This window comes from Neospora caninum, chromosome IX, assembly GCF_000208865.1.
Source record: "Neospora caninum Liverpool complete genome, chromosome IX".
Taxonomy (NCBI): Eukaryota; Apicomplexa; class Conoidasida; order Eucoccidiorida; family Sarcocystidae; genus Neospora; species Neospora caninum.
In genome coordinates this window covers 2257127-2487196 of record NC_018390.1, presented here as the reverse complement: position 1 = coordinate 2487196, position 230070 = coordinate 2257127, and the positions used below count along the sequence as shown (strand labels likewise).

The 230070-nt window shown below is 54.9% G+C and overlaps 24 protein-coding genes and 1 non-coding gene across 25 annotated transcripts in view; 12 read left to right on the top strand and 13 right to left on the bottom strand.

The window, feature by feature from the left end:
• Nucleotides 1–2110, bottom strand: part of NCLIV_041480 (conserved hypothetical protein) — a gene marked incomplete at both ends in the record, with an annotated part of 9521 nt that extends 7411 nt beyond the window's left edge. The window contains 3 exons of the mRNA XM_003881056.1: nucleotides 608–745; nucleotides 1410–1526; nucleotides 1913–2110. Coding sequence (XP_003881105.1) covers nucleotides 608–745; nucleotides 1410–1526; nucleotides 1913–2110 — 453 coding nt within the window. The remainder of the gene's footprint in view (nucleotides 1–607; nucleotides 746–1409; nucleotides 1527–1912) is intronic.
• A 7692-nt stretch (nucleotides 2111–9802) lies between these two features.
• On the bottom strand, nucleotides 9803–13438 carry NCLIV_041460 (putative adaptin N terminal region domain-containing protein; the record flags this gene model as incomplete). The annotated part of the gene is made up of 1 exon (XM_003881055.1): nucleotides 9803–13438. The coding sequence occupies one exon, from the start codon at nucleotides 13436–13438 to the stop codon at nucleotides 9803–9805; it is 3636 nt and encodes a 1211-aa protein (XP_003881104.1).
• A 2581-nt stretch (nucleotides 13439–16019) lies between these two features.
• On the bottom strand, nucleotides 16020–28764 carry NCLIV_041450 (cDNA FLJ39191 fis, clone OCBBF2004669, highly similar to Homo sapiens ATPase type 13A4 (ATP13A4), mRNA,related; the record flags this gene model as incomplete). Its single annotated transcript, XM_003881054.1, has 20 exons — nucleotides 16020–16157; nucleotides 16446–16647; nucleotides 17064–17189; nucleotides 17540–17731; nucleotides 18054–18242; nucleotides 18547–18617; nucleotides 19125–19244; nucleotides 19412–19897; nucleotides 20318–21333; nucleotides 21780–22018; nucleotides 22276–22636; nucleotides 22948–23220; nucleotides 23585–23756; nucleotides 24135–24529; nucleotides 24700–24963; nucleotides 25201–25469; nucleotides 25776–25915; nucleotides 26298–26637; nucleotides 27096–27387; nucleotides 28122–28764. 20 exons carry the CDS (start codon nucleotides 28762–28764, stop codon nucleotides 16020–16022), a joined length of 5928 nt encoding a protein of 1975 aa, XP_003881103.1.
• Nucleotides 28765–31191: 2427 nt separating this feature from the next.
• Nucleotides 31192–33717, top strand: NCLIV_041440 (conserved hypothetical protein; the record flags this gene model as incomplete). The annotated part of the gene is made up of 3 exons (XM_003881053.1): nucleotides 31192–31300; nucleotides 31840–32067; nucleotides 32657–33717. The coding sequence occupies 3 exons, from the start codon at nucleotides 31192–31194 to the stop codon at nucleotides 33715–33717; spliced, it is 1398 nt and encodes a 465-aa protein (XP_003881102.1).
• Nucleotides 33718–35883: 2166 nt separating this feature from the next.
• On the top strand, nucleotides 35884–37908 carry NCLIV_041430 (hypothetical protein; the record flags this gene model as incomplete). The annotated part of the gene is made up of 1 exon (XM_003881052.1): nucleotides 35884–37908. A coding segment is annotated over one exon (2025 nt), but the record flags the coding sequence as incomplete, so codon positions are not given.
• Nucleotides 37909–39196: 1288 nt separating this feature from the next.
• NCLIV_041420 (putative FIK kinase (incomplete catalytic triad)) lies at nucleotides 39197–49111 on the top strand (the record flags this gene model as incomplete). The annotated part of the gene is made up of 7 exons (XM_003881051.1): nucleotides 39197–43382; nucleotides 43888–44738; nucleotides 46269–46434; nucleotides 46832–47025; nucleotides 47396–48129; nucleotides 48545–48632; nucleotides 48998–49111. Coding segments are annotated over 7 exons (6333 nt in total), but the record flags the coding sequence as incomplete, so codon positions are not given.
• Nucleotides 49112–52302: 3191 nt separating this feature from the next.
• NCLIV_041410 (conserved hypothetical protein) lies at nucleotides 52303–62149 on the bottom strand (the record flags this gene model as incomplete). Its single annotated transcript, XM_003881050.1, has 10 exons — nucleotides 52303–52430; nucleotides 52687–54011; nucleotides 54857–55444; nucleotides 56524–56594; nucleotides 56960–58396; nucleotides 58811–59091; nucleotides 59452–59694; nucleotides 60742–61071; nucleotides 61333–61466; nucleotides 61866–62149. 10 exons carry the CDS (start codon nucleotides 62147–62149, stop codon nucleotides 52303–52305), a joined length of 4821 nt encoding a protein of 1606 aa, XP_003881099.1.
• Nucleotides 62150–67400: 5251 nt separating this feature from the next.
• NCLIV_041400 (conserved hypothetical protein) lies at nucleotides 67401–70534 on the top strand (the record flags this gene model as incomplete). Its single annotated transcript, XM_003881049.1, has 5 exons — nucleotides 67401–67513; nucleotides 67666–67747; nucleotides 68021–68200; nucleotides 69096–69311; nucleotides 69758–70534. The coding sequence occupies 5 exons, from the start codon at nucleotides 67401–67403 to the stop codon at nucleotides 70532–70534; spliced, it is 1368 nt and encodes a 455-aa protein (XP_003881098.1).
• Nucleotides 70535–71292: 758 nt separating this feature from the next.
• NCLIV_041390 (hypothetical protein) lies at nucleotides 71293–77374 on the bottom strand (the record flags this gene model as incomplete). Its single annotated transcript, XM_003881048.1, has 7 exons — nucleotides 71293–71368; nucleotides 72235–72401; nucleotides 72980–73105; nucleotides 73721–74129; nucleotides 74650–75268; nucleotides 75573–75679; nucleotides 76179–77374. 7 exons carry the CDS (start codon nucleotides 77372–77374, stop codon nucleotides 71293–71295), a joined length of 2700 nt encoding a protein of 899 aa, XP_003881097.1.
• A 2035-nt stretch (nucleotides 77375–79409) lies between these two features.
• Nucleotides 79410–85548, top strand: NCLIV_041380 (conserved hypothetical protein; the record flags this gene model as incomplete). The annotated part of the gene is made up of 6 exons (XM_003881047.1): nucleotides 79410–81667; nucleotides 82163–82401; nucleotides 82730–82940; nucleotides 83766–84266; nucleotides 84786–84917; nucleotides 85512–85548. 6 exons carry the CDS (start codon nucleotides 79410–79412, stop codon nucleotides 85546–85548), a joined length of 3378 nt encoding a protein of 1125 aa, XP_003881096.1.
• Nucleotides 85549–88646: 3098 nt separating this feature from the next.
• NCLIV_041370 (conserved hypothetical protein) lies at nucleotides 88647–91362 on the top strand (the record flags this gene model as incomplete). Its single annotated transcript, XM_003881046.1, has 6 exons — nucleotides 88647–88950; nucleotides 89613–89722; nucleotides 90442–90503; nucleotides 90633–90693; nucleotides 91035–91128; nucleotides 91271–91362. 6 exons carry the CDS (start codon nucleotides 88647–88649, stop codon nucleotides 91360–91362), a joined length of 723 nt encoding a protein of 240 aa, XP_003881095.1.
• A 1706-nt stretch (nucleotides 91363–93068) lies between these two features.
• NCLIV_t110003 lies at nucleotides 93069–93150 on the bottom strand. Its single transcript has one exon. It is a non-coding gene; the product is annotated as a tRNA-Ser (tRNA).
• A 5075-nt stretch (nucleotides 93151–98225) lies between these two features.
• Nucleotides 98226–98606, top strand: NCLIV_041360 (conserved hypothetical protein; the record flags this gene model as incomplete). The annotated part of the gene is made up of 1 exon (XM_003881045.1): nucleotides 98226–98606. One exon carries the CDS (start codon nucleotides 98226–98228, stop codon nucleotides 98604–98606), a length of 381 nt encoding a protein of 126 aa, XP_003881094.1.
• Nucleotides 98607–99640: 1034 nt separating this feature from the next.
• NCLIV_041350 (putative ATP-binding surface antigen) lies at nucleotides 99641–110665 on the top strand (the record flags this gene model as incomplete). Its single annotated transcript, XM_003881044.1, has 2 exons — nucleotides 99641–102780; nucleotides 103219–110665. The coding sequence occupies 2 exons, from the start codon at nucleotides 99641–99643 to the stop codon at nucleotides 110663–110665; spliced, it is 10587 nt and encodes a 3528-aa protein (XP_003881093.1).
• Nucleotides 110666–113250: 2585 nt separating this feature from the next.
• NCLIV_041340 (uncharacterized protein) lies at nucleotides 113251–116208 on the bottom strand (the record flags this gene model as incomplete). The annotated part of the gene is made up of 1 exon (XM_003881043.1): nucleotides 113251–116208. One exon carries the CDS (start codon nucleotides 116206–116208, stop codon nucleotides 113251–113253), a length of 2958 nt encoding a protein of 985 aa, XP_003881092.1.
• A 12767-nt stretch (nucleotides 116209–128975) lies between these two features.
• NCLIV_041330 (conserved hypothetical protein) lies at nucleotides 128976–151271 on the bottom strand (the record flags this gene model as incomplete). The annotated part of the gene is made up of 9 exons (XM_003881042.1): nucleotides 128976–129050; nucleotides 129671–129756; nucleotides 130355–130459; nucleotides 130747–131135; nucleotides 131496–139416; nucleotides 140084–144382; nucleotides 144800–146294; nucleotides 146706–148051; nucleotides 148769–151271. 9 exons carry the CDS (start codon nucleotides 151269–151271, stop codon nucleotides 128976–128978), a joined length of 18219 nt encoding a protein of 6072 aa, XP_003881091.1.
• Nucleotides 151272–156470: 5199 nt separating this feature from the next.
• On the bottom strand, nucleotides 156471–166643 carry NCLIV_041320 (ccaat-box DNA binding protein subunit B, related; the record flags this gene model as incomplete). The annotated part of the gene is made up of 18 exons (XM_003881041.1): nucleotides 156471–156862; nucleotides 157224–157311; nucleotides 157779–157838; nucleotides 158162–158410; nucleotides 158659–158732; nucleotides 159011–159181; nucleotides 159698–159935; nucleotides 160164–160198; nucleotides 160541–160993; nucleotides 161559–161916; nucleotides 162219–162303; nucleotides 162598–162688; nucleotides 163209–163450; nucleotides 163830–164035; nucleotides 164695–164895; nucleotides 165211–165543; nucleotides 166161–166223; nucleotides 166500–166643. The coding sequence occupies 18 exons, from the start codon at nucleotides 166641–166643 to the stop codon at nucleotides 156471–156473; spliced, it is 3483 nt and encodes a 1160-aa protein (XP_003881090.1).
• A 4674-nt stretch (nucleotides 166644–171317) lies between these two features.
• Nucleotides 171318–177739, top strand: NCLIV_041310 (putative ABC transporter; the record flags this gene model as incomplete). Its single annotated transcript, XM_003881040.1, has 7 exons — nucleotides 171318–171881; nucleotides 172370–172441; nucleotides 173509–174004; nucleotides 174543–174682; nucleotides 175035–175290; nucleotides 175653–176095; nucleotides 176621–177739. 7 exons carry the CDS (start codon nucleotides 171318–171320, stop codon nucleotides 177737–177739), a joined length of 3090 nt encoding a protein of 1029 aa, XP_003881089.1.
• Nucleotides 177740–180577: 2838 nt separating this feature from the next.
• Nucleotides 180578–184624, bottom strand: NCLIV_041300 (c1orf123, related; the record flags this gene model as incomplete). Its single annotated transcript, XM_003881039.1, has 6 exons — nucleotides 180578–180637; nucleotides 181010–181115; nucleotides 181877–181999; nucleotides 182839–182920; nucleotides 183679–183999; nucleotides 184486–184624. 6 exons carry the CDS (start codon nucleotides 184622–184624, stop codon nucleotides 180578–180580), a joined length of 831 nt encoding a protein of 276 aa, XP_003881088.1.
• Nucleotides 184625–186333: 1709 nt separating this feature from the next.
• NCLIV_041290 (conserved hypothetical protein) lies at nucleotides 186334–193711 on the top strand (the record flags this gene model as incomplete). The annotated part of the gene is made up of 6 exons (XM_003881038.1): nucleotides 186334–186600; nucleotides 186803–187141; nucleotides 187498–190491; nucleotides 190781–191455; nucleotides 191948–192914; nucleotides 193317–193711. The coding sequence occupies 6 exons, from the start codon at nucleotides 186334–186336 to the stop codon at nucleotides 193709–193711; spliced, it is 5637 nt and encodes a 1878-aa protein (XP_003881087.1).
• Nucleotides 193712–194821: 1110 nt separating this feature from the next.
• On the bottom strand, nucleotides 194822–198233 carry NCLIV_041280 (conserved hypothetical protein; the record flags this gene model as incomplete). Its single annotated transcript, XM_003881037.1, has 3 exons — nucleotides 194822–194914; nucleotides 195368–195449; nucleotides 195925–198233. The coding sequence occupies 3 exons, from the start codon at nucleotides 198231–198233 to the stop codon at nucleotides 194822–194824; spliced, it is 2484 nt and encodes an 827-aa protein (XP_003881086.1).
• Nucleotides 198234–200734: 2501 nt separating this feature from the next.
• NCLIV_041270 (hypothetical protein) lies at nucleotides 200735–207080 on the top strand (the record flags this gene model as incomplete). The annotated part of the gene is made up of 11 exons (XM_003881036.1): nucleotides 200735–200915; nucleotides 201509–201627; nucleotides 202007–202139; nucleotides 202796–202924; nucleotides 203455–203594; nucleotides 203946–204025; nucleotides 204508–204628; nucleotides 205161–205222; nucleotides 205717–205882; nucleotides 206167–206391; nucleotides 206904–207080. The coding sequence occupies 11 exons, from the start codon at nucleotides 200735–200737 to the stop codon at nucleotides 207078–207080; spliced, it is 1533 nt and encodes a 510-aa protein (XP_003881085.1).
• A 4042-nt stretch (nucleotides 207081–211122) lies between these two features.
• Nucleotides 211123–212322, top strand: NCLIV_041260 (conserved hypothetical protein; the record flags this gene model as incomplete). The annotated part of the gene is made up of 3 exons (XM_003881035.1): nucleotides 211123–211379; nucleotides 211688–211879; nucleotides 212280–212322. 3 exons carry the CDS (start codon nucleotides 211123–211125, stop codon nucleotides 212320–212322), a joined length of 492 nt encoding a protein of 163 aa, XP_003881084.1.
• Nucleotides 212323–215998: 3676 nt separating this feature from the next.
• On the bottom strand, nucleotides 215999–217939 carry NCLIV_041250 (conserved hypothetical protein; the record flags this gene model as incomplete). The annotated part of the gene is made up of 1 exon (XM_003881034.1): nucleotides 215999–217939. One exon carries the CDS (start codon nucleotides 217937–217939, stop codon nucleotides 215999–216001), a length of 1941 nt encoding a protein of 646 aa, XP_003881083.1.
• Nucleotides 217940–220484: 2545 nt separating this feature from the next.
• Nucleotides 220485–227710, bottom strand: NCLIV_041240 (nadh dehydrogenase, related; the record flags this gene model as incomplete). Its single annotated transcript, XM_003881033.1, has 11 exons — nucleotides 220485–220604; nucleotides 221033–221106; nucleotides 221476–221637; nucleotides 221949–222094; nucleotides 222876–223117; nucleotides 223839–224036; nucleotides 224527–224654; nucleotides 225256–225444; nucleotides 225891–225984; nucleotides 226468–226567; nucleotides 227223–227710. 11 exons carry the CDS (start codon nucleotides 227708–227710, stop codon nucleotides 220485–220487), a joined length of 1941 nt encoding a protein of 646 aa, XP_003881082.1.
• Between the last annotated feature and the right edge of the window lie 2360 nt (nucleotides 227711–230070).

Here is a 230070-nt window from a genome sequence, read left to right as displayed (position 1 = left end):
GGGGAAAAGGCCCAGGGAAAAAAAACCCCCCCACCCCTCCCCCCCAAAAGGGGGGGGAAAACCAGAGGGATTTAGGGGAATTCAGGGCAAAAATGCCCTTGGGTTTCCCACCCGGGGCTCAAAAGGGGAATTAGGGTAGTTCTTCCAAACCCCCGGGGCCGGGGGAAATTCCTTTGCCCTTTTCCAACCGGGTCCGTTTTTTTCGGAGAAAAACCCCGGCCCCCCCAGAGGGGGACGCCCCCTTAGGCCCCCCCCCCCCCCCCCCCCCCCCCCCCAGAAAAACTATGAAAAGTCGGGGTTCTTCGTTATCAATCAGTACACGAAATTCAAAGAAGATCCGAAGAGAGGCCCACGCTTTTTTGGCAACCAAACGCTGCCTGCTGTCTCTGCAGCCCGACGTGACGGGTCTTCATTCCGACCCGGCGGGCCGACAAGAGACACAAACGCGTTCAGGAGACGCCGTGCACGCATCGCGATGATCTCGAAGACACAGGCACACATCTGTAGGCAGCCGTCGTCTTCCGACACTTGCCGGTCTCGCGCCGCAAACAAGGGTGTCTCATGCATGGCAGAGCTGTGAAAATACGCCGGCGAGGAGCTCACTTACTTCTGCACCCGCATACTGTTGGATGATTGCTTGAATGACTGCTTGGGTCGGTTGGGACATGGTCATGATTTTTGCGATGATTTGCTGGCAGTCTCCGTTCACCGTCGCGAGCAGGATGAATTCGTACGTTTTCAGAATCTGGCGCAAACACAGCAGAGAGTTTTAGCTCAACAAAAACACGAAGGCTGGGATGTTTGCGGTTCGTCTCAGTGTCTGCCGCCACACAAAACCCTTACGGCTTCAGGTCCAGTTTATGCGGACGGTCTCGATTCAGCTGTGCTCCCGAATATGAGTCAACGCCTCGACAAGGAAGCAGTTATTATGGGTGGAGGGCGCATGCCCCTTTTCACAGCACGTGTCCCACTCAGTAACCGTCTCGTAAATGTCGTTTTCCCGTCCATTCGTGCACCCCACGGGAAATTCCAAGGTGAGTCACTCACCTGCCGCTTGGGTCACGCGAGCAGCGCGCGCCTTCCTTCGAAGTGCACACATCCCCTAGTTTATAAAGTCCCCAGGTCTCTCGGAAGATGTAGTAGAAGCGGGATCCGGCATATAGGGGAAATGACACAAGAGACAGCTGCTGCCTTAATGCACTGCGAGGAGACGTGAAACCGCGAAGGTACATACGCCACCTCCGGGAGAGGAGTTAAACGCGTAGAAGAAGGGCGTGACAGCGTCGAGACTCCGACACGAAAAGCGATGTGCGCGATTGAAAACGGACGTGACTGCAACGTTTTTCCGCGTGACCTGCTATCCCCCCCTTTCGCTCTTTCATTTTAACTGGAGGGGCCTTGGAACCTACTAGAGAGGGATCGCCTTTGAGGAAGGCATCCAGATGCTCCGTGATGACATTGAAATCTCCGGAATATTTATTCTCGTGGAATTCATCGAGGTAATACAGGATTTGCGACAAAGCCTCCTATATACCATCAGCCGGCAAACACAGCGAACAGTCGGGAAACGCACGAACGTGAAAAACCCACGTTGTTATGGCGGGGCCGTTCAAAGCCTTTCTGGTCTTAAACTTCACTGGTCAGCTTAACTGGTGCGTGGATCAGTGGACTATGTCAAGGTGGCGGAATCCATGGAAGTTCCCTGTACTCCTATTTCCAACGCTCCGAAACCCCAGAGTCCATGTGCCTACAAGTGTTCAAAATTATGCGTCGAAAGAGAATCGAAAGACACAAATCAGCAAGGCCCGTGTGCTCCCGCCAGCCAAGACACTCCCAGGTTCGTTTTGTTTGAAGCGTACGCGCGACACAGGCAACAGCGCGACACGCGTCCAGCAGGTCTGTTGTCCCTCACCTGGGCATTGGCAAACTTCGACGGGTGCAGAGACTCGTCAAACCAGGCAGGGTATATCTCGTGTAGCGAACCCCAGACATGCTCTGCGGTGGCGCAGTCGTGCAGCTCGTGGACAGGATGCTCTTTTCCGTAGTCGAGCGAGTTCAGGAACTCGAGACACGCATCCGTGTCGAGCAACGGCGCGTGAGTGAACGACATTTTGGAGAAAAAGAACTTTTCGGCGACACGAACAACAGAGGGAAGGAGGAAACTCCCCGGTACAGATGTGCGAACTGCTGCGCCAGTTTCGGAAGACTAAACAACGTAATGAAAGACCATGGGAAAGAAGAGAGGGCTGGGGTAGGGTTGAGATGGCGGGGAAGACGGATTGGAGAGCCAAGAAACGAGGCAGCGAACAAAACAAAGGAACCCTATGTGTTGCTATTTCTTCTTCCCGAGACGGCTACAGACTCACTGTAAGCCTCCAAGGTATTTGCAGACTCAGGAAGGGTTGGAACGGAATGATTTCTGGGCGATAGTAGAAGGGCGACACCGCTTTCAGCGGCAAAGGCACGGACCAATTTGCTGCAGCGCCTGCCGGCGCGGCAAGGCCATCCAAAGTGGCTTCGAAGAAGCCGGAACATAAGGTCGAAAACACCGAGGTACGATGCCCGTGTGTCGTGGTCTACGACGGAAGAACGTTCGCTGGGAACGCCAGCCGAAGCCACAGCTCGGCCTTGAGTTCAGCAGCGCCGCCCGCCCAATCCTACAAATCGTACGCGCGGGGGTCGAGGGCCCAGGAAGAATTCGATGATGCTGTACGTTTTCTTTTAAATCCCCGTAACGTTGATTTTCTGGATAAATGCGCACGACAGAGTTTTATCGACGTAAAATAGCCGTGCCTTTTTCCGTGAGGATGAGGCCGAGGGCAAAGGGCTGAAAGAAAGTCAGTTCTCCGCAACGGACGAAAGGGAACTGATTAGTCGTCACGCCAGGAGATATCGAGGTGTACTATCCAGCAAGACCGATGAAACCGCTGAAAAATAACGGAAATACTCAACCTGAGAAGATGGCTGTCTAGCTCGTTGTCGAGCCGAACAGATAGCGGAGCGGGTTGAGACTCACAGAAGACCTGGGTGACGCTGCGTTGCGCGAAAAGTTGGAACTAAACACCGGGTTTGCCCGACGTTCAGCGTCCACGCCACAAACGCAAACGATATTGACATGGCATAGAGTAGAAGAAATAACGTAGGCAAAGAAGATGACTCCTCATGTTGGGCGCATGCAACCACGAAAAGATTCATTCCTGTGTGATGGGCATCGATCGCAACAATCGAGAGAGCAGCTTGCGGCACTGGCCCGTCACCAGATAGGAGGACAGCCGAGTTCCAAAACTTCCAGCAGGTCATGTCGTTGAGAAAAAGCCAGCGATGTTGCATAACGTTGGTGCTGGTGTTAACCTCTTCAGTAAGTCAAGTTTTAAACCAAAAGCTACGCTGCGTCCTCTCCCTAGTGAAGAATTGCTTTATACAGCGGCTACGGGCGAGCACATCTCGATGACGACTTCAGCCATCCAGGGACATGACACAGCTGAACCATGATCGAGGAAGTTGGCTTTATATGATGAAAGGAATACTTTATTGCGTTGCTTCTTTCTGCGGTGGCGTTTTTTGTAGCCGGAGTGATCGCCTTTTGTCCTTGAATTTCCTTCGGTCCAGGTGGGAGGCGACCGTCATTTACCCCGGCTAGGGGAAACCAGGGGTTCTGCAGAATTTCAAACCCTTCACAAACTTTCTGAACACGTCTCCGAAAACCTTATGTCTGCATTATATTTAGTTCCCCTCAGTAAGCGTTTCAGTTCCTTTTACCGCTTGCCACTCACGTTGGGTGCGCTCGACCATATACGGTGTCTCGGTACGCGCAGCTTCTTGCCAGTCTACGTATTTGTCAGGCAGAAAGCGATTTGAGCGCGCGAAAGCGAGGGGCAGCCTCCCGTAACCATCTCAGCTACCGATGAAACCTTCACTAATGCGCGGTGTGGTCGCATGGGGACGGTCAACTGTCTGTGAGTCCCTTTGCAAATTACGGCAGGAGAGGGCCGCCGGTCGCCGGCTGCTATTGCACTTTGTCGAAGGTTGCCAGCTCCGCAAGGCAAAGAGGAGGTCACCAGGCAGAGCGGAGTTCTGTCAGCCCTTACTTCACTCATCCAAAGGTCTACAGTTTTGTGCAGCAGCAGTCGATTTGGCTCACATTTCTGTCCCAGGACGACTGTTTTATACGCTCGTGCCATTTCAAGGTGCGGATGTCACTAAAAGCCGCTCAAGAGGAAGTCATATCCTCTGAGGACCCGGAGGCGTTACTGGTTCTCTGCTGCGGATACCGCGTCGAGGGACCAGCCGTTTTTCCAATGCAGAAGGGCCGTTGCCGGTGTTCAAAAATCGCCTGGGGTGAGCAGTCGAAACAGGGCGATCCACGGACGCGCCACCTTTGGGAAGAAGCATTTTTCGCTGAAGTAGACGTATCAAAATATCTCCCTTGTCGGCTGCATGACGCACAAAACGCTTGCATGTTATAAGCCTCCCCCAGGACTTGTGGGCCTCCCGATACCGTGGAAACACTGTGTAGAGTAAACGCACACCGTCATCATATCTCGATCAGAAGATTTGGCTTGGAAAATTTCTCCTGTTGCCGATGCAGCTCCTCCAGCTTGCGTTCAAGGAATTCGATCCGAGTTCTCTGTGACTGCGTCTTGATCGCAATTGGCATTGTTGTCAGCTCGTACTGAATGAGGAGTTCACACACAATCATATCAGCACTCTCTTGTAATGGTTCGAGTCACATAAACAGTATAAGTTTTGTAATCCACTGTCCGGCAACTGCACCCGGATAAAATATATATGCATAGCAACTGATGTTTTTACTCTATATCTAGCGTACCTCTGCCGCCCGCTCCTCTGACCGCAATCTCTCTATGAGGCTCAGCCTTTCCTCACTGCTCAACCTACGCATCCCCGGCGGCAGTTTCCTGGCTTCTGCCTCTTCATGTTCTCTCCGTCGTTGCTCCTCTAGCTTCGTCTTTATTTGCTGCGTACCGTTGTAGGTACCACCATCACACACACATGCACACTGCCCGTCTCATGTCGAACAGCCCTCTCTTTCCGTGAATCCCGGCCTGCACCAACGATAGTGTTGCGTCTGTGCTCAGAATCAGTGGTTAACACGACTTGAAGCCTAAGTATGGTGTTTCAGGTAACCAACGCAGAAATGAACGGAAGCAGACCACAAGCGGATGCAATCAATGATAGCATCGCCACGAAGAGAAACTCGAGATGAGGTTGCTCGCCATGCTTTTGGGCAGCACGCAAACCACACTTATACTCCCTATCCCGTCTCTTCAGATGCACTAGGGAATCCTGCGTCGGCGTGCAGCAGAACGGCGACATACTAAACGTATCTAGCTTAAAAATCTGTTCGGTGAGTCGATACATGTGGGTGTTTTCAGGTGCTTAACGCTATTCTGACATGATGGAGTTGCACAAGCCAATAAGTGTATGCTAACTGTTTAGCAGCCATCTTCTTGTCTATAAATTCATATCTAACGTGAGGTGTATGTGAAATGGTTCCGTGTGCATGTTTATCTGTGCGAACGGTTTGTATCAACGCTCCTTCTGTTCTTAAAAATTTAAATGTGCATCGTCAAGCAGCTTGGTTGCATTCAGATTGCAAGCATTGTGAGCACAAAATTTCCAAGCACCTTCCAGAAACAGTAGCCAACATCCGCATTTTATCAAAGAGCTTCAGAAATCAATCCTACCGCCAAGTACTCCGGTATCTGCCCATAGCTTCCATGTCTTCGGGGAATGGCATCATGGGCAATAGTCCGACGACGCTGAATCGCGTACTCCGCAGCACTTCTTGCATTTTCCTTGATAAAATTTCGTGTCCTGGCTAGGTATTGCATACCCGCCCCCGAACTGCTGGAATCACTGGAATCCGCACTCTCCACAGTTGAGCTTCTTGATGGTCCAACCTTTCCGGTGCCGGCAGCACGAGGGATGCTCGCTGGCACGCCATTTCTCCTGCTGGTTTTGATGGCAGTGGTGGATGAAGCGCGACGTGAGCCCGGGGAACATGTTGCGCTCAGACAAGAGGCCCCCGGAGTAAGTGTATTCTGTATGAATCGCTTGGTAGTCGTTGGTCGTGTTTTACTGTTTAGTGTCTTTCGACTGTCGCTGCCCATGGAGATGTTCCCGGCAGGCTTTCCGCCGATAGACTCTTCATCGACTGTAGGCAAGCGATGCTGTTGCTCTGGTATAGGACCACTAATGTGTGGGTCTTCTGAACAACGCCCTCCAGAGTCGATCGGCCTCTCAGCTGCATCTTCCCGTGTGGGCGAGTCATATGCTGGGGACTCAGAGCTGACTCTCGGTAAGGCCCGTGGAGAGTGCGACTCGGACTCCATAGGGAAGCTCCTTCAGTACGGTTCTACACTGCTGAAGATCGAAACTGCAAAGACGGAAAACCTTAGGATATGTGTTGTATTTGCGCCAACACTCGACACCAGTGACACTTGTTCAGCCTAGAAACATCGTTGGCAGAAATGCTAGCCAGACAGCAATATCTCTCGCCGTAACATAAAACCGAAACATCCCGGTGTCTGCAGAAAATTGTTTTGGCGTAATACTTGCCCAGAGACTCGAGATTAAAACCGGCCAGCTCCAAGGAAGATCTGGTGATGGTATGAGACAGGCAGAGGCAAACAGTCAGGCACCAGGACGTCTTTGTGACCGACAAGGAAAACCATTGTTTCCTTCTCAGTACCGTTAAATATATGTGCGGCCTTCCGTATTCGACAACGAGAGCGTTTCAAAGGAGGAGAAGGAGCCCTGAACTGAAGCCCGGAACCACACAGGCTAGATCAGAAGATAAGACTGATATGATATTCTACAACTCCCTGAGGGGGTGTGGACATGAGACGTACCGTTCAAAGCTGCTTTTTAGATTCCGAGAGACTTTCAAAACGTTCCGTACGCGTGACCACCGTGTGCTATCTTCGTCCCCAGTGTGTCTATGAAGAGACGATCATCCCTGCTTCTACGGATGACTCCCAGTACCTACGATAACGGCCAGATTGTTTCCGTGAAGCAAAGAGAAAGAACAGTCTGTTTGACTCTCCGACACCCTGTGGGAACCGAAGAAACTCGAAGCCCCGTGTTGTTGTTGCGGGGCTGCGTACCGCGTGCACGTCATGCCTTCCCCGTAGCAATGTTATTCAACATGTTGGCTCACGCAAATCCTGTGAAAAACATCATTTACTCCGTTAAAAATGCGGCTGATAACGGTGAAAGCTTTCAATTTTAAACTTTGTCTTGTTTCTGAACACACGGTCTATATTTCTGAGGGATGGTTGTGCGAGAGAGGACACCCCGTACGCGGACTTGCCTCCCGGCTTACGAGGTTCTTAGCCCCTCCAAAAGGAGTATTAGAACATGCTCATTTGCCTTGGGAAACCCAAAAGATAAAGCTTTCAGCGAGAGGGGCAGCAGGCAAGAACACGCCATGACTTTGTGCACCGCTCGTTCCTTCATGTGATCCAAATGAACAGAGTAACGTGTAGCAGAGCCAATATCGGGAGTAGCCATGCCCGAAACTATAGAACAGGCTTGAAATAATGCTGGTTCTGCGATGCAAACTTTGGCACGGAGAGAAGGCATAAGACGACGATCGACGGAAAAGGGCGCAGCAGCTGACACTGACACCGTAAAACAAAAGAACAGTGGAAAGACAAGCAACAGGCGCACTTTCGGAGCAATGGTTGTAGTCTAGCGTGGACCATGTTCAGGTCCCCCCACCCCCCTAGTTTGAAACCATTTTCGGACGTCGGAGCAGATTTTGATTTCGTATCAAGAAATGACCGCATCTTCTTTGTGCGGAAAGTGTAACGCACAAGAGGCTCTGGTGCACGGAATGAGCGTAGAGAGCCACTAAATGTTCTAAACAGTGTTGAAACATGGCAGTTACACAGGCATGACCTGTATACGGGCGTAGAGTGAGAACCACTACATCATGTCGATCCGCCGGAATCTCGGATGCTGTCAGTGATGTGTAATTCGCAGCACTCTGTATCCAAAGGCCACCCCATGTAATTTACCTATCGTTCGAAAGTGATCGTGAAAATTCGGAGGTACAAAGACCGCGCTCGTTGTTAAAGTCGCGGTCGTTCATACAATACAAGATATATAGACTTTTTATATTGGGAAGCTGCAGTTCCTATGTCTCAGCCGTGAGCTTGATCGTCACTGAAGCGAACATGCGGGCGGATATTCCTCGCAGGGACCCAGTGCTCACCGCATTGAGAGCGGAGAGACCAGTTCCGTGACACACGGAGGGAAAAACGTTGTATTCTATCAGCTACATTCCATACCAAAGCTCTGCCCCAGTCAAATCATACCCATCACGCGCTTTTTCTCTAGTTGTTCAGTGACTGTTCTGCAGAGGACATGGTACTAGAGCCTGGAGTTGATTCTTTGTGAAGCACGTTGTAGAGAGTATCATTCTGAGGTGGTTCTGATCGTAGTAGGAGTCGTCGGGTTCTTCCGTCAATATGCTAGTTAACTGTAATGCATATATTACACCGGTCAAAATTCGAAAGCCGTTTTTCGGTATCTGCACTGTATAGCAGTTACCTAGCCTGGCTAGCTAACACCACGTTACTTGCATTTGTTTATCGGTACAAATGTCGGATCTGTGTAACTTCCCTGGTAATAACAAAAGGTAAAATTAAAATTTGTCAAAGAACAGTGATAAGTGACAAGAACTATATTCCAGACAGGAATTTCTAATAAAAGCCCTCGATGATCTGCGTGTAAGCGCAGCAAACAATGTCACGTCCATTGCCTCACATCGATGCATTGGCAGTTTAACTGTGACTCTGCATGCCTCGTAAGCTGTTCTGGGGACCACGATCACTACACACTGCATCACCTTGTAGTCGGCTGTTTCCTTTAGTCAGTTCAAATGCCACCTGAAAGCTAGCAAAGATTCAGGTGTGGGAGGGTTTTTGGTGTTATACGCCGTTGAGTGATGATGCCCGGGGGACGGTAACTCACAATGGTAACAACATGCCCCCTTTCTGAATCAAATATCTTCCGCGCTATCCAAGTGGATACCAGAAGATACGAAACTGATCCTCACAAAACGCCAGAATATGTGAAACTGTTCCGCACACAGTGTAGTCGAAGCACAGTCATCTGAGTCTCAACACTCGAGGTCTCTCGCCTGAAAGACGGCGTCTTTCGAAACCTTGTCACCTTTTGTATGTGAAGTGAATCACAGTAAGGTCCATGAGAGTTTTGTGATTCTCTGCTTGCCAACGAGAAGGCTCGACTACACAAAACGAGATCATTTTTTACACTTCTCACCCGCCACCCAACTCTCTTCTACGCCCAAGTACTCTCTGTATGCGTACAGGGAGTGTCAAAGGCAAGCAGGCGCCTCACCCTTGCACAGGAAGGGAACTCGCCTGTGCGAGGCGATTTAACCCCCCCCCCCCCCCCCCCCAAAAAAAAAAGCCACTTCGACGCTTGGTTTGCCTGTGAAAACATGTGCGGTTTAACCATTCCGTCCTCCCTGTGAGAGTTCCTCATCCCAGTGAAATCAAGTGTAGCCCAGACGATGTACAGACGAGTGCTGTGTCTCGGGCATGTTCGAATGACCGTTGCTGGGAGCGGTCAAATAGCTTCCACAGCAGAGCTTGGAGTCGTTGCAACCAAAGCACTACCATTCTGTGCTGTGACGACCGGCCACACAACACTGGCTAGCAATGCATTTCAATAAGAGAGCAAAATCAATCCATCGACACAGCAACTGCTGCTATTGTTTACAGTTTAGTCGTCGCCACCGGAAGCATCCTCATCGAGCGGCTGGCATGAATTTCCAGTCTCCTGCATCCTCTCTGTCGTCTCCCCGGCTACCGTCGTTACCACAGGATCCGTCGCAGAGATCTTTCTCGCCGACTGTAGCTGCACGCCACTCACGGTCTTCGTCTTCACTTTCATCGTCTTCACCAGCTACAGCCACACCTCCGCCGCATCCTGTGCTTTTAACACCACCCATTCTACTTGTTTGGTGAGTCCCTTGTCGACACATCTGTTCACTCGCTCCTACTTCCGCGTGGCTACCAGGATCTGCAGTGTTTCCAAACATCTGCCACAAATTGGTTCTTCCGCTTGTGTCCTCCCGTTCGGCTCGAGTCTGCCGACCGCCAGTTGCCTCCCCCCAGCCTTGTTGCTGCGATGAGGCCACCCCTGTCTCCGTCAACACGGAAGTACCAGGGACACCGCAAAGGTCGCTGTAGAAGGAATCGAGGTCGAGAGGTGTGAGGGCGGTCTTCGCGACCGCTTCGCGTCCCATCAGTGCTGCTGCATTCCTCCGAACAACAACATCCTCAGAGGAGATCGATTTTAGCTCCTTCTGAGGAGAGACACCTCCTGAAGACCGCCCCGCCGCACCTGCGGGCCCAATGACGAGAGCGCGCCGTTCTTCTGTCTCCACATGGCGCAGTTGGTCCGACGAATTTTCGTCAGCGAAAGGAGGCAGTGAGGCGTAGCCAATCATTCGCTCAGCCACGTGGTCAGAAAGAGACCCCAAAACGAACACTGGACTGTGGCTGTCCTCAAGCACGTCCGGGCTGACTGGCCGTTCTTCGTCGCGCTCGTCCCCATTCTGCAGAACGAGGTGGGCGGCTACTGTAGCGGCACGGGATACAAAACCGCTTTTGAGATCGACGCTTCGTCCTCCGGTCCCTTTCTGAATTCTTGCGCCTGGGGCAGCTGCCAGGAACCGCATGTAGGCGCTTGCAAACTGTTGCATGCCCCCCAGAGGCGTCCCCGGCTTCAGAGTGTCGCCCCCTAAGCCGGACAGGCCCTCATATGCGGATAGACCTGTTTCCTCAGGTGAGGTGGAGCCACGAGCTCCCTCAACTTGCATTTGCTTTGGGGCCAGATCTTCCCTTTTGGTGTTCCATTCTGATTCACTCGCTCCCTTTTGCCCCGCCACCGGCCGCTCCGTCGACAGAGAAAGCCGCGACAATGTGAAATAGAGGCGAGCCATGTCTCGAACGTCGTAGCTCCTATCAAAGCTTGCAACTTCACAAATGTACTTGAGCATACCGTCCAACCTAGGGAAAGCTTCCTCACTATCTTCCTTCGTAGGCATCGGCAGCAGTCGCGGTGACTCCGTTGGTTGTCGACCTGGACCGATTTCGTCAGTCACGACATCGCGTGTCTGCATTCCTCTGTAAGAACCGGCTGTTATGCGGACATCACAAGAACCTGGTTGTATCTGTTCCAGTCTTTGATCGCCCACTGATCCTCTCGACTGGCCCGTCTCGTCACTCCGTACATCTCCACTTTGTTCCCCTCCTTTGGCTGCTTGAGAACTACCGCTCTCGTCTTCCCCAGCATGCCCACTGAAGGTGTCGTCTGGCGTTTCATGGGCGAGTCCCCTCTTGTTCAGCCAGTGGAAGGCCCAGACTTTGAGGGCGAGAAGCAGGATTTGGAGTTTGACTTCTTCAGCTTCTGCTTTAAACTTCGCCACGAGCTGACGCAAGAAGTCAGCCGCCACCCAACCTACTTCCCGCTGATACTGTCCCACGATCCAGACGACCGACGCGCGAGCTGGCGGTGCATGCACCCGCGGAAACTGTGAAACGAGTTGCAAGAGCAGGTGACCCAGCTGCCCTCCTCGCGCGCTCCTTTCACGCTGCTGCTCCAGCTGGCGCTGAAGCAACGTCTGCAGAGCCAGCACGGCTTCCGCAGCGAGAGCCGGAGACGGTGCGTCGAGGAGGCGAACGAAAGTTTGCATACAGGCTGCCTGAACACCTGGGAATCGGAGAGCTAAGAAGGTCAGCAGGCGGAAGGAAGACGGAAGCAAGGCTTGATCACCTGGCCAGTGAATGTACGTGGTGACCTCTGGTAATAGGAGAAGCGCCAGCGAACTCGCTCCATCACCGGCAGAATCCTGTGACGCCGCTGAGGCCAGAAGGCCACGAAGGACTTTGAGCTTGGCCTGCCTAACTGCCGGGGAGTCGGAGAAACGAAGGAAGAAGGATCGCACATGAGGAATAAACAGAGACGGAGCTGATGACCCCAACACTGCTATCGTGTGGAGCAGGGGTTCTTGCAAATCTGGCGCGGACGTGTGCAGGCACCTCAGCAGAGGGTGAACGGCGGCTTGCCACGCTGCTGGCGCCGAAGGCAGAAGCGAGAAAAGGGCAGCCGTTGCGGCCACGACAACTGCCGGACTCTCAGAGTGCAGCAGAAGTGGGAGATTCGACAGAAACAGCCGAAAATCCGGAGGCACAGGATTGCCCGGCGAATCCGCAGTAAGCTTCTCTATGGTCACCTGTGCGGCAGCGGCACCACTGCCTTCACTCTTGTCCTCGGTGCGGGCGCGTGCCTTTTCAGAGGACAGTCCGAAGCGCTGGTCCGCGCCGGACCAACTTTCCGTTTCATTCTTTCGCCCCAGATCCTTGGCTGAAGGCCCAGTCACGTTGGGGGTCTCCCGCCGAAAGTGTTCGACCGGATCAGCGAAGAAAAGACGGCAATACCGCAAGAAAATGTCGACGGCGACGACTTGAGCAAAAGGCTCCAACTGAAGAAGACACTTTTGCAGACGACGATAATGCCGGTGAAGAAGCGCCAAGGCAGCCGCTTGACCCCAGATTTCTCTTGCTTCTTTGCCTGGACCTTCACCCTCAAGACCTGGTATGGCGTCAGGGGTGCGAGGAGAAGTCGCCCGCAAGCCTCCGCCTTCTCCAGTGGGGGTGTATGTACACTCCAAGTATTGATCACGGTCGTCTGGATGGTTTTCGTCGTCGTGCAGAAGCAGATGGGAATGGCGAAGGCACAGTTCCCGAAATGCAACCAAGGCCGCACCAACAACAGACACTTCCACATCAGCCAGAAGAGTAAGGACAATATTTTTCAAGTCTTCAAATTGATCCTGGTCAAGAGCAAACACCTTCACCACACACTGCGCCGCCGTACGTCTAACGAACGGTGAACAGTCTGCAGCCGCACGTTTCAGCGAGACAACAAGAAGTTGCACAACTTCGAGAAGTCGTATGGAAGCGAGTGCTTTCAGAGCAGCAGCACGAACAATCTGATTCCTATCAGTCAAGTCTTTCTGGAAGGAGTTGATGGAGAGGAGCGCAAGGTCTCGATTGCCTTCAGCATGTTGGATAAGGAAAAGATAAACGAGGCGCTTGAGTTCAAGATCAGGCACAGCAATGGCCTTCACAACCTCAGGAAGCAATGCAGAGACGTCGGCGCCGGCTGCATGAGCAGCAAGAAGCCGCTTCATGGCCGTCACTTTCGATTCCACGCTTGCATCTTGCAGCTCTTTCTTCACTTGGGCCGCGTTGAAATGACCCTCCTCAAAATACTGGCATTCACTTTTCGACACAATGCTGATCAGTGCCCGCATACCTGCGGATGCACGATCTAGCAATGGGCCGGTCGATGCCATCAGCGGAGCCAGCGACATTTCGTGGACCAGGAGGAAACCAAGAAGAGGAAGTGGGCATGGATGGCCATGAAATAAACGAGATGACGGAAAAGGAGAGGAAGTCGTTCATGGAGAGCCTCGTCAAAACGCCATTTCCTTTAGCAACATCAGATGAAGGCCGCCCCTCTTTCGTTGGTAACGAATCATATAGCGTTTTCCGACGAGGTTAGGTGGCTGATTGATGCTCAAGACAAGAGAACGAAGGATTAGGGCATCCAGGGTTCACGGAAGACGGAAGGATAGAGAAACTACAGCGAGGAAAGTGGTCTTCGCAGAACCAAGTTTAGGAATGGAGGTCACTGGGCAGCGATGGTTCCATTGGCCGAGTGTCATCAGTCTCGCTCTGTAAACGCTACCGTTTCTCCTCAGAACGAGGGAGTCGGGACTCAGGTAACCTCCACACGGATACAAAGTCGCGGCTGCACTAATGCCGGGGAAAGTACAGACCTTTCGCGCGAGAATTCCTGCCGGCAAGAACTCGAAAAGGAAGACGTCGGCCGACCCTCGCTGTAACTGCTGCCGCGAGGACACCGCGCGCGATATGATAACCCCGGGGATCGGCCATGAGAAGTAACCCTCAATCACGTAAACACAAATCAAAAATTAGAGTAGGTACGAACTGAAGAACTGTGCAGTTGGGTGAACGAAGCGTGTCTGACGACGAACCCAGCATGTCAGTGCCATTGCCTGTTACATGCAATCCACGTGCCTCGAAGCCCCCGAACTTGCGAAGCCAGGGAACGTGCAAGACATACCGCCGTTTTCCTCTGTGTTAGTCCAACTCAGAGGTTCGCCCAAAACCACTGGATGAGCGAGCCTAATCGCACGATCCTCCACAAACAACTGTTGAGTCTGGTGAGCTTTGCTGGGAAAGTGCGACGACGAGACCTACGGGCTGGTGGTGGGTGCTGCAACAAGCATGCGGATTTTGTCTGCGGGCCACTTTGGTTAGGAAGGTCACATGCATTCTTGATATTCGCAGAATGCGTCCTTTTCCGGAGATAAAATTGTCCAACTCTGTAAACGGCCATGAACAGTGGAAGCGTACAAAACAATAAACATCTGAAGGAGCTTTTCTGGCACACTCCGAATTCGCGGCAACACCACCTTTCGATCGGGAAATGAAGAAACGCCGGACCGAGTGGCCAATGCTCGCCGCTAGAGATACTACAACCTGGACCGAGAGTCTCATTTGACGATTTTATAAAGCGTCCATCTGGGCCGATCTCACTTCACGGATGAGGCATCTCTTGCCGCCCTGGAGCGTTTCCCGATGTGTGAGCCGCAAGTACTGTCCATCGAGCGTCTAACAAATTGGTGGAAGAGACCTCAAATTGCATCGTTACTTTGTTTCACAGTGCTATATCTGCGTTTGCAAACTGCCGATATAGCATCGTGGGAACTAGCAACAAGCTCACAACAGTTCCTAACGCAGCTGCGTTGACCATCGCCACCTGCCAGAAGGCAGCTGTGCAGCTGCGGACCCATGAGTTACACGCGAATTCTTGCCTTTTTCACGGAACGCAAACTTGCAGTTACACGCGAATTCTTGCCTTTTTCACGGAACACAAACTTGCAGTTACACGCGAATTCTTGCCTTTTTCACGGAACACAAACTTGCAGTTACACGCGAATTCTTGCCTTTTTCACGGAACACAAACTTGCAGTTACACGCGAATTCTTGCCTTTTTCACGGAACACAAACTTGCACCCGGTTGACCTCTCGGTCAAAAAGCAAGGGGCTCCCCGCAGGCTCTATGACGGATGAGAGGGTGTGCTGGAGAGATGCCGGCTACAGAGAGGTCCAAATATCTGCGGAGGTCTCTAAGCCCGCAGAAACAAAACAGTTACTACGAACTGTCGCTGGCGATTGACGTATGTTTGAAGGTTTTGCGTAGCGTATCCACAGAGTGCCCTCACTGTAGCCTATTTTACACTGTTGCTACTCTGGGACAGCACACGACCTCTCTGACTAGGGGATTACGGCGCATGAGTGGATATAACAGCCCCATCGGGCACCGACAACACATGCCGGTACCTGATATTCGCTCTCAAGTGTGGTCGTGTATCGCTACAATACTGTAGCATGTGAAACGCTCCAGAAAGCCGGCAAATGCCATGCTGACGTCGCGAATCTGCAACGCCAATCCCGACAGACTGCGCCCCGATCGAACAGCTCGGAGTGATATCTCACCTCAGGGCACACGTTTCCCTTCCCGACCTACAGAAACCGGTAGCAGCTAGGTGACAGAACGGCCAAGCTTTATGAGCTTTCGGCAATCGCTGCCACATGCTTATGTGCAGGTCTGTGTCTCTCGAGTACGACGCACGTTTGGTTTCGGGGATTTAGAAGTGAGCCTCTCATTTTGGGATATCGACGAACTACGCAACAAATCGGTTTGCAATTGGAGTTGCTTTCAGGATGGGTTAGTCGCGCCAATCGCCGCTGTGCATATGAACACGTGAACAAACGGAAGACAATACGCAGCACCTTAGTCAGCCCCTCGATTGCCAGGTTGGCCTGCCGCTGCCTCGAGTGGAGGAATCGTCGCAGGCCCCGTTAAACCTTGAGGGTATCGGACTCTCCAGGACAGTTTGTGTAAGTCCGAAGGAACTTGAGAAATGCGGCAGAGAAAAGAAACCTCGCCATGAGAATGTTGACAGTGGCATTTGCCAGAGATAAAATCGTGAGTTGCACCTGCCAAACACCACATCCCAGCAACAACGCAGGAGCTATATAATGGTCCATCTTAGGATGTTGCCACCGCCAAGCCATTCCTTTGTGTCGCCCCACATTCACCAGAACCAGATTGCATTAGCAGCATACCCAGTTAAACTTTCTTCCCCCGTCAGCGGAAGCGCACGACGGAATATGTGACCCCCTTGTTCCCTTGAGGCAAGCTTTCCTCTGTGCGACGTGAAAATGAAAGCGACAGCAGAGTAGTCGCTGCATCCGCAAGGGGATCCATAGCCTAGTCGCACTTACTTTCCAGGTCAAGGGGAAGATATTATGACCCCGCGGATTGTACAGAGGCATCCCAGCGGCGGGACGGGCCATCCATGCTGGAACTGGTAGCCGTACAGCACGGGAAGCAGCGTCGGTACAGTTAATCCGCATCACACAGGAAATGCTCGACGTCGGGAGGAAAGTGACGGCGATGAAAAACAGCTGCAAAACTGCAGTGGATCTGAGTAATGAAAAAGGATTAAAAGACAACAGAACGATCTAGGCAGTTGAAAACAAAGTGCACTTACTCTGGGTGAGCCGAAAGGGACAAGCTCACTCGACAGAACACGATGCTCATCACCAAGACGACGGCAGATGTCGAGTGCGATTTACGCGTCGAGCGCATGCATCAAACGCCGCGAGGGAAACGACGGCAGTCGGACGTGGAGCCAGAGGTGGTACGCGACGGGTTATGCCATTCAAAGTTTTGTGCGTACGTGTTCGAACTTCTTGATCTGGAGTACGGTGTTGAACAGCTGAGCTTCGTAGGTGTTTTTTGCACCTTCAGAACAGTCTTTGGCCGCTACTTTGACTACGTTTCCTACATTTCAAATGCCCGTAAAAACGTTTCCACCCCTTGCGTTTGACCTTGCCTACATGATGAGGGCTCGGTTCCGGTAAACTCGATCCCGAAACATGCCGCCCAAAGAGAAAACAAAGGCCGTATTAGTGAGCTGCACACAGAGCCAGATGGCGCAGCTCGCCGCCTCATACGTGTCGCTCCTGAAGGCAGGCAAACATTGACGAAGGTCGGCACCATGGTCAGTTGGTTAGTTGTTCTTGAGCACGCCGCCGACGCTGCCTCTCTTGACGGATACCTCCCCTGTCCTCGCAGGTCTCAAGCGCAGCCAACCAGGCTCTTCCTCATTTCTGTGCTTCTGCAAAAGCGGAGCGAGGTCTTGCATACCCAGGGAAGCAACAGAGGGACCTAACTGCATGGGCGCCTTTTCGCGGTACATTTATGGGTATTTGCAGATAACCGGTAAGACACACGGCGACAAGATTCAGCGTCGGAAGGTTGCTGCGAGCCTAACGAGATCCGGCGGTGCACTTGGAACCAGGCATGAACGTACCGCATCCACCAAGCCTGTGGGGGAAGGGCTGCCTGGTAGTCCACGTCCACGCCCAGACCGGCAGTACGGAGTTGTGAGTAGAGAGAAACGATGAAGAGGAAATCTATCAATAACATGACGCAGACGGAAACGATAGTCGTGGGGCCTAGGAGACTGGACGTCGGCGACCGGATCCGTAGGCTTTCTTTGGGTCTGACGTGGCAGGAGACAAGGCACACACTCGTGACGATCTTTCAGAGGGCGCCAAGCTGCTAAGCCAGCAGCAGTTTTACGCACTCGCGATCCGCCGCCCAGAGCTAGGTTAACGATAGCAGCCTGTCTCTGTGTTGAAAGCCTCCGTAGGCTTGGCAGCCCCTTGTGCAAATCGGGCTTAGTCGTCGCGAGCGACTACTGCATCGGTGAAACGGCTGTGCTACCGGCGAGGGTCCCTGCGAGGAAAACCGAAGCAAGCCTCGTTAGCTGGGTTCAGCTGAGGAGCGCCTCGCTGTCCCTTCGCTTGCGGCGCATGCAGTACCTGGCGCGAACCATGACCTTGCTCAAGCCGAGAAGAATCGCGACATCCATTAAAAAGTAGATGGCCTGGCTCATGCAGGATCCGCCTCCACAGATGAGGAGCACCGTCTTGACGAAGGACAGCAGGACGCCGTACACGACCAAGAACTTGTACGCGGAAAGAGCAGTGGCCAAACTGCACCGGCCTTCTCTGACGATGTTCACAAGGAAACACACTATCAGCAAACATTTCATCCACGAGAAAGGATATGCAGAGATCGTAGAAAATGCGCGCCTCGGCACAGAAGCACGTTTTACATGGCCACTACAGTCATGCACTGCTTGATTATTGTACTCACAGAGACATATATATACACAGGTAGAGAAACAGATGGATATAAAGCAGCATTCGCGTATATGGAGCTTCCCAGGCTCAAGAGTAGTGCTGCGGAAGCCGTTGGAGTAGCATAGGACAGCGAAACTTTGAATTCCATTAACTGCTCAGACAAACGTACTTGAGAAGGTCGGCCGCAGCTGTCGGTTGCAGCGACGAGGCAGTGAACGGAGCAAGCACGGATGCAGACCGCTACAGAAACACCCCGACAAAGAACGCCTCATACGATGCTTGCAGACTGAGGGCGATCTGGCCAAAAGGCCACGCAAGAGAACCTGTCGAGGCTTAGGTAACGAACTGTCTCACAAAAAATCTGGCAGAACTGGCAAATGTGTCAACTTGCGCAAAAGCCGTGGACGGTCAAAAAAACGACACGGAATACTAAATACTCTTGTGGGGTAGACCGCGTCGCACCAGATTGGGAAATCTCCACCGAGGGCGTCCCCTACCCCTCTGGCGTGTACATACAGAGATGCGGTCGGCTATCACAGACCTGGCGTGCGCACCACAAATCTAGCCTTTGCAGGCCCATGAACAAGAGGCAACGCGAGCTTCCTGCAAATGGACAATGGCACACTGTGTAATTCCGTGGCGCTGACAACTATATTTTTGAGGTCTGCCTTGTGTTTGACGCGTCTGCGGCCTGCCGTGCTTGACGCCACTGCAGACGCGCATGCAAAATGCACAAGCGAAGCGTACCGTTGAGAAGGCAAGACCTGCGTGAGCGGCACGAAGGGCCGCGCAGTCGTTCCCTCCATCGCCACACATGCAGGTGACGAAGCCGCGCCGCATGAACGCGAGCACGATTCGTCTCTTACCCTGCGTACGAAGCAAAACACGCAGCAAACACAGGGGTGGACGAGCCTCGGGCAGACCTGCAAAGAAACTGCCCGGGGTGTACATACCAGGCAGAGACCCGCTCGACCTTGCGTTGTCACACTTTCGGGGGAACGGAGCTTTCCTTAGGAGAAGGCCACGGCACTTACCTGCGGTGACATGCGCGCGAAAATCCTGATTCGCATGAGAAGGGCATCGAGCAGAGATACCTGGTCCCCGCCCTCACCCCTGCTTAATGCAGAAACTCCATTCTCCTTCAGGTCGCCGGAGCGTCGTCGTCGGGCACCAAACCCCAGGGCAGCTAAGAGCCGGTACGCCCAGGGTCGGCGATGTTCCGGTGGAACGATTCCACCACCAGATGAGTAGCTCCTGGGATGCTTCAGTGAGCCGTCGGCGTGTCCTGATTCCAAGAGAGAGGCTCGCTCTTCCGCGTCAATGTCGGCCCCATCACTCGTGCAATATGAGGGGGCAAACAGGCAACTACGACGGGAAGAGCCGTACGGGAACCCAGTGTCCTCGCGGTGGATGTGTGAAGCGTACGGAGCCCGCTCGTATACACTGGGTGCACTGACTGGTGTAGATGCAAGATACTCGATGACCTTTTCCGTCACGGCTAGATCGCACATGCCGCCGGCCTGACAACGGCAGAAACATGACGCGGCCACAAAGCGTGTGAGCTTGGACAGAAACGTTTCCACGGAAGAAACGGAAACCGGACACTCGATCCTTATATCGCGCTGTACGATGCCGCAGGCTGCGCAGGCGAACAATACCCATGCACGAGTAAAAAGCACCTCGATCGCCCCCGCTTGACTCAGGGGAAGCCTACGCACGACCCTACCGGAGAAGCCAAGCGTCTACCGTCGTGCACAGAGAGACCGGCAAGGAAAAGAGGTTACCACCATTTGCCCGTTTACGACCTTTTTCTGGGGAGTATATACTACGACTTGGACTGCTGGTATCCAAGTTCTATTGTGTTAGCAGAGCATACGACGCTTGTCCGTTTCGCCTGTGGCGACACTGCCTTGCCCACGCAGCTTCCAGTCCCATCGTACCGTTGGTAGGCCCTGAAAAACATCGGCTTCGCCAAAGACGCGATCGGGAGTCTCCGCATCGCGCCAGATTAGTCCAGACTGGGGATCCTCCGGGTTCTTAAATTCCGCCACTAGCAGCGTTGGTGAGCTGTGAGACGATGTGTCTCGGACGGACGACTCTGGGACTGCTGCTGAACACGGCGCAGGTTCCGCGCGCGCTGCAGTGCCAGTGAGTGGCTCCGCTGGTGGCTGTTCTCCCGAGTCAGCGTCTAGCGCGTAGGTCCCCTGCGACCGCATTCTACAGCTGCTCCCGGCGAAAACGGATGCACAGTCTAAGGGAAACTGTCCAGCAGTCATGCCACAGAGCCTCGCCACACAGGAGGCTGTTAGGACACTGTCGCCTGTGATCATGACGGGTCTCACGCGACCTTGCTTCAGCTGCCGAACTGCCTCTGCAGCGTCGGCTTTCAGCTCATTGCGGAACAGAATCAAACCTAGAAAGTGGAGCCCGCTTTCGACCGACTCCCGGGAAACGTTAGGCACATTAGGCGACCTTGAGCCGTCATTCTGACGCCCAAGAGCGACACCGGAAGCGATGCAAGATCCCGGAGGATAGGCCGGAGCGTCTGACCCGTCAGGAGCTGTCCCCGTCGCATTTGGTTCTGAGGCGCAGCTGTGCTCTGGCTGCATCGTAGCCGGGGGCTGTCGGAGCCCACGTCTGGATTTGTGTCGCGACCGATACCTTGCCGGCTTCGCGTGTTGGTGGCGCTCGACTGCCTCATGCCGGGGGCTGTCCTGAACCAAGCATTCAGGGTTGGCCGCCGATACCTGCTTGTACGCGAGAGCCAGGACATAGAAGCCTTGTAGCGCGAGGGCGTTGCAGCGTGCGGTGAAGTCAGCAGGCAGTCCAGAGGTACAGAGCGGACCAACCGATTCGTAGCTTCCTTTACAGAAGACCACCGCTTCCTCGTCTCCTGGTGAACTGTCGGGCAAACTCCCATTCAAGTCAAGACCACGTGCACGCCTCCCGCGTCTAACTATGACGCTCATGCGTTGCAATGAGTAATCGAAAGGAAAGATGCGTAGAACTTCCACAGCACCTGAAAATATATGTACAGACACAGTAGGCGTCAGGGGCACGTGTGACACTGACATCTTCGAAGCGAGGGCGGGCAAAAAGAAGGGGGAACGGAAACACCCGCCGTTTTCAGGAACTCGACTCCGCAGGAACCTCGTATCCTGTCCCTGAGGTTTCGTATGCCCCAACGCAGCCGTCCCACCCTTCGTTTTGGCCGAGCCGAAAGCGAGAAACCGAACACCGAATGTTGACAAATGAGGAAGAACCGCGTTTTGTGTCTCCTGTCTCCTCTTTTCCTGGCCGACTCGATCGCCCCCGGGTCGTCCCCATAAATGTCACGGAGCCTCCCGTCGCATGCGGACCCCCTTCCTGTGTCGAAGCGCAGCACAGCGTCCTTGTTCCTACCTGATTCAAGAAAGAGTTTGTCGGCCACCTTGTCTCCCGACTGTTCGCCGTGGCACGAACTGTCCTGCCGGCCAGCAGCGGAGAGACGCTTCCACGAGTCTCGTCGAGCCATGACGCGCTCTTCGAACTGAGGGGGAACCATCCATCGGCAAGGCCTGTCCTGCTCCCCATATTCGGATGTTTCCTGCGCCTCTCCATGCGCCATCTGAAGAAGGCGCCACCCAGTGGCATGCACCATCCTGAGGCCAGCAGCATGTCACCCAGTCGGCAGGAAGTGAATGAGGAGTCCAGGAATCGCGTCAGACACCTGGTGGAACCTTCACTGCGTTTATGAGAGGAGAGCCAGCGGCTGGCGCGCTTCAGCATTCGTGTTGAGTCGGACGGGCCGTCGCTGACAGCAGACAGCGTTAGGGTAACCAGAACGAGTCGGAGACGTACCCTGCTAGCACTGCTTCCCACCTTCCCATAAAGTGTCAATAGGACTCAGTTGCCTCACCTTTTTTCGAGGTCGGAGCCCAAAAACACGTCCGCCTCGTCAGTCTCGTCGCGTTCGTCATCATTCGCTTGGGCGTCTTTCAGATGGACGGAAAGGCCGCCGCTCTCCGAGGTTTCGTCCTTTCGTTCGGCTAACCTGGACGACCCACGAGGCTTTCCGCTACCAAAATGGCCCGGTAGTTTGCTCTCCGCATCGAACTGCTTGAGCAGCTCGGCCGGATGCAGCAAGAAGCCAGGCGCGCTCAACGTCAACCCGTGGCACGTGGAGATGCCGATCAAGAAGAGGTTCTGGTCTAGCTCCGAGGAGACAGCCATCTCTTCCTCCAGTGTTTGCGTGTCGTTTGGCCGATCGTTTTCCACGTCTGAGGATCACCACGTAGACACCAACGCGTGTGCACGCAACTGAAGTTTTGACGGGCTGCGGCATGAGTATGCCGCGTTCTGATCTGCTCATTGTTCGTGCCAGCCATTCCGTGCTCGCGCGGGGGCAATTGGAACCTTTGAGCTTTCAGCAGATTGCTCACTGCCGGCACATTTTGAGAACGCGACTCAGATTGAAAGTTACAATGGGGTGACATGAGCACAAGAGAAAACACCCCTCTCGAACAAGCGCGATTGCCGCTCCGTCTTTATGGAACAGCTCGCAGAGATGTCGTTCACAAATGGCCCCTACCTCGATCGTCGCCCAGGCACTGCGGGGCGCGCAGGGAGAGGGAAGGCGCTCGGGTTGTTTTACCCGCGTCTTCGGAAACGGCCATGGAATCGACGCTCCAGTTCCATGCTGCAGTGACTGGTCGCACACTCTTCTCGAAGGAAACTACAGACGCCTGTGCACCGTGCACGGCGCCCGCCGACTCCGCTGGTCCGGAACCTCTCCCGGGGTCTGTTTGGAGGCCCAGCAGCTGGGGACACGACTGTGGCGAAGACCGGATGGTGGCAAGGACACCTGTAAATCGGATCAGGGGATTGACAAGGCAGGTGAGCAGACATCGATTTTTCCCTACATTGGTAAAAACGGGAACAAGCAACGACCCCGCCGGTAAGCTGCTGAACGTCTGGCGACAGCCAATAAAAGTGAAAACGCGTTCGCTTCCTCCTCTACCTCCTCCTTCAATCGAGACTGCAGATGATGGTTATGACTATGGCAAATCGCCAGCCGTGTTTTGGAGGGACATTTGCACCTGACATGGCCTTGAATCCTACCGACAAACGCTGCGACTGGTGCCGATGAGGAGTTCCTGCCGGCTCGTGACACGCCTCGGAGCTCGTGCTGCCGGAAAACCCAAGGGGTATCCTCGAAACCGCCTTACCAGCAAACTGCATGCCGTGCTGCGTTAAGGTGCCTGTTTTGTCGAAGCAGACAACGCGGACTTTGCCGCACACCGCCACGCGTTGAGGCGCGAGTGTCAGGATCTTCTTTGTCTGCTGAAGGCGCTGCGCGGAGGCAGCCTGCGCCCGCGCAATCAAGACGGGAGTCCACACCTGCGCATTCCAACGCGACAACCTTACAGAGCGTGCATGCAGGCGCGCCATCGCTGGCGACAGACGTCTGCCTGGCCACACACGAGTTGCTCGGCGTCGATGGGACACGTCGGTCAAACTTTGGGGGTGAAACGAGGAGGCTTTACGCGAAGACGCGCGGGTGCCTGTTTGCCAGTGCCACCAGACGAGATTTCGTCAACGCCGGATTAGGTGAATCCGAGAGGGATCAGCGAAGCGTGCCGTAGCGTCCGGAATGTGCTGCCTCTTGCGCGCGTATGATGCTTAAAGCCCATGGACCCCGCTCTAAGCGCAGAACGGCCCGCATGGCTTCCCGCCTTCAAGACGATCGAAACTCGCAACGTTTGGTCTGCCTCTCACCGGGAGCAGTTGCGATAACGTGCCCATGGCGTAGAACCATCCGGCGACGCCGGTCGCATTCGGCGAAAACTTGCAAAGGATGCCGATTACAACCGCGGCGTAGCAGAGCATGATGAGGAAGACCGCCGGCAGCTGGGCGTCGTACTTGAAAAGGAAGAGGGAAGACGACAGCGTCCGCCGCAAAAGTGACCCCCGGGCCGTGCTGCTGCCCGTCCTCGCCACCACTGCCAAGCAGGCTGGCGACGTGTCGGGAGAAAGGAGAGACGGTAGAGTGCCGTCCTGCGCAGGCGCGGAGACGCCGACGGGCACTGAGTCCAGGGGCGAGTCGGGAACGATGCGACCAGAGCGCAGGCATGTCGACGGCTTCGAGCCCGCAGAGGAAATCACGTGCGTGCCTGACGTTTGCATCGAATCACATGGACACGCAGCCGGCCTTCGTCGGAAATGTTCCATGCCGTGTTCGAACCCGGTCGCCTATCTCCCGAGTGGGGGACACCGGCTGGTGACCCCAATCAGCCCCACGCATGCGGTACGATGGCGGCAGTACTCGCGATCGAGCCCTCACCAGCGAAAAGAATCGACTTCCTCATATTCGGCCTATCGACGGAGAAGGGGACGTCCTTGTTGTCCGCAGACGAGCAATCCCTCTCCTTGCACTCCTCTTGGCGCCCTGCTCGCTGCGTCTTTGTCGGCCGACGCGACAGCCATGGAAGTTTCTGAATGGGTTTTGTTTCGCCAGTCAGCTCACTCTCGTCCACCACGGCGCTACCGTCGAGGAGAACCAGATCCGCCGGAACGCACGTGCCCGGAGTCAGGAGGACCAAATCACCTGAGCAGCACCGGCCGCGGAGAACACCCCAAAATACGCACGACACGACTCAGATACGACACCACACACGCAAGCAGCGGTGCCCGAAGACGTCCTGTTCTACTGTGCTGACGAGAGACTCAGAGCTTCACTGCCCTAGGTTCGCCTCCGTTCTAAAAACCAGTTGCGAACCCGTCGACGAACCTTCTGGCTGCAACGCGTCAGCAGGCCTCACTGGCCCCTCGCCAGGCCGCGTACCTGGAACGAGTTCTTTAGCAGGAATCCGTAGGGGATCCTCGAATGTGCCTCTCTCGCAGCAGCCTTGCCGGAGGACAGGAACGAGCGTCGCGTCGCCTTGCTCAGCCAGACGCCGGACCTTGATTTGGCTCTTGCGAGCAAACCACACCCTCGCGAGAATGCCGTAAACCGCCAGCAGCGCCCAGATCGAGGACGCCAGGTACGAGCGCCAGTAGAACGAATTGCACACCAGAAGAAACTGGAAAAGAAACATGACGTCCGAAAGCTCCCTGAAGAACACGCCGCACAGAGAACCCACGACGGCGGCAACCTCAGCACCGGTGCTTCCAGGAGCTGTACATTCGCATGGGATGTGGAGCACAGACTCCTGCGCAGGCGTCCAGCGAGTTAGCCACGCCAGCGAGACTCCACAAAAAACCACTCGATCATGAAAGCAAAGTGGGACATGGGGCAACACGCCAGGCCGCACACGTGCATCCTCCCACAGTTCCCCAGACATGCAGAGAGGAGAGCGAGCAGGGATAGCAGACCAAACGCCAAGTCCAGAACACCGTCTCGCAGCGCAGACGACTCACCCTTTCAAAGCCTCCGCCAGGGTCGGCAGCGTTACCGGAACCGCATTCACGCCAAACTGGCGTAGTCGTCTGATGGCTTCCGTAGGCGAAATGCCTCCTCGGTTGATCACCTCGATTACCGCTTGCCGAGTCCGTTCTGCCTGCAGTAAGCCAAGGAGCGGGCGGCGAACGCCCCGTATCACCACGAAGCCTGCATGCAAGTCAGCTGTCGTTGCCCCTGGACGACACCACTTGGAAGGCTGTACCCCACATAGTGACGCATGCTATAGAGGGGAGCTTCCTCCTGCTGGAGCCTGCGCAGCGAAGACTACGCGTGAACGAGTAGATCTTGGCAGCTTCTCAGCACTTCCGGCGAGCTGGGCCTACTGTAGCTTGTGACCGCGGTGTTTCTCACGATCTTCAGTAAACACGTCTCCGAAATGTCACGCGCCTCTCCGTCCCCGTTCACACCGGAGGCGTCTACAGCCAACTGCGTTTGCGGGCAAACTCGGAACGGTATTCCTGTCCGGTGGTGCTCCTCACCTTTGGAAGCTCACTCTTGGAGAGGACGAACCGCCCTGCGTCTGGGCAATAGACATGCCGTCGGCCTTGCCAGCATACCACACGGCAGCATTCCTGGTCAATGCCGACTGGACACGGATCTGACTCTTTCCAGTCTTTCGACAAGTTGGCTTCCGACGGCATCGAGCCAGAGGGAACAGACCCCGTCATCACTTTAACTCGTTCAACTGGTACCAATGACAGCCAAGACGAATTGACCGCCTCCTGAAATGGCTGCGCGTCTTTCCCCTCTTTTGACGTATTCACCCGAGTGATGCCAAAGAACAGGGAAAGCGCAGACGCGAAGATCTCCTGGCGAGCTCTGCAGGGGTCAGAGGCGCACGGAGCAAACACTGGGAACGCTGGAGCTGAGGCCGGTCCTAAGACGATCACGGCGTGCAAACACGCGGGAGGACTGAAGGTGTGGACTTTTGAATTGAGCCGTATATTCGATTCTGTCGTACATTCCCATGCGCTCACAAAATGTCAGTTCAAGGCCATCGTGCCCACAAACTGGTCAGCATCTAAAACTTTGTTGGACCGGGTTACATCCCCACGGCAGAGTTACCGTGACTCGCTCACACGATATCCCGCACTCGACGACAAAGAAATCCATACATCGGCGCTCTCTGTGGGTCCAGCAGAGTCGGTGCAGAGGACGTCAACTTTCTCCGACTTCCGTCTTGCTGCGTGCAAAACGAGTGCATTTCCCCAGTGGATTCATTCTAGCTTCTGTTTGACATACGCTGCAGCTAGCTCAGTGGTGGTCCCACGACTTACCGGGCGACGAGCCGAGAGATGGAATCTGGGGCTTCCGCATTCAAAACCTCCTTTTCGTCTTCATCCTCTTCCGTCTCTACCTCGTCAAGACCAGCTGTCGTGTCCTCGTCTCTACAGTTTCCGGCACTCTTCTTTGGCAGCCACAGCGAAGACGCAGCATCGCTTGGCGCTGTGGTGGAATCTCTGTGAGTCAGGGGACTCGGCTCGCGCGCAAAGCACACGGAAGTCGCCTCCGACAGAGGGCAGCGCAGCCGGAAGAACCACGGCAGGTAGGTGTGAAAGACCTGCAGACCTGGAAGAAAGAACGCATGCGGAAGCGGTCCGTCACGACGGTGATCAGCTCGACGCTGTCAGAGGCGACCACACGGCTGAGACCCAGAGAAGAACCGAGGAGGTCGCTGACGCCACAGGCTCTCTCGCGCTCGCGTACAGACAGATCTTCCGTAAGAAGTGTATCCCACCCAGCGTTCTTTGGGAGAGCTACGTTAGGACGAGGACGTTTTCGTCGTCTCGAGACAGGTGGTCACTCGCTGGATTATTCCGGAAGGAAGGGAAGAAATTAAAATCATGCTTGGGACGTACGCGTGACTCAGTCATAGCGACCTGAGGTTCCTCGGCAGCGACAAATCCTCACCACAACTTGTGAAGGTGCCCACACGCCCAGAGGAGTACAGGCCCCCAAGCACATGTAAGTATGTTTTCAATATATATATATATATATATATATATATGCGGCATTTTACGGAGAAGGCGTTTTCGTAGCGAATGAGCCTAGTACAACCACACAGTCGTCCCATCGTCGCTGCTGAGAGGACTGCGCAGCAGGGACCGCCAGCGGAATTCGCCATATCCACTGCTCTGTGGGGGCCTTCATCGAAGAAGACATTGTGGTTGAGCACAATGACGGACACCTATGATTGTACATGCATGTGGAGATGCAGATGTTGTGATCACCTTCGCATCTGTCCGGTGCAATTGGTTTCACCGGTCCATCGCAGTTTCGCGGCTGTTACAATTCATTCTCACCGTAGAGCCCGGAGAAGACAAATATCCATACAACAATGAAGCTCACTGCTCTGTCTCGCCAGAGCATATCACTCTTTTCCACTGAAATGCAGGTTTCTATAGCAACCAGGCTTAGCAGCAGAAGGAGAGCACAAAAGATGGAAGCGTAGAGGAAGATGTGGAGGGCCAAGCCGATCCGGCTTCGACGGTAGCCCCTCTGAGAAATGGAGGGATCGAAGCTGTCGGATGATGGTGTTGTGTCCCCCCTCGCTCTCTCGCCCCCTGCTTTCTCTTCCGTGGACCGCTGGCATTCGCCCGCGTTGTCTCCGCTGGGGGAATCCCGGGCGCAGCTGCGACCCTGCGCCGCGGCGGCGGTCGCGTCGGCTGCAGATGCCAGGCGAGAGTGACTGTCCCTTTCGGCAGTCACAGAGGGGGAGAGGTCCGCCTCGACAGGCAGGCGTTCGAGCCGCAATTTGCGGAAGCGCCACAGAAGCAGAGAAAGAAACAAAGCAGACGTGACAATGCCCAGCAGAGAAAGCGCTGACTCAAGGGGTAACGGAACCTGTTGGCCTGAACAGAGTTCCGAGACGGGCGACAACCAAGCTTGGGGAAACAGCGAGGAAGGACGTGGAGCGGACGGAAGATTCGTCGGGGGCTGCTCCATCGTGTGGAACAGAACTGACAGCGAAACTAGAGTGCGTTACGAACCGCAGCGCCAACAAACAGGCCAAGTGGGGGAGTGTCTCGACCGCGCAGAGACAGATTCAGGTGTACAGAGGGGAGCGGCGTGCCAGGCACACGGCATGGCAGAATCCCAGAGCACTTGTGGCAAGGAGCACCATCGGGTCTCCGATACAAGGAAGCGTGTAACCGATCCAGTCAGGACATACCGCTTTACGCGTCGCAGTGCCGATGGGCACGTAGAGAAACCCGCAGAGCCACAAGGGAGTATTCACCACAGGCGCATAACTCGCATAGGACGGCGAATATTTTGAACTAGTGAAATCGCCACACTCGAAGCACAGAAAGCACGTACAGCGGTAAAGGCAAAGGAAACTGGAAGCACCTTTCTGTGTCAGCGACAAATAGAATTGATTCACAGCAGAGCAGGGCAAGAGCAGTTGCCTCGAGACCGACGGAGAAGCGGAATAGTAAACTGTGAAACCTTGTGCATCTATATGTGGAATGCAACCTCTGATTCATAACTGTAAAAACTGTAGGGACACAAAGAGAAGCTGTGTCTCTCCGCAAAAACCCGCGAGAGACAGGCTTGTGTCCACCGTTCAGTGTAGCCGTGGCATCACGCGGGAAAAGACGTTTTGAGATGAAAACGGCTCAGGAAAAACGAACGCCGCGTCACTATTGAGTGCCAGAAAAGACACCCAATCAACCAGAAGATCTTGAAAAAAGAGTGCCGAAACAAAAAGATGACTTCCCAGCGCGACAACTCCGGTGGGTGCGTGTCCTGTCTCCAGGAGACTGCCACGCTGCGCAGGCTGTCTGCCTCGCAAATCGGGGGTGATGACAAGACAACCAAGAGGTAAGGCCGAGCTTCCCGGCCTTTTTTCCAGGCCACAAAAACGGCTCCTGAGAATCTGCACAGTAGAGTTTCAAAAAATACAGCAACGAGGCGTTACTTGGAAACCGCGTTTTATGCCCTACCCACACAATGCAAAACCGAGACAGTCAAGAACGCCCCGTGTCTCGCCGTCCAACTACCCCACATACACTGTCCAGATGCTTCTCTAGTGTCGATGCAGGCCTCTCCAGCCGAGACTTGATCGAGCCCTCTTTCCTTGTCTGGCATCTCGTTCCATGGCCGTGCACAGGTTTGATCCCGCCTCGAGATGGCCTTAGCTGGGAAATGGTATCGAGAAGCGAGTCTTTTCGAATGCTCTGTGCGTGGCGGCGCGCCCTCGAGGTGGTTGGCTTCGTAGCAGGGGTAACGGGTTGCGACAGGAGTTTGGCCCACCTGAAATCGGATGGGTCGTGGAACTCGAGCGCTCGCCCGTGAGCCTCGCCGCGACCTTGAACTTCCTCGGCCGAGGTGGTTTAAAGTCCACGAGCCAGCAAATTTAATCCGTACCGTCTCTCCTGCTGCACTGGTCAATGCGATTTTTTTACAGGCGCGTGCCCCCCACAAAGGTCGATTGTACAGCATGTGTCCGGCTTTGTAGCGAAGGTTTGCGACACCATTGCGGATTGGTGGCTCAGGACATCTGATGGAAAACATGCACCAGCTTGGAACAGAACACCTACACAGGAACTATCCGTTCAGTGCTAGGGACACGAGCAAGCGTCTTCTTTCCGCCTGAGCGAGGTAGCGCATCTCTTGCCTCACAGGAACACCTCAACCGGTGACAAAGCAGCTTCAGGAGGGTGAGCAGATTGACGGCTGCGACAGTGCAGCACTACCAGTACACTCTACATGGTAGCCTAGCCGCTGCCTCGTTGATGTGGTATTATGTCGTTAGGCCAGTGAAGCTTGTGCTTCGTTCTGGTGCGATCGATTTGCTGGCAGTCGTGAAGGAATCAGGAAGACAGTTTCGGGAGACTTACGGTTGCGAACCAGGCGTCGTGCCATCAGGCTTGCCACGCGAAACAACTGTGCCCGCCCTCCTTGCAGGCATCCCCGCATCTGTGCACGTTCGCCTTCCAGGCCAGGCATCTGTGCCCGGCAGCCTTGATGCTACTAGCGACTGTGGAAAGTGTGCCCCTAGGAAAAGAAGAATATGTAGGGCTTTATTTCCCTGTTGTCTTCTTTTCCGTGTTCGTACGCGTCCAATTGTCGTAACCGCAATCTATTTAAAAAGATGAGTTTCTGCTCTGCTCGCTCCAGTCTTCGTGCTCCGGAATCAATCGGTCCCACATACGTAACGAGAATAACAACACTTTCAGGCTGCTTGATCACCCTGCATTGCCGTGTGCAACATCTACTTGTCCTGTGCGAATTGGTATCGAGAACATGACTTTTTTAAAAAAGCCTTTCTCCTTTGTGTCATTTCTGGCCATCCATTTGCTGCATTATCTGACGGTGGTCAGACCGCAACGGCTCAGAACGCGGAATCGCGTGTTCTCGCTCATTCAAGTGATGGTGCGCAAAGTGCTCTACCCTTCCACTGAATATGCCCGGCACCTCCTCCGATTAGGCTTGGCAGTCGCGTGTATCTGGATCCTCACCGGAAGGTGTTCTAATGGAGGTAAGCGACGAGGCCAGCCAGCATTATCATCTTCTGAGGCTAACACGAGGGACGGACAAGGAATCAGTTACCCAACAAGAATAAGTCGCGACATTTGCCCTACATCCGCAAAAGCTGAAAGACGATGCACTTCGCCCACAGTGGCCTGCCGCTGTTCACATGTTTTGGACGGGAGCTCTCGAAGGCCACGTGGCTTGGGAAGACACACGGCAGGCGCGGTGCTTGTAGCGGCCACACAATTTCGTTATTTGTAGTAATGCTTGTTTCTGGTAAAACCAGATAGTGAGTGAGCATGAGTTGTTGTTCCTGGTAACTAACTCCTTGTCCACAGGACCTATGTCAACAAACGAAAGTGACACAGCAGAGCACTACGAGCACGGTCTTTCTGATGTATCTCGAGGGTCCCTCAAGAAAGTGATGTTGCAAACGAAGGTCTATAGTAGCCGTAGCAAAGATTCGGGGGAAACAGTGACATGATGGCGCCGTTGCTACACTCAAACGAACGTCTTCACTTCTTCTCACGTGCCTTCTGTTGTCAGGGCACGCTCGTACGGTCCCAGTGACCTTCTATAGCCCTTCTCCCTACCTGTATGCGGTTCCGACATATTCAACGGGGCCTCTACAAGTCCCCTCGTCTCTCCAGTCGGACACTCGCTCCATAATTAACCCAGCTAGTTCGGGCGGACACGGTCAAGCAAGGGTCCCTATATCTCATCTCACCAGCACACACATTGCCTGGATGCCGCGAGTTCCTCCAAGCGTCTCTGGTAAGCGTTCATTCGGAACCAGGATCAAACTCGTAATAATTTCATGAACCGTTTTAAATGTTTAAGGGAAAGTGTAAGTTTAGTGCACTGTCTTGAGTTTCCGATTCGGCTTGAGTAACAGACCCTCTAGCTGCCTTGCTGTATTTCTTACCGGAGTAACCTCTCCCGCCCACCTGCTTGCTGATGTCGACGCACCTGGCGCATCGTGTTGTTCGAGGGTGATATTTAGAGGTAATGGCAGCACTCACAACCGAGTTCTATCTGACTGTCAACACACAACGAGCCAGCTTTATGGAATGCTCCAGATATAGTCAGCCGGGGGTGCACAAACCGGACACACAGTAACGCGCCCCCTAGATCGGACACAGTCAACCGGCCATAGATGCGTTAGTGCTTACAGCTGGTTCCCAGCTTTGCGGTACCACATTTTTGGCTTCAGAGACATTTTCTGAACGACGCATTTCACAAGCAGTCACGACGCGTCATGTACCACACAGCATGTAGAGCTGAGCTCAAGTGGGGCCGCGAAATACATTTAACCACAAGGAAACAATGTGTTTTTATCTCGCTTTAAACGATGATGTTGCAGGGCCTATGCCAGCTAACGATGTAGCCGCGGTTCCCTATTCGTCTGCTGCTGTTCCATCAACCAAAGAGCAACTACATACACCAGCCCCCCCCATGGGAATGGGCTCGTTAACCGTGCGAGATGAAGCGGATTCTTTAGAGAGACAGATTGTCACAGGAACTTCCAGGGTACAACAGATGCCGGGACCTCCGTCAACATCCCTCCGTCCCGAGAATTACCAAAGGTATGAGGCGGATGGGGTCCACAATGGAGAGTTAACTAGGAGCGAAGCAAGATTGCGTCTATCTTTGCTCTCAGATTCCGTGGCCGAGGCATCCCCAACGATTCCTTCTGTCCCTCACTTTCCCGGAGTGAATGTAGTACCGCCAATAGGGGGACCTGTGCAACCATCGCCGTGGACGGAATACTCGAGACTCAACCAGCAACCCTACAGGCTTGCCCATACGGATACACCATTTCAGCAACAGATGCTTCCTTTACCGCGGCATCAGCCTTCTTCAAGCTCAACAGCTGATGCTTATATCTCGCCGACAAATGTGGCAGCTTCCGCTCTACCGGGCACAATGCTGCTTCCTGCAGAACACTACAGGGGTGGAAGCCTGCCTGTAAATCCGTTGACTGTAGCCCAGATCATAGTCAGTAGGCTGATTCTGCAAGACGAACGCTTTGTGCACGATTTGTTGGTTAGGCACGGCCCGGATCTGACGGATATCTCCACCGGAGAGGTGGTTCAGGCCCTTGCATCATCTGATCCTGCTTTGGGACGCCTCTCTCAGTTTTTCCGCAGACACCTCGGACCAACTTTAGAGTTACTGAAGGATGCCCATAAAACGCTTGTTGAGCCACATTTGTCAGGAGGGGAAAAACGATTAGAAGGAGCCCAAGAAGAGGAGCAAGCAGGCGAAGTCGCAGCGCACATTGTGAGCTTTGTGGAAAATGACCCAGTCTTACACACACTGTCTGACATTGTAGTTAATCGCGTGCTCCCCGGAATTGAGGCATTTGTCGATGAGGACGCAGGCATCAAAAGAGATTCTTCCCCTGCAGCGGTTGTGATTTAATGAACCAATCGGAATTGTGTCGTGCACCACCTCCTGTGTAGGGAACCATTCGTGTACCACCTGTTTTTAGTGTCACGAACATTTGTTTTTCGTGTACGTTCGCTTTGTTTTTTATCGCGAATAGTTTGCTGGTTGGCGGTAGAGAGAGGCGCAGGCAATCCAACCTCTCCACTCCATTTACAATGTGACATCAATAAACAAATATAACGACCTATCAAGGGTGCATATATTCCCCTACATGAAAAGACACAATTGTACGAGGTGTCCATAAAAAGCACTTCCTCCTATAGGGTCTCAATTGCCTCGTTGACCCGCGGAAGAACCATTTCGGTGACGCACCGAGAGTCAGGTTGCAGCGTAATTCTTTATCGTCTGAAACCATATATAATACTGAATCGAATGCTCACTTCAACATGTGAGTGCAGAAAAAGGTCAAGAACCTTCTGACGCGTTTTGATAATCTACCAGCGTACAATTTTGCTCTTGAGAAACAAGATTTTTTCACGACGCTTGGATACAGGCGGCGTTTTCCCTATCTAGAGTATCTACTTTTCGGATTTGTGGCCCATCAAAAGAGCGTCAACCCTTTTATTTATTCACCTTAAACGACCTTTATGAATACGATGGCCGCGTGAAACATCTGTGTTCTTCGCCGGCAAATAAAAAAAAAGTCCATGCTCCCATCTTTATTTCAAAAAGGGCGGGGGCAACGGCTGTCTCCCCGCGATTGTGCTCGGTGGTTCGTGCAACGCGACTTGTTGATGTCTTGCTCAGGAGGTTCTTGCATGTGCTGCAGTCTGAGAGCTTACAGGTCTGGTTGACTCAACAACGATTGAATTACGGTAAGAAGGAATGTATTCATGCTGTGCTACTGCGAATGTAGAAAACACGACGGTGGGAAGGAATCATAAGTGTTGCTTCCCTGTCTCCACGCCAGTACACTTACAGCACACAGCATGGACGCGGTCAACTTTGCCCGTACTTTTTGACTACGGCGCGTCCACAGCAACAGACTGTTCCCTCCTTTTTAACGTTGTGATACACCTACTTTTCAATATCGTATGTGTCAAGTCCTTACCTAGAACCGCTTCGATGTGGTCTGGGCTCCGTGTGCTACCTTTTTGTGATTATTTCTTGCGTACCGAATACCATGGTGACGGGCAGCGGACGGCTACTCCGGTGACCCGCAAACAATCGTCTGCGTCATCTCCCAAGTCCGAGCACGCCAAAAATGTACCTTGTGTATGGTTCTGCCCTCGTGTTTTCGATTCTGGTCTGAATTGTGTGTGTAGTTCTCCTTCCCATGTTGATATCACGCACCCTTCCCGCATTTTGTCTTGGAAAGACAGACCTAGGCCCGAATCTCACGAGGTTGCACTGGCAAGGGAGACCAAGACCTTCAAGTTTCGCTCGTCTCGCTTCCTATTTCTCTCGTTCCATGTGATCCTTGGAGCCACCCGGGCACCACAGCGGAAAAGAGTCAGAGTTGTGTTTTCGCGTTATAGCGAGGCACCTCTCGCCGTCGAATTCCGTCTGACTAGCGAAGGCCCCTGAGAGACAAGATATGCAACGGTGCTGACGCAAGTCTCCTTTAACTCCCCTCGTCTCCAAATGAGTCACGGCCAAATGCACCCAAAGCGGCAAGCCTGATATAGGCAGCGATACCGGTGAAGGGAACAGCTCTGGGTTTCCATGGACTCTCGAATTCTTATGGCGACGCTTCCAGATTCTTTTTGGAGTGGATGGTCCTCCGCGTTCGGTGCAGGCTTCTCACAACCTTCCCAGCGAGCATATCAGCGTAAAGGCCAGAACTCGGTGACTGACATGATCGCCCGCAGTCGAGCCCAAAGTGAAGCAACTGTTCCCTATCGAGTGTGCTCGCGGCTTTTCTGTGCGACCTGGAACAAAAGCGCTGGCCGAAGAGTGTGCGGGGTGGGCTAGCGATGTGGTAGGGGAGAGGCGAGACAAAGGACATGAACGCAAGGCAGAACTAAAGAGACGTTTTTCTGGTGGAATTGCCCGCGGACCCTATATAGCCCTACTTGCTTGCGTAGGACTAGGGTGAAAATCCCAGATTGTGCAGAATCTGACCATGACCTTCTTGGATGTGAGCCGTGGTATCGGAAACGCCCGGGATGGGCTGGCGGCGGGTTCGCGCGTGCTACTATGCGGCCGACCCCTTCTTGCAGTTGGGTCGGGGCGCCTACCACGACCGCTGGCGCTGGCCCTCGCCCCGGATATTCTGACGAGGTTGCCTTGTCTCACAGGTTCCCAGTGCCCACGGAATCAGCTTCACCGTATCTCACGGTGCCTCCCGATGTTGATGCTCCAAATGCATGCGGTTCTGCGACTGAGTCGTGGTCTCGTGAGTCAAGACGGTTATCGTGCAATCATGTGGTCCCCTCAGTCACGCCGTTCCCGTCAACAGCGCAGGCACCCGCCAGCGTTCCTCTTCTCTCTCTGCCCCACATCACTGTGAACGTCTGCTCTCACGGGCTCCCCACTGCGATCACTCGAACCGGCCCATCGACTATTTCGCTGGGCGTGGGTGGAGGAGCTGAGGCAACGGGAGTTTTTGCGTCTGCAAGAAACACACTTTCGTCGCCACTCGTGTCGGTGTCCATTGTTGGAATGCCCGCGACGAACACAGGCTCGGACATGACCTCGCACATTCTCCCTAGCGAGCCGCTTCCAACCGTCGGGCACCAGGAAAGAAGCCAGAGAGGAAGAAGCGTAACTCCTCGTTCGCATAGAACACTGCGCCACCGCGAAACGCCACAAACGACTCACGGCCACAACCATGCATATACCTCTGCTCCCCCTCTTTTGCAATCCTTTTCACTGGCCCACCAACGTTGGCCGGCCTCGTCTGGTGTCAGTACACACTCGTGGCCTTTCGTTCCGCTAAATGGCTCAGAGGGCGGCGCTGCTCTGGAGAATTCAAATCTAGTTCGTGAAGCCTGCGACCTCGCTCCACCGACGCGCTGCGACGGACAGCGCCTGGTGCATCCTGGATTCCACACAGCCTCCACAAGTACTGCGTCGCCCTCTGACTTGTCCAGCGTCTGGGCATGCGGCCAGTGTCAGGTGTCTCGTCTGCCGTCGAGACACAAGTCGAGGCGTGGGTTGTCGGCTTCCGGTTCGCCCCGTGTGCTGTGGAGGGCAGTGTCCGCCCCAGCAGGCGGCCGTCGGCAACCAAGAAACGGGTTGCCCGCGGCTCAACAGCAAGAGCAGTGCTCTGAAGGTTTCTTGGACTGGGCAAATCGAGACGATTTCACCATGAAGTTTGTAGAGCCCTCTTGCGAGCATCACGCCCGTCGTGGAACGACGCACAGAAGGGACAGCAGCGGGCCTTCTGGGAGTGATCAACGTGCGGCTGTCTCAGTGCAGGGGACGGTGCATCCCGATCTTCGGCTGGGTAGTCGGCCTTCCTTCTGTTCGCATGCGCCAGAGTGCGTCGCTCGTGGTTTCGGTCTTCGTGGGAGATGTTCAAGGCCTGAAGCTCCCATCTGCAACCACACATCACCGAGTGTGTTTCTTCCGTCCTCGACGTCCAGTGGTTATCCTGTGCGCGGGTCTTACCCCGGAGATGGAGCTCCTCATGGAGACAGCTCGGCATTTCCTTCTTCCCATCGCCGTGGCACGCGTGCTGCAATTCCCCGTCGCCACTCCCAGGGCCAGATACGAACTTCCTTCACGCCCTGTAGATGTACACGGAGAGCAGCTTCAGCCTGCTTGCCACAAAGTGAGAACGCAGTCCAGCTGCTTGGAAGTGCCCGCGCTAACGACAACAGTGGGTTCCCCTCTGGTGGCGTTCATCCAAGTCTGCATGGATACACTGTGGAAAAGGCGCCGACGCGACAAGTTCAGACAGCAGCAAGAAGTTCACATTCGTATCCACTGCACGTCGCGCCGGAGACCCAGCTCCCTTTACACCCATCGTTGTCAGACGGTTCCGGGTTCTGCACCACTCCATTCCTTGGAAGTCCTGGTGCCGTAGGTGAGGGACACTCTACCTTGGAGGAGGAAATCACACTAACTCCCGCTGGATGCAGCACTGCATGCAACTCTGCCCTCCATACCGATGTTCCGGAAACTGGGGACACTCACGGAAATGCCCACGTCAGCCTTTGCTACTCAGATAACTTGCCGTCAGACGACACACACGCAAACCGCGTCCAGGTTACAGCAGCGCGGAGGGAAAGCAACGCTGGGTTAGTTCCCCGCTTGTTCTTAACTCAATCGGTAGGGGTAGGGTAACAGGAGCAAATGCAACCGCTTCAGTTGTACATTTCTGTTTCTCAGATAACTCGCACGCGCCTCCACTCTACGTTGTCAGAACCACTTTGCGGATCCTGTGTGAAACATGGTCGGAGGTTACATCTTGAGCCGTGAGTGCCTTCGAAGCGGAGCACTTTACCGCCGTTCGCTGCGACATCACTTTAATCTGAAAAGTCCAATTTCACCGACTCTCGTCCACGTTTTGTCTTGTTCAGGTTCCTCGTCGCTGACAAGGCGTTCGCATGCACAAACAAACCGACGCCGGCGCCCAGCTCTCCGCAGGGGCGTGTCGGAGGAACTCCCCAGTATGCCTTCCACTCGGCCTGCGGACTGGCCGCGCAACTCTCTCGACTTCTCATCCGCGCACTCTCCCCCGACTGCCTGCGGCTATCCTACCGACTTGCGTCGCGCCAAGAGCTGTACCTGCTTGCCTCACGTAGTGCAGGGACCACTGACAGTGGATCCTGACGCAAATGAACATAGAAGACCTCATCCTTTCTCAAGTGTTCAATGTGTTAACCAAACTCCTCCTGGCCTAGCCGTAGGTGCCTCTGAGGCCGCTCGCAGGCCTCAGCAGCCGGTCAGCGGAGTGGCAGTCTATACGCAGAGCCCTGTACCGTCCCGCGCTTCAACTGGCCGCATCGTGGAACAGAAGGCTTGCGCATTGCCCCAACAGATGTGTTCTCTGCCTTCCACAGAACCCCAGTGGCTAGCCTCAGGGACGGATTCGCTTCGGAGGCCCGCAGAGATCGGCGTCTGCGCCCTACAGACTGGGGAAACACCTGAGGGCGAATCTGCTGGTGATGGACCAATTGTCGGCAGTCCGGAACCGGTCGTTTCTGCACGACGTTCACCCTCGTTTTGCGCGGGCTGTACTAGCGCCAGCAGAATCTCAATGGCGGAAGCTGACTGGTCAGCAAATAATGCTATCCCTTACACTCGCGCCTCCTTCAAGGGAGTTAGATCTGCTGATCCTCGACTGGTCTCCCGCCTGTCATGTGGCTCTTCAGACTACAGTCACGGCCCCATTCCTCCACGGGCGTTGTCACATGATTTGCATCCCCAGCATGTTCTGCGGGAAGCGGCGAGCCCGCATTCAAGGGCCTTGTGCACACCTTCGCACCCTGAGATGTACGACTCCATACGATCTGCTGAGGGCATCCGCCGTGGCTCTTGTCCCAGCACAGGCACCTACAACTTCGTTCCAGGAGCAACACAACCCTGGTTTCCTGTCCCAGGTTCGGCATCGTTTCGGTCTTGTTCGGAGCCAGCGCGCAGCTCCGGATTTGTGGCCAATTCGAGTCAGCCGAGCACTCTGTGGCGCCTTAGACGTGACTGCGGAAGCATTGTGGACCGGTGCAAGCTTGCCCGCGGGACACCAGTTGCTGCCGCGTGTCCTGAGACGACCTGCCTTTCCCATCCGGCAGCATCGTCGGAAGGGCTATCCCACGCTTCCTCTTCGTTTCAGCTCTCACAACGAACTTACTCTCCGGAGGCAGTGAGTAGGGAGTCGCAGTTTTGTGCAGCTTCTCCCCGTGCGCAAGAGCTGCTTCAGTCTGCTGTCTCAGCTTCACCCCATTTCGCGGAGGACCGAGCGTTTCCATCGTCACCGGATAGAAGAGCCGAGCTCTCTCCGCATTGCGTTCCGTGCGCCGTAGAAGCACGACTGGGAGGCGTCGTCTTGCCTGCCACCAAAGCTCGCACAGAGGAACCGCCACTAAATGTCTCCGTCGACACGAATGCGTCCAACGACGTTTTTGGTGAAGGGCATGTCCCAGGCTGTTCGCTTCCACAGTCGCAGCGAGGAAGCGATGGCTCCAAAAACAGTCATGGGTCTGGCCCGCAAGGGACAGGGACTCCTATGCTGTCGCCTCTCTCCGAGCATAGTCCAGAGGACACTGTCCCAGTCTGTACTGGAGGACACAATGGAGGGGTTGTTCCCCTGTCTCTCACTTCGTTTGCAGAACCGGGGGCGGCCTGGGTCACCGCCGTTCGACGGCAGCATGCAGCAGCTTCGGGGGCAGCAGCTGCGTCCGGGAAGAGTCGCAACTCAAAGACTCAGCCTGGCGGAGGGTCGGTTCCTTCCCTTTATTTAGAGCCGCCGTATTCGTCTTCAACTCCGCCGCCCCCCATCCCGAACAGGACAAGCCGACACATCGCCTCCTTTGGAACGGGGTATCTATCATCTAGCCCCACAGTGGAAAGGCCCTCGAGCCCGATAAGCTTTGGCGTGGATCGCTCACCTCCATGTGCAAACATGGGAAACAGAACTTCATCATGTTCACCATACCTGCGACATCCTGGTGAAGAGCTGTCGACCGACGTCACTCGATCGCACACAGGGAATGATTTCCAAGCACTCATCGCGCCAGGCTCCCGGGACGCCTTTTCGAGTCAAGCCGCATTTACCAGATTCCCTGATGAAACAGCAAGAGAGTCACTGCCGGGAACCCTAGTCAGCAGCAACACGGCCGGAACTACGCAGATCATCTCCGAGCTGCACGCAACGTCAGGGCACGCAAGCCCTAGAACACCGGCGCTTTCCAAGTCAGGTTGCTCATCCTCTCGGACGTCTCCCTCTCGGTCATCTTCAGTGGACCCTACACGGGGTTCCGCCAGCTTCCTAACAGGGGAACCCTCCACATCCAGGGGTGCACGGATGCGTCCTGTTTCGCCTCACAGACCCGCGACCTCGCTTCGCCTTCCGTCGCCCCTCTTCACGTGCAAGGGCCGTTCACAGTCCCCTCGATGCCTGACACAGACACCCTCTGGCGAACACGACAAGGAAGACTGTACGCCCCAGAAAAGTGTGGACTCACTCTGGGAGTCTCAGGATGGCACACGCCGTTCAGCGACGCAGATACGAAGCCGCGCTCTCAGTCCGGCTTATCAGCTTGCTGCCTCTCCACTACTTGGCTCCACGACCCCGATCCCTTCAGGTGTGACGACTGATGTGGCGCCTGCAATGCTGACGGAAAGGGCGCCGGTCCAGATCAATGCAAACGAACAGTCCGGGCTTTTGACAACTTGGGAAGAAGCGCAAGGACATCCCGCTCCTCGTCTCGCCACTCCGCAATCACGACACTCGGAGACGTGCGACCGACATGCGCTGCCTTCGCCTCGCGGGGCGCAGGGGCGACCAGCCAGTCTGCACGTGAGCCAGACAGAAGGTGAGCTAGGCAGAGCCACCGAGGCAAAGAATATGACCTCGTACTGCTCCAACTCTTCGGCGGCACAGACGCTTTCAGCAGGTTCGTTCGCCTCTCTCGCAGCTGCGGCGGCGGCAACGAGTGCAGACGCTGCAGTCGAGTGGGGGGGAGTAAGCTCAGCGCCTCAGGGAAGCACCTGCGTCCTGAGCAGTATCTCGTCTCGTGATCCAGGGCACGCGGGGGATATCGACGGGAGGAGTCACGGGCTGACAAGCGGAGGCAGCAGCTGCGGCTTCATCTCCTTCGATGGTTTGACAGTCGACCTACCAACTTCACGGGCTCCAGGTTCTGCGCCTCCGGACTTCCCAGCTTGTGAACCAGACGCTGGCGCGACTCCACATGCCACTTGCGAAGCTAGCGAGACTCAGGGCACCGCATACCAGACGTGTTTGTCATCGTGTCTTGACCAAGGACTGCCGCTCGGGGCAGCTACTGCTCTCTCGTCCCGAGGTAGTGGAAGGAGTGCGCTGTCCCACGCCCTTAGTCGACGTGACGGCATAGGCGATTCCGCGTTTCCGCCTGAATCTGATGGCTTACCGAGCCAGGCGTTTTCTGTGTGTGGCGCAAGCACGCTAGGGAGCAATGGACACCGATCTCCAGCAGTGACTTCAAGGGGAAGCGTATCTCCGGCAAAATCAGTAGCTGGGACGGGGCGTGCAGCATCCACCCCTCGCATGTCTCCGCGGTGCCGTGCACCTCGTTGTCTCTCAACGCCGTGCTCACGTTCTGCCTCGCGGGGGACCGGGCGGGTGCGTTCGCCTCTTTCTCCCCGGCCAGAGCCCATACCAGATCCTTCACCTTCGTCGCATCCTGCCCTTTCTGATCCGGGATATTCTGGTCAACAAGAGACGGCTCAGGGCGTCACTAGTACCCGTCCGTCGGCTGCGGCACACAACGCCGAAGGTCGGAGTCCAACGACTTTTTCGCCCGGTGGCCGGAGCCCGATGAGACGCGCGTCAGTTCACACGCCCGCGAGGGAGCAGTCGCTGACACCATTGGAGGCGCCGGTAGAGTTGGGGCACGATCTGCAAACGCAAAGTCCGAAGAAGGTGGGCGCCTCGTCTCCTTTTGTTTTTCGTCTCGATACGCCGGCGTTGTCGAGCGTCTCCTCCTCCGCAACTGGCCGAGTCTCCGTCGCCTCGCCGGCACGTCGGTTGCCTCGCGGCGGTGACCGTTCGAGCCGCAATCTCGGAGGCGCCTCGCCGTCTCCCTTGGTGACCACGGGCGGCTCCGCGGGGAGCAGTCCTCGTCGGCCCCGCGCCTCTTCGCCCACGTTCTTTTCCAACAGATCCGGCGGCTCGGCGTCGCCGGCGTCGTCCTTTGCGGCGACAGCCAGGTCCGCAGCGTCCGGGTCCCCGTTCGCGAGGTTGGGTGCGTCTCGACTCGGCACCCCAAAGATGGGCACGGGCTACGCATCCTTGGGAGCGTCGCCGGCTGCACCCGTGGGAGCGTGGACTCCGTTTCGCGCGAATTTGTTTTCACCCGGAAGCGCAGTCCAACCTACGCCAGTTCCGTATTCTCCTATCGACGCCATTTCCCCTTTCAACGGCTCCTGCGCCGCCCAGCTTAAATCCCCACGGAGTGCGAATGCCGTCTTAGGAGGAAGGCGGTCGCAGTCCCCTTCTGCTTCTGCTATTGGCCCTTCCCCATCCAGGCCGTCTCCGTCAAAGGGAGATTCGGTAGGTTTCCCAATGCGGACAGGAGCACCTGGTCACCTCCCTTTGCTTGCGCCACTATTTGGCGCTCACTCCCCTTCTCCGCCGTCGGCAGGAGGGGCGGCGTCGCGCGGGAGCCGGGATCCAGGACGGCACTTAGGATCGAGTCCCCAGAGGCCGTCGTCGCCATTCGTCCAGCGAGGCTCACCCTTCTTTCCGTCGCCTTCTGCCTCACCTCACAATGGCGACTCGCCGTTGATCCAGCGGCACGGGGACATGGCGCCGTCATGCCGGACCGACCGCATCGGGGCAGAGGAAGCAAATCTCTCACCTTCTTCTGGGCGAGACGCTAAACATCCCTCTCGTGGTAACATCTCGCCGACGACTGCTGCAGAGGCTGTGGCGGCGGCTGCAGCTGCGGCTGCGACCCTTCATTCAGCCGAGGCGGTCAACGCGGCTGACGAAGCGCACAAGACAGGAGATCTTGCAGCGTCATCCGCTGCGCTTCAGGTTCCTGGTAGTAAGTAGGAAACCGATGCACCTGTGTTCTGGGGAGCTGCTCTCAGAGACGGCACGAGACTCGGATTCGACTTTACCGGTTCAATAGCTCGCAGAAGGAGTCGACCGACGATGGTAGCTTTCAGATGCGGCGGCGGCAGGCGGTGTGCCTGAACAACTTAGGGGCCGTAGAATAGAGTTGGGCGTTTGTTCTAGGTCTGGCGCCGCGCTGTGTAAACCCGGCCTTCTGTGCGAAGCAAAGATCACGCTCCTGCAATTCAAAAGTGGAGCCGCAACCTGAGTTGATCCGAGAGCCTGAGCACTGCCATAAGTATCTAATGTTTCGTTGCAGCGTCAAGCGCCGTTCTGCCTTCTGCTCTTTTTTGTGATTTCCACAGATGGGTCTCCTGTTGGTTTGCCTTTCTCTTCATCTCCCACTACGTCCCCCACGCGACAGAAACCCTCTGGAGTCTGCCGGTTGCCACGCCTCGTCTCGCATCCTCCTGCCGGATGCGTTACGCCATCAGCGGCGTCAGGAGTCGTTGGGAACCAGCACAATGTATTCCATGACATCTCAGCAGTCCCTTTCCGGCCTCACCACGCCTCTCACACTGGCAAGGCCTTTTCTCCTCCATCCCCTTCGACACCAGAAAAAGGCGCCGTAGATCTCCGTGCCTCTACGGCCTCCGTTCACACGCCCCTAGCCACGAGCCAGAGCGGCGAGGCTCCCCCTCCCGACGTCTTGCCGTCTCTCTCTCCGGTCGCCGCTGCCGCTGCCTCTGCATTACCTCCAGAGACTTCCGCGCTTGTCCTCGGTCACGTTTTCCCCAACCAGATCACCCCCAATGTCAGAAGCGACATGGCCCTCTCACGGTCCTCTCCTTTTCTCACGCCACGTGCGGCAGCAGCGGCTGCGCGCATTCGAGCGGAAGCAGCTGCAGCCGCCGCCATGGCTGCAGCTGAAAGGGCGGCGGCTGCAGCACGATCTTCTGTGTCTCCGCGAGCCGTCGATGCTTCGCGCCGAGCCGCCGACGCGGCGGCACACGCGGTCGCAGCTGCGCGAAGATGCGCCTCGACCTCTCCGCGAATAGCCGCTGCCTCCGAACGGGCAGCCGCCGCGATTGCCGCTGCAGCGGCGGCGTCTGCGGCTGCTGCAGGGAGCGCCAAAGACCTCGCCGAGGCCCGAAGGCGCGCTGTGCCCGTGGCTGCGGCTGCTGCAGCCGTGGCCGCTGCCAGGCAGAGAGCAGCCTCTACAGCGGCGGCAGCGTTCCCGGCTCTGAATGAAAGCGTGACGAGAAGGGAGTCGTTGTCGCCAGCCGCTGGAGCCAAGCACATACACATGCGTGCAGGCGCCGCAGCTACAAAAGCCCACGAAGCGGTAGGACGATCTGGGCATGCACTAGCTGCATCTGCGTCGGCAGTGGGCGCCTCAGCTGCGCGAGCAGCTCGGGGCTTGCCGTTTATTTCACCTGGTCGCCGGAGACCTCGGCCGGGCGAAAACGCGGAACATGTGGATCCGAGAACTGTCCCTGCATCCGCCGCAAGGGCTGATGCTGTGGCGGCAGGTTCACCAGGTAAGCATTAGAGGACCATCGCCACAGTCGTCTTCGCCACAGTCGTCTTCGCCAGATCCCGGCGATCAGGGTAGCGCGTAGCCACACAGTGCACCACGGCCGCTCGAACATCCGTAACTGCTGAGCTCATCTTTCCTGTTGTGTGACTACTTGCACGTACGGTTAGGCGCTGCGGAAATTCCTTGGCCTCGACCGATTCGAATATCGTCCTGTGCTGGCGTCTCTGGGCGTCATCGGCAGCAACATGGATTCCCGTTCAGAATCGTTCTCACTCGTTTTGTCTTCATGTATCGGCATCGCTCGACAAAAGCGTACCCTATCTGCGAATGCAGGTAGCGCCCGGTGACACTCTATTCGACAGCTGCATTGCGTGACGCCTTGCGAGTTTCAAGTCTATTGAAATGCACACACAGTACTGAGTAGGATGCGCTGAAACTGCCTAAGTTCACTTCCAAAACCTTCGACTGCGCTGTGGATGCACGTAGACTCCCGCATTGCAGCGGTACTGAGAGGCTTGTCGCCTGTGTCGCCAGCTCCTGCTCAGGCGCCTCAGAGCAGGGATGCTTCGCCTCGTGACGATAATGCTCGGCACCGACCCACGGTAGCCCCGTTTTGTAGTGACAGCCGCGGTCCTGGAACGATAGACAACGGTCCAGATCCCCGGGGAGGCAGTTTTCGTGCTGGAGTTGGAGCAGCCCGTGGAGACACAGGGAAGGAGTTGCGGGAGCGAAGCAGCTCTGCAGTTGATGGGCTGTCGAAGCATCATGGTGGCGAAGAACGCGCTCCACAGCAAAAGAATTCCCGGAGATCAGGCACGCACGGGGTTAAGGTCTCGAAAGCGTGGAGGCACGGGGAAGCTCCAGAAACAGACGGCAGTGCCACGGCGCGTTCCTCGGTTCTTGTAAATTCAATCGGGCAAGAGGTATCTCTCCAAAGATCGGCGCAGTTCCCCGTGTGGGATCTTTGTCGGGAGCTCGTTTCGCGACGCACAAGCAGTGCGAAGGAATTCGGCCTTGACGGGGTACCGTTTGACCGCTGGAGACTGCAAGTCGTTCCCACAATGGGTGCCTCGACGACAACGACGCGATGTCAGGTGAGACGTTTTCAGACATGTTTAATCGTCGCCTTTGTTCTCTTGGACTGCCGCTGGCTTCACTTCGTGGAGGTGCGTGTTCTTAAGTTGTATTGAAGATAATGTTGCCGGACAAGCATCACGTCGCGCGCGCCGTTTGCGAATGCCGAGCAACCAAGGGACGGGGTGCAAGCTCTTCAGCGCACCGCAGAAGCTGTACGACACTTTGTCGACTTTTCGTTTGCTCGTTTTGTTTTCTCAGCGAATGTGGAAAGGCAGGCTGCCTTCAGGCCGTGCAGTTTTCATCAAGAAGATCCCTGCTGCGGTCTGGGAGCAGCAGTGGCGTTTGACCCAGAGATACAAAGGATTCTTTCTGACCGACGGAGAGAATTTTGTTGGAGAGGCTGCCTTCTCCGCTTTTCTCACAGGTTGGATGCACAAAAACACGATCATTCATTCTATGCATAATATGACTGTAAAAGTGAGCATACATCGCTGGGCGCTCCAACCGAACCTGCACTTGCCAGTGGTTCCTCGTAAGCGACGTCGACATGAAGTCACAGATATCTGCTGGTGCTCATCGTAGCGTCCTTTTGTGGATGAGCTAGTGACATGCCCCATGCACATGTCCCCTATATGCCTGTTCGCATCGGCCTCCAGAAATAGTTACTCGCTTCAGACATCGGGCGAACCTGATCGCACAGGTTCGTCTGGTGACCCGGGCAATCTGCCTTTCAATCCACTTCCCCCCCTCGATCACAAGCGTCGCTGGGCCTTCCTCCGCAAACGAGAGGACCATGTCGTGCGCTTGTGCCACTGCCACAGACTTCGGCCCGCCATGCGCTGCGCCTCTCCTCGCGGTTCTCCATGAGGACGGAAATGGATTAGAGGGTATCCACGGCAGCCATGGTGAATCCGAAGTCCCAGAACCGGCTTCGAGCACGAGTCGTGTTGTTCTAGTGAACCAGGGTTTCGGGCAAGGGGACCTTCTAGATTTCTTTGATAACGCAGACCCAGAGGTGAGTGTACCTTCCAAACAGCCAGAAAGTGCCTTTTGGGAAGCTGCTGAAGTGTGGATAAAACATTAAGGCACACGGTGACGCCTCTTCTCCGTAGAGTGCTTCCAGTGACCCAGACGCAGTTTTGCGGAGATGCAAACATAGGCGGCATGTATGTGTGCTCGTGTGTGTGTGTGTGCGTTCACCTACATCGATCTCGGGGGGGGGGGGGGGGGGGGGCGGTGTGACCTTGGTTACCAGACGCATTATGGTTCAACGCACACCTGTTGGACGCAGCGCTGTGCCGCGAATGGGAATCTGTTCAACACCCAGATATGAAGTAAACTGGCTGCCAGGCCGTGCTCTGCGGTCTGTGTGTGCTGTTTTTCAGGTCTTCACCCCGGCGTCTAAACGAAGTCTGCAATATTCCGTAACACAGATTCTTGTCGCTCTCCATTCAGCAGGGATTGCGCATCTGGACTTGACGCCCGAAAACATTCTAGTGCACGCGTACACAGAAGCGCTCCCTTCCTCGATCACTCCACAGGCAGGATTCGGTTTGAGTGCACGTGGCAGCTGTGGATCATCCACAACTCCATCAGCAAAATTGTCCGGCGGGTCGGCCAGGCGCGTGCAGCTGAAGGTGTGTGACCTTGCGAAAGCTGCGCCTCTCTTCAATCATTCTCCTTTTCGCTTGCCCCCGTGCATCCTCAAGGCACATTTCGGGGATTGCGGGCCAGAAAACTCGGTAGCCTCCTCCGCGGCGCAGCCGTTCCTCAGCTGCGAACCTACAGTCGCGAAGGGCCCCTATATGCCGCCCGAATGCTGGAGAATCGTCTATATTCTCAGGGCTCTGGGAATCACGGCGCCGTTCGCTCAAATTGGAGAACCTCTTCTTACTACCGGGCGACCGCCTCCGCCTCTGTACCTCAAAGATCCCCCCCAACCCGGCGCGCCGTTACTAGGACCGTTGCGTGAACCGATCGATCTTTCTGTAGGGGTTGATGCCGCTGAATTGTTTTTCGACGTACGAAAGGCTGATATCTATATGCTAGGAGTCCTTATGTTCTGGATCTGGGCAGAAGGAGCCATCTGGACTTGCTCCGATCCACGGCAAGATACCCAGTAAGTATTCTAGCCCTTCTTCCGACTCGGCTCGGTTTGAAGGCTCCTTAAGGTTGAATGAAGAATGTTTAACCAGTTGCTTCCTATTTATTACCATGGGAACTCCCCCTTGCCGCATCTATTGAAACTCATAGGTACATGCCTGTGGTTTTAGCGCGTCTGTGTGTGTCACTGCGCTCACGGGGCATATCCACATTCAGTACGGTACGGCTAAGGGTAATCGCTGGCGAGCACTGCATGCCCAACGTCGCCGTTTGTGTCCAATGACCAATCCCCCCCGGTTCCGTTGCGTCCATTGTCTCATGGGTTTCAGCAAGCCCGAAAAAACTTTAAAGGTCGAATTCTCTTCAAGCTAGGTGGTGTGTCACAACGCTGAGTAGGGTAGCAGGTGTCTGCCGATCGTGCCATTGCTCAGGTACAATGACTTGCTACAGTGCGGACTCGAGTTCAGCATCTTCACCGACTGCGATGGCTGGCCACCTGAGCTTCGCCATCTGCTCAAGGTACTCCTCTGTCTGTCAGAGATCCTTTTGTCTATATGTTCCACGCCAACATCAGTGTCTACAAATACAACACGTATATGATGGGACTCCATGAAGGCTCCTGTAGCATGGTAGGAGCATTTAAAAGATCCCCTGGAAGAAGCGGGGGCAGACAAGGTACCAATGATTTTGTGCGGGCCTTTGCTTGGCATGATTTTTGCTCCGGGACTCTGTGGTTACCCAACCGCATTGTCATTTGTCTTACTCCTTGGCAGCACGCCTGAGTTTGCACCTTGAATCTGCGTACAAAAAAACGATTCCTGAATCATGCACGGGCTTCCAAACGTCCACAGTGAGGCCTCTGGTCCACCTCATGTTGCGCTCAGGGTGCCCTGGATCCTGACCCCACCCGTCGCGTGACGTTAGCGGAGATTCTTCAGCATCCCTGGTGGACGTGTAGCCTCTCTGCTACAGGGCTAGAGTCAGCGCCTATTTCCTGACAGAGGCACGGCAGGCCGAAAATTGGCCGTATTCTATTTGGATCAGCGCTGTTGAAGAAGAGAAGACCTGCTCCCTTGTGCATTCGCTCAGACGGGGCACGATTCTTTCAGGACGCTTCTGGGTGCGAAACCGGTGGCAAAACCATCATGACATAGCAACGACATGTGGATGCTCTGAATCAGGAAGGGTCCAGCATGAACGAAGTAAGAAGACCCTCCGTTCCTGTTGCCCTCTGTACCCGTCGTCTCGCGCCACAAACCCACAATCTCGCCGTCAACCAGGTGATGCAACAGGCACGGTATTCGCCGGCCACCACTGCGGTTCACCTGTTGCCCAGAGGTGAACGGAGGGTTCCGGCGGTAGTCTGGCCCCGCGAAACCCCATTGGGAAGACCGGCATCTGCAGCTGCTACCATTACATTTGTTGATGGCCGAGGTGTGATAAAATCTGGAACGCACATGATCAGTTATACAGTGCGGGTGATCCCCTAGTTCAAAGATGTTGCGTTCTGCTGCTCAACGCCGGTAACTCAACCCTTTACTTTCCAGTGGAACGCTCCTGAGATAGTGCAAATATTTCTGAATCCATGAATGTCTTCTGGCTATACCATTGTGGAACTGGAGAGGGTGTTTGAGAGAAACGCGACATGATGCGCCTGGACTCCTTTTTCTCGTCGTTTTGGACAGTTTTCGTATCCATTCAAAGGAAGTCGAGTTTCCCTTGCAAATTGGTCAAGTACAAAACACCTCGGAACTATTGTCGACAACGTCTCCTGTTTCCTAACCACTGTAAACAATGTCCGTCTGACGAGACGCCTTTCCTCATACCCACGGTAAACCCGTTTCTGCCTATCAACCGTAGGTATGACGGCAGGATGTGAAGCCTGTGTAAACGAATTTACGCTGCTTGAGGATCCCCTTGAAGCCTAACGTAAAAACGTCTTGGTAGCAAAGCTCATCCTTCTTGCATCATCAGGAAATGGGCAAAAGGCTTTACATGCTAGCCGGTCCTTCTTCGGTATGCTTTCGTTTTGGCGGGGGAAACGTTTCACCAGTGAGCCCATGAACGCACATATGTCTCTCCGTAGGTGAGCAGTGATAGGCTGGTAATACGTACGATGTATACACATTTGAGAGGGTATATCGGCAAGCGTCACATGGAACAGCCCCGGAAAAGCACGCGGTATGCTACGAGGAGAGCACTATGCCATAGACGCTACGGACCTGATTATGTTGCCAAGAAAGGCGAAAAATTAAAAATAATGTTCTCTCTGCAGCGACGACGAGTTTCCGCTCGCTCCGATATTACGCAGGAGTCGCGCCTGTATCAGACATTTTTGTGGAACGTGGGCATAGTCTTGACTTCGATGATCCCCCTGAACGATAGTGTAGAATCTGTGTTGGCCACGCTTTTTAAAAAGTGCCAGCAATACCTTGCAAACACAGTAAAGAATTTGTGAATGTTGGGTTAGTCGAGATTCAGAAGCGTTCTCCAACAAGGGCCGCTACATTTAAAACCATTTTGAGTACGGTCCTGTGGCCGCCTTTCCCACTCCCGTTACCCGAGACTTGTCCGGTGAATAGATCCTTTCCGACCAAAACCGTGTTACCAATCAACAGGGTACCAGAGATATGGAACGTATTTCAGGAAAAAGGTAATAGGGGGTGCCAACATATGCGATATGTCTTCTTGAAGCCTACATGCAATAGACGTCCTCTCCTTAGTTGGGAATGACGCGCGCCTTCATCAAAGGGACTCGTCTGGTAACCTGGTTGGAGGGCAGCAGCCAGAATTTACCGACGTTGACAAATGTGTTAATTCATGCAGGGACACGCGAAAGCTCTGTACTTATCCGAATATCGAAGCACGGAGGACGTATCCGGACTGTCGCTGGGGAGGCTGCTGACTTTCTCAGGCCGTTCCGCTTAGTGTACGGCGACCAAATGTCTTGTCGCCGACAATCGTATCTTTACTACCCGGACTCACCTAAGGGAACGTCTTCGCTTATCGTGCGCCAAATTAGGTTCGAGAGTTGACGCTGCTTTTATCTACCCAAAAATGACATGCTGGTTCATAGTAGGGTTGCCCGCTATACACCTCTTTCATTTTGCCAGAGTAATAGAGGTTTTGCGACATTGCGAGGCGCAACAGTGCCTGGCGCCGTATCGTTTCAACATCCTCCTTGACAAAGTACATTGCAACCTGAAAATGCGGACGCTACGAAAACTGCTCACTACAGTATGCCCTCCTTAAAGAGCCCAACAATGCTTACCGGATGCGAACGAATCGCTTGCGAGCATCTTTTCCAGGGGGGCTTCCCGACTCATGCTGTTCTCTGTGTTGCTGTACAACACGCGGCTTTGCATCGAGTATACTTCCAATTATGTCAGATGAAGAACATGAGGGCAGCTGGGAATGTGATGAGAGAGAGTCATCATGAGGGAGGGACGAAATCCTCCGTGGTTCCTCATGGTTTTCTGGGGATACGCGGGTCCCGGCCTGTAAATCTGGCGCTCCTGTCATTCCCTGCTTTTGCACGGAGATGTTATCCCGTGTGGAAGTGGCGGTGCGAGAAGTTTTCATTGTGGACAGGTCGGCCTTAATTTGTAATGTGAAAGCAGACGGCGAGTCGGTTACTTCCGGTGATAGGAATCTGCAGTCAGTCAGCATGTTGAACACACACATCAGTCATATATGGATGATGCGTACGCAACTCTTAACTTTGTTCCTTGTAAGTCATCCATCGTAAAGTCTTGTATGAGGTAAACCCTGAGGATCCTTACAGAATACCCCAAGCAAATCCGACGTGTACAGTGTGGCGCTCGACTCCACGGCCTCCCTGCTTCAAAATCTACTGCATTTCGTCTGTAACTGGTGACAGAATATTGCCTAGGAACTATTTTCGACATTAAAACCGACATGGGCGTGACGACACCTACAGTGTTTGGTTCATCTACGTGTAGTAGCCGTGCGATATCCTAACTAAATGTGCATTACAATTGCGTATCTGAGGGCTACTCGATTTACCAGTGTTTCCAATCCCACTAGAAAGGTAAACCAAGTGCTGCAGCGGCATGGTTTCCTGACGTCTCAGTATGCCTCTTCCTTTAGGAAACGCTGGACTGCGCGAGGTCCTATGACTGCATCTTTGTGGTGGCTCCAAGCGAGCATGATCACCAGCTGGGAGGCGCTAGACTGCGGCTGCGGTGTATCCAGAGTCCTTCATATCACCTGCCTCACCCGTGAGGGTCTTCAGCTGGAATCCACTTCCTTGAGATCTGATCTCCGATATGGCTGGGTCGATGCATTTTTTTCTCGCTAGATGTTGTGTCAGGCAGTCCAGCCGTTTCGGCAGACGATGCGTTCGAGACATCTGCTCCGTGGAACCGCTTGCCGGCAGAAAGGTTCATGCTACCGGTGGGAATATTTAGAACACCGTGCCTCGTTGTTTGCTCAGTCAGAGGAGCAATTACTGTTGCAACGCCACGTTCGTTTTGGAGGCCCCATTTTCGTCGGAGCGACTCTCGGTGGCGGCAGTGATGCTCAGGGAGTCCTAATGCCTCACTGCTCCTACTTGCTAGCAGGGTGTTATACTTGAGCGTCTCGCCATGCAGGGTACCTAGTGCCCAGTGGGCGCGGTTCCGCACTCCTTCGTGCATCGAGTTGCTGTAGTAAAGGATCGCGTCAATTGCTCCAGCTTCGGCCAGCTGAGTTTCCACTTCCATACTGCCCTCTCCCTTCGCTACATTGCCAAGGCACCATGCGAGCTGTTCCATGACTAAAGGATCTTCGGTGGATAGAATAAGGCGTAGCAGTACTTCGACACCTTTGTGAGCAAGAAACAGTTTTCTTGTTCTTGCCCCTCCTGCCCACAGCCTTAGCAATGTCGCTGCAGATCTCTTCTCTTCGATGGTTCGAATATGGGTGCCAGCCATACAGTCGATAACCATGGTCACTGTTGCATCGTCCAGTAGGGCCAGTTGGCCTTGAACAGCATGACGCGACAGTTGACAGAGCAACTCTAGGGCTGCACAACGTACGGCTTCTAGCTCGCGAGGCATGCCGAGAGAAGAAGTTGCTTCCGTTGGAAAACTGGCTTCTTCAGATGCCCATGAGGAGTCCGCAACCGAGCAAACTTGCTGTCGTTCTTGGAGCTGTTGGTTTTTCAGAGGCGCTTCTGCTTCGGAGGGTATCATGGATTTATGCTGATGTTGGAGACACTTGTGGAGGACTTCCTGAAGCTTGACTTCTACCCCGAGGTCTAGGAGGGTTGCCGACAGCATTGGGGTATCACTGAGGGTCTGCATGGCGTGGAGGCTGGCTTCACAACATGATAAATCTCGCGTGGTAGTCCGGGAGACAAGAAGCGGGAGGAAACCAAGCTCAATGAAGCGGCTGCGCAGCTGATGATTAGCACTCAGTTGGACAACCGTAGCGCGGGCCTGCGTCTGCACTCCGACATGCTCTTCATTCATTATCTGCTTCATACGTTCGATCACGTGGTTCTCAAGAAGAGGCTGTACAAACTCGTCGCAGAGCGGCAAATACGATATCGCCCAGAGGACCTGCGAGTAGACTTCAGGCATCGTCGAATCCAGCACGACCCCAAGGACGGCTTGAAGGGAAGAACCCGTTAAAACGACGTCGCGGCAAGTAGGCCGTACAACAACTGTACTCAAAATCCCGGCAGCCACTCGCTGCACGTCTTTGCTCCCGCCTGACAAGGCGATGTCACACAGCGTTGGAACGAAGTCTTCTGCAGCCATGGTCCTCAGGATCGTTTCATTCGTTAATATGCTGTGCAGAGCGAAGAGTGCCCGTGTCTGTGCTGGGGGGTACAAGGGCGTTCGAATGATCTTGAAGATGCTGTCGACGATAACCAGATTCGCCACCACTTTGCTGCATTGTTTTGGAATACAACACAACACGGAGAGGCCACTTGACGTGCTATTGTCTCCAGCGGAGTGCGATTCATGTGCGACGATATGAAACTCTGTGGCGAGTACCAGCACATACACGTAAACGTATACCAGCATACACTTAGTTGTAGATATAAAATATTATGTCAGTGCAGATGGAAGTGAATATTTACGTTGATGTGCTGACTGAATACTAGGCATTTGTGAAGGCATTTCACCGTATCAAATCTCGTGTCATTTGATATATATCTGTCACATCCCTCCTCTGTGCGGCAACAACGGGCGCTCCGCGACGCCGACATAGTTACGTACGGGCCAAATTCAAATATGAGTCTGGCGGCGTAGCTTCTCCAGGGTCCTCCGTACTAGGGTCAGGCAGATAAGGTACTATACTACACTTTTCATTGGCGGAACCTAACTCCGAGGAAACACCCTGGGGGGACTCGTCCCCTCCAGAAGATTTCAGTAATTGCCAAGCATATGTCGTTTGCGTGCCACATTTCGTCAGTACATGAAGAGCACCGTAATCCCGAGAACGTTAGTGAACCTAAAATGCCCGGTGCAACATCCACGAGCGTTCCCCTTCGACAACAAAAAAGCGCTGGTGCTCTCTCTTCTTACAGCTGTCCACCATGATCGCCCCCTCAGGCTATACGTGCGGCCTCCATTCAGTTTAGAATATATTTTGGGTCGCTCGTCGAGAGAGTCCAAGGCTGTATCCGGAGGCCGCTTCAGCATGCTCTCCGTAGCTCATGTGCAGTGCACTTGTTCCTGGCCGAACGGAATTCCTAACCCACGAAATGCGTTGACGTGCGGCATGCTTACTCTCGTGCCTCCTCGTGGAGCAAGGCGACTCGAAGAAGCTCAGCGGTTTGCGTGTAAAGATGCTCATCCTCGATACCGCCTTCTGTAATGCTCGTTGCAATATCGATCAGGATTGGCCTCGCCAAAAAGCAGTCGAGAAGCTCGGGTTCGATACACAGGCAGTTTGCCAATGACAAAAGGGACACAATTGAGCCTGCTGAGTTCGACGAGGATGCGAATAGAGGCAAAAACTGCTTTTCCATAGCTTCCTTATCGAACACGTCCTTGAGTACACCCAATCGGTAAAGCGAAATTAGTGCCTCGACGACGCAGTTCAGCAACTCTTGATCGTCTAGCACTCTCCCCCACGGGTCCTTCAGGTTGTCCTCGAGATCCAAAGAGGAACTTCTGCGGTTTAACTGGGACGTGTTTCCCGGACCTTCAGGGACGGGAAGTTCGGATTCACAAGCGACGTCTGAGGGTGGTTTCCTCAGAATTTCTCGAGAGTCTGTTTTAGCGACAACGCTCGGTGTCGAATACTGTCCCAGAAGGTTGAGCAGGTCTAGAAGCAGTGGTCGTGGAATCAAGCTCTGTTCCACGAAGCGCTGACTGCAGGCACACAAACATTTCCGAGCAGAGGAAGCACCGGACATGAACTTACGTTATATACGTATACACAGCTGCTTGTTTGGAATTAAGCATCGCGAATCGCTGTCAGCGATTTGTAAAGCGAGCATCCACGGGGGCATCTCCTGTTGACGTTGAAGTCTCAGTTGAAGCTATCTCTTTGTCACCTTCCAGTAACCGAGTTGTTTTCCTGGGTCCGCAAGAGCAGAGACCAGGCTTCCGTCACTGAAGTCCGTAGGACGAACGGAGTGGCTGATACAAGCTGGAGCCACTTTGTTTTGCTTTCACGGAAGATTCAGTGACGCACTTTCTGCATAATTAGTTGTTTCCTGGTAGGCGTTCTATGACGACACCTGGCGTTCAGCGTCTGTGTAGGGAAAGTGTCATGGCTGCGCATGGATGCGAGTTAAAAGTTGAAGGCTGGCGTAAGAGTGGACGTTGCGGAGCAAACAGACGTATTACAAAATAAGGCGAAAGGTGCGTCGGCACTTTGTGTAGCGGAGGGCTGGTGTTGCGACTGTCGCTTGGAATGATGCATTCCCAGCGGATTACCGACAATTTGCTTCCAGGAACGTTTGAGAGCCTTGTCAGGGACTTGAGAACATGAAACGTGAGTGTCTTCGTGCAGCGCTCAGTCTTCACGTTATCGAAGAGCAGTTCGCAAACTTGCCGCAAATTGGAGTAAATCACCCTGGAACATTGCACAGTCGCACTGCTTCGGATACAGGGATCTACCGTTAAAGACGTCGTGCCGCTGTTCAAGGCCAGCGGCAAGTTCTCTGCACCCAAGCGAACGGCAGAAAGAATTGTTGGTTCAATCTGACGGGCAGCTCAGGTCAGGCCTCACGTTGCATATACACGAGCAATAATCACATCATCTTCGTTAAGGACGGAGCTCTTGAGCGTTCCGTCGAAAGGCTGCCGAAGGAGTCCCAGTGCGTGTGACGACATGCTCGTCTACCACTAAATCACGACTGCGTCATAAGAAACACTCACCAAAAGCGTTGATGTAAAGACCGTATCCCTTGGACAGAAAAATGCATATTGCAGACTTCACTCACCCTTGAACGTGAGGAAGAAAACAAGCGGCGTCCAACAGTTGAGCGAGAGGAAGGGCGAGGGATGGGTAACTCTGAAACGAGAACAGAATAAGTCGTCCATGCAGATGTATTGTGCAATGAGACAGCAAATTGTGTTTCGGTAAACAAAACAATTCGGTCAAGCTATTATTAGTTGCAGAGGAAAAGGAGAGCAACAAGTCGACCGTGGTGGTAATCTCCCAGATTTCTGCATATCCATTCCTGCCCAGGGCCGGTGCTTTCCTCGACAGTGGGTGTCGATAAAAGAAGCGCGACTTTGAACCAAGCGGCCAAGTAAGAAAGGCACAACTGATAAAGCGTGAATAAAGAAGACCGCGAAATGCACTATCCGTCCTCGCTCGGGATCATGAACCTGGCTGAAAACAGGAATCCGGAATTTTCTATGAACATCACTCACCTTGACATCCTTTAAGAGTTTTTCGAGGATTCCCATGTAGTTGGAAACATGGCCGACTGTTGCTGGGTGACTGAGAATGTGGCAGAACATGAAGTAAAAGTCTGTTGGATCTTCTGCTGAAGCCACGACTTCGGCCGAGAAGAAGCGAGACATGAAGTCCGTTTTCCCCAGGTACTGGCACACCAGTGGATCGTTTAGACTTTGGCGAATCGTCGCTAAGCACTGCTGCTTCAGAATGGGACTCGCGGATGTGTCGAGGAGAATTTCGCAGAGGCACTGAGTATAGTTCTCGGCCATGAAGTGGTCAAGAGGCAATCGAGCGTGGGGGAAACCGCGGCTTATCTCGGCTCGGCGGTTTCTGTCGCTGGGGATGTGGCTCCGGGCAAACAGCTGTTCATTGGAGGGTCCATACTCGGGAAGGGAACCCTTCCGTTCTGATGCCCTCATCTTTGTACCGTGCGCCACGAGGCTCGTAAAAGCCACGACCACACTGGACTTGACAGAGTCGACAACAGATCGCCCCAGGGCCATCAGACTACACGCTAGTGCTCGAAGACAGAGATCGTCCATTTGATCTATATTGCTCGCGTCTTCAGTAAATGATTCAATTTTATACGCCAAACGCCCTTGGACAGCTGCCGACGCGTCATAGAGAAGGGCACACAGACAGTGGAGCCCGAAGAGCTGATTTGTAGCCGCACCCCTTGAACGATGCTTAGCAAACATCCCATCTGCCAGTCTCACAGAGTCCCGATAGGAGCTGTGAAGCTTATCGCCTGGCTCATCTTCTCTACAGCAACGCAACACGGGAACTGCGAGTCCCTCTGGATTACGACGCGCCATCTCCATAGCGATCCAGAGACCGTTGAAGGCGCACTCTTGGACCGCATCGTTATTCGAGTCACACAAGTACAACAAGGCAGCAACCGGCTCCAGCTCCTCATACTTGAGAAAACTATCTTGGTCCGAAATAAGCTTCACGAGCATTCGAGCACAGAGGAGTTGAACTGCCTCGTCGGGACGATCAGCTAGGCATACGAAAGGGAGGTAAGCCTCATGGGCGACTGCCAAGTCCGATGTGTCCGGGTCACTCAAAAGAGTAGCAAGCGTCGCCAGGGCGTCTCGAGCAGCAGCACTGTCATGTGGAACTGAACAGAGCAGTAGCAACGAATCTATCATCTCCTTTGGATGAGTGCTTGCGAGATTCGTTAAAAATGCCTGGGCCTGCTCGCGAACGATGTCGTCCGTCAGATGAAGACTGTCGAGGTATCTTCGGACAGCCGGTGCCTCGTAGCCCTGTAGCGCCTGTTTTCCAGTGACGTTAGCAAAGAATAGCTCCGTAAGGTTGCTTGTCATTCCGTCCTCGGAACAGATGCCAATGATCAACACATCACGGACCCACGCTGCCCACCGCCCTGTCGCCTGCTTGTGGAAGGCCTGCACCAACACAAATCAGCAAATACAAAGCAAGCACCAGAACTAAAGCAAAACGAAGTGGTGAATCTATGAAAGCACCATTGTACTCACTTCGAGGGGAAAACTGTATACACGCCCAACGAGTGACGCGGGCGTATGAAACGAGGGTGCGATACGATGGAGAGGTCCTGACCAGCTTTTAAAATATAGCAATATCGTGTCTCGCTTGAAATACGTAAACAAAGAGAAGGCACGGTGTTTACATGTAAAGGAATGCTCCAGAAGAAGCATTTGTGTGTATAGATGTGTTTCTGTGTCCGAATTCGCTCAGGCATTTCTGAATTCTCACGGGTGGTCCAACACGAATTCCTGTCCATTAAGTTCATTCTAAGAAACTATCACTGGTTTTTGAGTTTCAACAGCTGGATCCGTCACCTTCTGAAGAGAAAGGAAAACAAACGCCCAGGCCGCGTTAAGCCGAACTTCATTCCAAACAGAGTTTGAGATTTCGTGCAAGGTCGCCAAAGTCTCCTCTTTTAGGAATTCAGGAAAGTTTGTTGGATTTTTCGCCAGATTGGCTATGGTAGCACTCTCCCACAGAAGCGCTTGCGGTGCGGTATGAGGTTTGAAAATCCGGAGGATCGGGATTATGCCTGTCTTCTGAAAGAGTTTTGAGTGTTCCGAAGCGTCCGCGCTCATCTCACATAGCGATGCACCTGCCAGGCACAACAAACTTTCCCGAAGCATCCCGAACATGGTCTCCTAGAAAAAGTCGATTATACTACAGAACTGAGCTTCTTCATTCTTCTCAGCATCCAGTGACTCTCTATACACGGTACACATCAACTCTCACCCCCCCATGACACACGGAAATACCACAGAATTACAACTCGACAGAAATCACGCTGACCGGTGTGTGCATATATATATATATATATATATATATTTATTTATTTATATGATGAACGAGTGAAAATAGGTAGCTGTGTTGCCGTTAATTGGAAACCGCTCTACCCGGTCACTACGCCGGTTTATCGGCTTTCCTCTCCCTCAAACGAAGGCTGTGGTTTTCTCACTGCTGAACTCTTGGGCGACAGGAAATCCGCCAGAAACCGCATCTACGAGGCTTTCAATCCAACCGTCGATGTGCTGCTTTTCTTCGTCCTGGTATAGCGGCACCAAACAAGCCTGAGCTACGGCCGCCCGAGAGACAACACCCTCATCTGTTTTCTTGCCGAGCTTGATCATCAGACCCACAGCGCCCTCATCTGCCAGGTATCTCAGTGAGGCTTCGCGGTGCCGGACGGCAACAAGGATCCCTGATTCAAATGTTAGAACACCACACTCAATGCGCGTCACAATGCATTATTTTTTGTTTACACCCCTCATGCGAAATAAGCCAAATGTCGTATCTAAAGGTAAACAACTCGATGGTGGTGAATCTGCATCGAGACGTTGTGTCTCCCCTTAACACATTTACCGGATCGACTTGTTTCTTGCACCGCTAGCGAATGATTGTGTCCTGATAAAGGCACACTGCGAGCTATTTATGCTCGTGTAACATCATTATTCCAGATTTCTGATGTGGCGTTCAGATACCCGACGGACTGATGGTACGGCACACACTGTGTTTATGGTGGTGTGTAGCTGTTGATGCCATGAGTGCATCTCGTGTGCCGGAAACATTCCAGATGCAACAGAGACTAGTAAAGAACAACAGGAACCAACGCATGCTTCGTCACAGGATAGAAAAACACAGCGCCAAGTCTAGGCTCGCGCGCGGGTGTGCCACACAAACCGATCAAATTTGTAGCCGGCTTGGCTCCTCGGAATATTTGGACGAACAAGGAATTGAATTCTCATTTCCACATAGCGTTCGTGCAACACACTTGCATTTCCAACGTATCCCACCTTCCGGCGCATTACAGGAGGAAAGAAAAACACCGGCTTAAAGGTATTCCAGCGGTGTCCTTTGTGATAGTGTTGTTGGGCTAGTAGCATTCTCGTCCCTCAGGTGCTACACCGGTGAGGAAAGTCATCTTCAGTTACGAAAAAACAAGCACATATGTGTATCCACGGACTAACTGCCTCCACTCACATTCCACTGTAGTATTCTCGGTTCCGATATCTACTCATGGGACAAAACGTTGTATGGAAGTCGAGATATCTGTTTGAATTTCGAATGACGGATTCCCCTTGAAAACCAAATGTGGGAGGACACAACTAGACAGGTGTAACTTTGTGACATGTGGTGAGAGGGAATGAAAGCGATGACCTTGTAGCACTCACTATTGTTTACGTGACGTTGTGTCTCAAACATAACAAAGCAAATACGCCCATATTGACTTTGGTGGTTATTCCTTTACCTGGTAACTGTTCAAGCATCTCGTCATTTTGCAGGCAGACGTTTAAAACGGCGGCGAATCCGTCGGCTGCCATGAAAGCGTCAATGGAGCAATCGCTGTTGAGAACTAAGTGTCTGATGTACTTCAAGACCATTAACTTTTCTTTGATACGGAGGGACGTTATCTGTCCTGCAACGAATTTGATGAATTTGTCTTCTTGTTTGAGTTTGGTCTGGAGGATTTTGAGCAGGTCGGAAAAATCCTGGCGGAATTCACTGTTTTCTTGAGATGGGTCCTCGCCGATTGAGTTTGTTTCAATGATCAACCGTAGGAAATTTGGATCGAAAAGAGCTGCTCAGACCAGACATTACGGAGAACACACAAGAGTCCAAGCTACCTGGCGGTGTTTACTCACCTCGCAACAGTGCAAGTTGCGTGATCCTTAACCGGTCGCTTTGTGCAGCGACCGCGTTGTTGACGTTCGTAGATTGCGTGATAATGCGAACATGTTGTGAGGGTTACGAAGCAATACAGTGCGCACAACACAGAACTATATCACAGTGGAACCACTCCTGGAGAGCAGTGTATCTCGACGCCACTTCTGTCGCTAACCTTCGTTATCATCTTCTACACAGGCTGCAGCCGCTGCACCATTTCCAAGAGCGTCATCTTCATCATCCTCTTCTTGGCGTGCCAGCTCTTCTTCCGTTTCCTCAACGATGCTTGGCATAAACAATCGCAGCCTCCTGAAGGACACCATTGAGTTGTACACACTACCGGAGACAGGATACTTCGAGATTACCTGAACAAGGACTCCAACAGATATTCCACCAGGACAGCTACCACGACAAATTTACTGAGTGCAACGCATGAAGTGGATTTTGTTTCCAATTCAGTTAAGGCCCTGAACAACCAAATTCTATAATCAGTGTTAACGAACAGGATTCAATTCCCCCAGTGAAAAACGTATTGGCCGTCAATCGATTGCTCGAGGACCATGGAATTGAGACAAACAGCGCCTGTATAAGGCCGAAACAGACTGAAACTCTGCCTCTTTTGCGGCCCTGAAAACCGTCAGGACTCGCCTGTTTCGCTGCGAAATGGTTGCCGGTGGAGCATTTGGAGGCCATGTGTACGTCCCCTACGTGAGAGGTTGCTGTTGTTTAAAAAGAGTCGCCTCGCCTTTGTCTTCCCATCTTCCCTTTTCCGAGCTTGAGACTTCGCCCGGAAGCTGAGGCAGAAGGCCTTCTTTGTCTCCTGACGTGGCGGCTGCAAGCTGTTCCAGTAGACTGTCCGCTTGACTGGCCCCTGAAGCTTCGTTTTCAGGCTCCTCGGCGTTACTAGGTGAAGCCTCTCTCTTTTTGTCAGCATCAGGAATAGCCACATGCGCTGGCTGATCGCCTGCCCCATGGCTCTTTCTTTCCGACATGGTGACGATTCCGAACAGCGAAAGGTAAACGTACACTCAAAAGACCTCAATGGGGAGCCGGAGGCTCATCCCAAGACGAACAGCAATCTCCGTCGCATGACTTTGTGCGGTTCAGCCATTAGTGGCGATTCAACACCACTGAGCGGCCGTCCCCTGCTTCGACGCTTCGGAAGCTCACAACTGTTCATTTATCGACGGTACTAGCTAGCAGGAGAGAATGAACAAAACCCAAATCGAAGGCGCTCTCACAGGGGGGCGTCACGCCACCGAACCAGCGGCACCCTCCATTCGACACATCACACTGTAATTGATAGAATTCTGGAAAACGTAGCCATACGATATGCGGCAACATTGCCTGCATTTGCATATCGTCTATAGCCAGGGTGGACGGGTGGGGAAAGTCCAATTGACGCACACCTTGGGCAAGCGTCTTCGTACGTATTTATGTGTAAACATACATGGTAACAGCTGAAGGTGGGGAGACCATGCTGGAACGCGTTAGCCTGGTGATAAGGTTCATCTCCAGCTGTTTTATTAGAGATAATTCTAGTACCATTGGAGCCCGCTCTGTGGTGTTGGTCAGTCAGACGAGTGATTTGTCCTCTCTAATGACGTGTTTGAGAGGCCTAGATCCTTCAAAGTCGTGTCGGTCACTAGGCGACACGTGGGCACGCGGTCGCCGTCGAAGGTGTGCATATCCGAGGAACGCAGTAGCTATAGTAAGTGAATATGCCAGATATAGGCGCGGTAGAACTTGATGAACACTTGTGTGATGGATTCTCTATGCCGCAGATCGGCAGTCAGAAGTCACTGGAATTTAGTTTTATTTTCCGGAGGAGGGGTTTGATTTTTAAAGTATCCCTTGACACATAAACTAGCCACAAGTACAGGGTGCACTGAAAGCTCTTTAATGGCCTAGCAGTCGCAGGCAGCACTCGACCCAATCAGTCGCATGCAGAAGTACATGTCACAACCCCGCACAGCCCATTAAGCCAGAAATCGATTTCTCGCCTCTGCGGATCATGAATGTGTTCAGTGGGTTTTAACGTGCACACATCTTGGAATTGTGGGTAAATGTAGTTCCCTGGAGCATATCCAGACTGGTCCTGAGCCTGTAGGTGGGCAACGAAGAGCCAAATAGTCCATTCTGATGTGGCGTGAATTGCAGCGAGTGGCCCCACCCTCAAACCGTTGCAAACACATGAGACTGTTTTTTGGCTTGTAATACGTTGCGCTTCTAACGCTGGTCTCACACGATCAACTGGACACTCTTAGATATACACACACAGTATACGCAGACATACTGAACCTCCATGCAAAGCCTTCTCTCTTAAGGAAATCATAGCGCCCTGTTTCAAGACGAAACCCCGGCACGTTTAGACTCCACAGGCCCGGTATGATGGAGTTGCAGCCCTAAGCACCGAGGAGCTGTGAGACACAAGCTTTTCCGAGCCGAGTATTCTGGAGTTGCAGCGGAACAAAGGACGATGCATCCGGAAATAACCGATCACCACTGTGCAGCCGGCCGCTCTACTGTTCGATGTTGGCTTAATGCCGATGTAATTGAAGAAACTGGTGGCGGTTTTTGCTGCATGGTGCCATCTCTAAATACCTTTCTGGCTCCAGAAGCAGCATTAAGCGAAAGCCTACGTTACCTATCCTTTCTCAAATGCGAGAGCTTTTCACTGTTGCTTTTGCTTTTATTCGCAAGCAGTAGGGTTAGTGTCAAAGCGGAGCAGCATCGAGCTGCGTTGCACACCGCCATTACAGTCGATGACACTTCGCGGATAAAAAAGTATTGAAGAAGAACGCGACTCCGCTGTATCTGTAACAACCGGCGTTTCCACACTCTCCGCAGTATGCATTCCTCGTAACCATAGAACATTTTCAAATGTGTAGTGCCAGTGGCAGGCCAGGCACCTCAGAGTCCACTGGATTGCTGTCCCTTTCCCTATCAGAATGGCCTTTCCATGGAAGAGGTGATGGAGCAAGAACCACCACATCCTCGTAAACAGAACACGCTGCGACCCTCGGTGAGTCCAATGTCGTCGGGGGGGATCCGGATGGCATATGCTGCAGGCAGGGTGCCGCGCTAGCTACGGGGACTAGAAAACGATTCCACTTGGCACAGTAAATTGGTCTTTGGCATCGCAGAATTAACTTTGGGATGGAGCTTGGGCAGTGTAATCTGAATACGTGGGCTGAGGAAGACATGCAACTCGCTGTATCGACTTCTTAGTGACATCCCGCTAAACCTTTATGTTATTCCTTACAGATGCAGGTATCAAGGGAATTCAGCCAGAAAGCGATGGTTTACGAATCGGTGAGACCCAATCGACGTCATGTTCAAGTAATGTTTACGGCACCGACAAAAATAGTGTCACGTTGCTTCACTTTTGAATGTAGACGTGTCTTATGCTGTTCTATGACAACCGCACGATCCCGGCCGAACGCACCCAAGCTGCGGGGGTGGCGTGGTAATGGACAAGTAGTTGAGTCGCCATAAAACTGTCAACGAATGCCGAGGGAAAGGGATTCATATCAGGGGCTGTCGGAAACAGCCCTCGGTTGCCCACGCAAAGTAGCGCAACTGTTCAAATTGGGCTAAGAACACTAGTATGGGTACACGAAAATGAAGAAGTAGACATGTCTGGGTGGTTGCCCTGAGAAACCTGTGTGTAGGAACTGGTGAGACTCAAAGCGGCAGAAGATGTTGAGGCGAAGACCAAAGCAAAGGTACAGCAGCTGTGCGCTCAGATTGACGAACAGAGAAGTCAATATGCTATGCTGGAAAGAGACCACCAAGAACTGAAGACACTCTACCAAACGTGCAAAGATGATCTCGAACGACGTCTGCTACACCAGAAGTGTCAGTATGAAGTAAGCACTTCGAGATTAATTCTAGAGCGGAAACGCCACTGACATTACTTTTCCGTTGAGGGCAGCTCATGGCACCTCTGTGAGTGCGGGTCACCTTAACCGATACCTGAATTGACAACCTGTCCGGACGACACGCATCGACGAAACGGACCGATGCCAGCTCGTGCATATCAACAAGTTTTGCCGTGAAACGTGGCCACAATCTGTTTTTGAACAACACTCCCAAAAGGAAGGGACCGAGACTCTAATAACAACGCGAAGCAGAGTAGACAGTGCAGTACTACTTGTACCACGCTTTTACAGGTTGCATGCATTAACTGAAGAAACACGGCCTGAGGCATGTGTACAAAGCTGGCATCTTGCTTTGGGGCGATCGGGTTTCTGGGCGTTTTATACGGCAGGACAGAATAGCTGGGTTGATGAAGCAGTTAACCCAGTTGGAAGAAGGAGCACGGGACACGGCTGAGTTAGAAAAGCGAGTACAAGAACAGAACTCAAATTCGCAGACATGGAAGTAAGAACACTATTCCGCATTTTGTGTGATCTGCATGTTTCGTTTTGGAAAAAAAAACTACCTCTACTAGGGCAATATCGCATCAAGAACAGACGGCCGTTTTGTGACGCAAGGATCTCCATATCATGAAGTTCAAACGATATTTAAGTGGAAAAAACGCGCATGACGCATAGGCCTAAGTGAGATAAGTAATCTGGAGTAATCACTTGTATTTCTGGAGTTACCCCTCACACACAAGGCAGTTAAAATTTGAGATAGGCGTCATTTTTTAGGCCGACGGGTTATTCAGCAACCGACTACAACAGCCGAGAACTAGTCAAGTATTCCTAGGGAGAATCGGTGACCAACAACGTCTGTGAGGTCTATCAACTGACATTCCCTCCATTAAAAAGGAGGGAACGTGCTCGAGCACGCAACATGCGTACAAAGGCCTACATGAACCGTGTGACTGGAAAGCAGTTAGCGGCCGCTGAGGAGTGCGTATATACTCGACACTTCGATAATGTTCCCCTCTCTTGCATATTTAGGGCACAAAATGCGGTTCTCCGGGAGGAGCTAGAGAGGCTGGTGGATGAACAGAATGCACTGCAGGCCAAGAACAGCAAAGAAAGAGAGACACTCCGTGGTACGGAAAGGCTTCGGACCTGGGCTCCAGAATCTTAGCAGGTTGTCTTAACGTAGGCCTCTCTCATCAAAGACAGTACTTCTTTCCACGTCGCCATTAAGTGCCATGCGCTCACCCTCGAACGTTATGACACCTTAGCCGTGGGAGGAAACCTCGGCAACCTATAAGCTCTCCGCAGGGTACAGCTCTGTCCCACCCCACGATCCGCGGGAATCTGGGATCGGCTCGTCGACCTGTTCAGAAAATACTTTCACTGCTTTGTTATACTGATTCTTTTTGTGGTGCGTACCCTGCCAACCGGGAGACTGCATAAACGTCTGGTGTAGTTGTGGAAATCCGTGCAAAACGGAGACCAAAAATTGTGGGCCTGAAGAAATATCATGAGTTCCACCCATGTCTAAGTAATATCGCCCCATGGGGATACTCGCCATTGCTGTTGACCGTATTGTCTTACCCGAATGGAGCGATACATGTCTCTATTTTGAGTTTGTCACGAACAGTTGCCTGCACTACAGTGGTGGCACGGAAGCGGCGCGCCTTTTCGGTTTTGATGCAGAAGAGGCTGCACGCCACCAGGCGTCTATGATGGAATTTCAAGCTGAAAACGAGCGACTTACGCGCCAAGTTGAGAAACTGCGGAAAGAGTGAGAACTCGCTACCATACTAATTCCGCGTTGTCAATTCCCAATAGGATCGGGCCTTGCGTATATGGCACTCATAGTGCAATGTTTCTGAAGTGGAACCATTCCACATTGTGACGAATGCAGAGTGCAACTGGCATCCAAACGTTACCACAGGCGGTCCTTGCGTATTCCGTTTGACCATGTATTTGTGCTGACGAACTGCCAGTCGGTGAGCAACTTGCTACCAGTGGATTCTGTTGCACGCTCACTTGATGCACTTCTCAGTCACGATTCAATTCCTCAGCCAGTGCCAGCTTCCTTACGAACGAAGTATAAACGCGTACCACCTGCTTTCACTCAGTGCCATATTTTGTCGTAGGAAGAAGTCCATCATCCGCGGCCAGACACTGGCATGTTATGTTGAAGTGGCTCAATTGATCCACGCCATGCAGGGCACCTGTTCTCAGCATTCCTGGCATGCTTTTGCGCAGAGCAACTGCCCACGCAACAAAACAAGAAACCATTCAGAGCCATCGAGAAGCCGAGATAAGAGATATAAGCCAGCAAGCTCAAGCAGCGGAAGCTGAAGCGCGCGAGGCTCACCGGAGGATGCAGGAACAAGCAGAAGCCTTCTCCCAGCAGCTTCAACAACAGGAGCGGACGTCAAAACGTAAACTTCAGGAGGCCCTAGAGGCCTTGGATCGTCAGGCACAACTCTCCCAGTAAGCGATTGGTCTAGGTCACTCTGATTTGAGTGTGGCGTTCATATCATGGACGTTAGTGGAGTTCGATGAGGCATACTTGAAAGAGATCGCGAGAGATGCAAGACGTTTCATGATTCTGTTTTCGGAAAAGTATCTCCATACTTCGACAGAAAAGCGGAGTCGGAGCTGCTGCGTCAAAAGCGAGATCACGAGGAAAAGATGGATCGCGTTATGGGAGAGGCTGAGGCCAAGGTAGGAAGTAAATCCCATCGTGGTTGGTCGTTCATGTCCGGCGGCACTGTCTATGTAATTGGTCATTGTTACACTTGAATGCGTAGTGAACCGGTCGCTGAGGGGATCCACTCTGCGTTGACAAAACAGCATACACATGAGTAGACTACGAAGGCAGTGCTCGCTATGGCTATGCAGATGAGATGATGAAAGATTCGCAGAAAAATCGTGTGGGTACGGCCCGTCAGGGAGACGAATGCAGTTTAAGCATCGATCCTGCTCCTTGTTTGGCAGATAAGGCAACTTGAGACAGAGAAACGTCGAGCGGCCGAGGACGCAGCTCAGGAAGTCTTAGCCCTCAAGCAGGAAGAGCACCGGAACGCAACAGAGATAGAAACTTTGCAAGAGCAGTGCCAGCACCTCGCTATCCAGCACGCTAAGAGCCTGGCAAAGGCTGAGCAGCTAGCGAAACAGGTTAGTGGTGAGAATAGACGAAGATCAGGTTTCCATGTGAGGCGCGTCACAGTTTTGGGAACGTCTTGCATATTTCATTGTCTCGCCCTCAGTGCATGGTTTTTGAAGCAGCGGTTTGTTGTTCTGTTCACATGAGGAGGCAGCACCCCACATTTCGCACAGTGCCAGCGAACGCCATTAATCGGGCTCCAGATCGACTTTGTATGCGCGGATGTTGAACATCGACGATAGGTTGAAGAGACCGTGTTATGGTGTGAGGCATTCAAAGTGGCGTCCTCGCTGACGGGACCGCTGCTATGCCTCAACCACAGTATTTCCATCCAGCATAAGCAGTTTCGTCCAGTAAAGCGTGGACGTGCGATCTTGCTACCCGCTGGAGCGCCTGGGGAAGAGCCACAAAGAGACAGTATGTGACAGCCGTCTGCTACAAGACCTGTGACACTGTTTCGCAGCAGGAGATACCTGAAAAGCATGTAGATATGATGCTTGATGTTTACAAAGCAACCAAAGTAATGGGGAAAATCTGCCCCCTAAGGAAACTGCCGAATCCAAGAGGCAATCAAAGAAGACTCTTGGCGGTCCACAGGGCATTCTTGAACAATGTTGGAGGAACTATTTGAGTACCGGGCGTTCATGAGCAGCAGCGGGAATAGCGACGGTGTGTTTTAGTTGATTGTTCATGTGTCCAACCAAAACAGTGGAGGCAAATCCCCATTCTATCGGACGCAAGTTGAAGACGGCTCGATACAGAATATGAATCAATGGTTCCACTTTGGGTAGACCGACGTTCTTTAATACTGCATGACACCGAAATGACACCCGGGAATGTCACACACAACTATCGGCACCCCAGATATGAGCTCGGATTGCCGTTGCTTTGGTTGTACACCACCAGGCAGAAGGAGTCCAAGCGGACTGTGAACGCCGGCTCAACGAACACAATCGTCTCCTGGCTGACTTCCGGGCACTTGAGGAGACGCATCGTGGGCTCTTGATGGACACAGAAAGCCTGAGCAGGTCGAAGGAAGAAGCGGAGACCATCGTGGTGGAATTACGGGGGCAACTAGCTGAAAGGGAAAAGAGGATAGAGCAGCACAGGATGGAAAATGCGGTGAGGCTCGTGTCTGCTGTCCCTTGTCACCGCACCTCTGCTGTTTGCCCGGAGGCCGGTTGCTTGAACAGTCCCGTAATGTGTAGGTAACGGTCGCATTCCTACGAAATAGTCCCGCAACACTCCGCCTATTCCATGATTATCGACACCGCCTGGGAAAGAAGACAATGCTTATTCCGTCAGGACGACATTTTTGAGCCCTGGCGCAGGGGCAGCAAATGACAACTGTACTCCACTGTCAGACGTTTCGCCACAATTTTTTGTGAGGGTAGTAAAGTCGCAGATGGGCCACATCGACCAAAAACAGAACAGCACAGTACCCTCATTTCCACAAAGTTAACAGAGTCTCGAGCGCATTGCCATTTTGTGCGCATTTGGCAACGTTCTCATGGAATCAGGGCGTACTCAGTTGCCCAAGCAGGGATTGCTCTAAGTGCTGTCTCCAGGCCCTTCAACAAGAAATCAAGGAAAAAGAGGCCGCACGCGAGGATACCAAACTTCAGCTGCAGAAAGCGGCAGCTGAGGTTGCGCAGCTGAAGAGGGTAGCTTGCTCCAAATTGTCTTCAGCGCGAAGAAAAGAGGAAAGGCTACGAAGGAACATCCACATGCTGGTAGACCGAGTCAATCAAGTGATGGCTGAACGCAATGGGCTTTGGCAAGCGTTGCTGAAAGTAAAAGACGACTATGACGTCCATGCTAAACAAATAGAATCACAAGCTGCCGCACGCCTGAGTCTTCCTCTTTCCACTTTGGCACCGTCGATGACCGAGCCGCACAGCTTCAGCAGCAGTGGCCACGCGACCACTGCTCAAATACCTTCTCGCTCCACGTCCCTCCTGCAATCCGAGTTGCAGAGCCACTCCCAGCCGTCGAGTGGCCCAGTAACTGTCTTAAGTCCGTTTTTTTCCATCCCCGGGGATTACACCGGGGGAGGCACCTGCCGTGAAGGTGGCTCACAGGAGGGGCCCCAACCGACGACAAGCGTCGATAGTGCTAGCGTATTTGCACCTGCGGCTGGTGGTGCTGCATGTATGCCTGTTTGGGGCCCTTCCTCAACTCCTCTGTCGTTGAATGGAGAGAAGACTGGAAACATCATTTCGAGCTCCTCGGCCGTCGACGGAATGCTCGCATCTCCAACAGGCGGACTGGGTTTCTTTGACAGCGTCCTGGGAGGTTTGAACCAGAACGATAGTAAGGGCATTCCGTTACAGGGGTGCGTGTAAGGGACATTTTCCCTTTCCTCAGAATGGTTGGTGGCTAGATTCGGACGGGAAAAGTCAACGGAGCAGCGGAGTCATCATTGCTTCCCTCTCTAATCAAGGTTTGTTTTCTAAGCAGTAAACGACCTCCTACCGTGTTATCAGCACCGTAGGACCCCAAAACGCCATCGGTGTCGTCAGAAATCTCAGCAGTTCTTTTTTCGACAGAACCCCGATATCTGCTTCAGCGCACCAATCTAGGACACTCAGAGAGCTGTCACAGTACAGGCAAGAGAGCTGATGACACAACGTCGACGTCCCATGTGCGCCAATAGCAACGAACCCAACTAATCTTCCACCTAGGAAGATGTATCGCGAGAACACTCTCGACAGCGTTACGTCCAGAGCAGGGAGAATGCGGTCAGAGAATCAACACCTGAGACAGCATCCTGTGGACAGGTACACCGGGAGAGAGCGCCCAGCTGAACACGCGTTTTAACCGGACATGTAGACTCCGCAGCGTTTCACCCTACATTCTGACTGGGAAATCACCGCAGTCTGCGCAGTATAGATACGCGTCTCTCACGCGATACATGATCAACTTCTAGTGCTATGGGCGACACGAGATTTGCAGGGAGCTGGAATCCAATGGGTAGAGGACAGAGTACGTTAAGGGATAGATTGTCAAAAAGTCGTGGATTCCCACTTCTGTTGCGTATGGTAATGGAAACCGCTCGTCGTAGCACGAGAAAGGCGGATGCACGGGGCTCGCCTCTGTGACTCTAAATGAAGTCCCGGCGACTATACCGCGCCTCTTCCATGGCCAGTTCCTTGTCGACACGGCAGCTAGCAGCGGTACTGGGATCCAAACATAAGAGCAGCCGTTGTAATGCTGTACTGTGCGTGGAAATAGATTATCGGAAGTCATCCGTTTGGGATTTTCGTCGTCACGACTCGTGGTTATGTTCGGGAGACTGACTGGAACAGATGCATAGGCTGAAGGAATAATTGCTGTGTAAGCTCATGAGAGGTGCGCTGAGTGTGAATGACATCGGGACACTACCCGCTTGCTAAGGATTACACTCGTGTCACGCACACGTTTTCGGGCGGCGAATGCTGCGGGGTGGAAACGTCCAAGCCGCTCTTGTCAGATCGATTAGATTTGGTCTCTTGCACACCCACAGATTTCACGACTGTACGATCGACAACGTCTCTCTATGTTTGGCCCTTCCTCGATCCGAAAGTGTACCACGTCACAGGCAATTCTGGTTGACGATACTCCAGCATGTCATAAACGCTCTTCGACGAGTTACAGCCCTCAGATTCAGATAATTGGCCACATGGAGTATACTACTCCCGCCCATCGTGTTCCAGTTGACTTTCAGAACACAGGAAAACACGACATGCTCAGCAAGCCGAAGGCTGTCGCCTTCTTGCTTCTCGTCTGTATCTCCTGTCCCCGCAACAGAAGACGAATCTGAGTGTTTGTTTTGCCTCACTACAGCGCGCCGTTAATCAGCCTACTCAACTCAGCGGCTCTCGCCCGCTCCTCCTCCGGTTCGACAATACAATTTTGCCAGTCTGCCAATTCCGGGCGTTCAATGAGTTCTGCTATAAATTCCCGGCCAAAGTTCATTGGCAGCCTAAAGCCCCTGCCACCGCCGCCTGTCTTCGACCCTGAGCCAGCAGCAGCCCCTCCGTTTCTAGAGGATTGCTGTACATACAGGAAACGCTCGACGAGCTGTCCGCTTGCAGTTGAGAGACCAGGCAACTCGATATAGAAGTACGCGATCTCTGTGCCTGGCGCCCGCGAGGCAAGATCCGAGAAGGCCAATGCATTCCGCTCAGATGGGAGAGATTCAAAAGAAAGTCCAGCTTTGTGGGCTCTTTTCTGAAGACGCCAGGGGACAAGAGGAAAACAAAACGACAACCCCCGTCAGACACCTTTCCGTGGTGCATACTCGAAGCAAAGCCAGCACGCGAGCACAAATTACAAAACGCCGCCACAAATTCCGTAACCGAATGGATGCTAGCAAAAAGGGATGCAGTAGTGACTTGCTGGGACGTCGAACGACAGCAGTACGCCGGAGACAACCTCATCGGAGAAAAAAACAATCTGCTGATCGCAGGTGCACCGACATGTTGCAGCCTGGTTTCAGCACCACGTAAAACAAGCAGTGCTCACAAGGCAGAAACCGTACGATGCTTTACGAGAGCCCAGTTTCCAAAGAAGCGCTTGCCATGTGAAGAGAGCACAACACTCCAGTTGCTTATTTATGTCTATGGCAAGCACCTACTACTAAAGATCCGACAACTACGGGCTTCCGGACAGCATCATCAGCAATCCTATCTTCCGCTGCGTGTATCGCCCTGCTCACCGCTCTATTTACATATTTGACTTCACAGAACAGTTATCTTGCTTTTCCTCCATCAACGCCATTCTGGCTTGCAGCAAGACGTCTCTCTTACCTTAAAAAATTCAACAGCTCGAAGGCCTTCCGCACGCGAGCACGGGATGCACTGAATTTGGGTGTGCATCGCCTTCGTTGTCCTCATAGGCACATATCTCTCATATACGATGCAGTCGAGGTTTTCCTACACACAGTCCACAAAGGCGCACAAGGCGATTCAGAATACACACACCTGTTCGTTTCTGTAGTGGTTGGATTGCAGCCCCCGCACCTCTACATATTAACACTGCCCCACGTGTATCGGCATTACAGGAAAGAACAGAATTGATCGGTCACATCGCTAATACGAGACACTGTTCGTTTCTGTGAAAGAAAGACATTCTAACATACGCTTAAAACCTTTAAAAGGTGACAACCACTACGCAATTCTTGTGGAAAACAAATGACGCTGAAACCGGTTGCTTTAATTGGAACGGAAAGCTTCGATTTCCGCTTGAATCATCGTATCTCCCACTCTAGTGGTGCCTTATGTAAACCTATCGGCCAACGGCGTGTTTTCCTAGAGTCATATTCAGTATCCTAGATACGGTAGTGTCTCTGTTTATTCGATTTGAGGTATACAGTCCTGGATCGCCACGCCACGTAAAACCCCATGCGGAATAGGACGGGCGGCGAAATCTTATAGTGGGATGAACATGCCGCTCGAAGGTAAGCATACCCATTCTCAGCGCGCTGCCCGACCTTCACGACGCATATCAGAACTGCCCAACGGGGTCTGGACCAATGAGAGGGATCTTACTTTTTGGCGTAAAGCTCTCCTATAGGCCTGAACATAGCGCCCAATTTCCGCGCGAACTTCTTCCGTTGCAAATGCAACCGACGGAAAATGAGTGATCGGGATAATCAGCGCATGCAAAGCATGGACACCACCCTTAGGCGCTGCAACATAACAAGTGTCTCCTACACTAGCCACAAGGTGTTTCTCGACTTTGGGATTTGCCAAACAAAACCAACAATCCGCATGAGGCTTCGTCACGATTGACGACCCCGGCTTTGGTGGCGGAGGAACGCCGTCCTCTCGGATCTTGTGAGCGAAAGGAATCTTTTCTCGCCACATGGCAACACGCAGGACTCGGCGGCCCGCTTCCAGCTGACCGGACGCCTCGACTGCTTTTTCGGCGCCCTCTGGAGCAAAATAAACGACAAACCTGTGGACGGGAAACGCAAGAACCGACACTGGAGAAAACGTGAACTGGAAGGCGAAGACCGCAGTTTAAAGCTTTGCACGCACGAAGCCTTATGACGGACCCGCAGCACGATGACAGCAAAGGGACGTTACATTCCTCCTGCAGAGCGCGAGGGCATGCCTCACCGAAAAACACCCCTGTTTGTTTGACAACGTAGTGGAACTGTGGTGTGCTTGTTCGAGGACTTTCTCAGACTGGAGGCTCAACCCGCAGTAATGATACAAGTACGGTTTGACCATTTTCATAATATGCGTGCATGGCTCTAAGCCGCTGAGTCCATGTGTATGTCTGTATGAGCAGATACTGAACTGTTTCTAATTGCCTGTAGATATCAAACGCGATCTGTCCACCCTGTGTACGAGAGGGCGACGGCGGGACTACGAAGGCACACCCCATGCATCCGTGTGATCTATCAAAGTGTGTGGCCACATCCAAGAGCGAGGGAGACGGGTATTCATCTTTCTCATGGAATGTGGCTTACGCTTTTCCAGTCCCCTGGGATTTATTCTCGGGGTTTCGGGGGGCATAGATGAACTTGACCTCTCCAAAGGCTCCCATAACTCTTTCTAGAGATTGGTCGTCTACATCGTATGTCAGGTTGCTCACGCACACCACGCAGCACCGACGAGGAGGCCCCTGAACCTTCTGTTCGGGGTTCCTGCGTGGCCCAAAGGGTCGGCCGTGGTTCGGCTGCGGAAATGACGTTGCGGGTGGATTTGCTGAATCATCGTCCAAACACTGAGCGCTTCGCAAGAGTTCCCGGCGCAAAGTGGCGGAACTCATTCTTTCTAGCACATCAACAGCGTCGCCCGAACCCCCACAAAGTTTACGATCGGGAGGAAGAAGTGAAGAGATAGGATTGCAGGTAGCATCCGGCGGAAGAGCAAAGAGGGTTGTCTCAGCCTCATCGGCAGTAAGAGACGGAGAGTCGCCGGTCTTCTCTGTGTTGGCGGAATCCGCTGAGGCATCGGCTCGAGCTAACGCAGGGAAGAGGGCGGCTCGGATCTCATCCAAGGGCGTCAGCTGAAGTGCATGGATTGGCTTCCTCTCCGGTTCCTTGCTCCCTAGGGTCCCTAGCGCTATGAATTTCATGGTGTAACCTAAGAGAAGGAAAGCCATGGAAGAAGAGTCGAAGCGCGCAATGCAGAGCAGCAGATAAGGGAAGGCCGGCAGCAGCGGCGTCTGACCGGCGACTCTGGAACGACTCAGGGATGGGCTGCAAAGGTGAAAACGGCCTCGTAGCCTCTCAAACGAAGTCGCTCCTCCCGCATGCGACTGGCCGAATTGGTCGGACAGTCGCCAGTCGTCCCAGCCACAGGTACCCGTGTCAGCTCGGCATTCTACAGTACGGGTGTGCAGACAGGCTTGTGAAAGCTCACCCAAACGATGGCGGTCCTGGCTTACCAAAGCGTACGCCGCGAAATGCCGGTCGGGGGTAAAAGAGACCTGCCGAAGCGGCGATGACATATCGGGGTTCTAGGAAGGCTGCAAGCTGGGCAGGCGTAGAGCCGCTGAGGCATGCGGATCCGACAAAGGGAAGAGAAACGCGGACAACCTTACCGAAGGGATCCGTCATGTCAGATCTGTCTAGGAGAACGGCGAGCCCACCAGACGCTAACACAGCGCGCTAGAGAGGCCGAAGCACGGATGCCCGAGAACGGCTGTCGCTTCAGGCGGCCTTCGGCAGAGACTGTGGGCGAAAGCGTTCCCTTCATGTCTCCGGGGACAAAGCACCGGCGTTTAAACGGGAGACGGGAACGCGAAGGACACACAATTACACGGAACGGACGCTGGGACACCGCATACGCCGAAACGCCCGCGCGACTTTCCTACGCTCACGCAAGATAGAGTAACGAGTCCCGCGTATGCCAATAAAAGCCAGAGGCGCACAAATAAATGGAACGCGTTGAGCAAGTGCTCAGGCATGGCAGACCGAAAACGCGTTTTTTACCGGTCACAACAGAGTCAGGCGGGATCCATTTTCGAGGACGCAGCATCTTTTCCACCTACCTGTTTCTTGCCTCCAAATCGCCTAAGGCCACTTGTGCCTTTGCCAAGAGCTGGTTGAATTCCTCCTCTTTCTCATTTTGTTCGCCCGGCAAACACAAACCACGCCAAATGCCCTCCGGCCATCGAGAGCTGAGCAGGAGATCAATTCGGCCCCGCCATGCGGGACTTTCTCCCACATCGATCATCTGCCTCAGAGCGTTTGCGGAAGAAGTACAAGGAGGCGAGGAAGAGGACGACGGGCGCAAGAATGGAACACAGCCAGAGGCAGATAACGAAGAGGGGTGAGATTGACACATATCATCGGATGTCGGGACGGATGGCCCCCCTCCTACAGCTTCTGCTTTCTCCTCATCTAGGCGGCGACGCTTGACGCTCGTAGGGTCTGCGAGGGAGGGACTATCCGCACCATTTCGCCATCTCGTCTTGGCCTCGTTGTCATCGCCTCCCGTTTTCCCCTCTTTTTCGTCCATTTCTCCTTTGTGGCCTTTATTCGCGTCGCTCTCGGGCATCCCAAAGAAGGCGACGTTCAGCCCCGCAACACGGGCAAAGCCTGCTGCTCCCAGCCAGTAGACGTTCCGAAAAAGCTGTACAGGCGTGAGTGCACCTGAGGCATCCACAGAGAGATCTGCCACCAGAGTCCCTGTGGAGCTGGAGGGTTTCTCGCACCTCCGTGGCGAGCCGGATTCAGCCTCGATCGATCCAGTTGCCTCGTCAACGTCGCGACTAGAAGGCGCGTCTTGGTGGTCCTTCAAAATCCCACTCTCGCCGAGGCCGTTCTCGGTATGAGAGTCTCCTTCCTGGCACACCGGTGCTGGGCCCGTGCTCGTAGCCACCTGCGCAGCTAAGCATGCAACCTCTTCGTCGATGAAGAAGAGCGGAAAAGGCAAGGATCCAGATAAACTCGCAAGTGCCTTCATCTGTTGACCGTAACGCTGTCTGAGAAGAGAGAGGAGACGGCCGGCTTCCTCTGTGACGTCGCCTTCCTCACGCTCTTTCTTGATAGAGGACGAGCCGCATTCGTCGCCGGCATCATGCGCATCGTTTCGGTTATCATCCGGCTGACCGAAAAAGGCTCCACAGCATACGATGGCCGCGAATGGACCCTGACGATCTTGGATTCGTTTCAGGAACTTTCCCAGCAGCGCGAAAGAGCCGCCGACATCTCCGCAAAGCAGAATCCGCGAAGCATTGGCCATGGCGAGAAGCGGTCTTTACCAAGGGAGGAATCCTTAGGATTTCCTGCGCGTCAATCAAGACCAGACAGTGCGGGTCTCAGGCAAACGCGGCAAAATCCAAAAGTTAGAGGAAGAGGCGGCGAGCAGATAAAGCAGTGAAACCGGAGTCGGCCACGTATTTAGAGACTCTGACGCCAGTTTCGGCGCATCCGGCGCGAGACTTCGACGTTCGAAAGAAGATGTTCAGCTTTCTGACCAGAAGCAATTGCTCCGTGGGCGAGGAAAACGATGTCGAATGCTCAGGCAAGAAGGAGCGTGAAGCAGAGACAGGACCGAGTGTCGTGGAGAAGGAAGGCTCCGGCCGACGACTCACCTTCGGCAACCCCCTGTAACCAACCTACACATGCTGGGAAATGCAGAAGTAAACCCACCTCTTCGAAAGAAGGCGAACGGAAGTGAACACCGGCGAAGAGTACGGCCCGACCAAATAAAGTTCACAGTGGAAGGACCCTCGGATCTGCTGATGGCATGCGCTGACCCCTGCTGGGAAAGGAAGGATACCTTGTCAGAAGTTTTGTCCAGCAGGTGCCAGCACAACAGCGAACTCGAACCCTTTCGAGTCAGACGGGAAAGAGAAGAAGATATACAGTTACTTCGATCGAACGGTGTGGACTCCAGAGAGCGCGCTGGAAAGGCGAAGTTGTTGTTCCTGGTTCGCGAAGGGTATCGACAGCGAGACTTTGCGCATGCAGTCGGCGCCAGGACGGCGTGCGCGTTGCCGCCTGTGCTGTTTCGGCCACACACCTTTCGGCGAGTGGTTGAGAAAATCTGCGAAAAAAAAACCGTTGATCAGGAAGCATCGCTCGACACGTCGTTCAGAATGATCTCAGGAGAGAAAGGGAGACGCTAGTCCTGGATTTTTCCGTTCAAATCCTCGATGGAACATGGCATCGGCGTGCCGAGAGACGGCGAAGGGAAGACAAACGTAGAAAAGCAACGACTCCCGTCCGCGCACCGGCTGTGTCTCCGTTGCTGTCTTGCCTTTCTGCTGTCAACTTGAGTTGTCTCTACCGTTGTTTTTTCATGCTAGGGCTTCTTCGCCACTCGTCTCTTCATCGCGGACAAATATCCTCTCTTTTGACTCGACAGTTGCCACTCCAGCTGTAGACCACTGACTGTCTCCAGAGACTGCTGAATCTTCGTTTTCGTCGAAACCCTCATTTCCATGTATACAGTCGGAAAACCTGTCACTGCGTTGTTTGAATCCTCCACCACGCCAAGGGTCTCCACAAAAGGTTTTCTTCCATGTCTTGTCCATTCTTTTCCTTCCGTTGCTGCACATGCTCTTCGCGTATCGTCGTCTCCCTTCGTCCTGCTCGCAGTCACTGCGCGGCCCAGGCTTTTTGGGGTTTGCTCCATGCGGCCCCCCTTGTCTCCCCGTCGTTCCCGAGGATTACAGTGGAGTCTACGACTCCAACGGCTTCATCCGGAGGCTCGAGCTTATCACCTTTCAGAGCAAGATACGCGAGCACACGCTGTGTTTCCTGGTTCAAAATCTGTGGACGCCTCGCGGAAAAGCCGCAAAAAACGCGACGCCTGAACTTGCCACGCCTGTCTCGTCGCTGCTTCTCCATCGGTGACATCCCTTTCCTTGTGGTCTTTGTTTGTCGGTGCCGGGGGCTCCATTTTGCCGCTCTGCATGCGTGAATTTCCCTGCCTTTTCTCGACTTGTATGCCTCTGTCGCGTGCCTCACAGTCACCAGAGTTCCTCACAGGGCCTCAGCTTCTTGGTCGTCGATATCCGCTGCTCAACGGGCTGCAATTCACAGCCTAGGCGTGGTCCCGACTCCTGCGCCGCTTTTCACATTTTCAGGAGGCGGCGAAAGATACAAAATGCCCATCTCGGGAGAACAACGCGATTGAACGCACAGTCTGTCGGGCCGTGTATATCGCGCGCATAGCACCAGGCTGACGGCGGCCCATTCTTCTCGTCTCTCCCCGTTCCCATACGGATCGACATCTGGTCGCGTTCCTATGTCACCGGCCGTCCGCAACCATGGACTTTTCGTCAAAAAAGATCTGCTCTCGTCTGTGGCCCAATCGCCGCGCGCCAGGGGACCTGTGCGACTTGAAACGCGCCGCCCTCAGGCAGCACGCGGGCGGCTTTCTGACGCTTCACGCCGCGCTTCTCTCTCTGCCAGCCCTTGTCTGTCTTTTCTTCTGCCAAGATGCCGACGCAGTGCGGCTCGCGGGAAATGCCCCTTCCGCTCAAGGGACGCCAGACCCAAGCCTGCTGGTTCTTCATCCCCTTCAAGAGCTCGTGCCTTCTCTAGCGCTGCACGCTTTTCCTCCGTCCCTCCATCACCTTCGTCTTTTTCGCGCACTCCCGCTTAATGGAGATGTCGACCGGGTAGCGAGAAGCCGAGGTACGGACGAGGCAAACGCGCCGCCGAGAGCCGCTGAAACGTTGACGGAGCAGGTCAGCGCGTCGCCGAGGCGAAACTCGATGGTGCTTGCCGTTTTGCCTTCGCGACACCATGAAGGACTCCCTAGGGATCCGCCCGAGATCTTACCGTCGGATGTGTGTGGCGCTTCTGTCATTTCTTCTCTCTTTGGCTCGTCGTCACGTGGTTTGTCCGCACCTGTCTCTGCCCTGTCCGGCACTCTCATCGTAAGCGTGTCTTCTCCAGAGGCCAGGGCCGACACCGTGTCTCCCTCTTCAGTTCACACTCTGCCGTCCTCCTCTTTGGGCGTCTCTGCTCCCTCTCCTTCTCAATCGTCTCCGTCGTACGTGCCTTCGTCATCCCTCCTCGCCGCCGCCGCCTCCGCAGCGTCTTGCTGCGACGCAGTCGTCTTGCCGATGCCCTATTCTCACCTCAGTGCACCTATTTCTCTTCTCGGCCAGAAAGAACCGCAACTGCTTCTTCTCTCGGCTGCGATTGAGCAGCAACTCCACCTGTCTCGGGGCATCGCCGTCGGGCGCACAAGTTCGTGCGCCACGCTGGCAAACGGCGCGACTGCGTCGCCTGTGGAGGTTGCGCCCGCCCACTTCTCGCGTGCAGCCGCCGCCCTCGCCTCTGGCGAACCGGCAAGGAGGCCGCGGAGCGAGGGCGGCGATCGTCAAAGTGACGGAGGAAACGCTACACAAGGAAATGGGGAGTCGTCTAACGAAGGTCGGTGTGTCTCAAGGACTTCGAATTGCGACCAGTCAGAGGTAGAACGCGTCGTGACCAAGAGAAAGCCTCTCATTATTCTTGTGACCGACTACACCGATGTTTCCGCAGGACAAAGTCAGGCGGAAACGCCGACGCTTCCAGTCATCGCGCTCGGCCCGGGGAATATCATCGAGGATGTATCTCTCGGGAGAGGGCCTGAAGATGACAGCCTCAGCTGCTTTCAGGGCAAAACCTCGCGGCAGCGGTCGAAGCTGTCTGCAGAAGAGCGTCAGAGGGACGATCGATCTCGCGGTCAACGCAGAGCGACAGCCACCGCAGTCAGACTGCTCCTCGAAAGGCTCTGTCGCAACTTAGACCCTCCGGGCGCGTTAGCAGGGACATCGCAGGACGACGAGAAAGGTGGAGAGACGGGCGAAAGAGGCGCAGGGGACTACGAAGATAGGGGTCACCCGCCGTCTGAAAATCGCAAAGGAGAACGAAATCTGGAAGGAGATTCAGGCTCCACCGCAAGCTTCGTCGAGATTCCGCCGCGTGGTACGATGGAGCGTAGCAGCATCGAACGAAATCAGAAAGAAGATGCGGTAGACAGGAGATCGGCGGTGAAAGAGAATTCCGGCACGGGTCTTGATTCCCTTTATTCCGCCTACGTCGTCTTTGTGCCTCCGACTCCTGCTCAGAATCTTGGTGGAGGTGCCGGTCCAGATCAGGCGCGCGAGCGACGGGACGAAAGCTTGCAAATTTCTCAACGTCTCCAGCGTACAGTTGAGGGGATTGTTTTGTTGTTTAAGCAAGAAAATGCGAGTTCTCGTTCCTCGGATGTGGACGAATCTTCATCATTCTCCGCTCTTCAGTCGCTTCCTCAGGTTGCCGGCGTGTATGAAAGATTGCTGGGAGAGAGCAGCAGACGCTCCCAAGATTCGGCTTCTCGTAGCGAGGACTCCAGCGTCGAAGCGGAGGACAGCCTCCCATCGACCGAGGCCAGGCAGCAAACCAGGCTGATGGCAATCGAGGCGCGGAGATCCACGTGGGCTGCTGTGAGAGACATTAGACAGGCCATGGCCAGTGGCGACGCCGAGCCGGCCTCGAAGGTGGTTTGCGAATACGCACTGAGAAGGATCAAAGACCAAACGAAAGATAGGTGAGGCACGACGGAGGTGTGCTTGGAGGGACGCCAAGGGAATTCTCAGAGTTTAACGGTTAGAATTGTTCAGAGAAATTGGTTTCAGTTTCACGGTTGTAGGCGTTCAGTCGATAACCTCAGTCTCGCTGTGGCGTGTGCCAAACGCCCACTGCGTCTCTCACAGTACCAGCACGTCGCAGTGCAGAGAGTAGGACGTCACTTATGGATCTGTTACATCGATTTATCACATGCAACAGAAGTCGCCTCGGATCCGTGAAAGAGCGTACTTGGAGCTCTGGTTCTTGCTGCCTTTTCATGTGTCCGTGTGTACTGAGCTACCACATCGGCCACAGGTACCGCTCCTCTCAGTTGCTGCACTTGTGTAACGTCTCGGATGATCACGCAAGGATTCTGTGTCTATTTTGTTTGCTGAAGGCACATTCGATGGGCATGTGTCGTTTATGTTCCATGGCGTTAGGTCTGATTTGATATAACCTTGTCTCACCTTTCCAGGTTCGATGCTCTTCTAAACCTCCAGCCTCCGCCCTTCCATGTAGGGTACTCGCGATCCTTCCCTGTAGTCGCCTCCGAGCTTCGGCGTGCGGCGCTACAGCTGTTTGAGTCCTCGGCTCATCTAGTCAGAGAGCAGATGATGAAGGCAACTGAGAAAGCAGACTTCAATCAGAGAAGAAAATGCTTCCGCGCAGTCGAAGAACGGTTTAGGGAGGAGCTTGACAGGGAGATCACGAGACGTAAGCGCGAGGGAAAAGAAGTGACAAAAGAAACACAGGTAGAAAATATTCTTCCCTGCTGCGCACCTCTCATGCGTTTTTGTTTGCGCAGGTCGAGACGCGTTCATAAGTAGTGACATGGATATACGCCTGTGAATCCCTCGCTGTCTTTGGATTGAGGCTCCGTTCGTCTACATGCCCCTACGTACCCTGCAGAAGGCCCCGCAGCCACTGTGTCGGTGCGTGTCGATACTCATCTTCACACGTGCACGTGTATATGCACCCGAATGTTGCTTCATCGTCTCTGAAATTTCCATTTGCTTTTGTGCGTTGCGTGGTTTCCTGTCAGAGCTTTCGCCGCGCTACTTCCTGCAGCTGAATGCCTTGCGGGCAGAGATAACCCGCCAGTTCCGGACCCAGCTTGACCATGTTCAGAAAGAGCAGCTCAGTGCGCTAGAGGCCTTTCTCATGCGTCGACAGCAACCAGGTCTACCGCAGAGTGACGAGGGTGAAGAAGAGGAAACGGTTCCTGAACTGCTGAGTTTTCGACGCTTCTCGAGGTGACGACACAATGGCGATCTGTTTGGGATGGTAGACTGGCAGTCGCGGCGCCCGAATGTTTGTCGTTGCGGATCGATTGACTCCGTCACTGTTCCGCCCTCGCCAGACAGTTCTTGTGTTCCAGGAAGCGGTTCTGATTTTCATACCAAATAGGCCAGATCCCGGATGCAGATATGTGTTCGACGCGTCAGCAGATTCTGCTACCAAGACTCCTGGGGGGTGCTCTGTGTGTGGCACACTGCACGCACTCCTTCCCCCATGTGCTTGTGCTCGTCTGCGAGATCACGCCTCGAACCGACTCCACGGCCCTCACTTCCCGTTTGCTTTGTCCGTGCATGCTTCTCATTATCGATAGCGGGGATGCCGGCGTTCCCTCTCCATCACCCCTGGTTTGCAGCTTTCCAGTTGCGGGAGAACGGAGTATAAGCCGTGTATCTGTAACGATTAAACTGGAGATTTCCACGGATACCTGGGACGCCGAACGGGTGCCAGAGTCTTCCTACTGTGTCCTACCCTATGCAGACTCAACCCCGTAACCTAGGCAGGGTCTTCCATCTGCGAGCCTTCGTACTCAACGGGCGTGGCGTTATTAGCCGAGACTCATGCGTGCATGTATCTCCATAAAACTAGTGATTCACTAGCGTGCTCGTGAGTACATATCCTTCCATTTTGCAGCGGGTGCTCTACGTGTCTGTACGCACCCGTGATTGTAGGGCTCCACATGTCTTTTTAAGGTTGTTCGAGAAGACCGCGCCAAAGCTGGACGTCTCCGACGCAGTGTGGAGTTTACAGTGGTTCCCCTCTCTCCTGTCTTTGTCTTCTAGGCTTACTCAAGCTCTCCTAAAGGCTGCCGGGACCGCGTTTCTCACAGAAATGCGTCGTTTTCATCGTAGCTGTTCCCCGTATCTTTTGCTCCAGCTCACAAGGTCCTTCGAGTCGCCTTCTCCCTCGTCGTCAAGCGCTTCGAGGCGTATTCTGGCGCTGCTTGAGCAGCGCCAGCACCTTCGTTTGCTGGAGAACCTGCGAGAAATGGCGAGTTCCGTGCTTCAGCAGCAGCAGCTGTTACTCGCGGAATATGCGGGCGGGTTGAAAGGCGGTATCTGGTCCACGAATCCGGTTGCCAGTTGGGTTTTGGATGGCCTCGCCGAGACGTCCGAACGCATGCGAGCGAGTCGTGCAGTACAGGCGGTCAGACACGCCTTAGCAAAGGCAGAAAGCCAATCCACTGCCGTTCGCACACTGCTGGGGTGGTGGCGAAGAAGAGCGCCCGTGGAAGTGTCTCTTCAATATGTCAGTCCCACTGCCTTTGGGCTCAGCAATTTCCGGTAAGCCCTGGAAGGACAAGCTCGTGACGAATAGAGACATGTCAGCGACCAAGCAGCCCTACTACCACGGAACAAGGGAACAGATAGCAAGCGGTCAGCGGCATTCAGTTGGCTACTCACGTGTTCAGGAGCTCAGTAGACGATAGCCAGCCTCTTTACGGTCAACACCCGCCATGAATGCGAATTCAATTTAGGAACACCGGATTGACGCACTTCGCTCTTTCTTCTTTTCATCAATCCAGTCACGGGGCTCCACGAGCGCACCTCGTCGCGTTGCGGGCCCGAGCCTCTCCGTGCCTGTATTTTCACACTGCGAGGCTGCGTTTTCTCCATGTGGCGAGCTCCGCAGGGGTGTCGATTGCTCCGTGAGCTACGCCTGCTTGCTTCAACTCTGTGAGTTCGGTAGCGCATGCAGCAGGGCGTCTGGTTTTCCGTTTAGGGGAACCGTCACAACGCTACGTGGCAGTGCCTGCTTTGTTCGAAAACGCGTTTTCTTTTGTTCTACCAACTTTTGTTTAGACGCCGCGTGGGGCTATCACCCGAGGAGACGGCACTTGCAGGGCGGCGCACGTCGCTCAAAGGAAAAATTCAGAAGCTCTGGAGCGGAGCCGAGGCCTCGTCGAGAGCCTCTCCAAGTCCCAAACTGGCGCCGTAAGCGAGCCATAAAATTCGTTGATCTCTCAGAGCGTATCGTCACTCTGTTCCCTGTTAAAAGCCCACGTGTTTGGTTAATGGGGAGAGACAGCCTGCCACGTTCTGGACATAGTCGCGTCAGTCATTGTTCCACGCCTAATCTCTTGTCATGTTTTCAGTGACCTTCATGTGCTGGTTTATTTACTGAAAAAGGCGCCATGGTGTCGTTGCGTCGTCTCAGTAGCAGCAGTTATGTTAGGATCCACTTGCGCCTGGTGTCTGGAATTCGTCGGGTTTTTTTTTGAGACGGCAGAAGACGAAAGAACACTTTTCTTCTGGGAAGTTTCGAGGAACCTCCAGTTGGCAGCCAGACAGAGTGCAGGCCTCCTCATCGGTTTGACAAAAAATGGAGTCCGCTTGTTTCTCGCAATGCTCGTTCGACCTAGGTGGGGCTAATGGTCGTTCAAGTTGGCAGGGAAACAAATGGCGGCGGCTATATTCAGACTCCTTTTGTACAGTCGCTCCATAGAATACTACCGTTCTTCTGTGGCTTTGCTATGCTGTCTCTCAGGGTCCTGGATGAAGCATTGGATGGATCTGCTTTACTGCCAGAACTGTCTCGCCTTTCATCACTCATGGTATACGGTGAATCAGCAAAACACGGGTAGTTCCGGTGTTCCGCGATTCATCCTTTTTTGTTCAGATCATCTCTTGGCTTCTCTGCAGAACTCGTTTTCTCTCTGTCTCGGTTTCTGCCTGCCTGTGACTGAGAACGAAGAATCAACTGCATCCATAGGTTTGCGATATCTCTCTTTGTACTAGCACTAACATACAAGGCATATGGTTACAATGGCAACGAGGTTTCTGCTGATTTCCTTCCTCTGGGGCTCACAAGTATCTTTCCAATCTTGGTCTTATTTTGAACACGACCGAGGCAGGGAAACCTCTACCATGTACGTCAAGGACTTCCATAAGGTGAAAAACGTGTCAGAAGCTTTGGTCGTGCAGAGACACCGTTCGAAGCATATTACAACTCAGTCAACACTTACAGAGAAAGAAGAGAATCGAGGAGAACCACGTCTCCTCCCTACTCGATTTTTCAATTTTTCAACGTTTGACGGTTTGCTCATGCCCTCTGAATGTAAGGGGACACACGACGGCTGAACGCGAAACCACTACAGCGGTAGAGTCATTTTTTATTTCACTTCCGTGGTACGCTTTGGAAACGGCATGCAGTTTCCGCTTCCATTCGGCGAAAGGTCATGTCTAGCTCTAGTCTGGTCCATTATGATCCCTGCTCGAGTACCGACTGTTAGCGGCTTACAGTCGTACTCTACGTACACGACAAAGTGGCGATGCGTTCATATGGTTTTCTGAAGGCTCACCGTTGTATTGCAAGGAGGAAACCTCGTTGATGAGAAAGCAAAAATCGCCCTCGCCTTACGCCACGTCTTTTCTCCTTAGGGATCCTCTAAGGCCCTCTCTCCTAGAATACACCTGCGACACAAGGAGCGAACACCTTGCCGCTCTCCTCTTCCCAGTGGTAAACAAAGGCACCAAGCCACCCTCATCGAGGATGACTCGACGCAGGGAAAGCGCCTGCGCACGGTTCCTTTTTTCCGCTGGCCGAATCCGCTGAAGGATGTACTCGAAGCAGCCTGTAAATGGAAAAAGTAGAGATGCAATACACGGAATATGCCGTGTTGTATATGCAGGTGAAGACCCAGTGTTCGGGCTTTATTTGCTAGAGTAGAAAAAGCTGGGAGCGAGGAACCACCGTGCTAGGGGTCTTTCGGTTGCTGTCGAAGAAGGGCTGTGACTGTCCCCGACAGAATCGTTGTTGGAAAGTGATGTTTCGAGAATGGCACTTTACAAGAGGAGATTCCTGTAGGAACGGCGAAGTTTCAAGTGTGCTAGAATTCCACGTTGCTCTCTGAAGCCGGGCGACGATGAGGGTAGTGTTCGTTTCTGTGGAACGAGCTGCAAGCAACAAGTCGGTGAACGCGCGGGAGTCACTGTAATCCCTGCGTGTGTTTTTAACACCATAGTACGAAAAAGTTTCCATCGGCCGTTAACAAGTCTGTTTTTTTCTTGCTTTCACATGTTTGGCTGTTTTCCTCTCTACGAGGTCGTCGATCGCACGTCGTGTGCTGTAGGTGATCGACAGCCGCGGGATGCGCATGCAGTCAGAGTCAGGAATTTCACAGTACACGGCGGCTAGGGTCCGATTGCATATCGTCCTCTCTCCTTCATTTGCTTCAGCCGTTTTTCTTCCGTGTGTCAATCGCACCTGAGTGTGCCACACTAGGTATTTCCGCTGCAAACGCCCTGTTTGGTGCGTCTGTGGCGCCTCGTTCCCCTCTGGCAGCCATGCGATATCAGAAGGCATGCCTGCATGCGTTCCGGAGAGCGACGTCGACGCGAAATCCTTAGGATGCGCATGCGAAGAAATCCTTCCGTTGTCTTCTGTCTTCTTCTCAATTGTTCTTCGATCTTTTGAGGATGGGTAACTTGCCAATGGTTTTTGTGTAGCTTGTCTCTCCTCCGCGGATGCGCGCAGTAGTCTGGGTACCACGCACCGCACCCGCCTCTGCACACTGCATCATCGAAACGCGTTGTGGACCATCGCGTTCTTCTCTCAAACGTTGTCCCCCGTGGTCATCTGGAGGATGCTTCCCCTGTTTGCTGAAGGTATAAAACCACAGACAAAAGATGGAAGTAGCGAGGCGCTGGTTGCACCCGCGAAGTCTCCAACACATGCAACGGCCCAAGCCAGCGGCCGTGTCGATGGAGACACCTGCTAGAGCGATATCGTTTTCTAGGTCCTGCGTTTCGCCGTCCCCCGTTTTCGCTGAAGCCTCTTCCAGCCGACTTTCCGTCCTGCACACTTTCCCTTCAGAAGACTCTCTTAGGCTTAGTCGTCCCCTTTTGTTTGCGCGCCGTGGCAGTGAGCGAGCAATTCGGCGGTGCCGGTGGACGCGACCGGCTGCTCAAAACCTTTCTTGCACGGAGTTCCGTACCCGAACCTCTAAGGGTATCGACATGCTTCGCTCGCCTTCCTGTGGAGGCTGTTGCTCTCCCCTTCTTTCCTACGCCGTTCAGCCAACCGTTTCGCGCCCGCCTCTTTCCGCAGCGCTTCGCCCTCAACACCACACCTCGTTCAGCCGCGCCTACTCGACGGCTTACCGGCCTGTCCATTGCTTCATTTCCTCCGTTTCCTGCCGCGCTCCAGCTTCGTGTGCTTTCCCTCGGTTACCTTCTGAGCCGTGTCGGTCACCAGGCCGCAGCAGCCACTGGGGCGGTATCCGAAGTTCTTCACTCAACTTCTCTGGTCTTTCCAGAAAAGTTGGGGCGGCGCCCGTCACATTTGCCTTTGTATCACCACTTGCACCGCAGCCACTGCGACAAACTCGTGTGTGCTTTCTCGAGGGAGTTCCACCCGTCTCATCGGGTTTCTTCCGCTCTCTTTGCCCTTCCCTGTCGTCATCGGTCTTCGTTTCTGTTTCACTCTTTCACTCGAACGCTGAGTCAGTACCATTTTCCGTTACTTTTTCTCGTGCCGCGGTGCCCCCGCTTCCCTCCATATTGTCAGTGTCTTCTTGTGCTTCCTCCAGTTTGTCCACGCGTTCTCATTTGAACTCGTTGGATTCGCCGTCTCTTCCACTAGGCCGAAAGCGCCAAGGCGGAAAGAACGAGGAACTCGGGCGGTTTCCGCGGAAAAGTTCGTCTTTCCACGACCCTGTCCAAATGAAGCTGTCCAGTCGGTTGTTCGGGTCTGCTGATGGGTGCCGGGCAAAAGCACCTTTCTTCCTCCACTCCTGCCGTCGCGCCTTTGCAGCTCCCGCAGGCGGAAGCGCAGGCCGGAGTCGAAGCAGCGTGGGTCTTGTTCTGGGGAGCAACGCGAAGTCCCTAGTCGATATTCCAGTCCGGCCAAAACCGAGACGGTTTTTCGATCTAAAGACGTTTAAGCGCTTTATCTTACGATTCAAACAGAAAGAAGAAGAGGCTGAAGAACTTCTTCTCAAACGAACATACACCAAACCTCTGCCCGGTGAGACGATATAACTCTCCGACGCTCGTGGCAAGTTGCAGATCGATGGATGCGCAGCATGTGTTTCAAATTCCATGCCTGCGTCAGCGTCTGTCACCGCACAAACGGGTTTCGCTGCAGTCTGTAGCCGTTACCTTAGCGTGTCGCATTGAAGCCTAAGTATCTGCATGGTAGCTGGTTTATCGTAGCAATGCCAATGTCGCCTTTGTGTAGCTCCTCCCTCGCATTTGTCCGCGCAAGCCTGTATCTTCATGCGAGAAAATGAGAGAGAAATTTCCCCTCCTGAACGTTTCTTTCGTGGCTTTCATGTACCACGACAATACACATGTATACCTACCTTTTATGTGTCTCCATCTATGCAAGGCATGCGTGCTTTTATGGTGTTATTCTAGCATTGCTTGTTGCAGTATAGGTACCTCGGAGCGTATCAATGCGCGCTTGCCAAAATCGAGCAGTTCACTGTCTAGCCTCGTGTTCATTCACTGCTTTTGGGCACTCCTTGTCCGGGGAAAACGGTTGGAATTCCCCAGAGCCCCGCATGCGAAACATCGAACAGAATCTGCGCAACTAGCTGCACATGCGCATGTACAACTATATATATCACTTCGTCCCCCTTCCACTTTGCTGGCGTTTCTCTGCGATGTGCGTCTTCTTCATTTCAGAGGGCTGGACGGTTCTCACGTTTCTGGAGAAGATCAAAATCGGGGAGAACGCAGAAGAAATTGCCGCGGCCTTCAGCTCCTGGACAGACCTCGCCAACGCCACTATAGACGTGAGTTACGGGCTCGAGAGCATTTCGGCTCTCGCCTCTTCGGTTTTGCGTGGTATGAATATGTCAGTTCTATGCGGAGCCTGAGCAACCTATGGAGGAGGCAGAGTCGATTCCTTACTTCTGTGCGGTTCCGTATTAGCAGCACACTGAGTTTAAAAATGAGGGAACAGCGGCAGCTTCGCCTATTCAATTGGAGGTGAAGCGAACGGCGATAGGTTCATGTTACGTTGTCTGTGGAACACGCGGATATATTGCTCTGCCGGCTGACCGGGGGTGAACGAAGGAAAGGAACACGGTTTTTGGCGACGCGTTGCACCGTTGCCAAGCTACTACCAGCTCTCAGTGTTCAACGATCTCTTCATTACGCCGTTGACTGAATGATGGATGTACATGGACACAGGTATATCCCTCTACCTGTGTATACGATTTAAATGTCCAATATAGCTGTTCGTTCCGTCGCACATCCAATTGTGTGTGAGTCTGTCTACTTTTGTGGCTAGTCATATGTATCTCACTCTGTCTGCATGGCAGTATCTTTACATTTTTTGTATCACCCCTCCGTCGTCTGCGAATAGCTGTCTGCCGGCGTTTCAGGAGACACCCTTCAAGGCAGTGAAGCTGTTTCCGTAGGATCCTGTATGCCCCGATGAATTGCTAGCAGACTGTGCTGCAATGGCAGCGGTTGCATGAGTTTTCTTGTTCCGTGTTCTTCCACTCAGGAGCTGCAAAACATTGAAGGACTGACGAATCAGCAGAGGAGGTCGATCGTTAAGCACATCCGGTGAGAGGCGGTTGCGTTGTTTCCACAGAGTTTTAGTCCTATTTTCACAAATGCACCTCACCCTGTAGAAGAACCTGGGACGTCCGGGAGTCGGTTTGGTACAGGTTTCTGGGTCTGCGTTTTTCGTAGGCTCTACAACCATGGCTTGTGGCCGGAGAACTCGTATGAGGATTACATCGACAAATTTCAAGTGAGTGTGAAGAGCGGAAAAGCCCCTCTATGGCTTCAGTGCTGTGGGCACGACGCCCCTGTGAAGGTGAATACATTCGTGTCAGTTTCTACATGTAGACAGCGCGAACGAAGAAGCAAATTCCCACATTCGAGACAGGAACCTGGGGATTGTACCCATTCTTCTGGGGTCGTGTTCCGCGTTCGATCACTGCTATAGTATATGCCCTTTCGCAGACCGGGATCGCTAGTTCCCGTGTAAGATCATTGGCCACGCTTCTCGCAGCGTTCGTTAGCCTCATTGATTCGTAATGTCAATACAGTTTATCTGGATGCTCTCGGTGTTGGTTCTGAATAAAACAGGCGCCCCCGCTGGAGAACGAGAACAAGGAGTGGACAGAGGCAGACGACGCGCGACTCCTTGAGCTGGCGGCGCAGTACGACGTTTCCTTCGGAGGTGGGCACTGATTAGTACTCGACTGGTCCCTGAGACCCGACTTTAAGGCATTGTGCTCAAGTTTTCACCCGCTGGATTCGGCTGAGAATGCTGTGCTGTCATGGGTTGACCTCTTTCCTGTCCACCGCTGGTGTGTATGCAGACCCCTGGTTGTACATCTCGTGGGAGATGCAGCGCGACTTTGTCGACGTCCAGACGCGCTACGAGCAGCTTGTTACCATTCCAAAGGTATGATAGAAGCCGACGTGCTGTGACCTGGTGTGTATTTTCTACTCGTTGCCACGGGGCTGTGCCTGCTCTTGACTATGCCAGATATTATTGAAGCTTTATTCCGGCGCTGCAGAAGATGCAAGCGGGCTTTCTAGCAGACCTTTCACCAGAGTTAGCCATCGTACTCGAGGCACAACTAGAAGCTCCGGATGCTCGGATTTTGACCCTAAACCCCGCTAACTGGGTTTCATATCTCATACGTGTCTATCCGGAGGATACGGGGGGACGAGGCAGCTCTTAGTTGTCGTTCTTTCTCTGTCGATTCTCCATTCGAATTTTTTCCAAGTTACGCGTCGTTATAGCTGCCTACTTCTCCACTGCATACTTATTTGAGTCCCTTGATCGTCGTTTGTCATCCTGCGACACCGATGTTGCCGGCGAGATCCCCTTTGAACAAATTGGCCAGTCAACCAAGATTACATACCCTGTTGTTCATTGCTTCTTGCCTGTCCTTTCTTTAGAATAGGGAGCGGCGATGTGAAGCCGTGCTTACAAAGTGCACGAAGCCGTTATTCTTCTCGAGATATTTCAAACTTCTGCCGTCAATGCTCTACGTTATCCCCTCCAAGACCCATTTCAACACAGAGCCGGCGCGGCCTTTCTCTCTTCCCAGCCCGTTTGCGGCTTATCGACGAAACGATTGCTTCCGCCAGTCGCCCCCGTCGCTCTCAGCGGATGCCACCGATAACAATAAAGGGCTATGAACGCCGGAACAGACCGTGCTGTACCGGCTTCCGAAGAAAGCGCCGTTTTTCTACACGGTTGTTGAGCAACTCTGTTCTCCCTCCTTCCATCACGTGAATGCATACAACTACATAGGGAGGCGTTGGAAGCGATTATATAGAAGCCATCATTAATTGTAGGCGGAAACCGCTGTCCCATGAGGACGAGCGAAGAGAGGCGAAAACTCCGTAGTTGCACTGGAGGCCCCTCTCCTGCTGTTGTTTGGGTGTATGGACGCCTGTGAACGATGTTTGACATTGCAGTTGCAAATAGGCGTTTCTGCTGAAGACCGAGCACCAGTTAACAGCACACGATTCTCCGATACCAATCCCGCTAATGTCGGAAGCGTGTGCAGGAATTGGGCGGATTTATTTGGACGGATTCAAAGTTGTTGGAAGGTCTTACCGGTCGCAGAGCTTTCCCCCATCAAGACACACAGGACTGTCTCGTGAATGTGCTGAGTACGTGTCCTTAGTGTTCGCTTGGTGACAATGAAACATTCCAAACCCGATGGGATGAGATAGCGACTGTCCAGCAAGTTCAGAGCGTGGCGAACGTCAGGATTTCCCCTGCACTGACAGCCTCCACTGCTTTATCCCGCCACCGCCTCGAGCACCCGATCACGCTGCCTGGGGGCTTCTTGTGATCACTGATAGTATGAACGAGCGCATACATTGATATATTACGAAAGAATCGTTCGCGGCGCGTACGCCTGAAAACTCTGGTCAGTTAATTGGTTCATAGGCGTCGTCATTTTCAACTTGGGAACTCATACTTCAACAAATGAGTTCACTTCACGCATGCGATGAAGAGGGAGGAGAAGGGGGCAGATTAGTAAGTACCCCTCTCTACAGGGCACACGATAGGCAAGGGACGCAAACCAGGTCCACGGTGACACTGAACTCTTCGAAAGTAGTAATTCCAGCATTTGTTGATACGCACTGAACCGACAACGGCAGGATTCGAACCTGCGCGGGCAGAACCCAATGGCTTAGCAGGCCACCGCCTTAACCGCTCGGCCACGTTGTCGAAAATAAAAGAAACGCACTGACGCAAAAAAAGAACTGGTAACAGTTTGCTTCAGTTCAGAATGATTTGTGTAGAGGCGGGTTGCTTGAATGCATGTCCCTTTTCGAATCACGTAACACTGCAATCCATGCGGGAGAATTTTTAGGGTGCAGCTACCCACACTCTGGCGCGGGCGTGCAACGAGAAACTCTACAACTAATGCTCCTCAATAGAAGTCTATAGACGGTCATCTTCTTTGATGGTCCTGCAGAGTGTAAACGTTCGAATACGCGGTGTCGCCTGTTTCGCAATGACCCTGCACAACGGGCGCGAGAGTTTACGCTCTACCTCGGCAATGCGCCGGGCAATTTATCCGGGCACGCCGTGTGAGGCGCTGGCATTTCCTGGTGTTTGACAAGACTACAAATCCACAGAGTTTTTGTCCAAGCAAGAGACTAGAGAAGAGTGACTCGATGCCTCAGCGTCGACTGTCTCCATAGGCAAGCGGCTAAACCACCTGACAGCATCCTCATCGGCTGTCGCTTCATCGGCGCAGCGCGTGCCCGGCAGTTGACGTACGAAGATCTTTCTTTCGGCAATACCATGCCGCCGCAAGTTGCGCATCCCCTCTGTCGTGCAGGGAAGATATTAATATTGCTGAAGGAGGTCGCTTATGTAAGGAGAGGTTGGGCCAGCTTCACACGGTATGGCAGCTACTGAGGTGACGCAGCAATAACGACCTCATTTGCTCATCGCGGAGTCTAGTCACGTGACGAAAGTTGTAGGCTCAAGGGCCGGGAAAATCCTTGTTTCACGTTCATCCATCTTTCTCGTCGTGGCCTCGAGACCCCCCTAGGCTTTTCCCCATTGTTCCCAAAAAGCGAACCTGTAGAGCCTTGGAACTTTGGCCCCTAAGTATGTCACTGTAATATGTTGTACCGCAAGGGACATGGCCAATTTGCAGCAGCTCTCGGTAGATCAGTAGGGGCGTCGGCCAGGATCTCCAACAAGCGCCAGCCAAGTCCTATTGAAGCAACCGAAGTGTTTTTGTTCGAAATACAAAAAAGCTGGAGGACACCTTGTCTCCACATTGTACAGTCAAAAAGATCAGTCGCTACGCAACTATGCAGCTTCCTTGTGGATGCTTTTGGGAAATACGGTTGTATCATAGCTGGCATCATGGACGTCGACCCAGCATTGTTCTCAACACATGATACTGAGGGCCATAGAAAAGGCACTCTCTTGAATATCTACATCGCAGCCACAGAAAACTGCAGCATGCATGATACTAGAGGGTCACAAGTCGTGCCTCACATGCGTTTTTTTCCGAGGGTGGCAACGAGTGCGTGTTCCCAAGAAGAGACATCATCAGTTCCGTCTCTATTAGCAGTGACGAATCGCTACAGGGCACTAGCTTGGAGTGTTCGGGGGACACATCTGGGTGTGGCAAACTCTATAAAATGTTTTGCTGTCAATTTTCCTGACGCAATAATGCCCTTCTGCGGGTGGCACCGACGTGTGCCGCATGCTCCTTTCCGGGTCATGGACACAAGGGGGAGGCAGAACAGGCATAGTTTTATGGATTTTTTCGAACACGTGCTGGCCAGGAGTCTCCATGGTTACCAGGACGTGTTTCCCTCGTTCTGTGCCTCACTATGTCGTGTCCTACGATGGCTCTCATATAGATGCCGGAAAGTATCCTGTTTTTCCAGCCCAGGTTGTTTCGGGGGCTTGACACAACGGAGACACGGGCTCCCGAGTGTCGTCGTGTTACTTGTCTTGCTCAACCTTTGTCGGACCGAAGGGAACAAAAGTTCTCATTCAACCTCTGGTCACGTCACCGAAGAGGTACAAAAATTGTATATCGTATCACCGAGTAGCAACAACGCGCTCGCTATTTCACCTGATGAACCTGTAAACAACGTAACAGCTCCTTTCCTGAGCATTTGTGAAGATGACACTGACTACAACGGTTCCGAAGAGACGCGAACGGGCGAAAATGACAGCGGATTCACCGGGACAGTTTTGGGGCGATGTGTTGCGTCCAAAGCTCAATACCTACAGTCGAGAAGACCACAGCCTCCTCCGAGTGAACCAACCTTGAATTGTCTTGAGGGGACACCTGAGGCGTCAAATTCATCAGGGGGTAGCACACAGTGCAGTGGCGGAGTTCCCGCACATCCACAACCTGGTGCTCGCCTTCCGGAGGCACGACAAAGTGTTGTTCCAATAGTAGTCCATCCTTCTGCTGGTTTGATCGAAAATTCGGAGCCGTTGGTAGTTACGTTTCCTCGTTTAAATGCAAGTTCCGCAGAGTGTAGGCCGCCACGAGCCCCTCAAGTGTCTGCTGGTCGAGAAAGCGGTCGCATCAATGCCACTGTGGATACAGGAATTAGACAACGGAGTGCTGCCGAAGAATCACGCTCTGGTAACTTTCCAGTGCGGATTGTGTCATCCTGTGGAGTAAAGCCCGAAAAGCCAAACGACAATGATGACATCCCAGGTTCTTGGCAGGAACTTGACTCCTCAACTTACCGATTCGATCCGCTCCTGCCATGGCCAACAGACTGTATTATTTATGTGAAATATGATGCACTTCGTGGAAGTCTCACCCGTTTCGTTGACACGGGTTTTCGCGGCCATAGTGTGTGTGAAGGAAGCCTTAGTATTCATGTGGATGACCAGCATAAGGTAGGTGGAAACGTGAGTTCTCCTTCGCAACAAGAAAAAATACACCAAAGAATCTCCCATCCTCCTTACAGTCCACAGCACAGCTTCGTGCTCCAGGCATTCTTCACTGCATCTCTGAGATTTAAGATCGACAGTGTCACATCAGCGACAGCATCGGCCGCATCTGGTGGTTTCTGGACTCCTGTAGATCTTGAGGGAAAATGTGCGGATTGGCTTGCTTCTGCTTACGAAGTGCCGCCTGATGGAAAGCTAAGACTTCTTTTCTCGTTCCCTATCGACATCGACCTCCTTCGTGACCCACAGCAGACTTTCCTAGCGGTAATCCATTGCCAAGAGAAAAGCAGAGCAAAGCAAAATGAAGAGCCCTCTTCAGTGCCATATCTCGCGTCTGATTGTCCACGAATACTTTCCTTTGAGGGAGAAGCGCATGATGGTGATCAGCGGAACTCGTCACCAGCACCGCCTAAAAGGAGACAGTTGTCAGCGGTCGGGACTACGGATGAAGTGGTGAACCTCTTGACCACAGTAGAGCGAACTAGCAGGCAGGCAGACAAAAGCAATGACCCTGGAATACGGCACGGACGTGATTCCTTTACCGAAAAGCGTGGCAGATCTTTCTTTTACGAAAATGCGGAGAGGTTGACCCGATGTGTTGATATGACGTTTCCAAATCCGCTGAGAACCGATGCTTTGTATCGAATTGTCCTTTTGGAGAACAAAAGGTCAGTGCACCATGCAAACAGGAACACAACTGTGATTCGAAGTTTTTGAAATGGTTGCAATATCAACTTTCCGCCAGGGTGGCGGGAAACCGGAGTTCTTTGCCACCGCTCTGTTTTCCGTTGCTGTTCCATGAAAGGGAAATATTTGATAGATCGCTGGCTACTTGTGCAGTCCGTGAGACATATTTATACATCCGAGTTTCAAATGTATGAATTATACTGTACATTCAAAACAAGGCAGGCAGTATGCATCTGTCGGGTGTATTAACGTTTTTCTGTCATCTATGGCCACCGCCAGCGTGAGCAATCGACTGCCTGCCAGATGGCTTGTTCGTAGAGTGTTCAGTCCGGCCATCGCTTCTTCGGAATCGAGTGTTCTTTCGAGTAGCTAGGAGAAACCTTATAACGTTTGCCGGCAGGGAGAGATTGGAAGCAATTCTGCCCATTGACCCCCTTTCCGGCGACGTTCCCACAGACATCACATTTAGAGGTTTGCATTTAGATGTTTGTCTGTTCTGTTTATTTTTTTTTTCTTAATGTACCTTTAGATATCGCGTCAACCAGAGCGGCCCATACGGTTTCGCTTGGGCAAGTCAGTCTGGCTTTCAAGCGGACGGCGTTATACGTGAAGAAAAATCCAGCGAGTTCGGTAACTCCTTCTTCCCCTCTCATCCAATATCTGCTACGAGAGCAACCTTTACAAACACGCATCCATCCGCGTGGTGGCCGGCAGAGAAGATATCCGTTTTTATAACAGGAACCAGGGCGTTTCGTTTCACATCGTGTTCGCCGCGGAAGGCCAGCAAAGGATTAGGGCTTTGTGCGCAGGGCGTCAAATTTCTTCCTCAAACAGAGACTTCGGTGCGTAAAAGGGAATCACAACGAAGTTCTTTATGGGAGGAGTTGAAGTTAGACAGAGATGTGTCAAGGAGGTCGCACGAGGAGAGATCAGATGAGCATGTCTTCGGCAATTTGAGCAGGGCTGCATATTCTCGATCCGTGGAGACAGACACAGTGCCGCCGACTCATTTTGTCAAGATAAGATACCAAAGGCTACGTCTTGAGGCACTTCATGGCCTCCCCGCGGGCTTCGACTCAGGACACTTTGCCCGCTGTCTCCTTTTGAAGGAATTCCGTGGCCAAGCGACTCACCTGCCGCTTCAAGTCAGGCGTGTGGGGAGTCATACGCTTGAGCTCTTTTCACCGGAGCTGCTTCCTAGCCGAAAATATCATCTGCGTGTAAGAACAAAGCAATGCAGTGAAAATGAGCCTCCGCCTTCAGATGGATTGGGTATGCCCTTGTCGGACAGCGATCTTTATTTTGAAATGGAAGAAGGCCCGAAAGATTCTTTGGTAACCTTCACTGGAGCGGTCTGGTTTCCTATCACCCCGGATGTCTCAAGTAAGGAGGAAAAATCCACTCATCGTTCTAAGCAAGCCAATATGGATCCCTACACCTAATGCATGTTCAAGCTGTTGGAGAGAATGAAAAATACCGTTTTTGAACCAAATAGTAACCAGAGCATGCAGCGGCCCGTATAACGGTAAGTTCGAGTTGTGTGAACATGCTGTCCAGGGATGGAAACCGACTCTTCGAAGGCAGTTTTGTCATTGTACTGAGACAATAGTTTCATCTTGTAGATTAAAATCGGTTATGAGTTTCTACTGGGATCTGTTTTTGTGATGCTTTTCATAGTGAGCATGAAGACCAAGGGCGGGATGGAAGTGTATTCGGCTTTCAAAAGCATGACTCCCCATCGAACAATCGACTTCAAAGGAGATACTCTATGGCCAACATCATCGCAGGAAGGGTCCCGTAGACCTCCGTCTGCTACCATCGATTCGTGGGACGTCTTCGTCACACCCCTGGATGATCTTTTCAGAAAACACAACAAGCACGAAGTGGGACGAAGCCACGGTAACTTAGGACAGCCGGAGGGACGTGAAAGTTTCGAGGACACTCAAGAAGCAACGTCTCGGAGTGAACTGCTTCTTCAGGCTCTCCAAGCGGTGGAAGTGAATTTCTACAGGCAATCCTCGCTTCTGTTAAGGTATGTTGAGTAACATGTTTCGGTATTGGATGGGGAAGCGTAATCGATTGAACAGAGTGTGGTAAAAAGCTACCGACACCGTAAGAATACGAACCCCCTCATCTAGCAGCTAGTGTTAGTCGCAACAGTGTATGTAGCGTCTACATGATGACTCTCCAGGCAGCTGATTTTGCAAGGTGGTAGTGTAAATAACATTAGACCCTGCTTGAAGGAGCCAGATGGACACTCGTGGGCGAGGCATCTGTACCGGCAGAAATAAAGCTTAAGTGTAGGATAAGTGTCATGCAGTGGCTAAACGTAGAGCGGCTGAAGTGCCCCTACGCAATATGGCGGTATCGAAAAAACATTCCAATACAGCCACAAGCAGGTCGACCGCCACCAGAATTAATCCGGATGGCATTCAATAGTAGATACCCTTCCTCTCAAACGGTGCATCTTAACAACTTCAAGAACGCAAGACAAAGGGCCTCCTTCCCTCATTAAAGCATGTTACATTTACATGGCACCCTGACATCTTTTCACGAAGACAATGCAATAGAGCGGTTACGTCTGAGTGTTCCTGTGCACATCCGCAGATGTGTATCGTTGGCGCCCAAAGTTCTTCATTCTCTACCGATTTACTCGACTGCATTATGATGGTATTGTTCGCGATTAATTCGCAATTACGCATTATTTATGTTACAAATGGGGCAACAGCGACGCCACGCTCTGCATCTCTGGGGCAGAGCTTCGCTGCATCGAGTTTATTACGTATTTTACCCATGAATTGCATTTTGAATTCAATTCAATTTTGCCTTCATCCGACAACAGCTCAACTTTTTCCTGATTTCTCGAGCCGATAAGGGTGATGGGAGTTTATAACTCTTGAGGCGTTATATGTCCTTCGTTGTTGCCGTACAATGCCATCTTATTACCCCCCCCCCCCACCCCCCCCAGAATACTGTCCTTATTCTTACTTCCTTGACACTCACTCGAAACTCCATGATACTGCGCCTTTCATCTTTCTGACCCAGGCCTGCCTCGCAATTGGTCAGGATTTCTGCGGACATGTCGCCTTCTCCGTCTCCGTCGTCTCGTGTGAATTCACCATTGAGTCGACTCATTCCCATTCCTCTCGTCGCTGCAGCTCCACAGAGCTCTGCTCCAGTGACTCTGCTGCAGTGGAGGCGAAGCGCGAGTTCCTCAAATGACATGCATGGTCGATTTAGCAAAATGCAAGGACCTGTCCCGCCCGCGTCCCTTGTTGGTTTTACTTCGTTAGGCGTTGGGGTGACAATAATCGCTACCTATGAAATCCTTCCTCATCAACAGTGGTCTTTTGAAGAAAAAGGAGTATCCTCCTCCAAAGACCCATGGCACTCGGACCGGCACGACGCGATGAACTGTCGGACGGCAGAAATCATTGTTGATGTTGTTGATCTGCATACAGTGAAGCCAATACAGAACGCGCGAATAGAAGTCCTGAGGGGATCTCTGTCATTTACGACGACAGAAAACAAAGATCTGACCGGCGGCGCCCACGATGGTGTTTCTCTTTTGTCTTCCTCTGGTTCTCACGCAGGTGCAGAGGCAGGTAGCGCCAATAATAGCACTTGCTGGTTCACAAATGATAGAGGATTCGTTCGCATTCCTCTCCCCCAAACTGTGCATCCTTTTGATCCTTTGTATGTCGTGGTAACAGCAGACATGCAAACGTGGCAACCACCAAGTGTAAGCACGCGCGAAAGGAGAATCGGATCGACGGCGAAAAAAGATTGTTTTCCTACCCCCGAAACCGAAACAACACCTGAAAGGCGAAGACGATTGGGCAGTGTAAGGAGTGGAGAGGAAATTTGCGGGAATGGATCGCACGAGTTACCGTCCAGTGGGCGATCGCCTTCCCCGTCTGAGTTATCCTCCCAAAACTCCTCGAACAGGTATCGGAATTTCCGGGGAAATGGTTCTGCTGAAAGAGTTAGCAAAATAGAGACAAGAACAAACACGACGAAGGCTTTAAACAGCCGCCATGGAAACACGAAGGGCCTTGCGTTCATGGGGGGCCCATATTTTATTCCCGGAAACCCTGGTCGGCAGAGGCTTGACGTTGAAGATGCAGCGAGACGGCGAGCAGAATTATTTTTTCACGAATCTAAAATGCGACAAAATGACGATATAACGCTCTCACTTAGGATGTCTGACGATGTTTCTGCCAAATTAGCTCATTTCTCCTATCACAGACAACAGATGGAAGCTGCGTTGATCAGTGACAGGCTCGTCTACGCTCCAGGAGAGACACTAATTTTGCTTGGTTTCATTTCCGTAACCGGTGCAGACGCCTGCAGATTGCAACGAGACTTGAAGACCCGAGGAGAGAAAGCAAACGAAAATGAGGAGAAAGATATCACCAAGGCGCCTCCGTTATGCTTGCCGCATTGGACTCTAGGATTGGATTTCACCGCTTCGCGGAACATGGAAGAACAGAGTGGTCGAGAAGGGAAGGAAATGGGAAGCAGTAGCAACAGCTCTGGCAGAGAGCGAGCGACGATTCTCGCAGATACCTCCACCAATAAACATTTTTTTTCGAATGATCTGTATGTTCTTCTTACATTTCGGTGGACTGATGAAGATAGTCGTCATCCGCCAAGACAGCCTACATCCGTCATTCCACGGAACCAGCCCTCAGCTCACCCCTCCGCTTCCCTGGGTATAACAACGATTGGGCGTGCAACCGGAGGGGGACAAGAAGCAGCTCTATTAGTTCCAAGAAAAGTCCGTTCAGGCGAGAATGCACCTTCCGCACGAGCTGTCAGGCTTCAGTCCGCGAACGGCCTAGCGAGGGGACACAGCAAAGGGAATATCCCAGGTGCTGTTCCGCCTCTGAGAGCAGATGCGGACAGGGATTCAAACGTGTTCTATTCGTCTTCAAGTGCTCGCCAATCTACCCCAGGGAGAGTGAAGGCGGAGGAAGCCACGGTCAACTCAGGAAAAGTGGACGAAGACGGCATCCCCCACAAGGGCAGCACAAAGGCAGTTTCAAACGTTGATCCTCCGTGTTCCGAATTCCTCGTTCCCCTAAACGAGCTGGGCTCGTTCTCTCTTAAACTCAAAATTCCCAGAAACGCGACACAACGCCTTCTGCAGACGCCCGCTATTCGCATTGTGTCGCCGTCGGTTGCAATGGAACTGATAAAAGACGAGGACACTCAAGACTGGAAACACATTCGAGGACATGCCGTCCCCTCTTCTTTTGTCACAAGTAATTCCAGGGAGCGAGAAAATGTCTCTTATTTGCTCAGGCCTTTTTCTGCTGCTGCTGAGGCCGGTGACGGGCAAGGTGACGATCCACTAGCAATAAACGAAGAGGAGCATACTCCTCCGCTGTTCTGTACCTCTGATAATTTCGCTTCCTCGTTTCATGTGGAGACGAGGACGAGAGCTGATATCATCCCAGTAAAGGTTCGTTCGTTTTCGCGTCCCGTTATTGCCTCTCCAAGAATTCCATCGGTCCAGTTTTTGCCTCGCGTCCTCTCAGTGTCTCCTGTTGTCGCTCCGCAGGGAGAAGCGGAGGCTCGAGGGACCCTACAGAGGATCGGAGTCGAAACAACGGCGGGTAAGGAGTCAACAAAGAAAACATCTCCGCCCTCGTCTTTGCTTTCCACTTCGGCCACTGTCACACTCTCGCTTCGAATACAGAGGAGAAACGTGCGACAGGGCGAAGGTTTTCCTTCTTCCTCGCAGGGACCGTATCCCCCTCTCCGTCCTGCATCTGGCTTCAACCGTCCTCCTTCCCCTAAAGCAACACCGTCTTTTTCTCCCCATGCTACTCCCGGCTCCCAGGCCCCATTCGACCCGCCCGATAATTTTGCTTTTGATCGGTTTAGCCCCAGGGAAGCTACTCGGTTTCAACCCATGGAACAAGACTTCTATTGGGGGGCGTCTGTGCACGTTGAGGCGAGGAAACAAGATCCTTCGAAACCGCAAGTTTCGTCTACTGTTGACCCTACTTCCTCACCTCAACGTCGCGGCACAGGGCGCAGAGACGGAAATGGTGGTCAGACTCCTGAGCCAGGGATGAAAGACGACAGCACGGACTTCGTAGAAACGCACTCACAAGTTTGTACATCCGGGTGTCGTTGCTTGGACAATGCCGAGGGTGACATCGAATGGAGCCTCGTAACGTTGCAGCATGGAGCTACTGTATCATATACGCCGAGGAAACGACTGTTTCAACTTCAGCTTCTTGATTTGCCCGTAGATAAGGAGACCGGCGAATTCTCTGGGCGCTTTGACCTCAGTCTTCTTCGGTTCGCTTGCACGGAACAGCTTAACCGTTTAGGGAACAACGACTCCTCTCATCGATGCATTTGCGCAGGGCGTCGGGTGGATTTTCGCATTGGGTCACGGTTGGAGTGGCAAGCGGAAACCGATGGGGGCATACCAGGTGAATATATTACACGCATTTCCGCCACATCAGTAGTGGGGCGTCTGCCTTACATGCTTTCGCGAGTCTCACTTTCTCCTACGCGTTTTCTCCCTGGCGTACCGTTCACGGCTACAGTCAAGGTACTTCCGCTCTCGACGAAGAAGGAAAAGCGAGGCGAACAGAATCAAGAAGGCAGGTTCGATGTGTCCATGCTTCTCTTCAGGTTAGAAAAGCAGAGGGAAAGGATGGGAGCATCTCGAGAAGAAGTGAACCGGCAATACCAGAACAAGGGCACGGAATTTGTGTGGGGTCAGGGCTTGCGCTCTTGCCCTGAAGGTGCTGTGAGAATGAGGGGCGAAGGAGGCCGTGTCGATATTGAGGGCATGGAAAATGCCTCGAACGCGATCCTGATCCAGTCCTGCCGAGCGATACCCCTTCGAATTGATACCGCGAAAAACGACAAGAGAAATACTACTGAAAATCGGGATCGATCCTGCGTCATGTCTACACCAGTAGATTCTTATCCGTACCTGCTTGTGTCGGAATTGTGCGTCGGGGAAGCCTCATCTGTTGAAAACAGAATCCTAAATGTTGCGGAAGGAGACGAGGAACAAGGTGAAGGAATCTGCAACCACAAATTCACATTTTCGCTGAGTGGGAGTGGTCGAAAGAAGGAAGAGGGAGGGCCAGATGAAGCACAGCCTAGCGAGAAGAACCGGGTCACATGCGACAAGAAGGCGAACAACAGAAATGTACCAGGACAAGAAGAGCAGGCGAAAGACGTTGTGCCTCCGCGGACTGGATTCAGAGAGTGGGGATGCTACGTTGATTGTGTTGTTCTCCAAGCTACAGAGAAAACGCTTGACACACGGAAAATTACTCTCTCGGTGAATACCGACAAACCCGACTACGATGTAGGAGAAGAAGTGATACTGTCATTCCGTAACCCTTTTGGACCCTATTCCTCGATAGCACCACGACGAAAACGGGAACCCCATTCATTTACGCTAGTGGAAGCAAATTCTGGATCTGAGCCGAGACAAAGTAGCGAGAGCGACGCAGTACCTCAGGAAAAGTCCGAAACAAAGAAACGAAACACAGAGAGTTCGACTATTTTGTCGGTATGCGATGGATGTACCTCTAAATCCTTGGAAAAAGGATTACTGCGCAGTATCCCACCCTTGGAGACAGAGCAACTGTTTGAAGCAGCAACTGAACGGCCCGTCTTCACCGTGAATGAGACCCTTGTCACTGAAACAGGAACAAATGCTGCAGAACCAAGCGAGGCGGTAGACGGCAGCGTTGCCGAAGCACTCGAAGAAGTATCTTCACCCTTGGTATCCGTCAGCCATTCGTGGAATACTGGAATGCATGACAATCCATCGGATGGCACCCTTTTTTCGTCTGTCGCAAGCCCGCAACTAGGCAGCCCAGTTAACAGACCGCCTTCTTCCAATACGAGAACTATACAAGGCTCGAACTGGAGTGCTCGGTTGAACATCAGTTGGCTGACCAAGAGCGCCAGTATACTCAGTCGCATGGTACCACTAATGGAAAATGGAAAACCAGCAATGAGACACAACGGAGAGACAGAAGAAATAGGAATCGTGAATAGGGAACCAGAAGAGCGAGGTGAATCCGGGCAGCCGACGTTGAGCAGAGGTGTAGGGTCATTCACTGAAGGAGGTCTAGTTGGAAAGAGACGAATAGAAGTCATAGATGCTGCAAAAGCGGCCCAGGCCGCTGAACTGATCACCGTCTCAGCCGGAACAGTTCCTGTTGAATGTAGATTCACGGTAACCTGTAAGCTTCGTCTGGTCTTGCAGCCGCCCCTCTCGCAAGAAAGATTACCATTAGCAGGACTGGATCTTGTCTCGAACCCCCGCTTCTCAGCATTTACAGAAGCACAGACAAACGATGAGAAACGCGGCACAAAGTCAGAGAATCTGGACACCCTCTCCGCAGGGAGCAGATACAAAGACAAGAGCCACTCAGAAACAAACTATTCAAAACCAGAGGCCCCATTTTTGTCTTTCGTCGACGAAATAAACGACTCAAAGGAGCGACGAAGAAACTGGCTTTTGCCAGAATTCGGACCGTTCTTTGTTGACCAAGAAGTATATATAAACGTCAAGAGCCCGAGCACTTCCCCTCTACAGCTTCCGCCAGGTGTCCTTGCGGTAAAAATTGCACGAGCAGGAAGCGACGATTCGTACACGAACAGGCAAAGGAAAGAAGCACAGAAAGGAGAAAAGGTACACCAGGAGAGAAAGGAGTCAGAAGCAGATGGTGCAAATGAAAATATGGACCAGAATAGCGAACCAGCGTCTCAGAAGAAACACGGAAAACACACCACTCTGGTTATATCCGCGAGTTTGGATCTTAGTCTATTAATGAAGGAGGAAAAACCAACGGCAACGGTTGACGGCGCGAAGAGTGCTGTAGTATCCCGGAACGAAGTCTCCGCGGCCATACAACCACGAGGCTTCTTTCCGCGGGCGAATGGTCCTCAGGGTGCCCAGCATAACACGGTTGCCTCAGCACATGCAACATTCTCCCAGGCCAATTGCGGAATGACAAATAATACCGAGATACCTCGTCTTCCGGGCCAGGAGAGAGGCCATCCTGATGTCACTACGGCTAACGAAATCCCCTGCGGTGTGAGCCACGGAGAAACAGAGTACTCGGCAATAATCTACCTGGTAGTGACCGATCAGCGGCTGTTGCGACTACGCGGGCCAGGTAATAGGACAGCAGATGAAACGCTTTTTTCCCCAGCAAAGGTTTTCTCTCGCGTTCGACAAAGAGGTGTTCGCTCTAGCCTAGACGTTCGGACGCACACTTCCTCGTCATCATACCACAACTTGCATGACCTTGCCTCCTACCGTGGTCTTCTTTTAACCTCTGCGGCTCTTCGTTCGCAGCTCCAGTTCGATCCGTGGATCGAATACACGAACTGGCCTCTTCACCCCTCCGACTATTTCGATTCAGACTTGAGCTGCAGCCTTCGCACGTGCATGAGAGATAAATATAGCAGCTCTCTCGTCGGTGGTGGATTTTCTGGTGACCGTCTGTACAAGCGAACGCGGGTCCCTTCCTCACAAATGGAGTATTTAGAGAATTCCGACTTGTGGGTAAACTCGGCACGAAGCAGAAGACAAACTGCCCCAGAAAACGACAGCATGGCCAGAGAACAGCAAGCAGATATCGGAGTCAGGAAACAAGCGGCGATGTCGTCAGCCTCCTCCCACGGAGAAGAACTATACGACGAGATGACTGTTAGTGAATTGGATGAGAAAAACTTTGCAGATATTCTCACAAGTGAGAGTAGGACCCCGTCTGTCGTCCGACTCTACAAAGTGAATATGCGTGAATTAGCTGTGACGGGTTCAATGAGCAGCTCATCCCGGAAACAAGTGGATAGTGGCGAAGACGAAACATCCCTGATAAAGAAGGCGTCGGTTAAACTCTCTTTCCAGGGTCCTGCCTCTGGGATGTATGCTGTGAACGCATTTGCAGTCATTGTAAAGAAAGAGAGAATTCCTGTTGCAGCAACCGTGGTTCCTGTGCTCTCTCCTAGAGGAGACGCAAAAAACTGTACTCTTGGCCAAACCTCTGATGGCACCCAGGAACAAAACAGAAGCGCTGTCCTGTTGCCTCAAGAAGTCTGGTATGATTCTCAGCAGGCGTTCCTTGAGGGGGATACATTACCGGCATACGATTCGTTCACTCACCTCAGTAGCCGCCTTCCTCGCTTCTTGCGATACGGAGACGTGGCGTACGTCGACTTTGGCTCCGATACCATATTCTGTACGGATTCCCCTGCGAGCGTCATTGAATGTTCAGGCAATTGCGCAAAGATGGACATCAACAAACCCGGAGACGCGTTCCCCCCTCCATCGAATACAACATTTTTGTGCTGGAAATCTCTTCATGATTCGACTCTCGAAGTAACTCAATGCTCTGACTTGGATTTCTGCGGAACTTCACCACTTCTACCACGTGAGCAGGACCAGGGAAAGATATTTCGGTCGCCCTTAGAACCAACAAAACAGCACAAGAACGACGAGAAAGGACAGCTGTATACTTCAACTCACAGGCTTTCCCATGACGTATCTTGCAGCCAGGGGCTTCGACTACGAGTCAAAAACAACGTTGCTGGGGCAAAGCAACCAGGATCTGTGCATGAGGCTGTCATTGCGTTCTCGAGACTGTCAGAAGCGGGCAACTGCACCTGGCCGTCAAAGAAAAGCAAATGGGAAGATACTAAGGTAGCGTCAGAAAACCCTTCCCTCGAAACTGAGGAGCCCGGGCCCCTCTACAATAAAGGGAACTTCACAACATTAGTGGAGATGCCGGTGCTACCGATAGAGTTCCCGGTCTCCATCAGAAAGTTTCATTTGCTGTTCCCTCACAGTGAAGACGCTTCTACGGGTCGCGTTGAGTCAGCGGTCAATACATCTCTGCCGACTCTAGAGGCCGTTGGAAAGAAAGGAAGCAACCATGTTGGCGTCAGCATTTTACGCTACTCTTCTCAGCTGCAAGTTCATGAGGAGACTCAGGACGAGAGGCTTGACCAATGCAGTTCACTTGCAAGTATTCCCTGTGTCAATCAGCTTCTGACCCGTGACGATGATGGTGTCTCAGAAGAAGCTCCAACGGCACACAGGAGAAAGCAGCTGCCGACCCGACTGGAACAGGATGAGGAACATACGAGCGGATGGAGAAACAAGACGACCGAGAAAGCTGTACAACAGGCAAGTCACAAGGCAGATAGCTCCAGGAATAAGGAGCCGCCTCCCTCCCTCTCTCCACCTTCTTCTCTTTTTCTCGTTCCTCATGTACCATCTACTTCTTGGTATCCAATGGAGCAGGAGCGGGTCGTCGCCAACAATGGCACGGAACCCACAGGCTCTCCCGGTCCACAAATGATACATCCTGAAGCCAATACTGTAGATTCTGGGCCCGCGGCTTGGGACGACTTTCTTTACGTGCCAGAAGCCCTGGACCTCGATGAAGGAGGCCTTTCGATTGAAGCAAAAATGGGGTACGTGGATGCTATCGAGCGGCGTGTGTGGCAAATGATTGATTTGCATAAGAAAACGCTTCTATGCTGCGAGTATTTCTTCCCAAGGCTGCTGGTTACATCGCGAAAAGCAGACGCCGGCGGCCTTGACCAATTCGATCGTTCCCAGTGTTCAGCAGAGAATGTCTCTTCGAACTCATCTGAGGATCGCGTCATCTCCTGCGAAGATGTTCACAAGCCAGCGGACGGGCACGGTAAACAAGTAGTCGCGCCTCTCCATAGTAATGACGGGCAACAAAGACATCAGAGAAAGTGCCCCCTGTTAGCTGAGGCAGCAGCCCAAGATGCGCTGGAAATCCTTCCAAACTCCTCCGTTCTACTAAATATTATTCTTGCTGATGAGATCCTCTCCTCATTCGATGGCCAATGTAACCGTGGAGACGACGTCGAAAGCAACGCCACTTCCTCAAAGACCTCCGCAGCACCGGCGTCGTCTCCTCAATCTTTCTCCGCGCAAACGTACGAACAAGCTTCAACAAGTGATTCCGCAGCCTCAAACTCTCTGCACAGTGGTGAGAATTCCGCATGTGGAACCAGCAGTACAAAGACGCGAGCTGCCATCAGTATTGCGGGTAAGGCCGCCGTACACCTGTTGCCCCTCTATCTCCCCACCGAAAACATCCCTGAAGGCTTCGATGATTCATCACTACCATTATACAGTTCTTTCCAAAATTTCGGCCTTCTCCAGCGACCTCTGAAGCAGTATTTTACTGCGAAAAAAGAGACGTCGACTCCCATGGAGAGACCTGATCTGAAGGATTTCACTCCGAAGGAACCCGACCTGGCTCTTCTTCTCCACGCTGCTCACGTTTTTCGAATTCTGAAGGGAAAGGGTGAGGAACGGCCAGCAATCAGGTCAGAGAGTACTGAACGGGAAATCCTGCGTAGAGCTGAGAAGGCGGTAACCCAAGCTATTAACAATTATGTGAAAACGCGAACGAACGAATGGGAGAAAGCAAATACTCAGAACATGCTGAAAGATGAGAACAACAGCCTTAGTACTAGTCTCGTTGACTGGATTGGTGTCAGCCTACTCACTGAGCTGCGTTTCGCTTTGGGCGCAAAGCATTCTTTTGAACTTCCAGAGAAAGTGGAGCAACTGCTCGGGTTTGAGAATCTCGTGCTGAAAGCCCGCGAAAATATAACATGGGTAAACGCTTCTGAAGTGGACGAATGGAGTCAGTCTCATGGTACAGTTCTTGAATTACCAGCACTTCTTCTCGCCGCCACTCCAACAGTCACAGTTCCGAATGATAGAGACATGAAAGTGGGGTCTCACTATACAACCTTCGTGGGCGACAGAGCAGGCCAACCGTGGGAGGGACAGAGAAATATGACCCACGGTTTCGAAGAAAATGCTGTACCACGCTCTCCCTTCACGTCCACACAGCGTATAAACCCTTCCTCTACTCAAAAGCATTCGGCAGGGTATTTTTCTTCCTCGACAGACAGCTTGCGAGAAAGGATACTCGAAGAGTCTTTAAGGCGTATGGTTTTTTCCCGACAGGAGCTGTACGCGACAGTGGCAACAACAGGACGAGTAGGCCCGTTTCCAAACAACATACTTTCACTCAAGTCGCATGCCCTACTTCTTCTTCTTTGGTGTGGCGAAGATTCATTATGGAGGGCTCCCCACTCACGGGTCCTGTGGTACGTCGCAAATGCAGTAGCAGATAGCGACTACACTGGGCCTTTATTGGACAGAGGGCATCACCAGATGAAGTGGAGAAGAAACAGTAATTCGGCTGAAGAGGACACTTTCATCGATCTATCTGGGGACAGAACCATTAGTTTTGTTCTAGAAGCTCTCGATCTTCTTCACGACCGCTTCTACTCCCGAGGAGGTAGCCGACGGGAGCCTGTGAACATCCAGGTCACCATTAGCGCTGAAACTGCCTCTTCCTCTGCTCCTCTATTACCTTTCAACACAAACACGCGTTCTTCTCAAGACACAAACCAATTCCCGGCGGAATCTGCACATTCGTCGCTTCTGTCTGGGCATCGCGAAGCGGTCTTTCCGACAACAGGAAAAAGTGTCGCTCCGTTTGTTGCATTCGTGAATGTGACACTATGCAGAACGGAGGGACATAGAGGACGAGCTGGGTCGCGGCGAGATATCTCCTGGAGAGAACTCATGAGCTGGCGCGCAGGCAGCACGTCTACCCTTGAAAATAAGCTCGAAAGGCAGGCTTCCGAGGAAAACATCAATCCTGCCAATGCGCGTACAGTCTACAGGGTGCGGTCTGTGGTCTCTAGGCCGGTGGCGGGTCTCACCATATTCCTGTCAGCTGTGTACAGGCCTCTACAGCGAGTGAACGAAGAGCCTGAGTCTCATTCGGAAAGGGCCTCTGCCCCAGACTCTTTTGTATCACGCTCTCGCACACCTCAAAAAATAAATCGATTCTGGCAAGTTTTCGACCGAACGGCCCTCAGCTGCGCCGGTGCACTTCGACCGTTTAAGGAGAAAGAGCCCGATGGAGGAGAGGAAGATCGCAATTCCGTTCGGAAAGGGCACGAGCGAATTCGTGCCAAGCAGTATCTATGCATTTCTATCACCCTGGAGCTAGACATGAGGACTCAGTAAGTGCAAACCTGTACGAATGACTTCAAGACTGGTTTTCCGTTTGATAAACAGTTGCTGTATCGATCACACAACTCGGTTCGTGCTTGGGAGCGGATAGAAGTATAACCACAGAACAGCGGCTGTTTTTAACCAGTTCTTGTATACGGCTTTACAATTCTTTTCCTTTTCGCCTATTTCTCCATTTGCGACTTGACACGGTAAGCGAGGCAGGGAGAAATGACCGGCGAGGCAGCACGCTGTCCTCAAAGCAGTCGTAATGTCAGAGGGGACGTCCTGAAAGAAATGGAAAAGTCAGGACCTGCCTTTCGGCGTTACTGGAAGCGACGAACCTTCGCAGGGATGAGATTTGTATCGTCCATGCCGTCTCCACAGTCTGTCTCGGCAAATCGTGAGCGATCGTTTTACCTCGTGGGGCGAGCGTGGTTCAGCAATGCAGCATCAGCAAGGTTATCAGTAACTGGTGTTAAGAGTTCAGAGATCAAAAATAATGGAGTGGCAGGGAAAGCCTCAAATAAGATGTGTCAGAACAGAGACTACCTGCACAGACAGAGAAAAAGACATTGTTTAATGGTTCGCTAGAATGTGAAAGCGAATTGAATAGTTCCTTTGTGGAGGAGAATTGAACGGGTTCCATCAGAGAACAAACAGGTGTACCAGAAGCGGAGATTACCAGTGTCGAAGCAACAATCATGCTGTAATCTTCGTAGGGAAATCACACAAGTAAAGCCCCTGCTCGTTTTTTCTGATGCCTTACACATCAGCGTCTCCACCATAGTTTTTACACGCTTGCGTTCACGGCCTCTACGGCGGCAGCGCGTAGTCGGTCAGTGGTATTCGCAAGGAAGCGACAACCTGGAAGCCGATGAGACCAGCCCCTTCTCTGCAATGAGGTCGTACGAATGTGTATGATCCTGCCTGCGTCTCGCTCGTGTCCCGCTGCGGTTTGTTTTCTCAGGAACCTCATTGTGGAAGATCCATTGCCTGCAGGGCTTGAATTTGTGGATCCAGCGTTCTTCCCACCGGCTGCATTATCCCCCCAGGCACCTTTTCGACATTATCTAGCCAAAGAGTTGCCTGATTCCAGCGGGCAGCTTCATAACAAGGCGTTGTCCTTCTCTTCGTGGTACCGCAAATGTTCCATGATCCCTCCGGGATCGACGAGGAGTTCCCTGCTGATCGGATCCACTACCCACTTTTCCCAGTCGCTGGCTTCAAGTGTTGACTACATTTGTCGAAATCTCTCTCCAGCCACGCACGTCCTGCAGTATGTGGTCCAGGCGGTGACCCCTGGCACGTTTACTGCCCCACCTACTGTAGCTTACATAAACGACGGACTGTCGCACTACACAGGGACTGCCAAAGACGGCTTGCTACGTTCAGAAGTCCATTTTACGAAGGGCCATCCAACTGTCGTAGCGCGAGCACTACCTGTCACAGTAGTCATTCGCCGCTGACTCACCTCATTTGGAACTCTTTGTGCGATCTGAAAAAGAACACAACAATCATCAAAGGATACGCGATCGGGAAATGACCAGACACTTCCTCTCCGCGATCACATCAGAGATCTTTTAGTCGATCTACTATGTCCCTTTCCAGAAGGAGGCTTTTCTGGAAAGTGGTAGCGCAGCTGACGCCCCAAAAAGCGAGACGACATTGGGGCTGTTCATGACAGATTCGTCTGCGTAGAGCACCTGTGTCAGTTCGTGGTACTGGATGCAGCTGCTCACTGTTTTCCCTCGTTCCCTGCTTGATCGGTCCAAAGCACACCAAGTTAGCTTTGTGAGAGGCGAAGAACTGGCGGATACTCCAGGCAGCGATGGCTCTACAGACACTCATTATATCTCCACGTACTACTGAAAGTGTTCTAGCATAGCCGGTGCCTTGCTTGCTGACGGGTGCACGATGCGGTGATGTAACGGATTTTCTCTGCATTCTCCAAATACAGCTCGGGATGCACTGATTACAGTAAAGGCCAAGACCAGAGAAAAAAACAGTCCTGCCAGTCGACAGCCGGCGTGTACGGTGACCTAGTTGCCTCCGGTAACACCTTGTGTGCAGGGAACACCTGACTTCGGGGTGTGTCCATCTGTATTTGGGCCACGTTTAAACAATAGTGCTTTCGCTCGAGTGTGCCACTGTATTGAATCTTCCTCTGTGAAAGAGAAATAGCCACTCGACCGAATCATCGGGAGACGCAGCCCGGAAAAGGTGTCTTAATTGCACATAGTGCCTCCCAGATGGTTATGACGTGCGAAGCCCCCGTTGGCTTCTTTGTTGCGTGACAGAAAAAAATAGAATGGTTTCTCATTATTATGCTGAATCTCTTTTGGGAGTTGGGGGAGTGAGCACCCCAAGATTGGTAGCCTATGCCAGTCAGGTTAGTACGGCAACGGGATGACATAATACGCACACTCTCAAAGGTACCTGTAAGATGAGCTGGAGTAGGCGGAGAGGCCAGCAACCCTATAAACACGCAGGCCTAGTTGACAAAACATATATACACGCACTCATATAATCCATCGAAATTGCCTTACGAAGACTTGTCTCCGTGCTTCTTTTTTGATGCAATGAACTGAAGTATCCCTTCACCCCGATGCGCCTGCTGGCGTTGCCACCGCAGTACGTCTCCATTTGTCCACATTCATCGCCACTTTTCCAATTTCAGGTGGGACCCCGCTTGATTGCATTTCAGCGCTGGAAGCCGTATTAATGACCAGCCGCTGCATCTCTAAATGATGTTGCCTCATCTGCTGGAGCAGGAGGAGCTGCTGCTGATACCGCGTCACGCCAGCTTCTGCGCTGGGAGCGGGGAGTGTCCCTAGAGTGTCACGAACCATCGTTTGGAGCCTTTGCATTACGTCATCTATTACAGGCAACTCATGTGCCTGAGAAGGTCCTTTTGGGTTCGCTCTCTCTCCAGGGAATACCAGAGATGGGCCTTCAAGGGTATTACCTCTCCCCACCGGGAGGCTCTGCAACGATGTCGTGTTCTGAGACGACAGCTGGTCCGACAATTGCTGGCGATGAGTCGCTAGAAGCCGTTGACACTGCCGTAAAACAAACTGTCGCGCAATAGTTGAGGTCCCACACACAGGGGCCCCCTGCTGTTCGTTTACATCTGTTTGAATGACGTGCGGCGCCGGCGGGGTATTTTGTCCAGGGAAAACAATCTTCTTGGTATCGCGCATCTTGCCAACCTCGGGGTTCGAACGAAGTTGGTTCGAAGCTTCTGCAAGTTTCTCGACGGTTTCATAACGGTCCAGTTGATACCCTTTTCTTTGTTTCCGGGAAGAAGTCGCTGAGGTATATGAAGTCCCTGATTTTGACAATGGTGCGCTGGATTTCGAGCTAGCGCCTGAAATAGCGCTACGGCTCGAGCGTTCCATTGCACAGCACTCCAAAGGAACAGGCCTGTCAACGATGGACGATGTTGTTACCAATCCACGATTCCACGCCATTGCACCTGGGACGGATTCGAGATACTTACAAACTTCCTTGAAGTGCTTGCTCGCCCAGTCGTAATACAAGGTGGCCCTCATTTCGTCGGGATGCTTGGCTGGAAGCGACCTATATGAAGCTGTCGCACCACAATCGTTTTGCCCATAAAGGACTTCATGTGGGAGTCTCACCGTGTTCGCGGGACATTGAGACGGAAAACGTTTCGTAATAACCTGGTTACGGCGCCGGACGATGGCTTTCCAAAAGCCTTCTTCTTCATCGAAGTAGACTCCATCCTTGGCATTATCCTCCGCGGTTTGGTCACGCTTGCAAGATTCGTCAGGGGAAGTAGTCGCCGATGGAAACACAGAAGACTCAACACACAAGTCATCCTGCGCCTGCGAATTTTGACCGGGCTCCATGTTCGCGAGGCTATCTTGCTGAGCAAGTGCGCAATCCGCTTCTTCCTCGACCGAAGGAAGACATCCGGAAAAAAACATCCGTGGCTCTTCCTCAGCATATATGCTATCGGTAACGCGAGAAGAGAAGTAGAACCTTGGGGGTAGCTGCAACGAAGCCGCGTCTTCAGAAACACCCTCTCCAAATTTTTCAAGTGCTTCAACAGCCGTCCCTGCTTGACTGGCGATCCACTGACAAAGACACTGTCGGAAGGTGGGCACACGGTACACTGCGAAAGGCACCGTTAGAAACTTGGGTACGCACCGCGGGGAAGGCAACGGGCAACCAGGACGAGTTGGATCTTGTTGCTCTCTCTTTCTCCTTTTGCCGTTCTGGCTTGACTGTGGGCTGGCACGGCAGGTGGAGCAGGCGACCCGGAGACGAGACAGGAACTGAGGCGGGCAATTGTGCTTTTCACTAGCGGAAGACACTTTCCGCTCCTGTTTAGCCAGGTCGTTCATCTGCTCTTGCAACGCTTTCCAAAAGCTGCAGTCCAGTGCTGCAGGCACGATGCCATCTGGAGCACTTGCGACCTGTCTGGCGTTTTCAGCAAGTAGGCGCAACAGAGAGTCGATCTCTCGAGGGGGACAAGGAAGTACTGGTCCGCTTCCACTATCTTGACTTCCTCTCCGACGTTTCGGAGCGGGCAATAAAGGGGCGCTCGATTCCTTCGGCAGGACTGCTGGTGACGTTCCGAGAGAGAGGCCACGTTTTGCGGTGCTCCTAGTTACGCGAGCTCCAGAAAGCGCTGGAGGCAGTTGGTTTGTACTCTCTGGCAGGGGAGGCAGTCGTTGAGGATATTGGCGGGCGTAGCAATCATCACTTTCTCGATGTCGAAGCTGAACTCGACGATGAATTCCCACACGACTGCCAATTGTCTCTGTTCGTGACGCTGAGCTATCTAGAAGTGCACAGTCGAAAAGCGTATTTGAAAGGTCTTGTTGCTCTCCAGTGACAGCAATCTCATTTCCTCTCCCAGTGGCACCGTACGCTGTCGCGGCTACGTTTAAGGAAACGCTAGCTGATGCAAGTGCCCGACGAGCTGCTTCTTGCCGCTGGGTTCCTACATGGTCTGTTTTTTCTGCACATCCTGCCGTCTTTTTGCCTTTTGATACTTGAACTACAAAATTCCAGAGCTGATGTGTTGTCAACCCAGGCGGCAGGAATTTTGCAGCGTCCTCTTCCGACGGGAAGCTACCGGCATTGCTGTTTGGCTCTGCCAGTGGTGTTGCGAGTCCGGAAGAAGGAAATGGGGAACAAGTAGATGTGGCCGTTGCCAGGGGGCTTGTTGAAATTGATGAAGAAGATGCCTCGTCCACCAACCCACTGTCTCGTGTTGTTCTCTGGCCGTACCCGCTCGCGGTGCTTGTGTGCGTGCTGACACTGTTGCTTCGCGACGGCTGATTCACATATCGAATAGGCGTCTTAGTGGCAGCATATAAATCTGCCACAGCCTTACACTCGTGCTCCGACATCGATTCTTCCGGAGTCGCCGTCGTCTCAGAGGGGACAGAAACGGGCTTCAGAGGCGATCCTGAATACTCACCAACGTCGCCCTCACAACACTCAGAAGACCGCTCATGTGAGTGAAAGGAGATGGTGACCTTCCGATCTACAGAGGGTCCAACAGCAGCCACCGACATCATAAATTATGAAATATAGAAGTTGGTGCTGGAGTCTTCCGCCACCATACAGCGCAACAGGACTCCCAGGGGCCCCCAATGTCGCGCAAGATCCCCCCAGACGCTCGTGTCCTTGGGTTGCGCTCGCCCGCTCGGGTCTTTTACTGCCGAAGACGCAAAAGTAAGGACGCCTCGTGTTATGATTGTCAAAAGAAAAGAAGATAGACAGGCGAAGAAGTGAGGCGGTCCCCCCTGCTGGTCCGGGAGCGCGTTCTAGTTAGTGTCACTCGTTAGTGGCAATGCACGGCGAACTGGTAGATTCGACCTTGGCATCTCACTAAGCCTCTCCGCTGGACCCACAGTCGGTCTCGCAGTAGAACAACGGATGTCGACGAACTTGTGACCGCCCGGGAGATCTCCGTTGACTGGAGAGGAGAGGAAAATTCGGTCAACACTCACGTAGCAATTTTAGTATGAGATTCGACAGCGATTCATTGCTTTAATTGATCGAAAACACTGGCGAGTTCTCTTAAGGTCTCATGTGAGAACGCGGTTGCGGGGGTACAGCTCCCTAATGCTGGCGGCTGTTGAGTACACGGCTTTACGGCCTCGGTAGCGGCGTGGCGCTCGCGATGTCGGTACTCAACATTACGACGGAAAACATGTTGGAATATCCCCCTGGACAAGAACGAAAAACAGAACTCTCCCCCTAAATTAGACAGACAGATGAATTGCTTAGTTACATCCAGAGATTCGATCCGTATGGAGACAGCAACAAATTTGGCCGGGAAGGAGCCGCCCCGGACGTGTGTGTTCAACCCTTGGAGGTCGCTCGGTTGCGGGGGCCGCGTTGTGTAGCAGTCCGAATTGCGAAATATGCACTCGATCTCGCGTTGGGCGCAGTCATCAGAGACGATGCGCGCACGATGCTGACGGGAAAATATTATGTGCTAGAAAACGATTCCGGTCACAGAAATAACTCACACTTTTCCCTTCTTCTACTTTAAGACATCCGGCAAACGCGCGACGAAGCATCGGGTGACCGCGCCGAGCTGCTGGGGAACAGCACCGAATCTATAGAAAGAGGCACTGCCTTTGGGCTGAGCCCGGGTGACCTGATAAGGGCGCCGCTATCCTATTTCTTCCAGAATAGAGAGGAATGTAAGTACTGCCAAACATGACGCCCGAATACCAGAAATAAAATAAGATGAGTAAAGAAACCTGGCAGTTTTCCGGACTAGTGACGATGGCGCAGCAGCAAGGGGACTGTTACAGTACGGTTGCCTTTGATCGCGTATGGCTCGGACGAGGCCGACAGGCACTAAGAAAATTTAGAGAACGGAACCCAGACGTCTTTCAGAAGCAGACGAAATCCACAGTAGAAGGTAGCAACACCGCATCTCTTTCTGTTTTTGCCAACAACAACGCAGAAATGATCCAGGAGGGAACCGTCGAGGTCGATAGTAAGATCCGGCGGGTGCAAGTCGAGCAGAAAGAGGGGTTTCTGCGGCTGAAGGGGTTGGGTGACGTGACCTCGTACGGCTAGCACGAGCGGAGGTACTTCATGGAAAATCACACACTCCGATACAACCTGCCGAAAACTATAATTACAAAGGAGACGCACGTAGGAAATCTGCAGAAAGAGGTACAAAGCATGCAGACGCCAGCCATAGAAAAGTTTGGCGCCTGTAGAGACGAAAGCAGCAGAACAGTAACGATCGAACTGCTCAGCCCCGGGACGGAACGGCAGCAGATTGAAGACAAGGCGCCTCTCGGTGAGGACAAGACACGTCGCAGTGTGGCTGTTGGGAGCACCCAAAGTGAAAGACGCCCCACCTCAAGGGGAAGTTTCAAAAATGTCGCACACCCCACGTCGCTACTTCGAAAAAAAACTGAAAATAAATTGGCAATACGAAACAACAAGTTAGATCGAATCCCTACTCAAGTTATATGTTCTTCGACAGCGAAAGGTCTCAGAAAGTAGAAGCGCATGGTTACTGCCGCGACGATTGGAGTGACTGTTGCAACCGGGACGTATCACGGTGCTCTCTGAAGTACAAGTGGTGAAACATGCATCCAGGAGGCGTTTGTTCTATGAAATATTGAGATTCGACAGTGGACAAGAGTTTGTGGTGGAATTGAATCGTGCACTATAGCGGTAAAGATGCTTTCCAAGCCGCTGTAGTAGTGTACAGCGCGGTCTGCTGTATCCTCATGTCTTCTACGGCGAGCACACCTGACCCATCAATCAGCATTCGTCCGCAGCGCACGCATCCTACACGATCGGGAGAGAAGAGCAGCGGCCGACAGCAGCCACAGCAACCCTGTCGGGGGGTGCGTTCTCCCTCGAATCTGATACTCGGGAAGCGTTTCCGCACGGCAGTCGACTTTTTCTTCCGCGATTCGCTCTCCTGCGTGTTTTTGTTATAGTGGCGGCAGCTATGTCAGGAGAATCGAATAGGCAGAGAAATTCACCTTTAAAAAAGGCAGTGGATATCGCTGAGAGATTACAAAAACACCCCACTTGTTCAACAATACGCCGTGTCTTTCGCCTACATTGCCGGGGCAATGCAACCTTTTCGAAATTACGTTTTTCTACCCAATACCCAAAAAAAAACCAGCAAGATATGTATGGAGCTCAGCGACCACCTCAACGAAGACTTGGCTTACCAGGGGTGCCTCTTTTGGGGATACGTGGCTTTGTTTTGGAAAAATCATCAGGTGCGCAGCATAGATGACACACTCGACATGTGTGGTAGCGAGCGTTCAACGGCTGTCACACACTGGCGACGCGAACTGCAACATTTCCTGTATGGAAGTTGCAGCACTGTCGGAAGCGTTCATCCTCCCATTCCGAAGGCTCATAAAAGGCGTCACGATTAGCCATGAAGAACGTGTAGGTGACGAATGCGCAATCAAAGTTGGGGGATCTCGGACGGTATGAGAGTTGGGTGCCTGCCAGATTCAAAAATAAAATGTAGTAAATAGGGGAAAGCCAATCCCATGTTCGCCGCAACCAGTACTCAAGGTTTCTACTCGGCAGGTCCAGTAGTGTGCATCGCTGCAGTCTCTAACGATTATGTACGCTTTAGCCCACTATTTTTAAGGTTGGCACCTCGAGTCTATTTAGGACTTCGATCATCCTGAACTACGCTGTGCGGCTCAGCTGCCGACGCAGTTTGTAAATGACTCAGCCTCGTTCCCTCTGTTTTCTTACGCTACGGCGGTCTTCCAACCATCCTAGCCACCATTTACAAGAAGCGCATACATCGCCACAATATTGGCGGCATACAAGGAAAAAAAGAGAAGCGGGTACCAAAGACGCTGAAGACACTTTCTTCTGTTTTATGGCTTCAATTCACTCTTTTATGGGCGAACACAAACACACGAGACTGTTTGCATGCACTATGGTGCGTGTCTTCCACGTATTAATAGTTCAATTTTGAAAGAGCTGGATGCAGAGGAGACATGATACACATTTCTTGCATATTTTCGAGCGGAAACTTTATGTCAACGGGCGAAGGCCAGGTGCATTGCTGCCCAGTCATTTTGCTATCAAATCTGTGCTACGGTGGCAAAGTGCTATGAACTGCAGTCCGACCAGTGACGGTAGCATTACTTCAGTTTCCTTTTAGTCACTGGGCAACAAGGTCACATAACGTAAACTCAAATCACGTATAGTATATGCTCGTTTTTTATGCATTGAACTGCGTGACCCTGACCAGTCTGTGGAGGAACTGCGAGCAGCCTGTAGCTATGGGGTTTGACGGCAGACTGAGGGGCCGAAACGCCAATCCGTGGTCCCCGAGTTAGTCGTCGTTCGCATATATGAATTTGTTCGTGCTTCGTCACCCCTTCCACGGTAGTTTTTTCTGCGTATCCTCTTTACCATACAAGGCGAGAAATGTCGAAGCTCCTCTGCGGTCAAAAAGCCGAACAAACAGATATCATTGCAGGTCAAGCAAGGCGTCGTTGTGCTCTATCCGACCCCGCATGGTAGTGGGGACAGTCGTTTCCACTCGCCCGGCCAAATGCTACCCGCCTTTTCTGCCTGTCCGCTGAAGTCCGACCCCGTTAAACTGCCGCTGTTACTCCGTAGCCAATCTAGGCGCAGACGGTGAATTTGCTGGTCTTCAGTCTCAGGCACCAGGTCTTTCGCAGTTGGGCTGGCAGAGAATACTGGTTAGGCCGGCCAAAAAATCGGGTGATGTTCTTGTCGTAAATGGCAATCAAAAAACTCTATAGCTGTCATTTTCTGCCGATAACGCGTGTAAACCTTTCTCTCGTCTTTCCTTGTGCCTCTGCTTTGGTTGCAAGCTCCGGCTTCTTTGATGAACGGGGCCAGCCTTTTGTGGGTTTACTCGAAAATGGCAGTTTATAGTTCAGATAACGCTTCTCACAAACGGACGGGTTGAGCATGCGTAACAGAAGAGATTTCCTCCTCTGGGTGAACTGGTTTCTCTTTGCTGGCACATGATAAGTTGTTCGTGATTGCGAAATGAATGTTGCCACTTGATGAGTCAAGCCTCTGCTGGGACACTCCGATCTTTACCGACTCTGTTTCCTCCAAACCCATGGTCTTGAGTTTCATAGGGTTCCACCTTTCTAGCCTTCGGCTAACTTCTCTACGCGCGACAACGTTTTAACGGATGTGACAGGACTTTTCCCTCAGTTTTTATCACAATAACTTCATGCAACGGAGAAGCCGAATACGGGTGAGCCTCCGTTCTCTGTGTTTCCTGCGATGGACACGTAGACGTACGATTTCCTTTCTCACCTCCCTCAACGCAGTACAGAGAGCCCCTCGAGTGTAGTCTTTCCTCAACTACCACGGGCGATTCGTCGGTGTATTGTTTTCCATGGGAGTTCTGCTTCACGATAAGCGAGATTAACCTTTGAACAGGCTGGCGAGTCGTTTACCGTGCTAAGCGTGGACAAAAAAACTGGACTGGACGATGGTGGCTCCGTCAAATACATTGGGTCTTTGAGTGTGAAAGTCATTGACGCTACAAGGTCCGACATCGTACGCGAGTGCCCAACCAAGGAAACATCTATATAAGGACGGAGGAAATGCAATTCACTGCGCTGTGCCTACAACTGGGTGAAGCGAAGGTAGCTAAACGCTTGGAAACTGCAATTCATCAGATGCTGTGAAGTTGCGAGCCGGTTATGCGGTCCACTCGCTCTGCTGGCCCATTGATTTGACAGCTGTCGCAAGTCTGAAGACCAGACAAAACACATTTTCCTACCACTAATCAGCACGTTAGAGAAACGCCCTGCCTGACGGCAGACTGGAGGTCAGATAACATGTCCCATCTGCAACCGCCTACTCCCAGTTGTCCCATGAGGTTTTGTATTTTTGATATACATCGTCTCCGGAAAGTTTGTCCTTGATGTCTGCTGGACTCTGAGTATGCAACCCATCTCAAAGCACGAGAACGCGATGGATTTAAACACCAGACAGACGAATTTGTTGGTTGCGGGGTGGTGCGTTCCACGACCAAGGCACTTGTTGCCTTCGAATGCTACCCCTGTGTAAAGGACCTCAGAACTGTATGCAGGACAATTAATTATTGACCCCAAACAGAGCTTTGAATTCGGATTGTACTAGAAGATTTGTCCTTGGTCAGGTACTGACCAGATTTATTCGACGGTCATAGGGTCTAGGTTCTGCCTTCGTAACTCAACGGCCTGAAGATCAGCTTGGTACGTAGAGGCTGCAGCCAGCCCCTCCATTGTGGTGAACATATTTGCGTAAGATACCGTACAGATATGGCATAACGTTACGCCTCGAACACTCTCTGACCATAGTCCCTGCAAGGGAGAGATGCCACGGAGCTGGGCATCCATTCCGCATAAGCCGTGACTGCCCCAGGAGATTATGCTGAAGTATACGTAACGCCTCCGTCGTAGTGGGAGAGGCTTTTATTGCGGTGTCTCGCGGTTCTTGAGAGGGAAGTGGTCAACACACTCCACTGGTGAGGAACGTCTAGGCCAGGCGTGTAGGAGAGACAGCACACATCCTGAATTTAAGTCACGTCAGAAAAAGTACGCATAGCATAACGAAGGATGGCGTCTCCTCTACTATCAAGACCAATTCGCAGTACGGCCTCCCAGGGCGGAACCTCGCATGGAGCAGCGAATGGAGAGAACGATACAGAAGGAACCAGCGGCCAGTGGCTTTTGGAGTGGTTTCCAGGGTTCGACATCCCAATTGGCCTGGAGGGGAGGGCTTATCTTAGACGTCTGCTGAATCATCGCCGCGCGGAAGATCCCGCTGCATGTGTGAGTCACTTAAGAACGTAGCCTGTTTGTACTTTGCATTATGATGAATCATTTTGTAGATAAAGTGCTTTTTCCGGTCTCCATTTGCCACTTCGTATGTTAATGGTGGCGCCCCCAGAGGCATCCTCAATAGATCAAGTACTGAAATGTTTGGTTTTCTTTCAGATGTCAAGCTTCAGGTAGGCTTCCAAATAGTTAGTCGACGAGTGGATGATGGCAGAGCATTAACAGAGAATACAATAGTGGAGCTGTGGTACAGGTTAACACCTTCCGTCTTGGGTTTTTCGTGAGTATCTTGTTCTCGTTTGGTCTTCCTCTCCACTTCTCGACCATCTGTTCTTCGTCAACCAATGATTAGTGCTGCCAGCGCCATGAACTGACGAGGAGGTTGGATTTGTAGCATAATAGCCATATTCTGTATGAGCTACTGGATAACGATTCTCGAGGTGATTTCAACTGTGACAAAGGCCTCCAAAAAATCCGGACGCACGTTGGTAGCTGCCACCATTTGATTAGTTTCCTACACCACTTATCCGATTTCTTGCTCAATATTCATGTTTGTCGGATAGTTTAAGTCGAACTCATCCGCAACCAATAAGACGACGAGACGCCGACACACCAGTTGTTACGACTTACATGATTCTGGCTCTGCAGCCGTATACATATATATATATATATATATATATGCATAAGTGCATACATAGATACATTCATGCATGCATACATACATGCATGCATGCATACATGCATACATGCTTACATTCTTACATCCACACATGATACACACGATTGCTTCGAATGTATTTCCGGTTCGCCACATGCAGACAAGGACATGTTTTACTCGATCACGTTTCCTGTGCTCCCCTTTGTTAAGCGGATAGAGGGTTCTATCATGTTTGCTTCATTCTCTCGACAGGAAGTCCTCTTAGCCGCTCATGGTATCAAGCTGGGTCGAGGCGTCCCCGGACACACAAGTAATTGGGGAAGTATGAAGGTGAAGGAATTGTTACATGCTGCCTATCTCCTTGGTTGTTGGTCAGCGGTCGAGCGCTTATGCATCAACTTCTGCCAAGCCAATGGGCTGAAGACGGAATGGATACAGGAGCTAAAGGCGAAAGGTGGAAGGCAAAGCGTCACACTTGCGAACCTTCAAAACTACAGGAAGCGTTTCCGAGACAGTGAAAAGAAGCGTGGGCAGCAACACGCAGACCCTCCTCCGCATTCGTTGGTCTCACCAGCTGAAGATAAAGACTCTCGAATAATTTCTGGTAAGCAGTTTGGAGCCACTGCATTTACTTCGACTCTTGGAGACTCTAAAAAAAGGGAGGCAGTCGTTCCACCTGGCCAATCAGAAACATCCGCGTCTACAACAGCTACGGGGTCTGGAAATCAGAATACTGGATATGTACCGTCTAAAACTGTTTCTTCATCATCGGCTGCTTTTCCTCCTGTAAGTCGGCCGGCAGGAGAAGTGTGCTTTGACTCAGCTACAGCATTGGAAGATGCCTCTGAGCATTTATTGAACTCCCAGGACGGTTTCTGCCTCCGCGGAAATCAGCCATCTGCCGAAGTGCGAGAACGCCACCGTATTGACTCCAACGTCTCAGGAAGCATTCCTCCTCTCCTTCCTCCCCCTGAGTACGAGTCCTTGACGTCGGCACGTAGACCTCGAACGAAGAAACGTGGCAGCCGTGGAAGGACGACGACATCGTCCCGGGGGAAGAGGAAACGGTCTCAAGCAAATATGATTTCTCAACCAGTAGAGATGCCCGAAGTCACTTATATGCCCGCCACAAGTATTCAGGACCTACCATCCCCCGATGAAAAGGTACAAATTCCTGAACACCGCTCTCAAAAGTCGTGCTATTTTCACCAAACACATGTGCCTCTTGAAGCACTCCCCATGCACAGCAGCGGTGGCGAAGGAGGGCCTGTGCATCCGCCTCTTGCAAATATTCCACAGGTTCTAGGGCAGGCACCGGAACCGGCAACCCCAAGCAAGCTTCAGTGGCCGCCTGAGGCAAATTCTGTTCCTTCCTCCTCGTTCCTGTTTCTTCCTTATGGGGAAGGTGAACGGCGTTTACATCTTCCTCTGACAAAGATCCATCAAAATTGTCCTCCTCCTTGTATTCCTTCGAATCATCTGATATCTACAAGTGATGCTTGCGTCACTTGTCCCGTGTTATCATTCGATAGGACAACTCCGAACCCCACAGTGGAAGGTGCTTGCCTGGAACCCCCACTTCAAGAAAAATGCACTGTCAACTTCAGCCAGCAGGTTTCGACTCTGAAGGAAAGCTACGCGAACCATACAAAAACTCGCGAGCGTTCTTGCTCCAGTGAAAGCTGGCGGAGTGAGTCTTCGTGGAGCCAGAGCTCACAAGCCAGCACGTATAGTACATGTACTACAAGTACCAGTTCAGAAGAAGGAGAACCCAGCACTCCTTGTTCGGTCGGCAGCTGGAAACGGACAAACAGAAAAAGAAGAATTGCTCAACAAGTGAACTTCGCTGGCAAGAAGCCAAGGCAGTCTCAATTGCCATCACATGAAGACGAGTTGCGCCGTGCGGAAGCGCTATCTTCCTCAACTGGACCTCTACCAGCACCATTCAGCTCTGTGGTGAGCGCCGTACTGCCACAGCATCCACATTCAGTGCCTCATTACACAGACAAGAAAACAGTTGCCGAAATGCGTTCTGCTTTCTCCTTGCAACCGGCCTCCTACTTCGGCAGCAGTGCACCACAGGACCGCCTTTCGAGGGGCATCCTTCTTCCTGCTACAGCAGACGCTCCACGGCCATGCTCTGAAAGCTGCGGAGCTCCCTTATATGCCTTGCGAGTTACACCTTCCTCCCTTGTTCCTCCACCTATTGAGCGGCATACACATTACGAAGCTGCAGCCGACAGTAACCCTTTTGGCTGCAAAACACCGGCATTTTTTCCATGTGATCTTGTAACCCCACCAGCCCAGGATGGTAGTGCCTCGGCGGCATCTTTTACATCCCGGTTGGAAGCGATACAACCGCTTGTTGGACATGAGAAAACCTGCGTAGGGGGGACAGAACTTACCAGCGATGGAGTCTCGGGGGACCGATTCAAAAGCGAGCCGTTAACAGTTCCGCCAGCCACGATATTCAATCAGGGAAAGGTTGTTGACATGCACGTTGAAGAGCCGCGCTCTCACAGAGGGACACATGAGGACGTAGCTGGCAGACTGACAGAAGGTGATTCCCGATCGCATGCGAAACCTTGTTTTCCACCGCAATTGGAGTTCCCAGAGTCCGCTCAGCTGCCACGTTTTTCTGCAAGTTCAGAAGCTAAAGCTGTCGAAGGAGTTGGACTTCCCACTGGATATTATACCGCTCGTTTGCTGACAGCACAAGCTCTGAACCTGCAATGTCGAAGCCCGGAACAGCCCCAAAATTGTGACGCACTTCCTGCATCGCATAGAAACATGGAGTTGGCAAGATCTCAAGAAATTCGCTGCAACTTTGAACCCCGCAGATCGGATTTTCCACAACCCTCAGCAAACGCGCGCTACGACCGGTCTTGTGCTTTGAACGCGAGCACGTTTTCACAAATCCACTCGAGAGGGAAATTGACATCTTTCGACGTACAGTCTATTTCTGCGTTTGACTGCGGAGAATTTGACGGAGGCGCAAAGCATGCTTCAGAAGGATCTTGTCTAATTTCACCAGCTAAATCTGACAGAAGCGGACTACCGCGGGAAAGTTGTGAAAAGGTCTACGGAGCAGGCACGCCGGAGGCGACTTCCTCCGTGTACAATGTCAACCATACAAAGAGGTGCTCAGGAATGGCAAAAAATGGAATTTGGGGAACCCATCTAAAGTGTGGCCAACCAACAATGGAGGACGGTGCAGCGAATGTGTGTTTTCTGGAGCCGGAAAAAAGTAGTTGCCCTCTCAATTACGAGCCACACCTCCAACGAACAGCTCCAGATCCGCCTGATCTAGAGCGGACTACAACTTGTCCTGCTGCCGACGCAATGCCTGAACGGGTGGCATGTGAACGTAAGAGTATTGCCGAGTTTCCCTCGATTACAAACAGAGAGATTTCCTCGGCGTTGGAAGAGGTGGCAGGCTGTATTCATCCGGTCACCGCGCCGCAGGGTTCTAGTAGGAAAGGAGCACTGACGCAGAGCTCCGTGCCTGCGCTCTCTTCTCCCACCTGCGAGGAGAGAGAGAGCGCACCAGCGTTCACCTCAGTGGACTTCAAGGAAAATAGTTATTGTCTCCCCTATGGGAGGAGTCTCGCCGCTCCTGCGTGGAAGGTAGCGCCCTCGTCTCCTCTGCACGTGCATCCCGCCACCAGCGTCAGGAAAAGAGTGGAGGACCACACGCCAGTAATTTGCAGTGATCTGGGAGATCCTAGTCACGAGTTGCGTGGTAGTCATTCAAATGACAGTTGCAGCCTCCTAGAAACCAGGTATCAGTTCTGCTGTGGGGATCCTGGCCAACCCGCCACTGTGCGCTTGACAGTGAGAAGTCCTTTTACGTAGAACGTCTATGTGTTTCTCAACAGTCGTAATGGTCAGCGTCCTCCAGGCGAAGGAAACATGTTCACAGAAAGAAACACCTGCGTAAGAAATCCTTCAACAGGCCCTTGCGAACTCTCTTCTTCAGCCGCCCAGTGGACACTGATTCGTAGAGGAACGGATTCGATTTCGACGTAGACAACTCTTGACAAAAAGCGGAATACCCAAGCTGACATCCAGCGCCTCGGCTTTGAAACAGCATTCTACAAAAAGAAAACAGATGTATGCCTAGGCAGAGTACCACATGGTAACACCAAATCAAAATGCACAGCAGACAGGCAAAGTATCCTCGATTTTCTCGTTCGTCTGTCTCTGTCGTTGCCAGCAAAACCGACAGGACAACTCCGGGGACTGAGTATGTTGGCACAACTCGTTGGTGGTGCATTTTAGAAGGATGCAGAGCAATGTCTGGTAGAGAGGCTGCCGATATCCCCCTTCCTGTATGCTAGGGGCATTCGAGAACATGATCCTGTGCAGCCACCGTTCGCTTGGCGGTTCGAGTTTCCTCGAGTCCCCGGAGCCAAGAACACAGAGGCTGCAGATCGAAAAAACATTCAAAAAAAGGCGTCAGAGTCCGAGCAAACAGAGGCCACCAACCATCAACGCTTGCGAACGACTTCCGTTGGGCACACTAAATCTAGCTTCGACACCAAAATGCAGCCACAGGCACGTTTTGGAGTACTATGAGATACACACCACCGGGAAGTGTGCAGGCGTTCAAATGGTTTTTTAACGGGACTGTCCTTTTCTATCCTTGTCGAGAATCAAGAAGTGTTTTCTAGTACGACGCAGAAAAGAGATATATGAAAACGACATGCAGCGGTGACGCTGCCAGTCCTGTCGTCTGCAGTACACATGGGTCCATTAGGACAGTTGTCAAAAAAGTGATAGTCGCCTTCACGTGTTTGCCTAAACTATGGAAGAAGCTTTGCCCCGCGGGAAGAAGACGCACTGACTACTGCATACGCGAGTTGCAGCAATGCCTCTCGATCTCCGAATGATGGCAAGCTCTTTTTAGAATCAAGCGGCTGCATTCGTGGATATCGTTTGGTTCAGGAGAGCAAATGAGTCGATTGTGCCTCCGTTCGTTTACCGGCTGCATTAGCTGAAGGGGATAATCACCGTGTCACGAAAGAACCGGGGTGTCTGCTCGTTACCTCCCGTCGACAGTGACAACCTCGTAGATACTCACATCATTGAGCCACTACTGACAAACCATATTTCCCTTCTCTGTCTGTCTTACGATTACATACTTGAAGGCCGGTGGGGATTTACAGGCGCATGCAATACGACTGATCCACAAATATGGATGACATAATCGTATTTCTGATGCTTATACATGCATACGAACGCAAATATGTAGAGTGATTGTCCAGTAGAGATCTGAATGCATCAGGGTGTGGACGTCGTCACGAATACTGTGTAGGGGCTGACGATGTAGGTTTCGTGGCGTGTTGCTCCGATTCAAAGTTGATGGTTTTCCTTTGACACCCATCAATGAGCGCGGCGATGACAATTAAGGGTGACTGAAAACTCGGAAAACGCGCGCATTACATTTCGCACACGATAGCGAGCTAATGGAAGGGGGTGGAACAGCACCATCCTTGTTGGTCTCTGTTTATCCGATTTGAGTTATACAGCTCTGGATCGTGGATCATTTGTACAGAGACAGTATCTACTTACACTGTGATAATAACAATACATGGTCTAGCTATGATCTTTATGTTCTTAATGCCGGCCTTTTTGGACGGGTGCCGTTTCACAGCACGAATCAGAAACCCTGAGTGACAGGTCATTGGATGAGGCGGCGTCATCACAAGCAGAGAAGGTGACATTCATCAATGCTGATTTGACCGGCGGGAAAATAGTGGCCCGTGGTTAAGACCCAAACGGTTAAAGTAGGCCCCTGTTCGTAATAGCGGAAATATGATCATGCTTCACCACCTGGGAGTTAGTTGAACTCGAACTCAACGTCAATTTCAAATCCGTGGAAACAAATCTTGAATTCCTTAATGAAATTCACCGACTGCGAAACGGTTCACCAAACTCATCGTACAAGGGACGCACGTTCCCCACTTCAGGCAGCTTTTCCTCGCGGTCGACAGCTTTGGCAGTTTGAAATTAATCAACCGGATACCAGAGTGCCGCTTTGCACTCGGTGAGGCGGGGACCTCAATATGGATACGAGCGGGGAAGGCGAGGCCTCGAGCATGTGCAGAGCTTGCAGGCTGCCTCAACATCCTGAACAAGCCCCACACATTCAAAGGATCGATGCACTTTTTCATGGCAAGGCTCGAACCAGCTATCTGCATCACGTTCTGGCTTTGACGATGCCGTCGCACCTGGGCGTAAGGAATGACTATCTGCCCGGTGGGAGCGTTCCTGTTCAAAAGCTGCTAACGTGGTCACCGAGGGCTTTCACATGCGTTTGAAGGCAAGGTAGCTTCTGCGCTCGAATAATTCAATTCGGAGCATACGCCACGCTTGCCCTCCACACTCGTCGACAAATCGAGAACGGGGACCTGGCTAGCTACAAATCTATGGATGTTCGAGCATCACAATTTTAAATTATATCTGGAAACGCACATGCTACTCATACGAAGAGATAATCCGATGGACTGCCGGTGCCTTGGCAGCGCCGCTTACCTCAACGAGATGTTCCACGCTATCTGCAGCCGAAAGGCCCTCCGAAAGCCGATGATGATGCTCCATACTATCGAGATGCAGACTTCCTGCCGATGTGATATACACAAAAGCAACACCAAGTAAAACACACAAGCTAAATGGAAGCTCAGCAAAACGTACAAAATGAAAGTAAAGTCGGGTGGGGGGACAGTCCTGTCCTCGGGCTTTTTGTGCAGCGCACGCGTCTCGCGTTCATCTCCTTTGCTCTATTTCCTGTTCATGAGTTCAGTGAGGAGGCGTTTCCAACTGACTCCATATATACTCCGCGAAATGCACAAGATGAATTCCAATACAGATCCAATGGAGGCGTGAGCCTCGACGACGGTTTAATGGCAAATAAAGGGTAGCAGACGTAGGCATAGATTTCACAGAAATAGTGACTACGAGCTTCTGAGCGTTATTCCTTCTGCTACAGGAGAAACCTGAACGCTGTCGCCATTTCAGTAGATGAGCATAGCACGATAAGGGTCTACTCAAGAAACGAAAAACCCTCTAGATTACACGCTATTAGAGGTTGCTGTTCAGAGACAATTCAACCTGTCATCACTACCGGAAAATTTTCATTCGCTACAGTTTAAATCTTGCTCTTCAGAGCGACCTCAGAAATGCTAAATCTCGAGATGCATGCATCCTCCTGAGACTTACCAGCAGCTGAGAGAGCGACCTTCAGCACTGCGAAAAAGGCGAGCTCAAGGAGGCTCAGGACCGCGAAGTTCTGCTGGGGTTGTTCCCAGACGCGGAGTGCACAGCCTGACCAGGACCAGGAGCCGGACACACACAGATAAACGGCAATGAAAGAGAAGCAAATTGTTAAAGAACACATACGCGCTCATAGTCGCTGTCCCTCCAGCAGGTTGTCGGTTTCGAGAAGACTTCCAGAACACAACTCGCGACGCCTCAATTCAAAATACTCCTCCAACGGTCATGCAGAAACCAGCCCGGTCACGTTCGTATCAGCAGCTACAAGGTAGTGTGAGGGATGTCTGCTTCTATGCGGCGGGACAGCTCATGATCCAGCGGCTTTGTTTTTAGCTCACCAAGAACGTGACGAGGTATCGAGGCCGGAAGCGACATGAGGAAAAGCTCGCCGTAACTGGGGCTCGCCAATACCAAGAAAAGCAACCCAGAGATTATTGTGAAGACGTCCACAAAGGGGGGAAACAGCAACGCTACGTAAAAGTGCACGCTATCAGGAAAGGGTGACCGAAGAGCTCCGAACGATGAGATGCCCACTGTCGGTGACAGCGGAAACGGCACAGGCACCAGAGCGTTTGCAGGGAGCAGGGGAGGGGTGACCGGGCTCTGGGTTGAAGAAGACAGGAAAGAAGCTGCGGGATGAGCGGCGTGGTACATGGAGTAGTACTGCACCAACATCGCGACGCCATGCAAGAGGAAAAGACTCGCGAAAACTGTAAAGGTAAGCCTCCTGAGTGAACGCAGGCAACAGGCAAAGACTCACAGTTTTCGACGACTGGGTTATCCAAGTCTACGAATCCGTATCGGAACGTGAGAGGTGCACGAAACGAAACGCATACGGAAACAGGAAGTTCTTCTAATCCTGCAGAGAAACGCGAGACATCGAGGAGCCGCTTTAATAGAAGACACCGTTGGTTTCCGGGACACGAGCAGACTACGTGGAGAAACCCACCACGTTCACACGCGCAGAAACCGGCCAGTTTAATGCCTGCAGCCATTTAGCGGAGACTCCCTGTCGCTGTAAGATAAGATGCATTATCCATTGTGTCGTGCATCGCTCATTAGGTGCTTGGCTCGTCTCAGTACTTACGAGTTGATAGCGGTTCGGCGTTTCTTCAAGAACCTCCACCTGAATGCAGCGGCTACGTTTTCTGTCCACCTGCCGAACGCGGTCGACGTCTCCCCCTCCGCAGCCTCCTCTACATACGGAATAACGCGTACTCCCTGCGCCCCGCGCTGCCCATCGGTCCCGCTGTCTCTCTTGTCACTGCTAGTGCCACGTCCCCTAGCAGCGCCGTTGGCTCCACTGAGAAACTCTGTCCAGCTGTCGTCGAATCGTTGGTCTCCCCGGTCGGCGTGGTTGCGGGCTCGAGCTGTGCGTGGCGCGTCGTGGCCAATCGTCGATGCTAGGGTTGACCCCGGACATCTCGACGACGGCCCGTGCTCTGGTGATCCCTGCACGCCTCCCAGGCGCTGTATGAATCGTCGCCGGAGCTCGCCAATCGCAGCAGCGGCTACCGCTCTGCGGGTAGCGGCAGCGCCCAAGCTGCTTCGTCCAGGTAACGCTTCGTACATGTATCTTCGAGCCTCGGAATTGGGAGTTTCACTCTGGGCCCCCGGGTGCGAATCCTTCTCTGAGAGGGACGGAAGATCTGCTACGGTGTCGGAGCGAAGCCTGTGGTTCATGCGAGTCTTGAGGTCGATCGATGCATCTCCTTGAGTAGCCTCGGAGAACCGCATCTGTCGCGTCTGCTCCATACGTGATTCCCCCCTTGTGGCTGCCCCATCCGGCTCCGCAATCGATGATTCCACAACGTGTCCGCTAGCCGCCCGGGCGTCGCGTGTGTCGTCAGTACAACACGGAAAAGGCTGAGACGGTGTGACAGCAGCTGCGACATCCTGGATTGGCCGGGTTACACGGTCGCTGAGTCCGTCGTTCCGAACCTTGGCCCGAGTGCCAAGCCGTGCGCGGGTCAAGAGACTCCTGCACGGTTCTGTTCCATGTCGCGGTGCGCCCTGTCGCAGTGCTGGCGACTCCCGGTCTTGGACGCGCAGCTCAGCGGGACCGTCTGACGAGTTCTGCACCTGCGTCGAGGCTCCAAACTCCCGTTTGGTCAATGTCGCGGGGCTGTCACTCGGCGCAGGCAGAGTTCCGGGCTGGTCTAGGGCCTCCGTTAACAGTGGCTGGCTCACCGCCGTCCGTACACAAGGGCCACCAGCGGCGGCGGGACTGTGCCTGAGCACGCTGCTTCCCGAGAGAGTGCTCGCGCCCCTCCGCGGTTCTGAAGGCGCATCGGCGCATGAGGGCTTCGGACTCACGATCGCTCCACTTCCCGTCGGACCACCGGCAGTTCCCCCAACGGTTGCACTTTGCGAGGATGGAGACACATACGCATTTGCAGGTACGTTCGACGGGTGGAGGCGGGTAGGATCGAGAGGCGAAGTCAGAGCCGCTGACGACAGTGGAGCTGCAAGGGGGGGCAGGTTCGGCGTTCCCGCCTCGTCCCGCCTGTTCGCGTCTTCGAAGCCCATCGAGAAGTGAGGAGACAGAGGCAGTTCAGTAATGATGAGGGCGAGCACATGCTGCCGCATGCGTCGCACTTGAAGAATCCCGGAAGCGTTCAGCGAACCGATGTCGCATGCTCTCATGCAGCCAGCCAGAGGCACAAGAGGAGATGGAGCCGGCGTGTGCTTGGGCGGGGAAGACGTCCCCTGCGGAGGACTTACGGCTGTGGGACGCGCGGAAGGCCACGACGGCAGCCACGACGCCGACAGTGCTGCGGTCATATCCCCGCCTCCAGCAGAATAAACCATCTCCGGGAATTCTCGGTAGCCGGACACAAGCTTGTAGTGGTTCAGCTGCGGAGGACTGTTTTGGCTCGGCGCCCCTCGCGAGGCAACCAGAGGGCATGCACTCCGCACGTCCCTGTGAGCGGCTTCCGATGCTGCCATGTGATAAGAAGCTGGGGAGGGGAGGCCAAGAGGATAGGGGAATCGAGAGTCCTCAGAACTTCCAGAGGAATCCGTAGCGAAACCAGTTCGTGACGGCGGGTGGCGCGGGGGAGAGAACGACAACAAACGCGCGAGTTCTCCGAATCCGGAGAGGGTCGGGCGATCGCATCGTTTGCCTCCTTCGAGATCGGCGGCTGACGAAGATGCACCCGAGACATTGAATGGCGGCGGACTTCCTGTCCAGGGGATGGCGAAGCTCGACGACGCAGGAGAGTCGACCGAATCCTCGCTACAACTGCTCGTCCTGCTGGTGCGAAGAAGTTCACTACGCCCTGTTGCGCTTCGCACAGGGCCCGCCCCGGCGGTCGCCGGCGTAGGAGTCCTTAAGGCGTCCTGAGGCGTGGGGGATATCGACAAGGAAGGGGAAACATGAAACATTTTCGCTCCCTTTCTTTCGTCTTGCCGGCTCTGATAATGGACCGGCGATGTGCACAGTCCTTCGTCTGGGGTCTCTGCATGCGACGGCCAAGGAGGCGCGAGGGCGGGAGAGAACTGCGCAGGCGTGTGCGACATGCGCGGGTGGTCCGAGGAGGGGACGACAACTGGAATTGCTCGAGAACAGCTCGCGGACTCAGAATGGACCCGCTCGGAGCCCCGGTCAATTTGCGAACACAAACGAGCATTGGCAACGCCATAACCACCAGAAGACACAGAGGGGAGAAGCGCCAGGCGCTGCAGGCGATCACCCAGGGTGACAAACCCTTCAATAGGAAAAATGCAGACTGACGCTTGGAGCCGGTGCGGCCGGAGGAGTTGCGCACTGAGCCGCTGAACGCCATCGGACAGCTCGATGACACTGGCTACGCCTGACGAGAGACGCCAGAGAAGAAGTTCCTCTGGATCTCCCGAGAGATTCCCCGTCCATCGCGACATATTGCCTCGGCCGTGCGTGTCCTCTCGCGTAGCGTTTAGAGAGGCGGAAGACCCTAAGGATGAGTCTGCATGCCGGTCGTGGACAGTGGAGTGCAAATGCCATGGATACGCTTGGGGAGCTGGCGGCACACATTTTCCGCCCTCCAGTTTTGAGTCACCACACGGCGAGACAAGTAACCGATTGCCACACGTTCCACATAAAGCGTCCCTGCTGTCTTCCTCGCGCTCGCGCCGCATGTTGTCTCTCCAATAGAAAGCATCCTGATTGTCAGTGTCGACTGCCCGAGTCCGGCCGAAGGACGAGCCGTGTGGATTTGAAGTATCGCTGCCGAAGTCGGCTAGACGCAGATTCAGCGCTGCTGAAACATGAACCGCCTCCGTGAGGTCTGGCTCTGCCACTTGAGCGGCTTTTCGTCGAAAGAATTCAAACAGAATCCTCGACTCGTCGTAGCCTATAATCTGCTGCAGCGCTTCGATAAACGGACTGCATCGCCTTCTGCCCTCGTGGCGCATTCTCCTCGCCGCTGTTCCCCCCCCCTGCTTCCTTGCATTGTCGCCCGGTCCCCCGCTCCCCGGCCCCCTTCGGCTGCTCGCGCTTCGGGCGCTGCCAGCAATCGCTTCTGAATCCTTCCCGCCAATCTCTCCATCGCGTTGAGAACGCCACCACAATATCCGCCGGCACCTTCCAAGGAAGCCATCGCTTCTGTCGTGGTGAAGTAACGCGCCGGCAGGCGAGGACTGAAACCAGTCCGACCTACGGGTTTCTCCTATATTTAACGTTGATGACGCGGAGCGGACTGCAGCGGCTGCATGCCTCTCCGCACCTGGACCATGAGGGGCGAGAAGCTGGATGTCGCTGCGGAGGATCACCATAGGGCTATGGGGATAAATGTGGTAGTCGAAGGGGTTTCTGTCAAAGTCGAGGACATCCAAGCAGCACACATCCATTCCGGGACTAACAGTTATCTTGATTCCAAAGGAAAGTTCACGGGCTCGAATCGATCGCCAGAATACAGCGGGCGAAGGGCCCTCCGACGCGTGGTTAGTAGAAGACGCGGAAAGGGCCAGACCTCGAGCGTCTCTCGGGAAGCTCGCATTGTCCAGTGAGAGGATGAAGGAAACAAGACGCGCGACCCGGCGCTGCCTGGCGGCCTGGAGAAGGAGAGACGCAGCGGGCAGATACGTTGCTCTCAAGATGTTGTAGACGAGAAGAAAGCCGCGACTGTACGAACAGAGTCGATTCGCCTGGCACGCGAAAGCGGCGTAGCGCTCGGGAACAACGAGGGGCAACAAATAGGGAGGCGGTGCTGCGTCGAGCCCCCAGGGGTCTGTTGGGGTATTTGACCCAAAGAGGACGATGCGCTGGACGTGATAGGGGAGGTCCTCCATCGTCAGATACGGTCGAGACATTCTGACGCTGCGGCGCTCTTGAACGGCTTTCCGTAGCACGCCCGGAGGCGCAGCCTGTCCTGCAGAGCTGGCGGGCGAGCCGCCGTTCCCGCTCCCTGCAAACGTCGCTCCATGAACAGATCCGTTCCCGAGCGCAGCGTGCACCGCTGGACTGGGTCCGCCATCGCTTGCGGAGACATAACTTTGAGAAGAGAGGAAAGAGGAGGATCCAGGCGATGGTTTTCTGCTGAAGGTTGGGCCGCTGGGAAGGGTGGTTGGTTCTGGATCGCTCGCCTGCAGGCCGAAGGACAGAGGTGCGTCCACACCTGGAACTGCCTCGAACTGCGTGTCGAGGTCGGACTCCCACTCGAGCAGATCCGCCACTTTCGCAAGGACGGCCACGCTCAGGAACAAGAGGCAAAGAAGCAGAACAAAGCCTCCTGTGTTTGCTCGGAAGGTGTCCGCAAGGAACAGAATCGGGGGAAGACAGCGAGGATTGATGGACACATCTGGGAATCCAGCAAGGCACGCATAGGGGCAGCGGGGACTCGCGACAGATCGAACGACGAGCGACGCCTCCTGGACATACACACTGGTCTCCTCTGGCCTGTTGGCGCAAGCGCGACAAAACCCTTCGCCTGGAAGCTGAAAAAAGCCGATAGGGCATGGCACGCACTGCCAGCCTGCGCGGCCCGGAGGACAGGACGTCGGTTCGCCGCTGAGGGAGGGGAGAGCGACGACTTGTCCACCAAAGCCTTTGAACCCCGCAGGAAGCCGCAAGAGTTCGCACACTTGGGAGCTGTCGGAAGCGCCTCCCGAGACATCGACGCGGCCGGTGAACCGCGCGGCAAACTGCAACGGGAAGGCCCCGAGCTCCTCGAGAAGAGCCTCGGGAGAAACGAGGGGAGGGTAGCGCTGTGCGATTCCCAGGATTTCCTCGCTGAGGTCTCGCGCCGACGGATCGAACAGGGGAGGAGGCAGGGGTGAAGGAAGCAACGCCGGCTCGGTCCCTGCAGGGTACGTTGCAGACTCTGCCAGGGCTCTGGTATCGACATCGCCTGAAGCCGGAGGGAACCCGGAAAGCTGCTGTTGGGCCGAAAGGCTCGAGGTGCGCGCGTGCCCCAAGTCGCCGTCGGCGTCGCTCAGCGTTCGTCGAGTGCCAGGACGCGAAGGCCTCTGATCAGCAGAGCAGCACTCGTCACCTCCTGCTTCCTCTGGGCGCTCCGCCTCGGACGCTGAGCTCACAAAGCCTCCACTCTCATTCGGTTCCACGCCGGCTTCATCCTTCCGACGGTGGCCTTTGCAGGTTCTCTGGCGTGGCGCTTCGTCCTCCTCGCTAGGCTCCTGGTTCTCCCTTCGCTTAGCCCTCGGCGCGGCTCTGCCTCTTTTAAGATCCTTAAAAGAGCTCGCTTCTCTGCCTCCGGTTGCGGCTGTCTTCGTGCCCCCGCCGGCTCCTGCGTCAGGTGAAAGCGTCGCTCCGCTCCAGTGCAGTTCCGCCTCCGACCGCTCGGCATCCGCGAGAAACCAGTCGATCCCGACCACACCTCCACCGCCTCCGCCGCCTGTGCACCGCCCGCCCTTCCCTCCCCTCGCCGACAGAAGGCCCGACCCCTTGAGGGCGAAGGTCCGCAAAATGATGCTGCCGCCAGCGCCTCCACCTTGGCCTGCCTGGCTCGGATCGACAAGAACAGTCGCGAGGTAAGCCGTCGCTGCACTTCTTTCGTTCGCGGCAGGCGTTTCCTCACGTTGAGCGAGGGGTGGAACCCGTTGCGGCGGTTGCGCGTCAACAGAGCCTTCTGCGTGTCCCCACTGCTTGACGGCCAACGCCTCTGCGTCGCCATCCGGCCTCGCAGGCCCCGTGCGTTCAGCCCAAGCTGCCGGCGCAACTCGCGGGGAATGTTGCGACCGCCCGACGCCTGGTTCGGCGCGGCCAGCTTGGGAAACATGTTTTCCACAGGATCGCATCCTGGGTTTCCCAGCCTCTCTCGAGAGGCGACGTGGAACCCAGCTGACGTGCCGCCGTGACCTGAGAACAGACGGCCCCTCCCCTTTTGCTCTGAAGAGAGCTAGAGACGAAGACGGTGTTGATTCTTCATTGCCCCCGGTGTGTCTCGAGGAGCGAGCGCCGTAGTCTGAGGCGCCCCAGCGTGGTGCTCCAGCGGTGACAGACACCCCCCGGCCGCTGCGTCTCTCTGCCTGCGATTCAGAACAGACGTTCCCTTCTTCCATGGTTGCCTGCCGTTCTCTGTCCCCTGTCTGGTGTCGACGAACCGCGTCTCCCATTGTCTCTGCTGCTACGCTACCTTCCCCTGCGTTCGTCCTTCTCCCCGTTGACCTCTTGCGCTTCTGCGCGACTTCCGCAGACTGCCCTATCAGGACAGCGTCGCCTTCCCTCTGTCTCGCGTCCCTCATGCAGTGCTGCTCGCTTCCCTCGCCCATGTGTCTCCTGCCGTTCTCCTGTGTCTCTTGGGGAACCGCCCACCGAGAAGCCGCGTCTGGTACGACGCCACCCAGAGTGTGATAGTACCACACCTCCTGCCCTCGCTGCGGGGGATGCCCGGCGATCCCCGGCCGCCGCTGTCGTCGCAGAGAACGCCCATGGCAGTGCTCTCGCCTGCAAGCGACTTCCGCCCGTTCGATCGCCTCTGGCGCCTCTTTGTTCTGCCGTTCGGTTTTCTTCTGCTGCTCCTCTTCGAGCAGAGCACGCCGCACAGAGTCGTCCACGGGGACATCTTGCATCGCCTCCGCATCCCCGCCGTCCGCGTCGACAACGCCCCTCACATCTACCACGAAGGCTTCCAACCAGACGAGGCCGCCTCCTGCGCCTGCGCGGCGGGTGTCTCCTCCACCGCCCGACGCACTCGTGGTCGGGAGGCTTGTCTCCAGGAACCGCGCTGGAGACGACAAACTGCGGAGCGGAACAGCCGCCGCTGGCCCTAGGGCGTCTCCCACAGAAGCTAACTCCCCGCTCCCCTTTGTCGCAGGCTTTGCCTCCTGCTGAAACGCATCGGATCCGGGAGTCTCTGACCTGGCGGGGTCAGCTGGCGTGGGGCCGTCACCCCTCCCTTGATCGGCGAAAGAGGGCGAGGACGCCTTCGTACTCCTGGGTTCGCTCACCGCACGCGGTGATGGCGTCCTCACACTGTCTGCGTTCCCCCGCTGCTTGGTGTCTCCGACCGTTCCAGTCCCGTTGCCAGGCGGCTCTCTGGGCCCTACAAGATGCCACCCGTCTCCACTCTGCACAGGAAGTGAAGCGTTGTGCGAGACCGTAGCGTCAGAGGCCAGGTGCTCCGCTGCCGAGGCCTGCTTCACCCCGATTTTGTCTCCACGTTCAGACCCGCCGCGAGAGAGAGGCAATGCATTCGCGATAACATCATAAGAGACTCCTCCAGTTCCCACACAAGGCCGCCCTGTGCGAGGGTCGACGCCGTCCCCTCCTCGCCCAACATGGCCACCGCCCCCCGCCCCGCAGAAAGCATGGGACGAGGAGGGAGAAGACGCAGCAGAGGAGGAGGGTAATGCAGCTTCATCCGGCCCCGTAGTCTGCTCTGGCGTCGCAGGTTCGTGCCGTTGATGAGAAGAAAGAGTGCCTGCGCTCGCGTCGGAGCCTTCCATGGTTGGCGCTGAGCCCGCGACGAGCTCTGCTTTGCTCTCGGCGACGATCGAACCCGACGGCGGCGACTGCTGGTTCGCAGAATACGCGGCGGACGCCTCGTGGCCACGTCCGGCTCCAGACCCTAACAGACAGAGGAGACGAGGGATGAGTCACAAATGAACAAGGATGCTGAGACAGAGGCGGCCAAGAAGGGGTTGCCGGTCAGCAACGCTCGCGGAGGCGTGCCTCCGAGCGCTCACATCGCTACATCACACAATTGCATAGCCTCGGAAAGAGCCCCAGACACGTCAGAGCGACGCTGCAGCGGAGCCTTTATTCCATCTTTCCACATGACTGAAACCGCACAGACAAAAGGCGACCGTGAGGCTGTTGCCGGAGAAGGCGATTCGAGGTCAGTGTGATGTCCTGCGCCCGCGATGCACGCCGCTGCTCCTCACATTCTCCCACTGGTCCGTTTTTTTTTTTTCACTCATGCCTCGGAACAAAATGTGACAGAAGGAAAAGACCGCTGCGTCCGTCGCATTCGTCCCGAGGCGCGCGAAAGCCAAGGGACGCGGTCTCAAGTTTTATCCGTAAAGCGCGCGGCGTCTTAGGTTCTGTTGTGGGACACGAAAAGCTGCCTTCAAGTGAAGCCACATGCCTTCTGGACATACGCCTGCGAATGGAAGTTCCATTCGCGAGAGTCCGTTTTTTTTAAGTACTGCATGCGCGGGCTTCTCGGCTACACAGGCTGGGGGTATGCCTCTGCCAAGGAAGCAAAAGCGCGCGACAGGGTCTCTGTCACTCACCTTCTCCTGCCTTGCATCCTCGACCGCGCGCCGTAACTTTCCCTTCGATTTGCACGGCCCCAGTTCCTCCGCACAGGAGGATGGCAGCGCCACTCACGCGACTGTTTTCGGCAACGACGACGCCGCGTTGTCCGTACACTCGGACGTCAAAGGGAAGTTCGAGGCTGCCATGGGGCGAGGAAGCAACAGGCACTTGCCAAGGAGCTGAGAAGACGGCTGCATTTCTCATATTCTTCACAGCCTTTAGCGATGACACCAGGGACGCTGAAAACGCAGCAGACGAAGTAAAGCGAGGGGAAGCCGAATAGGGTGAGAGGAATTGAGGGGGCGGCTCTTGCTGGTTTCCTGCCGACGCGGGGAACTGCTGTAGGGCGTGAGAAGTGTCTGCACGTGCCTGGTGGCTAGCGTCGCCGTCAGTTGTGTCTGGGGCGTATGTTGGCGCCGGTGAGTTTCTCGGTAGGAGAGGGGAGGCCATCAACAGACTCAGTGCGAGGTCGCCGTCGTCTGGTGTCTCTCCGCCTCTTTTCGCTTCTGCGCCGCTGTGGTGTCGGACTGCCACAGTGTGTTTCTCTGGCCTGGCGAGTCGAGTCCCCTCGCCACTTTCTTTGCCTGCTTCGGCAACCGTTTCCTCGGCGTGGGGTTTTGTCTGCACTCTCTCTTTCTGTCCCGCTTCCTCGCGTTCCTCGTGCGCCGTTTGACGCTCCTCTTCCTGGTCGTCATGAGTTGCAGATTTGAGAACCCCCTCACTGCTACCCTTGCGTCTGCTGTCTCGGTCCGCTCCATCAATTTGGAAATCGCCTCGCCCTCCGGCAGCGTACCACGAGGGCCTTCCAAAGGAGAGGCCATCGAGCAGTCCCTCGACCGCCGCCTTAATCCCTGGAATTTCGTGTCCTCGCCTCTGGCGGCGACCGTTCTCCCCGTCGCTACCGTTCTTGTCTGGTCTGTCGTTAGAGCTCCTCGTCTTCGGAGGCTGCATCGCCACTCTCTCTGCTGCCCCGCCGCGGTTCCCCGCGGGCGAGGCGGCGCGGCGCTGAGCACGAACTGACGCGACTGAGCGACCGTCTACGGTCCTTGCTGCCGCCTCGCCCGCTATCTCTTCGCCCATGCGTTGTTTGGCGGCGACGATCCTTGCGCCCGCCGCATGCTCGCCTCTGGCGTCTCTTCGTTGTTCCGATTTCAGGTACCGCCGTTCCGCACTGCTCAACCAGGCCGCCGTCAGAAGAGGGGCGAAAAACGTGGACGAGAACGGGTAGCCCTCAGGCACAGGGGGGCGAACCCGGGAAGCGCCTTGGCTGCGAGAGTGGAAAGTGTGCGAAATCTGCGGCGCAGCGGGCGAAGGCCAAGAAGGCAGAGAAGGGAGAAAAGGACGCAGAAGCGGAACCGCTTCACGCGAACGGCGAAAGGCTACGCGAGGTGAAGCCTGGGAGCCGGACGCGCCTGCCGGTGCTTCAGCGCTGGGCGATGGAGAGCCTTGGTGCGCGGCTGGAGCCGCCAAGGACTCCGAGAAGCTAGACAACCCGAGCGTAGAGTCTCGGCCCTCGGCTGTTCCCGGCTCAACCTCGACCGAGGCAAGAAGTTCGATCAGGGGCGGCGGCGCAAATCGGGGCGCACCCGCCGCATTCAAGGATTCGACGAGTCCCCAGAACTCTACCGACTTGATTTCCGAGGGGCCGTTGCCGCGCTCGTCCTGCACACATTGGCGTCGACTGGACTCTGCTTGCTCTCTGCGAGCGAGCGTTCGAATTCGCCACAGCGACTCCAGAGGCTTGGAACTGCACGCGTCGCCGCGAGGAAGAACTGCGTCGATCTCGCTTTGGATTGCGACGCTATGTTCGCTGCCCAGGCGCGTCGGTGTGGGAGTCTCGCTCCAGTGAGTGTTCGCCTCAACTCGTCTCCCGTTGCTCGTTCCCACCATTTTGTCTTCATGTTCGGAACCAAGGTCGCCCGCGTCGTCATCGTTCTCCCGCCGCCTAGTCCCTGCAGCTTGCGGCGCTGGCGTGGCGCTGTCGCCTTCCGCGCGGACAGGCGTCGGACGGTCCGCTCCTCTATCAGGCGTGTTCGCTTCGTGTTTCACTTTGTTCGCTTCCTGGCTCTTGCCTGCAGACCCCCCTGCACTCTCTGGCGGCATGTCGCGCAACCCTGCGCTGGAACCTGTTTGATTTTCCTCGTCGCCAGAATCGGTCACGTGAGAATCTTCTTTTAGGGCCATCGGCAGCCTTCCTCCGTGGGTGGGCTGACACGTTGAGGCGCCGCCGCCAGCTGTCGGGTTCCTATTCGTTTTCGTCTCCATGTCATTATTCTCCTCCTCTGCCTCATTCTGTACTGTCGAGGCGTTCGTCGCCTCCTCCGGCCCGACTCGGTTCTCTTGCCCACCTCTCACGTCCGCGTGCGTTATGCTCTGTTTGTCGTCGCCGTCCCGTCGTTCCGTTCCTTCCTTCGCGTCCTGTGTATCTCCTCGCTGCGCTTCTTCGTGCGGCCATTCGTTTTCCTTCTGTTCTCGGGGATCTTCACCCTGACAGGCGTTCCGTGCCGCACTTTCTTCTCGTCTCTCTTCTTCCAACGCGCTGGCCTCTGTTTCTTCCGGCAATCGCTTTCCTACCACGCCCCTAGATTCTGGAGCCTCCTTTTTGTCTTCTTGCCCCTCCCGCTCCCCGCCTCTGCTCACTTCGGTGTCTTCCGCCTTCGCTGACGGGCCGCGGTGAGCACTGTGGCCCTTCGTGGTGCACCCGCCCAGAAGCGAAAGTTGCGGGGATCCTTCTGGTCGAGCGCCGACGCCCGCGCGCCCCCGTCCTGTCTCTTCTCGGCCATCGTCCTCTTCAGCTTTGCCGCTTGGCCCACGCGAGTGAAACCGACGAACAGCGACGCGCCACGTGAGTTCTACCAGCCGTTGCTGTCCGCGTACCCAGAGCAGTTCTTCTCTCCGGCCCCGTCCTTCACTCGTGTGTCTCTGCGATTCTTCACCTTTTCCTTCCTCCGTCGCTGCTCCGCGATGCTTCTCGTCCTTCCTGTCGCGTTGCGCCCGTTTTTCGGGGAGGGAGACGGGACCAGAGAAGCGAGACACGGCGGGGGTTTCCTCATCGGGCTGCAGGGGAACGAGACGCTTCCCGTCATGCCCAAGAGCACGGTTTGTTTTTTGGGCCCTCGCAGCTTCTGAGGAAAGAGAGGCGGATGCGTCTGGCGGTTCCGCGTCCTGCGCCATCGGCTCGGCTTCAGGATCCTTCTCGATCTCGTGCTGCGGGCGCCTCCCTGTGGGCTCTTGCCCTGACTCTTTGTCTCGCGCATTGCGCCTGCCGCCCGTCTTCGTCTCCTCGTTTCTCCTTCGCTTCGCCTCTCGCGCCGTCTCGCCTTTCCGTTTTTCGCGGGTCTCCTCCTCCTCTGCAATCGTCCTCAGCGCCGCCACCGCGGGAGACAGAAACGCCGTCTGGAAATGTCTGAGGGCTCCACAAGGTCGTGCAGGTTGCGCGTGGGCGTGGAGATCGCAGCGTTGTTCCTCTGCTTCCTCGCTCGCGCTCTCCGCCCGACTGTGTATCTTGATTAGGCCGTCGCTAAACAGAATGAGGTTCTGAAGACGCGGCGTCTCCTCGCCAACCGTCAGGCCTTGCTGTCCAAACACTACAACGGGCGGCGTCGGGAGAGAGAAGAACGCGCTTGCCGCCGCTCGAGACTGTGGCGAAGCGGCCGAAGAAACCGACGCAGAAGGCGAAGAGGCAGCAATGGGCAGGGCTGCACGCAGCGAGCCGTGAAGCAGAATCTCGCCCTCAGAGAGCACAGCGCCGGCAGGCGACGGCCGCGCCAGGAGCGGCGCAGGGAGAAGGGGGAAGGAGGACGAGACAGAAGAGGGAAACGGGGACGAGGAGATTAGAGACGGATCAGTCGTTGGCGGCAGGGACGAAGAAAACAGGACTGAGGCGTTCGCGTCGATCTGCACAGAACCCGAAGCGGAAAGAATGGGGAACGTAGGGACCGGAGGCGGAGACAAACTCTCTGAAGCAGAGACAGAAGGCGAGGAACGAGGGCCAGGCGTCAGCGAGGGCGACGATGAAACGAATGCGTGGCTGGGTGTGCCGCGTCGCTCCGGTCTCTCTTGGGGAGCTGGGGGCGCGTCCGAGGCTCTGCCTTCACTACGCGCAGCGGCGCCTGAGAGCGATGGGACGCCCTCTGGCGACGAAAAGGCGAGGACGCTTTGCTGTCGAAGCCGAACGGATCCTGAAGCCGCATGAAGGTGAAGCGGCTCGAGGATCCGCAGGGACGCACCTGCGATAAGTGAGCGCGACACCACGAAAGAGGAGACGCGGTTCGCTAGGGGACATGTCACACGAAGGAAAAGCGCGCATTTACACGCAACAAAGGAAACGCGCTTATTCTTCTTCACATGGATTGGTCGGCAACACCCCAGCCGCGAGCTCAGCCCCGCCACGAGACCTTTCCCTTCCCATATCAACTGCACATACTTTTCCACGTACGTGGCTCTCTAGGTGCGCAGTTCCTTGATTCAAGTATATACAGATACATATATACATACACATATATACATACACGTATATATATATATATATATATATTGATACCCCTCCGATTCGATTTGTGTCAGGTTGGCCGCAAGATAGCAGTTAAAACATTTTGTGTAACGTCTTGTCATGAGAGCAAAGACGAGTGGCTGAAGCGGAGAGAGCGGCGTTTGTGCGCACATCGGAAGGATAAACGATCCTGCCTCACCCTTGGCGCCACCATGCAGAAGAAGCGTGCCGAGGACGACGAGGCTTCCTGACCTCAGACGAGTCGGCGTTGAGTCCTCGCCTCCCTCGCCGCCTCTCTCTGCGTCGCCTGCCTCGTGGTCTTCTCCTTCCCCTTTTTCACGTTCTCGCCTCTCTCCCGCATTGGCATTCGGCCCTTCTCTGCCCCGAGGAGACCCGCGCGTTTGTTTCCGATTCCGTGCGTCAGTGCCGTCCGCTGGGACTTCCGAATCTGCGGGCCGCGCCTCTACGCTTTGGCGTTCTTCTCGTGCTGCGTCGTGTGCTGGCTCTTCGTGCCTGGCTTTGTTCAGGCGGTCTCGCTCCTTTTCGCTGCCTGCGTCAGGCCTTCGTGTCCCCCTCGCCGATCCGCGTTCGCGCGCGTTCTCCTCGCGGTCGCTTGCCACATCCTCCCCTCCGTCACCTCTCCTATATTTTCCTTCTGGAGGCATCCCATCGCATCGCTTGTTGTCGCCGGCATTTGCCGCCCCTTCTCCATCCTCGAGATCAAAGCTCTCGTTTCCTGTCTGTTGCAAGTCTTCCTGTTTCACGTGCACTTGCGCCTTCATCCCTTCTTCGCCTTCTCTGGTAACTGCTGCCGTGGGCTGAATGGGTCTCCGCGTCCGCTTCTCGCTACCGTCTTCGCCGGTTACGCGCGTCTCATCCTCGGGTCGTCCTCGAGACCCAGGTGTCTCCCCTCCTCTGTTTCCGCGGCTGCGTTCGTCTGCGGTGTCCACCGCTCTCCCCGCCTTCTCGCCATCGGCGTCTGGGGCTACCGGCCGTCGCCTTGTCTCGTCCTCGCTCGATCCTCCGCGCCCGCTGTCCCGCTGGTCCCCTGTGCTGGGCCGCGGCTGTCTCGTCATGGAGCCCGCTTCGTCCTCGTAGCCAGGACACTTTGGCGCAGGGAGGAAGACTGCGACTGCGGTGTCGATTTCTACGTTCAACGAAGGAGCAAAGAGACAGTCAGGAAGCGGTGTAGGCTGGAAACTCGTGATTTCTGTTAGACTCAAGATCGGCCGGCGCTGCGGTGGAGGTACACCTGAAGGCAGCGCGTGGCCTGCCTGGCCTGACGGTGGCGGTCTGTTCTCGGCGCCTTCTGAACTTTTTCCCGTTTCTCGAGCTTGCGCTTCTTTGTCGCGCGAAGAAGCCGTGCCTGCTTCCTCGCCGCTGCCTTCTTCGCCGGCGGCGCCCGGAGCCGGTCGCGCCGCAGTCTCGGCAGACGGAGAGGACCCGTCGCTGCCGCTCTCCCGCACGGATCGCGCGGCGCGGCCAGCCGCAGACTCGCCCGCGCCTGGGGCGAGGCCCGCGGACGCAGAAGCCGCCGGGAAGGCGGCAGGTGACGAGACGACTGCCGTCTCCAACCGATTGTGGACGACAAGCTTCTGATGGAAAGACGAAAAAATTGTCCCTCCTCCGCCGCAGCTGCAAGGGAGGAGATCGACGCGGGGAGTCATCGCGCTGCAGCCGCCCGTTGCCAAGACCTGCATCGGAAGAGCAGGAGAGACACACGAGCCTTTCCAAACAGTCTGCACGCCTCTTGACGCGAACAACGCATATTCAGGAGCATTCGGCACGCACGTGCCCCGGCGCGTGTGTATCTCAGATAGCTTGCCGCGCAGATCCGCATGCATCCATATTTGCGTGTGCCTCTCTTTAAATGGAGGCTTGCTGAAGAAACATATCGATAGAGAGAAAACGCGCGAGACACACACATGCACATATTCACAGTGCAAATCTCCCTAGTCGACAAGACACGTGGGAAACTACAGAGATGTCTTTCCACCTCGGCACACCGCTGCATGGAGGGGTGTCGTTAGAATGGCCAACCCAGTCCACACATCCCCTCCACGGGTTTAGCGTTGTTTCGCGCTCCGGATCACGACCTGACTCACCAGGGGGACTAGCGGATGGGCCATCTGGATGTAGAGAGCCGCGCGACCGCCGCCACCTGCGGCGCAGTCTCCCCACACTTGATTTCGGAGCCAGGCGTCCGCGCGCATTTGTGTCTCCTGCTCGGCATTCGCCCTCACTTCCGCTTCGCGTGCCGCGCGCCTTCTCCACGCCCGCTCTTCTCTCCAGCCCCGGCGTCGGCCGCGGGAAACGCTGTTCCTTCTTCGCGTCGCAGTCTGGGGCTCTCTGTCGGCTTTTCCTTGAGCATCGCTCAGCGAAGCAGCAGAGGCTGAGTGCACCGCCTCCGCCGCTGCTTCCGGATCCCTCGCGCGGGTGTTTCCTGGGCTGTAGTTTGGGCCCTTCCCGGAGTCGAGAGATTTCGCCGCTCGCTCCGCGTGCACCCGCTCGCGGCCGAAAGAAGCAATCAAGCTTTCTCGTCGACTGCGCTCCTGAAACCGCCTCTCCACCGACACAGAGGTGCGGCACCCTCCGCCTTGGGCCAGGAGCTTCCCACCGCCTTCCAGAGGTCGAGAGACAAGGAGATCTCGCGCGATGACAACGAGTGAGCCTCCACTCCCAGCGGTGGCTTGCGAAGGCAGGAACGGGACACTCTCGTGTTCGCGGCCAGTGCATCTATGTCGCGTTTTGCCGCGTTCGGTCCCTGCCTCACTCTCCCCGCCCCCGTCTCGCACTTCCGGCCCTCCTCGGTTACGCTCCTCCTGTCTCCGGGCCGCCTGTCTCAAGGCCCACGGCGTCACCCAGAGAACCAGCGCGTCGAGCCATCGAGAGAGACGAGATCTCCGCCCGTTTCGCCTCTTCCGCCCCGATCTCGCCCTGTGTCTGGCGTCCATGGCGTCCCCACTCCAGTCTCCCTCCTCTTCACCTGGCTCGGTCCTCCTCTCCCCACTCAGGCCGCGTGCGTCGCCTGCAGCGCGCGGAGCGCCTTCCTCGCAGAGTGCCGCGCCTTCCTGTTCTGGACCGTCGGCCCCACCTCCCCCTCCAGTGCTCCTGTTGACGCCTTCGTTCGCCCAGAACTCGGACCTTGTGTCGAGCGCACGCCACCCCTCTTCGCCCGACGCCGAAATGCGCCCGCCGTCAAGGACAACACGTTCGGCGGCGTAGACAAGGACGAAGCCGCCTCCCCGAGGCGGCTCGAGTGCCGCGAAGGGCGGCGTCGGAGAACGCGAGGCGTCGCCGGCATGCGGGGTGATCCAGGGAGAAGCGTCGACGGAGTGACGCGCGGTCTGCGGAGACACGGCTGCGGGAAACTCGCCTGCGCTGCCCAAGTGCACCGGCAGAAAGGGTGACCCGTAGGTACGAAGTCTCGGAGGCAGTGACGCGAACAGACCTGCGCAAAACGGGGGCGAGGAACAGGCACAACACCGACCAGGGATGCATGCCCATAACAACAGACGAAACAAAAGATACGCTTTGGACGCAGAAACACCTCAATCGCACACCGCGCCCCCCCCCCGCCACAGACGCATGCGCGAGGCCAGAGACCACCCGTTTTCTTACGTCCCCCTCGCGGTTCGTTCAAGACGCAGAGACACAGTGCAAAATCGCGAGGCGCTCCCGTGAGCCCCTGGAGAGCTGGCATGATGATGCATCCGCCCGCATCGCCTAGTTCGTATTGGATACATATATATATATATATATATATATACGTATATATATATATATATATACTTATATACATATACTTATTCATATATATATATATATATATATACTTACACAGTTCTGTGTGTCCTGCAGGTTGATACAGTGGGCATTTCTAGGACCTGTGCGCTCATCCTGGTCTCGTGTGAGCTTTCGGTCCTTTGCGAGAGCATCGGCGGCGGCTGCCTGTGCTTTCTCAGGGGCCGACAGCGAGCGTTTGAAACCCTACCGGCTGGGCGAGTGTTGAGGCAAGCAGTGATAGATGACTTGTTGCCGAGTATGACCCGGCAGGCCGCATCTAAGATTCCTTGACAATCCCCACTTCCCCCCACGCAGCACATCGTTTCCAGCATCCCCATACACACACAGGCGACGCCATTCCTCGAAACCGTGGGTCTCTTACCGTCAGTGCCTTCTTCACAGGTCGGCGCCAGGAACCCGCCGACGCCTCCGTAGCTTCCACCGCGAGGCGTTGCTTGCGTCTGCTTCCCGGGCGTTGGCCTCTGAAGCTCAAAGGCGGCCGACGTGTCTCGACTGCCGCCGCCTTGAATCGGGTCTTCCCTTCCGTTCTGCCTCGGCATCCTTCTCTCGGCCACCGTGTCGTCTGCGCTGCCCGAGTCGACTTTCCCGGGCGAGCCTTCGACGGCCCCACCGCCGGAGGCGTCGACGGGCGCAGTCCTCGCTCGCGCCGTCTGGTCGCCGCGTGCGTCCTCGGCGGCTTCAGCCCCGTCCCGGCGACCGCTGGGATTCCCAGAACGCGGCGCAGACCCAGAGGCATTCCCGAGGCCTGCGCGCGGCTGGGCGAAGGCGTCTGCGCTCAAGAGGCTGGTTGCATTCGCGGAGATCTCCGACCCTTCCTGGAGGACGATTTCTCTTCCGGACAAGAGCAGAAGTTCTCGACAGTGAAGCAGGGAGTGGGGCGAAAGCACAATTGCGTCTCCAGAACAAAACTCGATGCGGTCCTCAGCGGCAGAAGAAGGCGAGGACGTCCCCCACGAAGGCGCCCGGGCGGAGGCAGGCGGAGCGGTCGAGGCAGAACCCGCAGCCCACGCAGACGAGAAGGCATCTGCGTCGTTCGGGTTGGTTTGCTCCCAGGGCCGGTCCGTGTCGGCATCCGCACCCGGACGCTCGTCGAAGGAGGAAGTCGACGAGGCGAGGAATCCCAGGAGGGACCGTCGCGGTCTCCGTCCGTTCTCGCGGGGGCCTCCTCGCTCCGGGTCGTCGCCTGGCGCTGCGTGTCTCCATCGCCCCCGAGTGCGTCTCTGCCCCGCTTCGCGTCGCCGCTTTGCAGCCTCCGCGGCGGCCTGCCGTCTCAGCGTCTCCCGCTCTTCCCAGAACAAGGCTGACGGGCACAGGAGGTGGACGCCGACATCGACGACGATGCGTCCTCGACTGACGATGCGGAGCCCGTTCTTGAGCAGCCGCATGTTGTGGTGTCGTGGTGCGAAAGGTGCGCCGTCGTCTCCCTCTCTGGTTGCAGCTTCTGCATTGACCTTCTCCTTCTTCACTCGCCTCGATTCCCCCGTCTCTGCCTCAACCGCCGGCGACGGCTTCCCCGCTGCCGCGTGCGGTGCCTGTTCCGTTCCGCCCTGACGCCCGGGCGGGGAGTCGCGGGAGTCCACGCCGTCGCTCGGAGGCTCCAGGCCACCCTCCGCCTGCGTCGACAGCTCCGCACGCGCAGAAGACGCGGCGAGAATGTAGCAAGTGCCGTTGCGCACTACGTCGCATCCAGAGAGGTCTTCCTCCGCGCCACAGAAGGCCGGAAGAGGCGGCGACGGCGCAGCCGCTTCATGCTCCTCTGCACTCGATTGAACGCCGTCTGAAGACCTGGCGAGGTCCGGAGCCGGTAAAGGCGAGGCAGGAGCGGTAGGCGAGGAAGGCGAGGAAGGCGACGAAGGCGAGGAAGACGAGGCACGAGCGGTAGCCGAGGAAGGCAAGGGAGGCGACGAAGGCGAGGAAGGCGAAGAAGGAGGGTGAGGGCTTTGGAGGGCGGTCCCCAAAACGCCTGCAGGATCGCGCGCCGAAGCCGCAGCAGAGGCCGAATTGCCTGGGCCAGAAGAATGTGATTCTCTCCATTCGGAGATCTGCCCTCGGGTGTCGGATACGCTTGAGCCAATTCCGTCGTCGAGAAGCTCCCGGTGAGCATGGACTGCAGCCTCGGTGGACCGCGTCAACCCGGTCAACGCGAGGTCAAGAATGGCGGCATTCCTCTCTTCTCTCCTGGCTCCTATATCCGAACTCTCGTCTTGGCAACCTTCGCCCGGCCGCTTCTCGGCTTCCTCCCTCCCTCCTGCGTTTCGGCGCTCGTCCAGCTTGGCACCCCCCTCGCCTCTCCCTACGTGCGCTCCATCTCCGCTGCTAGGCTCGACTCCACCCCCCTCTCCGCTCCGCCCGGCTGCCTCGAGCGTCTGCGCGTCCTCGCCCGCCGCGTCTGCGCCTCGCGACTGGCCTCGCTGCACTTCGCGCGGAACCTGAACGGTCGCTGCCGCCGCAAAGGCGACAGAAAAGATCGATTGCGACACACCACGGGAGTCGTTGAAGAGGCTACTCCGTCGTGGAGACAGGGGAAGCCAGGCAGCATCTTCAGCCGAAGGACAGGCCGAAGTGCGCGCGACAGCCGAAAACGGCGATCCTCCCGGAGACCACGCAAGAGGTAGAAACGCGAGGCGAGCGAGTGAAAGAAAGAGAAGCAGGCGTGAGACTCGCGACGCACCACGGAAGTCGTCAGCTTGAGACGTGGGCGCGAGTGAAGGAAACGGAGACTGCGAAGGACGCGTGGCGCATGCGTTGACAGCGGCAGCCTCCGAAAAACCAGCTACAGCTGCTTCTCCACGGCGGCCTGATGGCCGAGCACGCGGTGATGGAGTCGAGGCAGTTGCAGGTTCCAGAGCGACTGCTTCTCCCATCGTTGCTCAGCGTTCAAATCGGTACTTTGAAAGGCGCGTCCTCGAGAATCTTCGCAGTTACAGAGGTCAAGCCTTTCCTCTGTCCCCCGTAGCTCCCCTCCGAATCAGTGTGGCGGTCGATTTCTTCCCATTTGTGATGATGGGGTTTTGGGCAGTCTTGCCTTGAACGCGATGGCGCCCGGTTGGTCCGCGTGTATCCCCCCAAGCCTGCCGTGTGTCTCCGCACCCCGCGTGCACCAATGCAAGGCGGAAAACGCCTCGCACGCGCTTTGCGAGTCCGTTTGCGTACCACAAGTGTGCCTCGATAGAATCGGCTTCACCCAGAAGACATGCCCCAGCGAGTCTTCACTCCCGCACCCTTGAGAGACGCGAGAGTGTCCGTTGTCCGTGCGTCTCGCTTTCTGTTGCTCCAGACCGTTTCCACTGGCGAACCAGAAGGCGCCGCCTCACGGGAGCGCTTGACCGGGTCCAACTTCCTCCGTTCCCGCGGTGTGTATCTACACTCCGCTCTTTAATACAATATGGCCAACGGGCCAACAGACCGAAGAGACAAAAACAGAAACCGCGGTCTCTGCTGTTTCTCTGCATAGGCCTGGAAGCTTTTAGGCGGCGAAAAGGTGAAAAACCTGCTAAAAGACGGCAGAACACGGGAGGCTGCAGCGGGAAAAAAGAAAAACACCAGCCGTCGAGCGAGACGACGGGGACAGGGAGAGCGGACGAACAGGGGAGGGAGACGGGGATAACGTGCACAGTCGAAAGAAGAATGGAAGAGAAAGGAGAAGGCGGAGTCCAGTAGACGGGGCCTCGGTGACGGAAAAGAGCGCAACAGAGAAGAAGGTCTGCCTACACGGAGAAGGTGCGTAGAGAGAAGAAAAGGCGACAAAAATTAAAACAAAAGAGAATTAAACAGGGAGAGACACCGGCAGCCTGAAATGGCGAGCGAACACACCGCCGCGAGCGTTTGACGTCGGAGTCGCAATTTTGTGTAGATGTGGAAAGCAAAGAGACGTGCATGGGACTCTTTTGTGGAAAAAGATCCCAAAGATTTCCTGTGAGGACGCCGCTGACAAGAGTTGGAAAACGCGACAAAACTTCGATACGGCCTTGCACGAGTGTTCAGGCTGCGGGAGACAGAATTTTCAGCAGTCTCTGCGCGTTCGGAAACGATGTGACGCTTGGCATGTCTTGCAATTTGTGGTGCCGAAAAGGCAACCAATGCGTCTTCTCCCCCCTGGACCGTCTAGACTGGAAGGAAAAAGTTCAAAGACAAAAGGTGGAAACGAACAGATGCCGACTTGACGCGGTCGAGACTCTCGCACCGTCTCCGTGCTGTCTCCAGCAGACCTGCAAGCGAACGGCGGATCGCGATCGTGAGAAGAGAGTCCTGCATGCTGCTGCCTGGAATGGGCTCGTGGCCTTTCCGGTCGGTACCCCATTGGCCCAAAGCAGGCCGGAGCAGATTGAATGAAGGAAGCGGAAGAATGCTGGGAGGTAGCGACTGCCGACCGTGTTGCAGCAAAGCGTTGCGGAGCGCTGTTCGCAAAGAGCTAAGCAAGAAGCATCGCTGAAGACGAAGTGAATACATCGAAGTGTGCAGGGTGCAACGGGCGGGAAAAGCATGTATACTCTCAAATGAGCCTCGACGATGCGTCCTTCAAATCTCCTGCTCGATGAACGCCAAGTCCACAACCCACGACGCGGCTTTAAGGTGGAGTCGGTCTCTTTTCAAGGGGTCGAGGAGATCGGGGAAACTGCCCCGTCCCTAACTACGCAAACCCAGTGACAAGAGGTGACCATGGTTCCTGGGAAGCAGTGAGAAAAGTGACAGAAAGTCCGCCCCGCGCAACTCTTTCAACACCCTACCGGTCTCCATGTTCGCTTGGAAGCTGTACTCATTAACACTGTTGTTTAGTATAAGCATAGCGCCAATGCGGTAGTAAGATATAAGATGATGCGGAGAAGCAGCGAAAAGTGCTTCCTCCTCTGTTGTGTAATGTGCGCCGTCTTGGGCATTTCCAAGACGGAGGCATGTCTCCGCACTGCTGCACCCTTTGCCTGTTTGAGACACGAGTGAAGCAGACTGGCTGTCGATGGCACGGGGTCTTCAAGGAAAATCCCAGATGTCGCGAGAAGATTGCCGGGAACGGGAGCTCGAGGACACCGAGACACGTAAAGGCCACACAGCGCGGGTAGAAACAGGGAACGCAACTTACCTGCTGTTTTGTGCTACACTGAGACTGAACTTCCTTTCTCGACGCCAGATTCGGGATGTTTACGGGTGTACCATGAACAGGGTTTCTTACACAGCGTGAGTGTTTGCCTGTCCGCAGACACTAGGGATCAATGCAATCTGTAGTTTCCTCTGCACGACACGAGGGAGACGGAAATACACTGAGGAGCGCTACGGCGTGAACACGGTAGACTGGTTGTGGCCGGAGGAAATCGCAAGGCACCGGGGACAGTGAGGAATGCACCGCTGATGTGATCAACACAATGTGACTGAATCCAACTCGTGGGCCGTACCCGAATGAGCTCGATCCTGGGGCGCCTGCTCTAAAGAACCTGGCGGCAAGCTGGCACCTTTAAAGCTTGTTTCATGATGCGTCGAGAAATCCATTTCTGCAGAGGTGAAACAGAAGACTAACGAAGCGTTTTGCCCAGTACCAGTCTCTAGACAGGCTGTCCAGTAGCTGGAGACCGCACTCTGTACACGAAACGTTTTTAGAGTTCGTCCGGTGACCTCGTAGTGTTGAGCCTCCAAACTCGATAACGCAGCGACGGCGTTATATTTCTGGCGTCTGCCGGTACGCGATGAAGCAAGCGTTTACCATCTGTTCCAGCAATGGAGCTGCCTGTTGGGGGGGGACAACGTCGCAGCAGTTTGTATACCAGCGGACGGGAGAAGCAACAGTTCAGAGTGCTCAGACGCAGAAGAAGGATTCGACTCCGTGAGATGGCGAGTCGAGGCTGGCGTGAGGGCGTTTCGGCTTGACTCTCTCAGAGGACGCAAGGCAAAGTGAGAGATACATGTCCTTTCCGCGGGAAAGCAGCAAGACCAGAAAGGGTTCAATCCGTGTCACCCTCTGCAGGCTACTTGTTTAGCTCTTGCCGCGCTGAGGTCGAGCAGCTTCGTGGTGTGTGCTTGTTGCGGAAACCGTTTCATTCATGGATAATGAGAGGTGTGGACCAGCACTGCGCTCGGGCCGCTTCGCGGCGTCTGCATACGCTCCAAGCGAGACAGTTTTCATGCGCATGCTTGTCCCGCTTGCAGGGGTTCGCTGCCACAGCCGAGAAATCCTTTGTTGTTTCCAACGAGGACACGCAACGTTCCGTCCCGACGCCGTATCAGGGTCCGACAGAAACTGCGCAAGCAGGCCTGCGAAATCGCCTTTCCTATGCTGGGTCGAACTCTGTCCCTTGCGTGAGGATTCCTAACGGACCGACCGGCAGCGGCAGAAAGTGGGAACAGTGGAAGTTTTCCATCGCGGGTTTGCCGCGGCGGAGAAGTGTCTCGACGTACGAGACTCCAACGCTGGCTTTCTTGTTTCGTGGGAGGCGTGCGCGCCACTGAACTGCGTGGGTTCAGCTCGCGTTCTCGGACCCGTCGTGCGTCTTTTCGTGAGCGCAAATCCCAAAGAGGAGAGGCTGACGACGTTGTTAGCGCGGCACCCAACAGAGGCAAAACGGCGGCCAGAACCTCCAGAATTCATCAGTTCTTTCTCGATGGTCGCCCCTTCCAAACGAGGAATGGCGTCGGCAACAAAGAGGTGGACAGAAGAGAGAAGGCACCGTTCCGAAAGCAAGTGTCCGAGGTGTACGGAAGAAGCAAGTCAGAAACGCGGGATCACTGAACCGGAGCAACGTAGGCTCCGATACCTCTGTTGATCGGGTGTATTTTCACTCACTGGTTCGTCCTTCGCAGCCGTCCTTTTGCACCCCCGTGACGGTCCGGTGAGCGTATTTCACCAGTTCATCTGCGATCCCCCTGCCGGCGGTGGTTGCTCACTATCACACACCTAAAGGCTTGTTTGCTGAGGACTGGGTGGGGGAGAGAGTGCAGAGTCGTGTTAGGGCAGGGACTGAGGCAGGCAGACAGCCGGGGCAGCGGAAAAAGAAAAGCGAAGGGGCCCGAACACAAAAAGCGAGAGAAAACGAAACGCTCAGGCGGCGGAGGTCCAAACCCAAATCTGCCAGCGAACGCATGTCGCCAGGAAGACACGGAAAAAATGGGAAAAGCGCAGCACATCACCGAGAGCTAGACGGTCAAGGGTACAGCCAAGAAGGCGTCCGGCCTTGCCTCGACATCTCCCGATCGCCTACTTTTTTTGTGGAAATCCACCATGAATAGAAAATTGCAGAGTCCACGAAGCTCAAATGTCTGTGCAGCATTGACGCCACTCTCGAGAAAAAGACTCACGCACCGACAAGGAAGAAACGAACCGCCAAAACCACAGCCGTCCCACATGACAAAAGCAATAAGCGCGCCTGAGAAGCCCACGATAGAAGCATGGCGGCTCTCGAGCCTGTCTGCGTTCCATGAATACGCGGAGCTACAGCGAAGAAAATACACATGAGATACGGAAAAGCTGTGGCGAAAAACGAGCGAACAAGCTACGCCTTCGCACGGCGGGTCAGCTGTCGGTTCGCAACTGCATCAAAACGTTCCTGGCCAACTCAAAATGAAGTCAAAGAAAAGTGTACAGCCAAGCCATTAGACCTAACTCCAGAACCCAGTTCCCTCTCTTCTTGTGACAAGCAGATGCAGTGGATGTCAACGTGGATACCGAAGATATATTTACGCTCCTCAATACGTTGCTGGAAGTGTGCACACGCACCTGGAACCATCTCGCGATGGACGCACGCCGATGACCTTTCACTTATCGATCCTCGACACACATACGCACCCTCGTGTAATTATACACACACGCCCATATATATATATATATATATATATATATATATACACGGGTACGCCAAGATCCCTGAGGGCATCTCTCAGGGAGGGAAACGTCCTGACAGGGGACCATCCCACTGAGAGCTGCGCGTTTTTGTCAAAACGTGTGTGTCATCAAATGCATGGGATTGACGGAGGTAACACAGCGCAACGGAGGCTAAAAAAATGTCTGTTTGGACGGCATCTCGCATAGCGTCATGACTCTCGTATCCGTCCTTGCTCGCGGCTGCCTCCCCCTCATCGCTTCAGTCTGACGACTCGTCGCTGTCTATCTTTCTTAGTCTCTTGTTTCTCCGCTTCTTGCTTCGCACCTCGTCGTCTCCTTGTCCCCTCTTGTTTCCTCCCTCGTTTCGCTCTTCGTTCAAGTTGCGCTTCCTGGCGAGACGTTCCCCCTCACCCGAGCCTTCCTCTCCCTCAACGCCTCCCGCCTCTCCTCGTGCTTCGCCCGCTGGCCCCTCGAGTCCGAGCGTTTCTTTTTTCTTCTTCTCCGGGAGGGCCGGAAGCGCGAGAGGACTGTAATTTCTCACAGTTTCCAGAATGCGAACAGCTTCTGCGTCGTCGCGCGTGTGCCAGTCCGTGGGTGCATGCACAAAGGCAGAAAACGACGAGAAGTCAGGGGACCGTTCCAGGTGGAGTGCTGAAAAGAGCAGGACAGGACAGGATAAGCACGTGTAAAAACGACACTTGGAGACGTGCGCCGCACGTGGCGCTTTTCTGCCTTTCCCTCTTGACTCCCACCCGCCTGCATTTCTGTCGTCTTCCTATGACGCTCCTCTCGTCAATTTATGCCTCGCTGTCTCCATCTATCAGCCTCTGTCTCTCGGTGACCGAGTCGTTTTCAGCGGCCTGCTCGTCTGTCCCTTCGTTCGGTCGTCTCCCGTCCTCAGGCCCGCGCTTCTGTGTGCGTCTCTAGGCCTTTCGTTGTCTCCCGCGGCTTCTTTTGGCAGCCGTGCCGTCGCCGTTTTTCGTGTGCACCCCCTCGCCGTTGTCTGTCCTACTTTCTTCGTTGCAGGTGTACAGGAGACAGACGAACAACATCTGCGGAGAGCAGTTCGCCTTCTCAGCGCACGGCAGCTTCTTCGTCGTCTTGAGCAAACGCGAAACGGAAACATGCAAAAAACAGACACCATTAGTTCGCTGCGTTAACGCCCCACTTGATGTATCTCCTGGCTACTGTGCCAGTATTCTGAAGACGGGTGTCCGGTCTTCGAAAGAAATGTATCAACACAATAAACAGCCACGAAAAAGTGAAACGGCCTACATGTGCCTCGCGCATATATATATATATATATATATATATAACTGTAAACATGCGTGCATATATATATATATATATATATGCATGTGAATATATTTGTCCCTATCTAGGATAGATCCATGATTATACACGCGCATCAGTGCAACCACGCATGCGTATGTGTACACACGAGTGTAGCTCTGCATGAACGCCTGCGTCGCCTGACTGGAGCGGCGACGCGTCCACACTTCTCATGCCCCCGATCGCTTAACGACTCCGCTGCGTCTCGCCCTTCTGGTCGACGGCGCGCGGTTACCTCTGTACAGAGAGCCTCGAAGTCGACACCGTCGCGGCGGCCGTGGGGACTCCAGAGCGCCTGACGGGCAAAGGCGAGAAGAGCAGACGAGCACGAAGGCAGCGATGGCTCCGGCTCCTCGGCGCTCTCCTCCCAGGCCGCAGAGCGTAAGGGACCGGCGGGTCTGGGCCCCAAAAATGGACGGAGCGAATGGTTCCGTACAGAGTAGCATCAGGAAGGAGACTACCCAAAGCGAATCTCATGAGAGTCGTATAGCCAGCGACGTGTCCGGTCCCGCGACGGGGTTTCTGGCTTACTAGACACACACGCGAGAGCGTGAGCGTTGTTCCGGCTGTCAGATGGTGTCCACCTTTTGCGGCGCCAAACGCTCTGAGTGTGCTTACCAGTTCTCTGCACGATTCGCCCGATTCCCCACCGTCTACGCAACTGTCGGCATCGTCTTCTTCATCGGATTGTTCCTCGCCGGGCGTCGTGAGCACGTCGCGCTTCCGCTTTCGGCTGCGGGCCGAGCTCTCTGCGTCGCGATCGGCTGAGTCTGGTAGGACGCCGAGGGCGGTTTTCAGTGCCTTCTTGACCACGGCCACATCGACGTACCGAGACGGAATACTCAGCCGCAGTTCGCTAACTCCAACCTGGGAAACCGCATGCAAACATCCGAGACACAGCACGCCTCCACCCTGCGCGAGGCTCCCACGAACGATCCTCCCCGTTCTTGCGTGCTCCTGCGGCTTCGAACCTCGTTTTCGTAGCTTATATTCCGTCTCGCATCCGCTTCCCCGCTTCGTGCACACTTCCCGCATGCACGCCCGCTCTTTCACAGCCCTCCCCACGGCCCCGCCCTCGCCCGAGAGCTTGCCTTTTGAGGTTCCTCCAGCAGCACGATGTCGCCAAGAGACAGGCCCGTAGTCCCACGGCTGGCCGCGTCGCCGCGCTCGAACAGGCGCGCAATGTACGCTGCAGGCGCGCGATCGCGCGAGAGACGGAGAGCGACAAAAACACACAGAGAGGAGGAGCGCAAATTGTCGAAAGAACAGAGACATTCACATGCCACAGAGACGAGACGTCAGAGAGTGTGGCGAGAACGAGACGAGGAAAGAGCCTCTCCAGGAACTGCTGAGACAGACTCAGCGCCACACACATCCGCAGGAGAGTGATTGGCTGTTTTCCACAGTAGGGCGAACGCCAGAAACCCGCAACAGCCCCGTTTCGGCAAAGTGTTGGATTCGCCTTACAAGACGCCTGATCATTCTCGCCGCCAGCCCACGCTGTATCTGCCCAATCATTGTCGAGGACGCCTCCGCCCTCAAGCAGAGTTTGAGCCTTCGCGTCTGCTGCCTCGAGCGCTCGCTCCTTCAGCAGCGGTCCATGGGCCGCGCCCGACCAGAAACTGTCGTCGCCGAGTCCTGGACAAGAAAGCGAAGACGCAAACGCAGCGAAGCCCGTGTCAACGGGAACGCACATGCGCGATCTTCCTACGAGTCACACGCTTTAAGAGATAGTTTCAAAAAAACCAAGCACTCGTGAGATATACGCCTACAATTAAAGACACATTGACGCAGCGAGAGAGACGTGGATGCTTGCGTATGCAAGGCCCATACACAGATACAACAGCCGGGAGCTTCCCATGCCAAATCCCATTACACACATACACCCTGCCGACACAAGGAACCAATATACCAACTACATATATGCATATATATACATTCGTCACATATATTCATGAATATATATATACATATTTAGCAATGGAGAAACATGCAGACGTATACATTATATATATCTGCATACACAGACCTCTATGTACGGATGTTTGTATATATATATATATAGTTGACTACGCAGAGTAAGGTAAGGGTGGAGAGTTGATTGCGGAAGAGTGGTTGTTTGCGTGGATGCTCCGTCCCGCGTTCGCACAGTACCTGCGTCATCTCCTGCGTCGATGAACGTTGCTTCCCAAGGCCCGTTGGATCCTCGTCTGTCTCCTCGCCCAAACTGTCTCCCAGCTTGTCCACTGTGGGTATCGCCCTCGCCTGGAGCCCAGCCGTCGCTCAGCGAGGGGCCCGTGTGGCGGCGGAGACGGATTTCTTTGAAGGGGACCATCGCGAGAGAGACAAGAAGATGTGGCGAGTGGAGAAATGGCGAAGAAGTAAAATCCGACTAAAACCAACAGGACAAAGCACAAGAACGCAGCTCAGACAATTCCTCCGTCGGTCTATAGTTTTATATCCATAAGCCTATACGAATATATATGTATATATATATATATATGTATAGATAGATAGATATATGCGGAGAGAGGCAAGAGGAAAGGAGAGAGACAGCGGGACCGAACGAATCTGAAAAAGCTCAGGATCGAGAGGAGGCCCTGTGGGTTCAGTTTCTCACCGCAACTGTTACATTCTCCTGGGGTCTTGGAACATCTGAAAAGGAAACACGCAAAGACGAGAGCGTTGCCTGCAGCCGGGTTCCCACGGAAAGGGAGTGGACACGCTACGAAACGATGTGGTGCAGAAGCGTCCGCCGTCTCTATGCGGCACATCCGACGATCAAAGAGAAAAAATCCTCGGCAAACGAAGGCCCTCGCAGTGCGTATGGGTGCGGCTCGCGTCTGCCTCAGCCCTTCCATGTCTCTCGTTTCTCTTCGTCTCGCTGTTCTGTGTGGTCCATTGGTCCCACTGCCTCCGGCTTTCTTCGCGTCCACCACCCCGCACTCGCTTCACTTTTGTCTCAACCGTCTCCCCTGTGTTCTCTCTCCGACTTACAACACTGGAACTTGGAGCCAAGCGGCAGGCCTGCACTCTTGGTGTCCAAGTTCGTCATGTCTACGCGGAACGGATTGAGCATTTCTCTGAACTGTTCCTGCTTCTTCATTTGTCTCTCCTTCGCAGTAAGACGCGCGGCCACAGCCGGCCCACGCGGCACCGCCGCGCCACTGCCTCTCGCCAAGAGCGGAAACGTATCGGAGGCTGCCGACGCGGACTCGGCCCCTCCGCCTCGCTGCGAGCCGGGGTCTCCGCCGTCCGATTCGCCTCCCAGAGACTGGGGCCCGTCGGCGCGAGAGCTGCCCTGTGGTCTCGCCGTGGTCGGCACGAGCCCGAAGGCCCGTTTCGCCGCTAGTTGGGCTCCTTGCCCCCCCCCCGGGACTCCGAGGAACTGCGAGAAGGCGGGGACGAGGCGGTCGAACGAGTAGGACTTGGCGTGCGCGCCGCTGCTTCCTGCAGGTGGAAAGGCGAGCGTAGGAAGGCATAAGGACAACACAGCAGCCAGCGGGGCGCCGGGATACAGATGAGGCTTCAAACCGAACCATGAGACGGCGCAGACAGGCCTCCTGTCTCGCCCAAACGACTCTGCTGGGTGTGGACGACACGGCACAGACAGAGCGGACGACAGTACATCCGCAGTTGTTCGACACTGCCATCATGAGATGCGGGCACTCCGTCGAGGGCGAGCGGCTCACGGTGAAGGAGCGGCGTGCTCAAAACACGCGGAGCGACGTACGGCGGAAGACGAGGGAATCAGAAGCGAATCCGACCCCTAAAGAAGCAAGCTAAACGGGACTACAGAACGCAAGGCAGACGGCCCGCGGTCGCACGGACACAAAGTGAATCGGACGAGAGAAGAGGGTGCGAAGCGCCAACGTCCGGCAGAGTGCCGCGAGAGAGGCGCGCTTCGGAAACGAGATGAACTCACAGGCAGAAGCCAGGGGAAGGACGCGAGGCGCGAACGACTAGACGCGACAAGGCGTGCGGTACTCCGCCGTCTGTCCCTCCGTTTCCTTACCGCCAGCACCATCGGTTTGCTCATCATACATGAACCTTTCGCTCTCTTCGTCTCCACCGTCTCCGTCCCTGACTCGCCCGTCTCTCCCCTGCCGCTCCCACGCCTCGTCTCTGCTTTCTTCAGGGTCTCCAGCGGGTCCATCGCAGAGAAAGTCCATGCCGCCATCGCCGAAGAGCTCGTCGTCCTGTGGCGCTTCCGGCGTTTCGCCTTCTCGAGCCTCCGACGCGGCACCATCGAGGCAGGCAGCAGCGTCGTCGCTCATGTAACTCTCGCCGACCCGCAGCAGGTGCGCCTCGTCCTGGGAAGTGTCTGGGAATACACTGTCTCCCAGCTTCGCGTCCATGTCCATATCGAGAGCCTGAGGGACGCGAAGCAATGCGGCAGCAACTTCACAGGCTGTCCCGTGCGTGCACGGACGAAACGGCGGAAAGGCCAGATTTTTTCTCTTCGCCAGTGACAAGGCGAGCCGACGCCTCGACGAGCTGGAGACGCCCGCGTGAGACGGAGTAGGAATGGGCAAAAAATGCGCAGATGAAGGTCGAACACGCACAAGAAGAATCCGATGGCAACGGACCGTCGGAAACGGAGGTTGGGGAACGGTTTTCAGGACGTGACGGAGACAAACAGAAGCGTGACAGAACCGCGTTTTTCGTCTCTCACTTCATCGTCTGCTTCGAGCTCGTTCGCCTCGTCTTCCACTTCCGAGACAGCGCCGGCGGCCTTCGCGTCGCGACCGCGCCTCAGGCTGCAGACGGCGAGCCGTCGACAAGAAACAGAGAGTGGGGAGAGACGAGACACTCCACGAAAGAGGCGGGGGAAACCGGCGGCAGGCCCGAAGAGGCGACCCGGGCACAGACTCGCGCACAGGGGGGCAAACGAGCACAGCACGATGATGCCCCCAAAAGGGAAGGAAACGCGAAACGCATACGAACAGCCAACCCCGGAACAAGACAAAGCGCCACCGAAGAAGGGCCAGCTCGAGAAACAGGACGTGACACGTGTCGGGCGAGCAAACTTGGAGCTGAAGGCTTTCACCTACCTCTGCAGAAGGCTGCGAAAGTGCCCGATGGGTTTCTCGCAGATGTCCAGGGAGAGAACGGAGGCGGGGGTGTCGCCGGCGAGGAGAAGATCTGCAAGGAGGGACAAGACACAAAGCATGCCGCCGAATAAAGAGGAAAAGGCTCACGGAGACGCGCACGCGCGTGGACACGAAACCAAAGTGGAGGGCGACCGCCTGGAACGATCTGGAAGGACACACGCTGCTGAGCAGTTCTCGACGAACGCCAAGGAAGCGGAAGAAGCGCGAGCGCCAACGACAGGCGTTAGGCGTGAGACGGCGACCAAAGACGCGAAGGCTGTCGACAAAGAAGCCGAGGGGCGGAACGTTTCTCCTCATCTTTAAACAATCACGAAAGAAGCACACGCAAACACCCAACCACGGCAAAACCCCTTATGTGCGTTTCTGGGATCGGAGATTTCCCTCAAGCGGGAAGATGGCCAAACACGCACCTGCGGCGCGGCAGGTGTCTGCGGCCTCGAAATCGCCTGCGATCTCTTAAGAGCTTCTGAGAGAAGACCCGATCGTGCTGGGTCGCGACAGCCTGCATGCAACTGAAATGCTGAAGGTGAGTTGCCTGTTCCTCATCTTACCTTTTAGAAAGGCGCAGTCGACACTCGGTTCCGGGATCTTCATCGTCCGTTCCGGCGTCTCGCCTTCTTGTGTCTCCTCTCTCGCGCCTTCGCCCTTCTCTCGGTCCGCGTCGTGTGTCAAGACGCCTGTGGGGAAGGCTCGACATTCACCGTCGAGCTTCATTCGCAGGGACGTGTCGACCTCTAGATTCGCCAAAAGAAGTCCTTTCGCCCCTGCCTGGTCAAACATTCCCGAGATCTTCCTGAAAAAACCGAAAGGCATACATTGGACATGCACGCGAAGGCGCATGCGCTCAGGGGCACACGCATGGAGAGATCGCGACTCGACAACAGCGGTATCCTGACATATATGTGTCTGTGAATATTGACATCTCTCTATACAGAGATATGTACAAATACTGGTCTTCGGACACAAGGACAGATACGAAGCAAGACTAAGGCGCCCCTTAAACCAGAGACATCGACATGAGCAACAGAGGCATCTATCCGCTGCATGCTTCGAAGTATTTGTAAATATATATATATATATATATATATATATGTATGTATGTATGTATGTATGGGTATGTATTGGCGCGTATTGCTTGAAAGCCTTTGCGGTTTTGTTCGATTGGAGCTTACAAGAAATAGGGATCGACACAGCTATCCTTGTCAATCTGTGCCTCAGTAATTTCGGATGCCGGGGCAAGGGTGCTTGCTCCTCCCTTCTTGAAAAGGAGGAGCTGCGGGCGGTGGCGGCCCCGGCGCGCCGGGTGCGACGCGGCCTCGCCATCAGCCTCGTCTTCGCCTCCCTGGCCTTGGCGCGACGCGCTCATCAAATTTAACACCTGGGAACGCGAACGAAGGGACACGCGTTGAACGCAACGCGACGATCAGGCGCAAAAAACTTGGAAGATCAGGCGCAAACGCGAGGACCAAGCGGACGCAGGCACAGAGGGAGCGCGAGAATACTCGAAAACCTACGATAGCGAATAGGAGCGCACGGAAAAGAGGAAACGACGAGGGCCAGCAATATAGAGCGACTAGGAGGGAACAAGGGGTCACACCAGAGAAGGAAACAGGTCGAATACGAGCGACAACGGAGGAGCGGGAGCAAGAGAGAACAATCACGACACCAAATAAAGAAAGCCATAGGGAGAACACGAGGAAGAACAGGAGGGAGAAGACGTGAAACTGGAAGAGGAGAGTGAACGGACGAACGCGACGAGTGAGCGGTGAAGTGGACAGGCATATGAGAGGTGGCTCAGAACGTGTCTGAATCGTTCAGTGGAAATATATGCATCTATGCATATATATATATATATATATATGCACCGTGACGGCTGTATACATCTATATACACATGTACATACGAATGTATATGCATGTTTGCATGACGCAGCCATAGAGAAGCGTGTTCCTTGACAGGCCAGGCCGTTGCGAGCTCCTGGAACGCCTCCCTTCATTCCGCCGGACCCAAGAAGATGCATACTTCACAAATGCTCACATGATAGGTTTGATCGTAGACGGCCTCGACGCGGTAGCCGTACACGCGCGTCGCCCCTTCGACAGCAGAGGAGACGTGCGTGAATGTAATGCCTTCTTCCCCTTCTTCACCTCTTCCTGTGCGTGACATGTCTAAATTGCTCTGGAAATCTGGAGAGGAGGCGCCGTCGAGCAGGGCCGGCTGCTGTGCATCGTTACCGTCCTGATGAGACAGAGGAAAGTCCAACAAAAGAAAAAGTGGAGACAGCACCGACGCGCCGTTCGTATCTGTCTTTGTCGTGTTGCTCAAAGGTAAGGAGAAACAGTGAGCCCAAGAAGCCGCGTTCATCGAGGATCGACGGCATCTGCCTTTTCCCAACGTCTCCCCGTGTGCACATCGACAGTCGTCGAAAACCCCGCGCCCAAGCCGTGAAAACGAGCGCCCGTTTCCCCCTGCGCCCCTCCCCTCCCCCAGTGTCTTGCTGTTTCGGGCGCCTCAGATGCCGTTTGGCGTGTCCTGTTCCTTTCGTCTTCCCACCGTGAGAGCTGCGTGGTCAGTTTTGACCAGCTGTTGTTGAACGACGAGGGCGAGGCGGTCGATGAGATCCACCTGAAAGGCGTTTTTCTGATTTATGCGCTGCATGCTAACGGTCTTCATGTCGTCGAAGAACGCGCGGACCAGCAGGCGCCCCGCCAAGCCCCGCCCAGCGCCAGGCGCTGCGCGCGCGGGAGGCCGGGCGAAGGCGGTCGAGCGCGGCGCATTGGAAAGCGGGAACGGAGCCGGGAACGCGGAAGACGGATACGACGCAAGCGAGGACGAGGAGAGATTTAAGCCCGACGCCTGGCGGGAGAGAGCGGCCGAGGCGGAACCCTGACGCGGACGAAGGCAAAGACAGAAGGGAACGGCACACGACGATGGAACGGTGCAGAGAACACAGCGGCGAAGGGCCAAGGAGACGCTGACAGGCGGGCGGAGACACCTGAAACCGAGCACAGGTAGACGGCGAAGGGGAAGAAGAAACGTGGAGACGAGACAGGAAGGGACGAGCGCAGACGGCATAGCGAGGAAAGATGCGAGCGCGCCAGGAAGAAACGGGACCGAGTGAAGAGGGGAGCCACAGCCACGAAGCGGTAGGGCGGGTGCGGCCTGCAGCGTTTGCCGACGAAAAAAGATGGGACACCAGGGCGAGATGCGAGGACACAGGAGAGCACGAGAATTGAAGACGTGGAAATCACGCGCCGGTGGGCATGCATGGAGGCACCCGATACCGACCGCCTCCGCGTCGAAAGCAGCGCTGAGCAGTCGAAACCGGGAATCTTCCCAGGAGTTGTTCCACCTGTAAGAAACGTTTGACGTCAGCGTATGGTAAAGAAAGGGCTGCCGTGACTGGCCAAAAGCGCGGATGAACCCGGCACGGCCCGAACCTCCGAGAAGAGAGGGAACAGGACATGAGGCTCGAGAGAAAATTTCGATTTCGCTTGCCTCACCCCCAGGACAGCGCCGCCGAGAGATCCCACGCCTCGAGCACTGTCGCGTCCTGACGCGCCTTCCTGCAACGGGGAAGGAACCGAACCGAGCGCAAACGAACAGGATGGGCAGAAGACGAAACGCCGAAAGCGAAATAGGGAGGAGAAAGGAGAAAGGAAGCGGCAGCAGGAGGGAAAGGCGAAAGGCACAGGGACCTATGGAAAAAAGCATGAAGAGAAGAACGGGAAGAAAAGGGACAGAGAAGGCAAACATTGAAGGGAAATACTTCTGAGAGAGTGGTGAGAGGCAGGAAGGAAAGAAGCACGGAAGAGGCTGGACACACGGAGAGAGAAACGTACACCTGCTGTGGGGAGAGGGGCGGACCCGGACGCCACGCTGACGCGGCGCTTGCCATCAGGCCGAAAGCCGAGGCGCACGACTGGATGTGTCTCCGAGCCCGATTGGGCGGCATTGTCTCCTCCGTCTGTGGCCCTCGCCACCATCTGTTCGCCCCTCTGTCCCTTTGGCTTCGCCGCCCTATATCGGTTCGCGTCTGCTGCGAGCGGAAGAACTAAAGAGGAAGCCGCGGGCCAGGGAACGGAGAGGCGAGCGGCCGCGAAAGAGGCAAGGCACACACAGCGGCGGGGGGGGGGGTTGGGGGGGAATCGCACGCAAGACGGAAGAAACGAGGAACTCCAGGCAGAACAGAGAGAGGGGGAAGATCGCTAGGGGTAAGAGAGAGGAGAGGAAGAAGAAATGGCGGTTGATGGGCGAACAAGAGCGCACGGCGATGAGGCGACCAGCTGTGCGTTCGAAAAGGTGGAAGGAAGGAAGCAGGAAGAGAGGCAAGAAACCGGACTGCGGAGAGAGAGAAGGAAAGCAACGAAAAAGGGGAAGGAAAAGGGAGAACTGGAAGAAAAGATGGAGAAAAAGAGGAAAGGCACAAAGGGGGCTCGAGAGAGCACACAGGTCGGCGAGCCAGCGACGCACCGAGCAGACGAAGCAAGACGATAAAAATTCTTCCAAACATCCAGTCCACGCCGATCTAAAGATACGGCGCAACCGTTCTACGAGGTGGAGAGAAAGACAAAGCTGGGGACAAAAGAAAAAGAACACAACCGTTGTGTGTCGCCGTTCGTGTCGATGGTAGCACTAGAGTCACCGCTTCTCTCCCTCCATTTTCGTCGACTTGTACACACCCGTGTGTCTTGTCTGCATGCGGCTCCTCCGGGAGAAACGACCTTCAGGAGAAGCCGAATGTATTCACCGAGGAATCCAGGGAAAACGGTTTTTGTCCCCTTTTTCTCCATGCTCTTCCCTCATTCTTTTCTGTCTGCTGCTCGGTTTCTTCGGGGTTCACTTGTGGTGCCGTGCAGCCGGGCGACTTCCACACACCGCTGGCGCTCTTCGCCGCAACGGTGAAACACCGAAACGCACGAGAGAGGTGCCGAGCCCTCACTTTTCTTTGTTTAGCGTCGCGCGCATCATAAAAAAACAAACGGCGCACCTTCTTTCCCAGAGAAAAGGACCGTACGACGAACGGCAAAACGGGGTGCTTGCTTCCTGGAGCAACACCGCGTGCAAGTAGTGTCCGTACACCGCAAATGGCCGGGGGGGGGGGTTCCTTTTTTCCGAGTTTGGCCGCCAACGAACGCTCTCCGTGTGTCGTTTCGATCTCGCAGAATCAAATGAGAGAAACGTGTTGTCACAGAGGAGGAACAGACTACGAGGAGACAGACGCAGGGGCTGGTGGAAGCAGCCAGAGAGGGGGAAATCGTCTTAGAGCCGTTTTGACACAGGAGGGGAGACGGCGTTTGAAGGTTTTGCTGGATGCTTCTTTGAAGAAAAGGGAGAGCGAAATAAACGAGCACGCCGCAGGACCGCGCATTCTATGTCGTCAAAACAAAGCATGTCTATGCCTATATGTAGAGAAACAGAACAACCTTCAGATCCTCCATACATTCAGAAGTAGACAGAACTTCGTAAGGGCGAGGTCTTTGCCGACTCTTTCGAAGCGTTCTCGTGTACCGCCGCCTCTGGCTTTGCGCATGCCTATCTGTAGCGTCTACTGCCCGCTACCTGAGGCCGCGGGATGGATGAGAAAGCGAAGCGCTGACTGAGCGTTATGGAATTGTATCGAGTCCAATACAAATACGGCACATGCCAAAGAAGGGAAAAGACTCGCAATCACTGTGGTACATGTGTATACATAGTAACAAGCAGACGAGCATAGTATATAAACATTTGGATAAAGTATATATATATATATATATATATAGGCATGTGCTTGCAGCTGTCTCCTCGGAGCACCTCACCTATTGGCATTTTTGCATACACTTACGGTCCATCTGTGCACTTCGCAAGATCCTCAGCTCCAAAGTTAAGACTTAAACTTCCCGGCTAAACTTTGCCTTTTGAGGCCGACATGGAGTCACAGTAGTAACCTGCAGGCTAAGATTGAGCATGAAGCATCGAATGAAGCATTGCGTCCTGCAGATGCATGCGAGGTGTCCGCTGAAACTCTCTTCCACGTAAAACAGGCGAATGCGTGTGCCGCAGGCCGACGCTGTTCAGGTTTCTGTCGCACACAAGGTCTTCTCTCGTGGGGGATCTCTGCCACGGAGCGTTGAGGGGAGATCGCCAAGCTTCCAGGCATGCATCACTTGTGTTGGTAAAAGCAGGGGAAGGTTCTCGTCGTTCATCGCCAGGGGCCGTGTGTTTTCTCTCGCAACACTTAAGAACGGCCGAGATCCGCCTCGGAAGCTTGGTCACAGGAGGGACAGACGGGACGCAAACGAGCACAGCTGCGCCGTTTGGCGCGTTTTGCGCTCGGTGTTTACGCCTTCTAACTCAGAGGAACGACGGTGGAGGCGGGAGAGGTTTTCGTCCCCTTCTCGGCACGAGAAGTATGGGCAGACAACCGTTGAGACGTCGCGACGAGATCCTGACTCTCTTCGATTCTCCTTGTTGCTTCACCTTCCCGCTTTCCTTTTTGGAAACAGCGACACCAGCCCTCGCAGCGCGAACAACACTGCGGTTCTTGCCCCGCAAGTGTATATTCACTCCCACCTTCCCCCACAAAAACAAAGATATATGTATCGTTGCTTCTGTTTAATTGGTCTCTCCGTGTGTCCGTCAATCTCTTTCACTCATCGTTTGAGACAAAACGGCGGGGCTGAGAGAGTCTCCCTCCCTACTGCTTAGAAGCGCGTTGAGTCGCCATCGTTTCCCACAAGTTCGTAGCTGCGGCGCACTCAACAGCTTGTGCAGCGCTAGCTTAACTTTCGAGAGGGTCACGGCGCTCCTTCCCGGAAGTTTAGATGCTTCAGTGAGTGGCTCCTCAGCACAGATTTGACAAAACACTGTTTCCGCCTCTGTAAAGCAAACGCTGGCCTTTCTCGCGCTTTGCTCTTTGTCTTTCCTCTCGTCCTCGCTCCCGCGAGTCCGCCCGTCCCTCCCTCTCTCTCGCCCCCCTCTCTACCGCCGATTTTGAATCGTTCCACCAGGCGGCCGTTCATCATTTTTTTGTTTCGAGGCTGTTCTTGAGAATCGAAGGAACTTCCGGGCCCGTTCTGTCGTTTTCTGCTAAAAATAAAAGCGTTTTCCCCTTTTCGCGCGCCGCCCTCCCCATCTTTCCGCAGATCCCGAGTCTCTTTTTAACACAAACGTTTTTCGCCTCTTTTCCGTATTCGCCCTTTCGTCGGGGTGAGTGCCAGGCAAAGCCTCGAGAATTAGTTTGATAAAAGAAATCGGTCGCCCCGCGAAGCAGAGACAAGGCGAGCAGGGAGTGCAGAAAGGGAACCTTTCGCGGTCTCACTCCTCACTGCAAGCGCAGCCCCCGCCTTCGCTCTCTCGCTTTCGGTGGATCCCCCCACCCCCCCCCCCCCCCCCCCCGCCGTCCAGGCGATTCGAGAAACGTTCGTTTTTCTTCCGTTCCCCAGGAGGCCTTTCTGGTCTCGAGATTCCTGCTGGCGCTGCGACAGTGTCGCCTGGTGGCTAGCCGCTTCAGCCGCCTCGACGAACTCTGTATGCAGCCCAGGACTTTTGCGGGCCTTCGTTGCGGACATAGGGAACAGGCCGCTCTCTCGTGCGAATCCTTGGCGCGATCCTTGGCGTCAAGGAAACTGCAGGACAGCGGCGAGAGCGGCAGTTAAGAATGGTGATTCAGACTTGACGACACCTTTCGCGAGGAACGCGCTTCGCTGGAGAGGTTTCGGAACGTCGTTTGAGCCCAGAAAAAAAGGGAAAGGCGCGACTGCGCATTTTGTCCTTCGCCTGAAAAGACAACGCGGGCAGATTTGCACTGCCAATCTGCCTACCAAGTGTTCATAACTCCGTCGTTCTTTTGTACAGGTGCTTTCCTGCCTTCTCAGCCTCTCGCAAACCACCACGGGTTCCCCTGCCTTCGCCCAGGTAGTCACGCCCTCTCCCCGCCTCTGGACCTTCTGCGCTTTCGGGTTTTTGCGTCCTGCCTGGTCTTCGCGGTCGCCTCGTCGCCGTCGCTTCAAGATTCCACTCTTTTCCGGTCGCCGGGTCGGAAGCTGCTTGGTGTCGTCACGAAGAGCGGCGCTCGTTCGCGGAGGGGAGAGAAGGGGAAACAGCAACGTCGGCCTTTCTCTGTCGTGCTTGGCGACTGCGTGGTCGGCCAAGGCAACCTAGCAGAAGTGTAACGCAGTGGCCCTTTAGAGGCCTTGCCGCCGTTTTGTGGGGTGTCTCCTACCGAGGCGGCTTCCGCGTCCGACCCCACGCGTCGTTTTCCAAAACACTGGAGAAGGGATTTTCCTCGGTTCATGGCGATACGCCTGCTTCTGCCGCTTCGTGGACGAGTGCATCGATGCCTCTGTTGACGCGTCTGGTGTCTTCTGCGCTTCCTGTCTCTGGGTTCCTCGGCGCGCCTCGGTGCGGGCCGCCCCGCGTGTCGCGCGAGACATCAGATTTATCCGGAAGAGAGAAACCGGCGCCGTCCATGGCTCTGTGCCTCGCATTTCCGACTCTCCCTCCTCTTCGCCGCTGCGTGTGTGGCCGCCGGCCAGACAGTCCGAGTCTCTGCCCGGTTCAACAAAGAGAGCGTCTCTTTCGAGTTCTTCGGCTCTTCCCTGTCTCTACCTTGTTCCTCTTCTTCTCTCTCTTCGTCGCCTTGTCCTTCTTCCCTCTCTTCTCCTGCTTCGCCAGTCGCCATGGCTGCGGCAGTCTTGAGCAAGTCCTCCGGGGTGCCGGGCGGCTCGTCGCTTTCCCCGTTTCCGTCTGGGGACGAGTCGGGCATTCCAACGGCGGAGCGACAGCGGCCGAGTCAGCCGACTCCGCGTGCGGCGCTCGAGACTGGCGCTGAAAGGCACGAAGGAGACGCTGCGCCCGCGGAACCCCGAGGCTCCAACTCGACTGCATGCGGCGAAGAGGACGAGGCTAGCTGGAGCCAAAGAGAGAGGAACGCTGACGGGAAGAGAGACAGGAGACCCAGCGACGCGCGCGAGACGCTCAAAGGCGCTCTCGCCCCGGATCGGCTTCGCGTCGAGAAGAGCGAGACGCCTCACAACGAAGGGGAGAAATGCGAGCAGACACAAGCCCTGAGGCAAGGCCGCTCCACGGAAGCGAGCAGTGAAGAACAGGAAGCACGGCTACCCGAGGGCGCGGGAGAGGAGCAGAGGGGGGACACGGGGGCCCAGCGTCCAACGGCCGAATGCGCCGTCTTTGTCGACCAGGGAGGAATGCCCGGGGCGAACGGCACGGGGAAAGACGAGACCGTAAGGAGCAAGGCGAGGCCCACTGGCGAAGGGGTTGTGCCTGTTCGCTTGTTTGTGCGTGTTGGCTAGCCCTCTCTGCGCCGCCCCCCCTCGGTCTGCATTGTCGTCGCCGCGTCGTGCGAGTGGCTGTTTGGCAGGCCCGGCCGTTTGTCTGTTGTTCAGAGCATGACGCGACACAGGCAAGCGAGGGTCATGCGGCTTCAGAGCAAACCCGTGGTGCATCCAGTTCGTGGCCGACGTCTCCGGGTCGAGCGCGTTTCGTTTCGGGATGACGAGTCGGCGCGCCACGAGCGGCCGGTCGGACAGCCCCGGCCCCACACACGGGCGCCCGCGAGCGACAAGCGCCGCGTTTGTGCCGCGCCCTCCGGTCGAATGTCGTGTTTTCCCGGTGTAGGGTTCGCCGCGGTCCTGGATCAAAACTGTGCTCCAGCTAGTGGGTGTCCCTTCACTGCAGATGCTTGGTTTTTCCTGCTTCCTGTTTCGTACAGCCAGCGTGCGAGGCGCGCCCCTGCAGTCTTGAACGCGGAAAAGGCGAACGCGACGAGGCCGAGCCGGAGGACGTAAGTGAACTTTCTGAGAGAACAGAGAGTCCGTGAAGTCAGGCGAGACTGCCCGCGGTAGCGCGCAGAAGCTGGGACTGCAGCGAGTATGCATGCACTCTCACAGCCGTGCTACCAGGCCTGGTTTGAGGTGCGGCTTGCGACCGCCCCCACTGCCTCGCGGTGCGACGTCTTGACGCCTGGCGGCAGGCTGAAGTCGCGCGTTTCTGAAACGTTTTTTTGTGCCGAAAATGGTGTCGTGCACCCACCCTGGGCATTTCCACCTGTCCGAATATGCGCGCAATTCTAATGGGATGCCTCTTTCCCTCCCGGGGCGCAGGACGGTGTTAGCGTGGAGTGCACAACCCTCAGATTTACTCCCCAGCTGTCGCGGACGGGTCCAGTGGCTTGGGGGATCGGGGCGGTCCTTTTCGTTGAAGTCGTCCCGTCGAAGTCGCACAGCGACAGGGCCGTTTTCCCAGCAGCCCGTCGTCTGAGAGGGGTCGCGGCGAGGAACCTGTGCACAGAGTGGAAGCTCTGCGGGACTTCGAAACGTGTGAGCAGAAGTCATCGGGGGAACGCTGCACGCAGGCGACGGGGATAGGACCGCTCACAAAGCACCGAGAACAGTTTTGCCTCTTTCGCTTTGCCGAGTCGCGTGCATGGGCTGTGAGTTCTGGATGGAGCCGCATGTGGGGGTCTGTGGCCTCCTAGGCGGCTGCCTTCTCGGTGTGTCGTCCGACTGCCGGCTGCAGTGCCTACGGGTTGAGCCGAGGCAGGGGTTTTCTCCTCCCGCCGCCGGCGTCGACGCAGGTCCAGCCCAGCGCCTCGGAATGGACTGGTGCAGTCGCCGTTGCCATCCGTCGGCCGGTGTGCGCATGCTGCCGTGGGGTGTTTTCCGGACCGCAGCTCGCTAGAGGAAGGCTCCTCTGCCAACCCCGCGCAGGCTGCGTGTCCGACAGCTCATAGCGTCGCGTTTCCGCGGCCACGTGGTGTCCGAGGTATCGCCCGTTGGACGTCTCTGTCTGCCGTTTTGCGACGTGTCACGGCGGGTGCGTGTCCTGTCGCCTCTCGCGTTTTCTGCGCAGGACGCGGCCTGGCATTCTCGTCATCTTCGTCCGTTCGGGCCATGTACAGTCGTGGTGAAAGACATTTGCTTCACCCTCCCTCCGAAACGAGACTCGAAGAAATCACACGCTCTCCGGCGGTGCTGGGCCGCCGTCTGGGCGTTCCTCGTCTTCTCAAAGTACGTCCTGACGCTGACCGTGCAGCGACTCGGCTGCCGGCGGCGCGCGGCAGGCAGGCAGCAAGAGTACGTCCCGAGTCCACCCAGTGACGTGCAGGATAGGCGCGTGGATGCGACCTGCAACGAGAGGGACGCGGGCGGCGCCAGGGAGGAGGCGAACGCGGAGGCGCAGCGAGGTCTGGACCGTGCACATTTGAAAGAGGCCGGAGCGTGCAGTGGCAAACGCGAACGGGCAACAAGCGAAGACGTCGCGACTGCGGAGAAAGCCACACAAGATAAAGAGGACAGCCCGGAGCGACAGACGATTCTGCATCCGTTCTCTGCAGTCTTTGACGCGGGTAAGCACCCGGGGCACGCAGTCGAAAATATGCCGACGTGAATGACCGGAACCGCCAAAGCGCCGCCGGCGCTCACCGCCACTTCGTTCGTTTATACAGCCATATATATACATATATGTATATATATATATATGTATATATATATATATATATACGTATGCATCTCTCTGCATAACTCGTTTTCCCTATGTCTAGTTGTGGATGTCTCTGTATCTGCAGCGACCGATGTATGTCAAAAACGGTGTCCTTCTATATCCGTGTCTGCCTGTTTACATCTCTCCAGCTGCGACTGGCTCTGCATCTGGATCTCTCCGAAGAGCTGTGAACCTGCACTTGGGTGTATCTCCATCTGCCCATGTCGCCAACGCGTCTTGTGGAGGGCCGTGGAAAGGGTGTTTGTGTAGAGCGTTAGCCGTCTCTGCTTTACGGATGCGCCACGCTTTCGCGTACCACCCATCCTTTAGCGATTCGGTTTACTCGGTCCACGATGAGTGTGGAAGATTCGCGTTTGTCTCTCGCGGCACGTGGCTTCTCCCAGGCACCATGACGGCGGTGATGGGTCCAAGCGGGTGCGGGAAAACGACGCTGCTCAACTTGTTAGCCAACCGCGCGCCGGCGCGACAAAGCGGCGGCGAGGTGTTTGTGAACGGGAAGCCCCGCGACCGCACGTTCAACCGAGTAAGAGGCAGCGGGGACGTCGAGACGCCACCGATAGCGGACGCACGGACACAGAGAAATGTCGAGACCAAGCGAGGAAGGGAGAGGGAACTCGAGGGAGAAAACGAAGCCGAGGCAAGGCGAGAAGGCAGACAAAGAGGTGCGGCAGACAAAGAGGTGCGGAAGACAAATACAGGCTGGAGGGAAAGGGGAGAGTGGCCGACATGGAGGCGCAGCGAACGGCGGGTTTTCTGGTCTTTGCGGAGGGCGGAAATCGTTTGCGCATGCACGCGTGCGCGGCCTCGCCCGCGGCGCCGCTGCGTCGCGTCAGCGTTTCGTGTCGGGCGCCTTGTCCTTGTGTGTGCGTTCCCAGCGAGTGGCCTTTGTTCAGCAAGAGGACATCTTCGACGGGAAGGAGACCGTGCGGGAGTGTTTGGAATTTTCGCGGGACTTGCGCATGAATTTCGCGGCGATTCAAGATCCGACAGAAAGACAGAGAGCTGCTGACGCGTACACCGACCAAGCCTTGCGCGTCTTGGGGCTCCAGGCCGTGGCCGATAGTCCGGTGGGGAACGAGGCTATCCGCGGCGTCTCTGGCGGCCAAAAACGAAGAGTCACTCTAGGCCTCGGTACGAACCAAACCTCCTCTGCCATATGTATATATATGTATATGTATATATATATATATATATATCCGTATTTATATATATATATATATATATATATATATATATGTGCAGGTGAGGCTCCATGCGTCCTTGGTCGTATCTCTAGGTTGCGTCTCTGAGCGCTGTTTTGTCTACAGAGCTACGCGTCGAGGTAAAAGAATTTGCGCACGTCAGGATTCAGTTTGGGGTGCATCTGCCACGTAGCGACGTGCGTTCCCGACCAGCTTTGGTGCTGTCTTTTTTGTAGGCGTTTTGCCTCCGTCCCTGTGCGTGCACGTCTGCGTTCCGTCACCGCCGGCGTCGCCTGTCGCTTTTCTGTTTAGGTCTGATGAGCGACGCTCAGATTTTCCTCTGCGACGAGCCGACAACGGGTTTGTCGGCTGCTGACGCGCTGGCCGTCGTTCGCACGTTGCGGCGGTTGTGCGACGTGTACAGTGTGACGGTCGTTGCCGTCATTCACCAGCCGTCGATGCAGATCCTCTCGCTGTTCGACAACCTGATTCTGCTTTCCTGCGAAGGCCGCTGCGCCTACAACGGGAAAGTCGTCAGCTGTCAACCGTGCTTCGAGAGCTGGGGCTTCGCCTTTCCGCTCCACCAAAACCCCGCGGACTACCTCAGTGACCTCGTCTCCCCACACAAGGGATTCCCCGCGAGGCTCGCCGCCCTCTACGCAGCGCGAGAGCTCCCAGGCGTCAAGGCGCGCGTCGCCGAAGCGCTGCGGGGCGAGGCCGCGCAGAGCGACGCCAAGGGACAAACAGGAACCAGAGTGCGTCACGCTCCAGTTTGCCAACTAAGGGAGACATTTTGTGCGGAGACACCGGGGACACCGTGAAGTGACACCATGTGGGGAGACACCGGGGGGAGGCTGGCAGGGAGAGGGACGATTTGGACGTCAGGCGCGGAGAGCCGAACGTGTAGCTACACAGGCATATATGTATCTCACGAAAGAGATCAATGTCCGGAATAGCGTAGGAATGTAGAGTTTTCCGTTGATAGAGAGATACACATAGGTGTAGATGAACGACAGATACATACGCAGACATACAAATACATATATATATATATATATATGGTGGGTAAAAGGTGTTGATGTGACAGGTGTTCGTGTCAGTCGGCAGCTGTATCGATGTGCTTGTGTGCTGCCGGTCAGTCGCGACGATCGCGACGTGTGTGCAGCAATCGCGCGACGTGTGTGACACGCAACGGCCGCGTGTCTGTGGGAGGTTGTGTTGCTCGATGTCCTTTTTACTGTTTGATCATTCGCGTCTCTTCCGCGTGTTTTGTTCCGTAGGGATCCGGGTGTTCGCGCTCCGAGTCGGAGCCAGAGGCCGCGTCGCCGTCGTCGCGCGGGGTCTTGCCGGTTGCGGGAGCGCAAGCGGCCGAGCTGCTTCACGGCCCGAGTTGGTGGACTCAGTTTTCGACGATTGCGCGGCGCAGTGCGCGCCTGTGGTTGCGCGACCGGAGCACGGTGGCGGCGATTTACGCCGACGCAGTCGTGGAGGGAGCGATCCTCGGCCTGGTGATGTTGGGCGTACGGCAGCGGCAGCCGCCGTACTACCAGCTGTCCGCCCTGTATCTCTTTGTCTTCTGCGCGTGCGCCTCAGCCCTCTGGACGATCCCTCTGTATGTCCAGCAGAAGGCGCAGTTCATCATGGAAGCCAGTGGGGGGTACTACTCGCCGGAGCCGCACTACCTCGGCACGACCTGCGTCACGACCTGCATCATCGCAGGCTCCGACGTCGTCCTCTGTTGCATTCTCTGGGTCCTCGCCGGCTTCGAGTGGGCGACGCTGCCGTTCTCGCTGTTTGTCTCTATTCTTGCCTACCTGGTGGTGGACGGCGCGTTCTACCTCGCCACACTCGCGAGCACCTCCTTCGCGCACGCCAACAGCGTGACGTCGGTGCTGTTCATGATCTTCATCTTCGTCAACGGGTTCTCCACGAATCCACAAAGCATGCCTTTCTGGATTTGCTGGATGAGCTACATCTGTCCCTTCTTCCTCGCCTTCGAGGCCGCAGCCATCGAGGTGATGCGCGACTACCGCTTCGCCTCCGGAGAGGGAGTTGCGCAAGGCGGTGCCGGCCAAGCCGCCGACTCCACAGACCCGGAGCAGCTCGGCGCCTTGGCCGTCGCTTCCGCGGAAGACCTCTTCCAGCAGTACGGCCTCGCCGGCAGGGTGTACGGCGCAACGGTGAATCCGGAAGTCTACGTCTGGGCCGTCGACGTCGTGCTTCTCCTCTTCATGGCCATCGGCATCAAAGGATTCGCCATGCTGTACCAGAGCTGGTGGGTAGTGCCCAGACCGCAAGGCCCTCTAATCGGGCGCTGGCTAAAGGACGCCGTACAGGAGGCGAAAGGAAAGAGCGCGTCGGGAACGACTTGCAAGGAGAGACAGCGCCAGAGTGCCTAGGAACCCCAGAAGGCGGGCGGCGAGCTGACGCTCGAGTTCGGCTCCACAGAGAGAGAGGAACAGAAAGGTTCGACAAGGTTCGCAAACGCGGTCGGCGAAGAGAACCAGAGCTGGTGGGTAGTGCCCAGACCGCAAGGCCCTCTAATCGGGCGCTGGCTAAAGGACGCCGTACAGGAGGCGAAAGGAAAGAGCGCGTCCGGAACGACTTGCAAGGAGAGACAGCGCCAGAGTGCCTAGGAACCCCAAAAGGCGGGCGGCGAGCTGACGCTCGAGTTCGGCGCCACAGAGAGAGAGGAACAGAAAGGTTCGACGAGGTTCGCAAACGCGGTCGGCGAAGAGAACCAGAGCTGGTGGGTAGTGCCCAGACCGCAAGGCCCTCTAATCGGGCGCTGGCTAAAGGACGCCGTACAGGAGGCGAAAGGAAAGAGCGCGTCCGGAACGACTTGCAAGGAGAGACAGCGCCAGAGTGCCTAGGAACCCCAGAAGGCGGGCGGCGAGCTGACGCTCGAGTTCGGCTCCACAGAGAGAGAGGAACAGAAAGGTTCGACGAGGTTCGCAAACGCGGTCGGCGAAGAGAACCAGAGCTGGTGGGTAGTGCCCAGACCGCAAGGCCCTCTAATCGGGCGCTGGCTAAAGGACGCCGTACAGGAGGCGAAAGGAAAGAGCGCGTCCGGAACGACTTGCAAGGAGAGACAGCGCCAGAGTGCCTAGGAACCCCAGAAGGCGGGCGGCGAGCTGACGCTCGAGTTCGGCTCCACAGAGAGAGAGGAACAGAAAGGTTCGACGAGGTTCGCAAACGCGGTCGGCGAAGAGAGAAGCAGGCGAATGCGCGAGGCGCGCCTCCCAGAAGTTGCGAACATGCGTCGCAGGGAAACAGGTGAACAGTCGACGCGCCGCTCGGAACGCGACCGGGGGTCAGGAAGGACGTTACACCAACGTCGACAGTGATCTTACCTCTTTGTGCAAGGAAGACGTTTGTGTGTGTGTGTGTTTGTTCGTACGTCATGTGCGCTACATAAATACACATGTTTTGTGCTCGTGTGTGGTGTTGTGCAGCTGTAAGTGTATTCAAAGTGCATTTGTTTGTGTATTGTGTGTCTATGTGGAGATGGGGTTTCGTCGATGAAGGATTGTGTTTTGCTTAGGCGTGCCAGGTATGCGGGGATGTGTTTCGATCCGTGCACGGGCCCCGGCCACGTGCGAATGCGGACCGTGTACAGCCAGCTGTTCCTCTCAATGTAAAGTGCAAACCGCCGACCAAGGGGTTCGTTCGCTCCCGTTTACTCTTCCATTCCCGTCGGTTGGTAAGCACAAAATCCAGGTCGAGAGCGCCCACCGGCGCGCGGCGTCTTGCAGGCTTTCCAGCCTTCCAACAACGAACGCAGCAGGCGGGTGAGGCGAGGGAGGTGCACGTGCGGGCCGGTTTCTGCGCGAAGCAAGACCCAGCCTGGGTGTCCTTCCCACTTGTCTGTCTTTTGTGGCAACGGCTTCTCGCTGCTTTCCACATGGACACGGGTCCGCCTCGTTTCCTCAGTTGTCTCCTGCACAACTCATGTGCAGTGAGTTGAAGCTCGAATCGCGCCTCGAGCCTTTCGCGAGTGCTCTCCGATTCGTCTGGAGCCCAGAGCCCCGGAGACGCGTTGCCCAGGGGGATGTGCATGCAGCCTCTCGCTTGCTGCGTGCCCGGGCGTGCGTCGCGACTGCACGCACCACCAGGGCGACTTCTCAGCGCTCTATGGACTCGTGTTTCGGCAGTGCACCGGAAAACGAACACGACGCCGCGCGTGCGAATGCACAGCGCGAGGCTTTAGGTTAAGCCAACAGCTTTCCGATCCACGAACATTCCAGCATCGCTACCCCGTGGAACAAACACAAAAGAGACATGCACGCACACATAAACAGATACCTACATATACGTATGTATATATATATATATATATATATGAGCTTGGATCCTCGCATGAAGGGCGGAACGTGACGCGGGGGTGAGAAGATTGACAGCGTCGCGAGGCGGTTCGCCGCTTTTTCACATCCGTCAGCGTTTTTTAGAGAGACGTATGGGGCGAGGCACGGGCGCGTGTACGGCTGGAGTACGTCCACAGCCAGGCCTGAGTCTGCGGGGCGTTGTCTGCAGTGGGTCGAGCTTTCAAGTGTTGCTAAAGGAGCGAAACGTTCACGGAAACCCGACTGTATTCACCTGTGTGGCGAGACACGTCTATGTGGAGGTTGAGCACACTGACGTTGAGGCTTGCACAGAAACACCCCAAACTGCACACAGAGCGGGGGCCGCCGGCACGGATCGCGTGCGGCGAGAGCCCCACCCTTTTTGACGAGGCAGAGAAACAATCTGCAAATGCGTCGAACCGAGTCCAGGCTTCGCGAGTGCGCGAGACCCGAAGGCCTTCCACCGTTCCTCGCGCCGCCAGAGGGCCCAGGGAAGGCCAGCGAGGACAGCGACCGACATCGGGTGGGAAGGTGGAAGGCAAAGCGTGTGTTGGACGGAGGACGGAGGACTGATCCAAGCAGCGAGGCGCCGAGGAAGGTCGAGCAGACGCCAAGGAGAGAAAACGGGAAAGCCGCCGCAACACCGAAAGTGTGTGGCAGAAGGCGAGGCGTGCCTAGAGAGTGCGAGGGACGCCAGAGATTGCAGACAGCGAAGCGCACAGGCTCGAGGGAGAATCGTGGCCGATGTCGTCCTCAGCGAGACCGGGAAGCGGAGGTGAGGACGAGAGAGGGAGACGCGCAAACAGTTGCCAGGAATGGCGCGAGCGAGGGGTGGCGTCAAAGCAGGCGCTTGGGGCACAGATTCAGAGAAGAACAGAGGACACGACCAGAATCTCATCGCAACACCTGGAACTCCCACTCCACGTTGTAGATGCCGACTGACAGGTTGGCGTCCTGACAAAGCATCAGAGAGGGAAAGGGAAAAGCGGGGCGGCGTTTCGATGTGGGTGCTACGAAAGGAATGGATGCCTCCGGTTCTTGCCGTTTCCCTTCCCTCACGATTTTCGCAAACTCCTTCTCTCGTGTGCCGCCGTGCACCCTTCGCGTTGTCGTCTTGCGCGCGCGCCGCAGACGGTACAGAGCGCCGACGAGAGGAGCGAACGACGTGGACGCGAGCGGCGAGACGCGAGAGACCACGCCCGCGCGAGCATGAAATCCAGAGTGGCTGCACGGCGCGCGCCAAAGACGCGGAACACGCGAAGACAGGGACACACCAAACGCGTTTTTCGTTTGTTTTCCTCGCATACCAAACGGCCGCGTCCTTACCTGGTCGTAGTCCACCCAGTCTTCGGAAAGCTCGACGTCTCTGAAGGTTGCTTTCTTGCTCTTCACAACGTAGCCGTCTGCAGGGTACCACTTCACTGGCTCCACTCTGGAACCAAAAAGACAGTCCACAGTCGAATGCACAAGAGAGTAGATACTCACATGCATGCCTCTACAGAACGCAGGACGCGACACTACATATATGCCCGTTTCTATATGGACACACGTGTGTGTTTGCACAGGCATGACGCGCCTCATATCCAGTCAGCGCGGCGCAGGAAGAACGAACAGGCGAACACACAGACTTGCGTACACATGTATATACGGTACATATGTATATATATGCATACAAAAGCAAGTGTTACGACTAGTACTGAGAGGTCGCGTATACGCGTGCGTCTGCAGACGTTCCAGCGCGCAAAGGGGGGGATGTCAATCCCGCCGAGCACCCCCCCCTCCCCCCCCCGCGTGGAAACACAATCGGTCCCACGAACCAAGAAATCCACCGATCGACAGTAAACGCGTCCAGCTATACGTATCGACATGTACATATATACATATATACATATATACATATATATATAGCAAAAACCCCCCATATATATCTATATATTACAGATCGAGGAAGAGGAACCAGCAGCGACGGAGATGATTGGTAAGCATAAATAAGCAGACGGGTGTGCCGCGACGCGCTTGTGCGGTTAGGTGCCGTGTCCGCTCTACGAACTGTGTGGTGCCTCAAAAGCATATCTGTGTCCTGCGTCTCGGCACGCAGTGGGCGCACGCGGCCCCGGCAGAAAAAACAAGGATAGAAACGGTCGCCAGTGCACAGCCTTTCGACACAGCGGCAACCGAAGAACGGCGACGCACCCTCGGCACTCAAAAGCGACCACGGGAACAAACTTCCCGCTGTCCTCTGCTGTGTACGTACGCCGCGTGACGTTTTTCACCTGCGGGTATCGCGAGAAAGCACACCCCAGAACACCGGATGCACTCCTGCTCTTCTTAGTCCGTTGTGCATCCAATGCATTCCGATTGCCTCTCGGACGCGCGTCCTCGCGACAAGCCCTTCCTTTGCAGGTACGTTTGCCGGATGTGTGTCCTCTTTGGCGCTTCTGTCATGGCCTTGTGTCGGCAATTGCCCAGCTCCTCCAGTCTGTTCATTCCACTCTACTGTGCCGCTCTCGTTTTCCTCTGGTTGTGTCGCTTACGTTCCCACCTTCGCTAGCTGCGGTTTTATCTTCCCGAGCATGTATGTGTCCAGACACCTGTTGCGCGTTCTTTGTGTGGAGAACTAGTTTCGCCATTCCCGTCTCGGACTGCCTCGCGAGCTTCTCTCTCATCGTCTGTCGCTATCAGGCTCTCTGTTGTCTCTTGATTTCTCTCTCGGTCGTGGCTTGCTCAGCACTCTCTTCTTCACCTTCTACTCTCTCTTCTCGCGCTCGTCTCTCTACTCATCCGATACGTCTGATTCTCCCTGTTGCACATTAGCTCTGCCTATCTTCATTTTCCTTTTCTCTGAGTGCATCGCGTCCGCAGCCTCTTCTTGTGTCCTTCTCACTCGACTCACATCCTGGACATTGAGCGTCGAGGTTTGCTTGCTTCCGTCCCAGCGCACCAGAAAGTTCGCTGTCCTGAAAGCCCAGCAGAGACGCAGAAACGAAGGAAGGTCGCCGCCGCACGCCGGAACACTCTCCCCCCCCTTGCAGAGAGACCGCGACGAAGGCGAAGACAGGCGGCAGGCGTCACGCGGCGGGAGAAACACACACAAACACAAGTCGCGAATCGAGCGACGACGCGTCGCTGGAAAAGACAACCAGACAGGCACCTACCCTCTGCTGTTCGGGATTTCTTGTGTCTCGGATTCAGACACGGTGACGCGCTCGCGCACGTCTTCTCCAGCTGGTTGCTTCACTGAGAAGAAACGAGGAAACCGACGCAAAGCGGCACTTGACTGGACACAGAGAGACAGCGAAAAGAAGTGTGTGTTAGGTCCTTGAAAGACAAAGGAAGGAGTCTGTGGGGCGCAATGTTGCTTCCTTCGCCATCTCTCGCCCGACACAGCGCCGGCGCCTTCCTCGCTCCCCTCACCGCTTTCGCGTCCGGTCTTCCTAGGCCGGGAATTCTGGCGCTTTCCGCGTTTTCCTCCAGTTGTCGCTCTCTCTCTTCTGTCGCGAGAGACATGTGTAACAGCCGACTCCTGTTTTCCCCTGGCAACTGCGCCTCTGCGTGTGAAGTTAAAGTGGTCACCGACTCACCATTACACATAAATGTCGACATATATATATATATGTATATTAATATACATATATATATGATATAAATATAGGAGCGATATATATATGAGGATATTAATGTGTGGTATGCGTAAAAACACAAATATGCTCTGCCTAGAGATGAGCCCGGAATACAGTCGGCGTCAGCGAAAGCCTATGCCGGCCTTGCCGAGCCTCGTGGTCATTCCCATTTTCACTCGCGTTCGTCTCTGTCTCTGTGTAGATGCACAAGCGTTCTCAATTGAGAGACGTCGAGAAATACAAGGCGTGTGCGGCGGCGCGACTGTGGCCTCGAATCTGTTGCGTCACTAGGCAGTTGCGAAGAATGAAGCCTCTTGGTTTGTTTGTGCGTGCCGTTTCTGCGGAGAATCGCGCGGGGGACTGACCGTCGAGCACCCAAGTGTGACCTGCGGGGATCTCCACGCTCTCGACGTTTTCCAGCTCGGCTTTCATGCGCAGCACAATCACCACCATCTTGGCGGGGCAAATTGGAAGCGGACGGTCCGGGAACGGAGGAAACGAACGAAGACGACGAAGAAGGAGGGGAGGAAGAGGAAGGAAAGGGAGAAAGATGACGCGTCGAGGAAGACAAGAGGAAGGAGAGAAGAAGAACGAGCAGAGGGAAAAGTGACGGAGACAAGTCTCTCGAATAGGAGAAATTTGTCAGGCACCGTACGCAAAGCCGAAGCGAGAGACGGACTTGTCGATCTTTGTTTGCTGAAAAGGGCCAATAGAGAAGCAGGAAATTAGGCAGAAGGAAGGAACAAAGGGAAAGGGGGGAAAACAGAGAGAATAACCGTTGTTTGAGAACTGCAAATATCTGCAGCGACCGTCGTTGCTCTGCATGCGGCATCACAAAACGCGTTCCATGCATGAGGCTGCTAGACGGTATCAAGGTGTGCACACTGGCGACGGCGTCAAGGGAAAAAGACGAGACTCTGGAAAAAGAGGCAGAAAAGGGACGGCGGAACACCTGAAACTGTCCGAACCGCGGGGGTTTAAAAAAAGAGAGCAAATGCAAGCTCAAGCGTTTCTGGAATCTTGAGAAAAAGCCCTCAGAAGAACAATCTTTTCTCCGGAGTGTGTGCTGGTCTAAGGTCTTTTCATGGGGGGTTGAGCGACTGTACGTACACCACAGATTCACCCACCGTCCAGCGTTTTCGTTGTCTTCCACAACAGATCTTGTGTCTCCCTCTGCCTCACTTTTCAGTCTTTCATCTTTCATTCGTTTCCATTTGCTTTCTCTTTTGTGTGTGCATGCCCGGTTCTTATCGACAAGACGCAAGAGGCTCGAGGGTGGCTGTCTGGTTTCAGCCCACTCTTTCGTCCCGTGGTGCGCCATAAAAAGCACACGAGGTCCGACTGTGATCCGTGCCCGGCTGTCTGTCCGCGCCGGAAAAAAGGTTTTTTCGGAGTTGCCTCCGTCGTATTCCAGCCCCTTTTCTCCTGCATACTTTCTCGATACGAATAGCCGGTCTTTCTTGGTCTCACGACGGAGGGCGGACCTCCCCTCTTCACCGATGCAAGTAAGAGACTCCGTTTCCTTTTTTGCTCGTCCGTGTATGTTAGAGAAACGAGCGGGCGAAAGCGTCTGTTCTTTCTTGTGTCGACGCGCTCTTTTCGCAGCTTTCTGTCGCTCTTCAACCCTGGGCTTTTCTCGCGACGCTCAGATACACGGAAACGAAGTCGGTCTTCCCTCTCGATTGGAGGACGGTGAGAGGGAACCACCACTATCGAAAAGGGGAGGAGACCTGAGAAAGTCCCGAAAAGGCAAAGCAATAACGAGACAGAGAGGGAGAGAAACAGCGAGTCTGGCGCGAAAGGGAAGCTACGGTATCTGTCTTGGCCACTACCCTTTCCTCTCCGTTTCCCCTGCAGTGCTTCTCGCCTTTCGTTTCAACGACCTTTTCCCCTTATCTCTCCGTGTTGCTCACGTTGCTTCTCGCCTTTCCACCGCGGTTTTCCTCTCGAGGTTTTCGCGTTCCCTCGCTGTCTCCCTCTCTGTCTCCCCCTCTCTCTGCCTCCCCCTCCCTGTCTCTCGCTTTCCTCTCTTCCTTCGCTCGAAGCTCTCGCTCGCGCTTGCGCGATTCACCCTCTAGCGTCCCCACCATGGCGTTTTGCCTCCTTCACCTCCTCGAGAGTTTTCTTCTTCTCCTCAACGCGGCGGCTGTCTTGAGTGCTCCTCGTATCCTCCGGCCGCTCGCCCTCGACAAACCGCAGGTGGGGGATCCTGGGCTCCGCTCTCAGATTTCCCTCTTCCTCTTCTCCGTCCGGACGTATCTGAAGCTGCCGCTGGTCGTAGCGAACATCGTCGTGATCCTCTTCGAACTCCTCTTCGGCTGATGACGCGCGCTGCATGCAGGCTCGCAGAAGACGGGCGGGGCTCCAGCACAGAAGGCTCACACGCGCGTGTCAGCGGACTCGAGTGTTTTTTCGAGCAAAGACAAAACAGAACACGAGACCGAGAAGGAGTGAATCAGAGAGCGAAACAACGGACGGAGAGACGCAGACGAGAAAGAGAAACAACCACCGAAGCAAAAAGAGAGAGAGTGAGAGAAAAGACGGTGGGCAGTCCTCTTGACACAAGGCCTGCTGTGCGGTAAGAGCCTCAGGTGGTCAGATTCGTTTCCTGCTGCGTGTCTCCGCCGTCTCTCGCCAGCGCCGCTGCTCCCGAGGCAGCAGTCGTCTTTTGTCGCCCGCGCACTCCTCCGGAAGCGCCTACGGGTGCACACGCCAGGCGGGCGCGTCTGCGGAGAGAAAGCCGCGAGCAAGCGCGTGGTCTCTCGCCGTCGCTGGGCGTCACGCGCCTCCCCGCCGTGCCCCGTCGTCTCGCTGCGCCGCTGCCGTGTCTCGCGAGTTGCAGCAAAAAAAGCGCATTTGTTTTAGGTGCCAGGCGACCTACCAGCGAGCGGAGAACCGCGCGACTCAGCGAAGCGCGCCTCCCCAGCGCGTCACAGTCGAAAACGCCTGAGAAGAGCTCTGTCGAGCCCTACGCAAACCCCCCCCCCCCTAAACCCTAAACCCCCCCCCCCCGCCTCCCCGCGAAGGAACATGGCATCCTCCGCGTTCGAGCAGAAGCGCCAAGCCTCCTGCGAGGGACTCCTGAAGCGTCTCGTCGCCGCGCACCTCCACACCTACTTGGGCGTGTCTGTGCCTGCTCCAGGCGAGCGCCAAGAGAGGAAAACCGAGGGGGAAGACCAGGAAGCCAAGCCGCGCGCGGGCGACGACGAAGACGCAGCGAACGAAGAGATCGTCAGAAGAAATGCAGAAGTCGCTTTCGAGTTCGCGAAGACAAAGTGCACCTTTCACTCCTTCGGGGTAAGTCAGGAAAGGCGAGCGGGGCATCTGAGAAAGGCTGTCTCTCTCCCCCCGGTGGAGGCGCGTGTGTGCTCTCTGCGTCGCTCGGGGGCGCGGCGACGGCTGAGTCGCGTCTGCCTCCGCCGGACTTTCTCGCTTTCTCGCGTTCGTGGTAACATCGCTCTCTCTGACGCGTGCCCTCGGTCGTCTGTTGTCTTCCCAGACCATCAACCCGGCGAGTGTGAAGGACGAGTTTTCCCAACTCCTGCTGTCTCTAGAGGCGCAACACCAAGTCGGCAAGGCCGCCGCGCTCCGCCGATGTCTCGCCGCCTTCCTCACGCCGCCCTACGAGCCTCTGGTGCGCCACCAGGGTGCGCATCTGCATGCGGACCAGCGGCCGACTCCAGCGCAGAAGGCTGGGGCGAAGCGCGACGCACAGGCGCAAGAGAAGGAGGAAGAAGAAAAGAGGTGTGGGATACTGCGCATGCTCCTCTCTCTCGCGCAACATCCCGTCTCCGACGCTCAAGAAGTTTTGGTCTTCGAACTGGAGCGAGACAGGGAGGTGAGGTTCTCGTGGCGAGTCGCCCTTCAGGCGACAAACGTATTTCTTAAAACTGGCAACCGATCCGACTCGAGCACTGAGCAACATACGCGTGACGCGCTCCATCAATGTATCCATTTATCCATCTGTCGACATAACATATATATCTATCTACGTGTTTAGGTGTTCATCAGTATGCATATGCTCCTACCTAAAGACCGAGGGACGATCGCACACATCCATATATACATATATATGTATATATATATATATATATATATACATGTACGTGGAGTTTCATTTGGAGAGAAGTGGCATAGCCGGAAAAGTGTTTTCGTGAGAGGTTGATTTGCCTCGGGTGTTGATTGTTTCGACAGCGTCGGGAGACCCGCCGGACGCTCCTTGAAGAGGCGAGACGCGAGGACGAGCGCGCCGCGGAGGAGGAGCTTGAGGCGCTGCGTCGTGAGCATCTGGAGGCGTATCTCGAGGCGTTTTTCGATTCCTCAGAGTCCTCAGATGGCGACGAAAGCGTTGACCGAAAGGCCGAAGGCCCTCGCTCGTCTCCCTGGTCCCCTCAGCGGAGACGCTGCGAAGGAAGCGCCGCGGAACTCTCCCCTGAGACTGAATCACGCCTCGCCGTTCCCTCCTCCCCGAAGGAGCACGCACCTCGAGCCCTCGAGGAGGCAACCGCCGAAACGGAAGTGAACCCGGAAGCTCGTCTCCCTGAGGCGTCTCCAGAGTTGGAGAGAATCGCGGAGCGGTTTCTGCATGGGCTCGTGAGTCTTCCGGCCCCGGCGTCTCGGCAAGCGCAGGGAGTCTCTGGAGAGGATGAAGCAATCGAACAGAGCGTCGAGAAGGATCGAGTTGCCTCGCGGCTGCTCTCCACGGAGACGCCTCTCGCTGCCGTGTTGCCGCCTCGTCCGGCTGCGCCTCCCGCTGGTCGCGGGGCCGTGGCGTCGCGCTCTGCCCCGCCCGCTCCCTTACTGTTCACGCCGCGCTCTCGAGAGCCTCCTTTCGGCGACGCGCGAGACGCCGGATGCGCTACGGAGGCATGGCTCGTCCAGCACGTGCTTCTCGCGCTCTCCGGTCTCGACGCGGCTCCTGTGTTTCTTCGCTGCAACCAGAACGGCGGGATCGCCGCCTCTCGCGCCCACCCCTCCGGTTCCTCGAGTCCGTCCTTCTCCCCTCTGGGCGTCGTGCAGCCGAATCCGCGGCTGCCTGCCGTCGAGCATCTCTCGCCTGCGGCTGTGACCTCAGCCCTCGGCCTCTTCTCGTTCCCTGCGTCGGCGGTCCTTCTTCTTTCTCGCTTCTCCACCGCGCTCGGGCGCCTGGCCTTCGCGCCGCTCCACTTCGCTCGCCGCGAGGGCGCCTCGCTCTCTCTCCACCACTTCCTCGAGGCGGGCGAAGACGCGCAGCCGAGCCTCCAGGGCGCACGGGCTGCGCGTCCGAGTGCCTGTCTCGACGCCACGAAGCATGCGATCGACGCGCTGTTCCTGCACTGGACCGCCCTGCTGTCGGAGCTCCAGCAGGCTCAAACGGCGAGCCTGCACGCCGAGGCCGCGTTCCCGTTCGGCGACCTCTCCGCGGTGGGCGCGCCGGGCGCGCTCGCGGCGTTTCGCCGCTTCGGACCCCTCCCGCCGCTCGGGCGGAACGGCGCGTGTGCGGCGGAGGCAGATGTGCCGGGCGAGAGACGTTTCGTTTCCCAGCGGCCGCTCACGCTTCTCTCACTTTTCCTGGAGGTGCGGGAGCATCTCCGGTGTTGGACGAGCCTGGCGGGTGCCGTCGAGAAGGCGCTGCAGGCGCTGTCGTTCCCCCCGTCTGCGGCAAGGAACTCCGCCGCTCCGTTTTCGGATTCGCAGCCGCGCGGCATCGCCCCGTGCACTGCCTGGCCTTTCGGAGCAGCCGAGGGCGCCGCGTTCGGCCTCGCGTTCCTCAGCGAGGGCCTCGGGCTGCTGCAGGACGCCGAGATGGCGCGCGACGGCGTCCTGGAGCGCTTCTGGAACTTCTTTCTCTTCTTTGCGCTCCATCCTCTGCTCCTCGCTCTCGATCGGTGCATGCGCTTCGGCGAAGTCCGCGGCTTTCCGACGGACATTCGCCTGCTGCTGCAGCGGGCAAACGGCGAGGCGTTCGCGGCGCAGAGCTCGCCCGGCGGCCGCCCGGACGAAAGAGGAGGCGGCGCCGAACCGGACGAGGACGGCGAAGGAAGGCCTCGGATTCCTGTGTTTCTGCTCGACCTCGTGACTGCGTCACAGCGAACCGGTCAGGCCGTCGCAGCAGTCCGCGAGGTGGAGCGAACGCGGGGGGGACTGTCGTCAGAGCTTTACGGGAAGATGGAGAAGAAGCGGAACTCCCGAGACGTTCGGACGCAGGCGACGCCGCAGGCGCACTCGCCCGACCGCGGCGATCTCAGCGACGGCGGATCGACCCGCGGGTCTTCGAGGGACGACACGCCCGAGGAAGACATCGACGTGAGCGAAGGGGAGGGCGAGGACAGCGAGGACGACGACGCACAACTCTGGGAGAAACTGGAGCGCGAAAACCCTTCGCTGGTGGCTGCTTCCTTCTTGAAGAAGATCCGCAACGCAGGCAGGGGGGCCGTCGAAGAGGCCCGACACCCCCGGGCGCCGAGGTCCAGTTGTCTCGTTCAGGACTGTCAGGACGCGTCCCCGACCGGCGAGCAGGCGCGACGGCGACGGGACGAAACCGGCGAGGCAGTCGTGGCGTGTGCGAGCGTCGGAAACGAAACAGTCGACGGAAAGTTGGAAATGCTCGTCAGGCGGCTGCGTGCCTGGGAGGTCTTCCCGTCGACCTCCGCCTCAGCCACAGAGGAGGCGTTCCGCTCGCCACACAGCCTTGCGTCGCCGACCGCCTGGAACGAGGCTGTCTCGGCGATGGGTAAGCCGCATTCACCGGCTCTTCTGCGCGACACGGAGGCGCTGTTTCACGCCCTCCGCCCTTCCTCGCTCTCGGCAGTGCCGCCGACGGTCGCCGCCTCGGTGTGCCTCCTCGACGTTCTCTGCGGGACGTCCCTGGGGCAGCGGCGACAGGCGACGCAGCTAATAGACGCGCGTCTCGCGATAAAACGCATGGACCGCGTGCCGCCGGCCGTCTCGGGCTCTTTGCCGCTTTGCACCAAAGGACCCGTTGAGGGCGTGGCGCGAGGAGGCGAGAAGGAAGACGGAGAGGACGCGACTGTGGACGCGGAGGTGCTGAGACCCGAAGGCGTCACCAGTCTCTTTCTGCAGGCTCGCGTGCGGCCTGCGCTGCTCGCCCTGGCGAGAGAAGAAGAGGAAAACGCCGTTCTCGTCTCGCTCCACTGGACGCACATTCTCGAGGCCGTGGCTGTGACCCGCGCCATCGCTCTTCTCCAGGTCGGGCTGCCGGCAGGGAGACCAGAAGAGAACAGATTGGGAAGCGGGGTGACGCACCCATGCATGCACGGAGAAGCACAGAGACATGCACATACAGACACGAATGTACACAAATGTACGCAAAAACACAAATATGCAGACAGAACGATACGCGCATGTACGCACCTGTAGACAGCCAGGGAGTCACAGACAGTTCCGGAGTTTGCGAGCAGTGTGTGGAGTGAAGAAGACACATTTCAAGAGGTGACGGCGGAGGCATGTACACGTTCCTTTGTGGGTTTGCGTTCAGGTGAAGAGCGAGATGCGCCCGCTCTTCCGTCTCTTGTTCTCGCCAGCAGAAGCCCCGCTCGCGCACGTCGATCCTGTCCAGTTGAACTGCGTCCTCCGGGATCTCCTGTTATCCCCCGCCGCTCCGAAAGCTTCGGCAACCCCTGCAAGCAGTCGCGAGGCGCCAGGCCCCGAGAGCAGACGGCTGGGACTCGGAGGCGCTCGCGCGGAAAGGAAAAGCGGAGACTGCGCTGCCTGCTCGTCGGTCTGTTCAATCCTCCATCGCTCGCTCTCCCGGGCACTGGGCGCCTTCCTGCGCGAGACGCGTGCGCGCCGAGACAGACAGGAAGAGAACGCGAGATGCCCGGACTCACCAGGCAGTGAGGAGACAAGGCCGCACGAGGCGCGCGGGAAGAGGGAACGGCGTGACGCGCGTACTGAAGCCATCTGGAACCGGATTTTCTCCCTCGATCGTATGGACACTGCAGGGCGGGCTCTCGCCCTCAGCCTAACGACAGAAAACCCTCTGCTGTCCACGCCCGCGTCCGGTTCTTTGCATTCTCGTAGAGGTGAAAGAAGCGAACGAGGCGGGGCAGATACTCGGAGTCCACGCGTCCGACGCCCGGACGCGGAAGGGACAGAGATCAACGAAGCGGGCGACCGCCACACGCCGCGTCTCGCGTTTGCGTATCTGACGGTACGTGTTTCATGCTTCGGCTTCAAAGCGTAGTTTCAAAGGGTATAAAACTCCGCGGTGTCTAATCGTATTTCCACTACTATTCGGGTTTTGTTCTTTTGTGTTGTTTCGCCTCTCGTGCCGTGCAGTCTCGATTGCCAAGTCGAAGCTCGGTGGTGTCATTTGTCGTTCGTTTTCTTGCCGTCCTTCGTACTTTCTTCTCCAATCTCGTGTTCCGCCGCCTGGTCTGGGCGCGTTCTCCTTGGTGCGTCTCTCGCGGTTGTCAAACGTTAAGGCCTTCCATGTTCGATCTTTCGTCCGCGTCTGTGTGTCCCGTAAAATGCGCTTCCCTGGTTGGGCTTCTTGCGTTTCCCTTTCGCGCCGAGATGTTCACTGTCATCTCTCTTTGGCGCGATTTGGGCGAGACTGGACAGCAGTCCAGGGCTGTTTTTTTCGCTCACTGGTTTTTGACCGGTTCCGCGGCATCTGTTCATTTCTGGTCTTGCCCTGCAGCTGCAGTACGCCGGGACGCCGTTTCCAGTGTCTGTACACCCGCGGTACGCCGCTCAGCACCTGCTCAGCGCCGACGTCACTTGCATGTATTCGGCCATCTTTGCATTTCTTCTCGAGCTGGAGCGCAGCGCAGGCGTGCTTTGCCGGCTGCCTGCGCCTCTCTGTTGGCTAGCTGCGTCGACAGCGAGGCGCGGGACTGGAGACAATCGACGTGACGAAAGCGACCGCCGCACCTGCGCACAGAGATGCGAAGACGACCTCGCCGGAGACGAGACGCCGCCGGTCGACGCGCCCACGGTGGATGGCTTTTTGCAGGCGTTTTCGACGCGCTTTTATCAAACTGCAGTGAAGCTGCGAGGCGAACTCTGCCATGTTCTCTTCTCCCTACAACGGCACGTTGCCTTCGTGTGTGGCCAGCACTCTTCCCCATCTCTCCTTCGCCGGCTTCTTGCCTGTCGCTCGCTCGACGAAATGACCCATGCACACTTGCTGGATCTCCGTCTCCTTCTCGCGCTTCTTCTTGTCCCAGTCCACGGCCCCGCGCTCTCCTCGCCGATGCCTTCCTCTTCTCCCTCTGCGTCAGCCGACCTCCCGGGTTCCACTGTGTCTTTTCAGTTGAACGAGGCGGTTGCGCCGCATGTGCTGCTGCTTCTTCGCGCGCCGTGCGATTTGCAGCGATTGGTGAGAGAGGCGCAGGCCGCAGTGAACGGGGGCGGTGACGCGGGTCCAGAAGCGCACCGAGACGAAGAGACTCCCGACGACGCTCTGCGGTGGCGAAAAAACAGAGGAAGGCTACCCGCGTGCGGCGCCCGCGCCTCCGCGCCCCGGCACGCAGCAGAGCCTTCGCAACATCACTCGATCAAACAAACTGAGGCAGTTTCTCCTTTGCTGCCAGAAACCGAGCGAAGCGAGAGGCAAACCTCCGAGCTCAAGGCGCAGCTCGACGCATGCATGCAGTCTCTGGAAGGTGAGCCTACACATTCTTACCTCTCTCTGGTTTCGCAGTCCTGAGCACAATCCCGTACACGTAGATACACGTCAACCTCATATATATATATATATATATATATATGCATCCTTGATATGCATTTATGTATATATATATATATATATACATATTTATATCTCTGCATGGTTTCACGGGTGTCGGTGGTTTTGTTTGCAGTAGGAGTTGTTCCCAAACAACCGGATCGTGTTGGCTGTGGTTTTGTTTCTGCAGTATACATGCCATGTTCCAGAGTGTTTTGCTGTCGACATCCAGATCGTTTTTGGGAGTCTACTTTGGAGATGTCGAGGCGAAGCCGAAGCGGCACAGCGCGTTCTTTCTCCTTTTCTTCTGCGGATTTGCCGGTTGGTTGTTTGTGTGTAGCGCTGCACTTCAACGTCAGGCGGGCTGCGCTGTGTCTCCTGGCGCTCTTGCGCACGGCTGTTTTCTCCTCGCCGACGATGATTCTCGAGTCGTGTCCCCTCACAGACATTGTTGATCGCGACGTCTTCTCTGTCTCCGCCGTGCTCTTTGGAAAGATTGCTGCGGAGTGTATGAGTTCGTCCGAGCCCGCGAGAAGCTCTCAGGAGGCAAGCGTGCGCCCTGTGCAGAATCCCCCCTTTGAGGGCGGCACGGAAGTCGGCGTGTGCCAAGAGGTAGCCTGTGGTCTGCGCCTTCTTTACTCCATGCTCGATTTCAGCAATTTCTACTCCGCCACATTGGACGCCCTTGCCTGCGAAGAGTACGAGACACGCGGGGGCTTTCTGGGCCAGTTTTAATGCCAAGCATCCGCGATCTGCGGGGAGGGATGTGAACGCCTTCCCGTTGGCCTGTCTACACATGGCGAAACCGATATACATATATACTTGGATGTGTTGATCTGTTTTTCCCGGTTTTAGAGGAGGCCTAAGCGCACCGGTGAGAATGTGTTGAGCACCAAGAACGCCTCGCGTGAGGGTCTCTGCGCGGTTTCTCTCCCGGCTCGCGCACTCGTAACAACGGACTGCTAACTTGAGTGCCGTCTCATATATATATATATATATATATATATATATATATGCATGTTTTTAGATTCCGGTGTCCATGTGTGGAGTTGTCTTTCTGTGTGCTAGTAAGTCTCGACCTGTGAGATCTAGCGTCTCTGTCCAGAGCAATGCTGGTTTTGTGGCGAGGCCAAAAGGGAGCTCCGCTACGACTCCGTTGCAATTATTCTCTGCATGCGTCAGCGTCGTGTGCGGGTTCTCCCTCGCGAGCACGAGCACAGGTTTTGCCTTGCTGGTCTCGTTTTGCTTCTTCGCCGCTCAGCAGCCCCGCTGAGATCTCGTTTTTCCTGTTTCGTTTTCTCAATGAATGGCCGCAACCCGTGGCCAGCCTTCCGTGGAGAGAAGTGGTTGCACGAGTCTCCATCATCGCAGTTCGCCAAGCCGTGGCGAGCGTCTTCCTAAAACCGAGCGAAACGCGAGGTCTGCTAAACCGTGTGCCTCGGGCGTGCGAAACCCCGCTCGTTGTCGCCGTGGCCCGTACGCTTTGCTTCGCTGGCATGAGAAACCACTGACGCCTTTGCGTCTCAAGGTTCCGAAACCACTCTTGTCTCTCCTCACCTCACGGCACCCCCCAACGCCTCACACCATATCCTTTCCAAACACTCGCATCATAGATCCGCAAGGCGTATTATACATAAAAAGACAAACATATATATATATATATATGCAAATGTATGTAGGAGTATAAGTGCGCTGGTAAACGTATATGTATATATATATATACATATATGTATAGGCAGAATGTCCCTGGCATTGCATATGTCTGTATGTAGTTGTGAGGCTCTTATTTCTACCGGCACGTGTGAATCACAAGCGTCACTGAGAGCCGCGGCTTTCGCGGAACGATCATCTCCGCGCCGCGGGCGGCAGCCGCATGCTGGCGAATCTGTCGAACTCTGGCGAGGCGAAGTCGAGTTTTTCCATTGATCGCCGAAGCGACTGCGCGCACAAAAACGAAGCCAAACAGCGGCAGGGAATGCGGAGTGGATCTGAGGCGCGGGTGTCTCGACACCAGATGGCCGCGCGCCGGTGCAGAGGCGACGCGCCCGAGAGGAGGCAAGACACTGCGAGGGGAAACCGCAGGAAGAGAAGCCGCGCGAGACGCACAGACAGCGCATTTTGCATATGCGACGGCCGGCGCGCCTGAAGTCGCAGGCCGGCTCAGACCAGTTGTTTTTCGCGTCTGGGAAAAACGCAAAGTCAGCCCACATCCACACGATTCGACGCGCACCTCCTGAGGCGACGCGCCGCCACGAGGCGAACAGGAGGGCGAGAAGCACAAAGGGGGGTGACATCGAGCTAACGCTGAGACTTTGAGAGAGCGGAAGCACAGAAAAGGACGAAACGGGGAAAGATTCAGCCGCACGAGAGGCACACCGCGACCGCGCGTACCTCGATGTCGCTGTCAGTGAACGAAAGGAAGGAAACGGTCGACGTCGCTGCCAGGAGGAGTCTCTCATGTTTGAATCGGAACCTGCACACCAAGGGATAACTCCAAACGGTCTCCTCGCAAGTCTCTTTCTGCTCCCCACGTTCTCCCTCTCGTGGGTTTCCCATACGCGTCCGTTCCGCGCGGCTCCTGGAGCTTTGTCTCGCTCTTCCTTCTCCCCTGGCCTCCCTGCCTATCTCTCTGCCTATGTTTGTGTGGGTTGCTACGTCGCGGAGTCTTCCCCTCTCGCAGCTTCTCCATCTATGTTCCTCCTCCTTAGCCCTCCTCGCATCTTCTCCATCTATGTTCCTCCTCCTTAGCCCTCCTCGCATCTTCTCCATCTATGTTCCTCCTCCTTAGCCCTCCTCGCATCTTCTCCATCTATGTTCCTCCTCCTTAGCCCTCCTCGCATGTCTCTGTTGATCCATTTCCCGTCTCCACGCCGCACGTTCCCTTCACATTCCGCACTTTTCCGCCCCCCTCCGCCCTCTTCTTCGCGTGTCCCTCACGCTTCGCTTACGTTGCATACGCCTCCACAATTTTGGCAACCAGCCTTCCGGGCATCGTTGCACGTGCTGCTTTTCCGCCGCATGTCCCCGCAGAAACCATGAGGTGACCGTGGATCGCTTCAATTCCTTCTTCGTCGGTCCCGACTGTCTCCGCTCGGCCGTCGCCGCGCGAACTTTGCCGTCGCCGAGGAGTGCCGTCTCGTGGGAGAGACAGCTGCATGCGCGCCCCAGCCGCGCAGGCCTTCCGCGCTCGCTCGACGCTTCTTCGCGCCATGACCCGTTTTTGCATGAGGAGCAAAGAGCCCGCTTTTGCCTCCAGCAAGGCGCACAGCGGCAGCGCAGCGATCTCAAACAGATTTGCGTGCGCCACGTGCGCGTGCGCGAACCCCGAGAGGAGATGCACCCACGAGAGACAGAGATGGATCTCAATCTCCTCGGAGACATCCAGGGCGCCTGCCTGCGAAGCGGCGCCTTGCGCGGCAGGGAAGTGAACCCGACTGCGCCGTTCGGTCCCGGGCGCGCGGGCCGTGGCCAGCAGCAGCGAGAGGGGAAAGGAGGCAGACGGAGCGAGCGAGGCGAGGAACGCATCCCGGCGGCGCGCAGCGGACAGCGGAGACGCATGCACGGCAGAAGAGGCTTCGCGAAGGGCGCGAAGAGCCGTTTGCGCCATGCGTGCGACAGCAGGGGAGGGAGACGTGGCGACTTGGTAGACGTGGTCAGCGAGGGAGAAGAAGAAGGAAGGATTGTTGCACTGGAGAGAGGCGAAGGAGGAGGCGAGAAGCGCGGCGTCGTGGAGCGACAAGAGGTGCATAGACCCCAGAGCCGCCTGCTCCGCCGTTTGCAAGAACCTCTCGTGGAAAAAGCGGATTTGTTTGAAGCGGTTCACCAGCACACTCAGATCCCGACCAAACTGCGAGAAGCCTGCATCCGGCGATTCGGCAGGCGCCAGCGAGAAGGACGTCGAGAGCGGACTCGCCGCTGCAGCCCCTGCGAGGGCGGCCTCGTCCTCGTCTTCGGAGCCTGCCTCAAATGCAGACGAGAAGGAACAGGCGCTGCCGCGGTGCGTGAATTCTTGTAGACGGAGGAGAATGCGCGCGGCTTCGTCCCCGAGCTCGCGCCAGAAAGCGGACTCGTGATAGCTCCTCTTCACCGCCGCCGTCGCAGCCCGCACGGCAGCCGCGAGTGGTGCAGACGAAGACGATGAAAAAGTAGAAGGGGAAGACTGGTCTTCGCTGGGATCTGCAGCGCGGGCAAAGGCAGCCAGCCCAGAGGGTGTACTGCGGTTGGTCAGCTGAAGAAGAGACGCGGAATCGTCGCTTTCCCCGAGGAGATCTTCGTCTCTCTTGCCGGTGTGGGCTTCTCCTTCTCCTCGTTCGCCTCCGTCGCGTCGCGTCGCGTCCTCGCCGGGCGCTTCCCGACCTGCAGGCGCTGCCCGAGAGACTTCGACATTCCACAAAGGAAGGCGACGGCGGCGCTGCGGGCCGAAGCAGCCAGGGGACGAAGAAGAAGAAGAAGAAGAAGAAGAAGAAGAAGAAAACTGTCGCCAAGAGGAGACGGGAGGAGCAGGCGACAGCGGAGGAGTCGCGAGGGAAACAGAGGAGGCAGAGACAGAGGACAAACTCCGCGACGCCCGCGCGGCACCGAGAAGTCGAGGCGTGGCGCTGGTCTGGACAGGCGTTGGAGGCGAGAGGAGGAACGGCGGCGGAGACGCAGGAGAAAGAGCGGCCGAAGCCGGCAAAGTTGACGGCGAGTCGAAAGCTGCAACAGATGACGAGGGAGAGCCGAGCGACGAAGCAGCACAAGAGCGAGACGCTACCGAGGCAGAGAGCGAGGAGACGGGCTTCGAGTTTCGAGAGGCGACGGAGGGTGGACGCGGAGAGGCCGAAGAAGCGAACTCCGGTCCTCGGGCGGCGTAGCGAGAGAAGGAACGAGAAGAAGAGAGGGGTGACGAGGCCGAGGAAGGGCGAGGAGTGACTAGGAAGCGAGAAAAAGAGCCCGGGAATGCAGGGAACGATGAGCTTGTTGCACCCGCAGCGTTGATCTCCCGTGGAAGCCGTCTCCTTGTCTCCGAGACTGCCAGAGTCTTTTGTTTCAAAGTGTCTCCGCCCACCACTCCGACTGCGTCTCCGCCGCTTCTCGGCTCTCTCAGCCGTAAGCCTGGTTCGCCTCTGTCTCTTTCTCGCGCGAGACGCGGCGCAGGCGGTCTCTTTAGTCCCGGCTGAGCGCGGAGAGGCAGCAGAGGCCGGCGAGACGCCGGAAGAAGGGCCGAGTCCTCTACAGTTGACGAGAGGAATCGGTTCATGTCTGCGCTCAGTCTCATCTTGTTCCACCCCTCCTTTCTCTTCGAGGGACGAGTTCTTCCCTCCACATCAGAAAGCAGCCGGAGCGCCTCTCTCCCGTCGCGTCTGCTTCATTTTCTCGGTTTGACGAATGTTCCTTCCGCCGCGGTTCCTATTTGTCGCGTCTTTCTCTCCGCTCCTCTCTCTTCTCTCAGCCGTTGTTTCTCTCTCCTGCTGTCTGGGTTTTCGCGCCTCTTTTCTGTCTCCGTTCCTGCCCCGAGACCTTAGCCCTGGGGCGAGAGAAAGAGGCAGCAGCAGCGGATAGGAAGAGCGGACTTCCTTGCGACTTCGGAGAGGCGCGCGGAAAGATCCGAGGCAGCCAACGCGTTCTTCTTTCGTCTTTCGGAAAGCTCGGCTCTTCATCCGTCTGTGGCGACGGGCCCTGTCGTGTTTCGATCGCTCCCGGGAGATTTTCAGAGGAGCAAATGAGATCCCAGAAAAGGATAAGAACGAAAGGAGAACAGGCAGGCAAAGGAGATAAGAAGGGAAAGTCGAAGACGGGGAGACAGGACGAAAACAACGACGTGAGGCTGGGACAAGCCCCGACAGGAGACGAAACGCGAAGAGAGACAACAGAACTCGAGAGGGGAGAAGAGAGGCTACTGAGACAGAAGAACGCGCGAGTACGTGAAAAGTGGAGCGTCGAGAAGAAAACAACACATTTCGGGGGATTTGACTGAAATGGAGTCAATGGCGGAGAGACAAAGCGGAGATCGGCGCTGTCTCGACGGAATGGGAAAAACCAAGACGAAAAGAAGACCTCGGGTCTCCCTCGAAAAGCGGCCTCTCTCTCTCACAAATGCTGTCTCTGCTTTCTCAGTGGCCTTCTGTTGTTCCTTCTTTTTCTCTCTTTTCGCAAGTATTTCTTCTTTTCTCCCTCCTCGTCTCTTTGAACGACCTCTGCTCCCTTCGTCTCGCCGCCAAATGCTTCCCGCGTTTCTGCGCTTTTTCGTCTCCCCTCGCCCCTCGATGCTGTACGCTCCGACGACGCTTCGATTTCCACGTTTTGCCTTTTCCTCTCGCCTCCGTGATTCGTCCTTCTTCCTTTGTGCTCTCTTCTTTCTCTCTGTCTTTTTCTCCGTCGCTTTTGTCTCGCGGGGACCGTCTGTCTAGCCTCAGCGCATGCATAGGGAGGGAGACGCCTGGAAGCATTTCTGTTTTCGCACGCCCTCTTTGCGGTTTCCGCCTTTTTCTCTCGCTTTGCACTCCTGGCGGCGCGCGCGTACACTGGGGCTTGTTCTTCTTTCTCTCTGCTTTCTTGCTTTTTCGCACCGACGCTCCCCAGATTTCCCGGAGATCACCGTCTCTCCCGCTCCCGCCGCAACTGTTTTCACCCGCTCTCGCTCTTTCGCCTCTCTCCCTTCTTCCTTCCTCTCTTTCCCTCGCAGGGCATCTTGTGCGTATCTCCCCCCCCTCTCGTGGCCTATCGCTGTCTTTCTTCTCCGCACCTTTTCGTCATCTCAGAGGTGCGAAAGGCGGGTCTCGCGTGCCGGCGTATAGAAGGACAGAGAGGGTAGAAAAGAACAGAGAGTCGCCCACGGCGCTTCCTTTGCTCTTCGCTTCTCTCGACAAAAGGAGCGGAGGTGCGAACGGTGTTTTTGCCGTTTTTCGCGCCCGGTTCGGCAGCGCGCGAGAACAACGTTTCGTCGGAAGACCAGAGAGGCTGTGTTTGAAAATGTAAAGGAGCGTGGTCACAGAGATACGCGGATTTTCCTTGTGCAGAATTTCAACACTCGACTCGCTGCTCCCGGGCTCAGACAAAAACCGTTTTTTAGGTGCACCACGCCGAACGCTCCGCTCGAAGGCGCATCCTTCTCTCTGCTGCCTGTTCTCTGTCGTCTTCTTCTCTCCTGTGCAGTTTTTCTGTCGGACACGAATTTACTTCTCCTCTCACCTCCACTTTTTCTTTGCGGCCCTCATTCGTCTCTCTCTCGTGCTCTTTCTTCCTCTTCTCAGCTTCGACGTTTGACCGTTCGTGTTGCCTCTGCATGTATTCTCGCGTGCCTTCTTGAGCTCCGGCCTTTCCTCTCTCCCGCCTTCTCTCGCTTTCGCCGTCCTTCCTCCTTTCGGTTTCTTTCCTCTCCACTCGCACGTGCGCGCGCGCCTCTGTTTCCAACGTTTAGGCGTCTCCATCAACGCGAGCTCCGCATTCTCCTCTCAGATTTTGCCTCCTTTCTCTCGCTCTCTCCTCTTCCGTTGTTCCCGCCCCGGCTTCGAGTTCCTCTGACTTTCATTGCCTTTTCTGTCTTCTCCGTTCAAGCCAAAGCGTGTCTGGCGCAACGCCCAGACACGTACTCTCTCGGAGGAGGCAGTGCGTCCTTAGAGCCGTCGCTCTCGTCTTTTTGCCCGAGATCTCCGCCTCGCCCGCCGTTCTTCCGCACCCGTCCAACCGCTTCAGACACCCTCCCGGTCACTCTTGTCTCGCCTTCCGCTGTTGTCTCGGTTGCTTTCCTTCTCGTTCTTTGCGTGTTCTGTCTACGAGATGGCGGCAGCGGCTCCAGCTGTCGGTGGAGGGATTCGCGTGCAGGAAGTGAGCGATGTGAATCGCGTGGAGCGCATTGCGGCGCATTCGCACATCCGCGGTTTGGGCCTCACTGATTCCCTCCAGCCGCGCAAATTCTCTCAGGGCATGGTTGGACAGCCCGACGCGAGGAAAGCCGCCGGTGAGGAAGCGAGACTCTCACCATGTTTTCATCCGCTTTTCCGTCTGTGCCTTCCTTCCCTTTTCCGCGCCTGACTGCTGCCTTTCGGCTCTCCTCGCATGCAACGCCGAATGGGCAAAAGAGAGACACACTCGACACACATTCGACAAAAAATACACTCGAAGCACTCCGTGAAGACAGTTTCTAGTTGTGCACCTATGGAAACACTCTCTTTGTAAACTCACGTGCTTCATAGGTCCGGTCATATATATATATATATATAAATATATGGCATATATGTGCTTTGTCGGTGTGATAGTCTTTTCGTGTGCAGGTACTGGTAAAAGCGTATTCACACAAATACGCATGCAGCATATATATATATATATATATATATGTATTGGCGTGTAGGTGTTCCTCTGGAGAGTATGTGGTTCTGCGCCTATTTTTGTGAAGGCGAGGCCCGAAAAGAAGTTTGAAGGCTGCGCCCTGCTGCGAAGTGAGCGCGTCATTGGCGCGGATCTCTCTGCTGCCTTCCGGCGCCCTCCCCCGCTCTCTGCGGTGTCGGTCGTTTTTCTCACTTTTTCACTCTTCGCGTTTTGTCTTGCGGACAGGTCTCGTTTGCAAACTCGTGAAGGCTGGCCGCATCGCAGGTCGCGCCGTGCTCCTCGCGGGGCAACCAGGCAGCGGCAAAACCGCCATCGCCATGGCGGTGGCAAAAGAGCTCGGAGAAGTAAGGAAAGCCTCTCAAAAACAAAGACAAACACTTGCTCCCATATATGCATATATATATATATATATATATATCCTATGTGTGGGTGTGAAGTATGTGAGTTTCCACTCGTGCCTTTTCCCTACATATATATATATATATATGCTTGTGTCGGTCCGCAGCAAAGTGTCGCTGCATGAGTGGCTGCAGATATCTAAACGCATAGATCTGGGTTTTTCCTCTGTGTGTGGAAGACTGTTAAACTCACTGGGCGTGGAGCTCGAAGGGGTCGGCACTGGGTGGTGCATGCGCAGTGCGTTCCTGCGTTTGCAGCGCAGCGACGAAGATCGCTGGGGCGTGATGGCGATCCGTCCGGTGTTGATTCTCTGTCTCTCTTCAGTCGACGCCGTTCACTCACATCAGCGGCAGCGAGATTTTCAGCCTGGAGATGTCGAAAACGGAGGCGTTGACGCAGGCCTTTCGCCGCTCCATCAACGTCCTCATCAAGCAGGAGGCGGAAATCATTGAAGGAGGTAACTTCACGTCCTCCCCCGCGCGGGTGTCTGCTCACCCGGGGCAGGCATATGTTCCACTTCTTGTACAGGCGTGGATCTTATACGTACAGAGAGAGAAGCGACGACCGTCCTTTTCTGTGCCTCAGGCAGTCACAGGTCTAGCGACACAGACACAGAGAACACAACTTGGTTTAGGGCTACAGAGGTCAGATTTTCAATAGGTGATTAGACGGACCCGTTTAAGTAAATAGGGTGGTAAATGTGAGTGCATGTTTGGGGTGTGCATACGTCTGTGCACCTATGGAATTGTGCATATCTCTCCGTGGATCAGACACGCTGCCTTGTTGTGTAGGCACTAGAGAGGGCGAGATGTCTCGTCGCTCGCCGCCTCCCTGCGCGCTTTTGTGCCTTCCCTTCTGCCGCTTCTCCTCCTTATCCTCTCTGCCTCTCCCCTGGACTGTGTTTCCCGTTCACGGTCGCCGTTTCCGTTATGGGACTCTCCGTCCGGACCTATAGTTTATATTTCGAACTTTTAGCAAAAAGAGTGACGAATGTTGCTAAAATAATTTCTTCGGGAGAACGAATATTAACGGAAGAAAATAGTGTTTCTTCTAATTTAGTTACAGCTTTAATTTATGTTTATAGTTTTTTTGGTTGGCGCCTGCTGTCTGCAGAGGTCGTCGAAATCGAGATCAACAGACCGACAAGCGCCAAGGCCGGCCAGCCCTCTGCGCGCACAGGCCGCATGATGCTCAAGACTACGGAGATGGAGACGCTTTACGACTTGGGCACAAAAATGATAGGTGCGTCTCTCTGCAGAGACCACGCCGGCAGAAAAGCCAGCGCCGTCTGAACCTTGCGTCTTAGAGCAAACAGGGAAAGCAAGCAGAGGAGGCGAGAGAGAAGACACAAGAGAAAAGGGCCGGAGAGGACAAGAGAGAGAGAGAGAAAAGGGGAGACCAAGAGGGAGAATAAGAGGGAGAACGAGAGACGGGGAATTGGAGGGCGAGAACAAGAGAGAGGGAGAGAAGGAGAGCGAGCAGACGGGAAGGAGCGGAAGAGGGGGAAACGAAGATCGAAAAGACGAATGAAAACGGTTGCCTCAAACGTGGCTGTCCAGCTGCCGCGCTTTGACGCCCAGCTCATGACGGCAGTGTTGCAGCGTGGAGCGGAACAGTTCACGATGTTGCGCGTCTGGTGATCTTCGTTGGGAGAGCCTGGCGATCGTCTGGTGCGTGCACGTGCCGGCGATTGCGGCACGGGTTTCTCCCTGTCCTCTCGCATGCGTCTCTATGCTCGGCGTTCTTCCCTTTTCGTGTCTGCGTTCCACCAGATGCTCTAACGAAAGAAGGCGTCACTGCTGGAGACGTTATCACCATCGACAAGAGCACGGGCAAAGTGACTCGAGTTGGACGAGGGTTCTCGAGAGCGAAAGACTACGACGCCGTCGGCCCCGCCACGCGCTTTGTCCAGGTGCGCTTCTCCCTCGCCTTTCCCCCGCGGCTTCTCCGCTTTTCTGTGCAGTTTCGAGCTCGACGATGTGTCTGTCGTCGTCGCGCCTGGCGTGCATCCTCTGCCGCGGCATCGCGCCTTTTTGCCATCTCGTCCTTTCGGTTTCGCCCCGAGGGTGTGGTCTCACCTCGCTGCCCCTCAAAAGAAGTCGCGCCGCGGTCGACGGTTCTGCCCCGCGTTTTGCTTTCTCTCTCTGGGGAGGGCGCTGTGCGTCTCGACCTCTCTTTCAGCGAATCGCCGTCTGTCGCTTTGCACAGTCTTCGCGCTCGAGGAGACGGCTCTTCCCTCTTCTCCCTTCTGGTTGGTTTTCAGTGCCCGGAAGGCGAACTGCAGAAACGCAAGGAGGTGGTGCACTCCGTGACGCTTCACGAGATCGACGTCATCAACAGCCGGTGAGATCTTCGGTTCCCGTGCATCGATACAGCCGCGGGTGTGCAGAACTCGCGGTCAGCCGTCGTTCCTGTTCCGGAAGAGCTCAGGGCGAAGAACGTCCCCCTCAGACGCCACCTGAAGCGCGATTCCCGTCACACAGGATACGCGCTTGAGAAAAGCGGAGGAATCGGGAACGGCAAAACAAAGAGACGCGCGAGACGCAACGCGCAGCGGCTCAGCGAGAAAGGAAAAGAAGCGAAACAGAGGGAACGGAAGCACACAGAGGGCCGGAAGAGACGAAGGCCGAAAGGCGGCACCAAAACGCAAAGGCGAAAACCTGGGACAGTCACACGCGAGACGGTGCTTGTTTTGGAGCGTTCTTGGCCTATTTGGGTTTGCGTCTTAACGTCGCATTCGAGGTGGACGCGTTTTCGCTCTCGTCTGTTTTCTGTTCCGGCGGGACAGATCGCGTTACTCTCTGTCCCCTGTGTTGCCTTTTCAGCGCACAAGGCTTCCTCGCGCTCTTCGCGGGAGACACGGGCGAGATCAAGAGCGAAGTGCGCGAGCAGATAGACCAGAAAGTCGCTGACTGGCGCGCCGAAAACAAGGCCGAAGTCGTTCCCGTACGTCTCTGCAACCCGACGCTCGGGACGGTGTCGCCGGGCCACATGCTCTTCTGTCGTGAAAATGTGCCTTCGATCGTTCCTTTAGAACAGTAACCGCGAAGCAAAGAGAGACCAGACGGAGTCAGGGGTTGCCTGCGGTATGCTCTCTCTGTTCGCGAACTGTCTCTCTGCGTCGCGCGTGTGGGTTTGGCGCGTCTCTTCTCGGGGTGCGCGCTCTCACGTCCTCTCTTTTGGCTGTGGGCCGTGCGTTTTCGGTCCGTTGTTTTCGTCTCGCTCTCGGCTGCTCTTTTCCTCGCAGTTACCTTCCGCGCCATCTCTCTTTCGTGCTTCGCTCCGCGACGCTGGGCGTCGTGTCCCTGGTTCGTCTTGTCTTTTTCCTGTGTCTTGGTTCATTTGTCGCTTTCTCGTCTGCGCCGGAGTCGCGGGTTCTGTCCTTGGACTTTGTCTCCTCGCTCCTCTCCTCGCTCCCCAGAGTTTTCACCTTCCTCTCTCATGTCTTCTCGTCGCTTCTCCTCGTGTTTCCTCTCAGGGTGTCCTCTTCATCGACGAAGTGCACATGCTCGACATTGAGTGTTTCTCCTTCCTCAACAGGTAGGGTGAAGGCCAGCCCGTCGCCGTTCGCGGGCTGCACGTCGTTTGCATCGTTTTTTGAATGGCTTATGCTTCCGGTTTGTGCACGTCCATGTGGCGGAACCTCTCTCACTCTCATTTTTCTGCTCGGAGTCCATGCCGTGCGGGGGGCTACGTGGAGTCCTCATCGCTCCTCATTTGCCCCGTTTAGGTTCTGCCGGCTCTTCTTCTCATTCGGTCCCCCGTCGAGGCCTTCGCCCCTCTCTCTGTCTCTCTCTGTCTCCTTCGCTGGTCTCTCGCCCGGCGGTGTGCACTCTGAGCGTCGAAAAATATTTTGTTTTGGCTGGTTCCACGTCTTTTTTTGAGAGCTGCATTCTTCGTTGATTCCTAAATAAAACGCTTTCAACGTGTCAGCACATAAAGGATAGGGTGTTCAAAGATGTTAAAATACTAGTTCGTGTGTGTTTTCTATATAGTCATTGTTTCGTGGCAAGACATTTCCGATGCCTGCGCAGAGCCCTCGAGCACGAGACCTCGCCGATCGTCATCATGGCCACGAATCGCGGAATCACCACCATCCGAGGCACCGACTATAAGTCGCCCCACGGCATTCCTCTCGACCTTCTCGACCGTACCCTCATTATCCCTACGCAGCCCTACGAAGAAAAGGATATGCTCAAAGTAGGCTCGAAACATCCCGCGCCTCGCACACCTGGTTCCGCACGACTGTCCGTTTGGCCTGGCGATGCCAGCCTCAAAACACCTGTACCTTCCGGTCCTCGTTCAGTCCGGCTTTTCGTTTCCTCCCTTCTTCTCTCCGCCTTCTCTCCCTCGTCTCTCCCCGTCTTCTCTCCGTCGTCTCTCTCCCCTGCGTGCGAGTCTTTGGATGCTGTCTCTCAGTGGACGCGTTCTCCAGATGGATTTCCACGTGCCCGAGAGCTGTCGTTGTTTTGGGGCTTTCTCAGATCATTGAGCTTCGTGCAGAAGAAGAAGACGTGGAGCTGGAGGAGAGCGCGCGGCTTCTCCTCTGCAAAATTGCGGCGGAGTGTTCGCTGCGCTATGCCCTCCACCTCATCACAGTCGCGAATCTCGTCTGCCGCAAACGCCGCGGCTCTGTCGTCACTGTCCAGGACATTCGGCGCGTGTACTCGCTCTTCATGGACGTAAAACGGTCGACTCAGTACCTCGTGGTAGGCCCCCAACCGCCGGCGAAAGCGGCGCCCCTCAGAGGCGCCGCTCACGCTCTCTGTGCGGTCTGGATCTCTCTCTCTCTCTGTGCGATGTGTGAGCTCTCGCATCGCCCATCTCAGCGCTTGCGGCCGCATGCAGAGGTCTCCGAGGGGCCATGTTCTCCTTTCCCGGAATGTCGCCTTGTCTTCCAACGCAAAGCGCCCGGCGGGTCTGAGTGCGCGTCGGGGATCTTCGCCGCTTTCCTCTCGGGAATGGCCGACGAATGACGGGAGTTCACGAAAACCGCAAAGGACGAGTGGCCAGATACAGCGTGGCAGCCGTCGATGTGGCTATCCGGAGAAGATAGGGTGACGAACGCAGAGCTTCAGGCGACATTCTCTGGACCAGAGGGCGTCTCTTTTGCGAAGGTTCCCGTCTGTTTTTCTCTTCGTTCGGGGTACTGCGCGACGTGTGTGGAGTCGCCTTTGAAAGCGCCGTTCGCGAGGCTGGCTTGTCTCTTGTTTTCTCTCAGGAATACCAGCAAGAATTCATGTTCTCAGAGCTCCCTGGCGGACCGGCTGGAGAGTCGCCCTCGCAGGCGGTGCGAAACGCGGTGCGCGACGGCCAAGCCGCGGAGGCGGAGAAGGCGACGGGGGCCGAAGGGGAAGCACAAAGGATGGAAACTGGAGAAGACAGCGAAATGGCCTGAACGCCCGAGGGGAACTGCATGCGGCAATTTCGCTCCCTCATTTATGTTCTGGCATTGCACCTTTTATGCGGCTCCGCCCCCCTCGCGCAGCAGCCAGTCTCTCTCGGGCGGCGGACCCAAGAAGATTCAGGTGTCTCTTTTCGCTCTCAGTTTGACTGCCTAGCACACATCTTGATAGGATATCCATTTGTGCAGGTGACGACTCGCATGCGCCGACCATGCATGCACGTGTTTTTACTATCTTGACATCTACAAATTTATATGTATATACGAAGAGAGAACAATAGTTCGCCCGTTTCGTGGTTCGGGCCGGCTAGCGAAGCGTGGAAAGGCACGCCTTTCATTTGGGCCACACGCCGGAGAGCACGTGAAGCCACGCAAGGCCTTATTCGGTTTGTCTCTCGCTGCTTTCTCTCGCCTCGCAATGGGAGCGCAGCTCTTCACGTGTCGCAACGACAGACGCACACCTCTCCAGATGCGCATAGATATACAGATCTGTACCGATATATACAGATCTGTACATACATTTCTGTTTATTCGTTTCGCAAAGACGTCTTGGAATAACTTGACCAGATTCCGTTGATTCAACAAAACGAGAAGTCTGAAAGAAACGATGCGCTTTCTTTTCTCGCCACAGTCTGCGCCACTTGGGGAAAGGAGGCCCTAGGAAGGGGCGAACGTGCATTCGGTATCTCCTTCTTCAAGTGTTGAAACCGAACTGCGAACGTACACATACACATGCACATAAGTGTGTACGTCGATTCGTATGCAAATTTGCATTCATGTGTACTTGCTTGCATCTGTAAGATATGTAGTGACGTCGAGCTGAGGTACCGCGACTCGCACGCCCACGCTTCGGCGAGAAATGGGGGTGGGAACGGAGTTCACTTTTTCGCTTTTTCTCCCTGCTAGAGGCATGCACAGATGGCATCTGTGTTTTCTCTAGAGAGTGACGTAGCTGCGATAGACTTCGCCTCCAGAGGGAACACACGCAGGGTTCAGCAGTCTGTATGTAAAAGGCAGCTTCGCACAACGCGCTTCCTCCCTGCATGCAACCCTTGATAGTGCAGCTGCTCGAAGTTTGGTGATCCTTCACGCTCCAGGAATGAAACTCGAGTCGAGCGAAGTGTGGGCGGATAGGATTCAGCGGTGAAATTGTTTTTGATTCTCCACAGAGTGCATCTACAGGTGAAGAGATTATACGGAAACGCATGCGCCCATAAATATATGCAGATTCTGCATGCGCACCCCTTCCCATATACATATATATATATATATATATACATTAACATGCAAGAGTCTCTATGTACATTCTGATTCGATATTTATGGTTCCTCAAAAGGGTACACAGATGGGCCAGTTCCTGTATCTTGTAATGCACAAACGGACTAATTCGGCGTTTCTTTATTGACGCGGCGTGTTCACGACAGAAAGCAGAGAAACGTGAAGATCCGGCTGATTTTCGCCTCCGTTCATGCTGAGAGAGCTGACGGCTAATCCTCGTTTTTGCCTGGCCGAAAGAGACAAAGAAGCGGCTGAAAGGGAGAAATATGGGTGGCTGAAGTCCTTCTCTAACAGAATTTCGGTGTTTACACTAGCAGGGTGTGTGTGTAAAGATGATGACTCCTCGAACAGAGGTAGGGACTATGAAAAATACACAAAAAAAAGAGATATATATAAACACGCACGACAAACTTTAGAACAGTAAATATTTTGCTGCAGTGTTTACACCGTAGAGTTTAACATTTTACGTATTCTTCGGTCTCAAGGAGCGTAAGGGCCTCCAAGGGTGTATATGCCTCGATTTATGTGAGTTTTGTGAGGTCTACTGGGTCATAGAATGCAGCAATCCCGAACACACAAAGTATGAGAGAGACATGCTTGTTTTTCGCCCTCGCGCAGCCTTTCCTCGTAAGATCGTAAGATCCTTTCTTTTACAGGCAGACGCATTCTGTAACGTGAATTTTTCCGAGAGAATACGAGGAGAGACGCGGAAGGCGAGGCAGAACACCGAGGGTTCTCGTGGCACGACGCGTTTTTCGTCTTCGAAGAGAGGGGGGGGCCAAACGGTCCCAGAAAAGGAGAACTTTTCTTTTTTTCCAGGCATGCACTCGCGTTTGTTGGCGCACAGCGCACACGTGTTTTATTACGCCGGGAGCGGAGGGTGCTGGTTTTCTCGCAAATTCGAAAGTAGGATCGGAGCTCGGAGGCGCACCACAAACAAAGGCGCGTGTCTAGTCTCCTTTTCTTCTGTCTCTCTCACGCCAAAACCGAGAGCTTTGGGGCGCGTTCTTCACTCCACGTTCCCATCCGTTTCTCGGATTTTCGCGCGGTTCTCTCCAGAGTTAGCTTGTTTGACTCCTGGCGGGCCGGCGGCGAGTGCAGACCAGCAAGCACGAGAAAAATCGAACGCCACGGCTCGGTGAAAAACGGGAAGTGTGTGTGGCCTCGTTTTTGCGTGCGTCGAAAAAAGCCGCCTCGCCAACCCGGATGCTTCCACTTCTGCACGTGCCGCTTTCGTGTTTTCTTGCTCTTTCGTCTCGCGTTTTGTTTCTCCTTCGTTTTTCCTGTTTTCCCCGCCTACGCAAGTCGCGGTTTCCGCTGTCTCGCGCCCCGGCGTGTGTCTCTTCGCGCGCAGTTAAAGTGTTCGGCTCTGCCTTCTCTCCCCGCGAGAAAAAGGTTCTGTCGCCTCCCATTTTCCAAAGAGCGCGTGTGCGCGATTGGCCTCGCTCGCGGATGCTGCTCTGTGCCGAGTGTGTCTTCCTTTCCAGCGACGCTTTCCTGTGCCTGTGCGGGGTGTTCGGCCTTCCTCGGAAATGTCGGCGCATTTGTTCCGTCAACGCTCGCAACCGCCTTCGAAAAGATTTTTTGGCGCCGCAGCTTCCTCGCCGTAAACCCGTGTCTCCAGGCAGCTGTCGACCGTCCGGCACAGAAGGAAGGGTGCGCGAGGCCAAGTCTCCTTTCCTTTTCCGTTTGTCGCCCTTCCTCCCCAAGAGCGACTGTCTTCGCTTCTTCCTCGCACTCTGCTGTCCTCTCTCGCGGTCCTCCGTTTGGCGGAAAGGCGAGAGGCCTCACCGCCTGTTTTTCTCGTCCACCGGCACAGATCTGTGTCGCCTGTGTGCCGAAGCATCGGTCGTCGATGCCTCCTCTCGGACGTGGCGACCGCTCGCTTCTTCGAGGTGCGTTCCGTCTGCGCGTGTACGAGAACGGAAGGCATCGTCTCTCTGCGACGCGGTTTTTACTCACACGCCTCGCTGTCTAGCCCACTGTCTCTCTCCACTGTCGTGGGCTAGCCGCAGCCCTCCCCGCATCACGCGCTGGGTGAGTCCACGAGAACGGCGCGAGAGAGGAGAGACAGAGCGTGTGGCGGCGGAAGAGAAAGAGCAGGTCGAGAGGGAGCGCGAAACGCGTATGAACCAGGGATTGCTCATCCTTCTCGCTGCACTGGCCGGATTGGTCCCGAGTGTTGCGTCGTTTCCTTCCTTGGAAAGGAATGGACGTTGTTTTCGGTCGCGCCACCGTGTGTGCCTTCTCGCGTTCTCTCTCTCCCTGCGACGGACGAAGGGCCGGTTCGTCAAGAAGAGCGAGAGTCCCAATGCGCCTTCTTTGATTGACCTCGAGTCGTGCATCGTTGCCGCCACATTTTAAAATCGAAGAAGCGTCTTCGCCCTCCCCCTCTTCATCCAACGCTCCTGTTCGCGCCTGCTCCAGTTGACTTCCTCGGCCTCTCTTTAGTCGTCGCCTTTGTCCACGACGTGCTCCTCTCTTCCTGTCCTCTCCTTCTCGCTGTCAAACTTGTGCGCGCCCTGCGTAAGTCCTTCGCCGTCTTTTCCTTCGCTCCGAGTGCGTCCTCTCTTTGTCGTCACTCTTTTTCCAACGGCTCCGTCGTCCCTACGCTTCTCTTCTACCGGTCTTCTTTCTCCTGGTCTTCTTTCCCGTGTCTGTGCAGTCAGCTCGACTTCTCTTTCGTCTCTTTGCGGTTTTCTCTGTGCTCCCCCGTTCTCCTCGCTTGTGGTTTCCTGCTTCCGCTCTCGTCGTCGCGATGGATGAGACGTTCTGGGAGCGCATCCCTCTCCTCGTCCGAGTCTTCACAGCCGGTTCGGCCTTCGCCCTCTGCTGCGCCGGCGTCATCAACGTGGCGTTGCCAGTTTGCTACACCACGTGCATTCTCGGCTTGGCCCTCATCGGCTTCGGGATTGTCGCACTCCTCTGCGAGTTCTCGCCGTACGGCCTGAACGTACTAATGGGCGTCTGCCCGCTGCTCGGCGAGTACTTCTTCCGAGGCGTCATCTACCTACTGTAAGTCGGCCTCAAAATCCGAAGGACGAGAACCCTGTGGTCAAACAGTGAGGCGAGCGGGAAGCCTGTCGAGGCCCACAGAGCGCGTGAGACGCAGGTGAAGTCGCACACACGTCTAGTCCACAATTCCTTGTCAACCGTGTGTCCTGTGCAGGCGGTTTGCAGAGAGCATGTGACGCGCGTTCTGTTCCGGGCGTCCCATGGTTCGCGGAGAGTCGCAAACCCTCGCAGTTCACCTCAGGGTCTCGAGAACGCACTTCCCCCGATGGGTGTGGTCTGTGCATGTGTTTGGGGTGCGACATCTTTAGGGTCGGCCTGCTTCCGCTAGGCAAGGAGATGTCGTGGTTCGGGCGCCTCGCCGGCAGCCTCATGATCCTCAGCGGAGCCGCAAACATCGCAGTTCACATCGCGCTGCCCGCGGCCGTCTACTATGGCCCAGCAAATGGCGGCGAGCGTCCTGGGCATCCCGACGACGAGGAGCAACCGCCGTACGCAGCCGAGTAAGGGAAGTGAAAATGGGAAAGCGAAAAGGCCGCGTGGAGCGGGGGCAACACGGAGCACTCAGACCGCCAGCCAAAATAGAGCGACGCTGCGAAAGGCAAACGCGACAACTGGGTGCATGCAGCGAGCGGAAATATAACGCGGCAGGGATCAGCGAGCCGTGGTCTCCTTTTCGGTGTTTCAGTACTTCGTCAAGGCGGTCGAGTGCGGCATCTCTGCGCTGGTTTCGGCGTCTCCGCTTTCCCCGGGTTGTCAGTGAGACGCCGTGCTGTGGTGTGGCGCTGACTCGCCGGCAAGGAGGGGTGGGCGCCTCGCCACACATCCCTGTTTCCTCGTCCCGCCTGTTGTTATCGGAGGTTTTCCTGGCTTCAACTTGTGTCTGTTTCTCTGGTCTCGCAGCGAGTGCCCATCTGCCCCGAGCCACTACGACGGACTCCACTGAATGAGGCGAACCGAAGCGAAGAACAGAGGAAACACAGGCAGAGAAGAGAGAAGAGCGAAGGAGGCGCAGGATGTATCAGCAGCAGTGTGGGTACGCCAGTGGGTTGGGGCAACGGGAATAGAGGAGAGGGAATCTCTCAGGACGCAAAAAGGGAAACTAGGAAGGGAAGGGAAGACGTGGCGGCAGTTCCGAAGAACACCTTGTAATGGTGAGCTGTGGCTTCCAAGGGGGGAAGAGCAGGAAGGAAAGAAGGAAGGAAGGAAGGGGCCGAGGGTGGAAGTGGAAACGGGACTGCGCAACCGGGAACTTTTTCTTGGCCGAAACCACAGAACGTCGAGAGCGCATGGGAGTGTTGGTGCGTGTGGGGCAGTGGAGTTCGTTGTAGTTATTCCACGGGCAAACAGGCCAGCGAGCCGCCCGCCCCTCTGTCGGGCCCCAACCGTCTCTTTCGGCTCTCGTCGCGCGTCGTTTTCTCCGTATTCTCTCGTGGTTGACACATGCAAGGGGGAGCGTCGGGTGCGCGGCAGGGAGCGGCCTTCTCGGTTTTTCTCAGCGTTTCGTTCGGCGCGCCATTTTCTGGCTAGAACTGCACACGTCGCGGAAGCGTTGCCGCCCCTTTCTAGGGGATCATCTGTGGGTCCACGACGCAGGGCGCTCGTTCCAGCGGTGATGGAAATAACGGAGCCCCGAACTAGCGAGAGGCAAAAGGCAACGCATCCAAGCGGGCGAACGGTATCTGGCGTAGATTTCTCGGCGGCAGGTCCAGACGTTTTCCTTTCTCTTGTTTCTCCGTTCTCGTGTCTGCCGTGCCTTCTCGGCTGTCGTGCTTTGTGGCTGCTGCTTTGTCTTTTCAACGTCTGTGTGGAAGTCGTCTTCGCGGAGGGGGGATCCCAACGACAAAGGCGAGGAAACAATTCATCCGCGCGGAAGCGTTCATTTCGGTGTCCCTCTCGTCTGCCCTTGCATCTCCCCGTCTGTGGGCGTATGTGTGCAGAGAGAGAGCGATAGGTACGTAAGAAGATCCAAGCATGGATGTTGTATATCCACACGAGCTTGGCTGTATCACTGCGCATGCCGCTATAGATTGGTCCAGAAAGTTTTACGTTTTGCGCTAACTCTTACATACGTCCGTATGCAACTACGGACCTGAAATATCTGCCAAAACGTTCGCGCGGAATTCTGTCAAACCAACCCCCTGATCGACCGACTGTCCCAGCTTGGCAAACACTACAAGTGCATGAGAAATAGCCTTCTTCGCAGCTGAACGTTAGGCGCACTTTCGATGTGAAAGTGATCAGTCACGTTTGCTGAACTGGGGCAGAACGAGGACGGTGGACCGAACTGCATCACAAGCGGGAGGTCGGGGGCAGCGTCAGGCACAGAATGTCTTCGTGCGCATCGAGACCGGAACCCGTCAGGAACGGTGTAACGAATTGCGAATGTGTAAGACAACCAGCCTTCAATCCGGACGTGCAAAGGAAAGTGTTGATTTCATTTAATGTGTACCATCTAGGCGCCTCCGATGTTCGCCCTACTGGCGGCTAGGTGTGTTCGGAATCTTTTGGGGTTTTCGCTTTGCGGAATAACTTCGATGCAGTTTTCTGTGAATAAGCGTCTCTCGTGTTCATAGGCCATTAGTTCCTGTCAAATTCCGTTCGCATCTCGTAGCAGCATGAAGAGCTGATTCTGGCCTACTCAGACGTAACTACATAATCCAAGAAATACCGAGCAAGGCCACAACAATCGTGCCTCGCCGAACTCGTGTTTGTGGTGGAGCTCTAAAATAAATCTGAATGCCCCATGGCACAAGGTAATTGCTGAATCAATATCAGTCCCACGTATAGCAGAAAACGTTTCACAAAAACAGGGCGCCCACACGCTTACGGCGAGCACCGAGTTGGCCTTGCCTTCTTAGTATCTCAACCTGCAAACAAGACACATGTTTCATCCTGTCGGTGCGCATCTTTCTTAAGCGGATACAGCCGGCCTCTTTTTCTTCCGAGCTGCGGAGACAGGGAAATCCGTGAAATGCTGGGAAAATTGTGCGCCGCTCTTCATCCACCATCTACGACTATGCACGGGCACTGGCGACATCGTCACTGGAGTTGTTGTATGCCTGCCAATTACGAATGTTATTTACGAACCCGGTACCCATTTCATGAGCTCTAAGTAACAAGTTCCCAGCTACAATCTAACCTGGCAATGTGCAGGTCCAATATACCTCGCTTTCCCGCCGCTTCTTCCTTGGCATCTCCTTGGTTCCGGCAGGTCGCAAATTCAGTATCTTGGGTGCGTTCGACATCATGGTATTCTAGTTTGACACCGAAATGTCTGTCTAGCTAACCAGATTCCCGTTTTGTTTTTCGTTATCGAAACCACTAGAGCTTGCACATGCTCAGAATACACCGACTTGTCAGAGAACTATTGCGAAGCGTGACGTGTGCGGGGCAGAAGTTTGTCACGGACGAAGGCAACCCCGGGGAAATGTGGAAGAGGTAGGTGGAGGTGAAACATCATGTTCACCTTGATAAAAAGTAGGCTCCTCAGTGAATCTCTGTCACATGCGATTTGACCGACAAAAGCTCGGGTCTTCAGTACAAAACACGCACTACAACGGCCACTTCTTGGTCAACAATGATGGGATAATGAACCTACGACGCAGCGACTCATATACACACAGTACTCGTCCGCGGGCGGATTTTGGCGTTCAAGTGCACCCGTACTTGACCACTGAGATCTCACCAATCCACCTGACTCCATCGCACGGCGCATCTCCCCGAAACTTATGATTCCCCAGGCTGTGTCGAAGCTTCTTAATCGTCAAGGGAACTGAGCGAAGATACCCCGAGGTTTAAATGGCGTGTATTCTGGTGTGTCGACGACGGTTGCCCTGTCACTGCAGTAACTAGACAGCTGCACTTTACACGAACTATGGTGCAAGGCCGCGGCGCAGTCTACCAAATGATCAAACTGGACTGCTCTATCTGCCTATTCGTGTGATTTTGCCCGACATGACCATATCCCGCCACACATATTGGTGTCCCCTGTCGCCCTTACAGAGAAAGCACAACATCTCCAGCTGGGATTTGCTGGCCCTCCCGCACGTTGCCTGAACACAAGTAAAGACACACGGGTGTACCTGGTAAGCAGAAAGCTCGCCATAAAGGTCCCGAGAGGGTTCTTTCCAACAGCTTAGTGTTGAGATATGAAAAGCATTACACGATCCTGCTTGCTGAACTTGTTGGTTTGCTATCCCCGGCGGCCGAAGACGTTGCTGAACAAATCAGTCCTGCGGAAGCAGATCTACCGTCCAAAATTATCGGTTTCTCCTTGCGTTGCGAGCCTGCCGTTGGCGGAAACCCACAGGAGAGTGCCCGCTTGTCTACAGCCTTCCCCATTGGTACGCAAGCATTAGCGAACGGGCTCTTCCACTTTCAGTTGTAGCCCCGTAGTGACCTGTCGTTATCCATTTGCTGCAGCAGAACGACCTGTTCAGCTGCTGCGCGTTCCCCTGTTCGACCCGCTGTGATCTTCAATTTACGCAAAACGCTCCGACTATGCCAAGTCTCCTTCATTACGAGCCACCATCGCTGAAGGTGTCAAAATTCGTGAGCTTTGTTTGTGGTACATCTTTCTGAATCGTTGAGTGAACAAATTCGAATGCTTGCGCCATCTGTCACTCGAACGGATCCGTCCAGAACGTCTCGGGCACATTCTGATATGCTTCCAATCCCTTTGCGCCTTTTCTAGCCGGTTGCCTCTTGGAAGGAGGATTCATCCATAGCTTTGATCTGTGTGACAGCTTCTTCGCGAAAATCTTTTCGCCCAGTTGCTGGAATACCTGCTGCCTCACACTGGGCAGTACCGCCGCTGACTCATCATCCTGAAGTTCATCCACGTGGGCTTGAAGCAGTGACTGAAATCCTGGTATTTCCTTTCTCAACACGATCTTCTCCTTGGTACTGAAAGCCATGAGCGCAGCCTCCAATCCTGTTTCAGGTGTGGAAACACCGGAACTGTCGCCTGCCGGCGGTGCGGAGCTACCGCTGGACGGTGAAACCGCACCTTCAACATATGTCGCAGCAGCTTCTTCCTCGTCTCCGGATTCACGACGTTCCTTGATAGCAGGGAGAACGGGGGATGCCAGTGACGGCAGCGAAAACAGTACTTGTCTACTGAGTCGCTGGCGTGATCTTCTCTTTTGTGGCAAAGGGTTCACAATCTCGTTCATATACTGTTCCCCGAGCCACTGAAGCAATACGGGTGATGGGCCGGCTTCCTCCCAAGACACCCCGTCTGCAGGGACGTGACTCAGACGCTGCTCTAAAGCACTTCTCGCATCCTTGTCGGACTGGCCCGTCCGTTCTTGTTCTTGCATTTGGTCGAGGATCAACTTCAGCTCTCGTGTTCCGGCGCGCTCCGTGTCCACTAGCCATTTACCATAGTGACGCAGCGCCGGAGAAACTAGCAGGTGGGCTACAAACGCTGCATCATACTGCCGTCGACTAAGCAGGCGCAGTAGATCAGCTTTAGTCTTCTTCATGTCGTGACCGCTCGGCATCCAATGGAGGATGTCAGAGTCCAGCTGCGTTGTGGGCGGTGGCCTGTCAATCCCAGGCATCTTGCTGGAGTTAGCCAACATTACCAAAGCCTGCCGGCTTGCTTCCCGTTCGATCAAGTTATTGAAGCGGTGTCTGACGCTGTCCTCCCATATCGTGTCCCCACTTGGAAGCAGACTGTCCCAACCCAGTGTCGCCGTTTTTCCATCAAGGCCAGCGCATGTCCATCCTGGTCGACAGGCCACCGAGGAGCGACTGGCACCACGGTGTGAAACGGACACTCCCGGGTTTTGCGGTGAAGACGGAGACGGTGCAAGAGCCATCGGTGCGTGCACTTCCGGTCTGGCGCTGCCAATATATATTCTACCCCTACCCGTCGAACGCGGGGTGTGAGCGCGGTGACTGGATTGATCGTCCCCCCTTGGGGAAATGCGGAGTCGCGATAACGACGCCTCTACCACCGGATCTCCGTTTTCCGGTGGTGCAACTATTTGCGAGGAGGATGGTGGAAAAACACCAGGCTGCTGTGGTGGACGCCGGACCCGGGGTTCCGCTGGAGGTGGTGTCTCGCCTTTGTCTCCAACGCCACTCGATGGCGCGGCAAGTCGCCGACGATACCCTCCAGGGATACTCAGCGGCGCAGAACCACCTGCGGGAGTGTTTCTTTGCCTGTCAGCACCTGGAAGTCGGCTCGCAAGCAATGTCAGCAACAGAAATGCAAGGACAGCCGTAACGTCCCTGATCTTCTGCAAAACTGACTCCTTCTCTGTTCCCCTCGGGTCGCTGTCATCCCGCGGCACTGGCACTAGAGCACTGCAATCCTGAGCCCCTCGCGATGGTGAGCTGTCGTCCCATTCGTCTCCGGTGTTCGCTGCGATGATCTTAGCCATGACGGTGTCATCTGTTGTCCCATCTAGCCACTGCGCAGTCGTTGTGGTTCTCGATCTGGATAGCTCCGACAGGGTGGTGGAAGTTCGGGCCGGTTGTGGTATGCCTTCACACTGCACCGAGGCGCTTATGAGGAAAAAGGACCACGTAAGCAAATGGTAATGATGCATGGTTTCCACTGGCAGTAGTTGTGTCACCCACCACTTGTTCCGTGGTCCTTGAGAATGAAGACGGGGTGAGCGCCAGGCTGCAGAAACAAGGTCCTCCGGATAGTTGTTGCTACCTGTTCACTCGCAACGCCTTTGAATATCCACGGTGAACAGCACGAGCGCTAACGCTGCCTCCCCACGAGACATGTGTATTCAGACTGCCGTAATCGGCTACAGAACCCGGTTAAGCGAAGCTCTTACCGATGGCACCATATGCCAGGAGGTTCGTGCTGCCGTACGTTCTTGGAGCCAGGAGAGGCGAGCTGCCGTATACACCCCGTACAGGCTGTGCCAGCTCCTCACCGCCACCCTCTCTATTGTGCGATAAAAGGTAAAAACGCATTGAGCAATCGGGGGTGAACTCACTCGAAGCAAAGCGTTTGCCGGCCAGATTTCCCACCTCCCCTTTGGAAAAAGGTGCCCGGGCGCTAGCCACGGCGATGAGTAATGCAGGTAGCGGCAAGGTGCCGTCCGCATCGAAACAATGGAGCAGCGAAGGGAGGGAAAGCCTCGGGTTCTGTAGCAGATAAGCAGGTGCGTTCATGTTAATGCCCCACGCAGCAGGCCAGAGTCTTGTTCGCTACGATCCACGTAGCCTCAGACAGTCCGCAACCCAGGTGCCGTGTGCCACTAGGGCGATACCCCGCAGCCGACTGCAGCACGCGACCAGTCACCTCCTTTCCCTCATCCGCATTCATCTCATACGAGATGTCTCACTTCATCTGGAAAAAACATGGAGCGCCGCAGTTCGTGAAACGCTAAACCCCATCTGCTGGTAGACTGCAAATCCTCGCCCCGCTGCTGTTATCCTGCTTCCAGAGAGTCATACATGTCAAACAGGTACCACGGTGCGTGCCTTTGTACTAGTGGTGTTTGTCTGCGTCTCTAAAGCCTTCCCCTTCACTCCGCCCCCCTGTGAACAGGTGCTGTGTGACTCAACGCCCGGCATGCGTGCTCCGGCAAAGCTTTCATACCGTACAGTAACTCGCTGTTGCGAACCACCAGAGGGACGGCAGGGTTACATTGCTTCCGTTTAGGTTGAGGTTGCTTAGCTCGTGAGGCGACGGCTCCGCCCTCTGGGTATGAGCTCGTCCACAGTGCTGGTCCGCTCATCCAGCTGGCCGTTTTAAAATCGAAGTTTGCGTCGAATTGTGGGAAGTGATTAGACGCAAACGACATGCAACAGAGAGGCTAGATTCAGCGGGTCTCGTTTCTTGACTGCGCTGGCAGGCTGCCACCAGCTGTCGCCAACGTTCAAGACCCGAACAGATATGTGTCCACTGTCGTCGCTAAAGCAGCCCTTTCGCGCGCCCGAGTATTTTGGGAAGTAAGGTTGACGTCGTTGCTGAATCCCTTTGAAAAATGAAACGGCAATGGCGAACCATTGCTGTCTGAAGCTTTGCCCAACGCAGAGACCGCATGCTTCAAACCGTACCCCATCACCGACTATGCCCCACACCTGCCTAACAAAAAAGACTTCTAACTAGAGACAAAAGACAACCCACCTCCTCACGAGAAGCCTCGCCACAACTCTGTTCTGAAATGGCGGCCTACGTGCTCCCGGAGGGGTTGTGGTATGCGACGTAGAGAGAGAGCAGGTAAGGCTAAAGTAGAAGAAAAACAAAGGATTCAGAGTAAGTCATTTTGAAGCAGCAGTAACCGAAGAGAAAGGAGAACAGAGGGAGCACGGTAGATCACGTATCAATGAGGAGAGAACTACAGAACGACACTGCATGACGCTACAAGCACAAATGACTGTGCTTCACCACCGGTGTTACAGTTGAGGTCTACCCCATGGCAGTGCGTGCACGAGGGAAGTAACCCACTCGTTTCGAAGGGGCGAAAGAATATTCAGAGGCGAATCGAAGACTTTCAAGAGAAAAGGCAAAGGCCAGGAGAAAACTGAAGAACGGACGGAAAAAAACACTCGGCAGTCGAGAAACCCCTTTGAACCAGGCTGACAAGCAGCCCCTGTCTCGCGTTCACTCTTTGTCTTCTCTGATATCTTTCAAGGTAGAGACAGCCATGCAAGGTCCTCCTGCGTTTCGTTCTTCTTGGTCTGCTCTAAAGCTTCGCACGACTTTGTTCCCTGCATGTATCCAAAAACCCGCTCGGGCCCCCAAGGTTCCCCTGCCGAGCTGCACCGTTTGAAATCGAAGAGCAGCCCGATTGTGTTTGAGAATAAAACCCTTTCACGGATCTTATATAAACATATGCACTGTGTAAGCGTTTGTTTTTCCTGCGGTGCATGCTGGTTGTAGTGCTACCATATATATTCCGACTTGTCTGCGATCGAAATGCTAACAACAGACGTGTCACGGCTCAGTCCGGATGAGCAATCACAGATTACACGCATTGGGTCACCTAAGCCGCCTGGGCCACACAAGTTCAAGGAGGCTGGCGCCAGTTTTTTTCTTTGCTTCTAAAAAACCTTCGGACTGTAGCGTCACTAGGTGGCGTATGTGAAGCAAAAGTGTACGCGCAACAGGGCAGTTTATTGCTGTAGTCAGTGATTGTAATATTCGTGATCCCGCCCAACATCTCGTCCTGCAAAGAAGGTCTTCAGCCAGTCAAAGAGGCAAATGGTTCGACTGCGCCATGTGATTTGCATCTGCGTATATACAGCCTGAGAAAGGGAGACATAGAGCACAAAATTCGTTTCCCGATGAAATACTATGATCTACCTTTCTCTTTCTGCGTTGATCTACACGTGTATATATCGACGGTCTGCACGGGCAAGCGACTGCCTCACCAAGCACAGAATTCTCCATCCCTCGAACTCGACCGTCACGCCGCCCATCACGAACCGATACTACATAAATATAACTATATGGGTGTCGAAAATCCAGAGACTGCATGCAACGGACGCCCACTGCCCTTCCGCGGATGCTCACACATCCCTTAGGCAACTTGAAACGAAGCAAAAGAAAAGGAAAGCAAGTGCCCAACCACTCTCAGAGTTGGCCGAAACGAATCTGGAAGTACCAGTTTGAAAATCAATCTATGTGAAGCTAGGCGAATACAGCGCTACAAAGCGGCAAACAGAGTACTGACCTTCCAGAAGGGAAGAGAGAGGCTACCTCCCTTGATTGTGAAGTAGGGCAAATGCGCCACCGCCTGACCGCTCCCTGGTGTAGGGAAGAACACGAAAACGTTTCAAATACACACAAAATGAGGCGTCTCTTCTCTCTGGTGAGACGGAAGCGACGGCAAATCCGTCTAGCGAATGCAAGACAGGAACATAGAAAACGGGACGTCCGGATCCACGAAGGCATGCTGTACATTTATATATCCATGAAGCTCTATTAGTGAGACACACATACATACTTGCACACACGCAGAGTACATATATATGCGCATTTGCATGCGCACATATGTATATATATATATATATAGATAAATAAATAAATAAGCATCCTTATATATGTGTATAAACAGTTCTGTGGAAGAAGTCTTCTCTGTGGAGAAAGGAACGGGAGTTCGCCCTGCCTACTCACCAACATAAGCGAGAGAGCCGCTCCATGTTTCCTGGAAAGCGGGCGCGTTGGCCTTTTCTTCAGGGTGCGGGAACTGGTTGAAGACTTGTGCGAGGTAAATGCCTTCTTGACGGGCATTCTGAGCTGTCGGGGCAGGCGGTCGGTACGCAGCATCAATCTCGGCTGCGGCAACGAAAACGGCCAGCATACGGAAAACCAATGCGGAGACACCTCAAAACTCCTATCTGCTTGTGTGTCGTCCTGGGGCGCCCTACAGCTTTTTTCATCCGAGAACAACCACGCATAAAGAGCCCAGCTCAGACTGCGGCCACGCCGCGCTTTAGTTCTTTTCCGCCCTACGCAAATGGACGTATGACTGCGCGAATATATATATATATATATATATACATAGATGTATCTGTGGTCCGAAGAACATGAGAGAAGATTAGATCTGTAAACGTGTGTCGACGTCCATAGATGCCGTGAAGACGCACCGAGGAACGACTTGAATCTGTCTGCAGGGAGGCGCTCATTGGATTCGAGTTTGTCGAAGTTGAACTTGAGAGGACTCAACTGGGGGAACTGTTGACTGAGGACTGGGATCTGGTGGCGCAGCCACTGCGGGGTCGGTTCGCCAGCCCTGCAGAAGAAAACGCGGCAAAGACGAGAGAGCGCACAGAGGGGTTACACGATGCAGTGCCTCTGCAGCCAGTGACCTCCAGCGTGCGTCTTCCACTGCCAAGCCAGGAGCGCGCGAGTCATCCCGTCTCGTGTTGCCGTTTCACGAGCTACGGACTGTTCCCACTTCCCCGCAGACTGAACTCCACGCCGAGATTTTCCCGAGCTGTCGAATGAGCCACCAGGCAGAAAACAGACAAAAATCAGACGCAAGGTCTGGGACGAAAACATGATTCAGGAACGCAAACCCGACGCGTGGACGCCTCTCCACTTTGCGGCTTGGACCTAGGTGCGTCGACGATTTCTGCCATCGCGCGCGTGTGCTGAGGAAACGACGAGGAAAGATCAATGCCCTCGCTGCCTCTCTTTTCACAAGCACTGAGTGAACAGAGAGGCACAAACGCCTCCACCCTCTCCCGCCTGCCGGCTTCACACTCGGCAGCATCTACCTCCCGCTTCTCTCTCAGTCGCAGAATCGCGGAGTGTGCACTCGCGTTCTCTCGCTACCTCCTCGTCTCTGCAAAACGCTTCCTGGCGCCGGCGCCCCGTCTTCTCCCCGGCCGGCGGTCACCTCCCAGGTCTTCTTTCATCTCTCCCTCGCTCTTTCGTTTCTCTTTTTTTCCCCGCTCCTCGCGAAACCCCGTGCAGTTGGTGCCATGCGGAGTCCCGTTTCCCGCTGTCTCTCGTGGGCCCCGTGTCCCCTCGCCTCTCTCGGCCGCGCTTCCGACATCTCGTCGGCTTACCCGGCCTTGGAGAACAGCTCTTGCGCCGCATCAGCCAAGCGCGGGGGCGCGATCGCTGCGCAGTCGCCTAGCGCGTACACATTCGGTTGATTCAAAAGGCGAAACTGAGGATCCACGGGCAGGCCGCGGAGGCGAGACTTGCCGTCCGTCTGCGGGTAGTTTTGCGCGACGATTTTCTTCACCAGCGGCACCTCGCCCACGCCGCTCGCCCACAGCAGGAAGCCGTGAAGCATCTCCTTAGGCTGCGACCAAGGCGGGACAGAAAGGGACGACAAGACGCGAGAGCTGGAGATCACCGAAGCGAGGCTACAAACCGGCGGAGTCCAAAAGAGAAAAGAGGGCGTGGGCGACGCGTTCCCGGAAAAACGGCTGCTACCCTCGAACCACACGCTATCTGGGTCTTTAGGGCGAGTCGAGAAAAAGTGGGGCGAGTCGAGAAAAAGTGTGGCGAGTTGAGAAAAAGAGCCACATACTCTCCGGAAGTCCAGAGACGACACCTGCGAACTGCCGGGAAGTCGCCCAACTCTGCTGTGGCGGCTGATCTCTCAGGAACGCACTGAGGCGAGGGTTGAGAAGAGACAATTCGGGAGGGGGGGGGGGCGGGCAATGGAAAGGCACATGAGGTAGCGTACAGCAAAAACGGCGCAGCACCCGGCGACAGCGCGCTCGAGAGACAGAGACAGAACAGCAAGAACTGGGAGTGTCCGCGGCAGAGGGAGAGGCAACCAAGATGGCCGCCGGCACGCGGAGGTCGGAAAGATGAGAGACAGGTCTGCGAGCTCGACAGAGATCCCACACCAAGGACTCGAGAGCGACAGAGAAGAGGAAGACACGCCAAAGACCGAGGGCGACGGAACGGAAGCGAGAGACTTCACGAGCACGTCGACTGAACAATCAACGGGGGGGAAGACTCATGACCCAGCTGCGTTTTCGAAATGCATGCGGGGCAAGACGCAGGCCTACCTCTTTCGAGGCCCCGGCCTCGGTGGAGACATATCGCACGGAATTCGCATCCACGCCGACGACCGTGCTTCGAAGCAAGAGCTTGACGTGAAGCTCGTCTCGCAGCGTTTTCTCCGCAAACGCCGAAATGTCGGGAGGGTAGGTCCCCAGCAGACGACTGCCTCCCTCGATCAACGAGATGCTCACATGAGGGATCAGCTGAGAGGCGCACCCACAGGACAGCGCAAAGTCGCCTACATTGGTCTTGCCGCATTCCCACATCCCTTGTAGGTTTCCCTCTGAGTCTCGACACAGCCCCTGAAGGCCTTTCAGCGCAGCCAGGAGCGAAGAAGACGCTTGACACAGAGTGGAGACACGCACGACGCACTGCTCCAGTGAGTGACGGGTAACCGGTCTTTTGTCCGCTGTTTCCGTTTCGAAACGTGCGGCGCCGCTTGAAAGCACGTGGCGAGGCCGATCAGCATCAGTTTCAGTTATCTACCTTAAGAGATCCGGGGATTTTATGAGAAGGGTGTCTCCATTTTAACGCAGATTTACTTTCCAGCAAGCTGTTGACGCATTTCTTCTCGGGAAAACTACAACGCTCCCAACTTTCGAGGTCGCGCGATCGCTGGGGGAGGGCCGCGCAGCCACAGAAGGCAAAGCCTGCGTTCCTCCCGTCTCCAGGTGCAACGCCACGCAAAGTTACCTGGGGGAAATATTTGCTCATGTCCTCTTTGATGAAGTCGGCGAACTCCGCAGCGCTTTCCACTCCCGTGGGGCCGCCGCCGACAATCACAAAGTGCAAGAGACGGTCGCGTTCTTTCTCTGGCGTTTCTGCGGGGACGAACAGACGACGCATCCGCAAGGCCCTCGAGTGCCCCCACTCTTTCGTCACAGAAAAAAACCCACGCTCTTTCCCTGCTGACGCGCGCAGGCTTCCCAGGCCAGTTCTTCGCCCCCAAAGGCGCTGCATCCCTCTGTTCGGCTGGTCGCCCCCAACTCCGTGCTACAGGCCTTCTCTCAGTCGATGTTCTCCTTTGCAGGTTGTTCCTTGGCGCCTCGCAAACGCAAAGTCGCGCCATCTCCCCTGTCCGTGAACAGGCTGCTGCGACTCTTCCTGACATTTGGAAGATGGCGCATTCACCCGGGGTCACCCGTCGGAGCGGACAGCGACGCATGCACTGGGCTCGTGATGCGGAGACTGTTCCTTCCGCATGACGGATTCCGCACTCCCACATACACCCACATGTATCTGCATAAATATACATATAAATATATGTGTATATAAATGTATATAATTATATATATGTATATATGTACACGTGTATGCACGTTAACATTTCAAATCCACGAAGAGAAGCGCGCAGATCTGAAGATCCGTTTTCGATGCACGCGTGCTCCCCGGCCAGAGCCGCGGCGCCTTCGAGAGACGTACGCGGCAGGGCTGCGAGCTCGAAGTTGTTCATCACTTTCTTCCTGATCGCCATCGCATGCTCCACTTCCTTCAGAAAGAACGCGTTTGCGGCAACGTCTTTGATTCCGAAGGTGTTCGTCTCCGACCCAACTGCGATGACCAGGTAGTCGTATTTCAACTTGAAATGGCCGCCCTGGCGGCTGTCGCAGGCTGCGCGCGATCCAAAGCGCATGCACGCAAACTTCCGTTTCGGAACGAAGAAAGAAATCGCGAATCAGAAGACCTCCGACATCCCACACGCACACAAAGAGATGCATACACATACAGACTAGAGGTGCGAATATATATATATATATATATATGTATATATATGAGCTTCAACGCCTCAGTGCACATGTGCAGGCGCGCATGCACCACTACATACTGGTGCACGCGGAGGCCGTCGAGATTCCTTATGGTTTTTTTGTGTGTACGAAAACGCCGAACCGACAAAAACTGGAAAACCACCGTTCAGGCAAAAGTGCACACAAGGTGAAGAGCGTTCGAAAGCAGTCCACGTTTCCGTGTGTCGACGCTTGACGAAAAGAAACATACGCAGTGTTCGGAAAACAGGAGACAGGCGCGACAGAAAGAGGGACGGATACCGAAGAACCTACCGACAATGCGGTTTTTGAAGTCGACATCGGTGCAGTGGGCCTCGTAGAAATCAGCAACTTTCCGACCCTTTCGGTACGTCAAGGAACGCACCGGCTGAAGACGCACAAATCGACAACAGCTCCGAATCTTGAAACACCCAAAGATACGCCGCTCTGAAGACCTGGACAAATGCGCACATCCGTCTGCATACTATGCCATGGACAGCTACAGTGAGTGTCGGTCTGCAGTGGACGTACACTCGCGTCGACTGCTGGCGACTCAACTGGAGCGTCCCAGCCGCAAAGCGAAGCGAAAGGTCGAGCTCCACACATGTTCACCTCTACGCATTTATGTATATTTATGCCGATATCCGTGTCTACATATACACCAATGAATATATATACATATATGTATATGTGTATATGGCGGCGCCTGCATCAGCATGTAGACTCCGGACTGGAGAAGCGTCGCACTGTGGACAGTCCATCATCCCGTAGCAAACTCCTGTTGAAAGGAGGACTGTGTTTTCGCGAGAAGCGTGGAGAGGTTGAGACTGTTGTTTCCGAGGCTTGGGATCCACTGGAGAACGAACCGCACCTCGATGCAGGAGAGCGGCGAGAGCGTTCCGGCACAGACGGAGGGGAGAAGAGGCGTGAAAGTGAAGTAGTTCCGCGGAGAGATCACCGTCACATCGTAGCTGCGCGCACACACACCACGTGGAGAAAGCCGTGTCTAAAACGTTGGCGCGAAGAATGTGGGAGTAGACTGGACATTATACGGAACTTGCGATAAATCCTGGATCAGAAGTCCGCCCCGCTCACAAGCACCTTGTCCACAAAGGCGAGGGCGATGAACACACTCTGAGACCGAGGCGTATGTACACACCAACGCACGCAAACGCGTAGGCGACAAATGCCTGCTGAAGGGACGACATGGGACGAAATTGGGGGGGGGGGGGGGCTGCCGGGAGACGTTGCGACTTAACGTTTTTCTGCCAGCGTTCCCTTGCAGAGATTACAGCTACCTCGCCCTGCGCAGATTGCATGCGTCGATTACTGGCAAAGAAAGGACACTCCACATCTACGGAACGAGGCACACACATCGACACAGCCAAGCGTCGACTCATTTCAAAAAGCTCCATGAAGATACACATACATCAATATTTGATAGATCTACTTGTTTGAGTACATGTATATAGAGGCCGATGCGGATACAAAAAGAGATGCACATATGCATGTAAACAGATATATCCGTATCTACAAAAGGGGGCAACGCGTCTGTCGCCAGCTGTATGTGTTTGGAGATTTGCGCATTTCGCGCCATGTGTGTGTGTGTGTATTAAGGCGACTTACATGTTAGGATCCAGGTGTCGAAAGAAATTCACGGAGGCCCATCCAGTTCCGAGAACGACCACTTTTTGCGTCGGTCCGGTGTACGGGCGAGTGGGGGCTGCCTTCAGGCGATTCGGGAGGAGGTTTTTGAGGGAAAAGGTCGAGAACGGCCGCATCTTCGCCTCTCCTCTTGAGGGCGAGAACCCGCCCGAGGCGCTCCGTTCGCGGTCTCCCACAGATCCCAAAGGATTTCTGGGAGTGACGCCCGGGAGAGACAGCGCAGGCGAGCAGGCGCTCGGACCGCCAAGCGCGCCAGCGTTTCGCGAGTTCACGCCGGCGACGCCAGCGACGCTGCGGCGGGCGACATCGAAAGAAGGCCCGGTCGATCTCGCGAGTGAACGGAGGGGCGACCGGGAAGAAGGGAGTGGCCGGAATTCCGGGGCGAAAGCGAATGGCACACCTTTGCGAGACGGCAAGACGCCCAGCGTGCTTGAGAAGCACATTGCCATGGTGGAACGGATTTCGAGTTGGGAACACGAGGGAACTTAAAAAAAAATGACACAAAATGACGCCTACACGCGATGGGCACCGGGTGAGACGCTCCACGTCGACGACCCTGAAACATGGAACGCTTTTCAGAGCCAGCAGGACAAGATTCCGTAGCGTCTGTGACTCCCCTACACGTCAGCCGCAAGAGGAGGGGTGTCGCTGCTCATACCCGTGGACACAGGATCGCTGCCGATTCTCGGCGGCTGCTGGCATGAGCGAATGTGAACCGCCGTCGTGATCGACCTGGCGGTGAATCGAACCGAATCCGGAGAACCAGGCTCGAAACACAAAACAGAACGACGGTTTGCAGCCGCTGTCCTCGAGGAACCAGAGAAATGCGCGTTCCGCGGAGGTTTCTGAGAACGGGGAGACACGCGCGGGGGCTTTCCGAGTTGATCCGCCTTTGCGTCGACGAACGACGGAAGACGCGTTTTTCGGGGACAGGCAACGTCCGAATGTGTTCGCTTTCCTCAGGAAGGCGCGACGGGAAGGGATACACGGAAATCGATACTGCCTTCGCTCCACACACGCGTTTTTTGTGGAGATCCCTGCGCGCATGCTCGCGGGGCCTCGCGTGTCGGTTCGCGGTGAAGTGTCGCGGAGGGGAGAGAAACGGAGAAAGGTCTGGGCACGAACACGAAGAAGAGAAAATGCAGAAGGAAGGCGCGAGAAACGACTGTGCGCGTGGGAGGCATGGAATCTGGAGAGTGGAAAAGGAACCAGGGCAAAAACGGAGACGGGCAAGGCCGATATCGGGATGCCGACGCGCGGCAGAAAGCTGGAGGAAGACGGGAAGGGGGACCAGGCAGAGAAGATCGACGGGTAGAACACGAGGCGAGAATGCAGCAGGTTTGGGCGACTTTCACAGAAAGGAGATTTTGCGGTAAAGAAGCTCAGCCTCGCAACAGAGAGAGCGAGAAGCGGGCACGAACGATCAGCGCTCGCTTCGCTTTTACGCCTCCGAAGGCCCTCGAGAGATGCGCGAGAGATGCGCCGCACATGCACCCCCCGCGCCTGCACAACAACAGACTTGCCCGTTCTTCGCCCGAATCCTCCATGCGCTTTGCAGCGGTGCGCCAGCATCTGCACGATGTCGTGTGGCGCATTTACAAAGGGAAAGAAATGTCTCGTGCTCCCACAGCTCGCATCGTTAAACCTCCTCGCGCATCTCTACAGTTTTTTGTTTCGATCTCCTCGTGGTCCCATCCCCCAGTGTCCCCGGGAGAAACGCGGCCGACAGACCCCCAAGCCGGAGGCGCGTGTACACTCCGAGAGGCGAAAAATGGACACTTTTATCTGCCTTTTCTCCCCCGGTGCCTGTTTCTGGCCCGAATTCCCCTGTAGATGTCGCTCCGAATTTGGAGACCGTTCTGCGGCTACAGATTCAAAAATCCGTTCAAACTGCGTGATCTCTCTTTTCCTTTCCAGTCCGTACAGTCCCGCCACGCATGCACCTTGAACTATAAAAAGGGGGGACCGGAACGAGGGCAGCTACCCGCTCGTCTGAAGACAAAAACGCGAGTGTCTCTCCTTTGGGAATCGCGCGGCGCATGTCTTTAAAACTTGCCGCCTGCAGTGAACCAGCGCACATGGATTCAAACTGAGCACGGTCTACCTCCGTAGAAACTGCACTCACTATGCTGGGACCACACACGACACGACACTTCACACTCCCCACAGGGAGCGTCTCTTCGCTACGCATAGCTGTTACGCTTCCGAAACGGGGCGTATGCACATACATAATCCTGTGCTGACATATGAAGGGGATGTATGCAGTTCATGCACACCAGTTGACAGGGATGAATGCGTATTAGGCGGTGTGAAACTGCGCGGAGGGGCTGCGAGATCCAGGCCTACTGCCTCCCATGGTCGGAAGGAACTCTGCCTTCGTGCACAAACGGAGTGCTCCTCCGCATGAACAACACAGACCCCTCCGACGGTCAGGGTCTCTGCTACGTACAGGAAAGCGGGACATTCCCGGTTGCGTTCGGGGCGGGTTCACCGGCCGAAAACGAGGGAGAACGCACAGGCGCTCGGCGCTGCGAGAGTGGAGGATCGCTCGGTCTCTGGTGGGCACTTTAGGAAGATGTGAGCCCCTGACGCGTATATCGTGTGCGACATGAGTAGAACGTGGGAACCTGGAGCGTGCGGGGGAAGTTTGAGAAGCATCGGTAAGGAGAACCCGGTAAGTGGTGGGGCGACGACTCGCCGAATGAATAGCAGCGACACCGAGAAACCGTACGGTGCAATCACATGACCGGTGGCCCAGGCCTGCAGAAAACATCAGGTTTCGGAGAGGATATTTTGGCGGCGGGGTGAA